Source organism: Lissotriton vulgaris, chromosome 12 (genome assembly GCF_964263255.1).
Source record: "Lissotriton vulgaris chromosome 12, aLisVul1.2, whole genome shotgun sequence".
Lineage (NCBI taxonomy): Eukaryota > Metazoa > Chordata > Amphibia > Caudata > Salamandridae > Lissotriton > Lissotriton vulgaris.
Window position 1 is genome coordinate 157118496 of NC_141700.1, and position 288358 is coordinate 157406853.

Below are 288358 nucleotides of genomic sequence, written 5' to 3' on the forward strand. Positions count from 1 at the left end.
ACTAGGTCTCCGCATTTTAAATGGAAGACTGGACTCAGACTTGTCCGCTGCTTATACCCATGTATCTCCCTTCAGAATGGCCACTCTGGACTATATATGGATTTCGGTTGCACACTTTCATCTTGTGCAGGAATTTGCGGTAACTCCCTCACCAGAAAGTGATCATGCCGTTCTAACATGCAAAGTTTCATCCAGGCTGTGCTTCCGCCCAAAAATCTATCTGATAGGGAAATAATCTAACTTGGAGCTTGTAAGAAAACTACAGTGGACTTTGGACCATCGGGAAACAATTGAAGAGAATGTGGATGACTTCTTGGACAAACTGACCCACAAGTCTAGTGACAAACTGACGGCATTATCGTGGGAAATGGCAGTGGAGGACCTCAGAGAAACTTAGCCACAAAAATAACTAAAAGGCCAAATAACTCCACTTCTAACACATTCCACTCCAGTGCGCACAAGCAGACTACAATGAATATTAAACAGAAATTAAATAACTTACTGCGCAGGCGCGCCTACAACAATATAGACCACAAATTCCTACAAGAGAAGATATCGACCACCCGCAAGGAGTACAGGAAGGCAAGGTTCACCTCTGACAGGATGAAAGAAGAACATCGCTGGACAATTGCCCACAAAATATAAAATCAAAGGACCAAAGGAGACTTTAGAGATGGGTAAACAAGGGTGTCAGACCTGCTCATCCACCTACTGTAATAAACATCTCCCCTACTGATTGGGAGGCCCACATTGCAGCACTCTATATAGAGGCCACTAGAAACAACTGGCCTAGTCATCACAGCTTTAGCAACACTAACTCCTACATTGAATCCGAGCCCACTATCAAGATTACACCAAACCAAGTTGCACATATAATAAAGAAAATGCGCCCGAAAGGGCGCCGGGCCAATATGGCATTCCAACAAAGATATATAAAGCATCTACTCACAAGTGGGCTGCACTCTTGGTCCCCTTATTTGAGGCAAGCAGAATGGGTTGGCCTATACTTGACTCCTGGCGAGGCTCTCTCCTCGTCCCCATCCATAAAAAAGGCCTGCAGTCCAATCCTGACAATTACCCGATGATTGCTCTCCTCGATGTTGAAGGGAAGGCCTATGCAAGTGTTCTACTACAAGAACTGACTACCTGTGTGGAAGACCGTAAATTAATACCCTTTACTCAAACCGGCTTCCAAAAAGGCTGCCACGTCGAAGACAATTTGATCTGCCTAGATAACATGATTGAGGGCACGCTCGCTATAAAAGGAAAATCGCTTTATTTGGGATTCATCGTTTTCCGAAAAGCTTTTGATAGCGTTGTTCTTACCAGACTCTAGGGAAAAATTAATGAAATGGGGCATCCCGCAATCCCTACTGAATGCTTTCATCACCCTGTAAACTGACACCTGGGTAAAAATACGAGTTTCCTCTGGATGGTCAACAACCAATAAAATCATGACCAACAGAGGCTTTAAGTAGGGATGCATATTGGCCAAACTACTCTTTAATTTGTATCTAGTTGACCTGCCCGAGTGGCTGTCTCTCTCTCTCTCTCTCTCTCTCTCTCTCTCTCTCTCTCTCTCTCTCTCTCTCTCTCTCTCTCGAGAGAGAGAGAGAGAGAGAGAGAGAGAGAGCATTTCCTCCTAGAATCGCATCTACTAAAATTCAATCAATGCAATATGCAGACGATACCATTATTCCCGATCTAACCGAGGTGGGCCTTCAAAGACTCCTCGATTCCCTTGCTCTGTACTGTAATACAAACGTTTTGGAGATCAACATCGCCAAAACCAAGGCAGTGATAGTCTCGAGACTACGAGCAAGAAAGCGCCCCTGGTATATTGAAAGGAAATCAATAGAGGTAGTGGCCACATTTAAGCATCTGGGAGTCTGGATAGACCACAGAGGGAGATCGGATCTGCACATCACTGCAATGCAAGGAGCAGCCCGCTGCCTGGAGGGAGCCTTCCTCAGAACTAAGAAAGCCCTCCAATCTTCAGATTTTTCACCGCTAATCAGAGTGATAGGTGCCAAACTTCTACCAACCATAGCTTTTGACGCCATAGCCTTCAAAGATAAAATGTTCACATGGCTAAATAGAGCGCAGTCAGCCTGTTTTCGCAGAGTGTTCCATCTACCCAACTCGACCTCTTACACCCAAATTCGAATGGAGTTTTGCTTGTCATCCCAGCACTGGATTTTGAAAGCAAGATTTGTTGCCTACTGCTTAAAAAACAAAATGGCTCGTGACTTCACACTATAGAGCTGCATATGGTGTCTGTTAAATAATCCTAGTACCTCCTGGAGTCAATTTGTAATATTCTGTTTGGAAGCACTAGAAGCTGAAGCTATATGGACATGTTCGCTGTCCATAGGGGTGGTTGCAAAAGTCCCGACTAAACAAGCGAAGATCTTGTCAGTGGAACATGATGCAGCAGCCGTGAAAAATCTCTCCCATGGTAGCTGGGCGTCAAAACTCTATGACCTTAAAACTCTACCACACTATCTGTCATCCCCCATGAAGCCACCTGTGAAACACCACCTAATGAGATTACGTTTTGGCCTAATCCCCTTGATGGTGTACAAGTACGGCCAGAGGTACAAGGCAGACACGCCCTCTCTGTGCCGATTTTGCAGCAATGGGGAAGAAAATCTAATTCACATCTTGTGCATCTGCAGAACCTTATTCCCTTTGCGAACTTTTTGGTTGCGTCAATTTGGCAGATCCTAAACGTGCGGACACGTCAAGAAGCCCTAGAGGAGTGTATGATGGGTGACTCAGCTCAGATGACCGCCCGTTTTGTAAAATATAGGTCTGAGATTAATCCTATTCTACCATTAGACGATCGGCATGAATTTCTGCCGTGCTAGCTACGATCCCTTTTTTAACATGAACCATTTTTTAATAGAGAACGGAAAGTGCTCTTAAGTTTTCTTTTGTATGAATTGCAATGATTTTAATTAATTGTGCAATAAATAAATAAATAGATAAGTAAATTATATAACCACTGTCAAAAACCTCAGGGGCATATGTACAAGAAAATGCCAGAGCACGGCGTTACACCAAATTTGGCAACGCCGTGCCTCAACTTTTCCAAAATGCAGGCATGTGCCGTATTTACAAAAATACGGCGCACCCCTGTGTTTCCACTAGCGCTAAAAAAGCTGACTAGCACCAGCAGAGGCTCCATGCTGCCATATTGCAAGGGTGCCTGTGCTGCAGAGGCAAATGTTTATATGCAGGCAGGAAAGTTTCCCTTTCTGCACATAAACAATCAATAATGGCGATTTGTTCTTTCTAAGTGTGCTGCCGAATGCAGCACACATGGAAAAAGCAAAAAACGGGGAGAAATTAATAATTTCTCCTCGTATCACCATTCTAACGCCTGGTATTTCCTGGCCTTCGTTTTTGGCACAGCCCCAAACTTGTAAATCTGGGGCAGCATAAAAAACCAACGGGTGTTACAGTGGAATGGCCACAACACCCATTGCATGCCCCTGTGCCACAGAGGACTGCGGCGCGAAGGGGCATATTTACGAGGTAACGTTAAGCCACAATAAGGGGCTTAGCACCACCTTGTAAATATGGGAAATGGCTACGCCACCAGAGCATCAAAAAAAGTGAAGCTTCAGTGGCGAATGGTGCTTGTCAATATGGCCCTGAGACATTCAATTAGGTGATGGCTCATGAAGAGGTGAACTTTTTTTTTTCTTTTTTTTAATTTCAAAGTATTTTATTGAAAATAAATTTTACAAATATAATACAATGCAGTATATCAAAATTCTTGGCTGCGGTGGAGAGAGAAGAAGAGAAGAGGAAAAGAGAGAAAAAGGAAAAAAAAGGGGGGGCTTTATCGCTCCAGGTGAGCGTCCAGGGCGGCCCACATTCCCCCTTTGGCGGTGTGGTTAGCTGAGTGGTGATTTGCGGTGATATTGTCGTCCCCCCTCAGGAAGGTTACCCAGTTGAACCATCGCTTGAAAGTGGCTTTGCCAGTGTTTTTCCAATTAGCTAGAATTGTTTTGGCCGCCGCTGAGACTGTAGAGCGGCTGCAGGGATTGCAGTCACCAACACAGTCCACACTCCTCAACATGTCCTTATTTGACTAGCCACGTTACAGTACCATTTGTATGGTACCAGTGATCTAGTTAACACACCACTGGTAGGATGTATGTCATCTGGAGATCATAGGTTCTAGTTACTTTAAATGTGACTATAGCTTTTGTCTCCATCCAGCTTTCTCTCTGGGAATTTCCTTTATTGGAGCAAGTCTGTTCCGTATGTCTAGTTAAATACATTTTTCTTGGTCACTGATGAAGGATACGTTTACACACAAAGCAACCACATGACCTTGGCAGCTCTTGTTTCCAATTTTAGTGGAAGGCTGATGGGTTTTTGACTTTAGTGTTGCTCTTGGATTTCGCCTCTTCTCTTGTGGGGCGCTGAGGATAAGGGTTTGGCCCTGATTCAGCAAAGCCAGGACACGCAATGGGCTATATAAAAGCATCCAGAACATATGAGACACAATAGTATTTGCAGAAGCGAAGAGAAGCCTGGAAGAAAACAAAGAGAAGATGCAGCCTATGATCCTGGCATCCCTGTTGGCACTGGCTCCCCTAAGTCTCTGCCAAGGAGGTAGGAGAGGCAGGAATATTAACCAATATCCCACCCACATATCCTTTTTTTTGCCCTGCTCTTACCTTTTATCATGCTATCTGTTTTCTCAGTAACTGGTCTAGCATCACAGTTGTGGTGTGGTAAGCGGCTGGGAAGATTTAGTCCAGTTGCAATGATGGAGTATTTTGTAGTGTCAAATCCTAGGGGCTTATTTATGAAAATTGTTGCATCGCTGCGTGAAAACAGCGTTGCGATTGTTTTCACTGCACCCTCCTTGCGCCATGGTGGTTGTGTTATATTAACTGTACGACGCATCATGTCCCAAGGAATGACAGATTGTCAATATTTCTGGTGTATCTGTTGGCGCAAAACTGACGCATTTCTGGAGTTGTGTCGAAATCGTGACGCAACTCCAGCAATGCCTGGGCGTGGCCTATGAATATAGCACTGTGTCACTCGTACGCCTGCCATGAGGCAGATGTAAGGATTCGACCCAGTGGCGTCCTAGAAGTGTTGCAGTGAAAGCTCACTGTGCCACTCCTACAAGGCTTTCTTGCGTGGGAACGCCCTCCCTGCATACATTATACCTGACAAATGTGGTGCAGGGCTTTACAAGGTGAAGCATCTGTCTAGATGCGTCACCTTGTAAATATGTTGCATCGTGGCGAACCGTTTATGCTGCCGCTGCATCATGAAAAGTGACCCGACAGCAGAGCAAAAGTGTTGCAAGGCGCTCATAAATAAGCCCCGAGTTGTGATGGTTGACACGTCATGTGGGTTTTGTGTCTAAGATGAGATATAGTCTAGAGTTGACCTCAAAATGTGCGGTCAAACAGGTAAACAAGTATGGTCTCTGCACTCGTGATAAAGATTAGGGTCTAGTTGATGATTTGAGATGAGGTTCAGTGGCTGAGAAGAGATGCATTCTTGTTGCTGAGTTGAAGTATTTTGCAGTGTCGAAGCCTAAATGGGATCTAAAGGTTAATCAATCATACGGTGTTGTCCCTAAGACTAGATGTAGCCTTGAAGCTAAGGCCTTAATTCCAAGTAGTAAAGATAATTCTAACCCATGTGCAAAACCCCAGTTTTCACAGGATTGCAATTATAAAGACTGTGGCATTTACCGCTCCCTGAATTTATAGGGTCTCTAAACTCCACAACCCTTCAATTTTCCCTAGGTATGCATCGACAGGACATACATGCCAATATATACCAGAATGAAATACCCAGTAAATAGCGGGTCCATTTTGAAGGGTTAAACTCATAATCGGTTATAATTATCACACCTGTTAAATCTTGAACCCTGGGGCATCAGGTTTGATCAGGTTTGATTATTATCTCCAACCACTTTCTGGGGCATTCGTACCGACGGCCTTCTGCAAGGTGTGGCCGAATAGACAAGTTAAATTATGGTCTTGTGGTTAAGGTGAGACTTGCCCTGGTGAATTAGTCAGGATTAATCAGGATTAGTTGTGTTTTAGTGGGTACTTTGGGTTCTAGTACAGCTGAGGTAAAGACCAGGTGCTCAATTGACAGGTGGTCTAAGGGCTAAGGAGAAAAGTGGTCGATTGCCTAGTTTGAGCCGTGATCTGTTGGCTACTTTGCAGATTGCTGAGTGAGGAGTTGTAATCTACATCCCCCCCTCACTATTTGTGGTTTCATTTATCTGCTCCCCCCAAAAAATAGAGAAGCAAGCTGACCTCAATTCAAAGCACTAAATCAAAACAGGAAATCTGCTTGGGCTTACCAGTCCAGCTAAAATAGCCCTTTACTTTTTCACCAAGCAAGTGAGATGAATTTGCTTGGAGCGCATGAAGTGGCACAGAAAGTGTGCCTTGAACTCTAAGAGAAATGGGCCCTTCACCCTGATTGTATATGAAAAATACTTCTCTAATTGGGGTGCAGTAGGCCCCCACGCCCCTGGTGCCACTGCATCTGCTGCCTTATTATTTATGCAGCTACAGCCCTGCGGGCACTCGTTGGATATGAACCCCCATTTCATTATCTGGAGACACTCAATGAGGCATATTACCAACAACTAGCGATATTTATCGCGAAATAGGCTTAGCAACAATTTTTCTATCGCCAAGCATCGCCAGATTTTATCGCTGAGATAACGTGCCATTAGCAACGTTTATCTCAAAAGCGACAAAATTCCCGGCGATAGCGGCGAAATCCGTGAATGTCGCTGAGAATACAGCGAGATTTAAGCATTATCGCTAACAGGGTCTTAGCCATTATATCCACCTCCCATTGGATATAATGGCTAAGAACTGGTCTTAGCAGGCATAGTTTTTGGAGATATTCGCTCTTAGCACGAGTATTTCCATCGCTACGCCTGCCTTGGTAATAGGCGATAGCGATGTTAGCAACTGTTTTCAGTCGCTAACAGTTTGGGTACGCCCACTTTGCATGTCATTAGCGATAATTATCACTGACATGCACAGCAGGCCCCAAACCGCTCGCTAAGTGATTCTGTGACTGTGGCTTTTTCGCCATAATTATAGATTAAGGGCTTTTTTAAGAGCCCTTTACGCCGCTGTTGCATCATTTTTTGTGATGTTGCGGAAATGTAAAATCTGCACCACACTGCGCCATATTTTCAAAGTTACTCATCTAGGCAGATGCATCACTTTGTAAACCCCAACGCTACATTATACATGTGACAAGTATAATGTATGCAGGGTAGGCGTTCCAGTGCAGAAAAGGCTTGTATATGTGTTGCAGTGTAATCTATTAGATTTCACTGCAACACTTCTAGGAAACCACTGCGTAATCCTTACGCCTGCCTCACAGCAGATGTAAGGAGTGACGCAGGCCAGTTCACATGGGGCAAGCCCCCTGTGAAAGGACACATTGCTGGAGCTGCATCTGTTTTCAGACACATCCCAGCAATGCGCCACTTTTGTACCTATAGATACGTCAGGATTCAGGATGTATCTGTCAATCTTTGCGACAGTAAATACTGCGCATCCATAGTGTCGCAAGGAGTGTGCACTAAAAAGTTTCATGTACTCTAATGTGAAACTGATGCTCATTAATTGCAACTTTTGCTCAAACAGTATGAATGAGTGTTAAAATGGCAAAATAGCAAATTAATACTGCCACTGAATGTGCGAGATTACGCCACATAATTTGCCTTTTGTTGCCGCATAATTTAGTCAACACGGCATATCATTTTTTCTTCCTTTACCATGTAATTGAGTGGCCCTGGCTGTTGGTATAATAAAAACCATTTACCATACAAAAGACAAATTTGTTAGCTTTGCCGGTTGTTTTATTGGTGGCACTACCAGGAACATACCACCTTTAGAGACTCTGACCTATCAGGCTGCCCCCTGACTTCTGCACTGTTCCACATCGTTTCCTCTAAGATCTTTAACAGCAGGCATAAAAAATCTTGTTGAACAAATATGTATCACTCAACCAATGTAAACGCGTCCTTCTTCAGGGGTAGCCTTAGGCATGTGCAAGCTGTGCATCTACACAGGGCCACCAAACCCCAGGAGCCACCACGCCAATATATATAATTAATATAATAATCTTATGAGGATGGACACATATTTGCGTGGCGGCCCCTGGCAAGGATTTGGTTCCACTTCCAAACACCCTGACCCCCCCTCTTCACTAGCCTCCACGCTCCGCCCCACCTGGACCCCCTCTTCCGGGGCCCCCCACCTATGTTCCCTGCCCAGGGCCACCATGAGCCTAGAGCCGCCCCTGCCTTCTTTCATCAGATCGAGCGATTCCAAGCCGAGCTCTGTATCAGGGATACCTGAGCTATGTCTATTGCCTCAAATGGAAAGTTTTAAACACATGCTGGTACCATCACAGACCGGATCAGGATTAAAACGTCCGCCCTTTTAATAAGCTGCGCAAACCTGGCACACCAAAGAAGGGCACACCCAAGTGGAGCTGAGCCATAAAACTCCATAACATTTTCTGCCAAAAGCGTGTAGGGACGGATTTATTCAAAAATAGTGCAAGGCAGAGTAGCAAACAAAGTAGCTGGGATGCTGAAGGGGAGAGGGCAGTGTAGAACTACATCTACTAACAAAATGCGCCTCTGCTCCCTTCCCCCTGCGTTGGCGCACAAACATGCTGCCTGGCGCCTCGCACACACCCTTGCACCATACGCAAATGTGATGTCTAGCATTGGTTTTGTAGTGAAAGGGTGCCTATCCGGCACAAAATACAACATCTAGGCAAACTTTTATTATTTCCACACTCTTGGGGGGAGATTTACCATGTTTTCACGTAGCACACTGCAACAGCTGCAAATACCGCGCTGCGTGAGAAGGAGAGAGGAGGAGAGCGCCCTATTTACTGAAATAAGGCACTGAAATCAGCTGCCGTGCCCCATGGAGAAACCTTTGCGCCAGGATGCCAGGAGGTGTCCATGAGTCTAGCATAGGGTTTGTGCTGGAAGGGAACCCTTCCAGCACAAAATACTAAGCTTAGACTAACGTGAAGCCTTTTCCCTCTTTGACTGTGTGCTGTACAGTGCAGCACACATGCAAAGTCGGAAAAGGAAAGACAAATGAAAGCATTTCTCCTTCCGTGCACCTACTTTGAAAGGGGGCAATTTTCTCACGCTAGACCCTGTTTACTTTGTTAAATAAATTGTGTTTAGCTTGAGAAACCTTGGGTGGTTGCGCAGGAACGCGCAAGCTCCACCCTTGGCGCGCTGCTTTGCATTACTTTCCTAGCGCTAAACAACTTTAGCACTAGAAAGTAAATCTGGGAAAAAACATTTTGCACCAATTTGCATCACTTTTGTGACGCAAAAAAAATGCAAAATCTTACTAAACCTCCCCCTGGATGTGCGGCGTATAGTTCAGCAGACATGCACCAACCCATAGACACGAGTTGCATTTCCTGCCAAAAGCATGTAGAGGCTGATTTATTCAAATAGCTCAAAACAGCAAAAAAAGTCGGGAGAGCAGAATACAACCATATTCACTAGGAAAATGCACTGCTGCTGCTGACGTCCCCATTGCTGGCTTAGAAACAGGCTCCCTAACACCATGCACATACCCCTCATAACTCTGCACCATTAATCAAAGTTTTGTAAATGATGTCTAGTGCAGGTTTTAAACTGGAAGGGTGCCCCTCCAGTGCAAACATTAAATTCAGACAAACATCTAAACTGGCCACATGCTGAATGTGTTCTGTTCAGTGCAGCACAGATGGAATGGGTGAAAAGTTAAGAGAAGTTAAAAGATTTCTCATAGTGCCCACACCGCCAGCGCTCGCCCCGCAATGCCAATTCCACTTAAATACCCAAAGGAAACTCATGAGACATATTTGTGGGAAAGAAGTGCTGCAGGTTTATTTCGTACAACACAGGTATGGCGTTGTAGGATGGTTTAGAAAAGCAGATGACGGACTGTGGATCATCCGGACCGGCCTCGACCTCCTATTGGGCCCTCACTGGTAATCGCCGCCCGACCCTCGGGTTGTGGGCTGAATGGCTATGTAACAGAATATCTTACTGAGGGGGGATGGGATGTGTTCTACTATTTTCGATTGAACTTATAATGCTGGTCCACTTTGTAATTTTTTACTGATTCCTGCAATAAAAATATATTTAAAAAAAAAAAAAAAAAAAACACAGGTATGGCGTTAATGTGGGTCATCTTACAGGCGATCCAATGTGGCAGCCCCTCGCTGACCCGCATGCCTAAGAAGCCATCTTGCACGGCGAGACGATGCTCTGACGGTGCAGTATATTACCATTTCATTATACTCCCGCCCCCCCTGTCAGGGTGGAGCGATGAGGCACACCCCCGGTCGGTTCAGGCCCCCCGACCGCCCGAAGGACTAGCGGGGCGCCGACGCTGTTTCCCGGAACCTCCTTCGGCTCCAGGTGCTTGGCTCAGGCACCCTTACTGTGCCAGGCAGAGGTATCTTGACTGTATCCTTCTGCCGCAGAGGTACCCTTACTGTCCATCTGCTTCCAGATCGCCCTGTACTACGCCACAGCTCTGGAGGAGGCCCCCGTCGATGACAGAGCCCCCCACCCACCTAGCTACTTTCGGTCGTCCTAGCTTCACCCCTTGACTAAGTTTGCGAATTTAATCCCAGAAAATCGCTTTTAGCTCTTTTCCAGAAGCTATTACTTAGTTCGCCTGAGGACTACTTACTCCTCCTCACTCTGACAAACATAAGGAAGTTTTCCAAAGTCTCGTATTTGTTCACCTTCCTATGCTTAATATGCACTCCGGTAGCTGTTTTCATTTGGAAACAGTATACACGGGACCGGCAAGCGACTCTTCGCTTTATTGTAACTGCTGCAATGGACAACCAGTGATATTTGTCCAAGAAAGTAAAGTGGTGTGCTTTGAAATTCACCACCGTAGCTGTAATAATTATTACAGTGGATGTCCTAGCAAATCCCTGCCAGGTCAATACTTGGAATAGTTGAAGCACAGCCTAACAGATATGTTTTACAGTCGAATTGTATTCCTGACCCTGTCTCCGTGATCCGTACCACAGCAAGTAGCTACTCCATGCATGCTCCTACTGCATGTGACCCCTAAACTGCATCGCTCCAGGGAAGCAAGTGTCCGGAATGAACGCAGTCACGTCACCTAGTATTTGCTTCCGCTTTTCGTCTGCCACGGGGCAAGCCGCTAAAGGGTCCACATTCCGATGTGTGGTGAGTTTGGACTCATTCCCGGAATATTGGTGTAAACTTCCTACTCCCAGCCTTAGCTTGTGCCCCTGCAGCAAGCCTCATGCACTCCTCATTTTCTTCTCAGCAAACATGAAGCTTTAAACTGTTAACCTGAAGCTACTAGAAGGATTATTTTTGGGCATAAAGTCCTGTCTAGCAATTTGTGTGCGTCAAAAACCATGGGTGGTAGTGTGGGCACCCTCAAGGCAGGTCCCCTTGACGTAAGTGGTGCAGGTCATTTTTGTGTTACTTTTATAGCTACTTTTCAGCACAAGAAATACTTTATCATCACTTTGTGTGACTTTGAGGCCGTACTGAGTTTTGATAAATTTGCCCTGTATACATTCTATAACTACCTTTGAGCATGTGCAACAGATATGTGTATGTGCAAGTTATGTGCTTTAAAAAAGAAAAGCAGATACTTTGATTGCATGGATAAGAAAACTCAGTGGTTAAATGCACCTGCCTCTGACATCTATATGTTGCAAGCTTCATTCCTGTGAGGATGGCCTCAGAGAGGTCACTCAACTGAATGCACTTCCATACCATCAGGAGACTCTTTGTGCAGCTTTGTGTGACTTTGCAGCAGTGCAAAGTTGTAACAATTTTCCCTTACATGTCCATCGATGAGGTTTCTTTTAAGGCACTGTTTTCAGATCTACTAGTAATATGTCATGCAGGGATGCGCAGTAATGTGGGAACTCCCATGTACCACCCAAGGGAAGTCCACTTACTCGTAGAGAACTTTCCAGCACACATAAAAGTTTTGCACTGGAAATTAAAAAACAAATCAACCTGCGCCAGATTGCGTGACTTTTGGTGACTTTGCACCGGCGTACAGAGTTTATTAAACTCGCCCCACGTATGGCAGTCTAGTTATTTCAGTAGCAGTAAATCAGCCTACGCCTCCCTGAATACAGAAAACTGCACTACAATTATCTAGGCACCCAATCAACAACTCCCAAAAATAATTACTGTTTTTCAAATGATCTATTAAATAACTAAAAACGAATTGACATAGTTAATAATTAAATTAACAAATAGAAAATTATAAAAAATACTTTATTAAAATAAAATAAACATTAAGAAAACCTCCCATCCTGTTTCCGCACAAACCCATACACCTACAATGAAAAAAAAAAATGTAATTGAAATAAAAAACCTCAAGTATTAACAAACCAAAACAATGACTAACACTAATTTTAAACACTTAACATTAAAACAATTTATAGAAACTAAAAATACAACAAAATAATAAAAAATATTATGTACAACCGTATTTTTAAAAAGTAATTTAAAATTCTTTAATAAAACAATATTCTTACCTGTAATATTCCGTCCCATAATATTCTTGACATCACAATATTTTTTACACAATACTTGTTATTTTGGTGGTATTTTTGAAACGATATTGTGGTGGAATAACTTATGACTATGGCATTAATAGAACATTTGAAATGTCCATGATTACAGATGATGTAAATGACTAAGAATAAGAGCCTAATTGAAAAAAGTAGTTGCCCATCCCCAAATAGGTTAGAACAGGTTTGTAGTCCCACCATCTAAACTGAAGGTCTTTCCATAAATAGTCTGAACAGTCACAGATGTGGAGTAGGGATAAGTAACAGATGAGCATTGTTTTGCCTTAAAATAGGGATCTCTAACTTTCAGAATAGATGAAGCTAATGTAGGGTAAGAATAAAATATCTACTAGGCAGGCTGTTGTTTGACCTTCTTTTTTCTAGGGTTCTTGGACAGCGTTCTGTTGCTTTCTAACCTGGTCTATGCTCCATTATTACTCAGATATACAAAATATATACTCGTTCATGCTAATTCGCAATTGTGCATTCAACCAGGTTCTCCTGCAGCATTAAGTAACCTGTTTTTCAAACTTTTCATTCTCCTCAGAGGCTGTCGATTCCAACAGCGTGCCAGAGACCCACCGCTCTGAAGGTTTGTATGCTCACGTCCATTGCATTGACGTATGTTCCATAGTAAGGACTAGTAAACTGCAGTCCTATTCTCTTTCGTTCCAGGAGAAAGCACCCACCTTCATCACACATTGAAAGGTGTCTTTACTAACAACTAAAGACACATTTCTTTTGTGTCATTGTTTCCGTCCACTTTCTAAAGGCTGCAATGTTATTGAATCAATTAGTGCATCGCTAATGCGGTATATTTGCATGCACTGGTAATGTATTTTATACCAGTCATGTGTGGAGAGGCTATATAACACTTCAATACTGTTGAACAGATTTGTTTAAATGTTAAAAATATGTTATTCGTCGGTTTAAGAATGTAATATCTCATTCTTCGTTCAACTAGATAGAGTTCATTTTCTTCAATTGTATCTACCACACTTTTTGGAGAAAGCAAAATGTATCATATTTAGGGAAAAATGTGGACAAGAAGTGCTTCAAAATATACAACTTCTCTCTTTTTCTGTAAATTCACATGGAGGAGAACCCTAAATCCCATGTGTAAATTATTCACAAAAACTTATTTTCTCAAGAGAGTGATAAATAATTATTAACAAAAAGCACCATTTGAATAGGGTGGCTAGATAAAAGTGGTGAAAAAAACTAGGATGGCAAAACGTTGTGTCCTGGGCATATTAGCCTCACTTTGTGGTGCAGTCCTATGTTTATTATTTGACACAGTTGGTTGCCTTCTCTGGAAATGCAGGCCTTATTTTTTATTTATTGGGGAGAGGTGTGGTGCAGCGGCCAGGGCGGCTGACTTCGAAGCACGGGGTTCACGGTTCGATCGCCGGCGGCAGCGCAGCCCAGCACCCTGTGACACTGGGCAATAGCTCATTTAACTTCCCCGACGGCCCCCAGCGCCTTGAGACCCTTAGGGGTGTGGTTAGTTCGCGTTTTACAAATACCAGCTTATTTACATTATTTTCTAACAGTGTTGGCGTATTTTGTAGGGAATTGTTGGTCATGTTTGAGTGCAATTCCCTGCCACCGCCAAGCTCCAGAAGAGACTCCAGCGGATCCAGAACGCCTCAGCCAGACTCATCCTCGACATCCCACGAAACAGCCACATCTCCGGACATCTGAGAGACCTGCATTGGCTCCCCGTCAACAAAAGAATCACCTTCCGTCTCCTCACCCACGCACACAAAGCCCTACACGATCAAGGCCCGAGCTACCTCAACAACCGCATCAACTTCTACGCTCCCAAACGCCACCTCCGATCAGCCAGCCACGCCCTCGCCGCCGTCCCCCGCATCCGAAGAGCGACAACAAGAGGAAGGTCCTTCTCCTACCTGGCCGCCAAGACCTGGAACTCCCTCCCGACCGACCTGCGCCTGACCCAAGACCACCTCTCCTTCCGGAAGAAGCTCAAGACCTGGCTGTTCGAGCAGTAACGGCACCCCCCCCCCCCCCACCCCCCCCCCCCAAGCGCCTTGAGACCCTACGGGTAAGTAGTGCGCTCTACAAATGTCTTTGATTGATTGATTGCCACAACTGGCTAAAAAGTGTGAAGGACTGGGTTCTTTGGACCCAGCGGTGCCAGGGCACAACACCTGAAACCTTCGTGGGTAACCTGCTCCGGCGTACAAATCACAGAGACACGGGACACTTCCTTCGGCGTCAAAGAGTCAAGGTTTATTTACTGCAGGGAACACAGAAGTCACAAGAAGTACATCGAGTGTAGTTCGGGGAGACTGCTTCAAATTGCATTTGTGGATCGCTCCTTTTATACAGTTTCTACCCATAGGATAACATGATACACAATAGTTTACAACCTGGTTCCCACAAGTCGCTCTCAGAGGGGTCGCTTAGATCACTTTGAAACACACAAGATCCGGAACATAAGTGCGGAAACATTTGGCGGTTCCCAACTGTAAAAAACCCATCTTCCCACCATTAGCAAATTCCAATCAGCAGTAAAGTAGATCGAAACAGGAACGAAGACAGGTGCAGAGGAAGACGGAGACAGTGGGGAGATCGGAAAGGGTGTAAAAGGGGAGTGTCGAGAAGCACGAGATACAGGCATCAAAGGGACGTGCCTAATGAGATGCACAACTGAGACAATAAGCCCGTGCGGCAAGATGAGCCTCGAGCGGCGCCATCTGCCTTACAGTAGCATCCCCCTCGTCATAAAGACACTTTCAAAGAACATGTGTCTTCCGCAAATATCTTGGGAGTCCCAGGGTCGCGAAGCGGACAGCGTCCGTTCGCTGGCTACTTGAGGGCAAGAGACAAAATGGATGCCGTATCTAAGATGGAACCCGTGGGTACAGATGACAAACCCACATAACAAACGAACGGTTTAAGTTAGCACAGCGAAACTGCGCACACTTGCTAAACTCGTCATTTGCGGTTCATAGATACTAGACTCGACCATATTCGTGTGAGTCGAAAACACCACTTACAATTGTCACGGAACCTCAGACGCTCCTTTTGCCCTCATGTAGGCAAGCACTAGTCGGAATACTCGATATTCATCAGACCATCAAGATGTCGTTGTAGCATAGCTCTGTCCAACCGAGTCCCCTTGGTAACAGATGGTTGTCTCATACACGTTGTAGCACAGAGGCCACATAAGGCAGGACCACACTGCACACAAAGGCAACACGTGAACAGGAACACTACCACAACCCCGATGATCATCAGAATCTTCCAACCCCAAGTCGATACCAGGCCCCAAAACCAACCAAGTAGCGTCCAATCCCCTACATCCACGTGTATGGATTCGGAGATCTTGTGCAACTTCGAGATGGCTTGATAGACAGTAGGAGCATTATCTGGAATGAAAATGCAACAGCTCGAATGGATCACTTTACATACCCCACCGCGATCTGCTAAGACAACATCTAAAACCATACGGTTTTGTAATGTCATAAGTCTCTCCGCCTGAAGTTCTGTGGTGATATTACCAAGGGCACTGGCAGTAATGTTAGCTGTCGATTCTACCACTCGAGTCAAATGTCTCAGGTTCCTACTATTAACCATAGGTCCCCAAAACGGGAGGAAACCCTTGAAAAAGTCTCCTGCCTCTTGACCGGCAGTATCCTCTTCACTAATTACGCCTCGTACAACTCTAGTCTTATGATAATCGGCATCTACAGTAAACGTCGGAGGCAACAGATTTGCAACAAAACATGAGCCCATGAAGTCTGCGGGCAACCATGTGTATGCACGATCATGACAGATGAAGTACGTACCCTTGGCAGCCAGAAGCACAGGGATCGGGGACATTGACAGAACGTAACTTTCAGTGCAAGCACTTACTCCAAGTGAGGCTTGCGAGCCACGACCCACAAGACAAAGATTACCAGTGTGGGGTACGACCCATATTGGAGACGAGCTTTTAAGCTGCTTTTCATTAGTGAACGTACTATATTCCCCTTTATTCGGTGCCCTATAGGCTTGTACCTCTGCCTTAGGGATGAGATAAGCATCATAGATCTCATCTTCCAAATCCTGTATTATCATCGATACCACCCACTGCCATGAGGTAGGACCCGGTTTGGGGGAACGTTCTGGAGAGGGGTGGAAACCTAGTGCGCTTCGAAGCATTGTTTGGTATGCTCGAGCTGACCCTTGGGAACTATACGGTAACACCAGATATGGAATTCCCTTACCCGTAGTATGTGGCATCAACCCACACACCCAACAATTAGTAGTGTTAACCACTAACTGATGCTGATGGAGGAGCTGGATAAAGGAATTGTTGCGGAATTCTACACGTCTAGCCTGTTCGTGTTCTGGCAACATATGAAAGGAATGAGGAGAAGCAGTAGAAGTAATGTTAGGGTAAGGAGTAGGAGTAGGGGTAGGAAGTAAGAAGTAAGACATAGTGTAATACACCCCACCCGCCAAAAATGCAGAAGCAGTTAAAAACAATACAAACAATTGGAATACAAAACATTTAGTACGACTAAGTTTCTGCAGTTTGACTCTATATGCCTGAGCTCCTTCCAAATCATTCAGCTTCAAAAATGCCATTTCCCTACGACCGTCCGCAACGTTTCTTGACGCACTTCGTTCTGTGCAGCAATAGTCAATTCCCAGGAGTTCCTAGGAACCGACGGCCTTTAACCTAGCGTCAAGACCTACTGTCCAGAAGGAAGTACGCGCGCGGCCCTACGGCCCTCAATACACAATATGTATTTTATTTAGCACAAATAATTCAGCTGTGGAAGGAAAAAGATACAAGAAAAAATCTTGATATATGTACAAAACAATTTTCAGTGATACGAATTGTTCACAGTTGATCATGGGAAACGAAGATATTGCAGTTATCAATTTCAGCAAAGCAAGCAAAAATTTTTATTTGTCCTTAGTGTGAGAACGCAAAGAATATCGATGTTTCCCAGGACGTGTCTGCTCGTCAAACAAAGGATCTGTCGAAGAGACAGCGTCCTGTTGATCAGTTTGCTGATTTGGTCTTGAGTCTTTTGCTGACAATGTTCCAACAATGGCTTTCTGCTGCGCTGAGTGTTCACCAACAAGTTGTGCGTCACTGAAAGGTACAAACGCCGGCAATGTCGCTGCTTCTGTTGACGCAATGCCTTTCCTCACCCACGGGTCTGCCGGCAAAGGAATAGGGACTCGCTTACAATGGGTAGCATGTACCCAGTTCTTCCGTCCCTCAAGACGAACGGCAGTCCTCGTGGCCAAAAGCACCTGGTGAGGTCCAACAAAGCGGGGGTCCAGATTCTTCTTGCGCGAAAAATTTCGGGTGACAACCCAATCACCAGGCTGGAGCTGGTGGCCTGGACCCTCCGTCTGCGTCGGCAAGGCGTCGTAAACCTGTTGATGAATTAACCTCAGTTTAGCAGTCAAGTCATGTAAGTAGTCAATCAACATCGGGTACTCAAGATCAACAAACATACCTGGCCTAGGAACCCCCCACACATTCGCAGGACGGCCGAACACTATTTCATAGGGACTAAGCCCTATTCGGGAGTGTACAGTCGCCCTAGTTGACAGTAATGCTAGAGGCAAAGCGTCAGGCCACGAAAGTCCAGTCGTAGCCTGGATCTTCGCTAATTTTAGTTTAAGGGTGCCATTGTACCCTTCAACCAATCCAGCTGACTGGGGATGATTGGCGCTATGGAATTTCTGATTAATTCCAAGGCCCTTACACACACTCCTCATCACACTTCCAACAAACTCACTTCCGTTATCTGACCACACGACTCTAGGCATTCCATACCGAGGAAAGTATTCCTTCAGTAGGATTTTCGCAGTAGACAAGGCAGTATTATCTTTGAGGGGATAGGCCTCGATCCATCGGGAGAATGCGCAAACCACAACCAAAACGTATTTCAGGTTATTGCATCGCTCCATATGGATGAAGTCCAATTGGATCACCTCAAAGGGATACGAAGGAGGAGCAAAACTGCCAGGGGGAGTTGGGGTTCCTTTGCCAGGATTGTACATTATACACACCATACAATTCTTCACCAAACGTTCAGCACACTTAGTAATTCCATCATTCTTCCACACATCAGCCAACAACTTGCAAATACCTTTCGCGCTAATATGTGCTAACCCATGTGCCATTTGCACAACGGCCAGTACATACGCATCAGGCAACATCCATCTTTTCTGATCTGACAAATCAATCCAGCAACCATTCACATCCAACCTTCCCGTACTTTCTTTCCACTTCATCTTTTCAGTGTCGGTGGCCTCATTCTGAATTGCTTTCACACTCTCTATAGTATTCTCACACATACTTGATTCTGTAGGCCACCTAACCGAATTCGTCACATACATTCGAGTGCTAAAGTTCCGGGCAGTCTCCTTAGCAATCTCATCTGCAAACGCATTACCACGACCAACATCATCCGTCACCTTACGATGCGCACTACATTTAACAATTGCAACTTGAGCAGGCAAAGTCAATGCATCCAAAAGATCGTTCACAAGCTGGCCATGCTGTATTTTCGTGCCATGTGACGTCAAGAAACCACGTTCTCGCCACAATCGTCCGAAACTATGCGCTACACCGAAAGCATACTGACTATCGGTGTACACATTCACACGTTTACCTTTTGCTAATACACATGCTCTAGTAAGAGCGATCAGCTCTGCAGCTTGGGCAGAATTCTTATTCAATCTCGCAGTCTCAACAACAGTATTCAATGTCACCACAGCATAAGCAGTAGTCACATCACCATTCGGCAATTTAAAACATGACCCATCCACATACAGGATGCCATCCGGGTCTTCCAATGGGGTGTTTTTAAGGTCCACACGACCTTTTGTTTCCTCCTCTGTCCGCAAGTAACAGTCATGTTCTGTTACTGCATCTGACTCTGCACTAATTGGTAACAAAGTTGCCGGATTTAGGACATTACAACGTTTTATCTGAATGTGGCTTGCCAAGAGCGTCAATTCGTACCCAGATAACCTCGCACTCGTCAAGTGCTGAGTTTTCGTACGGTTCAAAAGAGTATCGACTGCATGCGGAACCATCACCGTAAGCATATTATCCATGACCAATCCTGCTGATTGTCGGATGGAGACCGCAGCTGCCGCAGTTGCTCTCAAACAACTCGGCAATGCTCTAGCTACTGGGTCTAAGGTCGAGGAAAAATATGCACATGGACGTTGCTTACCACCAAAAGGTTGCGTTAAGACGCTTAAAGCACAACCTTCCCTCTCGTGAACATATAACGTGAACGGCTTGCTGTAATCAGGGGTACCTAACACAGGGGCCGAACACAATGAATCACGTAATTCAGAAAAACTTTTCTGACATTCTTCCGTCCATGGTAAAGGAGTCGAAACATCCTTGCACGTAAGAGCCACCAATGGTTTCGCTAGCAATGAAAAATTAGGAATCCACTGCCTGCAGTACGATGTGATACCTAGAAAGGCACGCACATCTCTTTGGGTTTGTGGCACAGCCATGCGCGCAATCGCTGCAATTCTCTCTGGGGTCAATCCCTTCCCTCCTTTGACAATAAGTGACCTAGATAGGTTACTTCTTGACAACAATATTGGAGTTTAGAAGGTGACACCTTGTGATTTAACTCACAGAGATGTTGCAGCAACGACACTGTAGCAATTTTGCAAATGTCCTGAGTATCAGCAGCCACCAATAAGTCGTCGACGTATTGGATTAAAGCCGCACCAACCGGCAACCTAAACGCATCTAGTTGACCCTTCAAAGCTTGACTGTAAATCGATGGACTTTCACAGTAGCCCTGAGGAGCGCGTTTGAACCGGAAGCTACGTCCACCAAGAGAGAAACCGAAAAGGTCCCTGCTCTCTTCGGCAATCGGGATGCTGAAAAACGCATTTTTCAAATCAATCACCGAAAACCATGAAGCTGTAGCTGGAATCAGAGTCAGTAGCGCCGTAATGTCAGGCACAACAGGGAATTGAGGAACCACAATTTTATTCACCTCCCGTAAATCAATAACAAAACGATAAACAGGCGGTTTGGTAGGATCAGTACGTTTAAGAATGGGCAGTACAGGACTATTGCACACGTTTCCCCGAGTTTCTTCAATGACATCTTTCTCGATCAAATCATAGATGATCGCTAACAAAGCTCGTTCACCATCCAGGGAGATACGATATTGGGGAATACGTGGCAATCGCACATTCGATTTCAACTGAACAACATAAGGGGAGACATCAAGTAGGCCCACGTCGTTTGGACCCGTCGCCCACAAAGATGCAGGAAGAGAACTCAATTCCGGTGGAAGCTTATCGAGGGACAAGTACATGGGAGAGACTACCCTCTCTCCTAACGTAAGCTTTATACCCGCAGGAGAACAATACAAAGTCGCATACAAGCGTTTAAGCAAATCCAGACCCAAAAGATTTTCACCACAACCAGTGGTTAAAATCAACGGAGCTTCGAGCTTACGAGTCCCAATTTTAAGGGGCAAAGGGCGCGAAACTGGATTGCTAACGGGGGCGCCAGAGAATCCAACAGATACATTTGTTAAGCCAGACAAAGGTGCGCCAGGGAGTTTCGAATGCATGATAGAACTTTTCGCTGCACCAGTGTCCAACAGAAAAGGCTCAACGACGCCCGATGTAGCAACTGCGACGTAAGGCCCTCTCTGATCAACCGGAACTGATACCACTCCCTCTCCTTGTCTTTGGCTGTCCTAGTAATTACTATCGTCAGTTCCCTGATCGACGTAATAATCGTCTACATTGTACTGCGCAGATCGTCCTTGCGATGATCCACGTTGGTCGAAACAATTATTAGAATTTGACGAGTTATCAGAACGGTCGTTCTGAGCACCACGACCTCTACCACGTGATGCGTGCTGTGCACCACCACGACCTCCTCTAGACGAATTACCACCACTACGGTCATTTAAAGCAGGACAATTGAATTTAATGTGTCCCTCCTGTCTACAATAAGCACATTGGTTGTACCCCAACGAAGATCTCTGAAAAGATGAATCATTACGCGGCTGCGATCTATTTGATTGCGACTGCGATCTATTCTGCTGAGGCGCATTCTGATTAGAACGCGGCGGATATGCTTGTTGTAACAACACTTTAGTTTTCAGCTCTTTCGTCTTTTTATCGGCACGGTCATTTTCCTCTTTTTCTCTATTTTCGTAATATTGTGCCGTAGCCAATATCTGAGCTGAGGTAGAAACGGCCCATGAACTTTCTGAATTTTTCAATTTATTGCACAAGTCGGGCAATAAGTTCGATACAAATTTATCCACAAACAACCTCTGTCCACCCTCAGTACCCATATCCTGCCCACTATGATCGACGAATGTTTCCTCGAACCTCGTAAAGAAGTCTGAAACACTCTCATCTTTCTTCTGCTTACAGGCTGACAACTTGTCCCAATTTACCCTCATAGCTGGCATAAGCGTTTTCATTAACGTAATGATTCGCTGGGGAAGAAGTTCAATCAACTGATCGGGTTTAGTAGCAGCCACTTGTCCAGCGTCTGCCGCTGTAATGGCAGCCCAATCACCACCTAATTCATTCGCATGATCTTGGTGACGAATCTTGGCCCATACCGGTTGCGGTACGACATTGCCAAACAACATGTCGATATCGGCCAGATTCATTATCGTAGCGTCTACGAGCTGCGATAATTCTTTGTAATACCCCGCAGGATTTTTGCGAGGATCAGGCAAAGTTTGTTTCACCTGAAGCACTTCCGATCGTTTCCAAGGGAGGTGTATCCACACTCTCTGGAAATGTGCTGGTATTGGAGCATTAGCATTAGTATTATCAGCGGGTACCCAAACTGGCGGAACTTCTCGCATAGGATATTGGCCAGACCCATCTCGTTGTTCAATGTCCTCAACGAACAATGCATGAGGAATAGGAGCGGGACGAAGAGATAGCAACCGTTCAATAGCACGTCGGACATTAGTATCGACTATCAGTCCAGTTGCGAACTGAAGCCGAAGATTAGACAGGGCGGTCAGCACCTCGTCAGGCGCAACAGCCGCTATCTGATCATGTAAGAACTTGCACATTTCATCAAACACATATCTCTGAGTAGGTATGTTGAATTGATCAAACGTTTCGAGGACAACACGAGGTGGATTTCTAACAGGGTTTATCATCCAACCCATCGCCATATTGTATAGCGCAACACGTTCTCTATTACCAGGAAGCTGGCTACGTCTCTGTGGACCATCAGAACCTGCAGACCCAAAAACAGGTCCGAGCGACTGAAAGAAGTTTGTCGCAAGGGGAGAATCACGATTACGAGTAGAGGGAGAAGAGTAAGACACAGGACTAACAAGAGAAGGAGTAGAGACGTTAGCAGCAACAGGGGTTAACAACACAGGAGCAGTAGCGTGAGCAGTAGCGGGAACAGGAGTATGTGGAAGCGGAGGAGCAGTAGGAATAGAAAGAGGCAAAGGAGCAGGAACAGTCGGAAGAGCAAGTGCAGGTTGAGGAACTGGTGGAACAGGTACGGCAGGGACCACAGGAGCTGCGGTACCCTGTACGTACGGAGGTGGCGACTTCATAAGATAGGACATTAAAGAATCCTCAACTGCCTCTTCCTTCTTATCCGACTCCGTAGGCAAAGCAGGATAGCATTTGTCTATGGACATACGCTGTAATCTCTCAAACACTTCCTTATCCTTATCCTCCTTATCACGCTGAAACTGCTCAGCTTTCTTCACTATAGTAGCAACAGTATCTCGCTGACTACGTTTATTTTGTCTGATCTCTTTCTGTCGGGCTTCTTTGCGCCAGAACCGAAAGGCATCAAACATGGCCGGCCTTGATTTACGTTCGAACAACTTTATTTCCAAATTATCTAAGATCGACGCTTCGAAGCTACCGTGAGGTGGCCAACGAAGATCGCCGTCTTTCTTTGTATATTTGATCCAATAATCGTTAAAAGCAATCGGGCCTAGCCCATGTTTGCTATATAGGTCATATGTAGGAGTTCCAACCGGAGGTATCGGACACGAGTCCTCCAGCAGGGAATCCGCACCACAAGGTCTAAAGCAACTGAACAAAGTACTGCGACCAGGCATCTTGCACACTAGCCGAGTTTCACAAACTTCAAGGGTTACGGGATTTCGGGATTTACCAAGTCCCAGCAAAGAACTAAACCCTCGGTCTTTGGCGGCTGCAGTCGTCAAACAAATACAACAACAACAAAGTACGCTAGCAAAGTGTCACCGACAAAAACACTCACACAGCGTGTACAACAAAGACACCCGCTAAAGTGTCTACAACAAAAACACTCGCTAAAGTGTTTACAACAAAGACACTCGCTAAAGTGTCTACAACCAAGAACTCTGGGAGCGACCCACAAATACTTAACTCAAAGATCAATGGCGTCCTCAGGAAGGCCCGTCAATCGTCTCGCTATACCAAGGTCTACGCCAGGCGCCAAAACAGGTCTACAGTCAGGGTAGCAGTCCGTCGCAGCCGTTAGGAGGCGGGAATCTTCGCGGGAAAAGTCTTCGGGCCACTTATTTCGACAACAGGATCGATGAAGCGGGGTGCACCTTCCCTCGGAGATTTCACACGAAGTTCCTCACGATCGTCAGGCTTGGACCGGTACCACTGATGCAGCCCCACGTTGGGCGCCAACTGAAGGACTGGGTTCTTTGGACCCAGCGGTGCCAGGGCACAACACCTGAAACCTTCGTGGGTAACCTGCTCCGGCGTACAAATCACAGAGACACGGGACACTTCCTTCGGCGTCAAAGAGTCAAGGTTTATTTACTGCAGGGAACACAGAAGTCACAAGAAGTACATCGAGTGTAGTTCGGGGAGACTGCTTCAAATTGCATTTGTGGATCGCTCCTTTTATACAGTTTCTACCCATAGGATAACATGATACACAATAGTTTACAACCTGGTTCCCACAAGTCGCTCTCAGAGGGGTCGCTTAGATCACTTTGAAACACACAAGATCCGGAACATAAGTGCGGAAACATTTGGCGGTTCCCAACTGTAAAAAACCCATCTTCCCACCATTAGCAAATTCCAATCAGCAGTAAAGTAGATCGAAACAGGAACGAAGACAGGTGCAGAGGAAGACGGAGACAGTGGGGAGATCGGAAAGGGTGTAAAAGGGGAGTGTCGAGAAGCACGAGATACAGGCATCAAAGGGACGTGCCTAATGAGATGCACAACTGAGACAATAAGCCCGTGCGGCAAGATGAGCCTCGAGCGGCGCCATCTGCCTTACAGTAGCATCCCCCTCGTCATAAAGACACTTTCAAAGAACATGTGTCTTCCGCAAATATCTTGGGAGTCCCAGGGTCGCGAAGCGGACAGCGTCCGTTCGCTGGCTACTTGAGGGCAAGAGACAAAATGGATGCCGTATCTAAGATGGAACCCGTGGGTACAGATGACAAACCCACATAACAAACGAACGGTTTAAGTTAGCACAGCGAAACTGCGCACACTTGCTAAACTCGTCATTTGCGGTTCATAGATACTAGACTCGACCATATTCGTGTGAGTCGAAAACACCACTTACAATTGTCACGGAACCTCAAGTGTCTGTGGACATGAAATGAAATGAAATGAAATTTGATTTGTAAACTGCATGGCTGCCCAAGAGCGTCCCAGCGCTGCCTAACAGATAACAGAAAACTCAAAAGGAACCGGAACTTAAGGGGTTTTAGGGAAAAGAAAAGTTTTAAGCAACTTTCGGAACTTAAGATAGCAAGGTTCAGTCTGAATATGCCTAGGGAGAGCATTCCAATTTTTTGCCGCATTTACAGAAAAACGGCGGCCTCCGGTGCGGACCTTCCTCACTCTAGAAACTATGGCAAGATTATCCAGGTCCGATCGGAGGGCCCGAGGGGGTCTGTAGGAACGAATCAGGCTCCTCAGGGCCGGAGGGCCTTTGCCTTGAAGTGTCTTATGGGCAATGCAAGATGATTTGAAGGCGATTCGCTCACGAACTGGAAGCCAGTGGAGAGCTCTCAACAACGGTTTGGCAGACGCTCTTCTTGGGGCCCCCACAAGCATCCTGGCTGCAGCGTTCTGCACCCGCTGCAAGATATTAATGGTGGCTTCTGGCGCTGCCAGGAGTAGGGCGTCGCTATAATCCAGTCTGGATAAAATTAATCCCTGGATTAATAGTTTCCTGGACTGAAAGGGCAAGAGAGGGAGAACTTCCGCACTGCCCGAAGCAGGCCGAAGCACACGCCCGCGACTTTCTGGGCATGTGTCCTAAAGGTTAGTTCGGGCTCAAACCAGACCCCTAGGCTTTTGATTTTCTCTTTTGGTAGAGGCAGCTCGCCCATACAGGGCGGCCAAAAGGCTTTGGGCAGAGATGTAAATTGGTGGCCCAGGATCAAGATCTCAGTTTTTGCTCCGTTCAATTTGAGCTTTGAGCTGGTCATCCAGGAGAAGATTCCGGTGAGGCAGGCCGAAAGGTTATCCTAACATCCCACTTGTTGCGTCAGCGAGACAACTAATTGGGTTTCATCTGCGTAGGTGACGGATTTAATCCCGAAAGGGGCTACCACCTCCTCCAGTGGGGCCATATAAGCATTAAACAAGGTAGGGCTCAGAGACGAGCCCTGGGGAACTCCACACTGGAGGGGAGTAGACACACGACTCGGACCCCCACAGAGAGCAGAACCTTTATCTACTAACTAGGTAGACTCTCATTATGTTTGGCCATATCACGATGACCAATTGACAGTGAAACCTTAGATCGTCCCATTATGTTATCTTTGTGAAGCCTAAAAGAGAATTACAACCTCAACCTTCTGCAACATAACCCGTCAGAAGTGGAGAATTCGTGATATTTATATTTATACATGGCAATTGTGGCCTGATTGCATATAATACTTATGGTCTACAACACAACCATTTTTCCTTGGTCTCCTATGGTCAGGGGGACAACAAAAGATCGCATTTATTCAGAACAGAAACAGAAATATACTACTACCAGCAGCATTGTATAAGGCGACTACAGAAGCCCACGCTCCAATTAGGAAACGTGAAGTGATCCCTATAAAGGATCGTCAATATTATCCCAGGGGCGATTTTACATACCCTCTGGTTCTGGCAGACAAAACTAATGTCTTGATAAAGGTGATTATAATAAGGAGTTATCACCGAAACGCGTTGACGCAACCTAAAGCGTATAATTCAAGTCTCCAACACCATAATAGATACGCTGATTTAGTAGTGATACTACTCTGGTGATATTAGAGCGGAGAAAGAATATACAAACCTGTATCCAACAAATGTATGTTGTAACTGTTCTGTCTGCTTGTAATTGTGCAGGTCGCAATTATATGTATTGTCTCAATTTTATCTTGTTTTAGTTCAGGGATTTAGTTTAGTTATCCCTATTGATTGTTTTTTTAATATATTCAAATAAATGAATTTTTAACTTTTCCATATTTTGTTGTATGTATTTGTTAAGTCATAAGGTACATTATTTTATACCTGTCTTTATCTGTGCCTTAAGGGAACCCTTTCTCTTACCTAGGGGAGTAGATTTAGACATGACACCATTTTACCAAATCCTGAATGCTCGTTTATTCAAAAAGGATTCCAGCCATCTCAGGGCTGATCCTGCAATGCCTAGTCTAGCAAGATGGTGGACTAATATTTCATGGTCCACCCTATCAAATGCAGCGCTTAGATCCAGGAGGATCAGAACTGCCGATCCCCCTGAATCTAAGATGCACCTTGCCTCCTCAGCCACCACTATAAGGGCTGTGTCGGTGCCCTGTCCTGGGCGAAAACCCGTTTAAGAGTCGCTCAGCAGCCCATTACTTTCCAAGAACCAAGGACACACACAGAAACAAATAGATTTAATGCATATGGGCATGCTCACCACAACAAAAGCTATTCAACACATAAACCATGATGGGAGGAGCTTACTTTGGAGGAAGTTGTTTACATGTCTAGTATTTGTCTTCTGTTGTAGCCTTCATTTCCAAGCAAGACTCTGCAAATGCCTTTGAGAAGAGAGAGAAGAGAAGCATTTACCCTTTCAGGTAATGTCTTTGAATTTCTGAATTGTCATCGGGTCTGGGTGGTTGTTGTAATTAACCTACTTGAGCTAGTGTTAGAATGTTACCTCATGGATTGTCATGAGTCATTCTGGCTTTGGATGCGCTGCTGTTGAGACCTATTAACCTGTCGGTGGTTGCATTAATTAAAGCCCCGAACTTGGACTTCTGTATGTACGGCTTTTATTAGTGGTGTGAGCCAAAAGTCTTGGCTCCCTCCTCATTGGTTATTGGTTAAAAAGTTGATTCATACAATATGCACATCTAACTCTGGCATATGGATTGTATTAGCTTGTCTTACAGAGTTATTATGTGGATTCCGAGACCCTTTACTAGGGGCCCAGGACAATTGGGTTTGACGCTTGTAACATTTTTAGGGCCCGAATAGTTTGATATTAGGACCAACTCAACTTAATTCACCTCATATCCATTTTAACTAGGAGGGTTACATGGGATGAGTGGGTATGCTTGAATCAATCTTAAAGGACCGTCCAGTGTAGAGGCAAACATGGTTTTCTTTACTAACCCCTGCATCACAATCAGTTACCAACAATAGGCACTCTAGAACGTTGCTTTGTTTGATGCGCCGTTTGGGTTGTGAGACCTACATTGGTATCATTCACCCAAAGGCCCTATAACAACTGGGATTTCCTGCTGGGAGCATTCCAATCCATACGGCATTAGCATAAAGGGTATTAACCACAGTCAAATCAATCTTGACCACATCACAAAAGGAACACCCCAGCCTGAACTGTTGGCTACTTACCATCTAAGCCGGAATACAAGCAACCTCAGACAGGGTTTATCCCTTCTGTGTCTGTTATGTGCTGCAGCTTGAGTCCCTATATTACAGGGAGCAGGAGGCAGTATAACTGATAAAAGGAAATGTGTGGCATTCCTATCGGTAGTAATGCATTTCCTATTACACAAGTGGACCAATCAATAGCAAATGAGTCATGCCACAGCTCCAAAAGAACCAGTCCACCCTAAACAGCTGGACCAGGTCACCTCTGATCAAGAATGCAAGCAATCGCAGATGTGTTTCAGTCTTCTGTGGCCTAACTGTTGAGGTACAGCCTGGAGGGACAGTTTGGAGTTTGGAGGGAGGCCTTTGCAGGGAGACAACTCTTGTACATCAGAGTCATTGATTTTGTTTGATTTTCAGAAACAAACTCTCACTTTGGTATACTATTTTAAAAAAACTAAAACAAATGTCAGAGAAGGAAAAAACCCCAAAAAACATGATACTCGCTGTGCATTCAGCCCCACTGGTGCATGTACGATCTACATGTAAATTCCTGTCAGGCAGATGGGGCTCTCTAAATATGGCAAGTGGTTCCTCCGCTGGGACGTGAATGTCCTTACCACCCTCTAAAACTTAAGGAACCCTACATGTGCCTTAGGGACAACGAGCTATGGGGCATATTATCAAGGACGACGTTAAAATTATTGCCGGTTTAGCGGCAGGAAACTGCTGCTAAAGTTGGGATAATGGGCTTGATAATATGCCCTGGAGAATTCCAATAGAAGCCCATGTTCACACCAGAACATAGACTTCTATTGGAATTCTCCAGGGCATATTATCAAGCCATTTATCGCCGCTTTAGCGACAGTTTTCTGCCACTAAAGCGGCGATCATTTTTAACGCCGTTCTTGATAATATGCCCCTTTGGAAGTACCTTTGTAATAACATGCATGTGAAAAATTATGGAATTAATTGCTACCCAAAGGAATTCTAAGTGGGTATGTTTGATTTTCACGAGAAAACCAAAAATGCTATGGGTGGAATGCTTAGGATAATGTCAGCCACAGGTAATTACTCGGCATGCACTTCAGTCCTTTGTGTTTCTTGCCCACCATGCCACCACAAACCAGAATCAGCCAATGCACAAATCAGCCTTAGTGCCACTGCAATAGGAGCGATTCAGTTCAAACAGCCTGGTCGGGTAAACTCTGAACGACAACCCAGCTAACCACAGACCAGTATGGACCGACTTAGACTCACTATCTTATACAACAATTGATAGATACAAAGACTTATCCTTCTCATCACAGTTGAACAGACAGGAGGTACAAGGTATATCTTCCTTTGATGAGAAGCCACTGCCAACCCTACCACTTTCCGGCTCTGATAGAGCTCCTCTCGCTCTTTCGTGCTCCAACTTTCAGGAACTCAAGGATAACTCCGTATTTGACCCGGCTGAACTATGGTCCCTAAGTCTAGGGAGAGGTTTTTTGTAAAAGAATATGGCTCTTTTGAGTAACTAATGACTAGACTTTCCTCGTGCAATAATATCCACCTCCTTGTCCTGAATAACAATAATTTTCTATTCATAGGGTAGCAAAATCTTTAGTACAGGACAAATACCAAAATCTTCTAGATGGAGCAACACGTGTATTCCAAGAGTGTGTTTGTTAAAACTGATTAAATAGTCAACCTCATAAGCCATGTTCATATGAATAATGTGTGGGTAGGGGTGAGAATACATCTCTATTTCACAAATAATAGGAATTGGAGAGAGACTGTTGATTGTGCTATGTGCCTTAGCCACTATGTATCTTCCTATAACACACAATGTTTGATCTAATAAAGATGCAGACTGCTCATTTTAGTTTTCTGTGTGCAAAAGAGTTGCAGCCAAAGTGGGAGAAACTTTCAGTTTCTGCAGTTCTCTTTGTTAATCACAATTTGTAGGTGAAACTTTCCTTTTTGCACAAAAAAATAGTTTTGTCCACTACTGGGTTTGAAATGCAACGTATACTAGTAATCTGATGTTTTGAATAATATCACCCTGCCCAAAAATGTTGCTGCTTGAGCACAAGTCTAGCATGGGATTCTGAGAGAGATGCTCCAAAAAGAACCATGGGGCTGCTGTGGGATCAAGAATATATATGTTCCCCGCAGTAGGGGAGAGAGAACTGCGGATGCTGGGTGGGGTACAAACTGACTGAAGGGTCACTATACTGAGGACCATCAGGTCTCCATCAAATATGGGAGAAGGTATTGCATGGCTCAGTAACCAGGCAGCAAAGGGAGACTGGGCGTATCTTTTAGGAATGTGTGACACCTAATGTTTAGGGTAAATAGTCAGTTAATTCTATTATTATTAATAATTGCTGAGTTATCCAGTATTATGGCGATAATCCCATTGCATATACTAGATTAGCACATAACAAACACTGATGATTATAATTCACCTAGGTCTGTATATGTATTGATTCGAGGTAGTTCAACATGCTTCCTCATATGTAACCTGACTTGAGATTCAGAGGCAGGTCTGTAAGATTCTAAACACCTCCCATACTCTTGAGTGTGCAACCGAAGAAAAGGGTAGGAAGTAACTGTCCATCGTCCATTTTTTCAATAGAGGCCAAGGCTATGCATATTTCTCTGGGCTCTAAATAAAATCTACTAGGCGTGACCCTAATAGCGGGGGATTATAAAAGTATCCTAATTGAAAGGGTATACAGTCATGAATTCCGACGTAAATTTGGCAAAATGGTATTGCATGGACAGCAGATTGTTTGGGAAGAATGAAAGACAGTGTCTTTAACAGATGTATACAGTTGTACTACTTGGCCACAATGATGCTTGTATATGTTCTTCCAGTGGTTAATATATGGTATGAGCCAATATTGTAACCACCCTAACTTGACACTCTCGGCCTGATTGCGATGTCAGCCCGACTGGTCCTGGGACTGACTGACCTCCAGTCGACAGTCCTGACCTCCGGTCGGCGGTCCCGACCGGCTAATGTCAATGTGACCGCAAACTCCCATTTCTCAATGGGAGCTTGTGTTATGGCTGTAAACAGGCCGTAAACAAGCTACCATTGAGAAATGGGAGGGGTTGTTCATCCTGCACCCCGTGGCAGGAATCCTAAAGGTGCCTGCCAAAAAGTGCGCAAATCAACAGGGGGGCACAATAGGTGCCCCTTCGGCTCCGAAGCAGAGGCCGCACGCACAATGGGGCCTTGCTGAGGGCCCCTAAACATGCTTCGCGACATGGATTCCATGTTGAACAGGCCGGCTTGGAAACCATGTTGGAAACCGTGCGTCGTAATCCCAAGGGCGGAAATGCCTGCCCTTTGGGATTACAAGCTGGCTCTGACTGGCTGACCGGCTCCATGAGCCCGTCGGAAGCCAGCCGAAATGACCAGCTGGTTTACTTTACGACCACCAGCATTGTAATGCAGCGGCCGGACAGTAAACCAAAATGCCAATTACTATGCGGCCCAGAAGGCTCCGACCGTTGGTCAGAGCCTTTACGGGCTGCATTGTAATTGGTCCCTCTGTAACTACTATAGGTTTAGGTATCGAAAAAGTGAAAATCAGTGTTAACAAGTAAAAGGAACTGCAAGCAGTAGACTTTTGCATCCCTTTGTATTTAGACACCCCCATCTTACTCTGTTTTTATAAATAAGGATCTGAAGATCTGAATTTACTATTAAAAAGTGATTTTTTTGATTCAGAGGTTGTATCAAGCTTCAAAAATTACCCACAGCGTTCATTTGTCCAATCAACAACTCTTTAAAGCTCTTTTGTCTGTAAATGTATAATTGCTTTCGATTAAACCACAGCTCTTTGTAATCTGCATACATTTCCCTCTCTGCAGGGTTGCCAGAAACACCCCAGATCCCTTGGAATCCAAACGTGAGGTGTGTGAGCTGAACCCGGACTGCGACGAGCTGGCCGATCACATTGGATTCCAGGAAGCGTATAGGCGTTTCTACGGAACAGTCTAGATCGCCAGAACCAGTTGCCATTCTCTGATATCATAATCAAATAAGTCAACTCTTCTACAATGACCAGAAAATACTCTGAATGTATTTGCTTTACTGGTTCTGCTAAACCATGGCCACCTTATTAACTATGCTTATGGAGTTCCTAGTCTGTGTGTGCAGGCCACAGACATCTTGAAGAGAGTATGAAAAAAAAGGAATGGTGGTGCACCCATGCAACAGCTGCAGGCCGTCTCCCCCACTCCTCTATGCCCCCTGAGCTTTGCAACACAATGACCACAAAAATACACACTGCGATCCTGTTTGTATAAGACTTTCAAGTTAATTCTCTCTGAGCAAAAACTTTGACTTAAATATATTCCAATAAATGTAAGTATGAGCTAACATATTTCAGTGTTTATTTTTCAAACTATTATTGTATGTTCTGTTGATTGTGAAAGTGCAATGGTTACCCCAAACCACTTGGACGCGCGCAAAGGCTAAGGCAAGAGGTGCTTCTGTTTTTTATGCTCATTTTATGTATCACTGAAATTTTAAACTTGAATGCCAATTCTGTATAGCTGCACTCTATTATTGATCACCTTATTCGCAATTGCTGCCGGTCTCTTCTGAGCGCCATACCTTTTGCAACATCAGGGGCGGCTCTAGACTCATGGCGGCCCTGGGCAGGAAGCATAAGTAGGGGGCCCCGGAAGAGGGGGTCTGGGCGGGGCGGAGCGCGGAGGCCAGTGAAGGCGGGGGGGTCAGGGTATTCGGAAGTGGAACAGAGCCGGAGGCGCCAAATCCCTGCCAGGGGCCGCCACGCAAATATGTATCCATCCTTAGAGGAATATTATATTAGGGATATACATTGGCTTGGTGGCCCCTAATGTTTGGTGGCCCTGTGCAGGTGCACAGCTTGCACATGCCTAAGGCCGCCTCTGGCAACATTCTCTCTGTTCTCCTGTGATTCGCCCAAATCGTGCTCTCCTTCCCCTGCCTCTGGGGTCATACTCTGCTCTTCTTAGGCTCTCGGGTCCGCCACTGGTTTACCGTTTGTGCGGAGAGAGTCTTTCCTTTGTTTCCAGTGCTTCTCTGAACCGGACGCCTGTTGAAGGTCGGCGGTCCAGCTCGATTTGCACGTCCGGGTCTGGGGATATTTGAATTCATGCTACTATGAGTGTGCAGCGCATGTGCGCAGTGGGCGCACCGCCAAAGGAAAGCCCGTCTGCGCCCATCCGTGCCTGGCTGGCACCAGGGGCCAGGCATGCTGCCCTTCTTCCCGAAAGGAAAAGTGGACGCACAGGTTAAAACCTATTCTAAATTGCAACTGCTTTTGCTGCACCCTAAATCTCACCGCAAGGGTTGCAAGGAGAAGTTGCATCTTAATAGGGGGGTTGTTGCGCTCTGTCAATATTGCAAATTAACAGTAGGGTCTCTCATCATCATGCCAAAACACCTCAGGGGGTGGAGGGGAAGATAGAGACTAAGACAATATCCGAGACCAAGACTAATCCACTTCGAGGAGCGCTTCTTAATGCTCGCTTCATGATTAAACATAAAACTGAAGTAGCCTTGATTATCCAAACACTTAATTTAGATTGTCTCTTTATCACCGAGACGTGGGCCGGGGTCTGCTCAGGCCCCGACCTGGTCGATGCAGTCCCCCTGGGCTATTCCATAACTAGACTTGTCCGCTTGGACAGAAGAGGTGGCCTAGCCTTGTTGGCTAGGTACTCCTTTAGATGCACACTCAGCGCTGTGGAAGCGGCTCCAGGCTCTTTTCCGGAAGCTGCCTCTTTTAAGATCAAATTATCAGAGAACTTGTCCTTTCAGACCTTCTAGTCTATCATCTCCCGGGCCTGAGAGCCAAGTTTATGGAGACCTGGTGTAAAACCTTTGAACCATCTGCTACCACAACCCACTTCGCGATCCAAGGGGAGTTCAATTTTCACCTTGAAAACCACCTAGACAACAAACAAACAGTGTACTGATTTTATTAGACCTGTCAGCGGCATTCGATATGGTCAGCCATAAAAAGTTGATGTCCCGTCTTCTTGACCTGGGCATCAGTGGGCTAGCACATCAATGGCTAGAATTGTTTCTATCAGACCGGACTCAGAGGGTTCGGCTGGGTGAGCATACATCGGCCAAGGGGACTCTTTCCTGTGCGTTCCCCTGGCCTCCTCATTATCCCCGCTCCTCTTTAATATCTACTTGCAACCCCTGGTGCAGACCCTGGCCCACATGGACTGCCGAGTCTTCAACTATGCCGATGATACCCAACTCCTCATCCAGATCAGCAACTCTATCAGGCCCAGGAATCGGCCCAAAAGCTGTTCAGTTTCACAGTGAATTGAATGACGGCCAATTGTCAGAAAATAAACCCTGACGACTGAAGTGCTTGTCATTCCCTCAAAAAGCAGCCCTTGGTGTGACCTTCTTTGGCCACCAGAACTGGGTACCGCCCCCATACCAGTCCCGGTTGTAAAAAGCCTGGGCATAACATTTGACTCTGAGCTGTCTATGTCCAGCCAGGTTACCACGGTGGTGGGAACCTGCGTAGGACTGTTGAGGCAGCTACCGAAACTTGCCCCTCTTCTGTCAACACCCTCACTACAAGCAATTGTCTCGCCACTGTTATCTCTAGGCTAGACTATGGGAATGCCATTAATTTCGGCCTCCCCCAGAGACTTATCAAGAGACTGCAGGTAGTGCAGAATGATGCGGCCAGGCTCATTTTCAGACTTCCCAGAAGGACCCTTACTACCCCTTTACTACATAAATAGCACTGGCTCTCCATCAAACAGAGAGCTCAATTCAAAGGCCTCTGTATTGCTCACAAAGCAATTTACAGCCAAGCACCAGTGTATATAAAAGAACGCCTGGAGAAATATGTTCCTGGCAGGACACTGCGATCGTCTGAGGCCTGCCGTCTAGTCCTTCCCCGCTATATCACCAAATCCAATGGGGGCAGAGCGTTCTCCGTCTTGCTCCCACAAATCTGGAATAATCTACCTTCGTACCTTCGTAGAGAACCGGTCCTCCTCACATTTAGGAAACAACTCAAAACACTCCTATTTAGAGAGTTGTTAACCTTAGTGTAACTTCCGCCTGCTGTCTTGTGTTTTCAGACTTCGCCAGTGATTCTGGTCACTCTCTTTAAAAGTGCTTAGAGACCTGAAGGTGATTTTGCGCTATATAAAATGCATTTAACATAACATAACATAGACAAAGACACGTCCACCTGTCGTTCATGGGGTATGTGCAGCGGGTTCACTCCCCCACCCACACCCTGGATGGCATTTTTAGCAATCACGACGACCTGGTGATTGAGTCAGTCCAACCCCGTAGCTGTGTGGACCATTGGTTGATCGGATTTACAATCTCCCCTCCTCCTATCACCAGAAGGTACGAGAGACTCCCTCTGTGCACTGTTGCTGCAGGAATTTGAACAAGATCACAGCCACTAGCTGGGAGGCTTCCTTGGCTTTGATCCTTGCCGAGAGGCACAACACTCCCCCATATACAGCAGAGGGCTTCTGGGATTGGATTAACAGGGCCCTAGATATAGTTGCCCCTTTTCCAAAACTGCATTACTAAATGGAAGAAAACTTCCGCCCCATGGTTCTCGAATGAACTTATGGCCATGAGGTGTGAATGCCGTAGACAAGAACGCAAATGGCACTCCAGCCCCAGCCCCAAGGAGAAAGCCAAGCAGCGTGTTCTGTTACGGAACTACAAAGATGCAATTTTTCAGGCTAAGTCCCGTTTTCTTACTGGAAAGATTTTGTCAGCGGACAATTCCTCCAGTATGCTCTTTAAGGTTATTAAGGAAATCTTGGAACCACCCCAGCAACAACCTATGACTCCCTCCCAAGATTTCTGTGATAAGGTAGCTATCTACTTTTAGGAGAAAGTCCTGCAGATCTTCAGTGAGTTTACTCCTTATACTGACTATGTGTCTGCTGGTGAGGAATCGATGGTGGACAGTGATGGACCAAATAAGAGGAAACCCCTACAGGTCATCAGGGAGAACGTTTTGTCTACTTTCCCCCTCATCTCTACTAAACTAACCAAATATCTTCTCCTCGGTCTTAGATTCGGAGCGCCCTCTGACCCATGTATGCCCTCGACACTGAAACTGGCACTGGACTTAGCAGCTAATTTCATATGCGAGGTATTCAATGGAATTATCTCATCTGGCTGCTACCCAGCTATCTGGAAGTAAGCTCATGTTTGCCCGCTCCTTAAGAAACCTAATGCTGATCCCTTGAAGTTAAAGTATTTCCCTCCTCCCGCCCGGCAAAAATCCTGGAGAAATTCATCAATATTGAACTAATTATGTTTATTGACTCATAGGAAATTTTAGATTGCTCAAAGAATAGATTCTGCGCCGCTCACAGCACCGAAAATGCCCTTATTGCAGCCACTTACTGCATTCGGCTGCAGGTAGACCAAGGTGGTTTGGCGGTGTTGATTCTGCTTAATGTATCGGCAGCTTTCGACACCGTCTCCCCTGTGCACATGGTCCAACCAACGTCTGCGGGAAGTGGGGGTCACGGGAAAAGCCCTGCAGCTTCTTTATTCCTTTTTAACAGACAGACTGCACAGAGTTAGTTGCAGAGGCTTCAGAACAAAAGCTTACTCTCTCCCATGTGGGGTCCCTCAGGGGTCGTCGCCCAGCCCTAATCTTTTTAATTTATATGTGACCCTTTTGGCCGAACTGGTGAGATCCTATGGATTCCAGGTGCTCTCCTATGTGGATGACACCCACTGAGTGATGTGCGTCCTCTTGGGAAGGTTGAGGATCATTAGTCTGGCTGTTGCGTTCTGGATTGTCTGGAGTCTTAGCATGAGTTTGGTGGTGGGCCTGTATAGAGTGCATTGCCGTAGTCGAGTCGGCTAGTGATGAGGGACATCTGAAGATCTTGCAGAGCATGCAGATCGTGTAGCAATGGCATTGATCTGCTGTTTCATGGAGAGCTTGCTGCCTAGTATGATGCCGAGTTTGCGGGCGTGGTCTTTTCGCATCGGGGTAGCTCCGAGCAACGCTAGCTACCTGGAGTTGTTCCATAGGGAGGTGTGTCTGCTAAAGATCAAAACCTGTTTTGTCCATGTTGAGTTTAAGGCAGTTGCCTCTCAACCATGTCACAACATTCTTCATGCAGTTGTGCAAGTTAGTCTTCATCAATGCTAGGTTCCCTGAGGGTGAGAGGACGAGCTGAGTGCCGTCTGCTTAGTAGATGATGCTGATGTCGGTTCTGACGATATCTGAGAGTAGTGTCATGTAGATGCTGAAGAGGATAGTGCTGAGGGATTAGTCTGGGGGTACTCTGCAGACAGTGTGTTTGGATTGCGAGGTGAAGGGAGGAATGCAGACTCTCTGGGTGCGTCCTGTGAGGTCCATCCATCTCAGCGTGTTGTCTGTGATTCCAATCTTGCGTAGATGACCGATGAGTGTGTGGTGGGAGACGGTGTTTAAAGCTGCGGAGAAATGAAGGAGGATGAGGGCGGCTGATTCTCCTCTGTCAAGTAGGGTTTGGATGTCATCTGTTGCTGCTATCAGCGCTGACGCTGTTTTGTGGCTGGCTCTGAAGCCCGATTGGTAGGGGACCAGCAGCTTGTTTCTTTTAAGATGTTCTGTGAGTTGGAGGTTGATTGCCTTCTCCAAGAATTTGGCGAGGATCGGGAGGGTGGAGATGGGATGGTAGTTCTGGAGCTCTCTGGGGTCTGCTGAGGGTTTCTTGCGGAGGGGTGTGACCTCCATGTGTTTCCATGCATTGGGAAAGGTGGCTGTCGCTATAAAGAGGAGCATCAAAGAAAGGGGAAGGTTACATGTCATAGGTTGCTTGCCTCAAGCATCTGTATGACTTGTTCCTTTTGAACTAGAATGCCCATACAATTCCCTTCAAAATGAGGGGGCTACAAGAAATCATCTGATTCAGTCAATGAAATTTCATTACACCTCTACACTTAAAGGACACCTACTTCCTCACTCCTATGCATCCATACATCACAAGTATCTAAGAGTTGTAGTAGGGAGGACAAATATGATTTCAAACTTATCTCATTTGGGAAAACTTTGTCCACTAAAGTGTTTACCAAATGTCTACTGGACGTGGGCTCTTCCAGGGAGTCTTTTGGAGCTAATTGTCCATGTTGCGATGGGAATAGTCCGTCCATGATAAACAGACTTCTACCCCAGCCCTGGGTGACTAACTGCTTGTGAAACTAGTATCCTGACTTATTTTGGTCCTGGCGTTACAATACTGTAGAGTGTATGAAGTGTCCCAGGCCTGTCCCTGGTAATGTGAGGTCCAGAACCCTGTGACAAGGAGAAGGAAGCCTACTGACTCCTCCTGTGTAAAGTTCAACAGTTATGAGAAACATAGAGCCTTGTGCTGACACTCCATGGCCGCGATGACTGCATGTGCGCGCAGTGAAGGCATAGCACATCTATGGTAGTAGGATCATGTGTGTTGTGTGAGTACTATGACCAGTGAAATCGAATTTGGATGCCCCTGATTTAGCACAGCACAAGATGGCAGATGAGGACAGCTTCCCCGAGACAGTGGTAGTCTACTGCCTGCATTCCCATGGCAGATTGAAGGAGACCCACGTTCAGTGGCGTAGGAAGAGGGCGCAGGCCACCCGGGTGTCATCACTGAGGGGGGTGACAAAATTGCAAAAATATGCGTAACTATCTTTTTTTCCCTCTATTTTAATAAGTTTAATGTGGGCGGGGGGGGGGGGGGGGGGGGGGGTGACAAGAAATGTTCCGCACCAGGTACCACCTGAGCTTGCTACACCTCTGCCCAAACACTGACAGTGCTTTCCTGAGAAATTCAAGAGAACGTTTTACTTGGGTCAGTTGTCAGAATTACAGTGTAGTAGGACGGACCCCAGAACACCATTGGCAAAGGACTTCAACGATCACGAATGCAGCCCCTGTCTGCCCTGTGGTCTCACATACCCCTTCTCCCCCTCCCTCCCTGAGGTCTCACAGTGATGGCGTTATACATGGCAGCATAAAAGATGTATATATACATACAGATTTTTTCACTGTTCATACTCCTTAGAAGAAACAACATTGAGAAGGACATTGATGTAAAAAAAGATTTGCTTCTTCAGGACATTTTGCCAAACTCAAAGTGTACATTGAGCAATGTAAAAGGTTCTGACATTGATTTGGACAGAAAGTGAAAGAAAACCTAAAAAAAAGGAAGAGTTTTTTGTCCCCTATTGTTCTACTAACTTTGTGGCTGGACTATTTAAAAGTACTTTATTCACCCAAACAACACTTTGTTGCTGGGTATGCTTAAGAAATACAAAAATAATCGTAATGATCAACTGTAACACACAATTTCACAACAGAGACACCACAGACAGACTAAATTCATTGCCATCAGTTTATTATTGCAGGGGATAGTCATTATTAAACACAATCAGCGTTCAGATCTTCAAGAGAGGTAGTTTATTTCATCACATACTGGAGCAGCTTTGGCATTTCCTCGCATTTGTTTTTCTTTTGTTGCTTCCAGCTGAAGGCCAGCAGATATGAAGCCCCTAAAAAAAACAAGGTTCCCAGTTATATGCTTCAAATAAGCTGAAGCGGACGGACCCTACTCCAAAATACTCAAGTACTGTGTCCTGCTCAGGCCGGGCTGGGAACAGCAAGCAGCCCTTTGCCAGATTGCTGCTCGACCGGCCCTGGGAGTGGCGGTGGAAGGAGGTGGGGCCCGCAAGAAGCACTTCTCCTGCTTTTGTTACAGGGGCCGATATTGCAGCCCTGCTGCAAAACCGGACCCCAGGAACAAAACTGATCCCCATGGCCACAAAACCACCCCCTCTGGCCCACCGGGGAAACGCCTGGTGCCCGGTAAGGCCCGTCCGGCCCTGGTCCGGCTCTCTCGCTATCATGCATCTCAACAAGCACTATCCAACTGTGAGTCTTCTCGGACTACATTCTGCACAAAGAGTGCGCATGCGCTGAGCCCTCCAGCCTATTGCAAAGACTTGTTGACAAGCTGGTGTCGTAGAAGAGCCGATCCAGTCCTAAAACGCGATTGGCTGTTCCATGGCCAGGCCGGCCTTTCCCAAACACTGACTTGTCTTTCCCACCCATTCCATTCCATTTTCCGCTAGTTTGTCTACTTCTGGCCCTCTGACATCTCACACATAGCCTAACACCTTGCTCATCAACACTTTCCAGTTCCCTCTCTGCAGGACTCACTCAACAGTCCTGTTCTCACTCATCAGCTCAGCCATTAGACCACTATTCTTGAACCTCCATCAACATTGCCATAATCCTCTCAACTGATACCTATTCACTGGACAATGAGTCCACCATCCTGGTGTCCAGTAACCTGGAGTTTTGAGAAACAACCAGGATAGACAGATGCTCATAGGAAAGAAATCCATAACAGGTTATGAGGGCACCTACTAACTAAAGCAAATGTTTAGCCCTCAATTCACACAATTCAAACATATGTAATACCATAAGCAAGTAAGGCAGTTTAACAAGAATACACAAGGGCACTAGCAAAGCCAGTAGGACAGACACTTATCCTACAAGCGCTAACAATCCCAGTCAAACATGCCTACCGCTCAGTAAAACCATTATAAAAGGATTGTTTGGTGTATATCAATGTATTAATGATAAAGAATTACATGTGATGCCAGGGTATACTTCTGAGGCATAAAATAGTCTCTCGTGCATTCCAATGGAGGCAAAGGATATATTCAAACAGCCAATGGGAAGAAGGTGAAACTAAAATACTCCTGTGGAGTGATTCGAGATGTGACTAACAGTCGACTAACATTGACTGTAGGTTCATGGGCCAAAGTAAAGGAGGCTGAACCAAAGCATACATCTCACAATAAGTTCAACATGAAAGGCACAAGCACTACATGCCAAAGCTTAAAAACATAGGCTGGCAGACAACTGCATCATCTATCACTGTTCAGGAATTTCAGGTACAGGTGCTTGAGCACTAACACTTTTTGCCGTTTCCAACTTCAGACGCACATTTTCACCTCTACTAATGATACCCATGGCACCGGACCTTTGGGGCATATTACCAACAACTAGCGATAATTATCGCTATGTTGGTTTAGCGGGGATATTTTTATCGCCGAGCTGCGGCGATTTTTATCGCTTAGGAACCTTGCTATTATCAAGGTTTATCTCCTAAGCGATAAAAATCGGCCGAAATGCATGAATATCGCTGAAAAGTCAGCGATATTCATGCAATACCGAGCTAATGCTCTTAGCCATGTTATCCACCTCCCATTGGATAACAAGGCTAAAAACTGCTCAAGGGCAGGTGTTAGCTTTTGGAGATATTCACGCTTAGCGCGAATATCTCCAAAAGTTGGTAATAGGAGATAGCGATGTTAGCGACCGTTTTCAGTCGCTAACATCTTGGCACACCCACTTTGCATGTCATTAGTGATAAATATCACTGACATGCAAAGAGGGCCCAAGATGGTCGCTATCTCCTACTAGCTGTCGCTAACTGGTGTTAGCGATAGCTAGTTAATAGGGAGATAATTTTATCTCCGCTTTCTTGGCTTTTAAAGCCAAAAAAGCGGAGATAAACCCCCTTGATAATATGCCCCTTTGTGATTGTGTGGCTGCAGTGATTCTTCGCATATTTATAGAGTTGCCGCATTTACCACACAATCCATCATCTGCTGCATAATCTGCAGATTTTAACAAAAATTAATATTTGTTTCCAGCTCAAACAATTCAAAAGTTACTAAAATTTGGCGACGTGCAACCAATGCACAGAAAATATTACCAAGTTTATTTATGATGAAATAATAAAGTAATACTAATACTATTACCAAATGTGCAGCATCATTTGCTTTTTCTTGCTGCATAATTTACTCAACCCTGGCGCATACCTTGGTCCTCCCCTGTTGCATAATTCCAGTGGCCTTGACAATACCTCACTAGCGACCTTTTTCCTATGGCTGTCATACTTATTCTGTTTCCAAACGCAACTGTGGAACACTTTTTTTTTTTAATGGGCTAAATTGGTACCTGAAACAGCTTTGGTACATTAATGCGACTTCAGATTACTGTTCTACAAACTTGCAATCTGAGTGTATGTGCTAAAAAAAACTAAATTATATTTTGCTGTCCATCAACGTTGCCCCTTGAAACCTAGAACAATGAGAGATTCACATTTTCATAAATCGCAGAAGAATCAATCGTAGCTTAATCATTGACATATTTTCCATCACTACCTATGATAACATTGTATGCAGATTAGGCAAAGCAATCTGGGAGAAACACAAAAAGCAACAAGGAAATGCACAGTTAGAGCAAACTGATCCATTCTGTATGTTAAGTGCTCATTAATTCAACTAGGACTAGTTAAGGCATATTACTCTGCGGATACTACTTTCGTTATTGCAGTTTTAGATGGAAGCTGATTAGAAAGAGGGGCCAACCCTTTACTCCTCTTCAGCGCTGAACTAAGTTGTAAGAACAAAGTTTCAGCTACATTTTCAAGGGCCTCTTTGAAGAGTTTATTTGACAGAATGAACTTAGTACATTCCACCAGGCAACACCCAATGTGGCTTAAGGAATTAAAATTAAGACTTACACTCCATAAAAAATCTATTCCCCCCTTCAAACAATCCCGAAACAGCCACTTCAAACCCTTGAACTCCCTGGGCTTGCAAATGCTTAGAGAAAGGAACTGGAAGGTCAGTGAAGACCATGGATCCAGTAGACTTGCACCATTCCTACAATGTTTGTTCTGCTCAAGGTCATTGGTAGGGGGGGTCCTCAAATTGTTTAAAGCCCGACCTCCCCTCGATTTTTCATGAAAAACAACAAAAGAGTCCCTTTCTCCAGAGCGTTATAAACCTCTAGACTTTGTAAACGATTAGTGAAAAACAATGCAGAATTAGGCAGTGGCATAGCGAGGGCGGGGGAGAAGGACCTCCCCGGGCCGCATGGGTTTTGGGGGCGGCAAAGACCCCCCCTGCGCCCCCCCCCCCCCCCTTCTTACGTGCGGCTGTCGCTCGCGGGGGCGGCAAGCGCCGGAATCACCAGGAACCCTTGCCCCCTGCTCTTACATTCGGCCGCCGCGGGTAGGAAATGCATGGACCACCACGGGCATCAACAGGCCTAGCTACGTCACTGGAATTAAGTATTACTGGGCCCTTTATCACAGATAGAACCGTCATCCAGTCTGTATAAAAGGTTCAGGTTATTCCTATAGTTCTCCAACATACACTATTTATTACACTCTAGTTAAATGACCAATAACTGGGAGTTATTAAACATCACCAAACGTGCGATAGGCACAAAATCAGCCAAAAAAGAAGCCACCCAACTTTACAAGGCACAGGAAAAAGTGATTTGGTTCAAGGAAATGGACTTCTCTGCATCTCAGAAAAGAGGGTGTTAGTTCAGGCAGGAGACCATGAAGTTCAGGGTCAACATTAATACCACAGAATGCCATCTGCCAACCAGTTGCTGACAATTCCCCGGCATTGATCCTGTATCCAGATGTACAACATACGCTGCTTGAACTTAGTGGTATCTATCTATAGCAACAGGGCTAGCTCCAAGGGAAAGATTGCGCTTTAGAAATATACATTTCTTATGCAAAGCCCATGATTTTCAGGGGTCTGAATATTCCTACCCCTGCACTAGCCCCATTTGTGCAGAGGTTGGAATTAAGAGTTGGGTGCATTTTATCACACCAGGTAAAGTTTGCAATCACTATTAAATTTCAGCAGGTCAAACTGGTCAAAATTAAAAGGTGGGAGATCCAGTAAATATCAGCAAATGAGAACTTTGGTCTGGAAAGCATCCAAAGGCATGGTATGCCCCAATTGGAAGGAAAGAACTTGGAATAGGTGATAATTGTTATGCAAGAAGAAATCTAAATACAGGGTTATTGATTTTATCAGGGGCAGTCATGGCCATGAGGTGTAACACAGTCCCCCGCAGCCCCCGCGGGGCCCACCCCCCCTCAGCACAGTACTCAGGCCTGAGAGCTACGGATCCGAGTGGTGCCTCTCTGTGTACTTTGAAGGGGGGCCCCCTCAACTTTCGTAACGCCACCGATGGCCATAGGCTAGTTAAGACAGTAATACATGCCCATTCAATCTTACTTGCCCCAAACTACAACAGAAGCTCCTTTTGAAGTAAAGCAACTAACAAAACAGGCCAGTCACAACAGAAAATCTCTGAAAAACAGCCTTTTTTGAACTAAGACAGTGAAAAGAGAAGGTGCTAAATACAAAACAAGGGGAAACAGAATTCCACAATATTTCTTTCCAGTATAAGGCACATACACAAATTCATATACATCGCTCTCTCTCTCTCTCTCTCTCTCTCTCTCTCTCTCTCTCTCTCTATATATATATATATATATAATTATGTATCTCCAAACAATAGCCAGGATCCTGCTATTCATTCTCTGTGAGTGTTTCTATTTGTGGAGGAGAAAAGCTGCTGCAGCCTCAGACGTACTCTCCATATCCAAAGTTGCTCTCGTCCTCTCTACCCCATTCGTTGACTTGCAGAAGGGGTCGCAATCAGTCTCGTTGCGACAGTGGAGTGCATCGGAAACAGATGTATACTGAGGTAGTTGAGGGTGAGCTCCATAAGGCAGGTTTGAGAAATGTTACCAAGTTCCCTGATGGCGAAAAGAGATGTTTTTACCTGGAGTTATATTCAATGGTCAAAGGTGAATATAAGGCCACAGTATACTGCTTTCCAGACTTATCTGGGTGGGTGTCTGTTAGTGTTCCTTTTCTTTGGTTTCCTCGTGGATGTTGCTCTGCGGCATTAAGTCCGCTGTGGGGGATCGGAGAAAGGTGGTGAACCCGCCAATCAGGAGAAGGTTCCCCAATACAGCAATGATCATGATCCCCAAGGTGTCGAATGTAGAGGGCAGCGGTGTGTTGGTCGTCAGCCAGGGCCGCCGCACATTCATGTCTGTCAGGACAGCCTCCATCTGGAAGTGAGTGCCCACCACTGCACAGATGTGGAACAGTTGGTGGCTGTGTCCTGGAGCAAAAGAATAAAAATAAATTGACTTTGGGAAGAAGTTGCATTTTTTTTCACCACCAGAGAGTGAATGTTGAACATCCAAATGTATTAAGGTTATTGTAATAGCTTCAGAACATAGATTTTTTATTGGAAATGCATCCTGGCATCAAAACATGGTAATAAAAGACATTATGACAATATGTCTTTGCATGGGCAGCTTGATTTTGTAACAGTGTCTGCTCAAATATCCTATTTTCAATATATTATCAATAAGGAAAATATTACCCTGAAACCATCTGTTCATAGATTGTAGTGCTGTATATTCACGCGCTCTGCATAATTCTGACATTTAGCCTCGGGCATAGACGTTTTCAAATTGTTTCTCTTCAAAGAGGTTTCGAGCCACAAAGCTCTTTGAGACTCCATCCTCAACCCTCAATGCACCAGGCCAAAGACTCCACCTAAGAATTTTTTCCCCCCTTCGGGTAAGTAATGTCAGTGGAGTGTAGTTTCAGAAGACAACTACTATGCATTGTGTAATATTAGAAGTATAATATACCTGAGATCATAGCTCACTTCCTGGGAGGGGGGTGGGTAAATGCAAATCTCCAGTACTACGAACAGATGGCTACAGGGTATGTAACATTTTTTGTTCATAGCATGTGTGCCTGTAGATACACATGCTTTGCATATATGTAAAGTATTTCCTACTGTAAGCGGTGACTAGCGAGCAGATGATACAGATGCTTGGAACAAAGCCGTGAACACTGTTTGCCCACCTAAATCCTGCTGATGGGTCTGAGTATCTACTCAGTAGTGTTTAGTGGATGTGACTGTTGCTGACTACGTAGCAGCTTTACAAATGTCTACTAAAGGAATGTTACACAAAAAGATCAGACTAGCTGCCTTTTTTCGAACGGAAATATTCTAAATGACATCCGCAACATACGTTTAGCCTTAGTATAACATGCTATTCACCTACTAATGCCTGCCTTGGGATTTGGATTTCCAAAGTGAGGCTTAGCAAAAGTGACAAAGTTTTTGTCTTGCAAGTGGACTTGGAAACAAGACACAAGTTCCTTCTTGATAAAATGTAAGTATCTTTGTAATATCTCGGGTGTGTAGTGCTCTTTCTGCCACAGTGCCTGGGGTGGAAGAAGATGGGCAACTCGATAATCTGGTTAACATGAAAAGAGGAAGTCACCTTCGGTTTGAAATTTTGGGTTTGTCCTCAAAACAGCTCTATCCCTATGAACTTAAATGATGCTTCCTCTATAGTTAAGGCTAGCAAATGAATAATTCTACAAAGAGATGTGATAGCAACCAGAAAGGCTACCTTCCAGGACACGAAGTGCATGTTGTAATAGTGCAGCTGTTCGAATGGAGAACCCATTCGTCTCATGAGAACTCTATAGAGATTGGAAGTTTGCGCTGGAGGAGTTTTTGAAGGAATCAGCCTTTTAAGGTCCACCATGAAGCATCAATGACTGGTATTTTAAGAACAGAAAAATGCTCCCCGTTCTGCACGTAGTCTGCGACTCTTGTCGAGTATAGACAAATGTAAGTGTATGCCAAATCCACATTCTGTAAATGCTGTAAATAACAAATGATATCCTGAACAAAGGTTTTAAGAAGATCTATTTTTTATCAATGCATCAATGTATAATGAACAAATCTTTTCCACTCAGTTGAGTAGCAGGCCTACTTGGTGGGTTTACATACCTCACAGATGATTGCACCTTCCATTGCATCGGCCCTGAGCACCTTCACACCCCCATTGATAAGCATTTTTATTCTTCCAAATATAAAAACGGACCTCCTTGCAGCATCTTGTCTCTCCTCTGTCATTTCTTCAATCCGTCCCTCCGCTGGGCTGGAACAGGGAGTTTCCAGCTCCCCTGACCAATCACAATGTTGCAATGCAGCGTTGTGATTGATCTGTGTTCCGTGGTTCGGTGCTCGGCCAGGGAATGGGATCCCGGATATGTTCTCCACCCACGCTGTGATGCAGCCTGGGTGGAGAACATGCAAAGTGCACATGACTGTTTGACCGGCCCGGGAGCATCGGCCAAAGAGTCACTGGGCACTTACAGAGTGCCTACCACTCCTTCCCCCTGCTCTGAGAGCAGAGCAGCACTGCCCGGCCACACAAAGACACCGCAGCAGGAACAAATAAAATGATAATAACGAGTTAATATCATTTTCTTTTCTTTTATTTACACTGCTGAAAGAAGTGGGGCGACGCTCCACTGCCTTAGCGGAGGAGCCGCCACTGCTGAGGCAGTATCAGCAGAATCCAACGCACACCAGATTTATGCATTTGATACTACCTTTGCTAAACCAACTAACTCTTACTGCTCTTGCGTTCGTCCTCGGGAAGTGTTTAACTCGATAATCCTTACAAAGGTCATAATCTGTGGCCTGAGCTTTGGCTGTGCCACTCCTCTACTTCAGCCTCAGACTCATCGGAGAACAGCTACTCTGGGCTCTGCTCTCCCTACTCCAGCTTCTCCGTCAAAGGCAAATGTGTCCGCTGGTCAGAACAGGCTTGGTGTTTTAGGTCACCAGTCTCTGAATTTTGTGGTCTGCCCAATGGCATTTCGGTGCTGAATGGTCTTTTTGCACCAGAATGCTTTACAAGCTAAGCAGATTGCTGCATTGTGATTGGGGACCAAACAAAATGTGCACAGCCAATGGCACGCTGAACAGGAAATATTGCATTACATTTAGGCTAAAAAGGGATAATTCTCAGATCTGGCTCCAGTGTAATCTATATAGTGAGGAAACCTCTAATGTGGAATAAGACACGTCATGCAACCCCTGGGAGTCAAAGTTCTACATTAACTTGAAATGATATGCCTTTATTACCAAAGTAATCAAAGCGTCCAGGGGCCAGTCGCTCTGGCAAATGTGAAGCAAACAGGATGACAGTCAGCAGTGCACAGAACAGGTGACAGGTGTAAGATGAAATTGCCATGTTGGAGTTGCAGTCCTCTCCAAAGCAGAACAGGAGCTAAAAGAAACGAAAATAGCAAATCCATCAGCAAAGACATAAAAGTGCACATTTTACAAGATACTCAGACATAGGAACTGCTAAGAAAGAGACTGCAAACCAATGGGTGTTGATCTCATCCGCCAAGCCACAAGCGCTAGCCGAAAAGTAGTATAAACATGTAATTTGTCTTTGCCAGGTTAAAAACACCTTGCCTCCCCCACTAATTACCTATCAGAGTTCCAAAGAAATGTTAGGTGAATAGGTCATGTATATTAGAAGTTACTAGTGTGTTATCCCGCTAAGGGTAGAGGTGTCTGCAACCTCCTCCCTAAGGGTGAATGTGTAACTGATGGAGCAAGGATTTGCATATAAGCACCTTGCTGAGTAAATCCTATCGTATAATCATAATAAAGTACTAATAAATGTTTGTCATACTAATTTACACGACCTTTTATATACAATGTAGAAGCAGGGGAAGCTTGCCTATGTGTCTACTAACTAGTAACTGGATGAGACTAAAATGGCCGCAATAAAACACGGGAAATGAATTGCGCATGTGCCAATGGCATTATGTCATAAAGCTTGAACGGAAAGCTTTGCTTCTGCGCATTAATGTGCAAAATGGCCGCTTCAGAGCTCACATGCTAAGCATCTGCTTTGCTTGAAACTAAACTGTGTTTTATACTAAGTGCTAATGCATAAATAATTATTTTGATTAAACGGGATTAGAGTAGACATAAGTTGTACACAGTGAAACCCTTTTATTTGAATCTAACATCTTGTATTTTTGACTTCTCTGTTAGTTCTTAATCAGGCCTAAAATTGAGAGACAAGGCTAAACCCACGTGGCTAAAGCGCGCAGTCGCAGTAAAGGCCAACCCTGAAGCTGTGATCACAAGTCTTGGAACCTGATCAAGGACAAACGCTTCTCATAGGCAAAAATATGACGGAACTTCCTGAGGACTCAATGAACAAATGTATAAAAGATATACAATTTTGAATTTAATATGAGAAACGGGTGGGAATAAAGCTCGAATGAAACAAAGTAATGGGCGGAAACATAAGACAATGCACTTAAGAAAAGTAATAAACTTAGTATGGTGTGGCGATCATCCACTTGGCTTGTCCAATCAGAATACACAATTTACACAACTTTGAAACATTTGGGGGTGGAACATGCCACCAGAAGATATAATTGGGATAGTTAGCTAAATAAACTAATCTATTCAGGCTTAATTGCTGCCTGATCGCTGCCAGAATGCTGAGAGATAGAGATGATGTCCGATTGCTGATCAATTCACTTGAAAGCAGACTTATAATTTTTCAAATAAAACTTAGGAACGAGATTTGAGGAAGAGGACTGAGGAAGTGAGGGAACTAGGAACGAGATGCAGAAGATAGCCGAGGAGGGAAACTAGTATCAGAGAGGGGTTTGAAGCTGGTGTTAAATCCAGAAGAGGTGACCCGTCCTGACCTAATCCTGTCCTGAACCTGTTACCTGATATTTCGTTGGGTCCAAACTCTTGGCCAGAGGGGTCTGATTCTCACTCCATTCTAGGTAAATATAAGTGTGTATTGTGTCAATGTGCCTTTTCTCTCTGTCCTCTCTTCCTGAGGTACTCGTCATTAAAATGTATAGTTTAATTTAGGTAACTGAACCTTACTTTTCCAGAAGGATGGTGTTAACACTGTAATTTGTACTTGATTCACTAAGATTTTCAGATAAAACTATAAACTTTAACTGAGTCTGTGGTTATTTAATAAGATAAATAGTTAAATGTTTTAATGTCGTTAATTACCAACTCTAACTCAACTAAAATAAATCCATGAGTAAGGAAGGGCTTAGAAAATAAATAAGTTCTAATTTGTGGGCAAAACGGACATATAGAAAAGCCAGAAAATTGTTCTCCAGTAGGATTTTCATCAACTAGATATTGTAAGTGAGAGTGTTTTATGGGCCCAAATGTATGTATTTTAGTGATACTTGTCCGCAGGTTGGTGTCCCGCTGGATCAGAACCCAGGGACACCAATACACTGTGTCACGTCTTCCTGACACCCACTATTGCAGGCGTAAACCCATATGTTGAGCAAAGAGATAGTTACAAATGTAGTTGGTGCATGCCTTCAGAAACTGTGTCAGTAATATGAATTTAGTATATAGTGCAGTACTGTGACAGGAAGTGTCTGCATTAGTATGGAGACACCCCTATGTGGACGGCCTGCCCACGATCAATAATAATGGTGGGTGCATTAGCTAGTAGGAATTCATCATCATCATCATCATAAAACTTTATTTCGGTCATTTGACCATAAAAGTGCAAGTGTGATATAGCTCATATGAGTAGGATAAAATCAAAAAGTAAACATAAATAACATAATAAGAACATCAGTCGACCAATAGTCTACAGTACAGTAAATATATGGATTAGAACGCGGTGCACAATGAAAAAAAAGAAACCAGTAGGAATTCCAACTAGTAGGAGCCTCGACCTGCAACTGCCGGGTCTGCTGTGATAAACCTCCAGACAAAGGCTTTCATAAGGGCTGATGATCTATTTGAAGAACATTATCCCAAGGCATCCTGCTTCAGCATTGAGTTCCACACCCCATGACATGAAAAATAAAAACACAGGCCAAAATTGGAAACACAGTTCCCATGAAATGTTCCTAATTTAGAAAAAATCTCCTTTGGTAAGAAATATAGAGCAAGAAAAACATCACTTGAAGGCAATAACCCAAAGAAATCTGCACCTCTTGCAAGGGACTAACACCAAGAACCATACTGACCAAAGCTAAGTTGGAGACACAGAGACAAAGAAACGTTTAGAGCCTCTACAGGTATTTGCCAGCCTACGCCTGCCAACAGCTCACATCCACAGGATAATGCAGCTGGAATAACGCTAGCCCCTTGGTATCAGAGAAGGAGGCCTATCCCCGGTCCTAGGTTGCCGAGGTTCTTCAGTATGCATGCTGTATTTCCTCCATCTACGATTGGAGGGAAGGGATAGCACGTTGGGAGAACTGAGGCACGTTGGCAGGTCAAAGGTCACATCAGGAAGGTTTACTAAGCAGCCTAAAAGGGTTATATCTTAGGTATCCAGCGCCCAGCAAGTGGAGGCCCAGAGGTGTGAGCAGGACCTTCCCCTTTTAGGATAGCCTGCCCAGCCGGAAGGGGATCGACAATACAGCATTGAAAACCATACACTAGCCGATTGCTGTCAAGGTCATGCCTCAGTGTAGTGTAAGGGCCGTCTTTAACGCTGGTGGCGCCCTGTGCGACAGTCACTTTTGCAGGCCCCACATCCCATGACCGCCTCCTCGGATTCTCTAACTACCACCTGCAAAAGTATCCCTAATCTCTCCTATCATAAAACATTCCAAAACACAGCGCCCCCTGGAGTTCATAGCGCCCCCCTGCACAGGTCAGGGCCCAGTGCTGCCGCACAAGTCTCACTCCCCTAAAGCCGGCCCTGACTGTGTACAGGCTTGGAGAAATGTGGGTTGCCCTGCCAGTGTGGTTTTAGGGCCACAACACAATATCCATGCAGAGAAAACTCCTCTTACATTCAATCTTACAGGCAGTTTTATTGTTTAGATATGAGAAATAAAATACCTGGCTACTTAGAGTGGTTTACATTCTACTCTGTTGATGAAGGGCATTCCTTTGGGGGCTAGGGGAGTATTATGGCTTGTGATGGTGGACTTTTGGGATTCGTGTCACATCTTGCTCTCACGAACTCTCAACTGATGGAAGTGTTTTTCCATTTCTGCTGCTGCTTCTCACCTTTGGAGGTGGGGACTTGGCCGTAGAATCCACCTCCCATTGACTAATATGGATAAGTCAGGTTTTTACCAGATGTAAAATCCTGGCGCTAATCGCGGTTAGCGTGCGTTTTTTTATCGCGTCGCGGGTATTGCTAATAGGCGATAGCTGTGTTAGCGACTGCTTTCAGTCGCTAACAGGTTGGGTACGCCCACTTTGCATGTCATTAGCGATAAATATCGCTGACATGCAAAGCGGGCCCCAAACCTGTAGCTATCGCCTAAAAGCTGTCGCTAACTGCTGTTAGCAACAGCTTGCTGATAGGGCGATAAAAATATCGCCGCTTTAGCGGGAAAAAGTCCTGCTAAAGCAGCGATATTGCCCTTGCTAATATGCCCCGCAGTTCTTAATACTGTGGGGCTCCAGGCACATAAATCTGAAGGATGGGCCAGAATTACCTGCAGGCGATGAGACAGACAGATAAACTCTGGCAGGAAATGTATTTACAGTTTTACAGTTACTTCTTCTGACGAGGGTTTCAAGCATTACTGAATTAAGGGGAGTAGTTTCTTTTTCAAACAGGGTGATATGTTTGATATGTGGGTTAATGAATTAAGACAAACTTAAATTTGCTTGACATGAGTTTACATTATGGCTAGGGTTTGGTGAGGACTAAGTCAGTCAGATACGCACGGCACAAATTAATCAACACCGAGCAGCACTAAATTTCTTACAAAAACTATCGACGAAAAATTTGTTATGCAGTTTTAAGTTTTACAAAGAAAGCTAGGACTAGATATGAATTATTATTTTGATAGAATTTTACATGTTTTGTATACACCCAGAAAACAACTGTCTTGCGTCCGGTAGTTCTGATTTGATATATATGTTTTAAGTATAAAAATGATTTGACTGACTGACTGGGTCAGATCTCTATAAATATATCAAACCATAGAAGCCACTGGGGAGGAGTACATTTTATTTTGCATCACAGTATAGATGCAAAACTACTGAGCCGATGTCCGAATGGGCAGACATATGGATGCTAAAGTACACTTCGTCATTTAAAACAAATATAGGAAAGATTCAAGAATAGATCGCCACTAATGCAAAAAGTATTAGACAATACGTTAATGGACACTAAACAAACGGCACGATATACACCAGCACTTTTCACCTTTGCACATTAATACAAACACGTGAACGAAAAACGCAAAGGCTGAAGCTTTACAGATAATGGCACATTAATATCCAGTATATTCACAAAAGATTCGAATCTGCCCGAGTTTGGGAAACGACACGATTTCCCGCCACAGTCCTTCACCTTGGAAGCTATGATGGAAAGGTTATGTTGCATCTTGAAAAGTTAATTATACCTACACAGCTAGTTATTGGATTAAATTACGATTACTAATAGAGGATAGAAATGAGAGGAATTGGCAGACAATATTATTAACAAAAACTGTCAATGCCAGTAGATCAAGCTTATAAATGTACTGTTATGCCAGACCTAAAAATGCATTTACGTTTAAAGATTGCCTGTTGTGTTCTAGTGTCTGCACGCCTGTGACGCAACAGGCGTGCAGCGTGAGGGACACGTGACCGGGTCTTAATAAAGGGGCCCCGCACGCACGTCGGCACTTGGAGACGGCATGCAGAGCAATACAGCCACCCCAGTGTCCGTGCATCATTTAATGAGTGGCCAAGTGAAGGCCTTTGAGTGCAACCCAGGTGCCCCCTTGAGAGTAGGCCCCTAGAGCTGATCCCCAGTCACCACTGGCCCTCCGACACAACAATTGCCGTCTCTTATTTGTGTCACTGTCAGAGAAAAACAGCATACATTATCTAGTTATCCAAGACAGTTTCATCACATTGCAATGACGTGGTGGGTGCCCCTTGAAGTTCAAACTCAGGCATTGGGATAAACACAATTTTCACAGCTTTGGAGGGCAAGCACTTTTATTGTGGAAGCACACACTTCTGTCCAATCAAAACATGTACACTTGGGTCCCAGCCAAAGCCCCTCTCCTGGTTGTACTCACATAATTGCCAAGAGACAGATGAGTTGTTAAACAAAACTATAACAGTGTAAAGTTCGATGAACAGTGGGAAATAAAGGCCATGGATTGTGAGAAGTCCTGCTCATTGTGTTGATGTTACTGTGGTATGTGTGCAGTGTTGTTCCTACAGGGGGGTTGTAGAGACTACTTGGCCACCAGCATATCCCTTTGATGTCTGTCAGTGTCAATACTATATCGTGTGCATAAAGTCCGGGAAACACCAACCTGTGTGTTAGGTTTAATCATGACTTCTCAACTCACTTTCAATGACAGAGCTCCCTCTAGTGGTATTGGAATAAAAGGCACTTTCCTCGCACGTATCATCTATTATGAATCAGGTGGAGGGGAGCTACATGAACAGAAGTAACATCTGGCTCTCAAGGGACAGACCACGGTTTCATCAACATCTAAATTGGCAGTATCTATAGATGCTGACGGGGGTCTCAAGCACAGATTTATCACAGGGCAGACATCTCCTTAAGTGTCACCAAAGATAACCCAGCAGTTAGTTACCTGACAGCATTTGCAAAGCAGTCTTTATCTAGTTTCACCGAATGAGGTTTGCAGTAAGTTCTTGAATGTTTACGTGTCTGAGGCTTGGCAGATCTTATGAACATATAGTCTACCTATCTGGGCTTCTCACGTATAGAGATTGCCACTATCCAGGGAGCCACCTCATTCCTGAATTCCGAAATAAACTGAATTCATGGCTCTTCACCTGGGCCAGGCCCTTGCTTGGCCAAGGCTGCTGCGGCTCTCAGCACCAGGTTACCCTCCCAGATGAATCACGCTCTCTAAAAATGCTCATAACACAAGAAGGAACACCTGACAATCCGAGAATCACCGCCTATAGTTCTCCAGGTCTCTTGACACCATCGACCATCAAGTAATACTTTAAACTCTCCGTTCACCTGTGGACACGACTGGATCTCTCTTACATTGGTTCACCAGAACCCCCCCCCCCCAGCCGAAAACCATTGCGGAAGATGAACACCTTGACGTCTCCACCATCGTACCTCCTGTGAAGTCACAGAGACATATATGCTTGGTCCTGTGACACAATGGGGCCAGGTTGCATACTACCCGCAGGGGCGGCTCTAGGCTCATGGCGGCCCTGGGCAGGGAGCGTAGGTAGGGGGCCTTGGAAGAGGGGGTCCAGGCGGGGCGAAGCCCGGAGGCCAGTGAAGAGGGGGGGGTCTGGGTGTTTGGAAGTGGAACAGAGCCGGAGGCCGCCAAATCCCTGCCAGGGGCCACCACACAAATATTTATCCATCCTCAGAGGATTATTATATTAAGGATATATACTGGCACACTGGAACCCGCCCATCCTGCACTGGGGTGACAAATCACCACCCAGTGAAAGTGAGAGCACCCTCCTCTAGCTTGAAAGACCTCTACTGGCCCCATGTTCCCACCAGAAGCTCCTTCCTGGTCTAATGTGTAACCTAGGCAATCTGCTGGAGTAAACCCGACTACCTTTCCTAAACTTAACAGGGCAGAGTTACAAGCCCTTGCACCACTTTGGCGTCATTTTTAACATGGGAAAAGTGATGTAAGGGTGGCGCAAGGGGCTAGTAAATAAGCCCCTACATGTCCTGAGGTGCACACACTACTCCGAGCATGCTGGAACTCCGTAGGACTCAAAAACAATGCATATGCCATCCGACTTTGGGGCTCATTAACAAGCCCCTTGCCCCGCCGGTGTGTCACTTTTAATACGGGAAAAAGTGACGGACCGGTGGCGCAAGGGACTTATAAATAAGTCCCTTTGTCTGTATGGGACTGGAGACTCTGGTATGTCTCTATCTGCATCTTCCTACGTTTCCATAGGCTACCTCCTCCCTCAGCCCAGTATGAAGATGTAAAAATGTAAAAATTTTAAATGTGGGGTACTTGTAAAGCGCACTGTTACTCTAACCGAGTGTCCTGGCGCTGCAGACCGCTGGGGAACCCGTCCTGGTTTTCCCTGTGAGATGGTCCCTTTCTGGGTATCTCCAGGGTGAAACCAGGCATCCCCGGTGTCTGTGGGGGGCCGTTGTAGAGATGAGGCAAGCTTAATGCCCAGAGTTGCCGAGTGTGTTCCCTGGTTAGAGTAGGCACTGAGGTGAGATTTATCGAGTCCGTTGACCCCTGGTCCACGACCCTGCCGCGTCGGGAATTGAACCCTGGTCCCGGGCCGTTCTCTGCTTACAGGTCTGCCGCCTCTAACCAGTGAGCCACACCTCTCCACTCATCTCATTCGGATATGTTTGAATTTACTGCTATAAGATTTTAAAGAAAACACACATACGTTTCTATATCCTCACACACTGGATATATAATCATGTTTCTGCGTTCAGTGTTCAGCTGCCCCTTGGGGTATTGTTTCCCTTCATTGCATCCCTCAAATAAAATATAAAGAAAAAGATTGAGTGAGAGAAATGCAAATCTGTGAATTCTGTGGAATGTTCCTTTCCAAATGCATCCCAGGGTATACAAGGTATATAAAGTAAAGAATCCGCTTCAAAAGGAAGCAGGAACATGTCAAGAGACTGCCTTAAGAACTCAAATATTTTAAATATAGGGTACAGGGATCTGAATAGGAAAAAAGTTGTAGATGTGTTTACAATTTTAACATGAATCAAAACATATATGTATGCATATTGTATTTTGTAAACTGCAGGTGAATACTAGAGGGCTCCTTGGCATAAGAGGGGGTAAAACTGTGAACTACTTTTTTTCGGTCGCATGCAGTCAGGAGTTTGAAGCCTTCCTACATTTCAATACATTTCACTTATGGAGATCGATAGGAAGAAATAGAGATAACCAGCAAGTTTTGGGTAATGAAATACTATGTGTGGGCGAGAAATGTGCGAAAAAAAAGCTAAAGACAACTTGCTCATTGGAAGAAATCCCTCCACCACGCCTCTGGACATAAATATGAAACCTGAGGTCATAGGAGTTCTCCTAGGGCGGTGGTGGCCTAACCTCGGAGTTGGCGGACACACACTGTTGGGCGTTTACTAGCAGGAGATGCTATTTTCCTAGGGAGGTAGAGCACATGCTCTATCATCCAACTACAGGACTTCTTATTTCTACACCTCAATATGAAGATGCGCATGCATGCATTCAGAACTTTAATAGTGACATATTCCTGAATTACTTAGCATATCCCAAAGTAACTAATAGACGGGGATTCAAGTTCAACTTTCTGACTAACATTTTTAAAACTAAAAATGGACATCCAAAAGTGCTGCAGATACACTACTATGAGCTTCCATGTTGAAGAACTGTAAAGAAGATCAAATTAGCTGAAGTACAACTGCTGGGACAGCATAAACTAAAGCAGCAGCAAAAAATAGCTTGCATGTATTTCAAAAACACAGACAATTGCATTATCCATTACCAGTCAGGAAGGAAGGAAATTAAGACATGGCTTTTCACCCAATGATGCATTGGTTAGTACTTGTTTAGTTACTTTACTTAGCGCCAAGACGCCTCGGCATTAGTGCGCTTTACAAATACCATCAGTCAGTCAATCACTCCTGTTTAACTGAATTCGATAATATAAATACTTTTGTGAGTCTTGGCCATAAGCAAATCTCTCTTCAATATTGAAGGAAGATACAAATCTTGGGGACTCACAGATACAAATAATTATTAAATGTAGCACTTAAAAACTTCTTCAAAACACTTGTAAACTAACTTCCTAACACCACAAAACATTCTCTAAGTTCACCTTGATGAGCACGTTTCTTACACTGGTTATCACCATATCTGGTAGAGACTTTGGCCCACATGCATCAAGCCTTTTTGGAGTCGCAAACGGTGCGATTCCTTAAAATCGGCTGTTTGCAATTCCAAAAATGCTTTTTTGGATGCATCAAGCAATTTTAGAAATCGCAACATTTTTGCGATTTCTAAAATTGCGATTGCTTTTAAGAAATGGCAAATTTGCGATTTCTTAAAAGCAATGCATGAATACTTTTTAAATTGCGAATTCGCAATTAGAGGGAGAAATATACCGAGTAGTTGAACTACTCGGTAAATTTGCAAAAAGTGAAAATAACGCTGAAAATGCATTTTTTAAACATTCATGTTACGGACACACATGTCCTTAGGACGTGTGTGTGTGCAACATGATGCGAAAACAACATTTCATGGGTGCAGGGGGGGGTTCATTTGAACCCCCCCCCCTCACCACCCTTGAAATACAATCAGGATTTGCGATTTTCAAATTGCGAATTCGCAATTCCCATTCATTCCTATGGGCCTGGGCCATAGGAATGAATGGGAATTGCGAATTCGCAATTTGAAAATCGCATTTTTTATGCAATTCGGTAAAAATAGCAATTTATACCGAATTGCTTAAAAAATGAAAAAAATAATCATGCATAGGCTTTTGCGATTTCTAAATTGCGAATCGCTATTTATCGCAATTTAGAAATCGCAAAAGCCGATATTGATGCATGTGGGCCTATATCTATTTGCAGATTCCTTACCTTTACATTTTTCAGGCATCAGACTGGATCCAGATGATTTATCATGAGCAGTATCCATGCGCGCCGCTAGGTAGTGTAGTTCGGCTCAGCATGCATCTTCGGTGTCATCCGCGCCGGAAATTATGTCCACGGCATCTATATAGGCGCCACCCCAGCGCACTGACGTCAGTTTCATTTCAAGATATTCCACGGCAGAAGTGCAGAGCCATGAAGAACAATGATGACTGGTGTGGAAAACTAGGGCCTTGAAAGGGATCAGCACTGTCCCTAGATATCCATTTGCAGAACGGAGAGGATCGGTGGGTCATAAGGAATCTGCAGCTAGATTTGATCTCTAGTAGATAAGGCATTACTAAAGATCAGTAACTTGTTCCAGCCGCAGATTCCTTACCATTGAACAGATACCCAAGCAATACCATCCCGGGTTGTGGGTCTGGGGACCAATTTCGAACAAGGAAGGGCTGCAGGACGGAATGGGCAAAGTGTCTATCCCTACGGACCTGACAGCCCAGACAGTAATGTTTGGTGAATATCTGCAGGGAGCCCACGTTGCTGCCTAGCGGATGTCCAGGACCAGAACTCCATGGGCTAACACAGTGGGCGCAGCTTTAGCTTTGGTGCAATGAGCTTGCAAACCTTCTAGGGGTTGCTTTTTGGTCAATGCGTAGCAGATTTTAGGAGCAAAAGGATTAAGAAATTGTTGTATATTATTACAGCACACTGAAAACTTCCCACAATATACGGTGCACCCTCCTAGGGCCAACTGCCTACAATTCCCCAAAATTATGAAAACATAACAAGCAGTAGGAGCACCCTTGTTTAAATTAGGGTATACACAAGATTTCTCCCTCTGAATCCACTAACTTAAATAAGTCAACAGCAGGAAAAGTTCCAAGGAGTTGAAATTAATATATGACATACGCAAAGTTTCTCAAGACACTTATGTTCTTCGTACTCTTTCTTATTTTCTTCATTTTCTTAGGCAAGAAGAGACAAGGAACACAGCCAACGCATTTCATCCCAACCCACAGGGACTTCTTGAGGGCAAAAGAGTATCAATCTTGTCCTAGGTCCTTGAACTTCTATATAGTGTTCTTCCTTATTTCAATTCAGTGTCTGGTAGCAAGACCTCATAGAACAGAGTTCATAACCAGAATCAAGAGATAAACCAAGACCCTCTGGGCCTCATTTCAGTGTACAGGTATATAGCATTCCCCTCAGCAACCAGTCTTACTCTCCGTCTTTCTTCTCCATAATTGGGGTGAGTTTGTAGCTATATATATATTTCAGGTGCATGTATTTCTATATCTAAACCTCAACAGTCTTTAAGTCAAGTGTAGGAAGAACACAACTTCTAGGTCTAGGACAGGATGAAGGCCTCTGTCCTTTTTGGGGACAGAAAGTAGTGGGAATAGCAACTACAACCCAATTGTGGCACCGGCACCCTCTCTATTGCTCCCTTGGCCAAGAGAGCTGTGACTGCCTTGTGGAGAAGGGGTAGATGATCCTCCGTCAGCTGGTCATAAGATGGTGGCATGGAGGGAGGGGTTGTCATGAAGGGGAGAGAGTAGCCCCTTAGGACAATTTGCAAAACCCATCTGTTCAATGTTAGGGACCACCAGTCGGGCAGGTGATGGTGACTCATGCCGCTAAGTGGATGCCCATGCTGGTAATGGGGCAGATTTGGAGGGTTTGGAGAATGCAGCTGCCAGAGTGTGGCGGACTGGCCAGACCACTGGCTTCCTGACCCACAAGGTCTGTGGGTACCATGCCCTCGACCATGCAGAGGCTGGGGAACATCAGCGGCTTAGTGGCTGGGAGGGAATTGCCATGGGTTGAAGCCCCTTCATTACCCACAAAATAAGTATAAGGTAGATTGAGGGTGGCATGGGGCCGTAGCGAGGCCCAAGGACCTGGCTATAGCCTGCCCGTCCTTGAAGCACTGCATCGCTGAATCCACCTTGTCTCTGAATAGACGGGTGGCATCAAAGGCCATGTCTTACAGGAGACTGGAAATCCCCTCAAGGCCACTGACGACAAAACTGCTGTGCACAGAGAGTCAGTCATGTCCAGTCCACATGGTATACAACGTTTAGCACGCATTTTTTACCACGCACTACCATTACAACGCAGGCATTACCACGCATACCATTACAACGCATTGCGCTGGGGGGCGCTCTAGGATAGGGAATAAGTTTAATTTTATATCCAACACCTTCCCTAGTGTCCACGGGGACTGGAGTTGGAATATAAAATTATACTTACCACTATCCAGCACCTCAAAGCGCTATGCGTTGTAACGGTATTCGTTGTAAATACCGCGTTGTAAAGGTATGCGTGGTAATAGTAAGCGTGCTAACGTCATACATCCAGTCCACACGAATAGTAAACTTCGTTGCATCTCTCCTATCTGCAACAGCCTAAGGGAGTATGGCCCAGGCCTCCTCCTAGACCATTGGCACAAACATGTCCCACAGAGTGTGGGAATAATGGCTCTAAAGGCATGCAAAGTTCAAGGTCCAGAATACCAGGCTGGTTGAAGAAAACATCTTCTTCCCCAAAAAGTCCAGCATCTTGTATTCCCTATCTGGCGAGCAGTAAAGAATGCACCTTGGGATGTCAAGGTTTGGACCACCAAGCTCTCTGGGATAGGGTGTTGGGTAAGTAAGTTTGGGTCCCTTGGGGCAGGCGGTTTGATAGGCAATCGTCCTAGTCACAGGAGCACATATGTGGGATTTGAACTAAGTCCTCAAAAGGACGCCAGTGAGGGTTTTATTGAATGGGAGTAGTGGTTCTGAGGGGAGGACTCCCGGTTGCAGCACCTCTGTTAAGACATTGGTCTTGACTGCCACTGAGGGTAACTGAAGGTTGAGAACATTACATAAGAAGTTCCCTCCTCCATAGCCACAGTACGGGGAGAAAGCATACCAGTATTTGGAGAAGTACCCAGTCCGCTGGCTTCACCCAGTTCCTCACACCAGTCCATGTTAGTTTTTTTTCATATGGCTGTATACCTCAGGGTCCAGTTTCCGATTCCTCCCAGACTCCTAACCCAAGGCAATAGGACTCAGGCTCTGGTCTAGGAGGAAAGGCTCCTGTCGGCACTGGATATGGCATAGGGCGACTCACATCCAGCTCCGTATCGGAGTCGGGGATCAGAATGGTGGATGGCGCCGGGAGCATCGGCATCAGGACCGGCGTCGCGGAAGGGTGTGATGGTACAACCTGCAGTGGATCGGATCCAGGTACGGATCCTTGGGGCCCGACAGGAACCTGAGCCGCTGGCGCAGACCACATGAGGCCCCTCCTGACACCACGGGCCCCAAAGGCATGCCAGTGGGGTTGGCCCAGCCAAATATAAGGGGCATGGCCTCATAAAACTCCTTTAGTTGGGGCGGTCGCACCCGGAAAGTTGGGGAGGCACAGAGTCAGCCCAGGCACAGGCTCTACTGCGGAGCCAGGCCTTGAATGTCTATTCTCCCTCCTCTTGCCGGCCGTTGAACGAGGAGAAGTTGAAGACCTCTTCAACTTCGACTTCTTCTTTTTCTTGTCTCGAGACTTACCTGAATGTCCCAAGGATTTGGAGTGGGACCAGAATATTGGACTTAGCGAATGGTACTGTGACCTTCCCCTTGACTAGGACTTCAAGTGTCAGGGCATCGCCTGCCAAGCTGTCATGAGCTTGAGGGAACGCTCTGGCAAGGCCTTAGGATTCATGGTACTGCAGTCGGGGCCTGACTTCGGGTCGTGGTTGCACTTGAGACTCCACAGGCATACAGGATGCAGATAAATCACCAACATCGGTCGATGATAGGCTCTGCATGGCTTGATGTTAGCCTTCTTGGAGGACATCGCTGCCACACCAAAAGAAAAAGACCTCAAAAGAGTCAACAATAAGTTGAAAAAATCCAGTCAAACGTGATTGAACGAATAGCACTTTTACGGATCAGCGATGGCTGGCGTGGAAAGAAAAGAACTGACATTAGCACATCTAAGTGGTGCCTATATAGGCGCCGTGAACGTAACTTCTGACGTGGACGACACAGATGCACACAGAGCTGAGTAACGGCACCTACCAGCATGTAGGGGTACTGCTCACTAAAAAATTTCCGGATCCAGTCTGAAGTCTGGGAAATTCAAAGGTAAGGAATCTGTGGCTAGAAGCCGCTATCAGATCAAATTAGTATTATCTCAGGACAGCTCAAATGCAATACATGTTGCCACATGAACATCCCTGCCATAACTACTGTAATATATAGCAAAATATTTTATAAATATTTGACAGTGTTAATATGGATTATCAGCCTTGATGCTTGTTAAAGTGGAGCATGTTTGTACATCATGTGGTGTTTTGACTTTTCTTACTTTACATAAATTCACAAGACTTGAAAATTAGGTCTCAAAGTAAACACAAGCCTTGCTTTATTTTGTGCAAGAATGTGTTGTGTACACAATTGCCACATGACTTCTGGTCTATGTACCTTCATCTAGAAGCAGATTTTACAGTGTCTTGTGAAATGCTAACAGTTGTGACTGCAGAGTACAGCCTCTTTACAAGCTCACCTTGTAATAGGTTGCTTATTTGTATTAATAGGATGCAAAAAGGAATAAGAGAAAATTCTTCCACGCTACCAAAATGCCTCAAATGAATCTGTTGTGCCTGCTGTTGCAGACACAGATACATGTTTGTGTGAAGCCTCCATTTACTCCATGGAAATACATGGGAAATAAGGGTACATAAACCCTCCTCAATTTGGGGGAAGAGGCGGCAGGTAGAAAATATAGGTTGCTGGGAGGAATGCTGTATTCCGGGCAGCCGTGGCCCATCGTAATGGGCTATGAGGCCATGCCCCTTCACCTTTTGGCCACCATAAATAGTGTCTGTCAGGCTAAGTAAAGGTCAGCCTGACACACACTCTTTATTTTCATATCAGGCAGCCAGGAGCGAGACATGCACTAAATACACAGGCTCCATGTCTGCCTTAGTAGAACTTTTCCGGGTTGAAGAAGTCACAACTCCTGTGGGCAGGACCTTTTAAGCCTGGCAAAGCACCTCGTGATGATGGGTAGCGTCACTGATTGACTCAGACCTGGGCAATTCAGTTCTAAGCCCTGACACCTTGTCACACAGTGGGGTGGTGTCATCGGTCTCACTGACCCCATTCCACACTGTGACAAGTGAGGGACTGCTGCGTTCCCTCATTGGCTGACAAAAGGCAGCAATTCCAACCTTCTTGGGATCTCTGGGGCAGAGTTGTGCAGGTATAATTTTATTTTTAATGTTTGATGTGTGCATGCATGAATATTTGGGAGTGATGTGAATCAATGTGTGTGTGAGCATTTATGTGTACGTTTGTACCCCGAACATCCCCAGCCTTGCTAAATTTACAGGCTGCCACTACAGGAAAGTGCCCCTTTTTGACATGGTCACCCTCACTTTTTGCCAGGTATGGGATGCAATGTTGACTGGGAGTGCACTGGGGTCCTGCTAACCAGGTCCCCAGAGCCAGATCCCTTTCCCAAATCTGTACACTTGTTTCCCCAATTGGCAATACCTGTAGAACTCCCGGTAAGTGGTAGCCCTGGTATCCTGGGCAAGGAGGCTAAAGAGGGTCCCTAAGGGTGGCAGCGTGTTTTATGCCACCCTAAGGGAACCCTCACCACACACATACAGACTGCCATCACAGGCTGCATTTCTTGGTGCAGACAAAAGTGAAAACATGACATGGCACACTGCACCATGTGCCATGCCTGCAGACACTGCATGTCATATAGGTAAGTCACCCCTACAGCAAGCTTTACAGCCATAACACAGGGTGCACTATATTACAAGTGTGGGCATATCTGCAAAAACAGATATGTCCCTGTCTAGGCAGTTCAAATGCTGCCAGTACAAGTGGTCAGGGAAGCCATTTTAAATACATGTGCAAGGCACCGGTCAAAAACGAGTTACACAGCAACATGACGGCTCCTTAATACATGCACCCAGAGAGCACCCTAGAGGTGCCCCCTGAAAACCTACCAACTAATGGTGTGCTGACTGGTCCTGGCCAGCCTGCTACCACAGATGAGATTCTGACCCCCAGGGGTGAAGGCCTTTGCTCTCAGGATGTCAGGAACAAAAGCATGCTTGGGCAAAGGGTGTTTACACCCCATCCCACAGGATGACCTGCAAGTTAGCATTCCAAGCTAGGGAGCTTCAAAGAGCCCAACTCTTAAGTATGCAAATCTGGCTTTCGTCACTGGAAAGAATGCTGACCACCCATGTCCAGGGCCCATTTGGCACCTGGAAAGGTGGGATAATTAGAGGTCAGAGAAGGTGTGTTCACCTACAGGCTAGTTCCACCCTTAAGAAGTGTTCTTATAGGGGGCGTAGTGACCCCAGGTGTCAGTAGCCCATTGGCTACTATCCTACACTCCCCTAATACCCCTAAATTGAGTACTTAGGGCTGCCCCCTGGTACCAGAAGAGCAGATCCTGCTGACCCAAAAGAGAAGAACTGAAGAGCCGCAAAAAGCAAGAACTGAGGAAGGAGCAACTAACTTGGCACCAACCCTGCCGGCCTGCTCGTCTATTCCCAACAATTGCGCCAAAGTTGAATCACCCTGTAAGCTGCTGAGCCTCCAAAGGCCAAGGAGGATCACCAGCACCTTTACAAAGACCCTGCTACTCCTGTGGAGCAGTGGAGCTGTTCCCCTGAATCCTGCAGGTATCAAAGAAAGACCTGTGAGGACTTTGCACAGACAAAGACCCAACACCAGAAAGCACCACTGCACAGAGTTGAAGTGGGCCAATGGTACTAGCGTGCTCCCCAGACTCTCCAGACTCAAAGCCCACCTTGGGTTTCCCAACTGTGGACTTTCCACCGCCTCCTGCAGTCACTGTGTGCAGGCCCCTACTACTGTGAGTGTCTCCGGTACTGAAAACCTGATGCCTCAAAGTATCTCTGAATCCCTCGCCCCTGGCCCGAGTGGAAGTGGACTGAAGGTGTCCTCATGTTCCCGAGCATCATGAGGTGTGAGCCCCACTATTGGTACACACCGACTGGTCTCACAGTCCAAACCTGAGCTTCTTTGTGACTGGACTGATCGCTGTTGACTTACATTGGGCACCGGATGATGTATTGCACCACTGCACCCTGCCGCACTTGCGCCGCTTCAGATGACCTGATGGTGGGCCTTGGAACTTGCCCTGTATTCACCTTAAGTCCTGAGGATGGGTCTCACAAGTTTGTGTAAAGAACTGGTATGCAGTATTTGTTTTTTCTCCCTAGGATAACATTTCCTCCTTTGAAAATTGTACTAAGTGTCGACTTTTGAAACCTAAAAGTATTTCTAACTCGAAACGTACGTACCTGATCGTATTGATACTGGTGCCTCAAGTTATATAAAGGTATGTGATATTTTTTTATAAATTGGTGTGGATTTTTTTATTGAGTAGGGTGTACCATTTATTTGACTGCATATGTTTTGTAGATGTCTAACACTCCTCTTCGATAAGCCTAAGGCTCCTCAACCACACTACCCCCTAAAAGAGCACCTTGTGATTGCTAGAGCAAGCCCTATCAACTCATAAAGGAACACCTGGACTCTTTGCACAGTATACCTTTTTTTGGTACACTATATTAAGTGATAGTGTCCTACAGTCACTGCTTCCGGGACTCTTAAATATGGACCCATGGATTGTCAACAGTTGCATTTTGTTTGTAGCTTAGCCAAGTAATTCCACTGCATGCCGCAACCTGACATCTGTGTTCCTATATCCATGATCCCAAGTTTAAATATTTGTATGTCTTTCCCAAGACCCATTTCTTCATATCCTACTGCTCTTGTCGCCTATACTTTTGTTAGCACTTTCATGGCTAGGCCCATTTATACTGTTGTTGAAGGTTGAGATGACCAAACTCCAAGTCCTCAGAAGCCAAATAGCAAAGTTGAGCATCTTGCGGTCGGGGTGCTTGATTTCTCCTTTGCTCTTGGGGACAGGAAGCCTGATATCTCCACTGCTCTGCGTGAGAAGATTGAGCCTGTTGGGGAGCCTCTTGTGAGGCCCCATAGAGAGTTCGAGGTGAACCAGGGTTGTCTGGCCCAAGTGGGAGCCACCATGATCAGCATGAGAAATGTCTGCCGAAGCCTCCAATCAAAGAACGAAAGAAGTGGGAGAGTCGAAAAAGCATAGGCAAATATTCATGACCAGTTGGTCCATACTGCATTGTCCATGGACTGTGGGTGTGGGTACCTGGAGTTGAAGCTTTGGCATTTTGTGTTTTTGGAAGGTGAAAATGGTCTAAATCTGGAAATCTGCACCACCGAAAGTAGTGAAGGAAGACTTGTGGGTTGAGTTTCCACTAGTGGACTTGTTTCAGCATCCTGCTGAGGAGGTCTGCAAAGGTGTTTTCCACTCCCAAAAGGTACTCACCAGAAGATGGACTCTGTGGCAGAGGGCCCACTACCACATGTTCTGTTCGAACGCTGACAGGTTAAGAGAGTGTGTGCCACTTTGTTTCTGTAGATAGTGCATGGCGGTCATGTTGTCTGTGGGAATGATGACCACCTTGTTTATAATGTGACAAAGGAATGATTTCAATGCTAGCTGAACAGTCAACAGCTCTAGGTAATTGATGGGTGACCTTGGTGCTGGGGTGCCCACAGACCTTGGAATGTGAGGTACTGTAAACGCTCACCTCACCCAACAAGTGAAGCATCTGTTTTAATGGTCATTTGTAGAATAGGGTCGAGAAAGGCAGTCCCTGCAACAGTTTGTTCGTCTTCCAGCACTAGAGAGAGTGATAAGTGCTACTCCCAATCAACACTAGATCTTCCCAGTTACCTTCCTCTTGAACACTAAGCACTCTTGAAATGGGCACATGTGTAACCTGGTGTGTGGGACTATGGCAATGCAGGAGGCCATCATCCCAAAAAGGCGCATAACTGTTCTGACTGTAATCTGGTGATCTGTCTGAAAAAGATGGAGCAATGATTGGAAGGCCTGCATCCTTGCTGGACTTGGATAGGCCCTTCCCACTACATAGTTGTGGTCAGCCCCTAAATAGGGCTGAATTTGTTGGGGCCGAAGGTGGAACTTGAAGTGTTGATGGGGAACTCCAGGTACTGTAAACTTTATGGTAGCTTGCATGTGTGTGAAGCTCTGCTGGTGTGTTGTTTCCTTGATCAGCCAATCGTCCAGGTAAGGGAACACGTAGATCCCTGTGCACCGAAGGGACCCGGCCACTACTGCTAAACAATTTGTTAACACTGGGGACGACAGTGACCCCACCCTGCAACACTTTGAATTGATAATGTTTGTCACTTACCACAAACTGGGGGTAGCGCCGGGGACGTGGATGAATTGGGATGTAGACGAAGGCATCTTTTCGATCAAGGGCAGTCACAAAGTTGCCTTGTTGTAGGAGAGGTATAACTTCAAGTAGAGTGATCATGTGAAAGTGTTCTTACAGGATGTACTCGTTGAGGGGCCTGAGGTCTAGGATAGGCCTCAGCACTCATCTTTTTTGGGGAGGAGAAATCAGAGGGAATATACTCTGTGCCTTGTAGATGTGATGGTTCTAGCTTTATGGCGCCCTCGAGTAGGAAAGTGCCTACCTCTTCCCACACCAGAGGTTGGTGTTGTGGGGAGAGAATGTACCTGCAGGGTGGGATGTTGGGAGGTATAGAAGTGAGCTCCAGACAGTAACCATGGTGTATGATGTCTAACACCTACTGGTCCGAAGTAATTTGCTTCTTTGTGGGGTAGAACCCTTGAAGTCAACACGCGACAGTTGTCATGTGGTGGGGGGAAGAAGGGGCAAGTCACTGCTTGGTAGTGGCAGCTCTCTTGGGGGAAACACCCATACCTCTACCTTTGGAGTTCTTGCCTCTGTAGGAGACATGTAAATAACCTGTTGTGAAGGATTGCTGAGGCTGCTGACATTGGAAAGAGGTGGAAGCCTTTGGGTAAGTGGCTTTGGAGAAGCATCGTTAGGTGGGCTGCTGAAAGAACCCACGAGGGGAGGGCATTTGGAGGATGCCCATGGCCTTGGCAGTGTCCTTGTCCTTGTTGATCTTCTCCACCATCTGATTAACCTGTGGCCCTGTTGAAGGGCAGGTTGAGGAGATGCTGCTGAAGGCACGGCTTGTAGCCCGAGTCACTTGAAGCTGCATCCTCATGGCTACGGATGAGGACGCAGGAATGAATGCCACAAGCCAGAATGTCAGAAGCATCTAGGAGTGTGGTATTCAAAATTAGTTTGCCTTTAGAGACTAACTTTTGTCCCCTTTTCCAGTACTCATCTATTTCCTTCCAGTAAGCCCTTTCATACCAGGAAAGTAATCTGACTGAATAGGCAATGTGCCACTGATTGGTGTATTGTGCAGCAAAGCGTTTGCTAGCAGCGTCAATCTTTTTACTTTCCTTATCCAGTGGTGGTGCGTCGCTGGTGCCCTGTGCATTGGTCGATTTGCAGCCATAGCAGACCACCAAAGAGTTGGAGGGGAGTTGGCGTTTAAGGTAGACTGTGTCTGATGTGGAGGTCATTTTTTCTGTCCACCCTAAGGGTGACTACCCGTGCTTTAACTGGCTCCTTGAAAATATCAGAAGTTGGTTTGAGCATCCCTCTCAACAATGGCAGATATTGCATCAAAAGCTCGGAGGAAGAAAGGTTTTCCAACAAGAAACCCTCCTCAATGGCATCCTTATGCCTTACCACTTTTTGAGAAGGGGCGGGCCTGCCTAAGACCTAGTGATAGGAGGTGTCATTTGGCAGGGAGGGACAGGAGGGATAAAGGTCGGGTTCCCCCGGAGGATCCACATCATGAAGATTCCAGGGATCATCATGTGTACACAGGTCAGTTGAGTCCCCTGGACTATTCCCCCAGACCCTGAGTGTGGTGACCCCAGAGAAGTGAAGGAAAGGGGGTCAGCAGGCAGGGCGTGGGGGTTGCTGGCAGAAGGAATTGGGAAGGAAGGGAGAAGGCAGTTGGGAGAGGCAATGGCTGAGGGCTGTTTTCCTTCTCATGTCTCCTCTTGCTCTTAAGCAGTGGTGGCAGGTTGAGCGCTTACTTAAAGCTAAGCTAAGCTTGGAGCCATCCTTGGACAGTGCAGGTGTCTGGGCAACGATGTGTCCATCGTGAGGATGAATGAGGATGTGAGGCTGATGGGCATTGAGTTTTTCCTGCAGTTGCTGGAGAACAGGTTCAGGGGAGCTGGTGGAGGAAGCAGGTCTCGACACAGCATGCTTCGGTGTGAGCATGTAAGTCGTCGACACTGAGAGAGACTTCATTGTTGATGATTTCGCCTCCAAAGGATGCTTCGACTGAGCTGTTAGCACCAAGGGAGTGGTCAGTGCCGAGCTTGTTGGCTTCAGGTTCTTCTGCGGCACCACCCCAAGGTTGGGCAGGATGTCTGAAGTGTTCGGTCAGTGCAGACCATGACTGGGAGACAGAGTTAGACCAGGAGCCAGTCGGTGGGCTTTGAGGGTGGACATCTGACCCCTTGGTTCCAGATGGGGCACACACTCGAGGCCCTAGGCGGCAAAGGTGTTTAGGGTGTCTGTGCCACTTCTCCGCAACATTTCAAGACATCGAACCCAATGGTATTCAAGGGTTTTCCTTCAGCGGAATGGGTGGTATGTGGCTCAGGAGGCCTCATTGCACTCAGGAGAGAGGCAGAGGTTGCAGACCTGGTGGGGATCGGTGCAGGGGTATTTGGCATGACATGAGGACAGTAGTAGAACGGCATCCATTCCATCAGAGGAGAGACATGCTTGCCATGAAGATACAACAGGGAAGGCCCACAGTGAAAAGCCCCAATCGGGGTGTCGAAGGTATTCTAGTCCAAAAGTATCCCAGATAAGTAGACACCTGTCAAGTTGATAGGGGAAAAGGTGTCACAACACAGAACAATACCGCCGGAAAGGAGAGGAATAGAGAAGGGTGGAAGAATTCACCACAGCAGGTATTTGTCACAAGAGGACAGTAGCAGAACGACATCTGTTCCATCACAGGAGAGACATGCTTGCCATGGCGAAACAATGAGGAAGGCCCCGCAGTGCAAGGCCCCTACCGGGGTGTTGAAGGTATCCCAGACAAGTAGACACATGTCGAGTCGAGGCGAGAAAGGGTGACGTGACACAGAACAATACCACCAGAAAGGAGAGGAACCGAGAAGGCATGAAGAAATCACCGCAACAGCATCGATCCGGAGCTCGCTAAAACACATCACAGAGGGCCATATTATCAAGGTGAAGTAGTGTCACTTTTTCGGCGAATTGTGCTGAGAAAGCGGTGATACTTCTAGTGCCCTATCAACAAGGGCATGCTAACGTCTGCATCAGCCTTATACCACCCCACTTTGCATGTCAGCGAGAAACATCGCTAATGACATGCAAAGTGGGCGTTCCCACGTCCAACCACATGTAAAATGTGGTTGGAGTTGGTAACACCCTATTATCAAGGCAGGCGTTGGGAGAAGAAGACCTGCAATAAACTCGTTTATTGCAGGCCTCCCAACGCCTGCTTTGATCAGGTGTTAGGCATTGATAATATGGGGGTGTGGATCATAAAGCTGAATCCACCCCCCCATATTATCAACACACATTAGCGCGTGACAACAACGTTTGTTTTCACGCGCTAATGTTCACTATTGCCGACTATCGCCGGATTTAATATCGCCTACGTGTTGCGCGTTGATAATTACGCGCTATCACGGCGATAAAATCCGGCGCTAGCCGGCGATAGGGAAATGTGCGATGTGCGTTTTTTAACGCACATCTTGATAATATGCCCCAGAGTTTGTAGAGTTGCACTGAAAACAGTAGTAACATCCATCTCGTGCTCAATTTCTAACAGCATGCAATGATAATATAACAATGCACCTGGATCATTCTACACACGACAGCTTCAATCAGTAAAAATATTCAGTCGCAACAGAAAAATGAAAGCACACACACAACGCATTACATGCAGCAGCATGCACATTCAACCATACTGCACCCCAGGTGTTTCTCAGTCTTAATGAGGTCAGCAGTGAGAAGAGAATAATGCACATGTGCACACAATGCATTCATATGACTTAGAAGCAAAGCAGATCAATTCACGGTTACAACTTTTACATATCAAAAACTCGACAATCAGGCATCATCAAATTACTCGATCATGACTTTGAGCACACTGAATTTTCACTATTTTTGCAAGGTACATCTTTGAAATTTAAAAAGTGGAAAACAGTCATGTGCACCCTCTGTTTTTATGGATGCACAACAAAAACAGTGTGAAATTAGTCTGCTCCCATTGAGTGCTGTGCTGCAAAACTATGGATTAGAACACATTTTGACGATTCCATTTAATGCACAAAGGTAATATTTTGCCCCATTTGCATCTATCCATAACTTCACAAAGCGTGACCACCTATATTCAGTGAGTAAGTCATCATGAAATGACAACAATGCAATGCACAAATGCAAAATATATTAAAGGTCACATTGCATGAAGAACTTATCCTACATCAGAGGTCTTCAATTTTTTTTGATGTGAGCCCCCGTAAGCGAAATCTTTTTAAGCCTGGCCCCTCTCCAAACTTTTATGGCAGTACTGGGGAGAGTGGAAGGGTGAGGGCTGAATGCAGGAGGCAGGCTTATAATTACAGGGGTGCTTTTTTCTGTTACTCACAATCCACAGTAAACGTGAGACTTATAAAAGAGCAAATATATCAAGCAAAACAAAACTACCTAGAATTTGGATGTTGTGAGCCCGTCACACTCCTAGAACCCTGTGAAATTGCACCTGTTGCACTAATGATAGCTGTGGTCCCGAGTAGCAGGCTGTGTCCTGTGCCTCTTTCACACCTTCCCCACCATCACTCCAATCTTGAAACAGACTCTCGGTCTCTTTCAGAATGAAATGATCTTCCACTCCACATGTTGCCCACCGCTTTGCAGCAAAGGGGCCCTCAGCCCTAGTGCTAACAAAGAATATGAGCCTCTAATCCTGTTTTATAACTTAAGGGAGTCATAACTGTTATGTGGCGGGCCTCCCAAACTCTTAGGCATGGTGCCATTGCACCTGTTTCATTAATAAGAGCAACTGCTTGACGAAGAGGGCAGTCTCCTCTGCACCTTGTTGAAGACACTGACCTCCACCTTGACCCACTCTCTGCTCTGACATATTTCTGAAAACTAAGCTAAGATGTCCCCCAAGCTTCAATGTTCCCCTCTCTTGGGCTGTTGGTCCAAGGCCCAAAGCAACACTGGCACAGCGGTGGGGCACTGGGTCCTAATGTAAGCAAGAAGAATATTAAAACCATACTCATTTGGGTTTAGAAGGTGCCTCATACCCCTGCGTCCCTGTGACACAAATGCACAAATGATACCTACCCCTCTACCCATTCCACTGGTCATCACTCCTAGGCCTAAGCAGGCTGTCTGGCTCCCTGCGTAAAAAAGAGGGGTGGAATAACCACACATCCCGCCCCCTGTTGCTTTGGACCTATTCCCTGCACAGGAAGTGTCACTTGGGCATACTGCTAACAGTGAAATAGATTTCCCACCCATCTTTTTTCTAGTAACACAGCCATACTTTGAGTGCAGTGGTCCCTGTAGCATTGCCCCAGCGTCATTACTCCTGCTGCACTGATGCCAATGATGGCCATTTAAAAATACATCTCGCACTTCCTTAGGAGATTTCCCTGAGGAAACTGTGTTTGTCCATTTGTAAATGAAAAAATTAGTCCCCCGCATAGTACCCTCTCCTCTGGGCCATCTCTGATAGTATCCATGGACAGAGAACTAAAGAAAAAACTGGCTATTTGAAAGAAAGGTAAATGTGTGCAACTGATTAATCACTAAATGTAAAGGCTGCTTGGAACTTAGTACAGGCTTTTAGTTATAGTGTCAGTAGAAGCTTCATGGTGACAAAGATGTATTCTTTTTGAGAGGTGATCTCGAGGTGTTAAGTATTGGACAGAATCCTCTTAACGGGCTTATAAAAATGTTTACACTAGGTACAGTGTATTGCCTATTACTAAAAGATATTCTTTGGAAGTACTTTTTTTTTTTTTTTCCTAACATTGCAAGAACAGTGGAAGTACTTTTTTTTATATTAAAAACGATATTCTTTTGACCAGCCTACCTTACACTCAGGACAACTGGAAATATGAAATTTTGGGGCTGCAGAATCTTAAACATACTTATGGATTTGCCACATAATCCACCATCTGCTGTATAATTTGCATATTTTAAGAAAAAAAATTGTTTCTAGCTCAAATGGATACAATATTACTAAAAATGCAACAATGCATGTTGCAGCACAATGCAAGGCCCATCACACATTTTGACTCTTCACCTTTCTGTTGCTTATTGCAGTATTGGGGTGATAGACTAGTAATAATGAGGAGAAACCTTTGCCCAGACAGTATTACCATGTGTAAAACTGACAAAATAATGTAGTAATACCATTCTGAAAGAGACTCATTAAGCCTAATAGCTTGATTTTTTAAATGAATAATTTAGTCATACAGTGCAGCATAATTCCAGTGGCCATGCTGATACTGTGTGCAGATTTCTTTACTTCAAATAATGACTTGCATATTCACACTGCTTTGTATTACAGGCTAGGACTTCATAGTGTTATAAATAAACAAGCCACTACTAAGCACTGTGCCAACCAGGATGCAATTGTGTGGTCATACAACTAGGCATCCCCGGTGCTGAGATTAACCAGTTGAGGTTTCACAACATAAAAGAAAGTGTTCTCAATGATTAGTTTAATTTTCATTTATTTTCCATTTACATTTTTTTATGTGCAGATGGCTAAAGGTGAATACAAATACTTACAGAACATTTTGTTCTATTTAGCCACTTAGCAATGTCTTTGACCCCACCACCAGTGCACTTCAACTGCTTGATTTCGACAAATACAGGCTGAAAATGCTGAATAAAGAAAGTTGAGCTTCCAGGACATCTTCATTTACAGATAGTTACAAAGACATTTGCACCCCCCTGGGAACACAGCCCCGGACCCCCAGGGAGGCGCGCCCCACAGTTTGAAGATCTCTGCCCTACATGAATGACAATGGCGCTATGATTCAACATGAATATAACAATATCTATAAGCCCATCCCATTTCTGAGAATTTAATGGTGAATAGATCTGCTGGTGAGTCCCCCTTGAACCGGCGGTTTAACATAACCTGTTCTGCGGCACATAAACAGCAGTGGTGCACCCTGAAATGCCGTCCCCGTGATGTGGCTGAAGTAAAAAAGTCTAGAAATCTTTATAAATCGACCCTGGAGGAAAAGAAAAGTGAAGTTAGAAAACAGGGCCTGGGAAGATCTTAGTGTGACTGGGAATCTAAGGGACAGTGCACTCTTTTGAGAATTTGTCAACCGACCTTGCTTCACGGAGACAAATATGCCCAAAATAGAAAATGTGATCTCGGTTGAGGCTTGGGTGGCTCTTTTAAAAAAAAGTTTTTCTCGTATCAGTCTAGAAGTACACCGAATTCCAGGGAATGTATGACGTTACAATGCATCCATTTACAACGCATGCCTTTACAATGCAGGGGCATATTACCAAGAGGGGCGATAGGCAATTATCGCCGATTTAGCGGCCGTTTTCGGCCGCTAAGCGGCAATAATTCTATCGCCCTATTAGCAAGCTGTCGCTAACTGATGTTAGCGACAGCTTTTAGGCGTTAGCGAGCGGTTTGGGGCCCGCTTTGCATGTAAGTGATGTTTATGGCTAATAACATGCAAAGTGGGCGTACCCAACCAGTTAGCGACTGAAAGCAGTCTCTAACGTCGCTATCGCCTATTAGCAAGGCAGGCATAGCGTTGAAAATATATTCGCGCTAAGCGCGAATATCTCCATATCTCCAAATACTAACACCTGCCCAGACCAGTTCTTAGCCATGTTATCCAATGGGAGGTGGATAACATGGCTAAGAGCATTTCGTCGCTAATGCGTGAATATCGCTGTATTCTCAGCGATATTCACGCATTTCGCCGCTATCGCTGGATATTTTAGCCCAATGGAGAAAAACGTTGCTAATAGCATGTTTTCTCCGCTAACATATCCAGCGATAAAAAAATCGTTGCTAAGCCTATTTAGCGATAAATATTGCTACTTCTTGGTTCATATGCCCCGCAGTTTTTACATCGCTACATAATTTACAACGCATTCCATTACATCGCATGGCACTACATCGCATTTTTAGACACTACCTTTACAACGCATTCCATTACATCGCATTATACCTTTACAACGCATACCATTACAACGCATACCATTACATTGCATTTAAGGTAAGCATTGGATAGTATAGGGGTAAAAATTACTATTCTAACTCCAGGGGGTGCAACAGTAGGGTAAGTGTTGGATAGTGTAGGGGTACTATGCATTGTAATGGTATGCGTTGTAATGGTATGCGTTGTAATGCCTGCGTTGTAGTGACATGCGATGTAGTGTCACGCATTGTAATGGTATGCGTTGTAATGCCTGTGTTGTAGTGACATGCGTTGTAAAGGATGTTACGATGATATGACTGCGTTGTGAGGTTGGCTATTATCGTCCCCATCTTTACAAAAGGTGATAAATCTCAGCTCTCATGCTATAGGCCGATATCATCACTAGACTCTAGTGTAAAGATTCTGGAACGCGTTTTATTGTCCTGCCTTGAAGACTGGGCAAAAGAAAAGAAGGTTTTTTCGGAAGTGCAATGTAATATAAGAATGCCAACATTTGCAAAGCACACAGCTGCCTCCAGAGAGGTTTCCCGGCGCTGGGGGCCATCGGGAGGATTAAGCAAGCTATTGCCCAGAGTCACATGGTGCTAGGCTAACCTGCCACCAGCGCTGGAGATTGAACTGCGAACCCTGTCGTCCGGAGTCAGGCACGCTGCCCGCTGCGCCACACCTCTTCTATGGTTTTAGAACCATCATTTTAAGGGTGCATATGATTCTTCTGGCAAATGATCTCCCCGCATCAGCTCAACCAGAGGACGTAGACAAGAGTGAATTGTAGCCCCTTCCCTTTACTTGTTCTATATAAACAGGAGTCAACAACCCCTAGCAAAAATGGTAAGGATATCCTGCGAATGGGGCACAAACTAATCCAGATTCTGCTGTATGCAAATGACGCTGTGGTGCTTGTCGCTCACAGGGCAGATGGGTTACAGCATCTTCTTGACTTACTTTTATCTTTTATGAATGATTTTGACCTGCACGCTAATTTTAAGAAATCCCACAAAATGGCATGCGGCAGCCCTAGCACCGAATCTAAACGTTTCGTCATGGGGGGATTCCTCTTTATCAAAAGTAAAATCTTTTAAAAATGTAGGCATCCTTTTTAGTGAATTCCTTAATTGGCCACCCGACCTCCAGAAAACAGCATTTTAACTGAATATTTTTAGAGTGGTGGGTAGATTGAAACACAAACTAATTGCTGAGATGCTGAAACTATATAAAAGCAAATGCACTTCAGTGGGGGGTTACAGTGCCGGCTTATGGGGTTACTCTAATGTGGAAATCCTCCAGAGAGCTGAGAACCGCTTTATGTGTAGACTGTTGTCAGTTCCAGGGGGGGGGGGGGGGGGGCTACTTTTATCTGTCATGAAGTGCTGGGCAAGCCTTATTTGGAGGACTTGATTGGCCTTGCTCGCCTGTTATTGTGGATCAAATGTTGGGGTACCCCATAGGCACGCCTTATTAGAACCTGATTCTCTGATTGATTGTCATTAGATGGGGTGCACCATATCATGTGGCTTTCCTACTTAATAGCTACCTTTGAGAATATTGGGCTGTCCAAATAAAAAAAAAACTGCAGAAATTTGCCCAGAACAAAAAGGCTTGGTAAAAAAAAATGTTATCTAGATTATTGTATAAATGCTCGCCTTGAGAAAGCAGAGGCTAAAGTTTAAATAGCAAACTACTCACTGGTGTCAAACTTAAAGAACTTGGAACCATATTTGGTATGGGTCACAGATGCCACTCAGCGGTATTATCTTACCTCTTCTAGGCTAAATACGTAGGGGTAGATTTACAAGCCCCTTGCGACACTTTTACGCCGCCGTAGCGTCACTTTTGTGACGCAGCGGCGGCGTAAACAATGGGCCACATTGCGACACTTTTACAATGTGATGCATCTAGGAAGATGCATCAAATTGTAAAGCCCGGCGCCACATTATACCTGCGTCAGATATAATGTATGCGGGATGGGCGTTACGATGCAAGAAAGCCTCACAAAAGTGATGGAGTGAAATCTACAAGATGTCACTGTGCCACTTCTACGACGTCACTGCGTCATAAGCTTACGCCTGCTTGAAGCAAGTGTAAGGAGTGACACAGCACAATAGGAATAGGCATTCCTGAGCATTGCTGGAGTTGCGACGTGCTTGCCACACGATTCCAGCAATGCGTTACCTTTACGCCAACAGATGCGTGATGCATTTGTCACTGCTTGCGCCATGGTGCACCGCATTGTAAATTCGACGCATCTATGGTGGCGCACGGGTTTTTTAGAGTGATGCAAGTAAACTGATGCATCTCTGCTATAACGCAGAGATGTGTCAGCTTCTTGTACATCTGCCCCGTTGCATTTTAAATGTGTCTATTACGTTCAGGGGTTTGGTAGCAGAACATCGCTCTTGTTGTGATAATGTCTGTAAGCAAAATACGTGACACCTAATTTTGTTTTGCCAAATTTATTCAGCCCGAAGCACTCCTCTTTGGCACCATTTTTCCAGGAAACAAAGTTAAGACATCACAAGGAAGGGCTTGTGTTCCTGCAGCGTTTAAACTCCCTAGACACTCGTCATACGTTGTTAAAGTTGATAAAAGAGGCTTTTATTATAAGGAAATTATACACTTTTTAAATTTACTTGAGACTTTGCAATTCTGTATCTTTTGTGATGACCATGCACGTTTTTATGGCTTTGACTGAAGGGAGACCCTTTGTGAAATATGTATTTGTGTTTTTTAATAGTATTTTATGCTGCTTTTATGGTTTTTGATAAAAAAAGATACTTTTGTGAATTTCAATCACTGCAAAGTAAACAAGAGGGGCCTCTCAGTGGAAGTAACGACCAGAATGCCACATTTGTAATGCCAATGAATGGATACTGGATCAACGTCTTTGCATTGTAAAGATAGTGTTCCTTTATTTATGTGAGGGTACTAATCATGTACATTATGGAATTGCCCCTGCCATTGTGCATGTTGCGATTACAGACGCATGCAGAGGGGCAAACTGCAAAGACCCAGGCGGTCAATGTCCACCATCCTTGGGATGAGTAACCCTAACCTACCCATCCCAGACTGTGGTTTTTGGGAGAGGCGATACTGGGTCGACTCAGATGGGTCCCATCTCCCAGACCTTCTCAGGACTCTTAAGAAAGAAGAGGTGCCTATGCACCAGGCTCATAGGAAAAGATTTGCAAACATTAGGAGTTAGAGCCCGCAACACGAGTAAGAGGAGCCAGGGACTGCTCCTGCGGTCAAAGGGAGTTCAGACTCCTTCACACTTTCAAAGGAGGGATAGGCCTGCAGCACTGCCGACGGAGTGGCAGACAACAAACCTGCTCTGCTTGCAAATTGCTACAGAGTAGAATGATGTTATTCTTTTGTTTATAGGTGGCGTACCGCGTAGGTTCATGTAGAGCCTGCTGCACGTAAGATGGGTGCATTCAACAAGAAGGAACTAGAATGGCCATAAATGGTGCTACTTAGAAAATAATGCTGGCTCCATATTATGGATACCTAACCAATAAAATGGCCTTACAGCAGTTCAACAGGTGTGACATGCTACCTTTCATCTTTGCTCCTAAAGCCCTCCAAAAGATGTGACTATTTTGTTTAAGGTGTTTCCTTTGTACCTACTGCCATTTCCTGAGTAAGGAAAAGAGTCTCTTCTGTGGGCCCCCTTTTACTTTTAGTGAAAAGGATATTCTTTTAGCAAGGAGTCTAAATCATGAGCTTTGTTTGGCAAGACTACACATTCTAATGCAGCATTGCTAATTTAGAAAACTTGCAATGAAAGTAAACACCCAGCACATTCCACCCACATGTCCCTGGCAGTGCGTGGTTGTTTTCACTCCACATCTCAAACCTCAGTTCCAAATACTGAAAGCCGGCTGGAAACACACCAGCCGACTGAGGAAAAGAGATGGTGGGCGAGGATTGGGAATATAGGTGAGCCAATTGACTAAGAGATCAGCAGCTGTTACAGCGAGTGAGTAACTTAATTTCTTACTCACATGTCTGTCTCCTTCCCACTCCTTTAAACCTGACCAGATACACAACACAGTGTGCTGGTGCATAAAATAACTGGTCCTGGGTGCTGCATCATGCCTTTTATTGCGCAATTAATACAGGTTTCTTGTGGATGGCATTCGTGGTTCAAAACCACAGGTCCTGGAAGACACCAGAAGCAACTTCACCTATGAATTGCTCAACATGAGTGAGCCACAAAGGTCAAGACAATGATTTTTTCTTAACATTAGTAATGCCCCCATTTTGGATACATCAGCAGAGTCTGGAGCGAGAAGGTCAACTGTTAGTCGTCGAATAGATGTAAGTGAGGATTGCGAAGCCTTTGCTCTCCATGTTCCGCCTCTTATATCTTGCCAATGGTGACTCTTTGGCACATCAGGGTGAGGTGGGAGGTCACTCCTTGAAAGTCGTCTCTCTGGAGTTGACCAGGGAGAGCGGCAGAAAGGAAGCTGGCTACAGGTCTGAAGACAGGTATCAGTTGTGCTGACCAGATTGCAATGTCTACCAAGCAGCATCCATGTACCACGAAGCACTAAAGTGATTTATGTTTGGAAACAGTCTTAACAACAGCTTTCAGTTGCACCCTGTCAGCAACAAAGATGGAAATATTGGGACAGATGTGCAGAGGACATAAATAGGTTTGGCCTGTTTGGAAACAGATTAAGAAAATGGTCTTCGTTTGGTAGCAATCTAGCAAATTGAAGGGCACAGAGGTCTCTGATGAAAAGTATAAATGCCAGGGTTAAGACATTTTAAAAGATTTTGTTACCACCAGTCAACCCTACTGGCAGAAACTAATGTTGATTTGCTGAAAACAGTAGACTTTGCACAATCACTCTTGAATCCATGGACCATATTTTATTTTTATGTTACTATTTTTTATGGGACATTATTTTATGGAAGATTTGCTTGAAATTCCAAGCAATTATTTGTCAGTATAAACTAGTATCTCAATGAGAGGCGATGACAACAATATGTATCATGTTTAATTACACTTTCTCAAATTCTTTTCATTTTGAACATAAGAAAATCTTTTCATAAAGAAAGGTTTTAAGCTAACATTATGCATTTTAATATGTTTTGTTTAACCCCTTAAGTGCTGCCGTCGGCCAACGGTCGTCGCGAGCACTACCTTGCCAGTGCTGTGCACGACCGTTGGCCGACGGGCCAGCATTCTTTCTTCGAACGTTCAGCACTGGGGGCTGAACCTTCGACGCTCCTATGAGGTTAATAATGTTTGCGTATACATTTTGTGGAATTAAAATAATTGAGTCATTTGTATTATGATTGCAATGCAAATTATTTTAATTACTGTGAAACCAACTTTTTAATCTAATTTGGTTCACTATGTTGTTTGGTAAAACGAATGAAAATAACTAATAAACGTAAAAATCTAAAAAAAAGATGGTACAGCAATACTTGAAACCGCCATGGTCGCTGAAAAACAAACAAATATTTATTAAAGCACGATTTGGTGTACTGCCAGGATTATGCCATTTACCACCTTGGAAAATACTTGAAAAGGACACATTATGTAGGTTGTGTAAATCTGGGGAGGAAAACATTATCCACCTATTGTGTCTCTGTCCTGAATTGAAAAATGAAAGAGTAACTACACTAAAGAGACTATTTAACGAAAGAGGGGTAAGAACATGTAGACAGGCATTGATCCTATGTCTTTCCTCAGATGATATACTTATGAATTCTGCTTTGGTAAAATTTTTAACAAAAGTTTGGAAAAAAACTTAGAAGCACAAGAAACAGAAAATTAAATACTACTATATATATATATATATTTTTAAATCCTCACCGTAATGAATTTTATCGTAAACATTTCACCCAAAAGATGTACAGAATTTTAAGGATTTGTTGCTATTTAAATTGTATATAATGGATTATTGTATGAATTTGTTTTATTGTAAGGTTTGAATTAATCAAACAATAAAGGTGGACCTGGATCTAGCCAATAGATTTGCCCCCCTGTCAGGCCTAGATGCCTGTGATTGACTGCCTTCAGTAGCTGCCTTAACATCAAAGGAAGTTATTAGTCAACCTGCTCTTATTTTTCCTGAGATCAATACACAGTTAGAGGTGTCCTCAGGGCTTGCTAGTACCCCTACATCTGAAGTCAATAATATCGGCATTGTGGACTGTACTTCTGCCCCTTGTCCCACTGGGCTGAGCAATGCCGATCGTCCTGGTGACCATACTCTTAAATGTAGTATTATGAGCTGGAATATTGCGGGTCTAAGGTCGAAAAGAGATGACCCCAATTGGTTATCTTATATAAAAACCTATGATGAAATTGCCCTCCAGGAGACCTGGGACAGGGAGGAAAACTTTTGGTTGAACGGTTTTAGCTCATATTTTGTACCTGCGGGTCCAGCCTCGGCGGGCAGAGCAAAAGGGGGCCTGCTGTTTCTCCTCTCTTTGGACCTAAGGGGCTCTGTAAAAAGGTTTGAGATTGAATCCCCACATTGTACTAGAGCTTAGTGAGCACAATCACCCAAAGTTTTTATTAGTGAATATTTATAATTCGGGGGAGTGCGATTATGTAAATCAACATTTAAGTAGTACCCTGAATCATTTTCTTATGGATTATAAGTCCAAGCAATCCACTTTTCCCTATTATGTCCTGTTAATGGGCGATTTTAATACACATTTATGTGATTTACATTGTTCAATTGATGACCCATATGGCTTTAATTATGCCACGGATCCGCATTTTGAGCACACTAGGAGGGGCGAGGGCCTTGAGTCTCTTTTAACTGATGCTGATCTATTTGAACCTAGCTTTGTAAACTCTGAGGATCGGTGTCCCACATTTAAGGCTAGTAACTCTATTATAGATTTTATTTTCATGTCCCCTATGTTATTGAACAAAGTTAACTTTTATAATGCTCGGGAATCTCCTTTGAGTGACCATAACCTGGTTGTTTTCATTTTGGATATTAGCTGTGGCATTCTGGGCAAGGGTAGTAGGAACCGGGCCCCGATTAAGGTATTACCCTGTGATCAGAGGAGGAGGCTTAGATGGGCAATTATAACCCCTGACACATTCCTTAAGGGCCTGTGGGAGAATTGCTCAGATGGCATTTCCATTTGTATTGGTACTAAGTAAGTACTAAGGATGCAGTACGCAGAGCTTTTGAAGGCATAAGTAGCCAGATAAGCCTTGACCAAACTACTAAAACCAAAATGAGACCCAAATGTGGCCCAAAGTGGTTCTATAAGAAATGCTCACATGCCCATTGCGCACTTTCCCTTGCCTTGAAAAAACAACCCCTGGATCGGGATTTGATTGGTGGAGGAAGGAGTATAAGCTAGTCCTTCACAGGCGTAAAAACGAGATAAAGGAAGAGTCTCGAACTCTTTATTGCCTGTGGAGGTATTAAGGGATAGCTCTAGGTTCTGGACCATCATCAGCACTGCATTATTTTCGGGGGAAGATACAGAAACTCAGGATTGTAATATCACAGAAACTCAGTGGCTTTCTCATTTCGAGGCGATTTATGAAATCAGGGGACCTGTGGACTGCACCCCATGGTCCTCCCTAAATCAGGCCAGTACACAGATTGAGTTTAACGAGGGGGAAATTGAGAAAGCGATAAGAGATACTGCTAGTAATAAAGCAGCGGGCCCAGACGGGATTCCCGCAGATCTCTTTAAAAGTAACCCTCAATTCTGGGCTAAAATCCTTGCTAATGTCTTCCGTGCTGTGGGTACAGTAGGCTTCCCGGGCTCCTGGTCTAAATCTATTATTATTCCTATTTTTAAAAAGGGCCAGCGAGGGGACCCCCGATGTTATAGGCTGATAGCCCTCATTGACTCCTCTGTGAAAATCCTGGGAAAGGTTATTTTATCTAAAATCACAGACTGGGTAAATGAAAGGGGTATTCTGTCTAATTTGCAACATGGATTTAAATGTGGGAGGAGTACTATGGATCAGTGCTTAAACATGCATCCTTTATTAGGTAAATACACCATGGCCAAGGAGGGTTGTCTAACAATGGCTTTTATGGACCTTTCCAGTGCGTTTTACCTGGTCAATAGATCAAAGCTCTGGAATATTTTAATGGAAAAGGGACTTGACCCCTGTTTAGTTTATTTTTTAGCTAACCTTCACCAAGACCTTACAGCCTCTGTTAGGTTATCTTAGGCTGGCGACTGTACCAGATCTTTTATCACAGGCAGGGGCGTCCGGCAGGGATGTATCTTGGCGCCCCTGCTTTTTACTCTTTATGTGAACGATCTGGACAAATCGCTCGTTGAGGCTGCATTGGATATTCCGCATGTGGGAGAGTGTGCAATCCCTGTTCTCCTCTACGCGGATGATGCGGTTCTTTTAGCCCGTACAGTAGTGGGTCTACAGCGGCTTTTAGATGCTTTTGGGGCGTTCATGAACTCACTGGATCTGATTGTGAATAATGGAAAGTCACACATCATGACAGTAGGTCATAAACCTAGAAAGACATTTTATTGTAATGGTGTGGAGGTTTCTTCTGTGTTTTCCTTCACTTATTTGGGAGTCCTTTTTGACGACAGGTCATCCTGGGTTCCACAACAAAAAGTCAAAAAGAATGCTGTCAGTCGAGCTTCCTCATCCCTCTTAGGATTTGCACTGTGTCTGGGTGCCAGGCCTATATAGCCTATCCTTAAGGTTTATAAGGCTGAGTGCTTCGCTATTGCGGCCTATGGATCCTCTATATGAGGCTATAAAGATCAGGCCAGCATACAGATAGCTGGAAACAAATTTTTAAGGAGTCTTTTGTCCGTCCATCAATCAACTCTGTTGTACGCCATACATCAGGAGCTAGGGCTAGGTTATGTTACCGATATTTTGAGAACAGCTCCGTTGCTTTGCTGTCTCAAAACCTGGTTGAATCCCGAATTAACCTTGAACCACCTGATTTTACGAGACGGTACTGCACTGGATAAGTCTGTAAAAATCAAATGGTTGGCGTACGTTAAAAGTATGCTTTCTAAATTAGGACGACCAGAGCTCTATGAGGAACCTGATAAGATTCGGAAGGAGGACGTATTGTGGGTAAATCTGAATTTTAAGAACCTCTTGTCTGTGGAGCGAGAAGAACAGGACTTATGCAAACCCTTAGTTAAGGTCCATTATTTGTTAAAAACATCTATTAATTGAACCTTATCTGTTAATTGTTAACAAGTCGTACCACAGATAGCTCATAACTAGGTTGCGTTTTAATTTGACTCATTTAACATTGGGGGAGTTTCAAGGATGGTGTAATCCTGAAGATGCTGAACCTTGCCAATGTGATAATTTCTCTTCCCAGGACACATTACATTTTATGATGTTTTGTGACTTTTTTTCCCATATTCACATGAGATTTTTGTTACCTATCCTGAGAAGAAAGGGGTTTTACCCAGGTTAGACCAGCGCTAGTTTTTCTTCAATCTTTGTGTAACCCTGGTGATATTTTTAATATTGCATCCTTTCTGGTAGCAGCAGTGAGGATTAAGAATAAGAGAACTTTGAGGATGTTACCATCTTAAGTTTCGGCTTGTGGTCCTCTGCTAGTCTCAGGACAGGGGGTCAGAATGTTTGATAGGGTTTTATAATGATTTGAAATATTGCCTATGTATTATAACTGTTATGCCTAAAGATTTGTAATAGTGTTGTCTGTGTTCCGTTTCTGTACTTTTATGATTTTAAGTAATCAAATAAAGTGGATTGACTGACTGACTGACTGATATCTATTTCTTGAACTAATAAACGTAACTGGACAAGACTAGTAACCAGACTTGAATTAAAGAGAAGAGAATGCTGAAGACTTCTCTCTACAGGCATTTTTCCAATTTATGGGTTGATTTTGGTGTATAATGAAGGTAACTCTGACATCTTTTACAAATTTGAGATATCAACCTTTATATGATTCTCGCAATTTCATCCAAAAGTAACACACATTTGTATGCACACCAAATCATTCACTGTGTAGGAGAGAAAGGAACTGTGGGATAAACATGTTCATTGTTTCATTTAGAGTCCCTGAAAAAAGGCTAGCAGCAGGATGTGAAGAAACAAAGATGTTAATAGGATACACAAAGAAACAAAAGAAAATTAACCGTAACAAAAAAAAAGCATATTTGTCGGTAGGATGGATGAAAAGTGCAGTACAAAACACAGGTTTCCCAAATATCCTGCACACTACAGACTGCTACCCTATAATGAGACTGTCAACAAAGAATTAATTAAAAAAAGGTAAAAAAAAAAGCAAGCCCTGTCTTTAAACTACTATACCATGTTACTGCAATCTGTATAGAACTGTCTCCATACTCCTGCATGTAGTTACAGTGCTTTGAGTAGTTCTCTGTAACAGGACTGAAGCGTATGAAGCAAAACGACAACCTTAGAAGAGTGAGGCCTTTCTGTCCTTTTTTATTTATTTTTCTTGGCTTCTCAAACTCTATACCCTTATACTGTAGTCTTCCTGCTCCACACAAAGCAATAGAAACCAATGCAAAGACTAATTGACTTTGCGATTTTCTGTACTTACCCGGTAGAAGAGCGGGATATTGTCGAAGATGAAGGGGTAGACGAAGGCTGCCATGCGGAGGTTTTTACTCAGCTGCAGGCATTCCAGTTCCAAGAATCTGTCACAGGAGGGAGGGAAAAAGGGAGAACCCATGAAAAGTTTGTTGAGGCCGAAATGTGTTCCCCTGTCTCGTTGCTGGGGGAACCATGCTTTTGGTACAAAGGAACTGGGCATTCAAAGCGGTTTGTCACAGACAGCTCACACAGAGGGAATACTTATTTGCCAGCTGGGGTGCATTCTCCTTCAAAAACAAGTAAAGGCCATTCTGTTCTGTTCCCTTCTTTGTTCCTCGCACATAGCCCAGCTGGGAGCGGGGCCGGTTGTGTGGGGCATAAGGCATACCCTATCTATTACATTTCGAGCACAACCAACTATTTCATTCCAGGATGCATTGATTTTGCCTTTCAAATTTTCTCTCTCTAGCTGTAAGGGACACCTCACTGTCAGATGCAATTCTGAGGAGGTACAGAGGGACAAAAACACAGCATCAGGAGTCTGCTTCTATACTTCAGGGAGACAATTTGACAGCATTTTGGGGTGACCTGCCATGCTGAAAGACACCTCATTTCATTTTAACTATTTGAAGACAATGATGAGAAACAAGAGGCATGTATCTTCATGACATTGTGTCCACAAAATAAAAGTATCTTTTTTGCTGACTTTATTTTGAGCAACTTCACCTTGTTTGAATTTTCCCACCCGGGTTAAATTGAGCAACCCAACACTCCCTAGGTCTTTCCTGATCCACGTGGAGAGGAAAATTACTCTCCTCCTTACTTCTGGTCCCTGTGGAGTAGAAAATGACTTAAGACAACATGGGAGCTAGAAGATGAGTGGTCAGTGCTTTTTTTTAAGCAAAGATGTCTGTGCTTAGATGGGGACTGATAACAGGAAATCCTGAAGTCAATGCTGCTCACCCCTATGAGGTTCCCATGCAACTAACTCCCATCTACTCTGCTGTCATGGTTGCTACTTCAAACATACTAATTACTGCTTGATTTCCATGCCATAAAAAAGCATCACTTCTTTGGCTGGGATCTAAATACATGCTTCTTTAGTAGCAGTGAAAGCAAGGAGTGTTTTGCATTTCCACAAAGTAACTCCAACCACTAATGTATTTAGTCTAAATGCTATCAAAGCTATTTTGAATATTCAATAAGTAAATTACCAAAAGCAACACTATAGAATAATAGGTAATACAGGATTACTGATGAGGCTACAAAGCTTTTTTTACGAACACTAAAAATTGATCAGCAACTAAGCTGCCCCAGGCAAATGGCAGTACACGCTCTATACTGTGAAGAACAGAACTAGCAAGTCCATGGCAGATGTGGTGCCCACCCACCCCCAACCAGCAAAACTAAGATTGTGACCCAAAAATTGAATAAACATTTATTATGTATCTTGACCAACTGTTTATTTATTTTGCCTCTCGATGATTTTTACTTTATTTTTGCCGGGTATTTTTTCTCTTGAACTGCTTCCATGGATATCATAGTTTTGGTATTGTTTTGTGCCCTGAGGCTGGTCCCCATGGTGATGGGATGGATTCCCTGGTAGCAAACAAGCAATTGATGACTCCTACTTACTTTTCAGAGCATGAGGGGCTAGAAGGGCCATGATACTGTTTCAAGGGTAGCCACTTTTACGCCTCAACCAAACTGTTCCAACCTCATTTGTTTTCATTGGAAGTCCTTCCCATGGCAGGATGAGTTAGCATGACTAGAGTGGTAAGTGTTAGTGTATTAGGCAGTCTACCTATTGCGATACACCACTCATGCCTGCAGTAGCGTCATTAGCAGGATTTAGAAACACATAACCTTGTACAGAAGAATTCACAATTGGGTTGTCCTACGTACCGGGAGTAACATGAGAGGCCGGTGCAGATAAATGAGTTAAAAGCCGCCACTGGCACAAAGTATTGGTGTAAAGTGCTGTTAACCCAGCGGTCTGGCATCGTATAGGCTCCATATGTGAAAGCACAGCCTACAAACATAAACACACCACATTATGAGTTTTCATGAACTCAAGGCCAAGCAGATCAATTTCTTGTATATTTAAACTTAGGCTAACTTAGCTCTTTCTTTCACCCTTTAAAGTAGCCAGGTTTGTTTCTGGTGAGGAGTAGTAGCCACAGCCTGTGGCATATCTTTGGTAGCGCACACGAAGAACCACAGGAGAGGAGGGGAATTTGAAGGCTACACTATAACAATGTGTTCCATCAAGAATTACAGCCCATTCTCCTGAACCCTTTTTAAGCTTCAGTAATAAATGTGTGTGTGGTTTCTCAGCAGATATTCTCCTTGCAAATATACCTACACATTAATAACCAAGGGTTCACATAGCAGCAGTCGCACCCCGTGCAGGTAAGAGCGGGCTGAGACGGATGGGGGGGTTTTCGACAGACAACGACGAGGGGAAATTAATTAATTATTGAATTTTTCCTCATCGTCACCTGTCAAAATCCACCCCAAACTGCCCAACTGCTCTTACCTGCAATGGGCCTTGGCTGCATAGAAGTCTCTAAGCACATAAGAAAGTAGAGAACCTTATTCACCCCATAACGCCTGTTTTCTCCTATTTCTGGCTTGCTTAACCCCTTTGATGCTCATGACGAGCTCAGCTCGTCATGCAGTACACTGGTCGTGTGCTTATGACGAGCTGAGCTCGTCATGAACAATGGATTCCAAGGACTTTCAGCACAGAGGGGGAATTGCTGCAGCAGTGATAGTGTTAAGAGACACACGTGAAGTAAACATGGAGTATTTCTCTATACTCGAGCGATCACCCTATTTCATTCCGCTTTCTCAAACTGGTCAGAGCAACTTTAACTGAGCTACCCCAACATCTTTAACTAATCTGTTTCACTGCATCAAACTGAGTTATCCCACACTTTCTCTCACCACCTCCACCTCCCCACAAATGTATTAACACAAGCACCACATGAAAAATGCAGATGATACTAAAGGAACAATATCATTGTAGAGTCAGAAATTTCTGCTTTTCCCTTTAGGTAACATGAAGTAAACACCCCTAACTTCATGCTTAGAATGCTATATGCTCTTTGGAATGTGTGAGGTATATAGAAAGTTCAGACGTTAGAAGTCCTGAATTTGAGAATGAAGATCATTGAAACAGAATTTCCTCTCATTTTCATCTCCTCCATTCCTCTGTCCACGACCATTGGTCACTTTCTGTGATCACTTACCTCTTGACTGAAGAGAAAAAGTGAAGATTGGAAAAACAGTTGATTGCGCTGGCTCTGTTAAGCATGCATGCAGTTAACAAAAGATGCAATCCAAGAATGGGCAGCAGACAGTGATGCCAGCACATGCACCCATTGAGGACAAGAACAAGGTATCCCTGCTCAGAAAGGTTGTTCGTGGGACAAGGGGTGCCTGAGGGCATGTGTGTCTGTGAGTGAATACCTCTGAAGAACAAGTTACTAACATTTGGTAACACTTTATCTGGTAAAGATTCTATCTAGCCCCAGATTCCTTTTCTTAGAATTATCCCCAGACGTCAGACTGGATCCGGAAATGTTTTGTGAGGAGTACCCTTGTGTGAGGGTAGGTGGCACCATTCAGCTTCATGTGGCGTCGTCCGCGCCACAATTGACTTCATGGTGCCTGTATAGGCGCATCCCCAGTGCACTGACATCAGTGTCTTTTTGAAGATTTCCATGACTGGAGCATGGAGCCACGAAGAACACTGACCACTGGTGTGGAAGACTAGGAACCTGAAAGGGAACCAACCTTGACCCTAAAAATCTGATGTCAGAGCGGCAAGGATGGGTGGGTAGGTAAGGAATCTGGGGATAGATACAGTTTCTACCAGATAAGGCATTACCAAAGGTAAGTAACTACCCGGAGGTGGGTCTGTGAACCATTTCACACTAAGAAGGCCTGCAGCACTGACCAGGTAAAGTGCCCATCCGTACGTAACTGACTGTCCAGGCTGTAGTGGTTGGTAAATGTATGCAGAGATACCCACATTACTGCCTGACAGATGTTCAGGACCAGAACTCAGCGTGTTAAAGCAATGGTTGCAGCTTTGGCTCTGGTGGGATGAGCATGCAAAGCCTCAGTGGATCGCTTTTTAAACAGTGCATAGCAAATCTTTATGCAGAGCACAATAGATCAGGAGATGGTTAATTACTGCCCGGCTTTCCATTTCTGGGCTCCGACATACCCCACGAAGACTTGTTCATCCACCTGGAACCCTTTTGGGCAGTCAAGGTTGAACAACAACACTCTTTTTAGGTCCAGCTGGTGGACTTGATCCTCTTCTTTATAGGGATGAGTCAGAGCAGAAAAGGTAGTCAGGGTGATGGACTGTTCTGCATGAAAGGGAGTGACCATCTTTGGTAGCAAGGAAGCTTATTGTGCGAAGGACCAGCTTGTCTGGCAAGATGTTAAGGTATGGAGGCCTAGATGACAAACCCTGGAGTTCACTGACCCTCCAGGCAGATGTTTTCGCCTCTAGAAAGTTAAACGCACGAGAGGACAGTTCTCACAAAAAGAGGAAGAGTGGCGCACATGAGGAAATTTAAATCTTAATTTAGGTCCCACTGAGGCATGATGAAGGGTGAAGTAGGAAACAGATGTTGGATACTTTTCAGGAACCTATGTTCAACGGTGGACCTGAAAAGGGATGGCTGATCAGGAAAGTGCAGACATTCAAAGGGGCAGAAAAAAGCCTTTCAAAGTGCCCAGAGCAGAGCCCTGCTGAGCAAGGGAGAGACTAAACAGAAGGACTTAAGAATGGGGGGCAGAAAGGGTGTCTGCACACCATGCCACAAACTTGCCTCAGTGGCAGGCATATACAGTCTAGGTGGAGGGACATCTGGCTGTCAAGATGATATTACAGACTTAGGATCGAAGGTCTAAAGATGTCAACTGTTGCCGCTTAATCACCCTGCATGACGGCGGAGCATTGACAAGTTCGGGTGGAGTACCCTCCCTGCTGCTGTGACAGAAGACCTTCCAGAAGGGGCAGCCTGATTGGTCCAATGATGGCTGCGCTCAACAGCTCTGGATACCAAACTCTCCTAACCCAGTGCGGAGCCCCAAGGCTGACTGGGGCCAGGTCATTCCAGATCTTCCTGAGAACTCAGGGCAGGAGTGGTATTGGGGGAATGGTGTACAGGTGGCCAGAGCTCCACTCGAAACACAAAAAATGTATCTCCGAGTGAGAGCCGCCTTGGAAACTCCAGTGCGCAAAAGTGGTGTCCTTTTGCAATCACTGCAGTGGCGAACAGATCTAACCAAGGCTCTACCTACTGTTGAATGAGACTTTGCACCACCTCTGGATGGAGACGCCATTAGTGATCCACTAAGCATCTTCTGCTGAGTTCATCCACCCTGGTGTTCAGAGAGCCTACCATGTTTTGAACCATCAGAGAAATGATCTGACTTTCCAGTTATGTCCAGAGAAGCAGGGATTCTTGACAAAAGGGTGCACAACCCCATCATGCCCTGTTTGCTGCATTACCACATGCTGGTGGTGTTGTCCATGTACACCTGTACCAGTCTTCCCTTGATGGAAGGATAGAAAGGATTCCAATGCGATTCAGATTGCCCAGAGCTCCAACAAGTTGATGTGCAGCCCTGATTCCGCCGGAGACCAGAGGCCTCTGTTCTCCACCTCTCCCAGATGGAGGCCCAATCCCAGAGCGACGCATGTGTCACTACTATCAGATCTGGTTGGGAAAGGGAAAGGGGTCTGCACTGTGTCCAGATGTGCTCAGATGAAAGGGAGCATCTGAGAAGGGGTGCTGGCAAGGCCAAAGGGGAGAACGGTGAACTGAACGTGCTCATGACTTGCTGTGAACCGAGGTAACAGGTAACGTCCGTGGGCAAGCAGGAAGGGGATGTGAAAGTATGCATCCTTCAAGCCCAAATCTACCATCCACTCTCCCGGGTCCGGAGCAAACAGGACTTGTGCGAGCATGAACATTTTGAATTTCTCCTTTTTCAGGAAGAAATTGAGAGGGTGTAGGTCTAGGCTAGGACTAAGGCCACCGTCCTTCTCGGGTACCTGAAAGTAGATGAAATAGCAACCACCACCTACTTCTGATGCTGGCACCCTCTCTAAGGCTCCCTTGACCAAGAGAACTGCCACTTCCTTGTGGAATAAGGAGGGGTGGTCCTCAATCAACCTGTAGTAAGTGGGTGACATGGGTGGAGAGGTAGTCACGAATGGGAGGGAGTAGCCCCTTCGGGCAATCTGGAGAACCTATTGGTCCAATGTTATTGACCTCCAGTGGTGCAGGTGATGGCGTATCCTGCCACTCACTGTTTGCCAAGGATGATCAGAGGACAAACCTCTGGCTGCCAGTCCCACAGGGTCTATGGGTGCCGCTTCCTCAGCCACACAGGGCCTGGGAGGATAAAAAACTTGGCTGGAAGCCCCTTCCGTGGCCATGAAAGGAGCGAAAGATTGGGGTTGACGGGGGTCATGGAAAGGTCCATGGGCCTCGCTGCCTTGTCTTGGAAGAGACAGGAGCCATCAATGGGCATGTCCATAAGCAAAGCTTAGATATCCCCTGAAAAGTCAGTTGTCCTGAGCCAGGCATGGTACTGTAAGGCCACCGAGAGTCAGTCATGTCCAACCCACATCAGAATGTGAACTTAGCTGCATTTCTCCCATCATCCATTGCTTGGAAGAGTATGGCCTGGCCCTCCTCCGGGATCATAGGTGGGCAGCACCTGCGCAACCGAATCCCAAAGGGAATAGGAGAAACACCCCAAAAAGCATGCAGTGTTCACAGACCACAAAACCAGGCTGGTGGAAGAAAGCTTTTCTTACCCCAGGTGACCAGTCTTAAAGATTATCTATCTGGTGGAGTGGTAAGGAATGCACCAGGATTTGCACAGGAAGTAGATCCTTGGACAACTAAGCTCTCCGGTGTGGGGTGATGTGTGAGGAAAGAGGGGTCCCCTAGGGTGGGATAAGGGTGGAAGATAATTGTCCAGTTCACAGAACCCCAGTGCAGGATTTGGACCAGGCCAGAGCAGGATGTCTGACAGCTTCATAAAATGGGACAAGTGGTTCTGAAGGGGTGACTCCCGGTTGAAGCACCTCCCTCAACACATTAGTCTTGACCGCCAAAGAGGGCAACTGACGGTCCAGGACCTCAGCTGCCCTCCTCACCACCATAGCAAAGTGTCTCCCTCCTCCATGGCCATGGTAGGAGGACAGACCAAGCCAGTACCTGGGGAGGTGGTCAGTCCACTGACATCTGCCATTTCTTCACACTAGTGCAGATCAGGGTCTAGGAGCTGGTATTCTTCAAGGTCCAGTGGCTCCACCCAATCTTCCCTGAGCCCTAGCGAATAGGAATAGGGCTCAGGCTCCTGCCTGGAGGGAATGGCTCACATCAGCACCAGAGTCGGGAACGCCCCTCTGGCTCCATGTCTGAGTTGGGATAAAGAATGGGGTGGAGCCGCGAAGCGTCAACAGTCAGACCAGCATCGGGGAAGGTTGGGGAGGCATGACTGGCACTGGTCTGGATCCACCTCCTAGTGGTGAGGGCAAACCCACCAGAGGTAAAACAGTAGGGGCCCCTCCCGAACCTGCAGGACCCGAAGGCACTCTAGCTGGATGGGTCATCCAAAAATGAGGTTCATGGCCTCATAGAATTCTTAGAGTTGGGCAGTAGTCGCTCCTGCTCCCGAAACTCGGGGACGCTTGAAGCCTGCCCAGGCACAGGCTCAATCATGGAGCCAAACCTCGAATGATGACGCTCCCTCATTTCGTTCAATGATTTTGATGGATGGGGTGAATTTGACATTCTTTTCTTCTTTTTGTTTGTGGAACTTACTGGAGTGGAGTGACTGCGCCAAAGATCGATGGCTCCGTTACCGATCTCGGGACCTTCCTCTCAACTGGGCTTGAGATCGTCGAGGCGTCGCACGTCAAGCATCAACGAGCTTGAGTAATCGCTCCCTCAAGGTCTTGGGGTATGTGGCATGACAATCGGCACAGGTCTTGGGGTCATGGTTGGGTTCAAGGCATTAGAGACAGATGAGGTGTGAGTCCACCACCGACATTTGCCGGTGGCATGCGCCAAAGGGCTTGAATCCAGCCTTCCTTGTGGATCTCCCTTCAACACCAGGAGACAAGTCTCAAAACATTTCAACAAAAAGTTAAAAAAAAGGCAGTAAAATAAATTACTGGAGGTAGCTCTCTCCGGATCGATTTATGCTGACTGGCATAGAAGGGCAAGTTACTTACCTTCGGTAACGCCTATCTGGTAGAAAGAGCATCCAGCTGAAGATTCCTTACATTCGAATTTCCCAGGCATCATACTGGATCCGACAGATTTTTCTTGATCAATACCCCTGCGCCTCGGTAGGTAGCATCCGTTGGCTCCTTGACACATCGTTGGCATCATCTGAGTCACCTATATAGCACCGCCTCGGTGCGCTGCCATCAGTTATTTTTCACAACCTTCCACACCAGAAACACAAAGCCACGAAGAGTACTGACATTGGTGTGTTTAAAAACTAGGGCCCTGAAAGGGAACAACTTTGACCCTAGAAACGTGTCTGCAGTGCTGGGAGGATGTGTGGGTCAGTTAGATATCTCTGGCTATATAGTGTCTCTACCAGATAAGGCATTACCGAAGGTAAGTAGCTTGTCCATCTGATAGAGACAACTAGCCACTGCAATTCCTTCCCCGGAGGAGGGCTGCAGACATGCTTCAGGCTTGAAAGACCTGCAGGATGGAACAGGCAAAATGGCAGTCCCTGCGGACCTGACTGTCCAGTTAGTAATGGTTGGTAAACATGTGCAGGGATGCCCATTTTGCTGTCTGACAGATTTCCAGGACTGGGACTCCACATGCTAACGCAGTGGTAGCAGCTTTAGCTCTGGTGCAATGAGCTCTTAAGCCTTCAGGAGGCTGCTTCTCTGCCAAAGTGTAGCAGAACTTGCTGCAAAGATTGACCCATCACAAGATGGTCCTTTTCTGCACCGCCTGACCTTTCTTCACACTAACATACCCCACAAAGAGTTGGTCGTCCATCCGGAACTCTTTTGTGCTGTCAAGATTGAAAGACAACACTCTTTTTGGGTTCAGATGGTGGAGTTGCTCCTCTTCCTTAGAGGGATGTGGAGGAGATTAGAATAGTGGGCAAGGTGACAGAATGTCTCACATGTAAAGGTGTTACCACTTTCAGGAGTAAAGAGGGTCTAGTACGAAGCACCAGTTTGTTCAGGGAATATCGCCAAAAAAGGAGGGTTGGACGATAGAGCCTGCAGTTCTCTCACCCTCCAGACACCACAGGCAGATATGAATGCCACTGAAAAAGGCAGTTTTTATTGTGAGCAGCCCGAGGGAGCAATTGTGCAGTGGCTTGAAATGAGCACACATGAGGAAGGTGAGAACCAAAATAAGGGCCCACTGAGGCATAATGAAGGGGGAAGGTGGAATCATATGTACAAAGCCTTTTAGAAATCTATGCACAATGGTTGACTTAAAAAATAGGGTTGGTCTGGCTGCCTCAGGAAAGCAGACAAAGCACAAAAACACCATTTCAGGGTGACCAAAGCTCTGCTTGGCAAGGATAAAAATAAAAAGTAAAACATTGGAGACAGATGCAGAAAGAGGGTTGATATAATTCTCTGTACAACATATTGCAAATTTCGGCCACCAGCAGGTGTACACCATCTTAGTGGAGGGACGCCTGGCTGCCAGAATAACATTACAAACTTCGGGAGGAAGGTCAAAAGCTATCAACTGTCGCTCCTCAATCTCCATGCAAGAAGCTGCAGAGTTGACAGGTTCGGATGGAGAACCCTCCCCTGCTGCTGCTCTTGCAGGGGCGCAATGCTCATTTGCAGAAGATTGGGATACCAGACTCTCCATGCCCAGTCTAGCGCCACAAGAATGACTTGGGCCTGGTTATTCCTGATCTTCTTGAGAACTCTCGATAGGAATGGTATGGGCGGAAAGGCTTACAGTACGTCTGAGCTCCACTTGAGATGAAAATTCTACGAGGGAGGGCTGCCTTGGAAACTCCAGCACTCAAAACTGCTGACATTGTGAGCTCTCTGCGGAGGCGAACATATCTAACCAAGGCTCTCCCCACAGCAGAAAGAGACCTTGCACCACCTCCGGGTTGAGATGCCACTCCTGATTTGTTAGGCATCAAAGGCTAGGTTTGTTCGCTCTGGCGTTCAGGGAATCTGCCAGGTGTTGAACCACCAGTGATATGCCCTGCTGTTCCAGCCATGTCCAGAGACACAGGGTGTCTTTTTTTTGTTTGTTTTATATAGCGCAAACTTGACTAGGAGTCCATGACCCCACCCACCCTGTTTGTTGCAGTATCACATGGTGGTGGAACTAGCCTCAATTTGATGGAGGGTAGAAAGGCTGTCAATGCCAAGCGGTTTGCTCGGAGCGCCAGCATTCTGATGTGGAGTCCATATTCTGCCAGAGACCATAGTCCTCTGACCTCCATCCATCCCATATGGCCGCCCCATCCCAGAAGTAACATATCTGTCACTACTGTGAGATCTGGCTGGGGAAGGCAGGGGGTCTGCCTCTGACCCAATCACAGTTAGTCAGCCACCACTGCAGGTCTCGTGCAGTTCCCATGAGATCTGGAGAGATGCTCCTGATACTGCACCCACTGGAACTTTAGATCCCACTGCGGAGACCGGATATACCATCTAGCAATGTGTTCCTAGTAGGATTCAGGAGGTCATTCTCATTGAAATCCAGGATAGAGGCTGAAACATCGGTAGCATAGCCTGAATATCCTGTACTCGCAGCTCAGGTGGATAAGCCCAAAACTGCTCTGTGTTCAGAACATTTTCAATGAAAAGGAGCGTCTGAGAGGGAGTCAGGTGTGACTTCACCACATTGATAGTGAACCCCAGAGAGTGCAGGAGGTACACTGTGGTCTGGAGGTAGGAGACGACAGCCTGAGGTGAGCCTGCCTTTAACAGCCAGTCATAGAGTTTGAGAAGACTGGCACCTGTGTTCTACCCATATGAGCTGCAACCACCGCTATCGCCTTAGTGAACACCAGAGGGACGCTGGTAAGCCCAAAATGGTGCACCGTGAACTGAAAGTGCTCATGGCCTGCCAATCTCCCCGGGGATAGGTGGGTAGTGAGGATGTTTGGGTCACCAGGGGGAAAGGAGGTGGGGACGAACGATCTTTCTGTTCACAGGAACCCCTGTGCTGGGTTTGGACCATGTTACCACAATAACGTCTGTGAGGGTATCAGCAAGGGTACTGAAGAAAGAGCTCTCGCCTGTAGCATCTGTGTCAAGATGTTAGTCTTGACTGCCACTGAGGGCAGCTTGAGCTCGAGGATCTCAGCCGCTCTATGTAGCCCAATAGCGTAAGATGTTCCCTCCTCCGTAGCCACAATGTATGGTAGAAAGCATGCCAGTATCTGGAGAGGTATCCAGTCCTCTGGCTTCACCCAATTCCTCAGAACACTCAATATCTTGTTCATAAGTGACCCCTCCCGTTTTTCTTTTAATCATAGCCCTCCAGAATAAGGCTCAGTAAATGTCTTAGGACATGTTGGTCCTGTCGGTGACCATTGGCTCTGGCTGCATGTTGTTGGAAATCAGAATAGGGCTGGCGTGACCAGTGGGAGCCGGAAGCATCGGTGTCGGGAGCGGTGCCGGGGAAGGTCGCAGTGGTACTACTGATGACCCCTGATCCTACGGGGCCTAAGGTGCGCCATAGTCAGGCCGCTTAAACCGCTTAAAAATGTGGTCATGGCCTCATAAAATTCCATCATTCGAATGGGGGACGCCCTGGCTCCCGGAAAGCGGGGAGGCGCAGAGTTGGCCCAGGCGGAGGTTCAGGAGAGCGAGGCCTTGGACTCCAAGGCTCCTCTGTCATGTCGGCCAGGCAGAACTTGAAGCAGGCTTTGACTTTTTATGTTGGTTATGCCTCTACCTGGCAATCTTGAGTGAGACAAAGAGGACTTTGACTCTTGGAACAGAATGGGACCTTCCTCTCAATCAGGACCATGATCTCCGAGGAGTCGGGGAAGCAACAGCTTCAGGGACCGCTCCCTCAAAGCCTTCGGTGCCAAGGCTTGCCAGTCGGAGAATGACTTGGGAGTCGTTGTCACGCTGCAGACATCACAGGCAGACCAAATGGGGTTCCGTCACCGACATGGCGCAATGTTGTACACTGCACGATTTGAAACCCGAAGTCTTCCTTGAGGACATCCTACACACCAAAACGGGGTCGACAAAACGTTGAAAAATCCTGGCAAAAAGTGACAGACAGGAGCCCTGATCAGTGCTTGACTGGCGCGAAAAGAAAAGAACCAACATCAGCGTGCCAAGGTGGTACCTACATAGGTGATGCGGACGTCACTTCCAGCGCAGATGTTGCTGACATCACGCAGAACCGACCGACGCAGGGTTATCCAGATCCAGTCTGACCTCTTTAAAATTCAAAGGTAAGCTATCTCCAGTTAGATGTCTCTATCAGAGACAAAAGAACTAACATCAGTGCCCTGGGGTGGCCCCGATATTGGTACCGTACACGACGACACCAACAATGGAGCACAGAGCCGAACAATGAAAACCTACCAGCGCATAGGGGTACTGCTCGCACAAAAGAATTCAAATCCAGTCTGACACGGGGATAATTCTAAGGTAAGGAATCTGCAGCTAGAAGTCTCTATCAGATAGTGCATTTCGTCTCTCCTTTGTATGTTCTGCAGTATTGATACGTCGCCTCGATTCAAGTCAGACGAAAGTTACTTTCCAAGGAGAGTCATTTTACACTTTGTAAAAATGTATTTCTTGTTTTATTTGTTGTTTATAGGGCCATTAATAGTGTAGCTAGCTAATCACCTATCCTACCTTTGACATTAGTTACAGGCTACTCCGTTATCAGCAACTGAAGAATCACAGCAAATCCAGTCGACCAGTATCATCATAGCACTGAGACAACTCATTGATTCCAACTAAGCTACTACATCTGATCCAATTGGCGTTTTCCACCTGTATCTTCTGAAGTGTTATGAAGGTATCGAAAGAAGCCCTCCACTCACACAAGGTTAACGATAGCGCACCATGGACTGAGCTAATCTACAAGTATTAAATTAGCTTTCTCATCAGGATTTACTAAGCCTTTCCATCATTTTTGACTCAACTGCCCTCCCTGTGTTAAACATGACATTAGTACTAACTGAAGAGCTAAACCAGTGTAAAACTGTATATAAGATTATCAGAAATGTTATCGGACAATAATGCCTCACAGCTATCACAAGAATCAATAATAAATATGGGCCCGATTCACAGAGATTTTGCTGTGAGTAAGTGTGGCCTAGTCTCGAGGCATTTCAGCAGTAAGTCATGAGTGGTCCAAGAGTAAGTCACAGCAAAATCTTTGTAAATTGGGCACTCCCTGTTTTTCTATGAAAAGTCAACTAAACAACTCCATACAACCATTACAGCGAGTGCACCACAAGTGGCACGACAGTTGAAAAACTTGCCATTCCTTAGAGCACAAGCTCCATTAAATGTATTCTTGCTTGAAGGCTGGTTCCCCCCCTCACCGGGACAAAACTCACAGAATGTCTTTAAAGATTCCACTTACCAAGGCTGTACAGGCTCAGAGCACCATAGTCAAAGAAATAGCAGATATGGCAGGCACGAGGGGACATGCTGCTAAAGGTGTGGGCGCAGCTGGAGGTGAAGGGGTATATGCAGATCATCATCATGTAAACGAGCAGCGGCCAGTTGTAGGCATCTGTGAAGTCCAGCGAATAGGAGAGCACCAGTAACCGCCACATGAAGTACCTGCAAGAGAAGGATTTTCAACAAATGAACCCTCAAGGAGGATTAGGTAACCTCCAGGGTGTTAAGCCATGTAAGGCCATGTCTTAGGCAACCACACGTCACAAGCGTCTCTACATAAATACACTGAGAAGACCCTCGATCCAAATTACTACCCAGAAAAGTTGTAGAATGTGAGCTAAATCGTAAATCATACGTTCTTATATAGCGCCTTTCACCGTAAGGTCTCAAGGCGCTTGCTTTGGTAACCCGTCCTGGCCTTTTCCTGCGAGATTACCCCTACGGGGCATCCCAAGGTGAAGGCCAGGCATCCTGTCGTGGTTGGGCCGTAGAGGAGATTAAGCAAGCTATGGCCCAGAGTTGCAAAGTGTGAACCCACGATTCGAGTAGGCACCGAGGCGAGAATTATCGAGTCCGTGGCCATTTTGAGCTCAAGGCCTTGCAGAGTCAGGGATTGAACCCTGGTCCCGAGTCTGACCTCTGCATCAGGGACTGCCTCCTCTAACCGGTGAGCCACACTTCTACACCTAGGTCTGGGGAATTTACTGTCCTATCTGGCAACCACTAATCAACCTGTCAGCAGAGAGCAAGTTTCTTCCTTTGGTAACTTTTAACAGAATAAACAAGAAAGACACAAATCTTGAGCATCAATAAGAACAGGAAGGGGCTGTCTTAAAGGTAATTCAATAGCAGAATGCTCTTGGGGATCTAAGTACCTCAAGACCCCAGCAAGTTCATATGTGACTGACTCTAGAGCATTGTTTTAATGCTAGTTAGCAAGGGAAGGTGTTTTACCTCTGTTCACATCACATGTGACACCTTCAAGAGGCTACTCAGAAGGGCTGGCAACAGTCAAAAGATTGTTGCCTATTTAAATCTTAAATCCTCATATCCAGTGTGAAGATGTGCTCAAGAACAGAAACTGCACTGTAGAGGTAAAGGGGAACAGGAATTTGGCATTCCAGTTTCTAAAAGATCAAAAACGTACAACAGTAGGCACAGGTTTTTAAGAGATGATTGTTCCTGGAACCACAGGACACAGTTTGAACTATAGTGGTAGGAAGGCAGCTTTGATGTAGCGTAAGAAAATATATAATCACATAAATAGTACCGTTTTTTTGTATGTGGATATCCTTAAATTATATTGCACAAAAGTGACCAGAATACACAATGTTACTTCCCTGTACATGTAACATACATCTTTTAAGACATGAGTTGCACAAACTTTGTCCACAGTCTTTGTATTTTAAAAACAATGTCTATTCAAATCTCCATAAAATCAGATTTTTCCAGTAGCCAACGCATTTCGTCTCTTCACAAGAGACTTCTTCAGGGCTTGATAGGTTATTTGATCATCTAAGACTGGTCATATCCAAGAGTGCACATTCTAGTGGCTCAATTGGACTTGCAAACCCGCTACAATTCAACTCTCTTTATCCATATATCAGCATCTCTCCTATTATGGTAGATACCAATTTCTCAAAGTACATGTCTCAAGCTTATGTTGGCATCCCAATCTGTTCGAGCCTATGTTGGCATCCCAATCTTTTTTCACTGCGAGCAGCAACTCGTGTATGCAATAGGATCATTTTTGAGAAGCTGATATATGGATAAAGAGAGTTGAATATGGCCAGTTTTAGATGACCGAATAACCAATGAAGCCCCGAAGAAGTCTCATGTGAAGAGACAAAACATGTATGATTTTATGAAGATTTGACTAAAGAAGCTTTTTAAAAAATACAAATAATTTTCTGGATGAATTTTGTGCAACCCATGTCTTAAAAGATGTATGTTACATGTACAGGTCACTCTTGTGCAATATTATTAGGAGGAATACTCCTGTGAGGAATATTAGGCGACTGTTCTTCCTGATTGAAGCACCACATCAGTCTAACCAAATTCACTAACCATGATAGGTGAGACTTCTCTTGCCTCAGTCTCACTATTTGTAAATCTTTAAATGTTAGCAGAGATCAGGCAATGTTGTATTTAAGCTGGATACTGCTGCTTTAAAGAGTTTAAAGGCCAGGTATAAGATTTTTTTGGTGGCCACGAAGTTAGCATGTCCAACAATTTGGAAGGTTTAATCGAAAGTTTCATTCTGTAAGTAAGATAGAACCCTGTGAGAATTACAGCCAGAAGGTGAAATGCCAAATTAACTAGAGTCTATTCAATGACTCCTTTAGAGGGTTTTTTTTAGGTCTCGCTGAGCCAACGCGCATGCGTTGCTCTGCGAGAGTTAAGTAAGGGCTCTCAAAAATGCTCCTAAAGTCTGCAGGAGGATCGGGTACAGTGCATGTGCGCCGGGCCCGCGCACCATTTGTCAGCCTGCAGCCTTTGGGAGGACTTTCGCGGCCGCTTTGATGTTCTCAGTGAGCCGCGCGGCCACTGAGAACCTCAAAGCGGCCGCGAAAGTGCTCACCATTTGCCCGCCCCCTCCCTTATCCCACTTCCTGCTTGTTTAAAAAAATATTTCTCACTGCTGTAATGACTTGTTTCTGTTCCCCAATCTGTTGTTCTTCTCTTAAGGAAACCTTTCTAAAAAATAATCCTAGTAAGAGCGATTTTGCTTTATTCAAAACTGTAAATTTGTATTATCAGTAAAATCTTTAGTTATGTTAGCTCTTGCATTTGTTGTCAACTGGCGACAGTTACCTCGATGGAATGAGACAACAGAAGAGGTTTCATAGAAGTGACTGAGACTTTGGAGCTTTTTAACTGCACATTTATTTAGGTGGTTTTCTATTCTACCGTTTTTTAGTGAAATGGTCCAAGCATACTCAAATCATTCTTGGCCCACCAATAAGAGAAACAGTGTATACTAATGCGCATATTAGTTTCTATAAGTGCTGTTGTGCAGGGGCATGGGGTGGAAGAAATAACAGTGCTCTAGATCGGATATGGTATTGCCTCAAAGATTAAAATATATCTTTCCTGGTCTAATTTCAATACTTGTTGCTCATCCATAAGTTAACCTGCTCACAGTTGCTCTGTTGCCATTCTAGATCTGTTTGGAAATGCTGACATAGTAACTGTGGACCATATGCCGGTGGTTTTCCAGTATTCGAGTCAATATGTGCATCCGGGTACTTCTGGAAGATGTATGTGAAAGCAGTATTCTTGTGGAATGTCATTGTACCGTGCTGAACAGACGGAGGAAGACACCTATATGTTTTAACTCGATGCATATAATCCTTTTTAGGTCTTGCTGAGCCAACCCCACACACACACACACAACCCCACACACACACAACTCCACACACAACCACACACACACAACCCCGCAAGCAACCCCACACAACCACACACAAAACCCCACACAACCCCCCACACACAACACCCCACACACACACAACCTCCACACACAACCCTAAACACACACAACCCCACACACACACACAACGCCACACACACACCTAGAACCCCCACACACCCCACCCCCACACACAACCCAACACACAGACACACAACCACATACACAACCCCACACAACCACACAAACCCCCCCCACACACACAACCCCCCACACACACAACCCCCCCACACACACCCAGACCCCCCACGCACAAACCCACACACACAACCCCCCATACACAACCCCCTCACAACTCCCCCACACACACAACCCCCACACACACAACCCCACGCAAACAAGTCCACACACACATACAACCCCACACACACACAACCCCACACACACACCACCCCCACACACACTCCATACACACATCCCCCCACATACAAACCCCCCACACACAATGCCCCCACACACACAACCCCACACACACAACCCCCACACACACAACCCCACACACACACAACCCCCCCCACACACACGACCTCCCACACACAACCCCACACATAAACCCCCCCCCCACACACACAACTCCACACACAACCCTACATACACAACCCTCACTCTATCAATCACCCTCGCTCTATCTATCGCCCTCACTCTACCTATCACCCTCGCTCTATCTATCGCCCTCCCTCTATCTAGTGCCCTCACTCTATCTATATATCGCCCTCACTCTATCTATCACCCTCACATTATCTATCGCCCTCACTCTATCTATCTATCTATCTATCTATCTATCTATCTATCTATCTATCTATCTATCTATCTATCTATCTATCTAGCGCCATCAGTCTATCTATCTATCTATGTATTTATCTATGTATCTATCTATGTATCTATCTATGTATCTATCTATGTATCTATCTATGTATCTATCTATCTATCTATCTATCTATCTATCTATCTATCTATCTATCTATCTATCTATCTATCTCACTCTATCTATCTATCGCCCTCACTCTATCTATCACCCTCACATTATCTATCTATCTATCTATCGCTAATTTCAAAACCAACACATAAATAAAAGATTTGTCATTTACAATATCAATAGCTCAAACTTTCCTAATGCGAGACCTATTGCTATCTTGTTCTTTTTGGAATCTAACCCCCCACACACACAACCCCACACACACAACTACACACACACACACACAGCCCATTACACACACAACCCCACACACACAAACCCACACACACAACCCCCCACAATCACAACCCCCCACACACAACCCCCCCCACACACAAACCCCACATACACAAACACACCCCACACACACACAACCCCCACACAGAACCCCACACACATACAACCGCACACACACAACCCCACATACACACAACCACACATACACAACCACACACACAACCACACACACACACACAACCACAAGCACACACACAAGCACACACAACCACACTCAAGCAAACAACCACACACAACACACAACCACACACACAACCCCACACACACAACCACACACACAACCACACACACACACACAACCACACACACAACCACAACCACACACACAACCATAACCACACACAACCATCTATCTATCTATCTATCTATCTATCTATCTATCTATCTATCTATCTATCTATCTATCTATCTATCTATCTATCTATCTATCTATCTATCTATCTATCTATCTATCTATCGCCATCAGTCTATCTATCTATCTATCTATGTATTTATCTATCTATGTATCTATCTATGTATCTATCTATGTATCTATCTATCTATCTATCTATCTATCTATCTATCTATCTATCTATCTATCTATCTATCGCCCTCACTCTATCGCCCTCACTCTATCTATCTATTGCCCTCACTCTATCTATCGCCCTCACTCTATCTATCTATCGCCATCACTCTATCTATCTATCTATCTATCTATCTATCTATCTATCTATCTATCTATCTATCTATCTATCTATCTATCTATCTATCTCTATCTATCAGCCTTACTCTATCTATCCCCCTCACTCCATCTATCTATCTATCTACCTATCTATCGCCCTCACTCTATCTATCTATCGCCCTCCCTCTAGCTATCTATCGCCCTCACTCTATCTATCGCACCACCACAGCATCACTCCGCACCACCACAGCATCACTCAGGGGCACCACAACATCACTATGCGCTACCACAGCATCACTGAACACCACAGCATCACTCGTCGCCACCACAAGATCACTCAGCGCCACCACAGCATCAATCTGTGCAACAATTCAACAACAACTGGTTCAAATATGTTCTCTCAATGTTTCAAGCTATTTTACAAATGTCACAAAAAGATGTTAATATTTCACTTTTGTTCTTGGATTTTCGTCACAATAAAATACACTGAACATAACCTTCACAAAAGTTATTTACAAAAATGTAAGCTTTTGCCATTATAAATTACAATAACGTTTATTTAAGTATTAATTAAAATAAATAAAAGCTATTGTTATTTGTAATACCAATACATGTAAGTCACATAAATACAACACATATTGCATTACAAATGCTACAGGTGTCACATTTGCGAAAGTTATAACTATTGGCATTGTAAATGACAAAGCTATTAATTTCGCTATTTTCAAAACCAACACATAAATAAAAGATTTGTCATTTACAATATCAATAGCTCAAACTTTCCTAATGCGAGACCTATTGCTATCTTGTTCTTTTTGGAATGCAAAAGCTTTCAAAGCACGTCCTTGGATTGCTGAACTCGTTTTTAGTACAGTGAGGTAACCAATGCACCACTGATGTCTTTAGCTTGCCCGGTCTCAAGCTGACTTATTTCTACATGCTCTGCTTTGAAATGCAAAATGCATAAATATAGAGTAACCAAGAGATGTGGAAACTACAATTATCTAAGGAGCCAACATGGGACAGGACTATAATACCAAAGGTAGAAGGCAATAATACTTCTTAGTGTGGAGAAGAGGCGTGTCACTTGAAGGTTCCTTGAGCAGTAATAACCTGAATCTGTTTTAAAACCTATGGAGTGACAGTAAATAGGTCTACTGACCGCACCAGGGCTGCAAGTCTCAATGGTCATGCTGAAACCTAGAAATCTGTCAGGCTGTCATGTGAGCAATGACCATTGATGCATGTTAGCCTCCACACCAAAACCCAACAAAGGTTTACCAGGTGGGAAGGAAGTGGGTCCAGATGTTAACTGTCTCGTTGGTCAATTGGAAGGAACTGAGTACGCAGTCCAAGGCGGAGCTCTTCGGATGACGATACCCTGACATGATGCCATGCTCCCAGAAAACCTAAAGGGAGAGAATGTGACGGTCATCATTAGAATCAAGACAATCAGATCAAAATCAGTACATCATCAGACAGAGGAATTTCTATTTCCCACCATGTGTGCAGTGGCACTGAGATAACCAACCCACTGTTCAATAGGTGGAAACAATGGGGCTGATTCACAGCACTAATCTGAGACAAAATCCTAAACGTACTACTTTTTGTATTCACAGAAGGCATTTAGTAGTAGTAAAGTTAGAATTTTGTCTTAAATTAGGATTTTGTTTTAAACTAGAATTTTGTTTTAAGTTAAACTTAAGCTAAACTTAAGTTTGTCTTAAATTTTGGTCTTAAGACAAAATCCTAATTTAAGACAAAATCCTAACTTTACTACTACTAAATGCTTTCTGTGAATACCAAAAGTAGTAAGTTTAGGATTTTGTCTCAGATTAGTTCTGTGAATCGGTCCAGTGGTGAAAATGATTATTTTATCAATCCAGGCAAAGCACCAGCAGGAATAGCAGAATTAACACAACATGCTAAGTAACAATCTGATAACTTAACTTCAATGTTAATATGGAATTACATGTAGAAAGAAAATAAAACAAGCACACCAAATACCCGGATTTGAAAAAACATGGTTTCATATCAAAGTTTGTGCTTAAAAATGTATTATCTTTATGTTTGTAATTCATGAAGTATTACAGGATGAATATATGTTGTTACAATGCAAAGAATTACAACACATGCTTTTACAACACGGTTATTACATCGCAACTACAGTTACATCGCATGATTTTACAACGCATGCCATTACAACGCATTTTTAAAAACTACCATTACAAAGCATTCCATTACAATGCATACCAATGCAACGCATAGTATTACAACGCATAATACTTTTAGGGCAACAGTAGGGTAAGTGTTGGATAGTGTAGGGGTACAAATTACTATTTCCACTCCAGGGAGTGAAAGAGTAGGGTAAGTGATGGATAGTGTAGGGGTCAAAATTACTATTCCCACTCCAGTGAGTGCAACAGTAGGGAAAGTGTTGGATACTGTAAGGGTAAAAATTACTATTCCCATCTACCCCAAAACCCATCAAACTAAAAAATATCTATTACTTACCTTCTAATGCATTGTAATGGCATGCGTTGTAGTGACATGCATTGTAATGGCATGCAATGTAATGGCATGCGATGTAAAGGCAGTTGCGCTGTAACAGCTGCGTTGTACAAGCAGTGTGATGTAATGACTGCATTGCAATGGATGTTTTCCCTCAGGACACTGGGCGAGGGGGCAGCCGATGCTCCACTCACCGGAGAAAGAGAGGTGGTACTACAACTTACCATACAGCACAGAAAAGGACCCAAACCAGATATGCTTTCTTCAACTATGAAAGAAAATAATCTCCTCAATATCATAGCAGAAAACAACAGGCCACTTGCTATACTCTAGAGCATGCCAGAAGGCAATATCCTGGTTGGATGCCTTAGAAGAAGATAGCAGAGTCCCCACAATCATGTATGGCATGGCAGAGTACAACTGAAAATCCATTCTACAGAGCAGGCTGGAAGAAAAATACATTCTACCCCCCCTCTTCCCACACTATATATCACAGAGATCATGGCAGAGGGGAATAAGCACCCTTTCGCCAACCAATGCATGGTTGGGCACAATGAAAATAGTGAACCGAGCCATTTTCTAAAGCATGACAGATTTTACTTCTCCATAGCAGAGGCATTTGAGAGCCAAAGCACGACAAAAGGCTACGAACACACAGAAAAAGAGATCACATTCCCCAAAGCACTGAGGCTGCCAATAGGCTTCCTATAGACTATGGCAGGGCCCATTCTCCCAGCACGATACTGAAAAGAAACCCAGGCCCTCTGAAATCCATTCTTCAGTGTTCTCCTTATTCACCAAATGCAAAAGAAACACATTTTTCTTTTTGCATTTGCCGGCCCAAGTTGGCAGGGTATGCCCAGACGTGGGCCCCGTGCTCACTGCGGCACTGGATTCAAACTAACCTGGCTGATGAGGGGTGTTATCCGAAAACCAGTTCCAGGATGCTGTTTTCTGGTCGAGGGAGTGGCGGGAAATACGTTCCGCTTGCGGATTTTGCGGATTTTCGGTAAATTCGCAATCCGCGAGATTCGCAAATTTCCCGCAAAATCCGCGAGCGGAACGGATTGGGTCAAAAGTTCAATCTGACTTTTGTAACTCTTTTAGAATGGCGCCGGCAAGCTGCCAGAGCCATTCTAAAATTGTTACAAAAGTCAGCTTCAACAGGAAGCTCTAATAGATAAAGTAAAGCAGGCGCTGCTCAAATTCAGTTACACAATCATTAATCACCACAAACTTGGGGTGATTAATGATTGTGTAACTTAATTCGACCTTCAACTCGAGCACCTGCTTTACTTTATCTATTAGTGCTTCCTGTTGAAGCTAATTTTAGCTATTTTAGAATGGCGCTGGCAGCTTGCCGGCGCCATTCTAAGTGGGGCTGAGGGCAGAAGGGCACAAAAGTGGGACAGAGGGCAAAAGGGGACAAAAAATGAGTGGGGCAGAGGGCAGAAGGGCACAGAAACGAGTGGTACAGAGGGCAGATGGGCATAAAAAACGAGAGGGTGGCAGTGATTAACCAGGCAAAAAAAAACCCTGCGAAAACGCAAAGCGCCTCGCGAACCCCCGCGAGCACGCAAAGTGTCCCGCGAACTTGCAAAAATAAAAAAATCCGCAAATTTGCACGAATTCGTGAATTTTGCGGATTGCGAATTCGCAAATCCGCAAATTCACGGATTGCGAATGAATTCGCAAAATTCGCACATGCTTACTTGGCAGTTTGGGCTGGACTGTTCCCATGAGGAATAGGGTCAAGACTGATTTGCATATGTCTGGGTCTGAACTGGGGTGGCAAAGTGAATTTAAGAACGATGATGGATTCAACCCAGATCTGTAACTCGGGGTAAATGTTTGCATTGTTCAGCATTCCCTCCATCATTTGCTTATTTTGCACCCCTTATTCTCCTGGGCTTGGCAGAGGAAAATATATCATCACACTCAAGGGAGAGGCTGAAGAAGATCCCAGCCACATTTCTAAGCCCAAAGAGCTTTGTAGAATTTTTGAGAGAACTATATACCCTTACACCGGAGTATGGTAGTGAGCAGCAGTAATATGTCAAGCAATGATTTTATATGTATTCATGTGCTATAAATAATAATGGCCTAGAACCCTATTTACACGATCACGGTTTGCCCTTTTAAAACATTGGAGTGTGGGGCACACGTGTAGTGCCTAGAAGTCAGGCTGATCTGTTTTAATGGTGCAGGTAATAAATGTGAGATTATTTACCACCATTTTCGTAAAAACAGCTAGTACAGCAGAGAAAGACATTTTCCTTTCTTTGGTACATGCACTGTTGCTGGATGTAGCAGCTACATTGTAGCCAGAAGGAAAAGTGAGCATGTGTGTTCATCCTTGTCGCAAGAGAAAAGAAAGTAGAGGTAAGAGTCTGTGTAGAGCTATTTATTAAACAAGAAAAGAAGCATTATGCAATACCCTGTAAAGCAATACAGAGGCCAAGCATGAGCCCATACACTCTTGCTCCATGGGACACAATTCTTAAGAAAAGCATTCAAGGTACCAGTGAAGAGGCGGGGTTAGATGCATGGACAATTGAGGGGTTACTGAAATACAGCATTCGATCAGGCCTGATGGCACAGTGAGATACGCATGCCAGCATTACATTACTTGGCATATTGCGAAGTACTTATAGACAGCCGTGCAGGTAAGAGCAGGTAAGAGCAGTGGGACCAGGTTTGGGGGGTGGGAATTCGACAGACGACCACAAGGGAAAATTAAATAAATAATGAATTTTCCCTCGTCGCTGTCTGTCGAAATCCCCCCCACACCCAGCCCCACCGTGGTTGATTATAAAACAATGTAGTTAAACTGACGGTTTTAACTTGCGTAGGTTCTAAACTCAGAGGTTAGGGATGTGTGATGAAAAAAGGGTGGGAAGTATGCAAACTTTGCTCTTATGTGCATAATTATCCCAAGAAAGTGGGACCAGATATGTCAGCCATAGGTATCTTAGCGACAGCTTTCTTGAGCAGGACGTGCCCATGGCTCAAATTGCAGCTGGGTGGGTGGGCGAACATGTACTACAGCATGAACAGGAAGGCCACCTATTGATATGTAAAGCCTAGGTAAATGGGAGACAGGCCTATGACTCTGCGGAGAGAGGCCCTGTGTTTTTTTGGATTTGCATTGCAAATATTTAATAAAAGGAATTTATAATGTGTATAATTATTGTTAAGTTGGCTATAATACTTACAATTATTGTAATACATATAATTTAGAGACGAATAGTAAATAATATCACATCAAATCAAATCAAATTAAGCTTTATTCGGTTGTACGTAGAAAATCCATAAAAGCACAATATATATTACATCTAAAAAAGTACAATTAAAAACGGTTGTGTTATAAAATGGTAAAATATCAACGATATGACAGTTTCCCAAAGTTCAGTTCATCCCATAAATAGTCACTTTTTACTCTTTATATGGAAGCTACGACCATAAGAGTATAAGCTGCTAAAGCGTAGAAAAGGAATGAGCCAATACACTCGAGGTAAAAAGCTTACAGGTTAAGAAAAGTGACAAACAATGTGTCATAAATTGATATAAAAATACAGTAGAATCTAAAAGAAAAATAAAACTAATCTATTTTACAGATACACAAGGTACGAGTCACTGTTCTCTAAATCTAAATTACTCTAAATTCTGCCTGTGCTTGATAGTCAATTTCAAGAAGTTTACTATTGATTTAGCAAAAGGTTCAACTTCTAGAAATTGAAGCGCAAGGAATGCCTGGCGACACCTGCGTAAGCCCATAATTTTTAAGATAGGAGTGAGCCACTGTTTCCTCAGGTCCTGGTAAAACTTGCAGAAAAGTAACGTGTGGATCGTGGTGTGGGGGGAGCAATCAACATAGGGGCATGGTTGAGGGTCTTTTTCCCAGTTATTAATCTTAGGGAAGGTGACTAGGTGGTGGGAAGTGTTAAATCTTAACCTTGTTAGCAAGAGTCTTTCATATCCTGAAAACTTGAAGGTTAAATAAGGCTGGACCGTCATTGTTGTTTGAATCTGTAGTGAGTGTTGCAGAGTAGATTTAGAAACCTCACTGGATAATCGTAAAGATTCTAAATGGGTCAAATACGCCTTTTTGAACCGTTTCCTTGGAATTACTGCAATTGTAGAGGGCGAGTTGAAAAACTGTTGCATACCAAGGTCACACAGGAATTTCCTGACATAATCTAACCAGGTGATGTGGTGTCCCTTATCTAGGGAAATACAGTCCTCAATAAAGTCCCTACAAAGAGAGGTTTCACTGGTGGACCATATGCGGTGCCACAGAAGAAGGGGTTGGATCCTTATCAGATCTGTTATAAAAGTCAAGCCCAACTCCATGTGGCAAGCATAGTTGGAAGTTAGTAAATAATAAATAACCATATAGTGTGAAATGCTTACCAATGTGTGTGCGAATTGATTTCTGAGTACAGGGCAGGTCTATATCCCTAGAGAACAGAGATTCTCTGAGAGCTTTATCTAACTTCGAGCACTCGCTCCTACCAGAGCATAATTCAAGATAAGAACAGTTACTTTTGGGGATTTAGGATATCTACAGGTTTGGGTGTAAACACAACAGGTCCTGCAGTTCTACAGAGCATGGCAAAGGACACCAGAACCAGCACTCATAGGGCATGGAAAAAGAAACAATGCATTACACTATTGCTCACGCTCGCGCCCCTGTCCTAACTGGTAAAACTTCAGAAGACTCACAACTCTTCCACAATTGGATGACTTCAATAAGCGACGAGTTAACTCCACTAGAACAACCTAAAAAGAAAGTGAAAGCCAAACCCCATAAAGCCCTCTGGTATACACCCGCCTTAGCTCAACTACATCTCCTATGCAGGCAAGTGGAATGCAAGTGGAGAAGAGCCCATGACCCAGCAGACCAAGAAGCTTTCAAAATAAGTAGGAGACAATACCACACTCATATTAAATTAGCAAAAAAAGAGTACTACTCTATTAAAATACTTCAGGCTACCCAAGATCAAAAAAACATCTTCTCAATTATAAAGTCCCTCACCAACCCCAAAGCATTGAGTAGGGAAATTCCCCCATCCCAGACCTTATTTGACCAGATCTCGATCTTCTTTGAGGAAAAAAATTCAGAACATTCAAAAAGACTTTGTAACAATCCTTGCACAAAAATTTCACTTGGATTCTGAGCCAGACCCCACTAGCATCAATCCCTCGCTCCAAGTTTTTGAACCTGTCTTGCTTGAGCAGACATGTGTAGCAATTGCTGCCTGTAAATCAGGATCTCCTCTTGATGCTTGCCCTCCCATGATTCTTCACCAAATTATAAACATTGTTAACCCGGTGATTAACCAGATAGTCAATTCCTCGTTAACTACAGGCATAGTCCCAGATGAATGGAAATTAGCCATAGTGAACCACTGAAAATAAAACAAAATATAGACTGATCTAATCTCTCTAATGTCCGTCCAATATCACTCCGACCGATATTGGTCAAAATCACAGAAAGATTAGTCAACTCTACTGTCTAATTTCCTTGAAACCACCAAGATCCTTCATCCCAGCAATCAGTCTTTCGTCCCAAGCATTCAACAGAATCTGCGCTTCTGGAAATATCGGACACACTAAAATCTATGGACGACAAAGGCAGGAAGGCAGTCTCGATTTTGCTCGACCCGTCTGCCGCTTTTGATACTATCTCACACAGCATTCTGCTTGCAAGGCTAAAGTTCAGTGGTATCTCAAAAACTGTATTGGCTTGGATTAGATCCTTTCTTACCAATCAAAGGCAACCAGTGGCTCTTGGAACGTTCCTCTCTGCCGAACGTCCCAACACAGCAGGAGTACCACAGGGCTCATCTCTCAGCCCGCTGTTATTCAACGTATAAATGGCCCCTCTCATCTCCTTGATATCTTCTTTTGATATTGAAGCAACGTCCTACACAAACAACACACAATTGATCCTTTCCCTGGACAAAGACTCCACCAACGCAGAACTCAATTTCAAACTATGTCTAACTGAGGTCATCCAGTGGTTGAAGGCCAAGCATCTCAGGTGCAATACTGACAAAACCAAAATCCTCCTGATATGAAAGCACAATGCCTTCCAGCCAAGTGTGTGGTGGCCGGAAGATGCAAAGGCGCCCCCAAATACTGTTAAAGTAGCAAAGAACCTGGGAGTACAATCAGGCACCTCACTCTCCTTCTGACCACATGCCTTGACCGTGGCAGGGGCTTGTTTTAATATAATCAAGACACAAAACAAATTCTTTAATTTCATACCCCTTTCTGCAAGGAAGACAGTTGCAGTGGCACTAATCCTTTCGCGTCTATATTACTGTCACACCCTCTTAGCGGGAGCAAATAAACAAACACTAAAGAGACTACAAGTGGTACAACACGCGGCGGCCCGCCTAGTTGTAAAATTACCACGTAGGTCGTCCGCATCAGCAGCTCTTAATACCTCCATTGGCTTCCACTACATAAGAGAATCTTACTCTAGATACTGTTAATCACCTTTAGAGCATCCTTAAATTTAGTCCCAACGTACCTCTCAGCTAGATTCGCCCCCTACACCACGGCCAGGACTCTCAGATCCTCATGGGCAAACCTCCTCAAACCCCCCAGTTTTAGATATAAAACAAAGGGAGGAAAAACTGTAGCCGCATTGGGAACTAAAGCCTGGAATCTCATGCCAACACACCTGAGGTTGTTGAAAACAGAAACACAGTTCAGGAAGGCGCTGAAGAGTTGGGATTTTTGGATCTTCAGACGAATTCTGCCCATCCCTCATATAGGGTCCCCTTTGTTCCACCTTGACTTTCTTCCGCCCAGCGCCAGGATGCTCCTCCCAGATTGACAGCCCACACTTTATAAATTTATAAAATCAAATACATCCTTTCAGCAGAGGATAACAGACTGTGGGCCTCATTTATGAAAACTGTTGCATCACTGCGATAAAACAGCGATGCAAGAGTCTAAATATCGATTCCTAATTGTCGACCTACACAAATATCGAGTTGGAAATATCGAAGGTACAGAATTTCGATGTCAAGAATATCGTTGGACAGAATATCGACCCTTAGGTAAGTAATATCGAATTTATTTATATCGATGTAAGTAATATCGAAGTTAGTAATATCGATAGCATATATATCGATGTAACTAATTTCGATGTTGCTAATATCGATATTTGTATTATTTTTATGTATTTAATTATGTATGTGTAATATGTTTTTGTTAAGTATTTTTTTTTAAATTATATGTGTATTATTTGTATATATTAATAATGTTATTTTTAAGTAAATGTTATGTTTTAGTACCGGAGCGGGTTGTGGGTTTATAGGGGAATAGAGTGGGAAGTATTAAAATATACTTAATTAATTATGAATTTTTAGGAATTATAAATTAATTTTAATTAATTTTTGTTTTTATTTCTGTAGCGGGTTGTGGGTTTATAGGGGAATTGGGTGGGAAGTAATTTAATTGTAATGAATTAATGATGTATAATTTTTTTTGTTATGGATAATTATTTTATTTATAATTAATTGGCAATTAATTATTTAAATTGATACTTTTTTTAATTGGTAATTCATGTTTGTAATTGGGAAATATTTTTTGTAATTGGTAATTAATTATTTAATTGGTAATTAATTTTGTTAATTGGCAATTAATATTTTTAATTGGTAAATATTTCTTATTAGTTGGAAAATATGTGTAATTAATTGGTAAGCAATGTTTTATAAAAAGTATTATTTGGTATAAAAAATAATTTTATTGTTTAATAATTTTTAATTGTTAATTAATTTTAAATAATATTTTTTGTAATGAAAAATATTTTATTGTTTAATATTTATTATTTGGTGAGTAATATTTATTAATTAATATTTATTGGTATTTGTTGTTAAATTATTGTTATTTAATATTCAAATGTAATTGCTTTTAATAATTATTAATTGTTTGTAAATGATGTAGATTTATTTTAAAATTTAATTATACATTATTTTAAATATAAAAATTATTTATAAGTATGTTATATTTAAATTCTACGCTATCCAACGCTATCCCTACTGGTGCACCCTCTGGAGTTGGGATAGTAATTTTTACCCCTACGCTATCCAATGCTTCCCTACTGTTGCACCCTTTGGAGTTGGAATAGTAATTTTGACCCCTACGCTATCCAACGCTTTCCCTACTGTTGCACGCTCTGGAGTGGGAATAGTAATTTTTACCCCTACGCTATCCAACGCTTTCCCTACTGTTGCACTCTCTGGAGTGGGAATAGTAATTTTTTCTCCTACGCTTTCCAACGTTTTCCCTACTGTTTCACTCTCTGGAGTTGGAATAGTAATTTTTACCCCTATGCTATCCAACGCTTTCCCTACTGTTGCACTCTCTGGAGTGGGAATAGTAATTTTTACCACTACGCTATCCAACGCTTTCCCTACTGTTGCACTCTCTGGAGTGGAAATAGTCATTTTTACCGCTACGCTTTCCAACGCTTTCCCTACTGTTAAACTCTCTGGAGTGGGAATAGTAATTTTTACCCCTACGCTATCCAACGCTTTCCCTACTGTTGCACTCTCTGGAGTGGGAATAGTAATTTTTACCCCTACGCTATCCAACGTTTTCCCTACTGTTTCACTCTGTAGAGTTGGAATAGTAATTTTTACCCCTACGCTATCCAATGCTTTCCCTACTGTTGCACTCTCTGGACTGGGAATAGTAATTTTTACCACTACGCTATCCAACGCTTTTCCTACTGTTGCACTCTCTGGAGTGGGAATAGTAATTTTACCCTTACTCTATCCAACGTTTTCCCTACTGTTTCACTCTCTGGAGTGGGAATAGTAATTTTTACCCTTACGCTATTTAACGCTTTCCCTACTGTTTAATTTTCTGGAGTGGGAATAGTAATTTTACATTCTACGCTATCCAATGTTTTCATTACTGTAGTTTTTTTGGGACTTTAAATAGTAGTTTTATTTATTTATGTATTGAATATTTTTTGTATTATTTTAGATACTGTTGTATTTAATTAAGTTTAAAAATATTGAAAGTATTTTTAATTTTTTTAATTTATTAAATATATTTGTTTATTTTTATTTATGTTATTATTTTAAGTGTGTAAATATTTTTGTAATTTATAGTATACTTTAATAATTTATAAGTAATTAAAATAATTAATAAAATGTATTATTAGGTAAGTATATATTATATGTTATGTTTATTTTTAATTAAAGTTATATTATTCAATATGTATTATTTATTAATTTTAAACATTAATAAATATGTTTAAATGTTTCTTTTATTAGTATTATTTACTTTATTTTACTTTTTTTTTAACAGAAAAAAACCGATATTTTAAATTACGATGTTTTTAACATCAATATTTTTGTACTTACCATGTTGTAGATAGGGTGTCGATATACTTGCCTTCGATATTCCAGCGTCGATGTTCTGTAGGTCGATATTATGTCCGTCGATATTCTGTCATAGATTCATTGCGAGCTTGATGCAACTCCAGCAATGCATGGGGTAGGCCTATTCTCATTACACTGTGTCACCCTTACGCCTGCCATGAGGCCGCCATAAGGTTTTGACGACGAAGAGTCCTAGAAGTGTCGCAGTGAAACCTCATAGATTTCACTGCAGCACTTCTATGACCCTTTTTTATGTGGCAACGCCCACCCTGCGTACATTATACATGATGCAAGTATACTGTGGCACAGGGCTTTACAAAGAGACACATCTGCCTAGATTTGTCCACTTGTAAATATGACGGAAAGTGGCACATTGTTTACACTGCTTCTGTATCACTAAAAATGATGCAACAGTAGCAGAGAGCACGAAACCCTCTTATCTTCAACTAAGACAGACATCCCCTTCAATTTAGCAGAGGGCAAGAGAGCCTCATTCGAAAAAGCACTGGAGATGGCAATAGACTGCTCGAAATCCCCAGTTCATAGCATTGAAAAAGAAGATACTTCCTCTAAAGCATAACCAGGAACATTACACCTTTCCCTCTACAGAGCCTGACAAAGGTTACCAAACTATTTCCCAATAAATAGCAAATGCCAATAAATCCCACTCTACATATTGGAAAGTGCAATAGAGTCCTATTCACCAACGCCCAGCAGATCACTCAGGCCATCCATTCTCCAGATAAAGGATAATGGTAAAAGTCCCTTGTTGTCAAAAAAGTAACACTGAAGAACCTCACTCTCTCGAGCAAGGCACAGATCAATAAAGTGCTCATCATTCTCCTACTTTCATTTGCTTGTGAAACAAAACCCATTCTCCAAAGTATTACAGATGACAAGATATCAGCATTCTCCTGACCGTTGTAGGGTTAGATCGACCCCCAATTCTCATAGACCTCACAAGCGTACCACGCGTTCATTCTTCAGAGCATGGTATAAAGCAATGAATTTCCCACAGTTCCCCACGGGCAAGGCAGAGGACAATAGGACCCTGCCCAGGTTCCACAGCATGGAGGAAGGAGGAAGACACCTTAGCGTTCTCTGTTCCCCTCTTCAGAGCATGGTAACTGACCACCGAAACCCGCAAACTCCTTATAGCACTTTAGGACAGATCAGATCCCCTCCTATTTTCAGTACAAGGAAGAGGCAATCATACCTTATAATATCCAGAGCAAGGCTGAGGAAGGTAGACCCGAACTCTCCAAAGAAAGGGAAAAGCAGTAGATGCAGCTCTAATCTCGAAAGCAAGGAAGAAGCCTACAGATCACACCATTCAGCAGAACACGTCAGAGAGCAACATACCCCTTTGTCACTAAAGAAGTATCAAATGCATAAATGCACAATTCCCTAGTGCATGGCAGAGAGCAGAAGACTCTCCACAACTCTCACCATCATCGGAAAGCTAGTGGACCTCCCAACCCGCACACCATGGCCAAGACGAGAGTCTAGAACTTCAACTCTCGACAGCATTGAGTACGGCAATAGACTTGAATTCTTGAGAGTATGTTGATGGGCATCCCTTGTTTAATAAAACATTGATCTAGTTCAACAGGCTATCATGCATTCTATGGTTGAGGACTCTAGTTTCACGGCATTCTCGATAGCATGACAGATAACAATACAAACATTCCACACTATTCCAACATGACAAAGGTCTATAGAGCCCCTCCATTCTTTGGACCACAACGTTGGGCAACAGATGCCCCTTCCATTCTTCAAAAGCATTCTTCAAGGACTACATGCACCCACCATCATCCCAAGAATTGCTGCTCATGAAACGATATAACCCTCCCCATTATCATTGGATGCTTTATTCAGTGCTCAGTTGCCAAGACATTACAATCCTTTAGTCTCTCTAGCATTCTTCAGAATCTGGAACAGTCCCTAAAACGGCAGAATATGACAGACTACAACAGATCCCCATAATTTTCACCATCTTCCAGAACATGGCAGACTCAGGCAAAAAACTTCTTAACATTCCAACATTATTGTACACAGCAACAGAACTCTGACTTTCTTAAGCGTGACAGAGGACATTACACAATCTTCCACTATTGTGTAGTACTAAATACAACGTTTTCTTTGTACTGTATAGGGCTCAGCTCCTTGCGGAGGAAGGGTGACAGGTCCTGGGAGCATCATAAAGCATCATAGAGCAGCAGCGGCCCGTGCAGGTAAGGGCGCTGGGGGCCGGGTGGGGGTGGGGGGATTTCGACAGACGACGAGGGAAAATAAATTATTTATTTAATTTTCCCTCGTGGTCATCAGTCAAATCCCCCCCAAACACAGCCCGCCGCTCTTACCTGCACGGGCCGCTGGTGTCATGGAGTGATGGGAATGGACATGTATTCAATTTGATAGTGAGCAATCGTAAATTGTAGAGCTTCCTGGTGTCCGGTCACAATGCATTCCATCAATCTCCCTCCATGTTGATTATGATTGTATCTGGCACACACAATCTTATTTAAGTTACATGATTCTCAGGTTGCAATTAGATGCACACCTTGAACTGAGGTTATAGGGGTATTCACAAGCACACATGGAGAATATTAAAAAGGGATTATCAATCAGTTTTTGGGACCTCACCGTAGACTTCTCAGAGGACGGTTCAGTGATCTTTGAATTACAGTCTACAAGTCCACGCCTACTTTGTTAGTGCATCATGAACAATCATCTTATTTGTCATAACAAATCAGAATGGAGCTAACAAGAACAATAAATGAAAGCTTGCAGCAGTTGAAATACTCACGCGAGGTACTTGGTGAACATTCAGGAGCTGAGGGAGCTTGATCGTCAGCATCTTGGGTTCGAGAAGCAGCACGCGTCCAATCCAAGCCCTCCAGCCGTCACAGAACAGGGCCCAGACACCAAGGCTGGCTTCAGACGCCCCCTTGCTCTCTTCCTTCCTCACATCACTATCCACACTCACCTCGCGTGCCCAAACTTCCGTTCTGGAAGATAAAGTGTAATACAAATTTTTCTGTAAGCAACAAGTGTTGCAATATGAAGCACAGTTGTCATAGCATATTGCAACCACAAAGAAGCCTGAGGACAACTCCCACTTCCTCCCATAAACGATTCAGGCAATATTTCTTAGCGGGCTGAGCTCCTACTGAGGGGATCATTTGGTAATCTGCCTCTTACAGGCTTGAATTACAGTAAAATGGCTCAGTTGACTGCACCAGCCAATATGTCTATTCTGCATCAAGATTCTACACAAATGTGCTACCTTGCCTTCTTTCAAGTCAAGAAATCTGCCTAAAACCTGCAAGCTGACTCAGCATTTCATCTGACCAAAGTCCAAGAAAGAAGTCGCGCTCATTTCAGTGCTATTACATTTTTCAATGAAAGCACTAAGAAGAAACATTTCAAATTTGTGAGAATGAGCTATATAAAAAAAGACAACATTTTTACTACCCCGCTCTACGTGCCTGTTCAAAAAAATCCGATTGCTCAGATTGGCAGTGGGCAAAGGGTCTACGAGTTGTGTATTTATCACCCCTTATTAATGTGTAAATATGACTCAAATGTGGAATGAGCAGAGAGTGGAGTCAATGCACTTCACTAGATATGCCAGTGAAAAAGTTAGGTAGAGATGATTTCGGACTCCTTGACATGCAACCCCTTGACATCAATCTCCCCCCACCCTCCCCCAAAATTGTTTTTATTAGTTCAGCGGGCGAAATAACAAGTTATGCATATGTTTTTCATATTACTGTGAAACGGTTTTGTGCTCGCGAAAGGCGAAGGCCTGGCATACATGGATGAATTTTGGTATAAAGGATTGTATACATCATGTGGAGACTTTTGAATTTTCTTTGAATTACACAATTACAAATCACGTATTTACATTTTAAGATATGTGATTTATCTGGAAGTCAACACTTTCAGTCAAGTATCAATCTCCAATACCAACCCTCAAGGGCATCCAACACTCCGATGACATCTCATCCAGGGCCTGGAGAATTACGATCACATCACCACCATTTTGAGAGTACTCAATTGGCTTCCCCTGTCGCCCACACCATCTACAAAACTATTAACCAAGCCACCACGACCTGCAACCCAGCTTATCTTGCAGACAAGCTCACTAACTCAGCTGGTTGTCTGCACACTCACAGCCAAGACACTAACAGGCTAAAAAGTATAGCAAACAAAAAACAAGGCAGAAAGCCTTTTCCATTTAGGCACCCAGGATTTGGAAAAACATCCCAGAATCCATCAGGACCACACAAAGGCTGCTCCAATTTAGAAATAGTTGAAGACTCAGCTCTTTAAAAAACACCACATCACAATGCATTAACTGTTCACAACCCAGGTACCTCTCTTGTCACTCAATGACATTATACTAGTCTATGACCCTGTACAGAGCTCCACTGCCTTTTGGCTAGGTTCACGCTGTAGAAATATCATATACAGCCATACATTCATACATACATACATATCAAATTGTATCAACGCGGGGGGTTTAAACCACATTTGCCAAATCCACAGATAGCAACTTAATGACAACAGAAGCCCTCCTGCTGAGTAAACACACACTCCGCAGAAGCATGTAGTTTGGCAGTAGAAAGTGCCCATGAAATTCCCATTTCTTCTGGAGTACCAAGATTGTGAGTTATAATATGACCATCTTGCCTGCTTCCATTGAAAAATGAAGTGAGAACCCATCAGCCATTTCGCATTGGTCTCCAAATGCTAATGATTCCAGAATCTGCTTAGAGTCTGGACATGAAAGACCAATAGTCTATAAACAACCATCCACTCCTTCAGATCTCTATACTTGTACCAGTTTGATACGTAAGCATGCAAACTCCAGAACCTGCACCTGTTTGATGTACATAAGCAAGCACACTCAAGAACTTGTACCAGTGTTAAGTGCACAAGCATGCAAACTCCGGAACTTGTAGCAGTTTTATGGACGTAAGCAAGCAAACTCCGGAACTTGTAGCAGTTTTATGGACGTAAGCAAGCAAACTCCGGAACTTGTACCAGTATGATGTACACAAGCATGCAAACTAGGGAACTTGTGGCAGTTTGATGTACGTAAGCATGCAAACTCTGGAAGTTGTAGCAGTTTGATGTACACAAGCATGCAAACTAGGGAACTTGTGGCAGTTTGATGTACGTAAGCATGCAAACTCTGGAAGTTGTAGCAGTTTGATGTACACAAGCATGCAAACTCCGGTACTTGTAGCACTTTGATGTACATAAGCATGCAAATCAGGACCTTGTAACAGTATGATGTACACAGGCATGCAAACTCCGTAACTTGTACCAGTATGATGTACTTAAGCATGCAAACTCTGGAACTTGTAGCAGTTTGATGTACGTTAGCATGCATGCAAACTCTGGATCTTGCACCAGTTTGATGTATGTAAGCATGGGAACTCAGGAACTTGTAGCAATTTGATGTACGTAAGCATGCAAACTCTGGAAGTTGTAGCAGTTTGATGTACGTAAGCATGAAAACTCTGGAACTTTTACCAGTATGATGTACTCAAGCATGCAAACTCCGGAATTTGTACCAGTTTGATGTACGTAAGCATGCAAACTCTGGAACTTGTAGCAGTTTGATATACATAAGCATGCATGCAAACTCTGGAACTTGCACCAGTTTGATGTATGTAAGCATGCAATCTCCGGAACTTGTAGCAGTTGGATGTACGTAAGCATGCAGACTCTGGAAGTTGTAGCAGTTTGATGTACGTAAGCATGAAAACTGTGGAACTTGTACCAGTATGATGTAGACAAGCATGCAAACTCCGGAATTTGTACCAGTATGACGTACACCAGCATGCAAACTCAGGAACTTGTAGCAGTTTGATGTACGTGAGCATACAAACTCCGGACCTTGCTCCAGTTTGATGTACGTTGTAAGAAAGTGAGTTTCTGTTGCAGTATCCCCCCACTTAAAGCCACATACCGGATGCACTTTTCTTTGGTGTGCCCTGGGTCCCTGCCAATCAGGTACCCAGGGCCTGTCTTCCTTCCCTAAAAACTGTACTAACGCCTAAACCCAATTGGCATCTCTGGCCACATGTCAGCCTCTAGTAAATGGTACCCTAGGTACCCAGGGCATAGTGACCAGAAAAGACCCCTAAGGGCTGCAGCACTTATTGTGCCACCCTTAGGGGCCCTATACCCTGACACACATACACTGCCTTTGCAGGTTGAGTGTCCTGGTGCAGAACTAAACAAAGAGTCAACATGGCACACATCCCTGTGCGCCATGCCCACAAACCCACTGCCCTGACATACATCAGCCACCCCTCTAGCTGTGTGCCCTATGCCAGTGGTGTGGGCACAGGTGCATGAGCCCTGTGTCCCTACAGTACCCAGGGCCGTTCCTCAGCACTGTAAGTGCAGTCATGCCATTAAGAGTATATGGTGCTGGGAGGTTGTCATTACGAACTCCACAGCACCATAATGGCTACCCTGAAGGCTGACAAGTTTGATATCAAACTTCTCAGCACATTAAACCGACACTGATGTCAGTGTGGGATTTAATGTAAAAATGCACTACAGGGGGCATCTTAGAGATGCCTCCTGAAATCTAACCTACAATCCTCGTCTTGTCTGAGAGGCTGCCTAGGCTGCCACACAGCAGAAATGTTTGTGGACACCTGGGTGGCGAGCCACTGCTCTCCTGAGCCTGCAACAATGCACATCCTGGGACGAGGTGCCAAGCCTCCTCCCCCAGGATGGTCAGAGGAAGCTTCAAAGGCATTCCGTCTTTGTGAGCTTCTCCAGACCATTTGCTGTACTCAGCAACTGGCCCCCACCAGTTCTTACACCCACTTTGCCAGGAAGACTGGCGGGAAACCTTACATCAGGAAGGGGGTATGCCAGCCTGTGTCAACTCCACCCCTCAGGTGGGAGAGGCAAAGTGAAGCATGACCCAAGGATCCGGGTATCTTGAAGATGGGGAGCCCTGCCTAATCACAGTTAGGCTCCTGCCCACCTGCCACAGGAGGGGAGCAGGCTAGGGGGTGTACCCACCCCAGGACAGGGACGCATTAGTCTCTGCCCTTGCCCTACCTGTAACGCCCCTAAATTTAGTATTTAGGGGCAACCTGAACCTTCCTTCCTTAGATCCAGATTACAACAAGGAGAAGAACAAAAGACAAGAAGACCTGCCGTGTAGCTGTTAACAAAAGGATGACGCCCACTGACTTGGCCCCAGAACCTTACAGGCCTGTTGATCCTTGAACCTGCTCCTGCGAAATTCCGGTGTCTCCTGCAGACAGCAACCTCGACAACCCCGGAGGTCCTCCCTGCCTTGAACCTTCCAAAAGACTGGGACTCCCACGAGCAGTGGTTCTGCTCAAACAGCAATACCCCTGGTGCCAGCCAGGAACGGCGAATCCAGCACGCTCTGCACCCGCCAAGCCCAGCCTGTGAACAAGTGACCCAAAACCACAAGGACGTCCCACCGGCGACTGTGATCCAAAGTACAGTGTTAAAAGACCCTCCTCGACGAACCAGACAACGCCTTCAGCCTCAGAACCAGGGACCCCTCCAACCGCGACCAGCTGAGGGTAAGATTTCCCAACACCAAAAGACACCCCTGCACACGGCGCCCTGCGGCTCCCTGTGCCTTCCTTTAGGGTACCTACCTTTTTTTCCTTGATCCCAAATTACCTCTGGAAGTGGTGGTCGCACCTCAAGAATCTCCGTCCCAGAGTCTGCAGCCTTTGTTCACTTTTTAACTTTCCTATTGGATAACATTGAGCGCCCGACAGCTCAAAAGCACCCTGCACCAAGCCGCCCGAGTGCTGCTGGAAGTGCAACACCTACCATACTCTACTTCCCCTCTTGCTTTGAGTAAGTGACCAGGAGCTCCTCTCCCACAGCTGTGTGGCCTGCTTGCTTGCGGCCACCAACGAAAGTCCCCCTACCCTCCATTGGATTGCATTGGGTGTACTCTCTCTGCACCCAGCTGCCCTTGTGCCACTGAGGGTGTGACTACTGTACCTTTCCGACCCTGGGAAACCCCTGAGTCTATGCCCAGAACTTACTATACAAGTCTAGTACTTACCTAAAAGCTGATAACTCCCTTTCCTTCCATAGTTTAACATAGACTAGTTTTCACTTGCAATTTCTTTGAAGTGTGGAGTTTTGAAACTTTAAAATATTCATCTAAAATCAGCCGAATAACGAATTACTCACCTGTGATCAGGAGAGAAGCCAGTACTGTACTTTTTTAGCCCAGTACTGAACCACAAAAGTAATCCAAACTGTACTTACCAGTTACCTGCATTTTCTCCCATGGGAAACCATTGACTGTTTTTCCCTGAAATTTCTTCTGTGTCGATTTTTGCAAACTTCAAATATTCTTTAAAAATTGTACCAAATACCAAACCGTAATTACTTACCTGTCTTAGGTAGAGGTCCCAGTGCTGAACTTAGGAGTCCAGTACTGGATTTCAAAAGTAACGGGAACCTACTTTACCTGTGACTTGAATTTCCTCCCATAGGATAACATTGCTTGGTTTTCACTGAAAAGTTTCTAAGTGTCAGCTTTTAAAATACATTTATATTTTTTGAAAATCACTACTGAAACCAAAAAGTTTTTACTTATCTGATTAAAGTACAAGTCCCGAGATTAAATCTAGGATCCAGTCCTGGGGTTAGAAAAGTAATCCTTAAAGTAATCAACTGCATTTATGTAGAAAATCCATTGAGCTCAATGTTAAATTGTGTTTGAAATTGTGTTGCCAATTGCAACCACTGTAGCTATTGCACTTACGAAATCTATTGTCTTTTTGCAAATAATTATCTAAAGCCACTCATTTTGAGAATAGTATATTTTGATACCTGTTGGTTCTAAAATAGAACAATTATATCTTTTGATATAAAACAATTGGCCTAGAGTTCAGTTCTTGAGTGTGTGAAACCTTTTGCTGACTGAGTGTACAACAAACGCTTTACACTGTCCTCTGATACAGCCTTACTGCTCGACCAAGCTCCCACTTTGGAGAGTAAGGTTATATCTAACTTTAACCTCTGTCATACCTCTGGAGACTGGGGACTCTATTCACACTGTAACTTACTTTGGCCCAGTATATATAGAGTCACTTTCTTACATATGTAAGCATTCAAACTCCGGAACTTGTACCAGTATGATGTACGCATGCATGAAAACTCCAGACCTTGCACCAGTTTGATATACATAAGTACGCATGCAAACTCTGGAACTTGCACCAGTTTGATGTATGTAAGAATGCAAACTCTGGAACTTGCACTATTATGAAATACATAAGCATGCAAACTCTGGAACTTGTACAAGTATTATATACATAAGCAATCAAACTGCAGAACTTGTACACATTAAGACTCACTTTTATTTCATTCAAGATGCAACCAGTGGATACGCTGTGGACTTTATTAAAATATGGCGAACCAAAAGCAGAGGGATACTAAATGCGCCATTTCCGCTCAAAGATTTCCGAAACGCTTATGCATTTTTATTACAACTACTTTTTTTCCCCATAGATCTAGGTATTTTTCAAATAGCTCAATTCGGGCAATCTGGAAATAATTATCTGTTCTTAAATATATCATTAGACACACAGGTCCAGACCTCTGAGATTCAGCATGCCGCATAAAATAACAGCAGTAAAAACTCAAATTTCCTTAACTAGAACAAGTCTGCTGGACTTACCCGCAGCCTGTTTTCTTTCTGTGAGGTTTGCAGTAGTGTTTGTTTCCAGTCATGTTTCTCCCACCATTCCAAATTAAATCACACAAAGCATCATTACCAATTTAATGTGAATTCAAGCCAACCTTACTAAATTAGATATTAAGCTTCGTTGAAATGTTTCTTGCAAGGGGCCGCAAATATCCTTAACTTGGCCCCTGGTAGAGAGATAGAGACAGAGTCAGAAGTAAAGGTTGACAGACAAGTTTAGATAACAAAACAGATTAGGAAGAGGCCTTATAGAGAGGGTTTTTGCACTGAGAAGCTCTAGCTGCGAGCACCGCTGCTGCTTTTATTTTGTTACAGGGAGACGATATTGCAGCACGGCGGAAAAACCGGCCCCAGTGACAAAACCGGCCCCCACCCCTCTGGCCCACCTGGGAAAGGCCCGGAACCAGCTACGGCCCGTCCGGCCCTGGGACCAATGCCTCCTGGGGACTAGGTAGACATAAGGTCAGTGTCCCTGGCAAGACTAAAAAGAGACTTAATATTATAATCTATTTTTAAAAAAAAGTGGTATTTTTAAATGACAAAATCATGGCACGTGCTGTCCTGTAGTGTGTTTAAAGAAATGAAGCGAAAAACAAGAACCCCCTTCCCTAACCGCAGTGACTCTGCACTACCATAAAACATCTGAAACTTGTGTAAAACCCAGCTTCTGCCTCGTCGCCATTGGATAGTTGCTTTTGTACTTTTCCATCCGAGAACGTTACGTAACGCACGGCCCTGCTGCGAGCACCCAGAGACTTGCACCGACCTCACACCCATCTCTTTATTGCGTTTCAAACAAGGGTCTTATTCAGACAGGTCCAGCGTCACAGGCGCTGTTTGAAGACGTAGAAGGTCAGAAACATGATTTGGGGGGCATGGGGGAGGGTTAAACGCCGGTCAAGAGGCTGATTTGAAAGAGAGAACTTGCCCAATTATTCCCACCGCCTTGTCTTCAGAAGTGAAAGTTCAGCTTTTGCAGCAACTTCAGTTTATTAAACGAGTTCCAAATGTGTCACCCAAATGTACTTACACTCTCTCTGGGTCATTCGTGAAGGAAAGTAGCATTTTTAGAGGCCTGGTTTCCAGAGGTCATTCATTCAGAAAGACACTCGAGTCACAAAGCAGGATGAAATGCGACAAAAGAGCTACACTCTAGAAAACTACTTGACCACAATGAAGATCCCTAGCGTTTCAACTACACACTCTCCAGTACTGTCCTTTATCCTTGGCAATGGTTACCAAATCCCTAATCTCTCTTCAACAAAACCATTTACACTGGCAATGAGTAATAAATCCAGACCATCATTTTTGTGGGGCAAAACATTTTCACATATTTACAGATCTTAATAAAACACAGGTAACTTGGTAAGGTTAACTTACCAGCAATCATGGATTTATAGGTCGTGCCACAGCTGTTCAAGAAACCAACATTCCTCTTTAGCAAGAAGGAGTGGACAAGGATCAGGAGTTTAGTGAGGAGCATCAGACAACCCGGTTGGATCTCATCCCCCTCTTTATTCTGATAGGTCCAGCAGGGCAGAAAAAACAGGCATTTGGGAAGCAGGGGACAGTCTGTATGGGGCCAAGAAGCCCCCCGGCAAGCCAAGAACGTGGGATCATGCCCAAATCATTGGGATGCACCATTTGAACGGGCCAGTGGGGGTAATGGAAGGGCGCCCGAGAGCATCGGAAAGACAGAGAAGCAGCATTGATGACACTGTTCCTGAAAGCTATCCAACCCATCTACACCAAAGGAACCAGCTATGCAGGCGTCGCAGTCACAAACCCCCTGGGCAGCAGAGGCAGCAGCAATAATGGGTAACACAAACAAGACAAGGGGTAGTGACAAAGCAGACTCTGCACTTGGCCTGATGCGGTCACTCCGGGAATTCCTCGAAAAGGGTGGTTGGTAGTTTCAAGGTTGCAGCAGACAATTGAGTGGGTTAGGAATGCAGTCACTTTCTTCTAGGGTTCTCCTGAGGATTTTAGGACTTTAGTCTCAGGATTGAAGGGTTTACGTCCCATCTTTCATTCAAGAGGCGTCTGCATGTTCTTCGAGTTAGATTTCTCCCCCTAACTCCGCTTTCAGGGCTCAAAAAACCCATAACCCCCGCCTTGTTAGTTTATGAGTTCAAAAGCTGGATGGGTGGGAAGTTTTAGGCCTCTTGCAGAAAAAGAGGGTGCACTAGCTGCTGCATGCCATTTAAATAGCCTTTGGTTACAAAAGTGTAGGACAGAAGTTTTGCATCTACTGGGTCTCTGGTAGTGGCAGATTGCTCGGTGGCGACTGTTTCCTCGCGGTAGCCCTGCCCTAGCCACTGCGCACTCTAGCTGTTTCAAGGGAGACCATATAGAAACCATTTAGGGACTGTCCGCTTTATAATGATCTTACGGTTGACATGGCCATCCTGACCTTAATAATTATTTTTGAAAATGGTACCACATTTTATTCTGTTATTGTACATATTTATACATAATTTGTTTTTTTGATTTTGCTATTTAAATCAAGTAAAAAATGTTCTTACTCAAAAACACCAACTGTTGGCCAAGTATTGTATGAGCGGTTGCAGACTCGAGATTGGCAGAGGGTGGTGCAAACATACCTGGAAGGCTGCACAAGGCCTGATGGCATTATTACTAAAGCTTCATGGAATACTGGAAACACTTCCTCATATTCTGTCCCAGATACGATGAAACACGAAACCACTGCTAGGGGGCTTTACCGGCAGGCTAACCTACTTTTTAAATCTCTAGGATGAGCATAAGACTCTCATACTGCTGGAAGAAAGAAGCCCAAAGCTTGCTGAAAAGCTAGGTGAACACTAGTCAACCCTTTGGCACCATAGGGAACAGACGTATGCTTGAGCAATCATGTAACACTTCTGAATTCACAATAGTTTGTGCAACTGCTGTAAACCTGCAAGTCATACCCAAAAAGTGTTATTGGATTATAATGTATGAGGGCAAGATGCTGTCATATGTCATTCATTTCATTTCATTACTTTATTCGGATAAAAACATATCCATAAAAAGAACAAACTCATTGCAATATAAAAAATGTACAACATTGTGATATTTTAAAAAGAAAACACATAAAAGTTCAATACAATGCAAAGCTATTAAAATACAATCATACAGTATTCATCGAGTTAGGAGCTCTAACAGCAGTTTTCGGTGACTTCCGCGTTCTTTGTGCTAATTATGGCACAGAATCTGGTCGGACCACAAGCTACAGAAGGATGAGTTCCAATAAGCCCTCGGTGCCCTAAAAAGGGATATTAACCCCTTAATAGGACCTGTTGTGGGAATGTTAAAAAAAAGGTCACACAAGTCAATTTTTTGTTTTCGAAATCCAGTATCTTTGCCAGACAGACTGTTTTTAAATTGCTACTGCTCATGACGTTTGTTAAAGTCCAGGTAGTAATATGCAGTAGAAGTGTAGTGTAAACATAAAACCACATCGCCATCTTGCAAATGTCAATTGAGGCAACATTTCCATTATAGAATGGCATCACAACAAGGGGTGCAATTATGGTGGAGTAAGCTTTTGGCTGCACATGTAACATCTTGCATGACAAGTAAAGAAACATTAACAATCTAGCACGTGTATCCGCAGTAGCTGGATTTCCCGATAACCGCGGAAAATCAATACAAAAGATTGTTTCCGAAGCAGTAAAATACAATTAAAAGATGGTGATTATGTTTTACGTTGTGCAGCTTATTGTCGACGTGGAATTCCCTGCTCGCCGGACATGAAAGGGTGCCCGCAGAGAGGCATTAATTACCCATGACAACAAAGGAAAGGCAGATGGCCGCGCGTGCACATGCACTCAAGCTTGTAGCCAGCCAGCACTTTCGAGATCCCCTTTACTAAACGTCGCGCAACAGCGCATGCGCTGTTCTAGGCTCGACCTAAAAACGGGAGTAGGAACGGTTTTCTCATATTTCTTAACAGAAAACTGAAATGAATTAAATCTGTTAAACACAATACTTGAAATGGAAATACAAACTGCAGGTACTCACTGTTCCTGATTACCTGTTCCCATTACAAATACTGAAACTGCTAAGTAGTGCTGACAGTTTCTTATTCAAATTAAAGAACTGCAGGTACCCAAACCAAATCATAGCTGCCCATTGGAAGCACAAGGAAAGAACACAGGGCCCAGGATGAAGAGTTTCAAGCCTAAATGTGGGCGAGAGGGGTCGTAATGATGTCCCAAAAATACAGATTTTCGAACAGCTGAGGATTTTGTGGGCAGAACGTCCACGTCTGTGCACAGAGGATGATTAAAAAAAAGATGAATTTGGAACAGTCTCAAACTACAGACATTTAAAAAAATTAAACCTTTCTGAAAACGCCCTCTAAACTAAATGCAATACAGCCAGACGTTGCAACCCACTCACACCCAGTCGATGAGACCATTAAAGATGCGCTAAGGCAAACATGATATTTTTTTGGGGGAGGGAATTTTTTTAATTAATTTCTGGTTTCATGAAAACACAACCTTCTACACATGTGTAATAGACAGCAACATTCAAGACATCTCGGTCTATTTGGATACACACATGTATGATATGGATCATAGTGTACCACAGCCTTACACCTCCACTACCCAATGTGGTTGCCCCCATCACCTCCACATATTTAAAATATAACCATTTCCCCTGAAGGGGACCCGCATCTATTCTTCTCCACTTACGGGCTGTGTGAGCATGTTCAGTAGGTCAAGCCAAGAGTGTTGTATCCAAGTGCCCTAGACCCTGCAATTCTTTCCAGGGCACCCTCTACACTTATATGTGACCCTTTCCGCTGCCATTTATAGGCCCATTCCTCTCTTCCATTTGTGTAGTGTCAGTGGGGCTTGAGCGCCCCATTGTCTTGCTATATCCCTCTAAATCGTAACTGCGGTCTGGCGATGTCTACTTTGCTCAGGATCCCAGCAGAATAAATTTCAGATCCAAGGGGAGGGAGATAGGCAACACTACGTTTTTCCCGGACAATCTCTTCCCAGTAGGTCTGTATGTCGAGGCAGCCCCATATTGTGAGGTGGAAGTCCCCCAGTTCATGTCGATATCGCAGACAGCTCTGATTGTCAGCCCTCTCAATTCTGTGAAGTTTGGCCTTGCCATAATACACATGGTGGAGGATCTTATTTAGAATAAGGCACAGACGAGCCTTGATTGCCACCTCCCTGGGGTGCATCAGAACAGCCTCCCAGTCAATATCCCCCATCGCTCCCACCTCGCCCTCTCACGTTTCCCAGAGCTTGCCAAAGTTATTGGCATATTGTTGTTCGGCATTTTGTATGTAAGTGACACTGCCTTAAGTGTGAGTTGTTCCTGCAGTAGCTGTCCCTCTAGTGGCGCGTATTCCAGCAGGTCGTCCCCACTCAGGCCACCCACTAGCCATGCATGGCATAGCTGGCCATATTTGAGGAATTGGGATGTATGAAGCGTAAGACAGCACAGAGGGCCAAACAAAATTAGAGTGCCCTTATCGGTGATGTCCACAATGGACGAGATCCCTAGTGTGTTTAATCTGGTTCTTTAGCCAATTCCCTTTCCACCGTGGCATCGCCTTAGTAATCCTATGTGCCAATCCCAGTATTCTGGACACCCTCTCCCATGCCTCACGAGTAGTCTGTGCGGTCGGTAGCAATCTATGGTTCCCTTTACCTTCATAGTGGATGAATGAGTGTGGTGTTAACATTTCTCACTCCAGTCCGTATATGGGGGGATCAACGCTACGTGTATCCAGTCATTGACGGGGGTTAAGTGCTCTGCCCAGTAATAGGTGTCAACATCCGGCAGTACCAACCCATTACAGGGACTACGCTGTATTGTGTGCAGAGCGAGTGGAGGGTGTCTCCCAAGCCACAACAGTGAGCGCAGTTCAGCATCTATCTCCAAAAATATTGGGCACTGGAGGGGGTGATAGGTATTCTGTAGTGCCTATAAGAAGTGGGGCAGGGTAATCATGGGTAATAATTTTAAACATGGCAGCGCAGCCCATTATCGTGAGGGGCAGGGTGGAGCCGGTCAGTGCAGCTATAGGGGAGTCTGGCCCAGGTATCCCGCCGCGGACGACACCTACGCAGCCAGGCATCGGGCACTGCTCCCCTGTCATCTCCACTACTCGTCTTCATATTTCCCCACCTTTTCTCTTAATTATCTGATGACCAACCTACGACAGAACCCGTCACTGCATAGCGGATGCCTTTTTGATCTCTCCGGAAGGCTGCAGAAGAGCAGGGCGGAGGTTCACCCTCCTAACTCCAGGTTCAATTGCCCCTGCCCTTCCCTACAGCTTGCCCGCCTTCTTGGCCTCCTCGCAAGACATCTGGGCCAATTTGGGGGCAGAGCGGAGGTAAGAAGTCCCAGCACTGCTTTCGTTGGCATCTGAGCCCATCATTCCTCGACCGATTTTCTTAACTTTGCTGCCTGCTTCGCCTCCTCGCAAGACATCTGGGCTGATTTGGGGACATTGCGGAGGTATGAAGTCTCGGCACCGCTCTTCGTGGCTATCTGAGCCCATCATTCTGCGACTGTGCTGGAGAGGCGCCCCCCTCCGGGTTTTTAAACTTTGCTGCCTCCCGCTCTATGGACTGCTGCTTTCGCACATGTAACATTCATCCTCGACCTATGGACACCGGATCTGAAACTGCTGCTCCTGATGCCCTGAACTTTTGCTCATGGACAGTATGGCTATGACTTTGAAACCGACTGCCCTCCTCCCTCCTGACTCCCTGGCTCATTTCCCCCTCTAGTTACCCTCTGCGAAATTTGCTCTTGATGTTTTTGGAATTTGCTCCCTTGATTTTCTGACTTGGACTCTTATGCTCCTCCCCATTTTGTGGCTTTCTTGTTTGACTCCCCTGTCCTTGATCCGCCATCTTAATGATACTTGACCTCTTCCTCCGTCCCAGCCGGTCTCCAGCCGAGCGACCTTTCTATTGTCTCTCCTGTGCCACGGACCTACTCCTCGTTGTCGATCTGGTTAATATCTCTGGTCCCTCTCCCATTTTGCTTCACTCTCACTTTCCTGTCCTTATCTGGCTTCCTTTCCCTTTCTTTCTGTTCTCCCCCTCTTCCTTTCCCTGACCCTCAGATTGTTCTTGTCTCCGATTTTCTGCTACTTTTACTGTTATTCCACATCTTTACGTTGCTTCACCTAGCCTCTTTGTTTGCCATCCTCGGGTATTCTCATGTCCTTAATCCCTGTTTTTACTGTGTTACTTTGTGGAATTCATTGTACCTCTGCAGATACTTTTGTAAAGCGCTCTGATACCTTCGGGTCTAGCCAGCGCTATATAAAACTCATAAAAATAAATAAACAGAACAGGGAATTTGTCTCAGCTCTGGGAGCAAGTTTAAACCTCATCAAGTAGCCTGTTCGGCTCCTCAGTAACACTAGGAAGCTCAGGCAAATTGGACTTTTAGAGCCTTTAGGCAGGGAAAAGGTGAATTTCTAAAAGTACCTTTAGCAAAATAATTATTACAAATTCGAATTTACGGGTGTATTTGCCTTGTAAGATATATTTTTTTAAAGTACAGGAATTAATCATGTAACCGTTTTCTAGGCTGAAATATGACTATTAATTTTAACAGTGTGCCTCTATGCTTTCCAATTGAACAGCTAACCCTGCTAAAGTTAAAATAGCTTTCAGGGCCTTAGCAGTGTAAGGACATGTTTAACAATAAACTTTTACATGCCCCACTTTCAAATAGCATGCACCCTGCTTTATCGCGATTAAGGTCTACATAGGGATAACCCATTAATATTCAAAATAAAGATTTAGGCCTTTCAAAAGGGGTTAGTTTGACAGGTAAAATGTCCAGTTTTAAAACTGCACGGACAGACTACAGAGGTAGGCCTGTGGTAAGATTTGCATAGTTATTGTAGAGGGTGGCACAAAGTAGGCTGCAGCTCATTAGTGTCATTTAAATTACAGGCCCTGGGTACACTTTGTGCCATGTATAGAGCATTTTAAGGGAGTTAAACAGGCCAATTATAATAATTATAATAATTATAATAATTAATATTGTAATTATATTACAGATGGCGCTGAAAAATCTCCCATTCCTCTTCTGTAGCAATACGACAATCTATTATAATATAACGATTGATACCATTGTTACAGTAAAAAGAAAAGGAAAATAAAGTTATTTATTTAACAGAATATCCATAATGAAATACTGTTGAGCGTAATTATTTACTGAACTTCTTTTCTCCGGGAGGTGAAAAAATTTGATCTTCGTGGCGACGGGTCATAAATTCCTCTGAGATCATGACGGTGAGAATAATTATATGTATATATTCTCACAGCATATGATCACAAGGGGAAAATAGACTGAGAGCCGCAAGCCGGTAATGTTGCTTACTTATTGTTACTGTTTGTGACGACGGATTATGAGTTCCACTAAGATCACCAAGACTGTTAATGTTATAATATACATATTAACAGTATGTGATCTCTAGGGGAAAACACAATAACAAGTGTAACATTGTGACGTTGATTCTAAATGTTTAGGGTTTGCGTCGACAGGTCAGCAACACCTCTCGAGCGAAGTACAGTATCAATATTATAATATAAAAAGTCACTATATATAAGGTGAAAGGAGCCAGAAAAGGAGCAATATTTATTATAATCTATCTGTTTCTAAAAACAAGCTGCTGACGTTACAGAGAAAAAGCAAAAAACCTGCAATAACATTTTTTTCTACATATAAATGTTTAAATATTGACAAATAGCCACAATTTATAACTAAGTACTATGCCTATGCCATATTGAAACAACTTACAACTCCGGAATATGTTTGTTGATGCAAATAGAGAATCCGATGCTAGAGAACAGAACCTGCAACAGAGATTGGCATTTCAGAAATAACTTGCGAAAACAAAACTAATTGCACAGTAGGTGTGGTTTATATAGTTTTTCGTTGTTTAGTAGTCTATGGAAGGAAAATGTGGCTCCGCCTATTTAGATGGCACGTTTTGCAGTTTACACGTGCTCATGTTTTAACTGTTTTTCTTCTGCATGGGTTCGGAAAAGTTAGAAACTGTGAAGCTGTAAAGATTTCGATTTTGATAGTAACACGTATAAGGTATTATTATCTATATACGTTTGAGAGTTTAAAAAGTGTTACTCAGTAAAATGTGTTCTTTGCATTTTCATGATTAAAAGCATCTGAATAGAAGACGTATAAAAAAATATCGTTATTATTAGAAGAAAAAAAAGGTTTAATATTTGTTATTTTTATGGTTCTTAATTAAAAAAATACTAGCATTTGTAAATCGTGATCCTACCCTCAGAAAGGTGTACTGGCGCTTGGGGCTTTGGGAAGGTCAATAAATAATAAATGCCCTTTTCTATGCACCTGCAAACTTGGCTTTTAAACTTTCAATTGCCCAGTCTGTGTTACACTTCCTCCAAACATTTTGGTACTGCTATTTTAGTATTGTAGTGAGCCAATCAGCAGTATGTGTTTATGTATACACTGTTCTAAAAGTGAAGCTGCTATACATTTTGCCATAGACTCTCCTTGCAGAATTGTAATAATTCAGCCAGTACCCAAGTAGCCATGGTGCAAAGTGGGGCTTAGGGTATGGACTGCTTCAAACTCCTATTCACTATGCATGCACTCTTCTATGCATGGGCAAACTTGTCTTTTATAGCTTTTATTATCCAGTCTATATTCTTACACTTACAGCAAACTTTTTGTGATTGTTGATTCAGTATTGTAGTGAGCTATTCAGCAGAATGCCCTTATGTATGCACTGTGCTAAAAACTAAGCTCTTTTTAATTCAGACAGACACTCTCCGTGCAGAACTGTAATTATCCAGTCAGTACTCAAGTAATCATGGTGCAAAGTTAGCCGTAGGCCATGTACTGCTTTAAACCTGTATAGACTATGCATTCAGTCTTCTATGTAGCTGCACATTTGTTTTTTATACATTTAATTTCCCAGTCTGTATCATTAGACTTTCACAATCACTCTCACTCTACTGTTTCAATATTGTAGTGAGCCATTCAGCAGTATTTCCTTATATATGTACTATGGTAAAACTGAAGCTCTTATAAATTCAGTCATGCACTCTCTTTGCAGAACTGTAATCATGCAGGCAGTACCCAAGTAATGATGGAGCAAAGTAGGCCTTAGTATATGGACTGCTTCAAACTCCTATTTACTATGCATGTACTGTTCTATGCGCCTGCAAATTTACCTTTTATATTTTGAATTCCTCAGTCTTTATCTTTACACTTTCACCAAGCACTCTGGCCTTCCTGTTATAGTTTTGTAGTGACTCATTGATCAGTGTGTAGTAATCCATTCACTACATTCAAACAGTAATCCGCAGATGTACAATAAGTGGTACATTCCCAGAGATATGCCAATTATTGTGCACTGTAATATCACCACAATGGATGCACCGTATTTACAATGTGGTGTATTATAGAGCACAAAGGGCACAGATATGTGATGTATTTGTGTTGTGAAGGTGGTTCCAAGCGCAACGCAGCTCCAGCAATGCTCTTGGGGTTCTATGCTCACAATGCTGTGTCAATCCTTACACTTGTTTCAAGCAGGTGCAGGGTTTTGACGCAGCATAGGCCTAAAAGTGACTGAATGAAATCTTATAGATTTCACTCAGTCACTTTTAAGAGGCGTTCCTATGTCAGAACACCTCCACTCCCTCCCCCCCCCTCTCTGCGTAGGAAAGCCTCTTTCTAGTATTGTGTTTTTATCTAGGAACCTGAATCAATATTGCTATTCTATGCCCTTGTACGGCTATAATCAATACTATCCCTATAATGGCATAAGAATCAGATCCATATTTCAGTAAATCGCCCTTGCAGTCCAAGGCACGGCAAAAGCTACTTCCTTGGATTCCTAGAAAGCACAACGAGTTTTTTCGACACACCAAACCTCCAGCAACCTGGGAAATCCCCACTTGCTTTGTTTTGATTTGCAATAGAACTCCTGCGAGCACTGTAAGAACGGCCAGTTCTTAGTGACATCTTTATTGACGTCTTATGTCCAAACCTTACGTCAAACTCGACACCTTTCAGGTACAAATATACCAACGTTGCCTTAAGCAAACACACAGTGGTGGCTTTGGAGCAGAGCAGCTATCTACTTGCCGAGAGCCCAGCTGATACGAAAAGCCCACGGAAGCTGCCCCTCCTCTTTGACGCGCTGAGAAAGACGCTGTCTTTTCTCCTGCCGAGAAAATCCAGTTCCGGCGTTTCTAGCCTAGCCTTGCGGGTGACTGGAATATCGAGTCCTGAGAGAGAGATACCAGACCTCCTACATTCTATTCCCAAGGTACAGTGCTGACTAAACCCTTATAGAGAATTCTTGAATCAGATTCTTGGCAAAACCAACTTAACTTAAACTGCTACTTATTTACTCCTTCCCACGTATTAGGCTTAGGTCAGGTACACCGGCGTAGGCGTATTTTAGAAGCATCCGTTGAGCATGTTAGTCAATGTATATATGTATGTATATATTTTATCCATTTTAAAATGTCTTATGGCTAAGAAACCATATCAATGCTTTTACAGTATTATTTCATAATACTCCTTTTACTGTATGTACTTTACTTTATATTAAGTATTGCAATAGTGGCAATTCATTTCTCTTGCATGAGAAGGAAGACTGCTCAATAAATAATACCTTTTATTGAAAACACCCGTCTCTCTCTTCTCTGCACTCTGGTGAAACTAAGAACGCACTTCTGACTGAGTGAAATAGCTGTCTATTGTTTTCACACGACTCTAGAGATTTACTATTATTTTGAGGGAGCAAAGTTGTCATGTTATATGGTTGTCGGAAGCTGAATCCCTTCTTGTCTGAGCCAGGGAAGCTGATCTCTCCCTATTCATTCAAGAAAGTTTCCAGTGACCTCTGAGCTAGCTGGCGCAAACCTAAATTAAGTTTAACATAGTCAGTCGAGACCTAGAAGACCTCAGTCCTAAGTCTACACTGCTGTTTATGTTATTCCAATGCGCAGAGCCTATTGGGAAAATAGGAACTACACTACACTAGTGCAGTGCTTTAGAATGTGATGCCCATTCCATATGCATCACATTGTAAATATCAGACACCTTGGCACATCTTTTGCACCACCGCTGCATCACCAAAAGTGATGGAAAAGATGTGTAAAAGAGGCACAAGGGGGTTGTAAATCCGCTCCTAACACAAATTCAACCAGGCAGTTTTACTAGCAGTGCAAATTGAAGCATAGACTTGTAACATATTTATATGGATATGTTACATTGAAGTGCTTAGGAGGTACTACAGTATACTACAGGTAAACACCTCATACATTTATGCTGTAGCACTCCCTTATAGTTTTGCACTTTCACATTCACCATACACTACTAATTCATTCATTCATTTATGCACTACACATTCATTCTGACAAACTTTTACACAATAATATGGAAATATAGTTCTTTCTTAAGCCAGTGGAGGTAGTTCTGAAAAGAACTGTTTTTTTTCTTTTTAATTTTCTATTTTTAAAAAAAATTTCAGCAAGTTTTTAGTAGTTTTTTTTAAACCAAAAAAATGAAACTGGAAACAAAAAAACTGTGGAACAGGTACAAAAAAGAAAAACAAATGTTATTGTTTTGGGCAACGGTGCTCTTCTTTCCTCTTCACAATAAGGTCAATAGACTGCTCACCATAACAAAGGAGTTCTCTCCAAAATTTACAATGAATTGTAAGATCCGCAAGCTAAGGCACAATAATAGGATGCGGACTGCTCGGAGGAGGTGGTGGTGCAGTTGAGGTCGAAGGAACTGCAGGTTGAGGGTTCTCCTGGAACCTTTGTGTTGCCATCCTTTCATAATTATTTGGATGCAAATTTTTGACATGGCGAACCATTGAGGCTGTCACGAAAGAGTACTTTTTAGTGGGGTCACCCCTGGAAAGTGTAACCTCACAGATCTTGCACGTTACTTTCGGCACATTCACCTTTTTCTGTCCCTCCGGATAGGAAAAAAACTTCCAAATGAAAGCTTCTTTTCTCTTTTTCTGAGGTGGCTCAGGAACAAAATCTTCCTCAGAGGAATGTACTGATGAACTCTCAAAAAGAGCAGCCATTGTAGCGTTTGGTTCTAAAAGACTACAGCTCCACAGAATAGATGTTTCTCCTGGGAAAGTCCAAGAAGGATGATCAAAATGAGAGGGGTATTTCAACAGTTGAAATAGGAAGTATTATGAACCAATCAAAACTCTCCTTTTATGGTCACATGACTTTGCATACACTTACATTGCTCTTACGGTGCTCTTTAAAATGCGAGTACGTACAACGTACCTCTGCGATTTGCGTAATTGCTTTTAAAAGTAATATTTGCTTATTAAAAGTTAAAAAAACTATTTTCATGATTGTCCTAGATAATGTCTTCCCTTAATATGTACATTAAATGCATAAATATATGTTTTTGAACAGTTAGAAACTTTTGCGCCGTACGCTTACGGGGCGCCATACATGATGTCACGCAGAAGCGTTGATGCGACGCGCAAGGTCAAAGTGTATCCGTAACGAGTGCACGGCTACGCTCAGAGGACCATTTAACGTACAAAGTGTGGTGCGAACACTGTACGCATACGGTGCTATTACCAAAAAAAATAAAAAAGGAATTATACAGAATTTAATTGTAAAAAATTGGAGAAAAATAATTAATTTATTTAAAAAAATTGGGATTTAGTTTTGTTATTTTACATTAAGAATATGAAATATAATTTAAAAAATAAAATAAATATAAATATTTATAATAAAAATTTAAGAAATTAGTATAAAAAGAAAGAAATATAATAATTTATACATTTAAAAATTCTCATTTACAAAACCTTTGAAATTCACTGAAAAAACCATAGGTTTTGGCTAATTTATAGTTAGGAATTAGCATTTAAAAAACCTTAGGAATTCACTGAAAAAACCATAGGTTTCACACATGTTATAGTTAGCTGGGCATTTCACTCATACAAATCCATTGAAATTCCCCCGTTATAGTTAGTTCAGCTAACTATAACCCGCGCGCCCGCAATGCACTGCTGATGAGGTCACATACTACATCACTCATGACATGGTCAGTGACATGTATAAAGTGGTGCGCAAGCTGAAATTACGCAAATTCCATTTAATGAAGAATAAAAATCCGGCTGCCAGTGGGGTACATGAGACCAATGACAACATCACGGCATCTGGATCAATTATGCCCAGTGGAATAGTGGATTTATGGATGACAGAGGGGGCGGATTCAGAAGCAGGAACAATCCATAGAACAAGTGGATTAGCAAGTAATCAAGACATCAGGCAAATATCACCAGACACCCCTTTAAACCTATTTCAACATTCAGTTCACTCATGCCCCGGGATTCAATTGACATATTTAATGAGAATGTAATCTCTCAAATTAAGGAACTGTACAAAAAAGTGAGTTCGACCAAATGTAAATTTGACATGAGGACAAAACAATATGAGACGTTGATACAGAAATTGAGTGGTGATAAGAAAACCATTGTACGAGGAAGTGACAAAGGAGGAAATATTGGCCTTCTCACAAGATCAATGTATGATAAAGAAGCATATGCCCAGTTAAACAATGGAGAACACTATGAACGAACCAACAAGATTAAGGTGAAAGCAATGCAAGTGGAGTACCACCTGAAACTATCCAAATGGAAAAATAAGAAAATGCTGTCCGAAGATGAATATAATTATTTGAAAAATGATCATCCGACAATCCCACTCATGTACTTTATCCCAAAAGTACACAAGGACATGCAAAACCCCCCATGCAGACCTATCATCTCTGCCAGAGGGGGCTTTTGGAAAAAACTTCGGATTACATAGACTATTTCTTACAGGGTCATGTGAAATCCTTGGACTCTAATATTCAGGACACTGGAGACTTTATATTTAAATTGCAAACCATTGAGTGGGTGGAGGGCTATTGGATGTTAGCTCTGGATGTGTCATCTTTATACACGAGCATATTACATGATGACGGGATTGCGGCAGTAGAGTATTATTTATCCCAACGGGAAGAGCAATCAAATAATCACAATGTCATGCTACTTGCAATGCTTCGCATTTGTTTGAACAACAATGTATTTATGTTTAATAATTTGATCTATCGGCAGCTACAGGGAGTCGCAATGGGGGCCAGTTTCTCCCCAAGCTACGCATGTTTACACATGGGAGCTTGGGAGGAACTGGTCCTAAAAGCAGACTACAATGAGGTACTTGATTCAAACATTATTAAACGGTATCGTTTCATAGATGATTTATTTATTATATGGAAGGGTGAGAAGGAGGCAGCCGAAGAGTTTGTAAATGCAATCAACATCAATAAGCTCAATCTTAAATTCACTGTGACCACGAATCAGACCAGTGTAACTTTTTTAGATACTGAAGAATATATTGAGAATAACAAGATTGAGATCAGGTTGTACAGGAAGGAAACAGTCGTGAATACATTACATGCGAGTGCTCACCCGAACCATTTGATAACAAGCATACCATACGGCGAGATGCTACGATTACGTAGGGTATGCAGTAATGAGACTGAACTAGAGAGGGCACAGACCTCCAGTAAGATTAGGTTCCTGGAAAGGGGATATACCGAGAAAATGGTGGGTAGGGCCATAACGAAATCTAAACTTAAGGAACGAGGGGACTTGTTGACCAAGTATGATCGTACCAATTCAAGTGTCGGTGCTACCTGGTCAAACAGAACCTACGAATCACATAATGAGTTTAGAATCATTACGGGTTTCAATAAACAGCACCGAGAACTGTATCGTATTATCAATCGCAATTGGTCAACATTAAAAAGTGATCCCATCATAGGCCCCACACGCCCCGAAAGGCAAGCATCACATACAGTCGAGCGCCCTCTATGAGAGATCGCATTATCAATACAAACCCCTAAGTGATGGAAAAGACCACTTGGTTACAAACCAACAGTGGCTTTTTCAAGTGCAAAGTTTGCAAATCATGTACACATGGCGTGAATACTAAATCTTATCAAGATGGGTTCAGTGACAAGAAACACAAAATAGACAAGGTTTTAACCTGCAAAACAGAGTATGCTCCATTGTCTATGTTCCCTTAGGTACGTAGGGAGTACAAAGTTGGTGGCACATAAACGTATCCTGCAGCAACTAAGGGCCATCATGAACCAAGATAATACCTACCCGGTAGCCCGACATTTTAAAGATGTACATCAAAGCAATAATAAAGGGCTTACATTTTATGTAATTGATTCGGTTATAGCAAGTAGACGTGGAGGGGACCGAGAAGCCATGCTTCGTTAACTGGAAACTAAATATATCCTCCGTCTAGATTCTAAACATCCGGGTGGATTAAATATCACAGAAGATTTGCACACTAGTCTTGGTTAGCCACTACCATATGTTTACATTCGAGGTTTGTTAGGCACTTTATTTACCTCTACATAAAAGCAAATGGTTTTCTAGTGATTTTAGAATGACTTTTTAAATCATTGTTTTTTAATCATTTATGTACTATTTATTCTCTTAAAGTGTTTTAAACATCTTTTAACATTCTTGATACCATCATACCCCTAGGTAGTTTATTGTCACATCTAGTGTGGGGTAAATATGTATATAGTGAATATCTCATATGATTCCTCTGTAGCAATGCACTTTAGTTCTCTTTTCTTATATGGCATCTGAACTGAATACAAAATGCAATAAAGGTGATTGCTAGTAATACAATGTTAGGTGACCATAAGATGATTTTGAGTGAGATTGGCCTCAGTCCACTCGTGTATATAAATAGCTGATCTAATGACTGCTGCTTACCTGTTAGGAAATAATTTTATTTAGAGGTGTTTCTATTTACATGCACATAGCACTTTTCTTTAGCACTATTTTGCACAGCTGTTATTATCTACAGTCATCCATGATACTGTTGGACCAGATGTTTGGGGATTTATCCCGCAATTTGGAAAAGGTCCGAATAACGTCAAAACAAAATGATTCAATATAATCATAATTGATAGTCGATGATGTATGCATTATAAAGTATGATAAACAATGCCGAGGTTATGTCAAATGGTTGGATTTGCGAAATGTGCACATTGATGACGAATTTGCACTAGTTAGACAATGTTTACATTATGGTTACCTGAAATCTTTGGCGTCTGGGTTTTATACATATGTATCAAAGTAAGTGGTATTTAGTGATAATTATACATTTATTTATTGATTGCGAATTTGAACAATGTGATCTATCGATTATGTAATCAATCCAAGTACAATTATGAAGCAAGTATTTCACTGATATAATTGAGTACATATGGCATAATTAATCACGGTACGATGTTTTAGATACATTGTATATTTATTTGTGGATTTACACATCACAGTCGATATACATATATATGTGAAAATATTCTGTATTAGTATCATGGGTGACATTTGAATATTTTTTCTATGTCTATCAGTGACTAACAGCATCACGTGCATAGGTTGTGGTCACTTTAAAAGGTGTGTTTGCACTTCTTCACGTTGTCATGTGAACAAGGCTCTTCTCGAGCCGAAACGTTATGGCGGCTAGCACGCAATTAATTAATGAATAATTTCGCACTGGAATCGAGGTCCGTGTCTTTGTGAATCGAGGCAGGTGTTACCAGCAAGCTTCGAGGGCATCACAGAGTTCAGAGATATATATATATATGGTATAGGTTGGTTTGATGTAAATATTGAAATGCATACATTAAGTTGGCAGGCCATGCACTAGATCTAAGATTACGTAAACATTGTGTAAACAGCAGTGACCACAAACCCATACATTCTGTTAATATCTCCTACCTGGCATCATCATAACACATCACCCAACGTTCACAAAGGGCAACACTTGAGTGAAACCTATACTCAAAAATAGTAATCTTCCTATATGAGTAAGCAATTTTCATGGCCAACCATGAGAATTATTTACTAAAGCAAATCACTAAAATATTGTACGTAAACACACATGATCCCACAACTCCGGTTCGACAATGTGGATTACAAATAAAAGACTCAAGAACGGGTTATACAGTAAACTAAATTAAACAGTTGTGCTGCAGACTTGTGTCTGTGGAGTAAATCCAAGTGCCCACAGGGCAAATCACTTTACAAAACTCAACACAGATTATCATGCACAAATATTGGAGAAAACATTCTCATGCGCATCCAAACAGTGACTACAGACTGTGAGAAAGTGGCTCTATGTATACTGGACTAAAGTAAGGTACAGGGTGTATAGAGGCCACCAACCCTAGAGGTATAACAGAGGTTAAAGTCAGGGCTGACCTTACTCTCAAAAGTGGTAGCTTGGTCGAGCAGTAAGGTAGTACCAGAGGACAGTGTAAAACATTTGTTGTACACACTCAGTCAGCAAAAGGTTTCACACACTCAAAGACTGAACTCCAGACAAAATGGCTTTTATATCAAAATATATAGTTGTTTTATTTTTAGAACCAACAGGTATCAAAATATACTTTTCTCACTCCTGAGTGATCTCAGGTGAGTACTTTGCAGAATGGTAATAACTTTGTAAACACAATAGGTACAGGGGTTGCAGTAGGCAACACAATTCTAAACACAATCTAACATTGAGCTCAATAGGTTTTTCTATATAAATGCAGCTGATTACTTTATAGATTACTTTTGTAATCCCAGGACTGGATCCTAGATTCAGTCCTGGGGTTTAAGCTGAAAACAGTTTAGTAAAAAGGTTTTAGTTATTGCAATGATTTTTAAAGAATATAAAGGTATTTCAAAAGTTCACACAAAAAATTTTCAGTGAAAATCTAACAATGTTATTCAATGGGAGAAAATTCAGTTTATAGGTAAAGTACGTTATTGTTACTTTTGTTATCCAGTACTGGGCTCCTAGGTCCAGCACTGGACTCTCTACTTAAGACAGGTAAGTAATTACGTTTCAGTAGTAGGTACGATTTTTAAGGAATATTTCAAGTTTTCAAAAGTAGACAGAAGAAATTTCATAGAAAAGCAGTCAAATAAATGCAGGTTACTTGTAAACCCAGTTAGGATTACTTTTGCGGTTCAGTACTGGGCTACAAGGTACAGTACTGGCTTCTCTCCTGATCACAGGTGAGTACTTCCGAATTCAGTATTTGGCCGAATTTATCGAAATATTTTAGAGTTTCAAAACTTCACACTTAAATGATTTTTCTAATCAAACCAGTCAATGTTATCCTATGGCAGGTAAGTGAGTTATGGGTTTCCAGGTGAGTACTCGACCAGTAAAGTTAAGGTTCTGGGCATAGACTCCAGGGTCAGGTAGGTACAGTTGGTACACCCCCAGAGGCACGGGGGCCGCCGGGTGCAGAGGTAGTTAGGCCCAATGTTATCCAATGAGAGGCAGGGGGCCTTTGGTTGGTGGCTGCTGGCTAGCAGGCTCAGGGACGGTGATTCTTCAGGTGCGACCACCACTTCGAGAGGTAAGTTGGGATCTTGGAGAAGAGGTAGGTACCCCAAAGGAAGGCACAGGGGGATGCAGGGCACCGGGTGCAGGGGTGTCTTTGGGTGTCGGGAAATCTTACCCTCGGCTGGTCGCGGTTGGAGGGGTCCCTGGTTCTTAGGTTGCAGGCGTTGTCTGGATCGTCGAGGAGGGTCTCAGGGCCTGGACATCGGGTCCCAGTCACCGGGGGGATGTTCTTGTGGTCTTGGATCGCTCGGGCACGGGCCAGGCTCGGCGGGTGCAGAGTGGGTTGGTATGGTGCCTCTTGGCTGGCACCAGGGGTATGGTTGTTGAAGCAGAGCCTCTGCTTATGGGAGTCCGTTTTCAAGAGGGTCAAGGCAGGCAGGTCCTCCGGTGGTCCTAAGGTTTCTGTCCGCAGGAGTCGCCGGGATGGAGCAGGTTCCAGGATCGACAGGCCGGTAGGGCTGGGGCCAAGTCAGTGGGTATTGTCCTGTTGTTAGCAGCTGCACGGAAGGTCTTCTTCTTCTTGATCTTCTTTCTTCTTTTCTAATCGGGATTTGAGGAAGGAAGGTTCAGGGGGCCCCTAAATACTGAATTTAGGAGCGTTATAGATAGGGCAAGGGCAGGGACCAATAGGTCCCTGTCCTGGGGTGGGTACACCCCCTAGTCTGCTCCTTTTCTGTGGGAGGGGGGGCAGGAGCCTAGCTGTGATTGGGCACGGCTCCCCATCTTCAAGATGGCTGGAGCCCGGGTCGTACTTCACCTCGCCTCTCCCATCTGAGGGGTGGGGTTGGCACAGGCTGGCACACCTCCCCTTCCTGATGTAGGGTTTCCTGGCAGTCTTCCCACCAGAGTGGGGGTCAAAACCAGTGGGGGCCAGTTGCTGGGTACAGCAAATGGTCTGGAGAAGCTCACAGAGGCGGCAGGCCTTTGAAGCTTCCTCCTGCCCATCCTGGGGGATGAGACCTAGCACCTCGCCAGTATGTGCATTGTTGCAGGCTCAGGAGAGCGGGGGGCTCTCCACCCAGGGGTCCAGCAAATTGTCTGCTGTGGGAGAGCCTAGGCAGCCTCTCAGTCCAGACGTGGATTGTAGGTTAGGTTTCAAGGGGCATCTCTAAGATGCCCTCTGGTGAATTTTACATTAAATCTCACACTGGCAACAGTGCGGGTTTAATGTGCTGAGAAGTTTCATACCAAACTTCTCAGCCATCAGTGGGGCCATCATTGTGCTGTGGAGTTCGTAATGCCGACCTCCCAGCACCATATACTCTTAATGGCAGCACTGCACTTACAGTGCCCAGGAATGACCATGGGTACTGTAGGGGCACAGGCACACCACTGGCATAGGGCACCGAGCTAGAGGGGAGGCTGAGGTATGCCAGGGCAGTGGGTCTTGTGGGCATGGCACACAGGGGTGTGTGCCATGTCGACTCTTTGTTTAGCTCTTTACTTAGACACTCAGCCTGCAAAGGCAGAGTGTGGGTGTCAGGCTAGCGGCAGCCCTTAGGGGTCTTCTCTGGTCACCATGCCCTGGGTACCTAGGGTACCATTTACTAGGGACTGACAGGTGGCCAAAGATGCCAATTGGGTTTTAGGTTCAACACAGTTTTAGGGAAGGGACACGGGCCCTGGGCACCTGGTTGGCAGGAGCCTAGGGCACACTCAGTCAAAGCACATCAGCAGTTCAGCAAAAAGTGGGGGCCAATGCAAGAAAGATAGCACTTTCTCACACAGACCTATCCAAAACGGACTTAAATTGTCCCACTTTAATTGCCATCAATTGTGACTGAGATGAGATAGCCCATCTAAAGTAAACAGCTAATTATTTATAGGGGACAAAAAACAACCATCAGATATTCGTTATTACATTACTTACATTAAAAACATAACCAATTCCAGCATCTGTCCATAATCCCCACACTTTTCAACTCTCGAGTTTCCCATAATTCTATCCTGCATACTTTCACAGAAACCAGTGACTGGGTCTATCTGTGGTCAAACTCTAAATGAATATTTTAAAATCAACTGCATCCTGTCAAAGTTCCTGTCAAACAGTGAGTCATCAAGCTAGCTAACCACAGCACCTAAAAACAAGAATTAGCAAAGCAAATAGAGCTCTTGTTGTTTGCTAGTCTTTTGGCATTGTCAGAGCTTGTTTTGACATAATCTTTATAAAATGTTATACTTTGGGGAGCTGCCCTGCACTCACCATTATTTAAAAAAAACATTGCCTATAAGCAAAAATAATTTGTACTTAAAAGGGACTCATTATTATATAAGTCCCTGGCATAAAACTGAACTATTTTGGCCATCATTGTGAGTTGCCCAGAGTGGGGCTACCACACGTTTTCAGTGGTAATGCTGATCCAGGCAATTACAAGTTGAACCAAGTTGTGTTTAAATCACATTCAGAAACACCGGCTGTGTTAACTCTAGTTTCAGGAACAATGGGACATATTTAAAATGAAGTGGCGGAGCTCCCCCATTTTATAAACGCATATGGAGCGCCCTGCGTTTCCCCCTGTGCTGGCGCTAACCATAGCAGCCTAGCGCCAACTCAGGCACCCTTGCACCATAGTGCAAGGATGTCTGCATTCAGTAAGAGATTGTTCATGTGCAGGAAGTTCTCCGTCCCTGCACATAAACAATCTTTGCTTAATGCAGCACACATAGAAGTTGCAAAACGTCATTTTTTCATTGTTTATGTGCAGGAAGGGACACCTTCGTGCACATGAACAATCACTGGCAATTTGCTGTTTCTAGGTGTGCTGCACAACGCATCACACATGGAAATAGCAAAAATGATGAGAAATAAAGCATTTGTCCTTGTTTCGCCTGTTTAAGACCAGGTATTCCCTGGTCTTAATTTTGGTGCTGCCTCCTATTTACGCCACCCTTGCAAATAGGAGGCAGCACCCATTGCCCTTACTTTTCACGCTAAGTACAGTGTGAAAGGGTGCCTTATTGACAAGGCAGCGTTAAGCCACGTCAGGTGGCTTAATACTGCCTTGTAAAATAAGGCTAAGCTCCTATCACCAACACTGCGCCACTAAAAGTGATGCTGTGGTGACGATAGGGGCTTGTAAATATGCCCCAATATGTGGTAAAACTGGGTGTGGAATTAAGATCCCTACAAAAGTTCCTGTTTAAGTTCGAAAACAAGTGCAATTACCACCAAAAGTTCCCCGTGTTCAGAGCGAGTGGTACATTTTATAATAGGTAAAAACAGGTATTTAAACAAGTTTAAATTGTTTGCAGTCTTGAAGTATATTAATAAAACAAAGAAAAATATATATTTTGTTACCCCAAGTTAAAAATGATATTTAAAAATAGAGTTTGGAGAAATCTTTATTCAAGTAATCACTCTAGTTTGTATCCTCCCACATTGCTCCTGCACATTGACCTATAAACAGTCCTCTTAAACTTCAACACCTCACACTTCCAATCAGCATCATGGAGGGAGCAGCTGCCTTGGACATGAGACTAAATGTTATTCCAATCCAAGTTCAACTGACAATTCCACACCAAAAGGAGAAAGAAGCATCTCAGGGTGAGCAATCGATGCACCATCGCAGAAGAAGACAGCTGTCTGCGCACACATCTGTCTCGCTTTAGTTTACTAAAGCACGCCAACTACTTTGACCGAGATCAGTGTAGATCCTGTATGGACTTTGGTGCTCCCCGGCTGGACCCATCTCTAATTCTAGTAGGCTCCAGTACAGGCATACTTTAATGCCATTCTCACTAACAATGACAGACATGGGCCGTAGTTCTACTGATTTATATAAAGAAATATCAATGTAAAATACATGAACTATATAATCCGTAAAATTGCCATCAAAACATACAGATCATAAGTATAAGGAATGCAGTTTAATTTAAAAGCAAATCCAGCATAGATTCGTCTTTTAAGAGTGGGAAAAGGGGTTCCATTTAGCAGAGGGAAAATGGGTCCTTTTATAGGGTTTAGACAGAGGATTTCAAACATTACTACACAAGTGCATGGGGCCTCATTTATGAGAAATGACGCATCGCTGCTTGAAAGCAGCGATGCGTCACTTCTCAGTGCGCACTCCTTGCGACATTCCTGATGCGTCATATTTAATGTATGACGCATCATGTCGCAGGGATTTACAGATACGTCAGTATTTCTGACGTATCTGTAAGCGCAAAAGTGACGCATTGCTGGAGTGTGTCACAAAAGTGACGCAACTCCAGCAATGCGTCCTTTCACATGGGGCAAGCACCATGTGAAAGGGCCTGTGTCAGTCTTATGCCTGCTGTGAAGCTGGCGCAAGATTTTGACGCAACGGCGTCCTTAAAAGTGACGCAGTGAAATCTCATAGATTTCACTGCGTCACTTCAACGACCTTTCCTTGCGTCAATACGCCCCCCTTGCATACATTATACTTGGCGCAGGTATAATGTGGCGCAGGGGTTTACAAAGTGACGCATCTACCTAGATGCGTCACTTTGGAAATATGGCGCAACAAGGCGCATTTTTTACGCCACTGGTGCGTCACAAAAAGTGTGGCACCAGCGGCGTAAAAGTGACCAGGGCCTCATTAATTAGGCCAATGATGGTTTTCAGGTTATGCACCAATGAGGAGCAGGCAACAAGAAACATTTTACTGCAAAATATATTTGGAGAATCTCTCATGACTCTAGTACATTGGATTCAGAAACTCTTATAGTCTATTCAGGTGACATGAATTCCAACACTGTATACAAAGGGATGTGAGACAGCTAGGTTGTCTTTCGTTCGGTACATCTTAGTCCTAACGAGTGTTGCAAGCTACAGTATTTCCATGCAAAGCCCACAAATCTTTATTAGAACAAATGCAACCCCAACAACAAAAACAACAATCATGTGATGTATCACAACGTCATTTCAAGATGGAAGACAGCACAATTCCGATTTTATGTTAAAGCAAATGATTTTAAACACATGTGGAGCTTATTGAAGGTAAAACTACGATCACATCCCCACTAATTCATCACTTCTATAACTGTATTATAACACAGCTTTCATCAACTATGGTTTTTATCTTCCTAAATCCTTCATTGTGTCATAGAGTTCACTTTGAATCTCTTTAAGCTTTACGTCAATTCTCTTTCTCTTTCTTCCTCTCATTACTGATAGCTTCTTAAATCCTCAATTTAACCTATTGCTTGATTAAATTAGTTTGCAAAATATTAGGGAAAGAGCACACTTGTAATTATTTTGTTTTATAATTAATTATAGTAGGGCTAGTTTAGGGTTTTGAAATATTTGTTTGGCTGGTAGGGAAGGTTTAATCTTGGTGGAAAGGAGCATGCAGGGATGAGAGTCCTCCAAGAGATTTCGTTCAATTAAGAGCCAGGCTGGACTGTAATCAAGTGGTGGAAAAAAACACTTGGCTCCCTATTTTGCCGAGCTGTAAAATGACAAAAGCCATTCATCACTCCAGGCAGAATATTACAACTATGAATTGGTAAAATACCATCTCAAGCCAACCTGAAATGAGTAAAAGCAACCCCTGACACAGTGTTTCGCTCTAATTAGAGCTCTTCAGAGAGGTATGGCTTTGTCCAGACACAAGGGAGCACCCAGTATTAAGTCAAAACAAAACCCTTTCAGGCATAGGGTGACGCATACATTATGCAAAAAAAAATGAGAGAACTCTGGGTAGTTCTGAAGTTTAGGTGGAAAGCATATCATACATAAACTGTCTATTGGTATAATTCATCAGACTAGTGATTTTTAGATATGACAACATTCACCCATGGATAAGTACACTGAAAAACTAAAACATGTAGTAGGTTGGCTTGATTTAAATATTGAAATGCATACATTAAGTTGGCAGGCCATGCACTAGATCCAAGAATATGTAAACATTGTGTAAACAGCAGTGACCACAAACCCATACATTCTGTTAACACTTCCTACCTGATATCATCATAACACATCAACCAACCTTCACAAAGGGCAACACTTGAGTGAAAGCTATACTCTAAAAACGTAATACTCCTATATAAGTAAGCAATTTTCATGGCCAACCGTGAGAATTATTTACTAAAGCAAATCACTAAAATATTGTACGTAAACACACATGATCCCACAACTCCGGTTCGACAATGTGGATTACAAATAAAAGACTCAAGAACGGGTTATACAGTAAACTAAATTAAACAGTTGTGCTGCAGACTTGTGTCTGTGGAGTAAATCCAAGAGCCCACAGGGCAAATCACTTTACAAAACTCAACACAGATTATCATGCACAAATATTGGAGAAAACATTCTCATGCACATCCAAACAGTGACTACAGACTGTGAGAAAGTGGCTCTATATATACTGGACAAAAGTAAGGTACAGGGTGTATAGAGGCCACGAACCCTAGAGGTATAACAGAGGTTAAAGTCAGGGCTGACATTACTCTCAAAAGTGGTAGCTTGGTCGATCAGTAAGGCAGTACCAGAGGACAGTGTAAAGCATTTGTTGTACACACTCAGTCAGCAAAAGGTTTCACACACTCAAAGACCATCCGCATCACGACTTACACCGACGACATCCTGACTACCGCTGAACACCTACACTTCCAGATCCACACCGACCCGAAGACCACCCTCAGAGGCACCCTGATCTACCGACCCCCGGGACCACGCACACAATTCAGCGAGGACATCGCCGACTTCGTCAGCCCGCATGCCCTCCCCTCCGCCAACTACATCCTCCTAGGGGACCTCAACTTCCACCTGGAGAACAACAACGACCGCAACACCACCACCCTGCTCGACAACCTCGCCAACCTCGGACTCAAGCAGCTGGTGACCACCCCCACCCACCTCGCCGGACACACACTCGACGCCGTCTTCTCATCCAGCAAAGACATCACCTTCAGCCACGCCACAGGACTCCACTGGACGGACCACAGCTGCATCCACTTCACCTTCAGAAGAACGACGATCCACCACCACCAGCAACAGGTTGCCCGAAGAAGCTGGAACAAGATCACAGCCGACCAGCTCGCCGCTTCCCTGAGCCAGCACCCTCCCGCCAGCTCAGCGAACCCCAGCCAGGCCGCCGACAACCTCACGAAGTGGATCAGCAACTGCGCGGACGAACTCGCCCCACTGAAGACCCCGCCCAGCAGACCCGGCAGCAAGAAGGCCCCATGGTTCACCGACGAACTCAAGAGCTCCAAGAAGAACTGCCGAGCCCTCGAGAAAGCCTGGAGAAGGGAGCCAACACCGGACAACATGACCACCCTCAAGCTTGCCACCCGGAAGCACCACCAGCTGATCCGCGACACCAAGAAAACTGCATTCAAGGACCGACTGGACAACAACACACACAACAGCAAGGAACTCTTCAACATCGTGAAAGAGCTCTCCAACCCCAACGCCGGAAACAACGACATCACCCCATCGCAAGAACTCTGCAACTCCCTCGCCTCCCACTTCCACAACAAGATCGCGGACATACACAACAGCTTCAACACCCAACCGACGAACGCCACGTCCGACACGACCGAACCACCGCCCCCCACCACCACCCTCCGCGCCTGGACTCCGATCAGCACCGAAGACACCGTCCGCATGATGAACTCCATCCACTCCGGATCTCCGACCGACCCCTGCCCTCACCACGTCTTCAACAAGGCCGACGCTGTCATCGCACCCCACCTGCGGGACATCATCAACACCTCCTTCACCACCGCCACCTTCCCTGAGAGCTGGAAGCACGCCGAACTCAGCGCTCTACTCAAGAAACCAACAGCGGACCCCACCGAACTCAAGAATTACCGCCCCATCTCGCTGCTCCCGTTTCCGGCCAAAGTCATCGAGAAGACCGTCAACAAGCAGCTGGCCGCCTTCCTCGAGACGAATGGATCCCTCGACCCCTCGCAGTCTGGCTTCCGAGCCAACCACAGCACCGAGACCGCCCTCATCGCTGCCACCGATGACATCCGAACCCTGATGGATAACGGAGAAACAGCGGCCCTCATCCTCCTAGACCTCTCCGCGGCCTTCGACACCGTCTGCCACCGCACCTTAGTGCAGCGCCTCTACAACGTCGGAATCCAGGAGAAGGCACTGGATTGGATCATCTCCTTCCTCGACGGAAGAACCCAGAGAGTCCGCCTACCACCGTACAAATCAAAGGCCACCGAAGTCATCTGCGGCGTACCCCAAGGATCCTCGCTGAGCCCAACCCTCTTCAACGTCTACATGAGCTCCCTCGCGGCCATCGCACGCCAACACAACCTGAACATCATCTCCTACGCCGACGATACCCAGCTGATCCTCTCCCTTACCAACGACCCCGCCGCCGCCAGAGCCAACCTTCACGAAGGAATGAAAGAGGTAGCCGAGTGGATGTCGACCAGCCGCCTGAAGCTGAACTCGGACAAGACGGAAGTCCTCATCCTGGGATCCTCGCCCTCCGCCTGGGACGACTCCTGGTGGCCCCCCGCCCTGGGAACCGCACCCAAACCGACAGACCACGCACGCAACCTGGGCTTCATCCTGGACTCCTCCCTCTCCATGACCAAGCAAGTCAATGCCGTCTCCTCGTCGTGCTTCAACATCCTGCGCATGCTACGGAAGATCTTCCGGTGGATCCCCGCCGAGACCAGGAAGACTGTCACCCAGGCCCTCGTCACCAGCCGACTGGACTACGGCAACGCCCTCTACGCCGGAACCACCACCAAGCTCCAGAAGAGACTCCAACGGATCCAGAACGCCTCAGCCAGACTCATCCTCGACATCCCACGACACAGCCACATCTCCGGACACCTAAGAGACCTGCACTGGCTCCCGGTCAACAAGAGAATCACCTTCCGTCTCCTTACCCACGCACACAAAGCTCTCCACGATCAAGGCCCGAGCTACCTCAACAACCGCATCAACTTCTACGCTCCCAAACGACACCTCCGATCAGCCAGTCACGCCCTCGCCGCCGCCCCCTGCATCCGAAGAACGACAACAGGAGGAAGGTCCTTCTCCTACCTGGCCGCCAAGACCTGGAACTCCCTCCCGACCGACCTGCGCCTGACCCAAGACCACCTCGCCTTCAGGAAGAAGCTCAAGACCTGGCTGTTCGGGCAGTAGCAGCACCCCCCCCCCCCCCCTAGCGCCTTGAGACCCTCCGGGTAAGTAGAGCGCTCTATAAATGTCTATGATTGATTGATTGATTGACTGAACTCCAGGCCAATGGCTTTTATATCAAAATATATAGTTGTTTTTTTTTTAGAACCAACAGGTATCAAAAGATACTTTTCTCACTCCTGAGTGATCTCAGGTAAGTACTATGCAGAATGGTAATAACTTTGTAAACATAATAGGTACAGGGGTTGCAGTAGGCAACACAATTCTAAACACAATCTAACATTGAGCTCAATAGGTTTTTCTATATAAATGCAGCTGATTACTTTATAGATTACTTTTGTAATTCCAGGACTAGATCCTAGATTCAGTCCTGGGGTTTAAGCTGAAAACAGTTTAGTGAAAACGTTTTAGTTATTGCAATGATTTTTAAAGAATATAAAGGTATTTCAAAAGTTCACACAAAAAATTTTCTGTGAAAATCTAACAATGTTATTCAATGGGAAAAAATTCAGTTTATAGGTAAAGTACGTTATCGTTACTTTTGTTATCCAGTACTGGGCTCCTAGGTCCAGCACTGGAATCTCTACTGAAGACAGGTAAGTAATTAAGTTTCAGTAGTAGGTACAATTTTTAAGGAATATTTCAAGTTTTCAAAAGTAGACAGAAGAAATTTCATAGAAAAGCAGTCAAATAAATTCAGGTTACTTGTAAACCCAGTTAGGATTACTTTTGCGGTTCAGTACTGGGCTACAAGGTACAGTACTGGCTTCTCTCCTGATCACAGGTGAGTACTTCGGAATTCAGAATTTGGCCGAATTTATCGAAATATTTTAGAGTTTCAAAACTTCACACTTAAATGATTTTTCGAGTCAAACCAGTCAATGTTATCCTACGGCAGGTAAGTGAGTTATGGGTTTCCAGGTGAGTACTCGACCAGTAAAGTTAAGGTTCTGGGCATAGACTCAGGGGTCCCCCAGGGTCAGGTAGGTACAGTTGGTACACCCCCAGAGGCACGGGGGTCGCCGGGTGCAGAGGTAGTTAGGCCCAATGTTATCCAATGAGAGGCAGGGGGCCTTTGTTTGGTGGCTGCTGGCTAGCAGGCTCAGGGACGGTGATTCTTCAGTTGCGACTACCACTTCGAGAGGTAAGTTGGGATCTTGGAGAAGAGGTAGGTACCCCAAAGGAAGGCACAGGGGGATGCAGGGCACCGGGTGCAGGGGTGTCTTTGGATGTCGGGAAATCTTACCCGCGGCTGGTCGCGGTTGGAGGGGTCCCTGGTTCTTAGGTTGCAGGCGTTGTCTGAATCGTCGAGGAGGGTCTCCGGGCCTGGACTTCGGGTCCCAGTCACCGGGGGGATGTCCTCGTGGTCTTGGATCTCTTGGGCATGGGCCGGGCTCGGCGGGTGCAGAGTGAGTTGGTATGGTGCCTCTTGGCTGGCACCAGGGATATGGTTGTTGAAGCAGAGCCTCTGCTTATGGGAGTCCGTTTTCAAGAGGGTCATGGCAGGCAGGTCCTCCGGTGGTCCCAATGTTGCTGTCCGCAGGAGCCGCCGGGATTAAGCAGGAGCAGGTTCCAGGATCGACAGGCCGGTAGGGCTGGGGCCAAGTCAGTGGGTATTGTCCTGTTGTTAGCAGGTGCACGGAAGGTCTTCTTCTTCTTGATCTTCTTTCTTCTTTTCTAATCGGGATCTGAGGAAGGAAAGTTCAGGGGGACCCTAAATACTGAATTTAGGGGCGTTACAGGTAGGGCAAGGGCAGGGACCAATAGGTCCCTGTCCTGGGGTGGGTACACCCCCTAGTCTGCTCCTTTTCTGTGGGAGGGGGACAGGAGCCTAGCTGTGATTGGGCAGGGCTCCCCATCTTCAAGATGGCTGGAGCCCGGGTCGTACTTCACCTCGCCTCTCCCATCTGAGGGGTGGGGTTGGCACAGGCTGGCACACCCCCCCTTCCTGATGTAGGGTTTCCTGCCAGTCTTCCCACCAGAGTGGGGGTCAGAACCAGTGGGAGCCAGTTGATGGGTACAGTAAATGGTCTGGAGAAGCTCACAGAGGCGGCAGGCCTTTGAAGCTTCCCCCTGCCCATCCTGGGGGATGAGACCTAGCACCTCGCCCAGTATGTGCATTTTTGCAGGCTCAGGAGAGCGGGGGGCTCTCCACCCAGGGGTCCAGCAAATTGTCTGCTTTGGGAGAGCCTAGGCAGCCTCTCAGTCCAGATGTGGATTGTAGGTTAGGTTTCAGGGGGCATCGCTAAGATGCCCTCTGGTGCATTTTACATTAAATCTCACACTGGCAACAGTGCGGGTTTAATGTGCTGAGAAGTTTCATACCAAACTTCTCAGCCTTCAGTGGGGCCATCATTGTGCTGTGGAGTTCGTAATGCCGACCTCCCAGCACCATATACTCTTAATGGCAGCACTGCACTTACAGTGCCCAGGAATGACCATGGGTACTGTAGGGGCACAGGCACACCACTGGCATAGGGCACCGAGCTAGAGGGGAGGCTGAGGTATGCCAGGGCAGTGGGTCTTGTGGGCATGGCACACAGGGATGTGTGCCATGCCGACTCTTTGTTTAGCTCTTTACTTAGACACTCAGCCTGCAAAGGCAGAGTGTGGGTGTCAGGCTAGCGGCAGCCCTTAGGGGTCTTCTCTGGTCACCATGCCCTGGGTACCTAGGGTACCATTTACTAGGGACTGACAGGTGGCCAAAGATGCCAATTGGGTTTTAGGTTCAACACAGTTTTAGGGAAGGGACACGGGCCCTGGGCACCTGGTTGGCAGGAGCCTAGGGCACACTCAGTCAAAGCACATCAGCAGTTCAGCAAAAAGTGGGGGCCAATGCAAGAAAGATAGCACTTTCTCACACAGACCTATCCAAAACGGACTTAAATTGTCCCACTTTAATTGCCATCAATTGTGACTGAGATGAGATAGCCCATCTAAAGTAAACAGCTAATTATTTATAGGGGACAAAAAACAACCATCAGATATTCGTTATTACATTACTTACATTAAAAACATAACCAATTCCAGCATCTGTCCATAATCCCCACACTTTTCAACTCTCGAGTTTCCCATAATTCTATCCTGCATACTTTCACAGAAACCAGTGACTGGGTCTATCTGTGGTCAAACTCTAAATGAATATTTTAAAATCAACTGCATCCTGTCAAAGTTCCTGTCAAACAGTGAGTCATCAAGCTAGCTAACCACAGCACCTAAAAACAAGAATTAGCAAAGCAAATAGAGCTCTTGTTGTTTGCTAGTCTTTTGGCATTGTCAGAGCTTGTTTTGACATAATCTTTATAAAATGTTATACTTTGGGGAGCTGCCCTGCACTCACCATTATTTAAAAAAAACATTGCCTATAAGCAAAAATAATTTGTACTTAAAAGGGACTCATTATTATATAAGTCCCTGGCATAAAACTGAACTATTTTGGCCATCATTGTGAGTTGCCCAGAGTGGGGCTACCACACGTTTTCAGTGGTAATGCTGATCCAGGCAATTACAAGTTGAACCAAGTTGTGTTTAAATCACATTCAGAAACACCGGCTGTGTTAACTCTAGTTTCAGGAACAATGGGACATATTTAAAATGAAGTGGCGGAGCTCCCCCATTTTATAAACGCATATGGAGCGCCCTGCGTTTCCCCCTGTGCTGGCGCTAACCATAGCAGCCTAGCGCCAACTCAGGCACCCTTGCACCATAGTGCAAGGATGTCTGCATTCAGTAAGAGATTGTTCATGTGCAGGAAGTTCTCCGTCCCTGCACATAAACAATCTTTGCTTAATGCAGCACACATAGAAGTTGCAAAACGTCATTTTTTCATTGTTTATGTGCAGGAAGGGACACCTTCGTGCACATGAACAATCACTGGCAATTTGCTGTTTCTAGGTGTGCTGCACAACGCATCACACATGGAAATAGCAAAAATGATGAGAAATAAAGCATTTGTCCTTGTTTCGCCTGTTTAAGACCAGGTATTCCCTGGTCTTAATTTTGGTGCTGCCTCCTATTTACGCCACCCTTGCAAATAGGAGGCAGCACCCATTGCCCTTACTTTTCACGCTAAGTACAGTGTGAAAGGGTGCCTTATTGACAAGGCAGCGTTAAGCCACGTCAGGTGGCTTAATACTGCCTTGTAAAATAAGGCTAAGCTCCTATCACCAACACTGCGCCACTAAAAGTGATGCTGTGGTGACGATAGGGGCTTGTAAATATGCCCCAATATGTGGTAAAACTGGGTGTGGAATTAAGATCCCTACAAAAGTTCCTGTTTAAGTTCCAAAACAAGTGCAATTACCACCAAAAGTTCCCCGTGTTCAGAGCGAGTGGTACATTTTATAATAGGTAAAAACAGGTATTTAAACAAGTTTAAATTGTTTGCAGTCTTGAAGTATATTAATAAAACAAAGAAAAATATATATTTTGTTACCCCAAGTTAAAAATGATATTTAAAAATAGAGTTTGGAGAAATCTTTATTCAAGTAATCACTCTAGTTTGTATCCTCCCACATTGCTCCTGCACATTTTTTTTTTTTTTTTAAATAATTTTTATTGTAGACACACCTGTACAGGCCAATACACATATTGCAGTAGCACCATAAATATCAGCAGATATATAGTACATTCCTTCAATCAGTACACAGCCGTCCGGCCCACAACCCGGGGGTCGGGCGGCGTCAAAGTCTCTGCCCGTCCATGCCCGACGTTTCATATAGAGGAGTGGTTAGTGTCCGGATTAAGTGTGTGCCTACTTTTACATTCCTACCAAACTACGCGCTAATCCCCAACTCCCCTCCCCTGCGCTAAACCATGAACTCCCCCCCCCCATCCCACCCCGCACACCATCACCCGCCTGAGACCCTGCTAATACTATCACTGGGTTGCTAGCTTCATGTTCTCCCTGTTCCCGCCGCACCTGGGGCCTCAACTCGCTTCCTCCGTGCCCCCCACCCCGGGCATCTCCTCCTCTGCGTCAGCCTCGCTGTCCCTGAGTGCCTGCACCATTACTTCCCATGCGGTCGCAGTGTCAGCCGCTGTCTGGTTAGGGGTCCTGCGCGCAAGTTGGTATCTATGTGTGCTATCAGCCGTGGCCCATTTCAAAAACTCCAGCCGCCACCTCCGTGGAGTAGGCCCCGTCCTTGCTTTCCAATTCTTGGTGATTTCCCTCTTAGCTACCATCAGCCCCATGTCGATGAACTTACTCGTGAGCTTATTTTTGGGGGTATGGGGAAACCAGTGCAAAAGACATTCTGCCGGTCCGTACTCTATCGATCGTTCAGTCACCTCATTCAGTACCTCCCCCACTTCCTGCCAAAAGTCCCGCAGGGCCGGGCACGCCCATAGCATGTGTACTAACCCAGCCCCCTCCTCCGGGCACCGGGGGCAGGTTGCTGTGTCATCGCCGAAATACCGCCTGATCCTACCTGGGGTCATGTACGCCATGTGCAATACATAGTAGTGGATCAGCTGGAACCTGGCGTTCCTTGTGCTGTTGCGAGCCCTGCGGACGAGTTGTGCCCAGGTCGTGTCTGGAATGTCCCTATTCAGATCCGCCTCCCATTTGGTTTTCAGGGATGTGAGAGGAGGGATATTCTCCCTAATCATTCGACTGTACAAGCATGTGACTGCCTTAATCGTGCCCGCCGCCATCATGGTGTACTGGCACGCCGCTGCCGTCTCGGGTTCCCCAAGCCCCGTGCCCCAATGGGTGTGCATCGCCCTGGTAACCGCTGCGTGCAGCAGAAATCCCCCTCTCGGGATACCGAAGCGGTCCATCAACTCCTGGAACGGGAGCAGTACCCCACTTTCAAAGAGGTCCCCAACTATCTGCAACCCCGCTTCCTCCCATTCCTGCAGGCTCGACCAGTCGCCACCGTGTGGCAGTGCCGTCAGCATGGCCAGTGGTATCTCAGGCGCGTAAGGGCGTTGGGTACCCGCTCTCCTCTGGGTCCGGTTCCAGCATTGCCGGTACGTGCGCTGTTCCAGCGACAAGTCCCGATTGTCCAGCCGCTGCTGGAGGGTTATGTACGCCAGGACGTGCCTGGGCGTTCCCCGTGAACTTTCGTCCTCGGGGCCCCGAAATACCCTCGCTACCTCCTGCGTGAAGACCTGTAATTGGGCCGCTAGGTAATAGAGCTCAAAGTCTGGTACCGCTAAACCCCCCTCGTCTTTCGGGCGAGTAAGCGTGGCCAGCGCTACTCTGCATCGTCCAGCTCCCCAAATAAACGATGTGATCTGAGATTTAAGGAGCTTGAAGAAGGAGCCCGGTATCCAGATTGGGAGCGTCCTAAAATAGTATAGTAATCTCGGCAGGACTACCATCTTTAGCAGGGAAATCCGGCCCGCTACCGATATTGGTAGTGTGGACCAGAAGGACATACAGCCCTTCAGTCCGCGCACACATCGTCCTAGGTTGCCCTCAAGTAGGTCTTCCGGCTTATGGTAGATGTGGACCCCCAGGTATTTCATGCAGGTAGGGTTCCAAGTCGCCTCCGATTGGTGTTGCGGCTGGGCGGCGCCCTCCAGCAGCGGGAACAAGCTTGTCTTGGGCCAGTTGACCCTCAGGCCTGACATCTTTCCGAAGCCCTCAAGTAGAGCTTCCGCCCTCCGCAGGTCATCACCGCCGTCGCAGAGGAATAGTAACAGGTCATCTGCATATAGCGAGATGAAATGGTGTCCATCACGGGTCCGTACTCCGCGGGTGTGCCGTCCCGTTCGGGCCGCAGCCGCTAGCGGCTCAATAGCTAGCGCAAAAAGGAGTGGTGATAGGGAACAGCCCTGTCGGGTGCCCCGCTCCACCGGGTATCGGAGGGATACCGCCGGCCCTACTCTTACTCTCGCAATTGCTTCCGCGTAAAGGACCTTAGTCCAGTGGATATAGCCAGCTCCTAGGCCGAAACGCTCCATGACAGCGTAGAGGTAGTCCCACTCGAGGCTGTCGAAGGCCTTTTCGATATCGACCGATAAGACCAGCTCCGTTCCCGCCCCCTCGGTCAGCCCGTCCATAATACGGATAAGCCGTCTGATATTAGCCGTGGTGTTACGTTTCGGTATGAAACCGTTTTGGTCGTCATGCACAAGCCCCGCCATGTGAGGCAGGAGTCTCGCCGCTAGAATGGAACTCAGGATCTTATAGTCTGCGGTGAGCATAGAGAGCGGTCTATACGACGCAGGGTTGTCACTCTCTCTGCCGGGCTTCAGCAGCGGGACCACTAATGCCTCCCTCATCGACTGCGGAAGCCGACCCGTCGCCTTGGCCTCCTTATATACAATCAGGAGTCGCGGAGCCAGTATGTCTAGGTATCTGTTATAGAATTCTATGGGGAGTCCGTCTATCCCCGGTGATTTGTTCCTCGCCATGCGCCTTACCGCTGACCGTATCTCCCCCACGTCAATGTCTGCCCCCAAGTCCTTCGCCTGCTCATCCTCTATCCGGGCTAGGGGCAAATCAGCCAGGAAGGGGCCCACTAGGCCCGCCCTGTCTCCCGGGGCACTCTTATACAGGCCCTCGTAATATGTCTGGAAAACGTTGACTATGCCTAGTTGGGTTTGCTGTACCACGCCCATCATATCTCGCAGCTGGAGTATGGGAGCGCACCGCCTGGAGGGGTTCGAGAGCCACGCCAGGAGGGTGCCTACCTTATCGCCCTCGACGTGGGAACGTAGCACATAGCGCTTATAATCAAAGGCCCGCAGCCTCTCCACCTCGATGGCCACCGCCTCTCTGGCCAAACAGAGAGATTCCTGCAGTTCCGGCCGGCCAGGCCGCCTCCTCTCCGCCTCCCTCAGTCCAGCATCCGCCTTCGCCAAATCGCTCAACAGTACCCTCCGCACTCCCACATAATCTCTGATACAGATACCCCTCACCACTACCTTGAAGGCATCCCACTCCGTTGCCCTTGATGCTGCTGTCCCTACATTCTCCACGAAGTACGAGGTCACGCCTTCCGCTAGGGCCTCCCCGAAGAGGGGGTCCTCCAGTGTCTCAGGCCGCAGTTTCCAGAGCGGAACCCTGGGTTTTTCCGCCACCCACGCCAGTCGGACCAGGAGCGGGTTGTGGTCCGATATTGTCCTCGACAGGTACTCCGATCCCGTGACGCTTGGTAGCACTTCCCGGGAGCAAAGTATGGTGTCCAAACGGACATGCAAGTCATGGAGGCCTGAGAAGAATGAGTAATCCCGATCAGTCGGGTGTTGCCCTCTCCAAATGTCTACGAGTCCCCAGCTCTCCTGCCAATCCCTCCTACCCCTGGAGAGCCTGTGAACCGGGGAGTCACGAAGGGGGGGGTGAGACCTGTCCAGCAAAGGGTCGGCAATGGAGTTAAAGTCACCCCCCAGCAGGACCGGGCCCGCAAGGGAGTGGGCCAGCGTCCCCGATAGTGAAGCTAGGAAAGCTAATTGGTCCGTGTTTGGGGCATAGATGCTAGCCAGTACTACATCCCTGCCTTCGAGCTTTCCCTCCACCACCACATATCTCCCTTCCTGGTCAACCCATTGTCGTGTGAGATGAAAAGGCGTGCCCGCCCTAATCCATATGAGCACCCCTCGCGCATAGGCCGAATAGGTGGTGTGGTAAACCTGTCCCCGCCATCTCCTGTGTAGGGCCTCCCCCTCCCGCTTTGTGAGATGCGTCTCCTGCAGCAGCGCTATGTGTACCCCCCTCCGTACCAAATAGGCATGCACTTTGTGTCTGCGTTGCATAGTGTGCAGGCCCCGGACATTCCAGGTAATACACGTCAAACCATTTACATTAGCCATTATCCCAGTGATCTGGTCGAAACCCCCCCTCCAGGTCTTGCCCGTTGGCGGTGATGGTGCCCCCTCTGCAAGAAACAACATTCCCCAACAGTCCTGCCCATGGCGTACCCAGGGTCAACACTAACAAAGAAAAGAAAGAAAAATGCAAACAATCCCCAACTGTGGATCCCCCCCCCTCCCCCAGAACAGGCCCCAATACCGAAATACCAGATCCCATCCAAACTCCCGCACCTGATGACCCAGGTCTCAACTACACAGCCGTAGCTGTGGGTGCCTTAAGGGCCTACGGACCACGGCCTCGTCCAGAGGGAGGCTGCGCCGCCCATCTCCACACTCCCTCCCCAATTCCTCATGGTCCTTGTGCCCTGAGCTCCGCCATGTGCCCCGGCCCCCTACCATGTGCGGAGGCAGCGCTCCCCCCCCCCCGTATCTGCAAACATTACCCATTCCACAACGACAGTAGTTCATATGTTGAGGATCTCGTCCGCCGTCTGCGGTGTCACCAGCGGCCCCTCCGTGCGGTGCATCCCCGACAAGTCCGACTCCGATCCAGAGGCCGATACATGCGTGTCCGAGTCTGTGGCCCCTCTAGATCCGGGACCTTCTGCCCGGGCGAGCTTCCCCACCTCTAGCAGCGCCGCCTGTCGTTCCGCCTCAGTTTGAGAGGCCGATGGGCCCATCTGCCCACGACCCCGTTTCCAGAGTCTCTTCGATTTTCGTAGCCTCTTGGGTGAACGTTCCCGCTCTTTCTCTCGCTCTTCTCTCACCCTGGCGCCGTCAGTCCCGGCCTTGTAGGTCTCCCACCAGTCCCAAGCTTCCGCCGAAGTCGCGAAGAAGATCGCCTTGTCGTCCACTACTACTCGCAGCCTGGTCGGGAAGAGCAAGGAGTAGGGAATCCCTTCGGTCCGCAATTCCCTTTTGATCGTGAGGAAGGAGGCTCGATGTTTCTGCGTATCGAAGGTGAAGTCTGGAAAGAGTGTGACTCTACTGTTTGCGATTTGGTAGGGGCCATCCTCACGAGCCCTCCGCAGGAGCAGATCTCTGTCCTTGTGGTGTAGCAACTTAGCTATGATCGGTCTGGGTGGGAGCCCGGGCTTGGGTGGCCCTGAGGGGACCCTATGGGCCCGCTCCAGCGTGAAGAACGGCGAAAGACCTTCCGGCGCCACCACTGTCTTCAGCCATTCCTCCATGTAGGCAATCATATCACCTGTCCCCTCCGTCTCCGGCACTCCTACGACCCGTATGTTGCTGCGCCGATTTCTATTTTCGGCGTCCTCCGCCCGCCTCTCTAGGGTGCCTATGCGGTCCAAGGCCTCCGTCAGCTTGCTCTCCATCGCCTTGTGGGCCGGCGCCATGCCCCCGAGCACCACCTCAGCCTCTTTAACCCTGTCTTTCAGTTTGTCATGATCCGCCCGGAGTAGGCCCAGCCCCGACGCCACCTGCGCTATGTCGTTATGGAGCGCATCCCTGGTGGCCGTAATGGCGTCCAGTATCCGGTCCTGCAGCCGCTGCAGATCTGTCTGCTCCGCGGGGCCCCCCTCCGCTGCGTTCGATGTCGCCGCCTCCTCCGCCTTGGTCCTCGGCTTCCCCATCGTGGTCAGTCCGTCGCTCACGCTTTCCTCGTCTCGTGGATCACCCCTGATTGCTCCGGTGACGGCTCGTCGCTCTCGCTCTCCACGTCTCGTGGACCTCCCCTGAGCGCCTCGGGGCCTCGCTGTCCTTCCCCTGCGCCTCAGTGAGTGCTTCCTCCGTGCTGTCCGGCCCTGGGAGCTGTGGGGTACCGGTCACTTCTCCCCCTGAGACGGCTTGGTGGGCCGGACGCCAAAGGCCTTCTCCGCCTCGTGGGGCCCTTCCGTTCGTCCCCACAGGATGTGTGTGCCGCTGCTGCGGGGGCGAGGGGGGCCCTGGATGCGCTGTCGCGTGCTCCGGATCCCACTGGTCTCCTCACTGGGCGGCCCTACATGTTGTCCGGCCTCTGGGAGCTGCTGGGTTCCGTTCACTTCCCCCCTGAGGCGGCCTGGTGGGCCGGACGCCAAAGGCTCCTCTCCGCCTCGTGGGGCTCTCCCGCACGTCCCCACAGGCTGTGCGTGCCGCCGCTGCGAGGGCGAGGGGGGCCCAGGATGCGCTGTCGCGTACACCGGTCCCCACTAGTCTCTGGGCGGCCCCCCGCTCACCTGCTGGGTCGGTCGGTGCCTGGGGCCGGGTCGGGCTCCGGTTCTCGAGTGCACGGCAAGGGGCCGGTGTGAGTCCTCGTCCGCCCCGCCCACATCCGATGGTTCCGCACACCACAGCCGGTCGCCGGGGAGCTATCCTCGCCGTGTGGGGTCAGTCGCTGCCGGCGATCGCGCCTCCACTTCGCCTGCCGGCAGTGCGCTCTCCTGGCAGTCCGCCGCCTCCTAAGGCATCGCCGCGGTCGCCATCTTGCTCGGCGCCTTCCTCTCCGCCGCTCCAGAGGCCGCCGAGATCGGCGGCCGTTCACGGGTCTGCGACGCTGCCGGCTGCCCAAATCTCTCCCGAGCAGTCACCGCCGGGCCATCAGTCGGCGCCGGGGCACACGCGGGCTCCACAGCCCCTGTAGCAGGATTCTTGTGGGGAAGAGGCGCGGAGCTCCGGGCTCACGCCGCCATTACCCTCGGCGCTCAAGCCACGCCCCGCTCCTGCACATTGACCTATAAACAGTCCTCTTAAACTTCAACACCTCACACTTCCAATCAGCATCATGGAGGGAGCAGCTGCCTTGGACATGAGACTAAATGTTATTCCAATCCAAGTTCAACTGACAATTCCACACCAAAAGGAGAAAGAAGCATCTCAGGGTGAGCAATCGATGCACCATCGCAGAAGAAGACAGCTGTCTGCGCACACATCTGTCTCGCTTTAGTTTACTAAAGCACGCCAACTACTTTGACCGAGATCAGTGTAGATCCTGTATGGACTTTGGTGCTCCCCGGCTGGACCCATCTCTAATTCTAGTAGGCTCCAGTACAGGCATACTTTAATGCCATTCTCACTAACAATGACAGACATGGGCCGTAGTTCTACTGATTTATATAAAGAAATATCAATGTAAAATACATGAACTATATAATCCGTAAAATTGCCATCAAAACATACAGATCATAAGTATAAGGAATGCAGTTTAATTTAAAAGCAAATCCAGCATAGATTCGTCTTTTAAGAGTGGGAAAAGGGGTTCCATTTAGCAGAGGGAAAATGGGTCCTTTTATAGGGTTTAGACAGAGGATTTCAAACATTACTACACAAGTGCATGGGGCCTCATTTATGAGAAATGACGCATCGCTGCTTGAAAGCAGCGATGCGTCACTTCTCAGTGCGCACTCCTTGCGACATTCCTGATGCGTCATAATTAATGTATGACGCATCATGTCGCAGGGATTTACAGATACGTCAGTATTTCTGACGTATCTGTAAGCGCAAAAGTGACGCATTGCTGGAGTGTGTCACAAAAGTGACGCAACTCCAGCAATGCGTCCTTTCACATGGGGCAAGCACCATGTGAAAGGGCCTGTGTCAGTCTTATGCCTGCTGTGAAGCTGGCGCAAGATTTTGACGCAACGGCGTCCTTAAAAGTGACGCAGTGAAATCTCATAGATTTCACTGCGTCACTTCAACGACCTTTCCTTGCGTCAATACGCCCCCCTTGCATACATTATACTTGGCGCAGGTATAATGTGGCGCAGGGGTTTACAAAGTGACGCATCTACCTAGATGCGTCACTTTGGAAATATGGCGCAACAAGGCGCATTTTTTACGCCACTGGTGCGTCACAAAAAGTGTGGCACCAGCGGCGTAAAAGTGACCAGGGCCTCATTAATTAGGCCTATGATGGTTTTCAGGTTATGCACCAATGAGGAGCAGGCAACAAGAAACATTTTACTGCAAAATATATTTGGAGAATCTCTCATGACTCTAGTACATTGGATTCAGAAACTCTTATAGTCTATTCAGGTGACATGAATTGCAACACTGTATACAAAGGGATGTGAGACAGCTAGGTTGTCTTTCGTTCGGTACATCTTAGTCCTAACGAGTGTTGCAAGCTACAGTATTTCCATGCAAAGCCCACAAATCTTTATTAGAACAAATGCAACCCCAACAACAAAAACAACAATCATGTGATGTATCACAACGTCATTTCAAGATGGAAGACAGCACAATTCCGATTTTATGTTAGAGCAAATGATTTTAAACACATGTGGAGCTTATTGAAGGTAAAACTACGATCACATCCCCACTAATTCATCACTTCTATAACTGTATTATAACACAGCTTTCATCAACTATGGTTTTTATCTTCCTAAATCCTTCATTGTGTCATAGAGTTCACTTTGAATCTCTTTAAGCTTTACGTCAATTCTCTTTCTCTTTCTTCCTCTCATTACTGATAGCTTCTTAAATCCTCAATTTAACCCATTGCTTGATTAAATTAGTTTGCAAAATATTAGGGAAAGAGCACACTTGTAATTATTTTGTTTTATAATTAATTATAGTAGGGCTAGTTTAGGGTTTTGAAATATTTGTTTGGCTGGTAGGGAAGGTTTAATCTTGGTGGAAAGGAGCATGCAGGGATGAGAGTCCTCCAAGAGATTTCGTTCAATTAAGAGCCAGGCTGGACTGTAATCAAGTGGTGGAAAAAAACACTTGGCTCCCTATTTTGCCGGAAAAGTGGATTGATCATTCCTAACATTTGCCAAAGTTTCCCCACCAATATCAATGGGGAGTCGAAGTTTCTTGATTGAAATCCTAGGGCATTTTTATTTCCAAATAAAGTAAGAAAGTAGTTTTTCACATTTTTGGTGGGACTGGTCTGAGGGAGTCAGTGGGAGCATACCTTTGAGGTAGTTTACTATAGGTGTGACCATCATTTTTATTGATTTGATGCACCCTCACCAGGTAATGAATTTGGGGTTCCAACCGTCCAGGAGATTTTGAACCTTTTGTAGAGTCTTTTTTTTTCATTGTGTTTTAAGGTTTTTATTAGGTCTGACCTGAATTCCATTCTTAAGTATTTAAGGTAGCTAGATTGTCGAGTCAGATCAGAGTCCTCCAATAGTGCTTAAGAACAGATGTTATTTGAACCTTTAACTTCAGACTTATCTCTATCGAGACTGTAGCCAGCAGCCAGGATGTACAGGTCGATAGTGCCAAAAATGGCTTTAATAGAGGAGTGGGTGTTACTTGTCAAAATAAAAATATCATCAGCGTATGCTACTACATTTATAACAAAGTCCTAGTAGGTAACACCGGAGATTAGATTATTATTTCGAATGTTGTAGAGAAGCGGTTCTAAGGCATGGATGAACAGAGAGGGGGAAATAGGACAACCCTGTCTCCCTCCCTTCTCTAGTTTAAAGGGTGAAGCTCACCTAGAGCTGGGATTGCTGTAGATGGCCATACCATTTTGATAAAGGTTTCGCCCAGATCAAATTTATCCAGGGTTTCTCTGAGGAAAATCCATGAGACTGTATTAAATGCCTTCTCTGCATCTTGTGTGATGGCTACGGTTTCAGAGGTCAGGTTCTTGGCTTTGACTAGTACATGGCATAATAAGCACGTATTGTCATTGGACATGCAGCGTTTCATAAAGCCTACCTGTGAGCTGCTGATTAGTTTTGGTAGTAATGACTCTAAACATTTGGATAAAGTCTTGACATATATTTTGGCATCCAAATGAATTAGGGAGATGGGCCTGTACTTTTTTGCCAAAGTGAGGTCTTTTCCATTTTTAGGAATTACCACTATGGTGGCTTCCCTTGCTGTTCCAGTGACAGAGCCTGTGGCAGCAAAGTGTTGAAATTGATTTACCAATGTAGGCGCAAGAGAGGGTGTGAATGTTTTGTAGAAGTTTGTGGTAAAGCCGCCTGGGCCTGAAGCGTTATGTGAATTGAGGGACTTAATAGCTAGTTGTATTTCATCAGATGCAACGGTGGAGTTGAGTTTCTGTTTGTCTTCTTGGGATTGCCATGGAAGATTTAGTTTGGCAAGGTAGGTCTTTCAGGTACTATCTGAGATATGGCAGTTATTCTGGTATAGTGATTCATAGAAGTGTTTGATTATTTTGTGTGTCTGTCTGTATATTGTTCATTTTACCTTTTATGGAGTCAATATTCTTCTGATTTTGTTTGTGTTTTAGATAGGATGAAGTATTTTACCTACTCTGTTTGTGTCACAAAGTTTCAGACACTTGAATGTATTGATGCAGACCCATGCCTTCTCACGTAGTAGTTTATTATATTCATATTTTATTTTTGTTAAGAGTGGGAGAGTGGTGGGATCAAGGTTTGAGATGAGTGGAAATCTAAGCCTTTTTATATCTGCTTCCAAGGCACATATATTGTTGTTGTGTTCTTTGTTTAGTTTAGCTAGGATGTCTATTAGGGACAACTGATTGTTGCATTGAAAGCATCCCAAAACGTGGGTATTAAAATAGTGAGAGTTTTATTTTCACTAAAGTAATTGTGAATTGTTGCTTTAGATGCATCACCTTTTATTGATTTATCAACAAAATGCCATATCTTATTTCTGGGTTTAGTGTTAGTCTCTGTTATTTTCATGGTTCACGCATGAGTGGTCAGAAATTAGTAGGGGAGGGGGGGCGTGGTTTGGACGCCGAGGGAGATGGCGGCGCTCTAAGTCTCTCTGCCCGTGCCGAAGGAATCGCCTTGATCTGGAGCGTAATAAACCTCCCCAGCGCCGACAAAAATAAAAGAATTGGACGGCGGAATGTGAGCGGGTCACATAGAGCGCTCAGTCGACGAGCTGCGTGAAGGAGAAGTCCGGTTTTGACTGTTTGGCAGCTCCGCTCCGGACGCTGCCGGGCGCTGGTGAAGGACGGCGGGAGGAAGGCGACGTGTCCGCCCAGCAAGCCGCTGAAGACAAAGACGCTGGCAGACGGTGATCGAGGTTCCATGACATGAGAGCAGACTTCAAAGGATTCCGCCGGTGAACCGGTCTGTGAGAGGCATGGAAAGGGTAGCGGGTGAAGAAACCGTGAGTAAATGAAACGCTTGGCAGGCACAACAAACGAGCACAGAAGCAGCCACCACTCGCACCATACAAAATGGCGGCGTAACGCGTTTATTAAGAACTGCAGGTCCACAGATTGATTCTACCCACATGATATGAGCGTTTCCACCGGGATAAAGGAGTTAAAAACGATTGTGCCTGAAAAACGTCTGATCATTGAATTCACTAAAAACATTAAAATCGGTAACTTGATGATAAATGGAAATGTGCTTTCTGGGATGTTTTTGGCCCCTGAGGATTGATACTGATCTTATATGCGAGGTCTGAACATGTTCCCAAATCATCCCAATTACCTTGACACTGCTAAGTCACCAGGGCTGCCACAATCTCATATGCTATGATGGTTGGGTGCAGGCTCAACATGAAGGTATGATTAGTTGTTGTTTTATAATGGGCAGAAGCTGGTAAAGACTGGTAAAGACTGTAAAAAGAAAAAAAAAGTGAAGAGTCTGAATGTATGATCGGAGAGTGCGTCTACCACATGCTGTGTCACTGCAATGCGATTGAGTGAGAGTTCCACTCCACACATATTGCGTATTTTAAGCTATGGTATACTCCAAAATGGCGACGCAAACTTCCATCCTGAGTTAAGAATGGTGCCTTCAGCACAGTGATCGACCTGATAGAACTAACGGTCAGCTTCATTGATTGCCGGTTCCTGGCTATCTCGGCTCTCTCAATGGTCATCTGGGGAACAGATAGGAACAAATAGAAATTTTCCGGAGCCTGGAAAGAAAGTGCGTCACGGCGGTCAGGCACAAATCAGGTGAATCACTGCCCACGATCAGTCAGTCTACATCAGTCAGTCTGCATCACGAATAAACATGTCAGACAAAGAGCTAGCAAAAAGTCTAAAGAGACTTAAGTCTGATCTGCCCTCACCTGGCAAAGGGAGGAAGGATAACCCGGATCCAATAGATTTAATACTTAGCAGACTTGATGAAGTCAGGGATCTGGCGAAAGCGACAAAAGAAGAAGTGGCAGCAATCAGGCAAGATAACCGCGATACCAATGCAAAACTTTTAGAGGCGGAAACGAGGATTAGCAAACTCGAGGATATGGAAGTGAAGACCTGCAACGCAGTTAAACGCTTGTGTATAGCAGCGGATCAAACAACACGGAAACTCGCTGAATTGGAGGACCGTAATCGAAGGGGGAACGTACGCATTTTTGGAATTCCGGAAGGTTCAGAGGATCAACTGGGGAGCTGCGTGGCTTTTCTTGAGTCCTGGTTTACCCAAGCTACAAACATGACGTTTGTACACCAACTAGAATTTGATAGAGCCCATAGAGTCCCGGCCAGGATTTCAAAAGATCAAAAGGGTCCCAGAGCTACTGTTTGCAAACCACTCCGGTACCAGCATGTAGAACAGATTCTTACCTTCATGCGTAAAAACAATCACATTCTGTGGAAGTCTGCTAAGGTCTATATATCTCAAGACTACAGTAAAGAGACGGTGGAAGCCAGGAAGGCATTCTTGGCGCTTCGACCGCAACTCAAGAAAAGGGGCTTCCAATATGGATTCATTGGTCCGGCAAGGTATCGAGTGATTATTCAGGGCTCTCCACACATTTTTTCAGATCCACTGAAATTGAAACGTATGCTGGATGGCCCTGAGGACTTGGACATGGAGACGAATAATCCTGAAAGCTCCGCTGACCAGGCTTCAGCCTCAGGTTATAAATGAAGGGTATCCTGCTACATGCATTCTCCAATGGTTTTCAATTCCTAGTTGTTAAGCAGAGCAAATGAATATGTTCAGCTATTATGTCACACGAATTTGGTACTTTGGAAATAAGGATTATGGCCAAAGTTTAAGACTTTCAGATTCGGAGTTCGTATTTCCATATATGTATCCGTATTATACACATTCTATACATTTATATACATTTTTCAGGATACTTTGAGGGCCCAGGTTAGGGCCCAGGTTTAAGGTGCTGACTGTGGTATCCATGTTTACACATTTGTATTCTTCGACCTTGAGCTGTTTCGTTTGATACGTTTAATGCTTTTTCGCATACCTCACTACTTAGTTTTATAACTTTAACAGCTGGTATTGATGTGGGTTCTGACACTCAGTCTAACGAAGGTAATGCCTTGTTTCGTTTATCTCTTATCTTGCAGTCTTTTCAGTTCCTCATACGTGCAAGGTTACTTGGTACATGATTTATTATAGTTGTGATAGTCGTGATAGTTGTGATAGTTAGAACAACTCACAAGTTTTCAGTAAATGTTAATAGTCTTGAATGCTCCAAAAGAATATGGATATGTTTAGGCACGGGGAGGCTGCACTGCACTCTCTCTCCAATCGCCATGCCTACAAAATACAGGTGGGGTGGGAAGGGTGGAGGGTCGAGGGGATTGGGGGTTCGGGTATGTGTTACTTGTCTTTTATGTTTGATTCTTTTTCTTTTTCTCTTTCTTTTTCTTCTTCTTGCTTGCATTTTCACTACTGCACTGACACTTGATGGTGTTGTGGGTTATAGCCTCTGTGTTCACTCATATGTCCTCTCGAAGTCTCAGGGAGATGGAAGACCAACATTTTGTAATTGGTCAAGTGTGATGTGCGTCTTTCACAATGATGAAGCATTCTTTAACTGTTCACACATAACGCTGTGAATACTCCGATGGGAGTATGTAATATGGACAAGATGAAGATATTGTCACTCAATGTTAAAGGTCTGAACCAGCCGATCAAAAGACAAAAAATCTTAGATTATGTGCGCAGATTGAAAGGTGATATTGTATTGCTACAAGAGACGAAACTGGAAGCTAAGCTGTTTTACCACTTGAGGAACAAGTTTTACAACGAGGTTGTGGGTGCAGAATCTGTACACAAAAAGAATGGGGTGTTAATTATGGTCGCGAAGAGATCAAAGGTGGAGGTTTTATCTCATGAGGCTAGCTCAGACGGGAGGTGGGTTACGGCAAAACTAAGCAAAGAAAATACGGAATTTTATGTTACGAACATATACGCTCCTAACACCAGTGACCTCAAGTTTTGGGAGGACTTAAATAAACATATGGAAAATATCCCAGATAGCGCTGTTCACATAGTGGGTGGTGACTTTAATCTTCCAAAAGACGCAACGCTAGATAGGGACTCCCACTGCCCTTTCAAACCAAACAAATCCCATAGAGCCTTCAATAATCTGTGTGAACGCTTTCATTTAGTGGATGCGTGGAGGCTCCAGAATCCCACAGGGAGGGATTATACCTTTTATTCTACACCACATGATTCATATTCCAGGATTGACTACATCCTCATAACACAGAACGGGGTACCCAGAATAGAATCTACCAATATAGAGCCTCGTGTGATGTCGGATCATTCTTGTATTTCCCTGTCCATTACAAATGCCAAATCATCTCCCCGGCAGACGTCTTGGCGCCTGAATGATGAGATATTAAGCGATGCTCAACACAGATCTACAATACAAGCTGCCATTGTCTCTTACCTGCAAATTAATAAAGAGGGGGACACATCTGATCTTACTAGATGGGATGCTATGAAAAGTACAATACGGGGAGTATGTATCAAGATTAGGTCTGCCATGAATAAAAATTATAACGCGAAATTAGAATCCCTTGAAAGTGAAATTGGAGATCTTGAGAGTAAGCATCTAAGGTTAAGAGACAATATGACTCTTTATGCTCTGGCAAATAAGAAATATGAACACAATAAGTTAATAAGTGAAAGGGCGGGAGTTTGGCTAGACAAAGGGAAGAGGTTTAAGATTTGTGAATCCAATAAAGCGGGAAAGAGTCTAGCTTCATATTTGAAATTTAAAGTACAAAAAAACTGTATTAACATCCTTAAGGACGCCTCAGGGAACTCACATTCTGATCCAGATAAGATAGCTGAGGTATTTAGGGTGTTCTATGAGGACCTGTACGCAAAAAATACAAAGGTGGAGGAAGATAAAATTAAGAATTATTTGGATGAGTGTGACCTTCCAAGGTTGACCGCTGAAGACCAGGTTAGTCTAAATGGCCCAATTAGTGCTGAAGAAGTAGAAAGTGCGATTAAAAAACTGAAATCAGGGAAGGCACCAGGCCCAGATGGCTTTACAGCAAAATTCTATAAAACATTCCCAACTATATTAACTGGGCCGTTGCTAAACCTATTCCAAGAAATAAATAGCTCTGGTGAAGTAAAAGGCACTCTGGCGGAGGCAACAATTGCAGTGCTCCCGAAGGAAGGGAAAGACCCATCGCTCCCAAAAAACGACAGGCCAATTTCACTAATTAATATTGACTGTAAGATTCTAGCAATGATACTCTCCGCACATCTTCAAAAGGTGCTCCCACAACTAGTCCATCCATCTCAAGCGGGCTTCCTAAAGCATAGGTTGTCCAGTGATAACACACGGATTTTGGCGCATGTGCTAGAGAAATCTAAACTTCTAGACACCCCTACAGTTGCAATAACGTTAGATGCCGAAAAAGCCTTCGATAAGGTTGATTGGGTCTTTCTCAAAGCAGTCCTCAATAAATTTAATTTGGGGGAAACATTCACACGGCTAGTGATGTCACTTTATTGCTGCCCCTCGGCGCGAGTAAGGGCGGGTGGATCGTTCTCATCCTCCTTGTGCTTAAAGCAAGCTACGAGGCAGGGGTGCCCGTTATCACCCTCGTTATTTTTGTTGGCAATTGAACCATTCTTATATCATATAAGGGAAGATCCTAAAATTGCAGGTATACCCTTTGGAGACTGCACGGTTAAATTGACAGCATATGCAGATGATGTGCTTGTCTTATCTGAAAGGGCGGATGAGGCAGTGTCTGCACTCATGTCGGACATTGAAGAATTTTCGAGGGTTTCGGGCTACAAGCTCAATAAAGACAAGACGGAGGTCAAGCTGCTAAACAATATAGGGGACAAGGGGATCTTGGGGGATTCTGGTCTTACATGGCAGCCCAAATGCTTTAAGTACCTGGGGTTGGACTTCGATAAGGATTTGGTCTCCACTCTAAAAATAAATGAAGAATCGACTTTGAAAAAAATATCTACTCTTCTAGAAAGTTGGTCCCCAAAATTTCTCTCTTGGTGGGGCAGGGCTGAAACTCTCAAAATGATGTCAACACCCTTAGTTAACTACCTGGCCAGTATGCTCCCTATGACGTTCTCTAATAATTTTGTCTTAAAAATAGACCAGCTGTTTGGTAACTTCCTGTGGCGGGGCAAGAATGCCAGGATATCTCTAAAGAAACTACAACTGGCAAAAGATAAAGGTGGCCTGGGTCTGCCATCGTTCAGGAACTACCAGACAGCCTTTCTTTGTAAGCAAGGTGCTCAATGGTTAATAAAATCACCAACTTACACTCCTGTGTGGATTAACATTGAGAGATCAATAGTAGGCAAGGCTCCGCTTGAGTCTTTAATCACCATGGATCTGTCACACCTACCTCACTCCAGATACATATTGTTAAATACCAGAAGGGCCCTACCTTAAACACACGGGTGTGGAACTCTTCTGGGAGTCATGGTCCGAAAAAGGTATTAACCTGGCCGGAGACTTGTATGACAACAGCGAACCAATCCCGTTCTCAAGCCTACAGACGAAGTTTGACCTAGCCCCGATAGACTTCTATCATTTTCTAAAAGTCAAGGCGACATTAACCAGCCGTAACTTCACACCCTACACTCCGTGGCTGATAACACATCTCCCACGCATTATGCACTCAGGTCACTTCTTTCCAAGGTGTATAAATTGTTGTTACCGTTGCCCAGCAAATCTCACAAAGCAGTGGAAGCGAAATGGGAAGCGGAACCTAACTCCACAGGAATAGAGTGGGATTGGGAATTGATTCATAAATCAGCACTTGCCCACAAAGTATCACCCATCCTATTCCAGACGAAGTATATGCTCATAAATAGGTCGTTCTGGACTCCGGAAAAGCTATTTAAATGTAAATTACGTGACTCCCCGGAGTGCTGGAATTGCCAATCAGGGACTGGTGATCTTTCTCACATGTTATTCAACTGTCCCCTGCTGAGAGAATATTGGGAAAAAATATTTGTATGCATTCATCATGTATTTAAGATAAAGCCAATGAAGGAATTTGTATATGTCATTCTAGGGGGGCTGGAACCGCGATTAGCAAATGAGCATGATCGCCAACTTTTGGACTTAATGTTGACATTGGCATGTAAGGTTGTTTTATGCAAGTGGAAATGTGCTAAGGAAGTAAATTTCAAGATTTGGCAGGAATGGCTGTCTTTCCTAAGAGGTGCCACGAATCAGGCATTACAGTCCTCTACGTGGTGTCCATCCAATAAGAAGTTATGGAAGTCACTAGACAAATCATCCCTCCATTTTGAGCCGCCTTGAAGCAATACAACCTTGTAATAGTACCTTAGATATATGGGTGTGAACCTAGTCCGTATGTTAGAGCTATTCCCATTACATCCACACGTCAAGTGTTTAACAACTTAATCAATAACCATGTGACAAGCAAGAGTGATTCTTCTCTTTATTTTTATCTTTTGTAGTTTCTGTATTGGTCTGACAACATCTGTATCAATTCACCTTTGATGGAAGATTTAATGTAATGTCTTTTGCTTTTGTTTCCTTACTTCAATAAAAACGATTTGAATAAAAAAAAAAAGAAATTAGTAGGGGAGAATGCCCCTTTGGTCTATGAGGTGGGTAAAGGCACCTGTTATAAGAAAATAGTCAATTCTCAAGTAGGGGAAATGCGGGAAGGAGAAAAGGGTGCAGTCCTTCATGTCAGGGTGTTGCAATCTACAACAGTCTTTCAAGTCAAATCTAGTGAAGATATTTAATAAGGCTTTGTGAGATTTCGAGGAATAGAGGGAGGATTTTGATTGCCAGTCAAGAGTTAGATCAAAGGGAAGATTGAAATTTCCACCCACTATCATAAGTTCATACCCAGGGATGTTTTTAGGATGTTCCAGACCTCAGGGGTATCCGTGTTGTCCATAGAGGTTGAAGAGAAGGCTATGTTTCCCATTTTGGCAGAGTTTCTTGGTTACTAGCCTACCCTCAACGTCAGTGGAATGAAATGCCTGGCTGAGATTAGATTTCTTGGATATTATTATTAATACAACCCCATTCTTTTTTTATTACAGCAGGGGAACAGATAACTTCACTTGTCCACCTGGTGCTGAGGGAAGAAGCTACTTTCTGGCTAATTTTAGATTCTTGAAGTAGTATCAGGTCAGCCTTAAATTTGAATGGATAGCTTTCATTGTGCTTACGCTTAACAGGGCGGTTTAGCCCCTTTCACTTTCAAAGAAACTATTTTCAGGCCATTAGTGGGGTGTGAAATCGCCATCTTGCAATGGTGGATGAGTGGGTGAAGCCAGTGTGTCAAGAGTACCTAGTTGGAGGAAAACTAAGATACAGTGTGTCAGTAGCAAGGCACAATAAGCTGTAGAGAATCTGTAAGGGTCTGCCTACTATTGAAGTAGGACAAGCATAAGATGTACTGGTCAGTAAGAGGCATAAATTGAGCCACAAGACAATGAATTGAGAGAAGGTGAAAAACCAAATACCATGACAAATCATAAAGCAAGCAAAAGGAAAACAAATTAAAAAAAAACCACATACTCTTCCATCACTACCCATCCCTCCCAAAACAGGTATATTGTAGGGGATGACAGAGACTTCATCCAACGGCTAGGTGAATATCCTAGAATACAAGTGATCTATATATCAATAACACTCTTAAACATGACCCCAGGCTTAAGGCACTAAGGGAAGATTAAAGGGTGAGTTTATAACAATTACTCTCTTAGGAAATAAAAGGAGAGTCTTGTCAAGTCACTAGCTTAGTGTACATGCTTGATATAAGATCTAAGAGTGGGAAGAAACATGTATTAAACAAACTTAGTAGGATACCAATAAGGTATTGTTTCAAAGTATAGGGTGTGGTTGACTAATTGTGAATGTGTTCAGGCTGCTTTAAGGTTTACAAGAACACAATATTCTATATACACGTTAGGATATCGAGTTAAGGCACAGTATCAAATATAGATTTACAGAGATATTAATCGTTATCCTGTATATCCAGTCGTAATAATAAAGAAATTGGTAGAACATACAGATTGGTGACTTATCTGTGAAAGAGTAGACAAACAGAATAGTTGGAGCAGAGACATCAAACATTTAAGAATAAGCCATGTATTGGATTGTTCGGAAAGTTAGTGTATCCTTTTTTTTTAACTGGACTTCCATTTCAAGGTCTTCTTGTACGTCCAGGAATGCTATTAGGTCTTTCGGGGCAGCAAAAACATGGGGCCTGCCTTTCACAAAAACTCTGAATCGTGCTGGACTAGCAAATAAGAATTGTAGTTTGAGGTTTCTAAGTTGGGGTTCAAGAGCCAGGAAACCTTTCCTTGTGTCCACTGTTGCTTTTGAGTAGTGCTGCGAGACATATATTTTTTGGCCATTCCAGAGAATATGATTACGTTTGTGCATGTAGTTTAGGATCAGTTCAGTATGCTAGAAACTGAGAGGCTTAAAGACAATTTGCCTTGTTATTCATTTATTTGCAGGTTTAAATGAGGGTACGCTATGCACACATTCAAGTTCAAAGTCTTTCGTGAATGATTTGCCGGTAACATGTGGGATCTATTTTTCTAGGAAGGTGAAGCATGAGACTGCAGACTCTTCTGTACCCTCTGGAATTCCAAAGATTCGCAGGTTCCCTCTGCGGTTTCTGCCTTCCAAGTCAGGTAGTTCTTTGTGGAGGATTTTCATTGATGATTGGAGCGTTTTGAGTGCTTTTTCTGATTTTGATGCAATATCCTCCACAACGCTGATTCACTGTTCGGCATCTGAGAGTTTATCATTAATGTTGTTGATGTCCGCCCTGATAGTATTTAATTCTAACTGCATTGCATCCGTGTTGCTTTTGGTCGATTTTGCTAAATAGTGAACCCCAGTTAGCTTTTTTAGGATCATTTCCATAGTAGCATCTGTGTCCATTTACCCTTTGATCAGTGAGTCCAGGGTTGGAGGCTCTGCTTAGGATCATTTAAGGGATGATTTGAGTTCCTTTTCTGACATGGTTGTGTTAGGGGCTGCTTCTTAAGTGCATAAGATATAGAAAGGTTTAGAAAGTTAGCAGGGAGTTTGCGTTGCATTTTGAGGCTGGCCGATGATATTAGGAAAGCAAGGGTGTACAAGGAGCACAGCAAAGGAGTGAGTCTGGTATCTTATATTCCCTTTGGAGCAACAGAGTTGGTATAGCAAGATATTGGTGGCTCTGTTGTACTTGATAGAGATAGAATGTTTTGCCCAAAGACAAAGACGGGCGCTGAGCTGGTTAATCGTAGCTCTACCTTCTTAGATATACAGTCCCTAAGCAGTTTGTACATAGGTTGTATTGAAATGCAGTGGTTACTTGATGTTGGGATTGTTCAAGCAGGCAATATACCCACTGTAGACAAAGGAACAAGACATGGGAGATATGAGTCTGGGGTAGCAGAGATAAATCCTTCATTAGCAGTAGCTCTACACGGAATCAGCACTGTGTAGCATGGGATTAGCACTGTGCAGCACCATGTAACATTGTGTAGCCCAGTATAGTGTGGTCCTGCGTAGTCCAGTATTGTGCTTTCAGTGGGCTATTTTTCATGATTTTAGGAGTTGAGGTGGACCGCTGGTCCTCAGTATATGAAACATTGTGTTTTAGCCCCACTTGCAGGATTTTAGCATGCCGAGATACATTAGTCTGTGGTATGCTCTCCCAGCACCATATTAAGGTCAGACATGGAGTAATTGGCTGTTTCTACATCACTGAGTACAGAAAACCAGAGGAAGTGGTAGAATGCAGGGGCAATGCGACAGCAAGTTTAAAACAAAGCAGGTACCTGAATCTAAGAGGCAGCGTAGTCACAGACCTTCCTTTCTAGCCATTGGGATTGGAGCAAAGAAAGGAGCGGCAGCCATTTTGTGAGTCGGTCACTCACACTCAGGGCTTTCCAAAAGGTCTAGGGCTCCTTAGAAATTGTAAGGATTGAACCTTATGGTGCATCGCTGGAGACATCAATACTTGCAGTTTCATGTAGTGACATTGGTGCTCAAGGTTGTATGTCACTACAACGCGGGCTATTACCACGCGTGCCATTACAACGCTGTTTTTACAACGCAAGTCGTTACAACGACTTGGGCTGTAAACGCTGGATAGTGGAATAGTTTCATTTTCCATTCCAACTCCAGCCCATGTTACAGTAGGGAAGGTGTTGGAATAGAAAATTAAACTATTCCCTATCCAACAGCGTCCTCCAGCGCAAGTCGTTGTAACGACTTGCATTGTAAAAGCAGCGTAGTAATGGCAGCGCATGGCAATGCCTGCGTTGTAAAGGCTGCTCACCGGTGCTCAATTTCATGGCCTAGGGCTCACCCAAATCTTCCCTTTTCAGTCAGTGCTGTCAGGAGCAGAGCAATCACACTGCCATTTGCCTAGTCATTTAATGCAACTCCTACTGAGCTCCAAAGATTTGCTCAAAGTTTCACGTACTCCATTTTATATAACGGTTAAGAGGTGAATCTAAATCATTAGTATGAAAGATTCTGGGAAAGAATAAAGCTGCATAACAACTACCTACCCAATAATGTGGTAACTGTAAATAAGCTGATTTATCACTTACATAGTAGATACCCTTGATACTTGCCTCTATATTGGCAGACCTTTTACTAGATATTTATTCTGACATTCACTCCAGCCCACTATTTTGACAGTCTCATTCCTCTCTTGTTTCTGAATTATGCCTGAAGTTCCCGTCTTGGCAACATCAATGCTTAATATTGGTGAGGGGGATGGGGGGGGGGGGCTTCTTCAAAATGTAATTTTCCTTTCTAATAACAATCTCTATATTAGCCTTCCTTTTGCCTTTTACCTTCATCTCATCTTATTCTTATGTTCAGCTCATCTACAAAACCCCTCTCATCTTTGCTAATTTTGCTAATTAAACCATGAATGCTTTAGTTAGTAGCACCCAAGTTGGTCAGAAGAATAAAGAATTTCATCATATCATCACGCTGATCCCTTGGTTTAAAAACCTTAAGAAAATGATAAGCATGTTTTGTAGACCACAAATACATATTTGTATCAGTTACTAATTAAACGTTGTCGCTGCGCCATGTTAGCTTAATTCAGACCAAGCAAATAGGCTATTTAAGAAGAAGCTACTAATCCTTCTATTTCTACCTTCTTTTTTTTAACTTTTATTTTCAGATTTTGGAAAATACAAAAGGCAACCAACATAGGCATCATAAAAAAAAAAACACAGCAGTACACAGGTCGATGGACTCATTATGGCACTTCACGGAAAAAGACCACATCTGCAAACAAGGAAGTCCATGTGACAGAGAAGCGTCACCAACAGTACATTACAAATCATGTGAGGAATTCAGGTCAGGTCTTATGACTCGCACCCTACAGACAGGTACTCATATACTTGCATCCCCCTTCCCCTCCGGGCCTGAGTCAGGTGCAGAGAACAGCTCGCCACTGGTCCCCTCCGAATCAGATTGAGACTCCGTACCAAACCCTGCCATACACATGGTTCGCCAAACCAACAGGTCTTCCTGCAATTTGTCATCTTTTCTGGAGCACTGCATATGTGTTTCCTCAGCTAGTACCCACTCCCTCACATCCTTAAGCCAAGTGTCTACCTCAGGGGCCCTCTGTCCCATCCACGTAATAGCGACCCTACGCCTAGCTAAAACTAGCATCAACTGCAGCAACTTATACAGGAGTTTCTGTTTCCTGGGCTTAGGTACCAATCCCAACAGACAGTGCAAGGGGGACAAGTCAATTCGGAGGCCGGTAGCGGCCGCTATATGACCCACTACCCCCGCCCAGAAGCTCCCCACCAGGGAACACTCCCAGGCCATATGTAGGAATCCAGCCCCTCCTGCACCACACCTGGGGCAATTGTCCCGTCTGTCCGTCAAATATCGGCTCACCACTTTGGGGGTAATATAGGTGCGATGCAGAAAATTGAAGTGAACGAGCTTGAAGCGAGCATTACAAGACACTCACCTTGTCAAGGTCCCTATGCGTTTCCGCTGACCCTGGTCCAGGGGCGCACCCAGGTCCCTTTCCCAGGCCGCCATGATGGCGGGACCCGGGGGGCTGAATCGCGTTTCATTGCCGCGTACAACAGAGTAATCAATTTACGTCCCCTGCCACAGGACAATATGATACGAAGTGTATGGGTCATCTGGGGGGTCGCCGGACCCTGCAGCCAGATCGTTCGCACAATGGAGCGCAGGCCCTGGTATTGAAGAAATTGCCCTCCGCTGAGGCCAAAAGTTTCCTCCGCCTGCTCATTAGTCAGAAAGCTGTCCGATGGGTACAGGTCTGCAAGCAACTCACATCCCCCTTCCCTCCATGCACGGAAGGACATCTGGCTCTCCACCTCCACCATAGGGGCCAAGATCCAAATCAGCAACTCCCTATGAAAGGGCGCCGAGCGCAGGACCCCCTCCACGAAACGTTGCCATACATTAGCCGTGTGCCGCACACATACGGTAGCCCGGGCGGAGCCCCCGAACCCCGCATCAGTGCCTGCTGAAGCTCCTGCGCTGTGGCCCGCACAGCCAGCAGTCTCGTCTCCCATGTATCAGTGTCCGCAAACCATCTGGCCACCGGAAGAAGCTGTGCCGCATAATAATAAAGGTCAAAGCGTGGAGCCTCCAAACCTCCCTCTTCAAAAGAGCGCACCGCGGTGCTCAAGGCCACCCTGCTATGCCGTCGCGCCCACAGCAGGGACGTGAGCAGTGAATTGAGGATTCTAAACACCCTTGGCGGGAGGAAGCACAGTGAATTCTGAAGAATACACAGCATTCTCGGCAGCATCACCATTTTGGCAATGGCCAGCCGCCCCATGAGGGAGAGTGGCAAAACATTCCAAAATGTTACCGACTGATGCAGCGAGGCAATCACTCTGTCTGCATTGCGAGCGAGGGACTGGTCCTCCGTCGGGGTCACGTGAATGCCCAAATATCTAAAGCTGGTCAGTTCCCAGCATAACCCCAGCTCCGGTAAATCCTCCAACAATGAAAACTGTCCCCCCCCACCCGACTCCTCACCAAACCCATTGTTCATATCAAAGGTCCAGGCTCAACATTGCGACTCAAAACCATGCCCACTCACTGCAATAACCCGGAACATGCTCTCGCCACCCCCAAAGGTGAGGCTCCCTAACTAAAAGGAGACTCCCCCCCTCCAACCCCAGTGAATCCACCCCGGGAGGCCCATATCCAGCTAACTAGCCCACATACGGCCACCAGACTGAGTCACCCATCGAACATAATGCTCACGGAAACACAAGACGAGGACCCCAGGAGGTATATCGGGGAAGAAGGAGCCCCCGCCACAGGCGGCCGGGCCAGGCGCCAACCACCACGGGGCCCCAAGGCAGTGCAGGTCCGGAGCGTCCAGGCCGGCCTCCGCCAACAGTGCAGGTCGAGACGCGGTCTCCTCCAGCCCCCCAGGGGGTGAGCAAAATACAAGGGCCAGGCGCCCAGCAGGCTCTCCGCAGTGACAAGGGTCCAAACTGGCCTCCAAAACCCGGCCACAGTATCTTTGGGCGGCTCCCACCCAAGCGCGGGGTTCCACTCGCAAGATGGCGCCGGTCACTGTTCGGGGGGTCCCCTTCAGTCCTAGAGCGCCTCCAGGTGCAGGTGAGTCCGCCGCCTCCGGCCCGCACAAGTGTAGCCAAGTTCCGGGTACACCCGCAGCGGCCCCAAGGAAGCCACCAGTCCTCAAGGGGGAGGGGGAGGTCGCGAGGATCAGGCCGGAGGGCGGGCCCGTCACACCCACCTCCGGCGAAGCTTCGACTACAGGCGCGACACACAGGCCGCGCCCGCAGATGTCCCACGCACCTCAGCGACCGGAGCCCCAGATGGCAGCAGGCTCCAGTCCACCAATCGCCCCGACTGCGGGGACGGCAAGTCCGAGCCTCCGCCGGCCCGCAAGTACAGGGCTCCGCTTCTCTCCGCCAGAAGGCTGCAAGCCCCGGCCTCGGGTAGTGAGGGGCCCGGGGCGCCGCTAGGCAAGGGTCAATGGTGGCCACACTCAGGGGGCCCACCCAAAATCTTCACCGCCGGCCACCCCAGGCAGTAGGGGGTGGTTCCGACAGCTGGTCTTCGTCGTCGGGAGCCCGAACAGGATGTTTAGCACGATTAAAAGAGTCCGATGGACGGAGCCGGCGGAGCTCACGTCCTGTCGGCCATGCTGCTTGGCCACGCCCCACACTGTGTAATCTTTTCCTTCTATTTCTACCTTATCGTCAATACCCTATCTCGAAAGCTGTGGGGATTGTTACGTCAACTGGAGGCCTGAGGCACAAAAGTCTTCTAACCGACACACGGACCTTCTATTCGTCCTACCTGACTTTTGTTGGTTGTCTGAGTAAATTAAACTTTTTCTTTGTTGGCTTAGGTCTTCAAGGAAGTTTTTTCGATGTCAGTTACACAGTCATCAGATTCGATGTCAATCCTTGCAAGATATATCCAATCAGGACCTGAGTACTTGCGGTTTATCTACTTCTCTCTATTGGGTGACTTTGATTCTGTCAGGTCTGACCTCTTACCTTCAGTACTTGGTTGCTCTGGAAGTTCTCTCTCCTCTAACTCACTAACCCCTCTTATGTTTTTTTTTTGGTTTGTCGCTGTTAACAGCCTTTTTCAGTTAGTCTTTGACCAACTTCCTCTGTTTAAGCACGATCCATAGTGGTGCCTGTGATCTCTGTTTCAGATTAATCTGATTTGCCGTAGGAGGTGGAGCTTTCTCTGCCAATGCCTCTTTACAGTTCCTGCAACCACAAATCGGGCAGACTTGGTCTGGCTCGCCATGAGTTCTCGCTGTCTCTGTGGATGCGTATTCTTAACCCAGTGCTTGGCGCCACAGTCGTCACAGGAATGACAATTCAATTTGACCTGTGCAAGACTGCAAGCTCCCAGACTGGCCTTCCTCTTCCTCTTTGGAAGACTCAGAGATTTAAAACCTAGCTGGACAAGAGGAGTTAGTGAATGTTGGCCCCACTTCTTTCTCTACTCGTTTCACTCTCCTGGAATGCAAGGCATTAGACTTGGCCCTTTTAACAGGTTTATCCCCAAACCTTTTGCTTTTTGCCTCTTATTTTTCTGACCCTGTTTTCATTGGCTATAGGGTTCTGGGCACTTTACCACTGCTGATCAGTGCTAAAGTGCATATGCTCTCTGTATAAATTGTGAGAATGATTGGGTATCTATGATTGGCATATGTGATTTACTGGTAAGTCCCTAGTAAACTGTACATTGGGTGTCAGGGCCTGTATATCAAACGCTACTAGTTGGCTTGCAACACTGGTTGTGCCACCCACATGTGTAGCCCTGTAAATGTATCTTAGGCCTACCACTGTAGTGTCTCCCGTGCACAGTTGTAAAACTGTTATGTTGTCCTGACAAGTGCACCCACTTGCCAGCCCCAAACCTTCCCTTTACTTACATATAAAAGCACCCCTATGGTAGACCCAAGGTACCCCCATGGGCAGGGTGCAGTGTATGTGAAGGGTAGGACTTGTACTGATGTGTGTGACATGTCTTTATAGTGATATACTGATATTTCATTTGTCACTGTTGAAAAGCTATCTGTCCCATAGGCTTACCATTGGGATTGCACTGTACTATTTTTACATGTATAACTTTCCATAGGGACAAGATAGAAAAATGGAGTTTGGACTCTCTAAACTTAGAATTTATTAACACACCTTTTGGTAAAGGTGGTTTTTAAATCATGTGTTTGAAAGTGCCACTTTTAGAAAGTGGGCATTTTCTTACTCTACCATTCTGTGTAAGCATGGGCGAATATTGCGAATTCGCGATCCGCGAATTTGCGGATTTGCGAATTCGCGTTCCGCAAAATTCGCGAATTTGTGCGAATTTGCGGATTTTTGTTTTTTTGTGTGTTCGCAGGTTTTTTTGCGTGTTCGCGGGGTTTTTTGCGTGTTCGCGGAGCTTTTTGCGTCTTCGCGAGCCGCTTGCATAGCGAAGTTACCCATGCAGTCGTTTATGGGAGAGGGAGAGATAGATAGATAGATAGATAGATAGATAGATAGATAGATAGATAGATAGATAGATAGATAGATAGATAGATAGAGAAAGAGAGGGAGAGAGAGAGGGAGAGAGAGAACGAGAGAAAGAAAGAGAGGCCGGATCTCTGAAGGGCCAGATTCCTGAGTCGCCCCTACAGAACATACAGCTTTTTATTTTTAGCAAAATGCATATGAAAATTGTGCTGTAAAGGTCTCTTTTAGTTTAACCCCTCCTGACAACTCAAAATGGGTGTATTTGCCATCCTCTCCCTTCTTCCTGTTTTTTTATATCTGTAAGTGCTTCCTGATGAGGTTTAATTCCTTGGACAGGTGCCTCGTTGCCTACTTGTAACTATTCTCTGACCCTGCTTCAAGGGTCAGAGCAGGGTCAGAGAATAGTTGCAAGTAGGCAACGAGTCGCCAGGAAGCAATTAGCAGCAGGTGTCCAAGTTGAAGTTAATTTGTTTGTAACCCTTTTGTAAAAGGTTACAAAGAAATTAGGTTCAACTTTTGCACCTGCTGCTGTAACCCTTGCTTGGCTGAAAATTCGTCCCCGCTGATTCACGGATTTTACAGCGATTTCACGAGATTCGCGGATAGCGAAATCGCTGAAAATCCGCAAATTCGCCCGCGAAACGGATTTGACGCCCACCCTTAATTGTGTGTGCCTCTGCCTGTTTGTGTATTCAGCATCTGGTGTGTGAGTAAGAGGAGCTGAGATTTGCATTCACTCTAGATAGTCACTGGGGGGTTGAGGTGTGCCCTGCCTTGCCTGCGTGATTCATCACAGTGCTGACTACACCTGGTCTGCAGTTAGAGTGGTCGGAGGAGTTTCGCTTGCACCTGAATAGGCTGTGTCTCCTTTTTCACAATGCTGTTCCTCCCCTTGTGGTCATGCTGCACCAGGGAGGACAGGACTTGTTTGGATTGGGTTCAGAGAACCTTGCCAGAAAGAGAACAATTACATTTTTGGATATAAGTATTGCACCTACTACCCAGGACTTGAGATTACTTCAAGGAACAAGAGGACCTGCCAAGAAAAAGAGTGGAAGGACTGAGAGGAGAACTGCCTTTTCCGAGTGAGGTGTGAGTTGGCCTCCAGTTGCTGCTTCTGTCTGTGGTGGAGGAAAAGGACTGACTCTGTTTGCCCTGGTGTGGTATCCTGCTTGGGAAGAATCTCCAAGGGCATGTGTGTGCTTGCCTCCTGTTCTGGATGACTCAGGGGCATCAAAGTCTTCCTTGTGCTATTGGGAATTCCTTGTGTTACTGGAAGTTCCTTGTGCTTTCACTTTATTTAGGAATTTCTGGTGCTTTCAATTGGATTTTTTCAAGTCTGGTGCTTTTACCTTAAATTGGCATTGCTGCGTCTGCCAAGCTACCCAGTAAATGTACCCGCAATGTCTCTGCTGACTGGCGCCTGCTGTGAGGAACCGGCGTGAGGAGCCAGGAGTTGCCAAGTGCATGCAGAGCGTCTTGTCCAGGTAAACCAGCGCTTACGAGTTCTTTTTGCTAGGAAGCACATGTAGAGTGCTGCACTGGGCATCTAGAAATCGCGGGTGTTTATGTGAACTGCCTCGTGTGTAACAAGGAGATTGTGCGCCTCTCCACAGCACCTGGGCTGCGTTTTCTTTTAAACTGCCTCCCAGAGCAGGGGCAGGACAGAAGAACAACAAGGCATGACCGCCCAGCAGGAGCCTGCGTTGCGGGAGCCCCTTTCCTTGCACCTAGCGACCTAGAAGTAATCGCTGAGGACCGCTGACGACGCTTCCTGGAGCAACAAGGACATCATGTGGGAAGGAGGCCGCAAGCAGGAAGGTGAGACCTGGGCCCTGAACCCTGCAAGAGCTCAGGACCAGCGAACACCACCACAGTCTCATGGGCAGCCACGTGAGGGGCTGGTGGAAAGGAGGCGGGCACAGCAGGGTCTACCCAATCACCTACCATTGGGTGCTTAAGCCCCCGAGTTCACTTGCAGCTGTGCCGTGTGAGAGTGGGAAGCTCTCACACGGCACACTAGGATCTTCTTCTGATGAGGGATGGCCCCCTCCCTGCTACCATGTGCCTCTGGGTCTGATGCTTTTTCTAAGTCATCTGCCACTAAAAGCTCTATTAGATGCTGGGTGGTTGGACTCTGTCCTTGTCTTAATTTTCTGACAACACACAAGCTTCTCAGTTCTTGAAAAGTGAAGGTGTCATACTTAGTTGTCTGCAAGTTGCTGACATCTGGTAGAGAGACGCTACCTCCTGCTCTTAAAGACATGACTAGTATGGTGTGGTGTGTGCACCTACCTACACTACTTGGTTTCCTGCTAGAACCTCTCTAGGAGTTGTACTCCGGGTGTGCTAAGCCCTTACCACCTACAACTGCTAAGTTCAGTAGAACTTATGTGTGTAAGGCTTGATTCATATGTACCTACAGGTACTTTGATGTGATCTTTCAAATGATATTCTCAAGATTATTTGGTAAAACAATGCAAGCTCTTATCCCATCCGCTGCACACCAATGTGAGAAGTTAGCTTGGCATATGATGTCCACTAGTTCTAGTGGGCACCTTGCACCAGTCTACTCGACCCTTATTGATGGTGGTTGTAAAGGCAACCTTTTAGAAAGCTATCCTAGTGGTAGCATGGACCAGCAGTCATCAGGCTAAGACTTCAGAGAGCGTATTAAGCAAGTTGTTTTACCAATTATAATCCCTTGAGTACCAAATGGACACCACACAAGGTATATATCAAATATATATATGTATTTATTCTAAATAGAACCGCTCTGCACGCTTTATGAGGTCAAAGGTAAAAGTACAATACAAGTTACTCAATTACTATAGGATAAGTTGCAGAGTATACGGTATGCCCTAGGGGTGTCACAAACCATATACTAAAATAGTGGTATAAGAACCACAAGAGAATTAGAAAGCAAGCCTTTGGCCTGTGGAATTGCTGGGGCTACTCTAAACAAACAAAGGTTAGGAAGTAGGAGGCCCACCGGAGACACGTGCAGTGTCTAAACACAGCTGCGGGTTACCATTGACTTTCTATGGGAAAAGTAGAAGTTACAAATATACAATTTAAGGACACTTCTGGATGGACTACGATGCAACCCTTTTAAACTAGTACACTACGAGAGCCAAGACCCATGGGAGCACTGGAGTACTCGTGTTACCTCACCCAGGGAAGCCGGGTGCATAGGTGTCTTTTTGTGTCGGGTTTCGTCGTTGTTTTCAATGGAGAGCTGCAAAGATGTGCTGCAGGCGCCCAGAGGAAAAGTGTCCGGGTGGATCCAAGGGTGGATCAAAGAGCTGTAGAATCTGAAAGCAGAAGGGACAGAGTCTGGATCACTTGCCAGTGACCAGGGCGGCGATAGAAAGATGCCACCAGATGTCGGGTGATTTCAGGTGAAGATGTGAAGTTTGTCTCTTCAGCCACAAGGACCAGGAGGCATGGACGATGACCAAGAGCTGGATTCGAGCTGTCCCACAAAGGATCTAGTTGACTGCAATGTCGGTATCCGGACTGGTCCCAACAAGCCTTAGCAAACGCAACCCACACAGGATGTCGAGATTGGCTTCAGTGCAGACCAGCAAGATCTGAGGAACTTCTCCTTTGTAGGGAAGTTGGAGCAAGCCTGGATCAATCAGTAAAGTAAGTTAGATTCAAAAGGAAGTCTTCGAGGGGCTCACTAGCCAATGGACTAGGAACCACAAAGACGTGTCATGCTGAAATGCAAAAGCGGGGCCCACGGGTCGATCATGGAGTGGGGACCTCTGAGCTTCAGTGCAAATGGTGCTCTGGTTTGGGGCTTCAAGCACCCCAATTCACGACTTCGAGTTACCTCGTTAAGTGAGTGCAGCTTGCAAAATGCAGGATATCCAGGAGTTCTGGCCCCACGTCTCCTGTGTCCACCATGGGTCTCAGCTTTGCTCGGAGCAAAGGATGGCGTCAGTGATGTCTGGAAGGCCCTGGTAGGCCCTGGTAGGCCGGGGGTCGCAGAAGCGACCCTGGTGGCCCCTAAATGAAGTCCATGTCTGGCTCCCTGAGAAACGATCTAGGAGCTGAAAGGTGCACATTGAGAGGTGCAACCATGCACGATATTTAGGTCGAAGATACCGGGGTTTGCAGGAGGACATGGGAATGCTCATTGTGTGATAGAGCATCTTAATGGAAAAAACATTAGAGAAAAATATCTGAGACCATCTTCTGTAGTTATTTTCCAGCATTATCAGGTGACTGCATAAGTATCAATACCCTGCACCTCAAAAATAAGTAGCCGTGAACTAACTCCTTTACTGGAAAACCCTCTGTGAAAATCTTTTTAAGATAAAAGGCCGTACACATGTTCATGCAAACCGGAGATCACCAGCCTAAGTCCTTCTCAAAATGGAAAACAGAATACTTCCAAAGTTTGCCATATCCTGGCATTTCAGCCTTCATTTCTGTATACTATACAATACTCAGACAAACGTCATTTTCCAGCATTTACATTTTCCAGCATTTACATGTGGGAGAACACTACAGTTGAAAAGGCAGCTGACTCCTGGCCAAATTCGATCCTTCGCTATTGCACTCTGAATAAATAAAGGCATTGTACGATCAAAAACATTTATGGCAGAATGAGGATCCCAGAAAATCAGGGGAAATTGGAATTGGATTGTTTGCAACTCAGGAGGTCATTTTAAAGTGCTAAAAGAGCGATTGTTGACACCTGCTGAGGACATTTACCTTGCCTGCCACATTATTTGTTCACCATGTTTTCCCCAGGAACGCTGCTATCCTACGGCTAAATAGCCGTGTGAACAGTACACATACAACAAGTCACTCCGGATAGCATCACAAACACATTATGTTGTGCAAATTTGATGAGTGCCACCTGGGTCAGCAGAGCGGCATTGAAATGCATGTTTGTTAGCAGCCTGCATGGAGCCCGTCGGGTAAAGCCAAATACTCCCTTTTGAAAATTAAAAAAGTTGCAAATCTCATTTCAAATCAATATGGTTTACACTATTTTCAGTGTAAGTGTCTAAAAACAGCACCCCATTATAAGATATGTGTGTTCATGTGAATGAACGATGTTCGAGAGGCACGCGCACAGGTTGGCAAATATGAAATATAAGTACCCCATCCTTCCTCTAGTTGCTCTGATCCAATAGAGGACTAACACTCATTAAGAATCCTTCCAAGTGGGGTGAGCAATGATCTTTGGCACTCCTCCAGCTTCCAATGCCTTCTCCTGTATAGGCCTTGCTTCTCAGGGTAGCAGGGATGACGGGGAGAGGAAAACTGAAAGTGTGCAATGCGCGCGCTGTCAGCCTCCGGGGACAGGAGATGTGCATGCATGCGGAGTGCACATCTCCAGTCCGTATGCGTGCACATCTCCTGTCCGCGGGTGCCACCTCCTGTCTGCCTTTGGGACAGAAAGCGGCAGTAATAGAGGCTCGCAAGCGAAGCAGCGCATGCGCTGCGTTCGCACGCGAGACCTAACAAGTCTCTTTGAAGTTACATCAAAGGCAGTGATGACAATTTATACAGTACAACTCGTCACTTCCTTTAATTTAACTTTAAAGAGACTCGTTTTTCAGTTTTATTATAGCGTAAACTCGGAGTATTTTACATGAGCGCCAGTTACCAGGACACACAGGCAGCGATGGGTTGTACTGTACAACCCGTCATCACTGCCTTTGCTGTAACTTCAAAGAGACTCGTTTTCAGTTTTACTATAGCGTAAACTTGGAGTGTTTTACATGAGCGCCAGTTACCAGGATCTATTATATGTCCTGGTAACTGGTGCTCATATAAAACTCTCCAAGTTTGCACTATAATAAAACTGAAAAGCGAGTCTCTTTGAAGTTACAGCAAAGGCAGTGACTGGTTGTACTATTGCAGACTTAAGGTTTTGGACATATTTGAATCACAGGATGTTGAGCCGACTTGAGACTCGAACCTGCTTCCTCAGCTCTAAAGTCAGTAGCTCTAGCCTCTCTACACAGCCTCGCCCACAAGAATGGAAGCATTTGCAATATATTATATGAAAAAAGTCATAGTAGTTGTTTATTTATCTTCTGAAATTGATAGCCATTGACAAAGCCAATAGTCCTGGCTTGGTGTATGTAGGTGGAATGTTACTTGTTGTGTTATAGATCTGGACGAATGCACAGAAGCAGCAAAATACCAGTGGGGCACACACTATGCTAAGCACAGATTTTTAACTTAACTGTCTTAAGCCATGCCCTTAGTTACAGCTGCCCTGCCCCTATGCTCTCATACCCACTGTTTTTTCATCCCACTTAAAGCCCTGTGTGTCACTGAAAGAAAATGAAAGTGGGCACTCTCAGGGAGGCAGAGAAGGGAACCAAGAAGTTGCCCAAGAGGTTGCATGCTCATGCTGGCCCCAGTGCAGTAGTTCAGCAGTCCAGTCCCCATGGTGCAGCCAATCCTCAGATCTTGTAGATACTACTTCCGGATTGAAGGACCTATTTGTTAACCTGACACAGGGGACTGGGAATGTTTTTGAGGTGTGCAATTCACAGCAGCATGGTTTCACAACTCAAGCATCAACTTTAGACAGGAATGGTGTTCTCAAAGTTAGAACAATTAAGCTTGGCTTTTGATGCAATTAAATAGACTCCGTCCAGAAGTGAGATCTGCACCGTCATTATGTATCCATTTGTCATCTCATTCTCATATGCAGCTATAAGGGAGGATCTCAACAATAATTTACAATAGTCACCATTTTGTTGCAATTAATAAAATGGATCAAAAGTTCTCACAACTACATTTACAAAGCAATTACATTTTCAAATAAAAAAACTAATTTTTCAACATGTAACTAGGTCGCTCGCTGTGGTGCACTCCAACACAAATTTTACACCCCACTACTTTCAAATTTCACCAGACGCCACTTGACCTGTAATTGGCACCGGAAATAGCCAAAACCAGAGGTCACTTCACATAAGTCAATTTAAAGACCAAAATGCGCGGAGGAAAGGAGAAACTCTGTGGGCAAGGACTGCGTGCCCCATCATACCGCGGACCCGAAGGCGGGTTGATTTATTGTTCAGCTGTCCTTAATCTGCCCCGTGTTACAAAGGGTTCACGGTGTCCTGCAGTACGGGACGTGCGTGTGCCGGGCCTGGGCATTCTGAACGCACATTTTTTAGAGTTCTTTCATAACCGATAATGAAGGAAAAGAAGTTTTGGTGAAAAAAATATTTACCTAAAATCAGACAATTTACGAGGGGAAGCCGTGATTTATGCACGTGTTCTCGTTTCACTCTGTACCAAATAGCCAGCAAATTCTTATCTATGTGTCTTCCCTTAGGCTAAGGCTTTGTTTTTTTCCTGCGTACATTTTCCGATGCTTATGATGTCACATGAGAGGGAATATCGTATCTCTCCTGCAAGTTCATGCACTTTAAAGTCACCACATGCCTACTAACACTGCATGCCCACGTGCCTAAGGTACACGCTATATTCAGTAGATAATTAAAAAAATGAATGTGAGTTACACTTTTAAGATGTAACACACTACAAATGAATTAAAAGAGCAAACAGTGCATCTATACTGTGTGCACAATACACACACGTCACGGCTGCCCACGCAATTGCATTGGTAATTCCGAGACGCGGCACTCTGGGTGAAGACCAATCAATAAAACATTTTATGACAGGCCCACGAAACAACAAGCAATGACAAGAAGTACAAAGTGCACATAACTAAAAGGCATTTTCATTTACATTGTCAATAGGTCAAAGTTTAGAGAATGCAAGACCTATTGCATTGTCAATGCTTGTTTTTCTTGTGACAATTACTTTGGTCCGAGTTGGTGGCCCTGTCAGTTTACGCCACCATGTTATATTCTGTCTAGAAAAGCTGATTCTGTGTATTTGCCTCTCGTTTGTACTGCCTTTCAGATGGGCAAGTCTACTAGACTTCCTTCTTTCATTGACCCGCCTCATCCTTTCGCGTAGGACCAGCGGTTGCAAATGCCGCACCCCAGGGCATAAGTCCTAAAAAAAGAAGTGCGGGGACGCTGTGCCTGGAAGTGACGTCACGGGGGTATTCATATGCCTTTAGATGAATCTGCAACCTGCCGCACCCCACACCACGCCTGAGGCCTGGTGCCAAAGTGAAACGCAGGGCAGATCAGCTGAAATACCGTCACAAACAATTACACAAAAACGGATTACTGCTGTTTGGAATAGGCTGCCGGTTTGTTTCCCAATACAAAGCCTCCCCTGTAATTACGCATCAGCGGATTTCGTGGCTCGGCCTCTAATTGCCAGGCAGTCGAGCTGCCAGAGAGGCCAAAGACTGAAGCCCAGCTTTTGTGCAGGGGGGACGGCGTCCACCAGGTAAAATAAGTGGGGGGACGCTGTCCACCCGTGTGGTACCCCGACTCGAGCCCTGCCGCACCCCCTGCTAACTTTCTCCTATTCCAAGTTCCAAATCTATCCCTTTTTTCCAGGGCATTAGGAGCGCTCCAGCTGAAAAAATGCAATTTTGCCTGGAGCGCCGTACATGCTTGCATCGTTTTTGGAAGCATCTCTGACACTGGAGATGTCAGTATCTTAGAAAGAGTTTGAGTCATGCAGACAGCTGACAAGTGATATCCTTATTTTTTGCAGTTAGTCCTTTTAAATTAAGTGAGGTATTGGCACGGAAAGTGCGGCGGAAGCAACTGTAAAGCGTGCGCTTATGTTTAAGTGGCAGGAGAGAGTGAGTGGCAGAGTGAATGGCAGGGCAGGGAATAACACCAGGATAGGTGGCAGGATAAAGTGTGTGGCACAGGAAGGGGCACGGGTAGACAAAAATATAAGGATAAGTATCAGGTCACACTGACAGTGCCTATTTTTCATCCTAGTCTGACCCTGATGAAGAATCATAGCAGTAGAAGGAACTGTAGTAATGCTTACAGTTGCAGAACATATTAATTCTGTGATACACTAGAGCGGTGTCTTTTTCAGTTAAAAGACTTTACAGGCATGAGAATTCCCTTTTAAATAAACATCGAGTCACTGCTGTCTGCAGCGCTCTTGTGGGAGAAGTGAATTAGCACGGAACAGACATTAGTGCCTTTTCATATAATGGGAATCAACAGGAGAAAACAATCACACAGTGGTATGGTACGCCGAGCTGTAATTAGAGCGCACTCCAAATATCGGCATCTCGGCTGCCGCTTCCTGTAAGGCGAGGAGTCTCACGCTTGCTTCATTTATTCTTTCCTTTTTCCGTCAACAACAGTGATAATGGCAGAAATCATTGAAGGGAATTGGAGGAGATGTTCCAGGAAGGCTGCAGCTGGGAGGGTTGGCGCTGATGAGGACAGAGGTCCCTCTTACCTAATACCTCCTCACTTGTGTTATTTGACGACTGTCCTGTTTTTATTTTACTTTCAGCTGAGGAGAAATCATGCACGCAGCGCTTCTCCTTCCGGTGCACGCCATCATCACATGCTGATATATTTTCTGAAGGTTAAAACCTGTCTATGTCACATCATACTATGTCATGTTATCAGCATTTACATAAAACATTTCAACAGGAAAGTGGGAGGTTAAAAAATGCCCTTCGGATCAAAGGACCAATTAAATCCTGCTCCGGTGGTGAATGCTTGCAAGCGCTTATAAATCAAGCTCTCGGTGGGAGCGTGTGATAGCTGCTATCACTACAAAGGGGACGCCAGAGAGGAGATGCCATGCGCGCGCCCATCGCCTGTATGGGCGCGCACATGGTTTGTCTCCCTTCGCTAAGGAAAGCGACAACAATAGTATCTCGCCAAGTGAAGCAACAGCGCTGCGTTTGCTAGGCGAGACCTATAAATATGCGATCCACCTGCGCCTATGAGTGGTACAGAGACAAGAGAAGACTTTGGACAGGATTTCAAGCACCCCCAAAATGACTTTTGCTCTCTATTGAATGAATCCAGGAGCATGTGCCTAGAATTACCCATCACAGGCTACACCAACAACGATAAAGAATTAAGGACTACTACTGAATTAATTGTTATCATACACTGCATTTACCATGATGCCTTGGGGCAAATTGAGTGCTGGGATGTGAGGCGGTGAGCTCCCATCTCCCTTTAGTAACAACACTGATTAGCTGGGTCCTAATCGAGGCAGCATGGTGGACACAAGAACAATGGTTGGAATGCTACCCGAGCAATTGCTAGTGGTGAGACAAACTGCAAGCATTGCTCCAATCACCTTTGGTGTGCTTCATATATGGTCCTAAGTGGCAATGGTATGCCCAGACATGGGTGAAGTGTTGACAGCCCGACTGGTACTAAACTACACCCAACTGATGAACCCCAATCAGGAAGAAACTGATCTTAGGGTTGCTTTTGCATGGTTCCCGAGAGGACCTACCCTGGCAGTTTGGGCTGAACTGTGATTATTGAAGCATGGTCAAGACTGATTTGCATCTGGCTAGGTTCAAACTGAGAGGGAATGGAGGGCAAAAGGAGCAATCGGTTAAAATGTTACCAGCAGAGATTACCAATAGTTAGACAAATTGCAAGCATTCCATTCATCACCTTTTGTGTGTTTTGTGTACCGGCCTAAGTGGCAAATGTATGTCCAGACATAGGTCCTGTGCTCACTGCACCACTGGAACCAAGCTACACCAAGCTGATGAACCCCAATAAGGGCAAAACAGGCCTTGGGTTGCTAGTGTTCTAATTCAGGGAGAGCCTGGCCGGCGGTTCATGTTGCTCTGTACCTATTGGAGCAGGGTCAAGAATGATTTGCATATGGCTGGTCCAAAACAGAGGTGGCATGGTGGACAAAGGAATGACGGGTCGGAAAGTTATCCAGAGCGATTGCTAGGGATTAAACAAGTTGCAAACATTCGGCCCATCATCTTTTGTGTTATGTTATATTCGATTAAACAAAGCATAGCGAATCACACCTGAAGCTGTACCTCAGCGCTCGACCTCCACTTAAGTCACATCAAGTAATTAAAACAGACATGTTTTTAACAATCTTTTGAATTGGGCAAAGTACGAGCAGTAGTGAAGGTGGCCTGATTCCACGGCATCGGGCAGTATAGGAAAATGCTCTGCCCCATGTCTTGAGGCACGGATGCGGGGAATGGACAGAATAGCCTAATTGCTGGGTCGCGAGGACTGGCCCTTTTACTTCTGTTGTTACACAGTATGTCTTAGTCAGTCTGTAAGCACTATTTTCTTCAATGAGTTTCTTCTTCTGTAGGCACGACATGCTTTCCTTCGTGTCATGCACGATTTCAGTTTGAAAGCAGCCCGGGACAATGGCGGCCGCTTCTTTGAAATGAAATGCGTCTCGCATTTGCAAGAGTTTGAGCTGTTGGCATTGTAAAAGACACTGCCTTTTACATTTAAACAGATAAATAAAAGGCATTGTCATTTGCGATGCCAATAGCTTAAACTCGTGCAAATGCGAGACCTATTGCATTGCAAATGCTTGTTTGTTGTTTTTACAAGGGCCCGAGAAAATGGTTTTTATAACCATTATTGTGGACTTCTAATTTTAGACACCATAGGCCTGCTTTTTACAAGAACTATTTACAAAAAGTATATAAATTTCAATTGTTAGGTTTATTGAACGTTCTGTAGAATAATAACCATGATGTCTGCAATGTAAGGTGACTCATGATAAAATGCTGTAAGTCTGCTGCTTTCATGAATGCACTTTAAAGATGGTTTTTATATTATAGTTTTTCTTTGTGGGCCGTTGTGAGATATAAGTTTTCTATTGATTGTTTTTTTATTTTATTTTTATTTATCTGTTATAATACGTATGTCGAAAATATCTTTTTTTCAACTTGAGCACTATTTCTCCGTGGGTTATATGATGTTACAACGCATTCCGTTGCAACGCATGCCTTTTCCACGCATGTGTTACAACGGAATGCCAGTACCACGCATATGGTTTACCACGAAAATGCCTTTACCACGCATAGTTTAACAACGTTTTTCGTTGTTTAACTATGCATGATATTTGCATTTTCATGTTAAACTGACTGCATGATTGTTTATGTAGTTGATATCTATACCTTTTTTTTAATTATGCCTAACCTAATAAATCATTATAATTAAAAAATGTACTTACATTTTCTTTCGACGGTATTCTCCTTCTTCAAAGTGGTCCTTTCTCTATTTTTAATTGAGTAGTAGACACACTTACGTAATCACGTCTGTAAGGGAGGCTCTTTCCATGAAGGACAGAGGCACAGAAGAGCTGTTAAATGTAAGTTTTCTTTCTTTTTAAACCCTCTCGTTGTTTTTTTTTGGGGGGGGGAGACCCCCACCAACCCCCCCCCATTTTTTTTTGCCTTTAACTCACATTCCTTTACTACGTTTTTCGTAGTAAAGGAATGCGTGGTAAAGGTTATAGTGGTAACCGCGCATGCATTGTAAAGCATGCGTGGTTAGTGCATTCGTGGAAACGGCTTCGTTGTAGTGGGTGTTTCCCACTCACCACACTGTACACGTGCTCCTTTCCACCGCACTGGGCGAGTTAAAACCAGGGATTTAAGTGGGTTGAAAAAACTGGAGGGTCTTTCGGGGCGTGGTCGTTATAACTATGGGTGTGGCTTAAAAAACACTTAAGCTAAAAGTCTTTGCAGAGTAGAGTGTGCCGCCCCACTGGTATTTTGCTGTTTCTGTCACTGCATCATCCAGATATATCATACGACAAGAAGCAATACACCTTTAACAAGAATGCTTCCGTTCTGAAATGATGAGACGTAAAGAACTATAACGAGCCTCTTTGAATTACATTACAGGCAGTGAAGGGTGGCACTGCCCCAGAGTGGGAAACACCCACAACGAAGCCGTTTCCACGAATGCACAAACCACGCATGCTTTACAACGCATGCGTGGTTACCACTATAACCTTTACCACGCATTCCTTTACTACGAAAAACGTAGTAAAGGAATGTGAGTTAAAGGCGAAAAAAAATGGGGGAGGGGTTGGGGGGGGTCTCCCCCCCCAAAAAAAAACAACGAGAGGGTTTAAAAAGAAAGAAAACTTACATTTAACAGCTCTTCTGTGCCTCTGTCCTTCATGGAAAGAGCCTCCCTAACAGACGTGATTACGTAAGTGCGTCTACTACTCAATTAAAAATAGAGAAAGGACCACTTTGAAGAAGGAGAATACCGTCGAAAGAAAATGTAAGTACATTTTTTAATTATAATGATTTATTAGGTTAGGCATAATTAAAAAAAATGTATAGATATCAAATACATAAACAATCATGCAGTCGGTTTAACATGAAAATGCAAATATGCATAGTTAAACAACGAAAAACGTTGTTAAACTATGCGTGGTAAAGGCATTTTCGTGGTAAACCATATGCGTGGTACTGGCATTCCGTGTAACACATGCGTGGAAAAGGCATGCGTTGCAACGGAATACGTTGTAACATGACCGTACCTACTGTATGAAACAAGCATTAGAAATGCAATAGGTCTCGCAGCATTAGAGTTAGTGCTTTTAGAATTGTTTATGGGTTTTTTTGTAAATCTTTAGCATGAGGTTGAGGGTGAGTGAGGGTGAGGGGTTGAGGGTGAGTGAGGGTGAGGCTGAGGGGTTGAGGGTGAGGGTGAGTGAGGGTGAGTGAGGGGTTGAGGGTGAGGGGTTGAGGGTGGGTGAGGTGTTGAGGGTGAGTGAGGGGTTGAGGGTGAGTGAGGGGTTGAGGGTGAGTGAGGGTGAGTGTGAGTGAGGGTGAGTGTGAGTGAGGGTGAGTGAGGGTGGGTGAGTGTGAGTGTGAGTGAGGGTGAGTGTGGGTGAGTGTGGGTGAGGGATTGAGGGTGAGGGGTTGAGGGTGAGGGGTTGAGGGTGAGTGAGGGTGAGGGGTTGAGGGTGAGGGGTTGAGGGTGAGTGGGGGTGAGTGAGGGTGAGGGGTTGAGGGTGAGTGAGGGTGAGGGGTTGAGGGTGAGTGAGGATGAGGGGTTGAGGGTGGGTGAGGGTGAGTGAGGGTGAGTGTGAGTGAGGGTGAGTGAGGGTGAGTGAGGGTGAGTGTGAGTGAAGGTGGGTGAGGGTGAGGGGTTGAGGGTGATTGAGGGTGAGGGTGAGGGGTTGAGGGTGAGTGAAGGTGTGGGTGAGTGAGGGTGAGTGAGGGTGAGGGGTTGAGGGTGAGTGAGGATGAGTGAGAGTGAGGGTGAGTGAGGGGTTGAGGGTGAGTGAGAGTGAGGGTGAGTGAGAGTGAGTGAGAGTGAGTGAGAGTGAGAGTGAGAGTGAGGGTGAGGGTGAGAGTGAGGGTGAGTGAGGGTGGGTGAGGGTGAGTGAGGGTGAGGGTGAGTGAGGGTGAGTGAGAGTGAGGGTGAGGGTGAGGGTGAGTGAGGCGTTGAGGGTGAGGTGTTGAGGGTGAGGTGTTGAGGGTGAGGTGTTGAGGGTGAGGTGTTGAGGGTGAGTGAGAGTGAGGGTGAGTGAGGGTGAGTGAGAGTGAGGGTGAGTGAGGGTGAGTGAGAGTGAGGGTGAGGCGTTGAGGGTGAGACGTTGAGGGTGAGGCGTTGAGGGTGAGGCGTTGAGGGTGAGGCGTTGAGGGTGAGGTGTTGAGGGTGAGGTGTTGAGGGTGAGTGAGAGTGAGGGTGAGGGTGAGAGTGAGGGTGTGTGAGAGTGAGGGTGAGTGAGGGTGAGGGTGAGGGTGAGTGAGGGTGAGGCTTTGCTTTTGGCAACATTGTTATTTTTGTATTGCTGAATGCAAGTCAGCCTACTCAACAATAAAGTTTTAACCAAACCATCACAAAAGAAAACAAGCATTGCCAAAGGCAAAAGGCCCACCCTTGAAACAATTAGAAATGTGTCTGTCGTTCAAAATAGGATTTTTACGCAGCGTCCTTTATAGAAAGCATGTTGAGACACAAAATGTGTAAATAAAAAAAAACATAATATTTCATATCCTTTCATTGATCACTTATATTAATAACCACTGATATAGACTAGATTAAAGGCGAAGAAAGTTGTAAACCAGACACCCTTTACATAGACAATGTTTGTTTTAGTAAATCAGTCTTCAAGCTCTCATGAAGAAGCAGAGGGTTGTGATCACAGCTGTATGTTATTCACAGCTGTATGTTGTAATGCACCTCCCCGACATGTAACTCATGTTTGGAGTTACTACAGATGTGTAATATTGAAACAGCGGCCAATGGGATATCAAAGGATGCAGATTAATGCAGAATGCCCAAGTACAAGGATCACAATAATCGACTTGTCATACTAAAGAGACCATGCCATAGGTTTCTCTATCACAGGAAGTGATGCACTTTGGGATGACCCAACCATTTACGGGTGCTAGATTTATGATTTAAATCTTACCAGGCATATCTTTTCCATAGATTGGAAGAAATGGAGCCATAAAGACCTATCGTTGGAATGACTTCCAGCATTACTTCACCCACACTTGTTAATTTGCCAATCTGATTGGCTGAACGAGTTGGATCACGCAATGAGATTGTCTCGTTTAGGCAATAGGCTTCCTTACTTTTGATTCAACTTACTATTGGGCGCTCTTTTAGTCAATGCTTCTGGCCGGTAAGTTTGCATTCTATTTTGCCATATTTACAAAACTCTACAGAAGCAGTCCCACATTTTTTTCAATATATAAGCATGTCAGGAAACAGTCCTTATGCAATACCTTCTGGTCGAGTTATTTTTAATAGTATTGCTAATTTCAGCAAGCAAACAATTAAAGAAGGTCCAGCCCCAGGCACATTCGCTCCATGACGAGGGCTGGCCAGCCGGGCCCTGCAGCTGTCTGCGGCCATCTTCCGTGAGCACCGAGTGCATTCATACACCATTCATGCTATGAGTCAGGCAGCTGAAGGAAAGGTGTTTTCTCCAGAGCGAGCGCCTCACAACATCCGTAAGGCGGGAATTCCTCAAGTGGTGAAACACCTCGTCTGGCAGAGGCAGTGACTCCCCTGCGTGGGGCGAGGGCTCGGCCATCAGCCATGCTTTTATGAAGCACAAGGGAGTAACTGTTGCTTTCAAAAATAGCTCCAGACAACTTTTTTACACAATTTACCAATTGTTTCTAGTCAGTATTGCGTTGAAAGTTGTTCCGCTCGACCAGTCAGCGCCAGAGTGCACAGATACATGGCCCTATTAATAGAATGGCGAGTGCAGGGCAAAAGGAAGGGGCAGTAACATTTTAGAACTGGGAGAGGCAGGGGTGACTCATGCGCCGTGTTTTCAAATCAAAGGTAAGTAGAGGTAAGACTCCGAGTCCAGTGTGCCAGCATGTGGCTGACCAATGACTGTGACTTAATCTTACTATCCCGTAGGGAGAATGGCGAGTGCAGGGCAAAAGGAAGGGGCAGTAACATTTTAGAACTGGGAGAGGCAGGGGTGACTCATGCGCCGTGTTTTCAAATCAAAGGTAAGTAGAGGTAAGACTCCGAGTCCAGTGTGCCAGCATGTGGCTGACCAATGACTGTGACTTAATCTTACTATCCCGTAGGGAGAATGGCGAGTGCAGGGCAAAAGGAAGGGGCAGTAACATTTTAGAACTGGGAGAGGCAGGGGTGACTCATGCGCCGTGTTTTCAAATCAAAGGTAAGTAGAGGTAAGACTCCGAGTCCAGTGTGCCAGCATGTGGCTGACCAATGACTGTGACTTAATCTTACTATCCCGCAGGGACAGTAAACTGCCAGCAAAACATAGCAGTGAAATCATCTCATTTCATAGAACTGACCTTCATCCAGTCCCATGTGTTCTGCTACCTGCACTAAGCATTCTGGGACTTGTAGTTTCACCTTACTTCTCATAAGTAAGCCTAAAGGCGCCAACGTGAAGTAGTGCTGGTTGGAAACCGCGACAACTGGCTGCGCTCGGGTTAGATGACAGCTATAGCAAAAGCCCGGATTACCCCAGTGGCCCGAGAGATCACAGGATCCCAAACCGGAGCAGATGTTATACTGCACTCAGGCAAACAAAGGCGATCCAGAAAATAAGTAACAAGCAATTGAGGCTTGACTTAATACAGGCTACACGTTGAGAGGTGCGCACGCCTACAAATCTTCAGGGCTGAAGGCGGTAAACTGTTCACAGCATCTTGAATTAATCAAAGGCGTGCCACGCACTAACGACCTCTGGCCCCGGCTGGGCTGGGTGCAGCACAAAGCGCACAGAAACACGAGTTGCGCAGAAAACCTTTACTCACAAAACATTGTGCCTGTAGCAGGACAGTGGAAGTGCTGTCTTGATCCTAAAATTAACAAGACGGAGGGAAGAGAGGGGAGGGGGGAGGAGAGATGCGACACGGCGGGGAGGGGGCGGTGCGGCTCAAATAAACAAACAAGCCGGAGGGAAGAGAGGGGAGGGGGGAGGAGAAATGCGACACGGAGGGAAGGGGAGGGGGCGGAGCGGGTTAAATTATACAAACAACAAGCTGGAGGGAAGAGAGGGGAGGGGGGAGTGAAGGACTGGGTTCTTTTGGACCCAGCGGTGCCAGGGCACAACACCTGAAACCTTCGTGGGTAACCTGCTCCGGCGTACAAGTCACAGAGACACGGGACACTTCCTTCGGCGTCAAAGATTCAAGGTTTATTTGCTGCAGGGAACACAGAAGTCACAGGAAGTACATCGAGTGTAGTTCGGGGAGACTGCTTCAAATTGGTTCTGTGGATCGCTCCTTTTATACAGTTTTTACCCATAGGATAACATTGAACACAAAAGTTTACAACCCGGTTCCCACATTTAGCTCCCAGAGGGGTCGCTTTGGTCACTTTGAAACACACAAGGTCCGGAACATAAGTGCGGAAACATTTGGCGGTTCCCAACTGTAAAAACCCATCTTCCCACCATTAGCAAATTCCAATCAGCAGTAAAGTAGATCGAAATAGGAGCGAAGACAGGTGCAGAGGAAGACGGAGACAGTGGGGAGATCGGAAAGGGTGTAAAAGGGGAGGTATCGGGAAACACGAGATACAGGCATCAAAGGGACGTGCCTAATGAGATGCACGGCTTGAGACAATAAGCCCGTGCGGCAAGATGAGCCTCGAGCGGCGCCACCTGCCTTACAGCAGCAACCCCCTCGTCATAAAGACACTTACAAAGAACATGTGTCTTCCGCAAATATCTTGGGAGTCCCAGGGTCGCGAAGCGGACAGCGTCCGTTCGCTGGCTACTTGAGGGCAAGAGACAAAATGGATGCCGTATCTAAGATGGAACCCGTGGGTACAGATGAAAAACCCACATAACAAACGAACGGTTTAAGTTAGCACAGCGAAACTGCGCACACTTACTAAACTCGTTATTTGCGGTTCGTAGATACCAGACTCGACCATATTCGTGCGAGTCGAAAACACCACTTACAATTGTCACGGAACCTCAGACGCTCCTTTTGCCCTCATGTAGGCAAGCACTAGTCGGAATCATATTCGATATTCATCAGACCATCAAGATGTCGTTGTAGCATAGCTCTGTCCAATCGAGTCCCCTTGGTAACAGATGGTTGTCTCATACACGTTGTAGCACAGAGGCCACATAAGGCAGGACCACACTGCACACAAAGGCAACACGTGAACAGGAACACTACCACAACTCCGATGATCATCAGAATCTTCCAACCCCAAGTCGATAGCAGGCCCCAAAACCATCCAAGTAGCGTCCAATCCCCTACATCCACGTGTATGGATTCGGAGATCTTATGCAACTTCGAGATGGCTTGATAGACAGTAGGAGCATTATCTGGAATGAAAATGCAGCAGCTCGAATGGATCACCTTACATACCCCACCGCGATCTGCTAAGACGACATCTAAAACCATACGGTTTTGTAACGTCATAAGTCTCTCCGCCTGAAGTTCTGTGGTGATATTACCAAGGGCACTGGCAGTAATATTAGCTGTCGATTCTACCACTCGAGTCAACTGTCTCAGGTTCCTACTATTAACCATAGGTCCCCAAAACGGGAGGAAACCCTTGAAAAAGTCTCCTGCCTCTTGACCGGCAGTGTCCTCTTCGCTAATTACGCCTCGTACAACTCTAGTCTTATGGTAATCGGCATCTACAGTGAACGTCGGAGGCAACAGATTTGCAATAAAACATGAGCTCATGAAGTCTGCGGGCAACCATGTGTATGCACGATCATAACAGATGAAGTATGTACCCTTGGCAGCCAGAAACACAGGGGACGAGAACATTGGCAGAACGTAACTTTCAGTGCAAGCACTTGCTCCAAGTGGGGCTTGCGAACCACGACCCACAAGACAAAGATTACCAGTGTGGGGTACGACCCATATTGGAGGCGAGCTTTTAAGCTGCTTTTCATTAGTGAACATACTATATTCCCCTCTACTTAGGACCCTATAGGCTTGTACCTCCTCTTTAGGGATAAGAAAAGGATCATGGATCTCATCTTCCATATCCTCTATTGCCATCGATAGCAGCCTCTGATACGAGGTAGGACCAGAGTTGGGGGAACGTTGTTCTTGAATGGGGTGGAAACCCAGTGTGCTTCGAAACATTGTTTGGAATGCTCGAGCTGACCCTTGGGAACTATACGGTAACACCAGATATGGAATTCCCTTACCCGCAGTATGTGGCATCAACCCACACACCCAACAATTAGTAGTGTTAACCACTAACTGATGCTGATGGAGGAGCTGAATAAAGGAATTGTTGCGGAATTCTACACGTCTAGCCTGCTCGTGTTCCGGTAACATGTGAAAGGAATGGGGAGAAGCAGTAGTGGTAAGATTAGGGTGAGGAGTAGGAGTAGGGGTAGCAGGTAAGAAGTAAGACATAGTGTAATACACCCCACCCGCCAATAATGCAGAAGCAGTCAAAAACAATACAAACAACTGAAATATGAAACATTTAGTACGACTGAGTTGCTGCAGCTTGACTCTGTACGCCTGAGCTCCTTCCAAATCATTCAGCTTCGAAAATGCCATTCCCTACGACCGTCCGCAACGTTTCTTGACGCACTCCGTTCTGTGCAGCAATAGTCAATCCCCAGGAGTTCCTAGGAACCGACGGCCTTTAACCTAGCGTCAAGACCTACTGTCCAGAAGGAAGTACGCGCGCGGCCCTACGGCCCTTAATACACAATATGTATATATATAAGCACAATGTTTCTCAGCTGTGGAAGTATACAAGGAAGAAGCTTGATATATGCACAAAAATTTTTTCAATGATACGAATGTTCAAAACTGATCATGGGAAACGAAGATATTGCAGTTGTCAATTTCAGCAAAGCAAGAAAATTTTATTTGTCCTTAGTGTGAGATCGCAAAGAATATCGATGTTTCCCGGGACGTGTCTGCTCGTCGAACAAAGGATCCGTTGAAGAAACAGCGTCCTGCTGATCAGTTGGTTGATCTGGTCTTGAGTCTTTTGCTGACAAGTGTTCAACAGTGGCTTTCTGCTGCGCTGAGGGTTCTCCAACGAGCTGTGCGTCGCTGAAAGGCACAAACGCCGGCAATGTTTCTGTTTCTGTTGACGCAATGCCTTTCCTTACCCACGGGTCTGCCGGCAAAGGAATAGGGACTCGCTTACAATGGGTAGCATGTACCCAATTTTTCCGCCCCTCAAGACGAACGGCAGTCCTCGTGGCCAGGAGCACCTGGTAAGGTCCGACAAATCGGGGGTCCAGATTGTTCTTGCGTGAGAAGTTACGAGTAACCACCCAGTCCCCGGGCTGGAGCTGGTGGCCTGGACCCTCCGTCTGCGTCGGCAAGGCGTCGTAAACCTGTTGGTGAATTAACCTCAGTTTAGCAGTCAAGTCATGTAAGTAGTCAATCAACATCGGATACTCAAGATCAGAGAATAATCCTGGCCTAGGAACCCCCCACACATTCGCAGGACGGCCGAACACTATTTCATAGGGACTAAGCCCTATTCGGGAGTGTACAGTCGCCCTAGTTGACAGTAGTGCTAGAGGCAAAGCATCAGGCCACGAAAGTCCAGTCGTAGCCTGAATCTTCGCTAGCTTTAGTTTAAGGGTGCCATTGTACCCCTCAACCAATCCAGCTGACTGAGGATGATTGGCGCTGTGGAATTTCTGATTAATTCCAAGGCCCTTACACACACTCTTCATCACACTTCCAACAAACTCACTTCTGTTATCTGACCACACGACTCTAGGCATTCCATACCGAGGAAAGTATTCCTTCAGTAGGATTTTCGCAGTAGACAAAGCAGTATTGTCTTTGAGGGGATAGGCCTCAATCCATCGGGAGAATGCGCAAACCACAACCAGAACGTATTTCAGGTTATTGCATCGCTCCATATGGATGAAGTCCAATTGGATCACCTCAAAGGGATATGAAGGAGGAGCAAAACTGCCAGGGGGAGTTGGGGTTCCTTTGCCAGGATTGTACATTATGCACACCATACAATTCTTCACCAGACGTTCAGCACACTTTGTAATACCATCATTCTTCCACACAGCAGCCAGCAACTTGCAAATGCCTTTCGCGCTAATATGTGCTAACCCATGTGCCATTGTCACAACGGCCAGCACATACGCATCAGGCAACATCCATCTTTTCTGATCTGACAAATCAATCCAACAACCATTCGCATCCAACTTTCCCGTACTTTCTTTCCACTTCGTCTTTTCAGTCTCAGTGGCCTCATTCTGAATTGCTTTCACGCTCTCTATGGTATCTTCACACATACTTGATTCTGCAGGCCACCTAACCGAACTCGTCACATACATTCGAGTGCTAAGGTTCCGGGCAGTCTCCTTAGCAATCTCATCCGCAAACGCATTACCACGACCAACATCATCCGTCACTTTACGATGCGCACTACACTTAACAATTGCAACTTGTGCAGGCAAAGTCAATGCATCCAAAAGATCGTTCACAAGCTGGCCATGCTGTATTTTCGTGCCATGCGACGTCAAGAAACCACGCTCTCGCCACAATCGTCCAAAACTATGCGCTACACCGAAAGCGTACTGGCTATCGGTGTACACATTCACACGTTTCCCTTTCGCTAACACACATGCTCTAGTGAGAGCAATCAGCTCTGCAGCTTGGGCAGAATTCTGATTCAATCTTGCAGTCTCAACAACAGTATTCAATGTTACAACAGCATAAGCAGTAGTCACATCGCCATTCGGCAACTTAAAACATGACCCATCCACATACAGAGTGCCATCCGGGTCTTCCAATGGGGTGTTTTTAAGGTCCACTCGACCTTTCGTTTCCTCTTCTGTCCGCAAGTAACAGTCATGTTCTGCTACTTCATCTGACTCTGCACTAATTGGTAACAAAGTTGCCGGATTTAGGACATTACAACGTTTTATCTGAATATGGCTTGCCAAGAGCGTCAATTCGTACCCAGACAACCTCGCACTCGTCAAGTGCTGAGTTTTCGTTCGATTCAAAAGAGTATCAACTGCATGCGGAACCATCACCGTAAGCATATTATCCATGACCAATCCTGCTGATTGTCGGATGGAGACCGCAGCTGCCGCAGTTGCTCTCAAACAACTCGGCAATGCTGTAGCTACTGGGTCTAAGGTCGAGGAAAAATATGCACATGGACGTTGCTTACCACCAAAAGGTTGCGTTAGAACACTCAAAGCACAACCTTCCCTCTCGTGAACATATAACGTAAACGGCTTACTGTAATCAGGGGTACCTAACACAGGAGCCGAACACAATGAATCACGCAGTTCAGAAAAACTTTTCTGACATTCTTCCGTCCATGGTAAAGGAGTTGAAACATCCTTGCACGTAAGAGCCACCAATGGTTTCGCTAGCAATGAAAAATTAGGAATCCACTGCCTGCAGTACGACGTGATACCTAGAAAGGCACGCACATCTCTTTGGGTTTGTGGCACAGCCATTCGCGCAATCGCTGCAATTCTCTCAGGGGTCAATCTCCTTCCCTCCTTTGACAATAAGTGACCTAGATAGGTTACTTCTTGACAACAATATTGGAGTTTAGAAGGTGACACCTTGTGATTTAACTCACAGAGATGTTGCAGCAACGACACTGTAGCAATTTTGCAAATGTCCTGAGTATCGGCAGCCACCAATAAGTCGTCGACGTATTGGATTAAAGCCGCACCAACCGGCAACCGAAACGCATCCAGTTGACCCTTCAAGGCTTGACTGTAAATCGATGGACTTTCACAGTAGCCCTGAGGAGCGCGTTTGAACCGGAAGCTACGTCCACCAAGAGAGAAACCGAAAAGGTCCCTGCTCTCTTCGGCAATCGGGATGCTGAAAAACGCATTTTTCAAATCAATCACCGAGAACCATGACGCAGAAGCTGGAATCAGAGTCAGTAGCGCCGTGATGTCAGGCACAACAGGAAATTGAGGAACCACAATTTTATTTACCTCCCGTAAATCGATAACAAAACGATAAACAGGCGGTTTGGTAGGATCGGTACGTTTAAGAATAGGCAATACAGGGCTATTGCACACGTTTCCCCGCGTTTCTTCAATAACATCTTTCTCGATCAAGTCATAGATGATCGCTAACAAAGCTCGTTCACCATCAAGGGAGATACGGTATTGGGGAATACGTGGCAATCGCACATTAGCTTTCAACTGAACAACATAAGGGGAGATATCAAGTAGGCCCACGTCATTTGGACCCGTCGCCCACAAAGACGCAGGAAGAGAATTCAATTCCGGTGGAAGCTTATCGAGAGACAAATACATGGGAGAGACTACTCTCTCTCCTAACGTAAGCTTTACACCCGCAGGAGAACAATACAAGGTCGCATACAAACGTTTAAGCAAATCCAGACCCAAAAGATTTTCACCACAACCAGTAGTCAAAATCAACGGAGCTTCGAGCTCCCGAGGCCCAATTTTAAGGGGCAAAGGGCGCGAAACTGGATTGCTAACGGGGGCGCCAGAGAATCCAACGGAAACATTTGTTAAGCCAGACAAAGGTGCGCCAGGGAGTTTCGAATGCATGATAGAACTTTTCGCTGCACCAGTGTCCAACAGAAAAGGCTCAACGACGCCCGATGTAGCAACTGCGACGTAAGGCCCTCTCTGATCAACCGGAACTGATACCACTCCCTCCCCTTGTCTTTGGCTGTCCTAGTAATTACTGTCGTCAGTTCCCTGATCGACGTAATAATCGTCTACATTGTACTGCGCAGATCGTCCTTGCGATGATCCACGTTGATCGAAACAGTTATTAGAATTTGACGAATGGTCAGAGCGATCATTCTGAGCACCACGACCTCTACCACGTGATGCGTGCTGTGAACCACCACGGCCTCCTTTGGATGAATTACCGCTATTACGTTCATTTAAAGCAGGGCAGTTGAATTTAATGTGTCCCTCCTGTCTACAATAAGCACACTGATTGTACCCTAACGAGGATCTTTGGAAAGAGGAATCATTACGCGGCTGCGATCGATTCGATTGCGACTGCGATCTATTCTGCTGAGACGCATTCTGATTAGAACGCGGCGGAAACGCTTGTTGTAACAACACTTTAGTTTTTAGTTCTTTCGTCTTTTTGTCAGCACGGTCATTCTCCTCTTTCTCTCTATTCTCATAATATTGCGCCGTAGCCAATATCTGAGCTGAGGTAGAAACGGCCCATGCACTTTCTGAATTCCTTAATTTATTGCTGAGATCGGGCAACAAGTTCGACACAAATTTATCCACAAACAACCGTTGTCCACCCTCAGTACCCATATCTTGCCCACTATGATCAATGAATGCTTCCTCAAACCTCGTAAAGAAGTCTGATACACTCTCATCTTTCTTCTGCTTACAGGCTGACAACTTGTCCCAATTTACCCTCATAGCTGGCATAAGAGTCTTCATTAATGTTATTATTCGCTGAGGAAGAGCAGTAATCAATGGTTCAGGCTTAGCACCACCGACTTGCAACCCATCTGACGCTACAATGGCTGCCCAATCACCACCTAGTTCGTTTGCGTGATTTTCCTGACGAATCTTAGCCCATACCGGTTGCGGTACGACATTACCAAACAACATGTCGATATCGGCAAGATTCATTATCGTAGCGTCTACGAGCTGCGATAATTCCTTGTAATACCCTGCAGGATTTTTGCGAGGGTCAGGCAAAGATTGCTTCACCTGTAACACCTCCGATCTTTTCCATGGGAGATGTATCCATACCCGCTGGAAATGCGGCGGAACAATAGGAATGGCAGCAGCATCGCCGGGCATCCACACTGGTGGAACTTCACGCATAGGATATTGGCCAGACTCGTCTGGTTGTTTTTCAATATCCTCCAGAAATAGTGCATGAGGAATAGGAGCGGGACGAAGAGATAGCAACCGCTCAATAGCACGGCGAACATTAGTATCCACTATCAGTCCAGTTGCGAACTGAAGCCGAAGGTCGGACAGGGCGGTCAGCACCTCGTCAGGCGCATCGGCCGCTATCTGATCATGTAGGAACTTGCACATTTCGTCAAACACATATCTCTGAGTTGGTATGTTGAATTGACAAAACGTTTCGAGGACAACACGGGGTGGATTTCTAAGGGGGTTTACCATCCAACCCATCGCCATATTATATAACGCAACACGCTCTCTGTTTCCAGGAAGCTGGCTACGTCTCTGAGGACCATCAGAACCAGCAGACCCAAAAACAGGTCCGAGCGACTGAAAGAAGTTTGTCGCAAGGGGAGAATTACGATTACGAGTAGAGGGAGAAGAGTAAGACACAGGACTAACAAGAGAAGGAGTAGAAACAGTAGCAACAACAGGGGTTAACAACACAGGAGCAGTAGCGGGAGCAGGAGTATGTGGAAGCGGAGGAGCAGTAGGAATAGAAACAGACAAAGGAGCAGGAACAGGCGGAAGAACGGGTGCAGGTTGAGGAACTGGTGGAGGAACAATAGGTGGAAGAACGGGTACGGCAGGGACCACAGGAGCTGCGGTACCCTGTACGTACGGAGGTGGCGACTTCATAAGATAGGACATTAAAGGATCCTCAACTGCCTCTTCCTTCTTATCCGACTCCGTAGGCAAAGCAGGATAGCATTTATCTATGGTCATACGCTGTAGCCTCTCAAACACTTCCTTATCCTTATCCTCCTTATCACGCTGGAACTGCTCAGCTTTCTTCACTATGGTAGCAACATTATCTCGCTGACTACGTTTATTCTGTCTGATTTCTTTCTGTCGGGCTTCTTTGCGCCACAACCGAAAGGCATCAAACATGGCCGGCCTAGATTTACGTTCGAACAACTTTATTTCCAAATTATCTAAGATCGACGCTTCGAAGCTACCGTGAGGTGGCCAACGAAGATCGCCGTCTTTCTTTGTATATTTTATCCAATAATCGTTAAAAGCAATCGGGCCTAGCCCATGTTTGCTATATAAGTCATAAGTAGGAGTTCCAACCGGAGGTATCGGACACGAGTCCTCCAGCAGGGAATCCGCACCACAAGGTCTAAAACAACTGAACAAAGTACTGCGACCAGGCATCTTGCACACTAGCCGAGTTTCACAAACTTCAAGGGTTACGGGATTTACCAAGTCCCAGCAAAGAACAAAACCCTCGGTTTTTGGCGGCTGCAGTCGTCAAACAATACAACAACAAAGTACGCTAGCAAAGTGTCACCGACAAAAACACTCACACAGCGTGTACAACAAAAACACTCGCTAAAGTGTCAACAACCAAGAACTCTGGGAGCGACCCACAAATACTTAACTCAAAGATCGATGGCGTCCTCAGGAAGGCCCGTCAACCGTCTCGCTATACCAAGGTCTACGCCAGGCGCCAAAACAGGTCTACAGTCAGGGCAGCAGTCCGTCGCAGCCGTCAGGAGGCGGGAATCTTCGCGGGAAAAGTCTTCGGGCCACTTATTTCGACAACAGGATCGATGAAGCGGGGTGCACCTTCCCTCGGAGATTTCACACGAAGTTCCTCACGATCGTCGGGCTTGGACCGGTACCACTGATGCAGCCCCACGTTGGGCGCCAACTGAAGGACTGGGTTCTTTTGGACCCAGCGGTGCCAGGGCACAACACCTGAAACCTTCGTGGGTAACCTGCTCCGGCGTACAAGTCACAGAGACACGGGACACTTCCTTCGGCGTCAAAGATTCAAGGTTTATTTGCTGCAGGGAACACAGAAGTCACAGGAAGTACATCGAGTGTAGTTCGGGGAGACTGCTTCAAATTGGTTCTGTGGATCGCTCCTTTTATACAGTTTTTACCCATAGGATAACATTGAACACAAAAGTTTACAACCCGGTTCCCACATTTAGCTCCCAGAGGGGTCGCTTTGGTCACTTTGAAACACACAAGGTCCGGAACATAAGTGCGGAAACATTTGGCGGTTCCCAACTGTAAAAACCCATCTTCCCACCATTAGCAAATTCCAATCAGCAGTAAAGTAGATCGAAATAGGAGCGAAGACAGGTGCAGAGGAAGACGGAGACAGTGGGGAGATCGGAAAGGGTGTAAAAGGGGAGGTATCGGGAAACACGAGATACAGGCATCAAAGGGACGTGCCTAATGAGATGCACGGCTTGAGACAATAAGCCCGTGCGGCAAGATGAGCCTCGAGCGGCGCCACCTGCCTTACAGCAGCAACCCCCTCGTCATAAAGACACTTACAAAGAACATGTGTCTTCCGCAAATATCTTGGGAGTCCCAGGGTCGCGAAGCGGACAGCGTCCGTTCGCTGGCTACTTGAGGGCAAGAGACAAAATGGATGCCGTATCTAAGATGGAACCCGTGGGTACAGATGAAAAACCCACATAACAAACGAACGGTTTAAGTTAGCACAGCGAAACTGCGCACACTTACTAAACTCGTTATTTGCGGTTCGTAGATACCAGACTCGACCATATTCGTGCGAGTCGAAAACACCACTTACAATTGTCACGGAACCTCAGGAGGAGAAATGCGACACGGCGGGAAGGGGAGGGGGCGGAGCGGGTAAACAGAGACGGACATGCACGCGCCCGTGACTTTTAAGGTCAATGCGCATGCGCATAAGCTTAATGCGCATGCGCATTGACCTTAAAAGTCACGGGCACTGCAAGGAATCGCCACGATTCCTTGCAGTGTGGATAAAGAGTGGATAACTCGCAATAGTCTCGCTTGCTCGATGCGCATGCGCATCGACAGGCGAGACCTAAAAAGGCCTTTGCGAGCAGGCGAGAGCTACATGAAAATGACGTAATTGGCGACATGGCTTGTCAAGCGCTCTGGGGGCACGTGACCAGTGTCCGCAGGGCATCCGGTGGCTGGATGTGTCCGATGTGTACAGGGCCTGAATGGCCCTGGCGGGCACCGGGCGTTTCCCCGGTGGGCCGCCAGATGACACGGCGAAGAGTTGTTACTGCAGGAAGCGGCCGGAGGAAACAAGCAGGCCTGTCATCCATCCGAGCCCGCCGCAGATCCGGTCTGATGACACATCCGTGCGGTACTCTGGCGGAAGCTCCGGGCGTGCACGCTTAGGAGCATGAACTTGGACTGGCGGCGAGAATGTCGTCTTCTTCACAGCCACAAAATAAGGCCAGTGGGAGAGACGGCCCCACTCCCTGTCGAGGACTCTAGAAACTCGTAATAAAATACACCAGGCTTGGTTGGGTGTGTGCGCACATAAAAAATGCACATCTCAACATTCTACCTGTGGCATTTAAATGGTGCTGTGGGCTCTAATGCAAGCAAAAACATGGTTCCCACCTTCTGGCAGGCTAATAAAAGAACTGTATGACTAGAGCGCAGATGGCGTCGGCGCCACTGCACCTGCTGCACCACTGACAAGGCTCCCGGTTCCTCTCCCTGCCCAGAACTTATTACCCCTTAGGAGAAGGTCATTCCCATGCGTGACTGCCCCGCAGCCACGGAGAGACGCTTTCCTCTCATTAGGTCGCGCTTTGAGAGTGAGCGCGGGATACAGCAGTAGCCCAGGTGATTCGCATCTCAGACACAATAGTACCAACGGCACAAAAGGACAACGGGACATTTAATCTGCTGATTTATCCATCTGATGCTATTATTTTCACAACACACGCCCGCACTCTGACCTAGCCTGGTTCTAATATCTCCCTGGTTGGCCAATATAGAAACTACAAACATGAAAGTGATTTGACCAAGATCACACAATTTGGTCAATGAGGGGGTTATGGTTAGCATTTATATCTCCCTGTTTGAACACCAAATATATATATATATATAGAGCCCACAGGATCTCTTGCTTTATTGACCGCTACATCACCTACTCTGCTTAGTCTCCATGCCATAGCCTCGTTTCTGTCCTGAAAGCCAGCACCAAGGTGACCTCTCTACCTACTATGGCACCTGCAGGGAATACTCCTCAGGTGCACAAAAGCTTTGCTCTGCCCTACCATCACCCTTCACCTCTATCAATTTAGCCTCTATATTCACTTGCTCTCATCCCAAACCCTTTCCACTACTATGATCGCCAAAATACCCCTACTAGACTCCCCCGCCTCGACACCTCCTGGCTCACCCTAAACATCAGTTTACTATGATCTCCCAAACAACCCTAGTAAATTCTCCCTCATGTTGACTCATCCCAAACCTAATTTTTCTACTCTGATTCCCCTTCTCCCTCATCCCATTCTACAGGCTCTTCCCTCTTCCATCTCTCCTTTACTCATCCCGGACATCAATTTACTACTATGAGCTCCCAATTAATATTTCTGTTTTTCTTCCGCTTTCTATCCTTCCACTACTCTGTTCAATCCAACTAACAGACTCACTTGTCATCCGCTCAAATTAACTCGCACCTCTCTATACTAATACTATACTCATATATCCCTATACTAAATCACCACTAATCCATTTGGGTACCGGAGTAGTGTGCTACTCGCAGAAAAGCGCTTTGACGCCTTGTCTGTGGTAGTAAGCGCTATATAAATACAATTACAATATATCCCCAGCGACAAAGACGACCACCATCAAAATCAAGGGCCCTCGCAGAGTGACGAAAAAAACAGGTGCCCAACTCATTTCCTCCCGCCGGTCCATTGACTCTTTTAAATTCTCATCTTATGACTTGTTAGAAAAGCATCACTTTGCCGCAAGATTATTTTTAGTTATTCTTCAGTTTTTTAGTTTTTTTTTAGTTCTTTTTAGAATTGGAAGAATGAAAACAACCAAGGTTCTGCAAGTGAACCCGTCCTGCTCTCATGCCCGTTGACCAACCCTGGTAATCTGTGGCTTCTCCTGGATCAGCTCTAGTAGAACTGCTAAATCACAAGGAACTCAGGGGCATATTATCAAGAAAGGCGTTAAAATTATCTCTGCTTTAGCGGCAGAAAACTACTGCTAAAGCGGCGATAATGGGCTTGATAATATGCCCTTGTGAATTCCCAGAGAAGCCCAGGTTCTGGTGTGAACCTGGGCTTCTATGGGAATTCACAAGGACATATTATCAAGCCCCTTATCGCCGCTTTAGGGGAGGTTTCCTGCCGATAAAGCGGCGATAATTTTAACGCTGTTCTTGATTATATGGTCCTCAGTGCCCTGTTTGCAAGAACACACTTCGATAACAGGACTACCGGTACGTTCACTCTCCAGCCAAGCCTACGAATGAGTGGCTTTAACCAAACTAAAGCGCATGTACACCACTTTCACACTTCCAAATATGACTCCGCCAAAGCAAGCCATCACAGCAGGATGCTGGGAGAGGCACACTCTGCAAATGGTACTAGCCAGATACCTCACTGACAGGCAGCGAAGACGAACTCTTCCTAACAGAGAATGTCGTGTAGAATGCATTTATACATATGTAGGTATGTGCATATGTATGTATATCTGTGTGTGTTTGCATGCATATATATGTATGTGTGTGTGTATATATATATATATACACACACACACATACATACATAACCTGAAAATATGTGTCTTCCCACTAACCCCTCCCACCACAACATGTTAAAACATATTAGCAAAAAATAACTGAAAATTCGAAGTGTTGACAACTGGAGTGAAATGGCTTTCAGGGAAGATGTGCTGAACTGAAGATTGTAAAAGCAGTGTGACCCAGCAACCACAGCCTTTTGGGTGGGCTTAAGGGGGCTGCAGCATCCCTCCGCCCCAACACCCACTCATCTCTCTGTGTCCAGAATCGCTGTCTGTGAGTCAGAGAAGCGATGAAACGCGTGCCACATCCGCCCTGTATAAAAAAAACAGACTGACTGTTGACTCGAGCGCTGTAGAATCCCGCAAGGCTCCGGACAACACCACATGTAGACTCGCTCAACTGATTTTTTTTCCAGCGCCGAATATTTTTACTCAAAGACAAGTTATGCATTGTGAAACAAGGGCGTACCTTAATGCAATCATGTTGTAAAGCGCTCCGATGACCCTCTGCGCCTGGTCCGCGCTAAACAGCACCGCCACACAGAATAAGTAAATGAAACGTAAAAGTGAGGAAAAGTGAGCCCGCAGAGCCTGGGAGCCGGAGTGCAGGAGGGGGCGCATCCCGCCTCCTTCTGGCCATCCTCTCTCGGCGCAGCCTCCTCTGTGCTGCTGTCAGGGGCCGGGGCTCCCCTCTCATTCTTCCCCGACTCTGATTTGTGTGCAGCGCATTCCTTGGCAGCGGCCCCGGCCCGCCCGCTGCCTCCCCATTGGCGGGGAGAGAAGAAAGGGCCCCTTGCCGCTGTGCGGTGTCAGGAGACCGGGCTGACTGAAAGGGCTTTGTGAGCGCCCCGCGTCCCTGCCCCTCCCGGGATCACCCCATCAGCCACAGCCGAACGGCCCACGGATCGCGTTGCATCTCGGCTGCGGGGGCTTTGTGCTCCGGGGCCGTCCGTGGTGTCAGTGTCGGAACTCGGCGCTGATAGCGGGCCCTCTTCGAGCACACTGCGGCCCCTTGTTCACGCAGAACTTCAGTTACATTTTCAAGATCTTTGTTTTTTGACCTATTTTTTTTTGTTACTTGCAACATCAGCTGTCAATGCTTAGCGAGCAGAACTTCTTTGAAAGTTCAGCGGGTAGGTGCACTTGTTCCTGAGATATGTAACCTGGACTTCGAGGGGGGAAACGTAGCAGCGTTTCGTTCTTACCAGGCCAATAGAAAGAGCACCACTGCGTTGTGTAGTATCAAAACCTGTATTTATAATTCCATGACATGGCAAGACTTAGCTGTCATTCATCCTTCCAAGGTCGATAATCAAATGAGTATCATTAATGAGTAACAACCCTTGGAGAGCCACATCACGGGGTGCAACTGCATCCGCCAACCTAGTGCCAATATCGGGACCCCCCTCAGCAGTAATTAGTCGCGCTGCGCAAAATAAAAAGTCCACACAAGTTTTAGTTGGGAAAAGTTTACTGCATGTTTATTACATACAAGGAGTATGCCAACTTGGTGGGTTGACTTACAGTCGATCCAAGGGCAGGCAGCGGTGACTAACCTAAGCTGTACTGCCCACCTGATGAGCCAACTGCACCGTGGCCAATCCAATCGGTGCTACCATTTCTGTGGGGGTTATCCCCTTTACATATCATGGACCACCAGTCCATACCTTTTACTCATGCCTTTTTAGGGGCCGAGCGTAACCAAACAAGCGCCCGGTTGCTCAGGCTTACAACTGCCCGAAGGACTATTGGGGCGCTGTCACTTTCAGCCAGGGTCCTGCGGTAAAGACTCCTGGGATTTTGGCATCATGCACTCTTATTGTGCTCCTGAAAGGGTACCCCTCGTACCTATCAGCCTCTGGATCGCCCGTAACTCCGCCACAGTCCTGGATGTGGCAACCGTCATATCCAGGGCCCCCCACAAAGGCACACTCCATAACCTCCTGCAATATGTTGGTACCAGTCCTTCTAGCTGAACAATTGCATTCTAACTCCGACAGGTTACCAGTCCTTCTAGCTGGACAATTCCCATCTAACTCTGACAGGTTACCAGTCATATTAGCTGGACAATTAGTGTAGTAGTGTGGCTCACTGGTTAGAGGCGGCAGACCCGAGAGCAGAGGACGGCCCGGGACCAGGGTTCGATTCCCGGCGCGGCATGTTTCTGGACCAGGGTCAGCGGACTCGATAATTCTCTCGCCTCGGTGCCCACCCTGATCAGCGATCACACTCGGCAACTCTGGGCATTAGCTTGCCTCATCTTCACTAATGGCCCCACCAGACCGCCGGGGATGCCTGGTCTCACCCTGGAGATACCCATTAAGGGACCATCTCACAGGGAAGCCAGGAAGGGTTTCGCAGCAGTCGAAGCGCCTTGGGACCCTCCGGGTAAGTAGTGCGCTATATAAATGCCTATACATACATACATACAATTCCTATCCACCTCTGGCAGGTTAACAGTCCGCCGTTGTTCCCCGTCCCTATCAGTGGGAACCTTGCGGCGTATGCACTCAAGAGGCCATGCCTTATTTACCAAGCCCACTTATTTGCTTTTGAATAAAGTTGAATCAATCCCCCCTGCTTGGTGGGCTTGTGCACGGCTTATTTACCCCGTAGTATGCAGGTTTGATGGCCTCCACTAAGAACCTACTGTTCTCTGATTCAACCACAGTTTTATTAACGCATTCATAAGCATGTTTGATGGCCCGCCCGGAATTGAAACAACTGCTCCCTACTTTACCTGCAGTTAAGGGTGAATTCCCTATGGTGCATGGTGCCAATAAGGGCCTACTTGTTAAGTGTTGCCAGCTCGTGCATTACCCATCACTGCCCAGTCACCGATTTCAGATTATGCTGGAAAACATATTGGAGTTTTCCTCCCAGGCCAAAAATGTATTTGTTAACAAGTTATTGTCTGTGGCCAACACCATACCCATATCTCTGTCAGCTGGCCTCCTCTTGTATAGGAGCTCCACGCTGGCCAGAATTCCAGCAGGGGGACAAAGAGGGTGGCCAGTGGGTGGGGGCAGGTATAAATACCTGTCCCCAGCCCACCGTGTACCGGAAATGACGCTGTGGAGGCGCCAGACCCGAGCGAGGACTCCCAGAGGAGTGAGTCCTAGCGACATGGGCGGGAAGATGCCTGAAGCGGCACTAGGGGGCAGCACTCCTAAGGGGCTTACTGTGTGTGCTGTGGGCAGCTGCACAACATAACTAACAAGTTGTTCAAGGCTTTGCTTCTAAATTAACTAGGTAGATGTAACTCAGCCTTTCACCTTTCCGTGGTTGATCCCGAGCACCACTGGAATCGCAACTCAGAACTCAGTGCACTGAACTCCCAGACTACAATTCCCTTCCTTCCAGGGGCGGTCCTCCAGAGCACAGTCACCTCTACAGCTCCTTCAGAGCTCCAGCTACTAACTACTTCTCAAATCAAAGCTCCTCATTGGATTTATTTGAAAGGGACCTCCTTATTCATATAAAAGTATTGACAGTTTTTCTCAAGAGTGATTTCCGCTTGTGGGTGGACAGACCAGAATCAAACCACCTGCGGACTTCCTGGAAACCGTGCAGGCCCTCGGCTTCTCTCAGTAGAGGTGGCCCGAGACACAAAGCCAGTCGGACGTTGGCTTGCTGTGACTCCACACATGTCTGTCAGATTCCGTCTTGCTAAGACCATCAGTTTATCTCCCTTTACCTGTAAAACCTCCTGTACAGCCCAACCTCATACAAAGTCCAGAGTTCACAACCGTTCACTCCCATATAAATTCAAAACTATAAGCAGGGCCACTGAAATTATGCGACATGGAAGAGCCAAATTATGCAGCAGGAAAAGGCCAATTATGTGGCATAATGTGGCACATTTTGTGATAGTATTATTTAATTATTTTGAGATTCTTACAGTTGCTAACACCCTTTGGGCATAGATTGCATCTCTTTGGTACCAATCTGACCCCTAAATACAGTCATAGGCAACAGAAAGGCGACCATTCAATTTTTCCAAAGAGAGTTCCACTGCGCTGCAACACGTCTTGTTGTGTTTTTAATAACTTTTTAACCATTGGAGCTAGAAACACATTTTTCCTGTTGTTAAAATCTGCAGGTTATGCAGCAGATGATGGATTATGTGGCAAATACAGCAAATCCACTCTTTTTAATCTATATATGGCCTCCCTGGCGAAAGTTGTACAATCATTTGGAGTGGAATTGGTGTCGTACGCCGACGACACCCAGCTGTTGATCTCCCTATCGCAGAACACCTCCAACACCCCCACCAATTTTAAATCCTGTATGCAGGCACTAGCTGAGTGGATGGATTCCCATTGCTTAAAACTCAATGGTTCTAAGACTGAGGTGTTGGTGGTGGGGGGTAAAAGCGAAAACTGGTCAGCTGAGTGGTGGCCTTCATGCATGGGCCCTACTCCTACACCTTGTGAGGGGGCTAAGAATTTAGGAATCTGGATGAACCCCTCTCTTTCATATGATGGCCACATAAGGCGTCTTGTGGGCAAATGTTTTGGAGTACTAAAGACTCTAAATAAAACTTTAGACCTCCTACCCTTAGCGGCCAGAATGACACTAACACAGGCACTGGTGACCTCGCGGTTAGATTATGGAAACATTTTGTTTCTTGGGGCAACCGAGGGTAGCCTAGGCCACCTTCAAGTCATACAGAACTCAGCCGCCAGACTGGTGTTAAGAAGACCCAGGAGAGCTAATTCACAAAAGGCGCTGGATGCGCTTCACTGGCTGCCTGTGAAGAAACGTGTGTTGTTTAAGTGCCTCCTCTTCTGTCACCGTATTGTCTGGGACAGATCGCCCGCATACCTAAAGGATTTAGTCAGCCGATATGAACCCACTAGGACCCTCCGCTCGGAGGGTGCCGGACTATTGACAGTCCCCAGGATAAGGAAGGCTAGAATGGGTGGACGATCGTTTGCTCTCCAAGCAGCTCAACAATGGAACATACTTCCCCCTGCCCTGAGACTGGAAAGCAGTGAATCGCGGTTTAGGGCCATGCTTAAAACACATCTATACACTGCGTAGTTCATAGGCTCTCTTGTTGCTCTCTGAAAGCTTAGCGCGGGGACACGCCGTGATGGCGTTACTGAGCGCTCTATAAGCTCTTTATTATTATTATTATTAAATGAAAAGAGCTGTGGCCGCAAAATCGCATTATTCTAGTGGCCCTGACTATAAGTAACAAGTAGTTCGAATAAATCTACCCTTCAAATAAGACAATCTGCCAAACCTTTCTGACCCCGAAGTTTTGGTGGAGACATTCTACCATAATAATATTTCATCTACTTTGGAGACAAATGCCCCTCTCAGGACCAGACAATTAAAGACCAGTATCTAATCCAAAACGCAAATAGTTCAACAATGTTCTAAGGGACCAGCTAGATTCATCACTGTCCCGTTTTGCGAGTCCTTATTAGCGATTATTAAGGAATCGCTATTAAGGACTCGCAAAACGGGATTCATGTAGGAATCGCTAAATAAATTGCGATTCCTACACATTCCTTATTTGCGATTAGCAAATTGCTATTCGCAAATAAGGAATAACTCCCCATTCATTCCTATGGGCCCAAAGGCCCATAGGAATGAATAGGGAGTTATTCCTTATTTGCGATTAGCAATTTGCTAATCGCAAATAAGGATGCGATTTCAAGGATGCCAGGGATGTCCAAAGGACACCCTGTAGCACCCCTGAAATGTAAATTTAGACTTATGTTGCGCACACACATGTCCAAAGGACATGTGTTTGTGTAACATACAACTGAGAAAAATGCACAAAAGTGCATTTTTCTCAGTGTTCGCTATTTACCACAAAGTCAGACTTCGCGGTAAATAGCGGCAAAAAATAGCGAAATCGCAATTTTTTAATGGTTCAAGAATAGCATTTAAGGAATCTAAAATTGAGATTCCTTAAATGCGATCGCAATTTGAAAAATCGCAATTTTTTTGCGATTTTTCAAATTGCGAGTTCATGACCCATTGATGAATTCCAAATGCCATTTTTGCGGGCGCAAACGGCCGAATTCAGCGATTCGCACCGTTTGCGCCCGCAAAAATGCTTGATGAATCTAGCGGTGAGCTAAAGCATACAATCAATCCCACAGCCATTAAGATCACCACCAAGATCTGATTCGTCAATCACACCAGCCAGGCCACGAACCAAACAAGAGAGACTTTTACCCTTGGCAAGGAAGCCACAACCATTTTACAACCCATCAGCACCATGAAGACCTGCAGTTCTTCAAGACCGACATTTTCCAACTCCAGCAACCCTGATCCCGTCACATTAATCTCTTGTGAATCCCCTCTCCGGGTAGAAGATGGTGAGGTTACGTTGAGTCAGAGACTAAAAAGGAATTAAAGAGGTCGGCCCCATGGACAAAAACAACCAACCTACTAGAACAACTATATACTGTAATAGGATTTCCTTCTGCCTCTTAAGGCAGCTTTCACAACTATGACCATGTAAATATTACCCACCACTGAAGATATCATCTCCCGACTGAAAAGGCTTCACAGGCTATGAGCCAATTTCCAACTTAGCTCACCTCAGTAGGATGACAAAAATGGAGCACACAAGGCATTTATAGTACAGTGAACAAAGATGCCAGTAATCCCTCAATGCCAGTCTCTCATTTCATTATTACAGTCCACTTGAAACAGCTCTAGTCACCAGTAATAAAGAAATAGCATAGCTGCTCAACTGCAATAAGTTATTACTGTTGATTTCTGACGTCACAAGGCCCACCAGAGTAGAAGGTATATCACAGACCACAACTGCAGGTGGAGTTTAAACTAAAAAAACAGGAACTGTTTTATTAGTCCCTCTGAGTTGCTTTTCTAAAATAAGAAGTGCTATCAGTAAAGAGATATTTATGGCAACATGTTAATGTTTACCATGCAATAGGTCATTATAGGAATGATAAAAACTCAACATGTTTATTCAAATTTTGCATGCAGCTTTTTTAATCTGATTTACATTACACAAATTGTATTCTCTTTTTGATAAACGTGGTAGTTTATTGTAGGTGTGTTTAATTTCACAGCACATATTCTGCTTTTATTCTTCATATCTGTATTAAACATGAAAGACGAAGAAACCGGAAATCAAGGGTTTTAGCTGATTGTGGGGTGGGTGATGGAGTGACCATGTATTATAAGGATTAAAATACCCTCTGGCATAAATTAAAGGGCGATCTCAAAGTTTCATGACCTTATAAATGCACTCAGCCTTTAGCCTCGTCCTCCATATGGTCATGCAACTCCTTGGTGATTTGTAATATCCTTATGATGAACAGCAGGGGGTACTTCATCCTGTATATATAAATCATACATCTGGGTTCAGGCCAGCAGGGACACCAACATTTCTCTGTCTAATATCAGAGAACAGCCCATTCTGTCGTTGGAAGAGGACAATAATACAGTTGTAATACTTTTCATTATCTTAGCAGCCCATGACACAGGAATTTACTGGGTACAACCCAATTCAAAGGAGTCATACACTTGAAGATCACACTTCTCATGCCAAGTCTTCAACATCTACCAGTGCCCAACCAAATCCACTATGCTACATGCACATGAATCAAAACCTCAGCTGCCTGAAATCATCTATTTTTCTGTAAAACAAGTAAACATAAAGAGTATCCATCAGCTGAACAGAGCCAAGATAAATCCAAAATATTGGAGGTCTATAATCCACCTCACTAATGCTCCTATGAACTGTGCACTGAAGTTATGGAAGGCCCTTGCAATGGTCTATTTAAGACTACTGTAAGATTGTTTTTACCCAAGGCTACCAAAAAAACTCACTGATTGAGAGGTGCCAGAATTAAGTTGGTGACTCCAGCTGTGTTTAGAAAAAACATATGAAGCCAGCCTTGAAAGTTCTCCACTGACTCTCAGTTGATGCAAGAATAATATTTCACACTCGGCAGCACACGCAAGGCATACTGCTGCAGAGGCCTAGGGTCACAGTGAGGTATTCCTACTAAATAATGACTGAAATATATGTCTGACCATGATATTGTGGGCAAAATATAATAACAAAAAAATATTGTGGACCAAAATACCAAAGGCAAGTATGCACCTTTAAACTATTTTACTATAATATATGTTTACAATATAGTGCACTTTAATCTAGTCTTTTTTATGGTGCTTTATTGTGCTGTTTTAAGTTTATTTATTAATATATACGTTACTGTAAAATATATTGTTTTGTATTGAATATATTTAGGATTGGGTGAGTAGTATTTTTTATTTGCCATTAATGTTATTTAATTTGTAAATAATGTTACATCTTTTAATTGTTATTTAGTTGTTTGAATATTTTATATATTTTTTTAAATTATGCAATACATGTTTATTTTGGACTGTTGGGTTTACAGGAAACTGGGTAGGTAGTTTATTTTACAATTTGAACATATTAATTATTGTTAATTTATTGTTATTCATGTTGTGTCCTATAATTGTTATTTGTTTACTACATTTTACATTTTGTTTTATACTTTCAGTTTGGTTTGTGAGGTTTAATGAGGGATTGCATTGGCAGTCTTTTTCTAATTTATACATCAATTAATGTATATTTATGAGTATATATATATATATATCATAGTTCGTTAAGTTACATATGAAATATTAAATTAGAGTTGTGTTAAATTCAATATTTTTGGATTGTGTGGGTAGTTTTTAAATACCATTTTTGTAAACTAATTAAATAATGAATCAGTTATGAAATTGAAAACTATTATATTATATATATATTTTTTTCTTTCAATTTGAAATGTGGTATATTGTGAGCTTGATTGGTTTGTCTTAAATCATTTTTTAATGAACTAAATGTCAACTAAATGTCTATATTTGTTAAATTGTAAAGAATAACAACATTTTCACATAAAAAATAATTTAATGGAACCTTTTTAATGCTTGTTTATGTTGTTTATTTTAAGGATTGTTTTTACATAATTTGTTACTGCATATTGTTATTTTTGGCTAATTTATTGAAATTAATAGATTAAAAAAATATTTTTATTTTAATGATCAGATTTATTTTTATATTTTTAAGAAAATATTAAGGAGCAATTATATTATTTGGATGTAGTGATTGAGACTTACTCAGTACTCAATTCTTTCTTAATTCACTTCAGAGTACAAACCATAAAAGCACTAGATAAAAACATTACAAATATTAAATATTAAAACAGTGTAAAAGATACATATATAAAAAACAACAACAAAGGTAAAACAAGCAGATGAGGTGCATCAATCGTGAATGAACTCTCTATCTAACCCCAGTTCCAACGCCAACGACATCCCGCCTTCGCAAGACCGATGCGACTCACTGGCTACCTTCGTCCACCACATGATCAGAGACATCAACGACAGCTTCAACGCCACGACTGCCCCGACGACCACCGCCCCCGCCACCACCACATTCACCAACCATCTACTCTCCTGGACAAGCGTCAATGACAAGGACACCAGCGAGATCATGTAGACCATCCACTCCGACTCACCGCTAGACCCATGCCCCCACCACATCTTCAACAAAGCCAGCGCATCCATCGCACCCCATCTCAGCAAGGCCATCGACATCTCCTTCGAGACAGCAACCTTACCGGAAAGCTGTAAACACACCGAGATCAACGCCTTACTCAAGAAACCAAAGGCAGACCCCAAGGACCTCAAGAACTTCCGGCCCATCTCCCGTCTCCCATTTCCGGCTAAGGTCACCGAGAAAATCGTCAACAAACAGCTGACCCGCTACCTCGAAGACAACAACATCCTGGACCAATCCCAGTCCGGTTTCCACAGCAACCACAGCACAGAAATCGCCCTCATCGCCACCACAGATGACATCAGGACCCTGCTAGACAACGGAGAAACAGCAACCCTCATCCTCCTGGACCTGTCAGCCGCCTTCGACACAGTCTGCCATCGCAACCTAAGCACACGCCTATACGACGCCGGAATCCAAGGGAAGGCCCTGGACTGGACCACATCCTTCCTCTCCGGCAGAACTCAGAGCTTCCGCCTCCTCCCCTTCCACTCCAATGCCACCAAGATCATCTGAGGCATACAACAGGGCTCGTCCCTTAGCCCAACGCTGTTTAATATCCACATGGCACACCTCGCCCACGTCGCCCGTAAACACGACCTCAACATCATCTCCCACGCCAACGACACCCAGCTGATCATCTCCCTCACCAAAGACCCTCACACAGCCAAAACCAACATCCACGAAGGAATGAAGGCCGTTGCCAACTGGATGAGGAGCAGCCGACTGATGCTGAACTCGGACAAGGCGGAGGTCCTCATCCTTGGATCCACCCCTTCAGCCTGGGATGACTCCTGGTGGCCGACCACATTGGGAACTGCTCCGACACCCACAGACCACGCACGCAACCTAGGGGTCATCCTTGACTCCACCCTCACCATGACTAAGCAGGTCAATGCTGTCTCCTCCTCCTCCTGCTTCAACACCCTCCGAATGCTACGTAGGATCTTCAAGTGGATCCCCACTGAAACGAGAAGAACAGTCACCCAGGCCCAGACTTAGACAGAAGAAAACTGGAAACAAATATCATTCACCAAAGTTCACAGTGCAAATTGAATGAATAAAATCACACATCATAAAGCAAAAACATTTCAACTAGTAGCAAGCTAGCATAAGTTGCTCCAAGAGATCGCAGCAGCAGCCTGGGGACTGTCTAGCATAAAAGTGCCATCAGGTCTGTCTGCGGCAGAGACAAAGATTGTCTTTACCGCAGGGCTAACCTAAGAAAAGTTTCTACAGCTACACAGCTTTCTTAAGTGGGGAGCTTCAGAAAAAATGAAAATGCTGAGTTGCAGCTAAAGACAGAAGCACATTTAAGGGACGGAATTAATAACCTTCTAGTGTAACAGCTGTAAAACCTGCAGAAAAAGAAAGTGCCAGTCTGTAAAAGTGCTCACCACAAGGGCAGACCAAAATAAATTTGGGGTCAAACTGGCCCATGGCAAATGAGGGCTGATGCCTAATCTGACCCTTCTGAAATCTTGTCAGTAGCACCCTATACCAAGTTTTGGGGATCATCTCCATATAAGTATCAAGTCCAAGAGTAGTCTGAACCAACTAGTGACTCTCTTTCCCTCCTTCTAAGGTCTTTAAGGCTGGATTTAACCCAGCTTTTGTCCCTCATAGAGATGTTGTTTGGCAGGGGGAAAATATAGGGTCTGCTCAACCTATGACAAGTGTCCTTAATGTACTTTACCCAAGGGATGAAAAAACCCTTGTCACAAGAAAGGCCAGTCCCAGATGATCTCCCTGCTCAGGGGGGCATCAGGATTGCACCAAATGGAACACTGTAACAGCTGCGTGGCCAGGTTTATATAATCAACAACGTATGGAATCCCTAATTCCTAGTGAATAGCGTACACCGGTGATCTTGGCGAGATGCCACGAATATGTCTGTAGACTCTGTTTTTCTTGTCCTGCAGGAATTTAGCATCCTTAAAATCCCACAGACCAGAACCATATGTTAGAACGGGGAGGCTCTTTATTTGATAAATCTCAACAATAGGGGCAATAGCTACATTGCCGATTTTGGAGGCCAAACTAAAAAGATAGCAACCGAATTGCAGAATTTAAGACTCCTCTGTTTTAGATTGGAGGCCCTTCAAGTCCCCTGGGAGTCACAAGTAACCGCTAGGTAGGAGAATTCATGAGTTATATTGATAGAAGTTCCCTTGAGTGCAAGACTTCGAAACTACAGGAATTTTAGGACCATAAGCCATAACAAAGGTTTTGGGCGAATTTGTGACCAAGCCTAGGCGTACCATTCATGAAACTCACGAAGATATCGAGCAATATCTGATGGACGTTCGGTGTTCAGGACAGTAAGACTGCATCATCCACATAGACAAGCACTTTAATTTTTGGCATGCCCTTCTCTTTGCCCACTAGCGTGGAGTCAAGATCATTAATATACAAAAGGAAGAAAATTGGCACCAAAACGCTACTGTGCCATATGCCTCGGCCCAGGCTAAAATGCTCGCTACAGTCATCATTTGGCCAAATCTGACAGAGGAAAAAAATCTGTATGGAGGGCACCTAAAAAGGATTCCAAGGCAGAATCCAGACCATTTAGTGCTAACATATTCCAAAGTTTGGACCTGACCACGCTATCAAAAGCACAGGCCAGGTTCATAAGAGCTAATTAAAGTGGACAGCTTCTTGCTACGGTATATTTGTTACCTAACAGAAGCACTGCTCTTGGGTACCCAAACCTGATTTTGCCATATTGGGGTTCAGAAATAACACGGTTGTCAATAATTCTGTTAAGGACAACCTTGCCAGTAACTTTAACCATAGAATATATTAGGGAAATAGACCTGTACCAGCTTGGGGAGGCCATATTGCCTTTATTGAGAATGGCCACAATTATGGCTAGTGCCATGACTTAGGGATGCCATTCTTACAGGCAATAGTGGCATAGCTAGTAATAACAGGTGCCCACAGGTCTATCTCCAATTTATAAAGGCCCAGGTGGATCCCATCCGGCCCGCTGCTTTATGCGTGGGACTTGCGTTAATTGACTCCGCTATTTCATCCACCATGGCTTCTACATACAGTGAAGACGTACGTAGATGGTATGGAATTAGGCACCCCATTATCAATATCAGTCGAATGGTACACTTGATTGAAGTGGTCGACCCAGACGTCAGCACTGATGTTGACACAAACCAGATTGGAGTCAGTTTGGATGATGATGTTGTTAACTGTAAACCAGAACAAACTAGTGTATCTATCCCTTCAAAGATGACCAAATTGGCCCAAGGTTCCTCTTTAAGTTGAGCCTTCCTCCAACAAATTTCCTATTTATATGATTTTCTATTGGCTGCAACAGCTGCCCAGTCCCTGGGGCTAGTCTGTAGGGTGCTATACAGACGTCTCTGGGTCTCTCTACAGGCCTTGTCAAACCAGCAATGGGCAGGCTTCTGCGTACTAACGATAGGTTTCAGAAGACATGGTGTAATAGTATTACCTCAGCTTATATACATGGCTGTACTGCATTTAGGGTCATTGGTCATTCCAAAACAGTCAATAAGTAAGGTCAAGTGGTCCTCACAGAGCCTCTGCTGGACATAATTCAGATTAATAGATTTCCACACTAGCCTAGAATCACTACTCTTCAAGAGGACATTGGTGCCACCTGCAGCGTTGACAAGGGGGCAATTCAGCGTAATGTGGCCACTTATAGTACTGGGAATAATCGCCCCATCCTCAATGTGCTCAAGCAAGTTTCTACTGGCAAAAATATAATCAATAGTGGCTGAACAGGCCCCTCCAACAAAAGTGAGGATCCTATGACTTTGAGGAATAATCCATGTAAGCGTATTGCAGAGATCATATTTAAACAGATAAGGAAGTAGCATTGATCCTCTGAGATCACTAAGACCGGCTGGCAAAGCCAAAGAGGGAGGTCTAAGGATATACAGATTGGACCCGACTAGGTCAGCTTCCTCCAAGTTTTGCATGAAAGTTCCCAATTAAGATGATCAATAATCCATGGGGGTCGCACACTGCCCCACCCACCAGCGGGTTCGCCCCTAAGCATTATGGTCAATGCAGTTCGATTCAGCGTGTGTGCTTCTTGTAAAGTCCCGAGTGTGTTCACTGTTGTGCTGGCCATCCCTGTTTTCTGGGTCGTTACCCTTCATCAGCAGAGAATAGGCGTACGTATTGGGTTGCTGTGTAGGCTGCCAAAAGTGTTCTCAGGTCTGGTACCTCTCCACGGCGTGCAGGTGCGTGATCCAGAGCTCGTCAGCTCAACCGGCTCAAGGGTGCCTTAATAAACAGTAATCCATGGGGTCACACACTGCTCCACCCACCAGCGGGTTCGCCCCTAAGCATTATGGCCAATGCAGTTCGATTCAGCGTGTGTGCTTCTTGTAAAGTCCCGAGTGTGTTCACCGTTGTGCTGGCCATCCCTGTAAGCGTATTGCAGAGATCATGTTTAAACAGATAAGGAAGTAGCATTGATCCTCTGAGATCACTAAGACCGGCTGGCAAAGCCAAAGAGGGAGGTCTAAGGATATACAGATTGGACCCAACTAGGCCAGCTTCCTCCAAGTTTTGCATGAAAGTTCCCAATTAAGATGATGTTCAGGCCAGTCTTTAACCCCTCCCCTGCTGGTGACGGAACGTCATCAGCCGCGGTCGCGCTGTGCTGATGACGGAGCGGTTCCATCACGGCCCGCTCGGCACGCCTGCGCGGCGCAGATTCCGCGCCTGCGCTGAGCGTTCCATTGAGCAGGCGGGGCCGTGACGGAACCGCTCCGTCATGAGCACAGCGCGATCGCGGCTGGTGACGGAGCAGTTCTGTCACCAGCATGGGCGCGTCGCGCGGCCCCCGCCCCCTTAATGCTGCGGCGGAATAGCCGCCGCAGCGAAGGGGTTAAATAAGTGGACCTAAGTTCCAACTCCGAATAAAATCAAAAAGGGAAGCAAAATGTGGGTTGTCGTTGGTAGAAAAATTGTCATAAAAATTAATGAGAACAAAACTTGGAAGTATTGGGCCTCTTAACTGAGGACACCTGAAAGAGTCTGCTGTTTGAAGAGATAGGTGAAATAACACACTTCAGAGAAGTCTAAACCACACAGCGAGCCTGGCAGGAACAGAGAAACAAATAACAACATTGCAGAAAAGAACCTTGGGGCCCATGTCTCCTGTAAGATAATAATGTCAAATGCTGAAATAAAGTCCACCCAACTCCACACATTAATTTTAGCTGTGAGACCCGCAATATTCCACCTCAGCAGTTTGACCTTGTTGACAGAGTGAGGAGGGTTGGGGGGAAGCATTGAGACACTACTATGAGTGACCTCCCTGATTAAATTGGTGACAGATAGCAGAGTAGTCTATTGCCTCCACCATCATTTAAAGGCAGCGAGGTGGGGCTATTAGGTCAATAAACATCACCCTCCCCAGACAGAGCTGAGAAGCGATTACTAGTGGGAACAGAATAAGATACGAGCCGAGGAGGCAAATCAACATTCATAGACCGCAAAGCACCTCCCCTCAAGCTCAAGTCCCTATAGAAATAACCCAGTGGCAAACCCTTCACATCGTTAGGTCTAACAAGACCTGTGTAAGATGAACCAATCAACTCTCCTGCCACAAATGAATTGACAAAATTGACAACAACACAATCACCCTCAAACTCCTTGGCTAAGGTGTCCCGCATGCCACTCTGCGACCAAACAAAATGTCTGAAAACAAATTAGCTTTGCAGCAAATACAAGAATGGAGTCAGTGGGTGATTTTGTTCATTAGCTGTTTGGTTCTTCATTTTCTGAGGGTCAAGTTTCAGGACTTTGGCTTGAACCACAACGTAAGGACAGGCAGCCAGAGGTACATGTAACATCAATGGACTCCACCTAGGGTTGAGCTGGGTTAGGAGAGGATAGTGAACACCCTCGGTGACCGGGTGTGCAGGTAGCATGGGGGTCTGCTGTATGACAGACCCCTCGGGCAAGGAACCAGGCTGCAATGCATGAAAGGGCAAACAAGGGTGGCCCAGTCTGGTTAGCATCCACAGGTGTTGTAAGTAGAGTAATTAGAGAGGGTATGCAGTTCCTTTTAAGAGAAAGAGAGAAGATTTCTACTATAGGTCGAATATGTCCTAGGGAGTCAGCGGGGAGTGCCCTCACACACCCAGATGAGTGTCATGCTTCATCATTGGGTTTTTGTTCTATGTCGGCCTGACACTGCAATGCCCGACGGGCACCCTAAAAAAAGCCCTAAAAAGCAGAGCAATGTTAGGTCGTCCTGTGAGAAGTGACACTGGACAATCATACAAATTGGCGCTCCGCTCCGCTTTTTTGAGTAGCCACTACTGACACCATAATAGGGTCATTTTTAGGAACTTTTTTAGAATAGTTTGTACAAAACCCAAAGAGGTAACGTGTGTTTAGGATCTTACTGAGACTTCACATATTATTCTCCAATCACTGTGGCGATTAGTTTCACAGGTTCTAATGAATAGCTGCTACACCATTTTTATGACTACTTAGGGCTTGAAAAATGTTGACCCAGTAGATATCTTAGATGATTAGTTCTAGTAGATAGGGCCACTAATTTAAATATCAGCAAGTGTCATTAAAAAGTATTTTTTGGGAGAAACCCTTGTTCTATTCTTTTATTTGAACTCACACTTAGCTACCAATTACACCAATCTACACCAATAACCAAAAACTCAGCCGTCAAAGGTGGCATAAAATATCTCTGGTAAAGCGCCCCTTAAGAGTACCCATCGGGCATTGCAGCACTGGCCCGGAGTAGAACAAAAGCCTGATGAAACATGACACCCATCTGGATGTGTGAGGGCACTTGCTCCTGAGGTGTCGCCCTCCCCGCTGACTCCTGAAGGCATATCCAACCTGCATTAGAAATCTTCCTTCTTGCTCTTAAAAACAACTGCAAACCCCCTTTAATTGTTCAATTTATCAGGAGCATGCATGCTGGATGTTAACCCCTTAGCCGCGTGGCTAATTCCCCCGGCGCTGAGAGGGGGGGGGGGAGGGGGGGGGCAGCGCCACGGTGCTTGTGACGAGCTCGGCTCGTCACGCTGCATGGTGGCGCTGTGCTCATGACGAGCTGAGCTCGTCATGACCACGCCCGTTTCTGTGGAACTTTCAGCACAGCAGGGGAATTATCCCCGCGTGTGAGCGCTGCGCGGGTCATGACGTGCTCAGCTCGTCATGAGCACATCGCCATCGTGCCTTATGACGAGCTGAGCTCGTCATGAGCCTGAAAGGTGTTGATGCACTCTGAGGCCCTCTCATTTTGATAAAGTTGTAAGTACAGTGGCCACAGGCTCTGAAGTAAGATTAGAACTCCCCTGCTGCAAACACCGTCTCTGGAGCTCTAAACCTCTGGCAACTTTCTTTCAATGGCAGACAGTCACTCAAGCACTGGGGAGAGGCTGGAAGTTAAAACTTTGGTAAACAATCCGGACATCCAGGTCAAATGGGCATTACAATTAAAATCAGGGCCCAGAAAGATGGGGTCTGATAGCCAGAAAGGGTGACAGGGGTGCGAGCAGAGTTGTCAGGAATAACAACTCTGAGTCTGGATTGTTTGCCTCGCCGGACGGGAACAAGACAAGGGGAAAAGTGAGCGTCGAAGGTGGTAAGCGCACTAAAGAAAGGTGGCAATTAGAAGTGGTGCCAACTGCCCCACTGTTATATGTTCTGCCATTTGGCACAGGTGAATCTGCAAGAAGGATAGGTGTGGACAGGACATAGCAAGAAGTGGTAAGGGATAACTTCCACTCAGCAAGCTGCATGCTTAATCAACCCATTCAAAGTAAAATCTTTAGGTTTTGCAGAGACACCCAGCTTTTGTTTGGCCATGTTAGACCTAGGGCCCCCTGCTTCCACAATACACATAAAGAAGGGCCAGACAAAAGCAGGTTCTTCAGACAATAGGCACTATAAACCTCAGAAAGAATAGTGTTAGATTTGGGGGTCTTTAGTTGGCACAGGTTGGCACTTGTGACAAATAGGGACCCTTGCCTCTGATCTGGGTAAGGGGGTACACTCCTAAAATAACCTCTGCTCACCCCCTTGGTGGTTTGGCACGAGCAGACAGGATTATCTCAGTTTAGTCTGCCCTGTTCCCATGATGCACTGGGCCAGGGACAGACTGATTTGCATATAGCCATGTTCTGAGCTGGGATGGGGCAGTGAGATAAATAACGGTGATGGATCAAGCCCTGATCTTTGGACTGGGTAAGAGTGGTCTGCTCAATTCGGACACTCTGTTCATCACCACCCCCTTTTGTAAATCGATTTTGGCCACTATAGGTGTGGCAGGATATACTCAGACATGAGTCCCTTTCTCACTGCTCCATCAGGATTCAAGCAAGCCGGGCCGAAGAGGCTGAAATGCCAGAAACCGGTCCCCGGTAGCTTGTCTCCTTTCTGGTAAAGAATTGGCTTGGTAGTTTAGTCTGCCCTGTTCCCATGATGCACTGGGCCAGGGACAGACTGATTTGCATATAGCCATGTTCTGAGCTGGGATGGGGCAGTGAGATAAATAACGGTGATGGATCAAGCCCTGATCTTTGGACTGGGTAAGAGTGGTCTGCTCAATTCAGACACTCTGTTCATCACCACCCCCTTTTGTAAATCGATTTTGGCCACTATAGGTGTGGCAGGGTATACTCAGACATGAGTCCCTTTCTCACTGCTCCATCAGGATTCAAGCAAGCCGGGCCGAAGAGGCTGAAATGCCAGAAACCGGTCCCCGGTAGCTTGTCTCCTTTCTGGTAAAGAATTGGCTTGGTAGTTTAGTCTGCCCTGTTCCCATGATGCACTGGGCCAGGGACAGACTGATTTGCATATAGCCATGTTCTGAGCTGGGATGGGGCAGTGAGATAAATAACGGTGATGGATCAAGCCCTGATCTTTGGACTGGGTAAGAGTGGTCTGCTCAATTCAGACACTCTGTTCATCACCACCCCCTTTTGTAAATCGATTTTGGCCACTATAGGTGTGGCAGGGTATACTCAGACATGAGTCCCTTTCTCACTGCTCCATCAGGATTCAAGCAAGCCGGGCCGAAGAGGCTGAAATGCCAGAAACCGGTCCCCGGTAGCTTGTCTCCTTTCTGGTAAAGAATTGGCTTGGTAGTTTAGTCTGCCCTGTTCCCATGATGCACTGGGCCAGGGACAGACTGATTTGCATATAGCCATGTTCTGAGCTGGGATGGGGCAGTGAGATAAATAACGGTGATGGATCAAGCCCTGATCTTTGGACTGGGTAAGAGTGGTCTGCTCAATTCAGACACTCTGTTCATCACCACCCCCTTTTGTAAATCGATTTTGGCCACTATAGGTGTGGCAGGGTATACTCAGACATGAGTCCCTTTCTCACTGCTCCATCAGGATTCAAGCAAGCCGGGCCGAAGAGGCTGAAATGCCAGAAACCGGTCCCCGGTAGCTTGTCTCCTTTCTGGTAAAGAATTGGCTTGGTAGTTTAGTCTGCCCTGTTCCCATGATGCACTGGGCCAGGGACAGACTGATTTGCATATAGCCATGTTCTGAGCTGGGATGGGGCAGTGAGATAAATAACGGTGATGGATCAAGCCCTGATCTTTGGACTGGGTAAGAGTGGTCTGCTCAATTCAGACACTCTGTTCATCACCACCCCCTTTTGTAAATCAGGATTATCTCAGAGGCAGTGTGTAAAGCATTTGTGAACACATACAGTAATCAAGTGACAAAACTACAGAGGGACACCACACAAGTTGTATATTAAAAATAAGTATTCTTTATATCTATTTAACACAAGACCACAAACGACAAAAATCCACAATACTGTACTTAAAAATGGTAGAATTAGTTTTGTTCTCTTTAGATCTTAAAATGCGACACTTTGAGTCAATGTACCTTACGATGCGTCACGCTTCTACAACGAAAGTGTTGCAGAGAGGAAGATGTGGCAAAGATCCAGTGCAAAGGAATAAAGATGTCAAGTTCTTCCTGATGTGGCATGCTTCCCCGATGTTGCGAGAAGTCTCGACTCGATGCGTCAGCTCCAGCGGTGACACCCTTGTTCCGTGATGCGACTTTTCTTGATGTGGTGAAATACAACAGCTACAGCGGCGACATTCCACGATGCGACGGCTGCGATGGTGACATGCTTCTTCCATGTTGTGAGACTCTACTCTTGTTGCGGTGCTATGCGACAGCTACAGCGGGGATATCAACGATGTGACAGCAGCGGCTGTGATGGCGACACGCTTCTTCAGGGTTGTGGGACGTTTCTTGAGATGAAGTGCAATGCGACAGCTACAGCGACGACATCCACTATGCGATGGCAGCGGCTGCGACAGCGACACGCTTCTCCCTCTTGAGTCGCGCTTCCAGCTCCTTGCGACACGCAGTCCCTCAGAAGGCACAAAACAGCGGCAGGCTCTTCCAAAGAACACTTGGGGAGCTGGAGATTGAAGTTTGTTGTCCCTGAGACTTTAGAAGAAGGCAAGCTCTTCTCTCAAGCCCTTGGAGATCCTTACAAGTTGAATAAAGCACACAAAGTCCTTTCTCCCTCCTTTGGCAGTCAGGCAACCACTGCAGGCTAATCCCCCAAGCAGCACTTCAGCTTGGGGATAGTCTCTCCTCAGTTTCTTCAGGTTCCTACCCTCAGCAAAGGTTTCTTCTTGTTGTACAAAAGTGATCTAAATTCTTGGGATCAGGGTCCCAAAACACAAAGCCCCAAAAAATTCTTTGTCCTCTGAGGGCAGAGGGGCCTTTCCCCCAATTGGGAGAACATATGCACTTTAACACTGATCAGCAGTGGTAAAGTACCCAGAGTCATAAAACAGCCAACAACAGGTCAGAAAAAATATAGGAGGAAGGCAAAAGGTTCAGGGAATACCCCGCAAAAAGGGCAAAGTCCAACACAATCCCCTTCCAGCCAAAACGCATGGTAGACCAATCACTACCTTGATGGGCTAACCTGATTTGAGCTATAGAACCTGGACCAGGCCTGCAACAGCAGAGGCATATTCCAGTTCTACGCCAATCTGAACCCATTTCAGTTCCTCTGTCGATACTCTCAGGGTCCACCAAGCGAATCCATGCGGAACCCTTCTCTTCACCTGTGGACACCACCTGTGCAGCATCTAACCTTAACTTGCTCACAGGTGTGTCCCGACAGACAGCAAGTCACAGTGGCCACTGACAGTAGTCAGGGATGAGACCCAGGCCTTATGCCTCTCAGGGTTCTCAAAACTCTGTGGCATCAGAGAGCGGGGGGCAGTTGCCCCAGGTGCTTGGCACCCTTTGTCCACTCTCCCGCCTGTCAGGTCAGGTCAGGTATGACATTCTGACACTGACCCACCAGCCCCAGGCCTGTACCCGGCAGCTGTACCAGAGACTGGGGTGGCCTGTCCCACATCTGGTCTTAATCCTTAGGGCTCTGTACCCTCCCACCTGGAGCTTTACCCCTTCCAGGATTGTCAGGGTGCCCGTAGCATGTGTCCTGCACAATTTGCCCACCAGTTCAGGGGTTCTATCATGTAACTGGGCTTCCAGGTCAGGGGGGACACCCTGAACCTGGCCCTCCAACCTAGGGTCTAAACCCTCAGGCTGCACCGGGGTCAGAGGTGAGAACTCCCTCTGCACCCACTTCCAGAGCACTGCACCCTCCCAACTGGAGTGGTACCCCTAAAAGTGACATGGGTCAGGACACTGATTACAGTTGCCCTTCCTCCAGGTCAGACAACACCTGAACTGGCTTCCCAACCCAGGGACCAATCCCTGCAGTTGAACACTTGCCCGGCGCACCAGGACTTCATTGGGAGCACATATGCCCCCCGAGGGTAACACATAACTCATGTGTTTTGTGATAGTCTGCCTGGCGCAGATCTCCCGACCCCTGTCCCTCTGACAGTGCGCGAAGATCCCCCAGGACAGAAGTGGTGTCACCATGGTCATTCACTGGTGACTCAGCCCTTCTGGCTGGCCCCTGACCCACTGTTTCTTCCACTGGGGACTGTTTCCCCCTCTCACCCCTTAGTCTGGACTTCTTCACCCTCCACTTAGGAGCGGCACTGCCAGACACCAGAACTGATGAAGGCCTGTTTACAGACACTCCCAGTTCACCAGACACTAAGGGATCCCTCCCCCTCAACGGGCATCCCATCAGGAGAGACTAGGCTCCCCACCTGGTGTTCCCTTAAAGAACTATCCAGGCCCTGAGACTGGGTTTCGGGCACTTTGGGACATGCAACCCCACACTCACTCCTTCTCCACTGAGACAGGATGTGAGTCCCCACACCCCTCCCACTATAATGGGACCTAGCTGGGCTAATCTGAACCACTACCACCACTCTGGGTTGGAAGATACCTGAGCCACTCCCCTCAGGGTTACTCCCCAATGCCTCTTCGGACCCTCTGGAATCTACCAACAGGTCTGCCTCCAATGTGAGCTCCCTGGGGTCGGAGAACTCACTCTCCAACAGGTGTTGGCATAGCTCTGGAAAACAAGGACTTTAAATATGATCTCCCACAATTGGATCACACAGCCCCCTACAGGGGTTAACCAAACTATCATTCACCTCACCATCCATTGCCTCGCTCACGTACTCCGCACCACTCTCATGAGATTGATAAGACAGTATCTGACTGTCTCTGTCACTCAACCCACACACTTCTGGGCAGTCTTCACACTCACATACCAGGACTTCAACTTTGGGGGAACCCCTCTCCCTGCACTTCTCATCTAGAGTCAGTAGAGTGTCTCTCCCACCACTAGGACCATGAATCCCTGCACCAGTTACCCTATTCTTCTCAGGGACACTGCACACTACTGAAGCTACCTCATGTCCTTGAAACTCCTGGTGTATGTTAACCCCCTCCAAGTCAGGTGTCACATCTCTGGGTGTGTGTACTATTCCCTCAGCACTAGAAAATTCAATTTTGCTGCCACCATCTGAGCTGGACTCCATCTCCAACTCCAAGCCAAGCCCACTTCTTGAGCTACACACTTTTCCTTTTGCGCTAAGGCTCGCTCAATTTGCTTGCACTCACGGTCTAGCTGCCTCAGCGTTCGGTCACAAGCACAAACGCGATTCCTCTCTTCACGAGCAAATATTTCTCAAAATGTTTCCTCCTCAGGGTCACTGCCCTCTTGGTATTCTGACTGGGGATCTTCCCCCTCAGACTCCTCCTCAGAGTCATCTGTTAGAGTTGTTTCCCAGCGTAGCACCTCTTAGCTATACAGGGCTGCCTCAAGATCCTGCCATGTGGATTTTGTCTTCACAGGCAGCCCCCGCTCCTTGGAAAGTACTTTTAGCTCCCCTATCTTGTAGATGTACAGGTGAGAAAAGCAGACTTCCATTTGGACAAGGTCCAACAGGTGCAACAACTAACCCGATTTCCAAAAAACAAATTCCAAAGGGAAACAGGGAAAAATAGTATGTGGTTGCGTTTTGGTCTGCACTCACTAGTAGTGTTCACCAATCACTGTACATGAGTCCTCACCGCTGACCACCAATGTTAGATTTGGGGGTCTCTAGTTGGCACAGGTAGGTACTTGTGACAAATAGGGACCCTTACCTCTAGTCAGGCTAAGGGGGTAAACTCCTAAAATAACCCCTGCTCACCCCCTTGGTAGCTTGGCACGAGCAGACAGGCTTATCTCAGAGGCAGTGTGTAAAGCATTTGTGAACACATACAGTAATCAAGTGAAAACACTACAGAGGGAAACCACACAAGTTGTATATTAAATAAGTATTCTTTATATCTATTTAACACAAGACCACAAATGACAAAAATCCACAATACTGTACTTAAAAATGGTAGAATTAGCTTAGTTCTCTTAAGATCTTAAAATGCAACACTTTGAGTCAATGTACCTGATGATGCGTCACGCTTCTGCAACAAAAGTGTTACAGAGATGAAGATGCGGCCAAGATCCGGTGCAAAGAAATAAAGGCGTCAAGTTCTTCCTGATGCGGCACGCTTCTCCGATGTTCCGAGAAGTCTCGACTCGATGCGTCAGCTGCAGCGGTGACACCCTTGTTCCGTGATGCAACGACAGAGGCTTTGGCGGCGACACTCTTCTACGACGATGCGAGACGCTTCCGCTTGATGCAACAACTGCAGAGCCAACACCCTTGTTCCGTGATGTGAAGACAGCAGCTCCGACGGCGGCACGCTTCTCCGTGAATGAGAGGCGCTTTTCTTGATGCGGTGCAATGCGACAGCTACAGCGCCGACATCACCCAATGTGAATGCAGCAGCTGCGATGGTGACACGCTTCTTCCTCGTTGCGAGATGCTTCTCTTGATGCGGTGCAATGTGACAGCTACAGCGGGGACATCCACGATGCGACGGTAGCGGCTGCGATGGTGGCACGCTTCTTCAGGGTTGCAGGACATTTCTTGAGATGCAGTGCAATGCAACACCTACAGTGGCAACATCCACAATGCGATGGTAGCGGCTGCGATGGCGACACGCTTCTCCCTCTTGAGTCGCGCTTCCAGCTCCTTGCGACACGCAGTCCCTCAGAAGGCCCAAAACAGCAGCAGGCACTGCCAAAGAACACTTGAGGAGCTGGGGGTTCAGGCCTGTTGTCCCTGAGACTTCAGCAGGAGGCAAGCTCTTCTCTCAAGCCCTTGGAGATCCTTACAAGTTGAATAAAACACACAAAGTTCTTTCCCCCTCCTTTGGCAGTCAGGCAACCACTGCAGGCTAATCCCCCAAGCAGCACTTCAGCTTAGGGATAGTCTCTCCTCAGTTTCCTCAGGTTCCTCTCCTCAGCAAAGGTTTCTTCTTGTTGTCCAAAAGTGATCTAAATTCTTGGGATCAGGGTCCCAATACTAATATCCCCAAAAATCCTTTGTCCTCTGACGGCAGAGGAGCCTTTCCCCCAACAGGGAGAACATATGCACTATAGCACTGATCAGCAGTGGTAAAGTGCCCAGAGTCACTACTTTACCCCGCCTCCTCTAGAACTAAAGGCGTCCCCATCTCCCATGTACCTAACCAAAAATATATAACAATGTGAGAACTAATATTGGGCACTCCAGATGAAGAGAATGTCCCCAGGGTGGTGCCTTTATGTGGGTTGGGATTTGTGGGGACCAAACAAGACATAGCCTGGATGTGAGGTCAACAACCGATCCCGACAAAATGGATGTGTCAAACAGACATGAATATGTGCTTAGAGGTCAAAAAGGGTGGTATGCAAGGCAAGAGCTGTCCCAGAAAATTTGATAAGGTTTGAGGGTAACTGGAGAACCTATTGTGAGTTTGGTGGAGAGGAACCAGTATCAGCTATGTATGGAACATGTATACTGGCTCCCTCTAAATTCCTCTAAATTAATTATTATAAAATAAAATAATTAAAAGTAAAGGGACTGAGGTGGATAATGGTCTGAAGTATCAAGCTCGGTTTGTTGGGCTTGATGAGGACGTAGCAAATGTTGAATTATACGCGAAACATGATGGATCCACTGCACTGTGTGCAACCATTGGTTTCTTTTTTTTAATAAAATAACATTAATAAAAACTGTTAAAAAGCAATGTGAAAACTACTTCTGCACAGCCGATCGGCATTTTTAAATTACGCATCACTGGTGAACCTTTAGAACAATGCAAATCATGATCAACACATTGCAAAGGAGGAAATACCAAAGTCAGTGTACGGATTCATTATACAGTTGCACAAGATTAGCTCCTCTCTTGGTAAATTATGTATGTCTATTTCAATCAGGCTAAAGACAGTAATGTTACATGAGAATAAAAATATATTTCATTATTTATGGCTTATTGAAGGGGAAACTGTTTCTCTACTAGGACCTTTCCTCTTGGCAAACTGAAAAAAATCATACATTTTATTCTGACTTCATAAAAGAAATTCTGTAAATTTGGGCGGAAGTGTTTCTATTTCAGGAAGCACTGAAAAAACACCTACCTTTTTCTTGATCATGCCGAATTTCAGTGTTGAGAGCTGGGGGAGGCAAATGGTCTTCATTTTGCTTATAAGTGGATGCAAATATTCACATTTCCCCTGAATCTTAAAAATCGTCCCACGGTTGTTCAGCTGGAGGAGATTTGGAGAAAATATAGTAGCGATATCTTGATTTATAATAGGAACTGCAAAAGTAAAACCACCAGATTACAAAGATTAAAAAACACACAATGCATAACGACTCACATACTATAGTTCGGTTTCTGGGCTTCAAAATATAGTTACTTTCTTACTCACTTTTCAGCTGCATGTTAAAGTTTCAAAACAGGCTCGGATATGCAGTACCTTGTACTTATGCCTTGGGCTACGGAGCCTGTTTAACATTGGAGCAGTCTGCACATAAAAATAACCAGAGAGTTCTTGGGTGACAACCTGATCCCAGACATGTGCATTAAAGGAGACTCCAACCAGCCATATGCATAAGGGTATGCTAACCAAAAATGCTTCCAGAGAAGGCATAATTATGCTTGTACCACCCAAGAAAAAAAACATTCTGCTTTGGTGACCATATCTAACCATTGGTCATGATGTTAATTAGGCCTTGTTTTGCTCTGATTAAGGCATTACCATTGTTTGCCAACTTAAAAAGTGTATTGACTTCTGTTATTTACATGAATCACAATTATAACTCAGAGCTAAAGGAACCTAAAAAGTCCACAAGCGAATGACACTGGTTAGCAATAGGCAGAATATGGATGATGTGGATATTAAAAACCAGCCTTAAAATGTCACTGAACACAGGCAATACAAAAGCTCCATCTGCCTCCGATTGCTTCATGGCCTTCAAACTTAACTTAAAATACAGGCAACAGCATTAGATTGTGGATGCAATCTAAGGATTATAATTTGCTGAGTTAATAAGACAAAAAAACAAAAGATAACACTTTTATTACCATTATCATCATAATGACAGGAACTTTAAGTGAATGCTTTTTCCAAGTGAATCCCTGTCTGTGTGCACACATTTCAATTCAGTTCAGAGCCTTACTCCCACTGCACACATCTTTCAACCTGTATAGTGTAGTTCCTATTTTCCCTATAGTCTCTGCGCATTGGAATAACATAAACAGCAGTGTAGACGTAGGACTGCGGTCTTCTAGGTCTCTACTGACTATGTTAGACTTAATTTAGGTTTGCGCCAGCTAGCTCAGAGGTCACTGGAAACTTTCTTGACTGAATAGGAAGTGATCAGCTTCCCTGGCTCAGACAAGAAGGGATTCAGCTTCCGACAACCGCATAAACATGACAACTTGGCTCCTAAGAATAAGAGTCAATCTCAATCGGGATTCCGCTCCAACTTAAGCACCGAGACGGCGCTCTTGGAAGTCTCGGAGATCGTAAAAGAGGTGCTGGACATGGGAGGCAGGGTGTTGTTAGTTATGCTAGACCTGTCGGCGGCGTTTGACACCGTCCCCCATGAGGATCTCCTCACCAGGCTCCGTGACATCGGGCTAGGGGGGACGGTGCTCAACTGGTTTTCTTCCTTTCTGGCCAACCGCCGCCAGACGGTCTGGGTCCCACCCGGATCCGCCGAGATGCCGCCATTGGGAGTCGGAGTGCCTCAGGGCTCTATTTTGAGCCCCACTCTTTTTAACATCCTGATGACCCCTCTGGCGACATTGGCGGAGTCCTATGGGGCCCGGATCGTCTCTTATGCTGACGACACTCAGCTCCTCTTCACCTGTCGCAAGGGCGAAGAGTTCGATGGTGAAGGGATCCGCGAGTGCCTTGGGGCTGTTTTCAGCTGGTTTTCACAAAACAGCCTCAAGTGCAACTCGGACAAGTCCGAAATACTATTCTTCGGATGCCCATCAGAACCAGATTGGCGAGGATGGTGGCCTGCCGACATGTTCCCTCCCACACAGTCCTCTAAGTGGGCCAAGAACCTGGGAGTTAAAATCAACAACGAGCTCTCGCTCAAATCCCAGGTTTCTACTCTTACGGGAACTTGTTTTGGGATACTCAGAATGTTGCGCAAGTTTTTTCCCCTTCTTTCGGAGCAACATCGGAGGATCACTGTTCAGGCCCTTATAGGGTCCAGATTGGACTATGCCAATGTCCTATATCTGGGCTTGCCTGAATATCTCCTCCAACGTCTGCAGATCACCCAGAACGCTGCTGCGCGTGCCATTTTTGGCCTTCATCGTCGCACTAGCGCCTCTAATCTCCTTGTATCCCTCCACTGGCTTCCGGTGCGGAAGAGGATACTGTTTAAGGCCATGACTCTTGCCCATAAGGCCTTACATGGCAATGGTGCCAAGTATCTTCAGAGGAGGCTGGACTTCTATCGACCTGCACGATCCCTCAGGTCAGAAGCCTTGGCTTTGGCTCGGGTACCACGCATTGAAAAGGCTCGGCTAGGCGGCCGGTCTTTTAGCTTCCTCGCTCCTCAGCTATGGAACTCGTTACCGTTGTCCCTGCGAAACACCTCAAATCTGCTTGTCTTCAGGAAAGACTTGAAAACCTGGTTGTTTGCTGGATAATTTTTCCCCTCCTTTGTGCCCCTTTCTGTTATTGTTATGTTTCTTGCTCTTCTCCATGGTCTGGAGCTCAAAGCGCCGGGACACTCCTTTGGAGTAGCCGTTGCGCTATAGAAATCCCATTTTAACATAACATAACATAACATTAACAGAGTCGTGTGAAACAATAGACAGCTATTTCACTCAGTCAGTTGTGCAGATTTACTCTCACCAGAATGCAGAGAATAGAGAGACGGGCGTTTTCAATAAAAGATATTATTTATTGAGCAGTCTTCCTTCTCATGCAAGAGAAATGAATTGCCACAATTGCAAGACTTGTTATTATGAAAAGTGTGTACAGTAAAAGGAGTATTACGAAATAATACTGTAAAAGCATTGATATGGTTTCTTAGCCATAAGATAGTTAAAATGAATAAAATATATACATTCATATATACATTGGCTAACGATCTAACTGGTGCTTCTAACTACGCCTACCCCAGTGTACCTGACCTAAGCCTAATACAAGGGAGGGAGTAAGTAGCAGTTTAAGTTAAGTTGGTTTTGCCAAGAGTTTGTTTCAAGAATTCTCTCTAAGGGTTTAGTCAGCACCGTACCTCTGGAATAGAATGCAGGAGGTCTGGTATCTCCTCAGGACCCGATATCCCAGACACCCGCAAGGGAAGGCTGGAAACGCCGGAGCTGGAGGAGGAGGGGCAGCGTCCGTGGGCTTCTCGCATCTGCTGGGCTCTGCAAGGGGACAGCCGATCTGCTCCATAATTCACCACCACCGTGTGCTTGCTTAAGGCAACGTTGGTATATTTATACCTGAAAGGTGCCGAGTTTGACGTAAGTTTTTGGACATAAGACGTCAATAAAGATGTCACTAAGAACTGGTCGTTCTTACAGTGCTCGCAGGAGTTCTATTACTAATCAAAACAAAGCAAGCGGGGCTTTCCCAGGTTGCTGGGGGTTTGGTATGTCGAAAGAACTCGGTGTGCTATCTAGGAATCTAAGGAAGTGGCTTCTGCTGTGTCATGGACTGTCATGAACTGCAGAGACGAATTACTGAAATATGGCTCTGATCGCTATGCCATTATAGGGATATGTATTGATTATAGCCGTATAGGGGCATGAGGTCACAATATTGATCGGGGTCCTAGATAAAACACAACACCCACTCCACAAATTTATGTCCATCAAGTTACTAAAAACTAAAGCAATAAGATGCATGTGTATTCCTACCCACCCCAAAATACATTTTGCATTTGAAATGGTGTACTTGAAATACATGGAAATGAATTGGTACTGTACGTTATCAAGCATAGTAATCATTCAAAAAATATTGCATATGTAATTATTTGAATGATTCTGCGAAGAATTACACATGAAAAAGTCTCTAAATACAGAAAAGAAGGGCGAGACTATTTCATCACATATAAATACAATTGCTGAAAAATGTGCTAGAGGCTAAGATAAAATTTTGTCTCTAGATCCACTAAAAATAGAAGCTCTGTTCTTTATGAATAGTTCTACTTTAAGCAAAGGACGTGTGCCAGAAAAAGGTAAATATTTTGAAAATTTGTGAAAAAATAATTTCACGGTGAACGGAAAAAAAAATAGTTCAAAAACGCTTTTCAGTAGCATTTGTTTATCAAAGCTGAAGGCCGAATTCAGAGTTCATGGGAACGCTTTGTGCCGGAATGTTTTTCCAAAAAGTTATTGTTTCTGTTCAGGGGAGAACATCATTTCAGACAGGCTCGCAAAGAATTGGTCTATACATTCAGGTGACAGTTCGACCAAGTTCGATAATGCTGTAACTTGGCAGTTGTGAGAATGATTGCTATCATCGATTTCAGGATTAGCAATGCTCACAGAAGGTCGTACCTGGGTGATGCTGCTTTCATTTCTTGCTTCACTGCCACCTAGTCGTAGTGCAGGAGTCTCAACGAATGCCGTCATCAGGATTTGTAACCCCTGGGGACAACACGATGCGTGAGCTGTTACTGGACTTAGCAAAGTATCGACGTCCATTGGTATTGCTGTTGGTAGTGCAAGACAGGTGTCTAACACGCATTCCTCTCCGCATAGCATACATCGAAGCACAGGTAAGATGCAGGTCTGCCATATAGGTCTGAATGAAAGAAACCAGGTCATGTTTAGATCTCGTAGCCGGGCTATCCCAAGGACTTTAGTTATGCGGTCCTGGTAGCGTATTGCTAGGATCGTTTCTTCTATCCGTGCCGGAGTCATGTCTGCGTTTTGGTTTGCCATATCGGAGCAGGAGAGTCAAAAATAAAATACCTGCTACGAGTCCCAAAAGTAGTGGTACGCCGCCAAAAATCGAATGTACAAAATTTGGAGAGATACCCAGGACCGCTTCAAATGGTGTTAACAGTCCCGAAAAAACTGTCTTAAATTTCGAGATACCACTGGCATTCGACATATTTAGGATTTGGCTGAGCATTTCTGTGAAATGCACCGGGTATTTGTTGATAAAAGTGTATGTATCTCTGCCGCCGTCCTTGCAACTTGGAGATCATACGTCTCTTTTGATGACGAGATGGGCACAGTTGTCTGCAAAAGCACAGACTTCATTCTGCTTAAAGTATCAATTCGTATAGAAGAGATATTCAAATTAGGCCAAATCGGAGCCACTGAGTCTCCAGGGCCGTTTGGATACAATGCTTGCATACAGCAAGTGACCATGGAACTCACGCTTAAGAGATATGCTTTCCCTGGCACCAAGCCACAACAGCTGTGATCCGTTATTAGAACGTAACTCCTGTTAGAAAGTTGCCTAAAGATGGGCTCTATTTGTGCTGCAGGTGTGCCATGCGGGTAGCATGAAAGGTTGTTTGAAGTACCCTCACAGGCCCCATGTAAGTTAATACCTTGGCACAAAAGTATACCGTTTAGTGAATGTTTACACTCATTACCACTAAGAAATACATTTTTGTTGTTGTCACTATAACATGTGTGTGTATAAGGTAATTTCCATGATGACTTAATGTATCCTTTACCCAACTTTTCATACTGGCCTGCCGGTATATACTCAAGGCAATTTTTAAATTGGAAAGTTGTTATCGGAATTGTGATAATCCCGTGTATTATCCATTCAATGACAGGTCTTTCTGACATTGTCAATGGCAATATCTCAAGTTTTTGGATGCTCAGGATTGTATAGTCTGCTCCTTTCTGTGCCAAACTGATTTGTTTATCAGTAAGGTTAAAGATGGGAAACGATGACGTTGTGTTCATTAAACGCCATGGCACATAGCCCGAACGGAGATTTTGCAACGTCCAGCCTAGCTGTACAATAGAACGTAATTGGGACTGGCCATGTTGTAACATTAGCAAGTCCTGGTCTATTATATCAATAGCAGATGATACAATACTGTCCAGTGAATATATTCTGGAGGACAGAGTCATTAACCCATTATCCACAACAGAAAGTGATTTTTCCAAATTAATACGATCAATTTCTCGTATGTTTCAATTTGAGTTTCTTTCCAAGCCTCGTTGTATGCCGCATATATGCTGGCCGCTATGAAATGTTTTTGACGCTGTTTGCGTGGTCCCATAATGAAATCTCGCAAGTCAGCACCATCTTTAATGTAAAGACAAGTGTTGCTTAATTTGTGCCAGTGTGGATGTTTGTAGCTATTCAAGGCAGAGTTTCCCTACACTGTATGTTGTTACTATCCCTGGATGTTGTCTCTGGGAGTATCTAGGGTCTAGTCTGGTCATTTTTAACCCCTGTATTTTGTTCACGAATCTATCTTGACAGTTATTCGTGTCTGTAGGCCAGATTAACCACTTTTTCCAATCAGGATGTGTTCTGTTTTCATTTAAAATTTAGGATACGTCTAATTCAATATCTGTGGTTGCATTATCAGGTATTGGCTTTGGAATAGACGGTTTGTTAAGGTCTTTAATCTTGGCTAGACCAAGACAGGTTGTTTGTTGAATTGTGTCATTCAAGAACATTATTTGTTCTGGGATCATGCAGGCTCTAAATAATGCTTCTCGCCCTTGTACCTGCCAATCTTTTGTACACCAGATGGTTTTTGTTTCAATGTTGTTTTTCCAGAAATCAAAACCAAATGTAATCATTTTTTCATAAAATGCTTCTGAATATATCAATTTTGTATTTGTCAGCATGGTTTTCTTCCCTGTTTTATCTAACAGTTTATAATAAAAATGTTTCGGCATTACTCGTGTTAAACCCTGAGAAGTATTGGAATTTCTCATAGAATGTTTTTGAACTGCTTTTAGGTGGAGTAGCACAATGTTCCCATTGGTTATATTTAAAAACATTTCTAGGTTCAGCAGATTTATGTAAGTAGTGATCTGCGTAATGTGAAAAACAGTACATCTGTTCATAATTAGATGAACCTTGTAAATAATCATGTTCTGTAAATTTTGCTGACAACACTAAATCCGACATCATATCATTTATACTTTTAAAGTCCCAATCATCAGAGAATGTACTTGGTTTTACAAACTCACTTAATGAAACCTTAAACTGGTGAGGATATTTCAAGATCTCGACCGGGCCATATATTTCATAGTCTGTCTTGTCCCAAACTACCGCGCCGGGAATTGGAATGGCTGTGACATTTACTGATGATAGTTCTCTTTTCTCGACGTGCGATGATTTGTGAGGTTTCAGAACTGTTGATGTTCTGACTTGCTGTGTCCATTGAACTGTATTTTCCCTCAATGAATTTTCCCAAACAAAGTACCATGATGAGCCAAAGCAGGAGGAAAATTACACCTAGCCCAATCCAAAATTCTAACCATGGAGAAATAAGATATGTTTCTTTGAGTTGATGAAAGAGTTCTATTGCTTTTTCTTTAAAAGTATTTGTTTCTGGCGTCACTTCAGGGTCTATTTGATCTTCAGAAAAGTTGTCGAAATTGATGAAGTAGCCAGATGCAGTTCTGTCGATTGTTGGAATTGTTTTTCCAATTTGACTTTCATTAGCACATTCTGATGCCACATCATTGTAGACTGGTATTTCATGACGAACTGTTTCAATTTGTGTTTCAAGAGGCACAAGTTCCATGGCATTTCTGCATAGTCCTTTTTTATTTACTGCAGGATTATCAAATGTGATTAGTCTTTCAGTTTGAACCTCTTGGATACTTGCAAATGTGGGTATTCTGTTACTTCTTGGGAGTCCACTGGGCCTGCTATTGATTATAGGCCACATAATTGTGGTTTCACCAGGTCGATGGATACAACTCGGTTCTCCTTACCAGCAAGAGGTGGTAGTACTGATCTTGTTCCGTTGATTGCTAAGACAGGTACTGCTTTTCTGTAAGAATGCCCAAATTCCTTCTTCACCGCTATTTTCTCTCTGACCAGATCCCCAATCTTTGGAATCCAGACAGGTCTTGCTGGGACAGGTGGTGTGTCTTCAGTGGTGATTGGCTGTTGTTTTAACTTTATGTTGCTCAGGGCTTTTCTTGTTTCATTTAAGTCCTGTAAAACAGCCAAACGATCTTTGATGTCAAAGTCTTTATTCTTATCTTCTACCACTGAAGCAAGACTATCTAAGTCCTGACCATGCATTCTAATTCCGAACAATAGTTCGTACGGGCTGAAACCTTTTAGAGAATTTCTTGGCAAATTGTTAAGACTACGTTGGACACTTATTAAATGTTTTACCCACCCATCACCCGAACCTAATACCTTTGCTGTTATAGATTGCTTTATGTCTCGGTTTTTTCTTTCCACTATGCTGTTTCCCTACGGATGGAAGGGACAAGAGAATCGCAATCCTTGCCCAAGCTGGTCATGGCCTCCTTATAAGCCCGAGAGCTAAAAGCAGGACCCTGGTCAGAATGAAGCATGGTAATTGCGTATGTGCCGATAAAGACTCGCAAATCTTTTATAACAGTTCTGGCGTCACACGAGCGCTGGGGCCACATTTTTAAAGTGAATGCAATCCTGAACAATTAATAGGACGCTGGATTGCATGTGTAGATAGCTCTATGCTACCATCATACATGGCCATGGCATCACTCCGCTTGACTCGTTACTGCGTTCTCTGTCGCAGTCTGGACAGCTCTTTACAAATTTATAATGGTGCAGGCTCATCCCCGGCCACCAGTATACTGATTGTAATTCGGTCAGAGATTCCTTCATCTGTTTGTGCCTTGGACCTTCACCCATGTGTGCGTCTGCTATTAATAACTTTCTCCGATTCGTGTTTGAAATTACCCTGTCCCCCACTCCAGGGATTCCAGCAAAAGGAATGGAGTTTGCATCAATTACGTATGTATAATTGAGTGGATAGTTCACAAGTAATGCTGCACAGTTGCCTTTTGAAGACGTTTTTACTGCCAGCATGGTTTCCTTGTCTATGTATTTTTCTGAACGCTTTTTTGTGGTTACGGAAGCCGGTTTACTTGCTTCCGCTGTGGCTGTATTAGCCAATGAATTCCCTGCAACGTGAATGCCATCACGTCGATGACTCAGAGTGTGTATCACGTGAGTCTTTTGTAGTTCTTTTTGTAAAAGAACTACTTGTTTCCAGAGCATTTTATGCTTGATTGTGGCACCTGTGTCATCCTTGTAATCATTTTGAACCCAGCTCTGCAAATCATTATTGTAAGAATTGACGCAAAAATGCGAATCGCACACGATTAGTGTCGGGAATTCACGTTCGGCATTTTCAAGCGCGATCTTTAAAGATCTGATTTCAGGTCGCTGAGCCGAACATTTTCTCAGTGATTCAGTTTTTGTTATTTTCGGTCTGAATTTACCGCAGAGCCAGCGACCTTTAACAATCGCTCAGGCTGCATCGTAGGATTTATCTTCTACATTGAAATGCTGTACAAATCTGTCTGTATAGATTATACAGGAGTACTGTTCTAGAGGGAGAATTCCGATAGGCAGAGGATATTCTTTTTCATATTTTAAATCATTCCGTTTTTTCATGTGCGGGGCGAAATAGTATTTCACGTCTTCTGCAGCAAGAGAGTTTTCCCACTGTATCCATTTTGGATCCAGTGACACGGTAGGCAGGTTTACTGGGCTGAATAGTGCCTCGAAGGTGGATTCTGCTGTGAGAACAGTGATCCTTTTGCCTTGTGATAGGGCTCGTTCTTTCGCTATAGCAGTTTGCACTGCCTTTACAGTATTTTCTGTGAGACTGAATGTTTTTTCTGCTTGTGTGTACAAATGTGATTTGTAAGCTATTGGTACCGTTTCTCCCTCATTGGAGGTCAGGTATGTGAATCTGCATCTTCCTGGGATGACCCGGATTACAAGGTTGCGTGTATTGTCACGTGTTTCTAATTTTGTTTTAGCTAACATGTCTGTTTGCAGTGATCTCAAAATTTCTGTGTGCTTTTGAGTCCAGTTGATTGGTTTAAAATCAGGTTTTATTAATTCGTAGAGAGGTTTAATTCACTCTGCATAGTTTATAATGTAAGTTCTTCCGAAATTCAGGAAGCCTAGAATCGATTGTAAGTACTTCAGCGTTTTCGGTGCTTGGAGTACAGCACACTTCTCTAAGAAGTTGTCCGCTAGGCTTTTTCCTTCACTTGATAATTCTTATCCTAAGAATAAGACTGTTAGATGGGCAATTCTTGACTTTTTAAAGTTGAATTTGTAACCCTCTGCTGCGAACCCAAGTATTATGGTGTTCACTCTTTTCAAGTGAGTATCCAAGTCGTCGTCTGTGAGATAGATGTCATCGACATAAGATAATGCCTCATCATCATATATTTGTAGTAACTCCGTTACTCTGGCTGAGAATAGTCCTGGGCTGTTCTTGAATCCCTGTGGGAGCCTACAGAAATTTTTCTGTGACCCCATTATTGAGAAAGCGGTTAAGTACCTGCTTTCTGGTGCAATGTTTTGGCAAAAGAACCCATTAGATATGTCTAATGTCGTTTTGTATTTTTGCGAACTATGTTATTCATTAGTGCCGCACTATGCGAATTTTGCACTGCAAATGTTTTGCAACATGAGTTAAGGTGTCTGTAGTCCAAGACTAGACGATACGAATCGTCTGGTTTGGAAACAGGAAAAAAAGGATTGTTCATTTGAGAGGTGCATGTTTCAATTACCCCTTGGTATTCAAGTTGATTTAAAATCTCCCTGACCTGTTTTTTAGCTTCTTGTTTAATTGGGTACTGCCTTTGTGCAGTTGGTTGACTTTTTAACTGGATTTTGTGAGGAGGAGAGTCCTCATCCCATCCTACATGATTTTTATATAATGCTGGTGCCTGGGCTACTGCCCATTTCCTTGCATATACATATTTAGTGTGAATTGGAATGTGATTTGAGAAGGCAGGCATAATCATTTCTTCGCCATGAGGGCACTCCCTGACAAACTCTGGGGGCCAATCTTTCTCAGCTAACAGGATGTCATAGCCTTTTGAGAGGTTATCCCAAAATAGACCCCTTATTTTTCTAGTCTTATCTCCCTCTATACGCAGTGTTATTTCGTATATCTTATGAGGTTCGCTAACCCTGAATGTATTCATTCGTGTCCACTGTCTCCAGATGACTCATCAGGATCTTGCGAGCTATGCTGATTTCTGCTGCACTGTCTAGCATTGTCTGTGCCCACTCTCCGTTTTTCAGCTGTGTCCTCAGTATTCTCGGCATGTTCGATTACTCTAATACTGGCTACCTTCTTCCTTGGGAATTGTAATTTTTTACTTTGAGCAGGTTCCTTGTCTTTGGACTTGGTGTGCTCTTCCCTTGGGTCTGACCGTCCTCTTCTTTCCGATTTCTGCAAAAAAGATCGAGAGGGACGTGTATCAATACTTTGATATCTATCAGGCTTTTTCAAGTTATCCCTATTTCTAAGGTTATATCTTTTCTCAGAATGTTCCTTCTGGGGAGACTGGTGTTCTCGAGTCGGAGTTCTTTCGCTCCATCGAGGAGACCTTCCTCTGGACTGGTAAACTTTTTCTTTGGGAGTGGACTGTTTATTTCCATCCCAGCTCTTTTTAGGAGTGTTTAGATTATGTTTAATAAATAATTTTTCAGGGTTTTCGAGTAGTTGGGGTTTTACAGGTTTCCCACCCAAACTATCTCTACCTAATTCTTCATAGCATTTTTCTATGATTCTGGCAAGCTCAATTGATTGATCTGTTATATCTGTCTCTTTCAATTTCTGGCGGATCGCCACAGATGCTGCTTCTCCTTTTATGTTGGCTAGTAATATATCCAAGACCTGCTTGAAGTCTTTTAGTAATTTCATACCAAGAGTTAAAGCAGGTTCAGGACCGTATTCATTCTGAATTTGTTTTAGCACATCCGGTATTACCGCCATGGACGGAACACCATGTGTTTTTGTGTAAATGGAAGGAAAGACTGTACCCCAAGTGTCACAGTCCTCCAGATGTGGTGCGACCCCCATTGGAAGGCAGATATCAGAATTCTGTGTTTCTCAATAGGGGTAGTATTCGGGAATACTGCCTCTATTCGAGTAATTTTCTGTGCTAACCAGAAAGGAATTTGTTCCAGTTTTGCGGGAGTTTTTCCAAGACATGATTGTATGTTCTGTGGTGTAATTTTATTTGTGTTCCCCTGATGAGGGGTCAGCTGTGGAACATTAACAGCTGTTTGGACTGTTGCAGTCCGCATTACATATTTGACTAACTGTCTATGTATTTTAATCAATAATTTTAGCTGTGCTAAAAGTTCTTCTCTTGACATATTTTCAATGTCTGGATGTGGTGTGTAGCTGGCTAGAACCGGCCACGTTGCTCCTGGTCTACCTAGTGGACCGAGCCTGGTGATGTGATCATTATGTTTTAGGGCGCCTTTAACCCCTTGCATGCTGATGACGAACCCCAGCCATCATGCACTATGGTGCTCGTGTGCTGATGACGGCTGGGGTTCGTCATGGCCCGCCCCTGTTCATTTGTTTACCACACAGGGGTGGAAACGGGCCAGCAGTGAAGGGGTTAAACCAGAGCAGGTGCTCTTGGTATTTTAATGGGATTTCAATTCCTCGAAAGGAGTGTACTCTTCCGGTGGTTCCTCTATTTTGTAATAGTGAAACTCGTGTGTTGTAGCGTTTGCCGCTGGAAAGTTTACCAAAAATAGAATACCTCTGTCTGCCGATATTCATGTGCCTCTATGACGAAAATGACTGTACCACCTCGTGATGTCAGTCCGTTTTCTATAAGTTTTGAAGTTATAGATTTTCTTATGTCTGCCGGGATGATAATCGCATCAAGTTCATTAATTCCGGTATCATTGGGACCCTGCTGATTCGCGTCTACCGCGACTTCATTGGTTCCGTTGTTATTGCCATTTACTGACATTGTATTAATGAAGGTTTGCAGAGCAGGTTTCCAAGGAAACAAAGATTAGGTGCACAATATTTTGGAACACTGTATCCTTCAACGTTGACTAAACCAGAAACTTTACATAGGAATCTCTTCCTACTAAGTTCCGGCGGATTTTAACCTTTCACCCACTCCAGACGTCTATTGGAGTATTTACGGGAGAAAGGGTCTGTGTGAAAAAGCACGACTGAGTTACTCTAACGTCTTGCGTTAGTTTTATCGCCTTACCAAATGTTGGGCGCCATGTAGTGTAGTTCCTGTTTTCCCTATAGGCCCTGCGCATTGGAATAACATAAACAGCAGTGTAGACGTAGGACTGTGGTCTTCTAGGTCTCTACTGACTATGTTAGACTTAATTTAGGTTTGCGCCAGCTAGCTCAGAGGTCACTGGAAACTTTCTTGACTGAATAGGAAGTGATCAGCTTCCCCGGCTCAGACAAGAAGGGATTCAGCTTCCGACAACCGCATAAACATGACAACTTTGCTCCTCAGAATAAGAGTCAATCTCTAGAGTCGTGTGAAACAATAGACAGCTATTTCACTCAGTCAGTTGTGCAGATTTACTTTCACCAGAATGCAGAGAATAGAGAGACAGGCGTTTTCAATAAAAGATATTATTTATTGAGCAGTCTTCCTTCTCATGCAAGAGAAATGAATTGCCACAATTGCAAGACTTGTTATTATGAAAAGTGCGTACAGTAAAAGGAGTATTACGAAATAATACTGTAAAAGCATTGATATGGTTTCTTAGCCATAAGATAGTTAAAATGAATAAAATATATGTCAGACTCCACGCTGCCGAATCCGGTTGATGCACATATGACTCCACCTCCCGATCTCACCAACACGCTAGTAATAGCAACACAGCGTGTTCGAGTGATAGGGCGAGGGAAAACAGGAAACAAACAAGGAGGGGACGGAAGGGGGCTGCAGGGAAGGGACAGCTGGAAGACAAGAAAACAATCATACAGGTTATTCGTATTCACCTTGAAACCCTATACTCTCTTCAGTCTCACTAAGTAAGTGTAATGGTTCACCTTTACGAAAAGAAGATTGCTCCTCCTCCTCCCTGTACTCCTGAATGTTGATGTTCGCCACACTAGTCCCTAAAGAACACAAACACGGTTAATGTCTTTCCTCTCCCAGAATCAACCTATAAGGCTATCTATTAGTGATGAACTTACCCTGCCTTGTGTTGAAGAGTGTCCAAATTATAATCCTGTGAATAACCCCAAAACCCTATGTGAATTCAGCAACAATCCTCTTCATCAAATAAGTCTGTTCACTTATGTACAATACTCTCCATATGATTCATGAAGGACACGGTAAGACGTAGCCTCAATACTACAATCTTCCGCTCTCTATTTCACACCCAGCTTCCTTTTGTTATTTCCTCTCCAAATACGGAAAGGTGTAGGATCTCCGCCCACTACCTTCCGCTTTGGCACTTTCTGAAATAGGCACTAGTGTCTTTCTTCGTTACGGAAGTACGCAGAAAGGACAATCCGCAGTACTCCGTTCTCACTGAGGCAAACAAAATCCTTCAAATCACTATAAACGTTCAGGCGCCTTATTTTCCTAGGCTTTAGAGCCAGACCGCCTGTGTTAACTACACAACAGCTTTTGTCAATTAACGCGTTAAACTTCACGCGTTTTTTCACGGAACTCACAGTACTGTCGCCGCTGGTTCCCTGGTTCCTCAGTTCTCCAGTCGTCTCTTATCTCCAGCCGTCAACTCCGGTCAAACCTCGTCACTCCTGCGAGGTAACTAAAGATCCAGGAAGCGCCGACCTCGCGCTTCGAGGAAATAGACAGAAAGCGCCGACCTCGCGCTGCAGGGCTTCAATTCTAAAGCGCTTAACGAAGCTCTTAGCGCAAACGCGCCAACAGTTAAATCCCAAACTAATTCCTCCGCAGAAGGATTTCCAGACAGCACTCTACTCCAGTCTCTCCCAAACACGGGAGATACACAAAATCACGAACAACGTGATGAGGGGCCGCCCTGCTTTTATGGTGCCCCGCCCCCACACTAGAGTTCTGGGAGATGTAGTTCAGGTTTTTAGGTGGCGCAGCTTGTCCAAGCCTGACAATATACATTCATATATACATTGGCTAACGATCTCAACTGGTGCTTCTAACTACGCCTACCCCAGTGTACCTGACCTAAGCCTAATACAAGGGAGGGAATAAGTAGCAGTTTAAGTTAAGTTGGTTTTGCCAAGAGTTTGTTTCAATAATTCTCTCTAAGGGTTTAGTCAGCACCGTACCTCTGGAATAGAATGCAGGAGGTCTGGTATCTCCTCTTTAGGACCTGATATCCCAGTCACCCGCAAGGGTAGGCTGGAAACGCCGGAGCTGGATTTTCTCGGCAGGAGAAAAGACAGAGTCTTTCTCAGCGCGTCAAGGAGGAGGGGCAGCGTCCGTGAGCTTCTCGCATCTGCTGGGCTCTGCAAGGGGACAGCCGATCTGCTCCAGTATTCACCACCACCGTGTGCTTGCTTAGGGCAACGTTGGTATATTTATACCTGAAAGGTGCCGAGTTTGACGTACGTTTTTGGACAAAAGAGGTCAATAAAGATGTCACTAAGAACTGGTCGTTCTTACAGTGCTCGCAGGAGTTCTATTACTAATCAAAACAAAGCAAGCGGGGCTTTCCCAGGTTGCTGGGGGTTTGGTATGTCGAAAGAACTCGGTGTGCTATCTAGGAATCTAAGGAAGTGGCTTCTGCTGTGTCATGGACTGTCATGAACTGCAGAGACGAGTTACTGAAATATGGCTCTGATCACTATGCCATTATAGGGATATGTATTGATTATAGCCGTATAGGGGCATGAGGTCACAATATTGATCGGGGTCCTAGATAAAACACAACACCTGCTGCTTGTTCTGAGGGTGATAGTAAGACGCCAGATCATTCTTCATGCTCACCAAGAACATGTACTACGAAAATCAAAACCAATGTTTAATAGCCTCAACTTGGGAGGTCCCAATTCAAGGGTTCCTGAGCAAGAAACTGGAGGTGGGTGTGATGCTCCTTAGACTCTGTGAATGGCCACTTGAAATCCAAGATTGTTTAATCATGTCGTGCACTGAGGTAGCATTTCCTAAAATATTCTTTCAGTTTGAGAACAACTTCTTCCTACCAAATGTAAGTACTCCAATGGGTTACACGTTTGTACCCACCCCAGTAAACCTTTATGTTCACAAAGTTGACTAAAGTACGATTCTCAAAGACACAAACCCATAGCATGATATCTCACAAAGGAAGAGATATAGTGGGGACATCCTCCTCACATTGTAAGGCAACAACTTTTTAGCCAGGTTAAAACAATTGAAACAACTTGCAAAAAAGTCCAAAAATGATTGTTTCCAAACTTTGGGGATGTTTATGAGTGGATGAATCTAATATAGAGCAACTCTGTCTGTAGGGCCATACACACATCAAAGAACTACACGAATCCAGTGTGACAGACAGGTTTCTTTTTTATTTACAAGAACATGTGGCATGTGAAGAATATGACATCCTTATGTGCAATTGTTCTTCTCCTCTCCACAACATGGATATAACATATTTTTATGAACTGCAAAAGCATCAACGTTGTAGCTATGCCTTTGAACCTATGCAGAAAACTATATGTTGGAATGACAACATAAAAAATCAACTGGAAGATCAATGAACAGAGGAGCAGCATAAGCTGTGCACATTTTACTACTTGACTGGTAAATCAATACTGGTAAAAAAACTGATTGCTGATCGTGGGCGATCCTTGCAAAACTATGGCCTGTAGGTAAATCAATATCACAAGGAGGGATGTTGCTCCTATGTGAACAAAGATAGATACTTAGGCTCAAAACTTGAAACCGGGCTTAACAACTTAAATTGAGTGGCTAACTATTCAAGGCAAAAGAAGCAGCAAGAATTGCAAGCAATTACCCTTAAGGGTTCTTGCAGTTTTAAGAATCACTGACTAATATGTGACCACAACAGGACACACATGAGGGATTGCTGACTAACATAATTAATCAATGAAAATCAGATTGAGACCTATGACTATCCAAACCATGTCTTGGTCTTTAAGCACAACCAAGTCCAACCCAGGCTTAAAATCATGGTAAATTACTTGTATCCTTTCTTGATAGACCAAACAAAATGGACAGTTTTTCAATAATTCAATATACATAGCAAATTGCCACAAGAGCGTTTGCATGTGTGAGACCAAGTTCACTTAACTACACGCAGAAGCATATCTAGAACAGAGATGAGACTGATAAACTTTGTTGTTTTAATGTTATAGGGCAGGGGTGTGAATACAATCGCAAAACCTGGCTAGACAAAGTTTTAGGTTTTAAGTGCTAGTGTTATTTGTTTCTACCCCCTGCATTTGGGTGCTATGAAGTAAACAGTAACAGCTTGTGTAAAAGTTTTGAAGCAGCAGTACCAGAGTTCACAATTGGGCTCACAAGTGGTGTAGGCACTAGATAAAGAACTCCACTTTAAAGATAAATAAGGACAAGAATTGGCATAGGCAATAAGTCTCGCCTTTGGGATTTTTGTGTTTAGCCAGAACGTTTGGCTATGTTGTAGAGCATTGAGGCTGCTGTGCATCATGTTGAAAAGTTATAATAAAAAGTGTTAAACATTTTTGTTACCTTTATACAAACCAAGACAACATTATATACAACTGAATAACCCGATTAAAAAAAGATTTTAACATAAATTGTTTATGTTAAAATCTTTTTTTAATCAGGTTATTCAGTTGTATATAAGGTCTTCTAGTTTTTTTGTACTTGCACTGCTGGCAACTTCTTCCTGCCCATTTTCATGCTTTTTAAAAAAACCATTATTTTGTTATGGGGGAGCGGAACTTAAATAACGGGTGAGTGGAGGTCAGAAAACAGTAATTTAATTAGAACCCGAGCAGCGGACGGACACTAGGGGAGAATCAACAGATGCCAGATTCCGTGGGGAATATTGACATGATGCTTAGATGATGTTTAGGTGATGCTTAGGTGGTGCGCTGATGCAAAATGGTGGTGGTGAGTGATGTTTGATGCTCAGGTGGTGCCACTATATGGTGTGTTTTGAGATACGTTGTGGATTGTGGAGTTGAAATATGTTGTTTGCTGTGTAATTATGTGGGGTGTATTGGAAATGTGTGGAGTTGAATTGTGTGGCCTGGAACTGTGGTGTTGAGTGAAAATATGCTTAGTGAAATTTTGTCATGGTGTGGAGTGCATTTATGTTGATTGGTGGTGTGAGAAGTTGGCCTGGTATATGATGTTCACTATTCTAGTGAATACCTTGCACCAGTCCAAACAACCCTTATGGTGATGGTTGTAAAGTCAACCTTATAGACTAGCTTTCCTAGAGGTAGCGTGGACAGAACAGTCTTAGGCTAAAAGGCTCTTGAGGGCGTGTAAAGCCAGCTGTTTTACCATATGTAACCCCTTGAATATCAAGTGAAAGGACACCACACAGGATATATATAAAATATATATATGTATTTATTTACTAACACTCCTCTGAACTCTTTATTAGATCAGAGGCAAAAGCAAGTTACACTTAGAAATACTTTAAATAGCACAATTTACAGTTAGGCCCTAAGGGCGCGTAAAACCATATACTAAGTAAGTGGTATAAGAACCACGACTGGGAAAGGAGAAGGCCTAGGGCCTAGGGAATCGCTGGGGCTACACTATCTGACCCTTAGGTTAGGAGTAGGAGGCCCACAGGCGGCGCGTGCAGTGTCAGTACACTCATGCGAGAGTCAATAGAAAGTCAATCTGAACTTAGAAAGGTAAGTAATGGAGTTTTAGGACACTTCCGGTCAAGCTAGAACGATACAACTAAAAACCTAGACACTTTGATACTCAATACCCTTGAGAGCACCGAAGTACTCGCGTTACCTCACGCACAGGATGCGGGTGCATAGGTGTGAAGATGTGTCAGGTTTCGCCGTTGAAGTCTATGTACCCTGTGAAGGAAGATGCTGCAGGCGACCAGGAGGAAGATGTCCGGATGGATCCAAGGGTGGATCCAGGATGAAGAGGACCTGAAAGCAGAGGGGACAGAGTCTAGGTCACTAGCCAGTGATCGGTGGAACTAGGAAGGAACCAGATGTCGTCGAGGAGCAATCAGGTGCTGGGGTGAAGCTTGTCGTTGCAGCCACGCAGACCAGGAGGTGAGGAGAACAACCAGGTGCTGGAGAGGAGCTGTCCTACAAAGGTTCTCGCAGATGGAGGGGTCGGCTTCAAAATCAGAGCCATCAAGCCTAAGCAAAGGCAACCCAAGCAGGATACACAAGGAGCTTCTGGTGTAGACCAGGAGGGTCTGAGCTACTTCACCTTTGCAGGGAAGCAAGGGCCAGTCTGGAGCAACCAGACCAGCAGTGGATTTTCTCAAAGGATCGTCGCCAGGGGCTACTAGCTGACGGGCTAGCAAACGGACAACGCGTCGAGCAGAACACAGGCAGAAGGGCCCCACGCAGATCTGGTGGAGTGTGGAGGGCTGGTCTTCGGTGCAGGTGGAGCTCGGTGTCGGGGTGTCTCAGTACCCAGGGCACAGCTACGAGGAGGCCTCAGGAGCAAGTTGTCGACTTTTCAAGGTACCTGCTTCCACGGGTCCCGGCGCCTTCCACGGGGCTCAGCTGTGCTGGAGTTGTGCAGTGGGGTCTGAGGGATCCAGGAGGTGAGGTCTTGTCAGGCTCTGTGCTCGGGTTCTGCGGGAACGGAGACAAAGCAAGCCGTCGAGTTGCTGGATGGTGCCTGGTTTCCCAGGGTGGTCACTCCTTGGCCACAAGGGAGATTCTTCAGTTTTCAGCTTGGATGAACGTCTAAGGGTCCAGAGTTTTGCCTTCAGTCGATTCCAGGATTAATCTAATTTCTCCTGGCTCAGCTCCTACCTTTATACAACTAAAGGGGGCTGTTTTGCTCACTAGGTCCCTCCTATGGGTGGGACCAGGAAGGGGGGTGATTACACCCCCTTTCCTTTGCCCAGTTTCGCGCCAGAGCTGGGGCTGGAGTGCCCCAGCAACCGGTTTGCACTGGGGTATGCATGAAGCACCTAGTGTGCCTCAGGCAGTGTCTCAATCTATTCAGCCCTCCCTGTCCCAATACACATCCTCCTGTCTGGGGTGGTGCTCGCACCTCCCCAAGCAGGAAACCTATTGTCCAAACCTCCGTGACTGGAAGGACTCCCAGCAGCAGGAGGTCAGACTTGTGTCTGTGGCAGAAGCATCCATTTTGTGATGCTGGGGCTCTGGTTAACTTTAACCGGGATAGTCAGAACTAACATGTCTTCTCCCTCTAGAAGGGTGGAATGCTACCCCCATCGCCAGAATTGGCGAGGGGGTAGTATTCCAAAGTGTATGACACCTTACACGACATGTTTTGATAAAGCCAAACCAAAGTTAGCATTTAACCACGAGGTTCATAATGCACTTAAGAGTACATGGTATGGCAGTATCATAGAACAGTTATAAGGACATGGTTCCGAAAGCTGCAGACAGGCTCAGCTCATGCTAGAGCACCATCTCACACATAACCAAGCACTCTTCCTTCAGGATTGTTAAGGCCTGCCATAGGAGTGACTTATGGGTTACTATGTGTCTATATGTAAGTAGGTATAGGAATACTACACCTAAGCAAGGGATGATTACATGACCTTGCCACAGCTGAGTGATTAGCCAGTTGTGTGGCCAGCCAGGGGTGGCATAATACATGCTGCTGCCCGTGGCAGGCCTTGGTTACACCTATGCCCTGAGTACCTATGGTACACTTCTACAGGGGCTGACAGAGTGAACCAATTCCCAATTGTGGATGTACCTAGAGTACATGGTGAATTTAGAGAGAGTGCATCTGGGCTGTGGGTCTGATTAGCAGGCCCACAGCCACATCTAAGTCGAAAACCAGTAAAGCAAAAGCAAAAAGTGGGGGTGACCATAGGAAGCAGACCCTACTCTCCTACAGGTGGTATGTGGAATAGAGGGCATTTATGTGGAGTGTATTTATGTTGCATTGACTACAGTGGAATTATGTGACGTGTAATTATGTGGCATGAGTAGTATTAAGTGGAGTGTATTTATCTTGCATTGTGTAGAGTAAATATGTGGCATGTAATTATGTGGTACTGAGTGGTATGTGGAGTTTATTTATGTTGCATTGAGTAGAGTGTAATCGTGTGGCGTGTAATTATGTCGCACTGAGAGGTATTTTGTAGAGGGTATTTATGTTGCATTGAGTAGAATGTAATTATGTGGCATGTAACTATGTCACACTGAGTGATATTATGTGGAGTGTATTTATCTTGCATTGAATAGAGTGTAATTATGTGATGTGTAACTATGTGGTACTGAGTGGTATTATGTGGAGTTTATTAATGTTGCATTGAGTAGAGTGTAATTATGTGGCGTGTTATTACGTGGCACTGAGTGGTATTATGTGCAGTGTATTTATATTGCATTGAGTATAGTGTAATTATGTGACGTGTAATTATGTATCACTGAGTGGTATTTTATAGAGTGTATGTTGCATTCAGTAGAGTGTAATTATTGTGGCGTGTAATTATGTGGCACTGACTGGTATTATTTGGAGTGTATGTTGAATTGAGTGCCGTGTAATTATGTTGCATATAATTATGTGGCACTGAGTGGTATTATGTGGAGGGTATTTATGTTGCATTGAGTGGAGTGTAATTATGTGGCGTGTAATTATGTGGCACTGAGTGGTATTATGTGGAATGTATTTATGTTGCATTTAGTGGAGTGTCATTATGTGGCACTGATTGGTATTATGCGGAGTGCATGTTGCATTGAGTGCAGTGCAATTATGTGGCATATAATTATGTGGCACTGACTGCAATTATGTGCAGTGTATTTTGCTGCATTGAGTAGAGTGTAATTATGAGGCAAAATGTTTTAATGTGGAGTGTATTTATGATGAATTGAATAGTTTAATTATTTGACGTGTAATTATGTGGTACTGAGTGATATTATGGGGAGGGTATTTATGTTGCATTGAGTAGAGTGCAATTATGTGGTGTGTAATTTTTGTGGCCCTGAGTGGTATTATGTGTAGTGTATTTATATTGCCTTGAATAGAGTGTAATTGTGACATGTGATTATGTGGTACTGAGTGGTATTATGTGGAGTGTATTTATGTTGCATTGAGCAGAGTGTAATTACGTGGTGTTTAATTATGTGGTACTGAGTGGTACTATGTGAAGTGTATTTATATTGCTTTGAGTAGAGTGTAATTATGTGACGTGTTATTACGTGGCTTTGAGTGGTATTATGTGGAGTGTATTTATGTTGCATTGAGTAGAGTGTAATTATGTGATGTGTAATTATGTGACACTGAGTGGTATTTTGGGGGTGTGTGTTGCATTTAGTAGAGTGTAATCATGTGGCGTGTAATTATGTCACACTAAGTGGTATTATTTGGAGTGTATGTTGAATTGAGTGCAGTGTAATTATGTAGCATATTATAATGTGGCACTGAGTGGTATTATGTGGAGGGTACTTATGTTGATGGAGCAAGTATTCGCACGTTCAGCGACTTGCTTGAATCAAGAACCTCATAATAACATTAATAGACTAATTCAACATGTTTGTCTTACTAATATTGCACATTTCACACTTCCCGGGGTGTCCCAGTGACGCTTCCCTATGTGTTTACAAAAAGGTAATAACGCTTGCTTAAAATGGTTGCCGCTTTGCGGGAATCTAGTCTGCGCAAGCGTCGGTCATACTCATGTGATGTGACGCACTCGCAGTTCTCGATGGAAACTGTTGCTCATGTGCAGTGCACTTAAGATGGCCGCTTTGTTTTCTCACATGCTCCGTGCTTGCAGTGCCGCTTTTGCATAGCTGTTTGTTCTGCCTAACTCCTAATGCTATAGTTCTTATAAAGTAAGGGGTGTAGTATAGCCAATCACGGTATACAGTGTATTCATTTTTTCTGAACTTCTAAATTGTTTTCGCTTACTTTTTATGTAACGTATTCTTTGGGCCGGAGAGACGGTTGCTACTCCATATTTGAAGTCCCTATGGTCCCAGTCAAGTGATGGGGGGAAATTAACCTGGCCGCAGGGGAAATCAGCCCGCTGGCAGCCAAAGCTAAGATGCTCCTGGGAACCTGAACTCCAACCCAGCAAGCCAAAGCTGAACTGTACCTGCATTTGCTACATTTGTATATAACCTACTGTGTACCCTATTGCATTCTAAAATTCTTATGCCATGGGAACTGGAATGTAAGGGGTGGGGTCGAAAATGAATATTAAGTCTGAGAAAGTGTACATTTTAGGTTAAACGACGATCTAACCTCCTCCTATGACCAATCAGAATTTAGGGAACCTTTCACTTGCAACATTGGTGGGTGGTACACTGACCCGAAAACAGTATAACTAGCCTAGGTTTAGCTAGAGAAATTGTCCGACTTGTCCGAATAGCTGACCTGTCACTGACCCAACAAACTCAATAGGTGATTGATACAGAGAGCTGCGGAGCACTCTGTCCGTAATTTCCACAGACTCAGTCGGGGTTTGGGAAACCTTAAGTGCTGGCGAAGTACTTTGCTGGGAGATTCGAAAACCCGATTGGGGTTATTGGCAGATTCCTTGCAGAGAGGGGGTAGCGCAGGCGTTGCATCAGAAGCTGCAGGTGTTGGTTGTACCCTTTGGTGAGCCCGGTCCTGATCCAAATCCTGGGGTTATCCTGTCCTGACTGTCCATGAGCCGTACCTGCTCGCCTACTGGCAGCCTAAGTCCTTGAGGGTCCTTTCCCGCCTTTTCCAACTGACCCGTGGCCAGGGTTAGTCTTCAACCTATCCTAGGTAAGTATAACGAGTGTGGGTTTTTGTCTATCTAAGTTTCTCTCTCTCTCCCTAATAAAGCAAAATTGCCTATGTCCTTGACCCTGTTTCTATAAATAAGGTTTTTCGTGCAAACTTTTCTCTTAGTAGGCTCCTTTCTCTACCTACCCTTAGTAAAATACTGAACTGTATGCATATATAGTTGGTTCCATTCTTACCCTCCCTTTAGAGAATAAGCACATCTTAATAAAGCAAATTGCATAAGTTTCATTTCTCTGAAACCTTAGTGAATTTCGAAAGTCTACTTTGATTAGAATGTTCCCTTTCTTTACCCGCCTTTAGAGAAGTTGTGAAAGACTGCTGATCAGAATAGCGTGTTCCTTATTTTTCCTTTCCCTTTATTTTTCGATTTTCTAAATGTTTCTTACTCTCATTCATAGCTACACTATTTTCTTAATTTTAGTAATAGACAGTCTGATCTGTGTAAATTTGTGGCTCATGGCATTAGATAACGATGAAATTTAGATAAAGGTGTTGAAAACTTCTTGCGTTTGTGGTTATTTACAAAGGTATATACATTATTCAAAAGTACATGGTATTTGTGTTGTCTACCTTTCCCACAACTAGCTCCTGATCCATTGTGATCTTGGGTACCTGGTTCAAGGATTTGGTAAGTCAGGTACACGGAAATCAACAGAATTGAAACTGAATTACTGATAGCAGTGTGTAGGTTACCTGATTAGGGTATTTGTGAAATATTAGTATTTTTATGGACCCAAGTGTGCGTTATCCGGCACCGGAATTGGTCGGGTGACCTGCGCGCTCTATCAGTAATTTTCTGGTAGCAGTAGTATGGTTAGGACTAGTTAAGATAGGTAGATAGGTTACTTGCTGATAAACTGCGAAAATTAAAAGTGCTGCTAAAAATATTTTATCTAAATCGATCGATGGAATGTAAAAAATAAAATTGTTTAAAATGCTATGAAATGTTTTTTTTATAAGTTTGATGAAATGCTGCTATATGATTTTTATGTATTAACAATTTGTTAGTGATTGTTATATGTTGTCTGGAATCCCCGGGGGCAGAATAGCGGGTGGTGAGGAGAATCCACTTTGCAGTGAGGTCAATGGCTCAAGGAAAATTAGTGCATGGTTAGGCAGAACTGGAAGCGCTAATTAGGGTTTTCTGTATGAACAGTTGAATAAATGATAGCAACGAGATCGCTAATGAAACTTCAGTTGTGATATAACCTAGTAAGGGTCACACGAGAAGGAGTAGTAGGTTCATCGGAGCTTGAATGATAGCAAAGGAGTTCGCTAGTGAAACTTTAGACTTAGTATATATCCCGAAAAGAGTGGATGAACCAAAGAAGTAGCGGGTTCTCTAATGCTTGTGTGAAGGGTAGGCAGAAGGGTCTATCCGCAGTATATGAAAAGTAGACAGAAGAGGTTTACTTGCAGTGAAACAAATCTTTCTTTCTAGACACTCGAGTACAGTGGCGAATGTTATACGTTGTAAACTAAATAGAGCACTTGCACTTTAAGAAAGAAATCAAGTTTCCGTTACCTTGTGAAGGAGGGAGTCAGTCGCAGGGTAGCGCTGATGTCACTCTGTGCCGCGCTGGTATTGGTCAGAACAGCGGGTGTGTAGCGGAGCTGGTATTGTAAAGGAGGGGTGAGTGCCGGAGCGTGAGAACGCGTCTCACAAAAAGGCCGCGCACCCATTGGTTGAGATAATTTGCAATCACAGTGTTGATTGGTTGTTGAAATTTACAAAACGCCCTAGTATTGGAAGAAAATAGTAAACATAAGTACGTATTTTACCAAAATTTAAGTTTCATAAATATATGTGGTATTCGCTTAATCCCGAGACTCGACCTGATCCTAGGTACTTAGGGTTTGCGAAAGATCAGTGGAAAGGTCGTAGACTAGACAGAATGTACAGAAGCAAGAGAAAAATTACTTTCGCAGACAAAGTCAAGAATTATTTCAAGAAAGACAAACCTATAAAAACGAGAGAAGGAGTTATCATTCCACCACCTAATACTCCTGCATCGTTTATGAGTTCAAGTTCAAGTTCGGGCATTTTTATAGCGCACTACTCACCCAGAGGGTCTCAAGGCGCTAGGGGGAGGGGTACATTATTTGTCGAATAGCCAGGTTTTGAGATCTTTTCTGAAGGAGATGTGGTTCTGAGTAAGGCGGAGGTGGGTGGGGAGTGAGTTCCAGGTCTTGGCAGCTAGGAAGGAGAAGGATCTGCCACCCATGGTGGATTTCCGGATGCGCGGGACTGTGGCGAGGGCTTGATTGGACGATCTTAGTTGACGGGTGGGTTTGTAGTAGGACAGTCGAGTGTTGAGGCATTCAGGTCCTAGATTGTAGAGGGCCTTGTGTGCGTGGGTGAGAAGGCGGAATGTAATTCTTTTGCTGACGGGAAGCCAGTGGAGGTCTTTTAGATGTCCGGTGATGTGATCTTGGCGCGGGATGTCTAGTATGAGTCTAGCTGATGCGTTTTGGATGCGCTGGAGTTTTTTCTGTAATTTTGTTGTGATTCCGGCGTAAAGTGTGTGACCATAATCCAGTCGACTCGTGACCAGAGTGCGGGTGACAGTCTTTCTTGTTTCGAGGGGGATCCAGCGGAAGATCTTTTTGAGAATGCGAAGTACGTTAAAGCTGGAGGATGAGACAGCGTTGACTTGTCTGGACATCGAGAGAGAGGAGTCTAGGATAAAGCCAAGGTTACGTGCGTGGTCTGTGGGTGTGGGTGCTGTGCCCAGAGCGGAAGGCCACCAAGAGTCGTCCCAAGCTGAGGGGGAGGATTCTAGGATGAGCACCTCCGTTTTGTCTGAGTTGAGTTTTAGGCGGCTCTGTTTCATCCATTCGGCTACTTCTTTCATGCCTTCGTGAAGATTGGTTTTGGCGGTGTTGGGGTCTTTGGTGAGGGAAAGGATTAGCTGGGTGTCATCGGCGTAAGAGATGATGTTAAGGTTGTGATGACGCGTGATGGAGGCGAGAGGACTCATGTAGACGTTGAAGAGGGTGGGGCTGAGTGAGGATCCTTGAGGTACGCCACAGATGACTTCAGTGGCCTCTGAGTTGAATGGGGGAAGTCGGACTCTTTGAGTTCTTCCAGCGAGGAATGAGATGATCCAGTCCAAGGCTTTTCCTTGTATGCCGATGTTGCTGAGGCGTTGTATAAGGGTGCTGTGGCAGACTGTGTCGAAGGCGGCGGAAAGGTCGAGTAGGATGAGGGCCACTGTTTCTCCGTTGTCCAGGAGTGATCGGATGTCGTCGGTCGCTGCAATGAGGGCGGTTTCGGTGCTGTGTTTGGCTCGAAACCCGGATTGAGATGGATCGAGGGAGTTGTTGGATTCAAGGAAGGCGGCGAGCTGGCTGTTGACGGCTTTCTCTATGACTTTGGCCGGGAATGGGAGGAGGGATATGGGTCGGTAGTTTTTAAGTTCCGAAGGGTCAGCTGTGGGTTTCTTCAGAAGGGCGCTGAGTTCGGCGTGTTTCCAGCTTTCTGGGAAGGTGGCGGAGTTGAAAGAGCAGTTGATGACATCACGGAGATGGGGTGCAATGATGGAGTCAGCTTTGTTGAAGATGTGGTGGGGGCAGAAGGCGAGCCAGAGTGGATTGAGTTCATGAGGCGAATGGTGTCTTCAGTGGTGATTGGGCTCCAGGCGTTGAGGTTGTTAGTTGATGGAGTAGGATCTGAAGGGGGTGGAGAGGGTTGATAGCTGGGAGAATTCTCGAAGCTGTTGTGGATGTCTGCGATCTTGTTGTAGAAAAAGGAGGATAATGCGTCACAGAGGTCTTGGGAGGGGGTGATGTCGTTAGATGCTGCGGTGGGGTTGGTGAATTCTTTGACGATGTTGAAGAGTTTCTTGCTGTTATGAGTGTTGTTGTCGAGACGATTATTTAATGATGATTTCTTGGCGGATCGAATCAGTTGGTGGTGTTTGCGGGTGGCTGTCTTGAGGGAGGCCATGTTGTCTGAAGTTGGTTTTTTTTCTCCATATCCATACCTGTGTGTGGTTGGAAAATTGGGTGGAATTTACAAAGGATGACGGAGTTTTAGCATTTCCCTTAGATGGTACCTTTAATGGTAGGATTTTGTTCGATTTGAGGATCCGAATGAATGACGTACATCCCAGACCAAGACTGACGCAATATGAGGCTTTAGAAGAATGGGAGATTGAGGCCTTTGAACGAGACAGACCCCGAATGGACAAGGGTTTAGCAAAATGTTATAAAAAAACTCAGAGAGAGACCCGAGAGAAAATTGAAACAGTGGAGACAAAATATGATGGTATAAGGACTGTTCCCAGTACTTACTGTAGATGAACCCGTAGGAGGTAAAAGGACAGAGAAAACCCGACACTTAATGACTGTGGGTGATTCAGAAGATGAATACCTGGAGGATTTATTAATGAAAAATCCCCCGCCATATGATGAAGAATCTAGATCCCTGAGTACGAAAAATCCATTCCTTAGACATCCCAGGAACAGAAGGGCAAGTGCGTCTGACCTGACAGGTCCAGGGTACAGGCCAAGTGACAATGAAGGATCAAGCATGTCTGATCCAATTGCTCCATTTTATAGGCCGTCTTGTGGTGAGAGACCGAGTATGACCGTTCCGACTGCACCGAATCTTTATCCTCCTTTAATTCCACAAGTAATCCATGAAAGCTCCATGGAAAGGGTTTTACAGGATAGAGAGAGAGAGAGGCCTTAACTAAACAGAGAACCAAACTTATCCAGAAAATAACACAGTTAAATACAAGTCCTGAAGCTCTGACAATTCCAGTAACTATTGGACCAGTTGTTCCTCTTTATGGGGATAGACAGGCTAGTCCGAAGACTCCAGTTATTACTCCAGCTGTAGTGCAGCAAAAAAAGGAGCCCTTAATAGTTGATGACCAGGCAAGTGAATGCAAGTCTGTAATTTCCCTGATGGATTTGCCCTTAAGGGAGCCTGAAAGCAGTTCACAGAGAAGTACCAGAAGTGCAACATTAGTGACACCGGAAGAAATAGATCAATGGAATCGAGAGTTAGAAAAGGTAAATCCTCAGCCAAAACCATTATATATTTACAAATTAAGAATAGAATTGGAAGAATTGATGGCTGGGAATGTGGGACTGGACAGGCTAAACACCCTTAGTGAAGAAGAATTGCTGTTCATCTGTAAGAGCCTTACCAGAAACACCAGAGTGTTCCATGAGAAACTAATGGACACAGCAGCTAACATGGGAATAGATGTCAGCAGATCCAAAGTATTGCAAAAGCCCTACAGAGCAGAATTTTCTGACAAAGATTTAGAAAACATGAATGTGTCGGGGAAAAAGGCTCAGATAAGGGAATTATTGAATTTGTTGCAAAAATGGGGAGACTTAGATAAATGGAAAACCAGGTGGGCCAAGAAAAAGGAAGATAGTAGATCCAGACAAGTGTCCTCTGAATATGTCCTAAAAGAAGCTGACAAAGCAGAAACTTTGTATCCTATACGAGAAGTGCCAGGTGGAAAATATGTACATGTTCCATAGTCCTGACATGATATTGTGTCATTCACAAATGATTTCCCAAAATTGCGAGAAAAACCTGTAGAATGGTACAGGCAGGTTGAGAGATTTATTAAAGTTCAAAAATGTCTCCTGAAAGATCTAGATGGGTTCTTTGACATTGCAGTTCCCGTAGATTTATGGACAGAATGTAAAATTGCTGTTGATTGGCCAAGTGAACACAACAACAGGTAAAACAGCAACAGTTGCCCTGTGCACCTAGGCCAAACTATAGGAGCAAAGCACAGAAGGGTGAGGAAGCAGAGGTTTGGGAAGGAAGGGATGATAGAAATGCAGCAGTTTCGCGATTCCTGTTGAATGATACATTCCTCTGTGATGAACCTTACTGACGGTGCAGTGATTTTGTACCAAATTCCATGGAATTCTGAATGGTTTACCGTTATTGACTTATGTCACGCATTCTTTTCAATCCCATTGCATCCAGGCAGCAAATTTATTTTCTCATTTGAGTTCAACAGTCATGTCTACGTCTGGAATTGTGTCCCCCATGGGTACACAGAGCGTCCTTCGATTTTCAATCAAATTCTGAAAAAGTGCCTTGAATCTTTGGTCTTACCTGGAGAATCAGTCCTGGTGCAATACATAGACGACCTCTTGGTGGCGTCTAAAAGTCGGAAAGACTGTGTTGTTGACACCATTGCCTTACTGAACCATTTAGGTAAAGGAGGGCATAAAGTATCACCAGATAAATTGCAGTTCGGTACCTCTTCAGTGAAATATCTGGGGCACCAGATAGAGAAAGGTATTAGGAAAGTTACCACAGAAAGAATTAGGATCATTCGAAACATGCATCTGCCCAATACTCAGAAAGAAATCAGAATGTTCCTCGGGGTTGCAGGATACTGCAGACAGTGGATTGTGGGATTTGCAGTTCTAGCAAAACCATTGATAAAAATGACAAAGAAAGGAGCAAAGGACCCAGTAGAGTGGGATGATGAAAGCATGTCAGCGTTTACAAAATTACGAGATTGTCTGTGTACAGCTCCTGCATTAGGGATGCCTGATTACTCGAAAGAGTTTGCCCTGTTTTGCGACACACGAGACAATTGTGCACTGTCAGTCCTAACCCAAGCGCATGGTTTGACTAGATGTCCAGTGGCATATTTTTCTGCTACTTTGGATCCAGTGGCTGCTGGATTACCTGGGTGTCTGAAAGCAGTAGCTGCACCTTGCATGAGTCTTGAACAGAGTGAATCCATCGTTATGGGACATCCTGTAACTGTGTATGTTCCATATGCAGTTGTAATCTTACTGACCCAAACTAAAACACAGTACCTCACACCTAGTCGGCTGACTAAGTATGAGAGAATTCTGGTGGGTGCAGCAAATGTTACCATTACTCGATGTAACATATTGAATCCAGCTACCTTATTACCAGATTCACTCATTGCAGAAGTAAAGGGAGAGGTCGAGCATGATTGCATTGACCTAACCGAGTTCAGTACAAAGAGACACCCAGATATTAAGGAAATGCCCCTGCATGTTGAAGATTTCGAACTGTTTGTAGATGGCTCGTGTCTAAGACATGAGGATGGAGGTCTGAGTGCTGCATATGCAGTGTGCACATTAGCACGTGCAGTAGAAGCATCCTATTTGTTTGGAGTCAAGTCTGCACAAGTAGCCGAATTGGTTGCATTGGCAAAAGCCTGTAAAATTGGGAAAACAAAAGAATAACCATATACACGGATAGCCAATATGGTTATGGGGTTGTGCATGACTTCGGCCAATTGCGGCTGCAAAGAGAGTTCCTGACTTTTTCAGTTACTCCTATCAGAAATGGAAAAGTTGTGCAGGAGCTACTGGAAGCAATCCAGTTACCAAAAGAATTGGCAGTGGTCAAGTGTGCTGCTCACAAATCTGGCAATGACAATGTGACAGCAGGTAATCGATATGCTGACCAACTGGCCCAACATTGTGCAAAATATAAAATCTCAGTCAATATCAAATTGGGGGGCGGAAACAGCTGCCAACTTATGGTGTTTGAAGATGTAAAAACGTGGGAAGAGCTGAAAGACTTGCAGGATGCAGCAGGGCCAAAGGAAAAGAGAAGGTGGAGAAAATCTGGTTGTCAGAGAAGGAATGAGGATGGTGTCATTGTTTCCAGTGATGAGATGCCTGTGTTGCCAGACAGCTTGCTTGCTCCTATGGCTAGGCTAATCCATGGAGATACACATGTAGGAAGAGATGCAATGGTCCGTGTTTTTAGACAGACATGGTTCAATTCGAAATTCAGAAACATTGCAGAGGCACTCTGCCAGAGGTGCTTGACATGTCAACAATACAATCCTGGAAAGAGAACAGTAGTTTTACCAGGTACAATTGGAAAAGCAGAAGGTCCTTTTATAAGGTTACAAATTGACTTTATACAGTTACCCCCCTGTAAAGGAATGAAGTACATCCTTGTCATTGTCTGTCTGTTTTCAAAATGGGTAGAAGCTTATCCAGCAAAGAAAAATGATAGCATTACTGTAGCCAAATTGTTACTGAGGGAACTAATACCTAGGTACGGATTTCCAGTCACAATTGAATCAGACAGAGGTGGGCATTTTCAGAATGAAATAAAAGGCCAAATCTGTGAAGCATTCAAAATTACACAAAAACTGCACTGTGCATATCGCCCAGAGGCTTCTGGAGTGGTAGAACAACTGAATGGCACTATCAAGTCGAGATTGGGAAAGATGTGCAAATCTACTAGAATGAATTGGATAGACGCTTTGCCCCTTGTCTTGATGGGACTCAGAAGTATTCCAGATCGGAAGACAGGCCTGAGCCCCCACGAGATCCAGATGGGAAGAGTAATGCGACAAGCATGGGTACCAGGATACAAACTGATAAACATTTCTGATGATTTGGTGCTAGAGTACTGCAAGCAACTGGGTGACCAAGTGCGTTCTATCTCTCACCAGATTGGAGAAGATGCCATCGCCAGGCCAGCAACTCCAGCCCATGACTTGAACCCTGGTGATTAGGTTGTGATTAAGAAACGCACTCGGAAGAGTTGCCTTGCACCAAAGTGGGGAAAGCCCTGACAAGTGATTCTTGTTACCACAACAGCGGTGAAGTGTGCAGGGGTGCCACGGTGGATCCATGCCAGCCATACGAAAAAGGTGACAGAAGACGAAGAAACTGAGGCTGAAGGTTGTGCAGCTGAGGGGTCTCCAGACGTTGGTCCTGAAGTAGCTGATGACGAACAACCGAGCACCAGTCAAGATGATTGGGTCCCAGTAATCGACTTGACACTCGATCCAATAAGAACCAGATGACAAACCTACTTAGATAGAGAGTGGGATAGTGAGGACGAGAAAGGAATAGAAGGAGATAATCAGATCATCGAAATCCATGTCAAAGCAGATGATGAGGAAGGTCAGATAGGGACAGAACAGGTTATTGACACACCTCCAAGAACTCCTGAGATTGAAAAGGGACAGATAGAAAATAGGGCGGAAGTTCAAACAGAAAAGGATCAAAAGTTCGAAGTGCTTGAACAGGATCAGATAGAGATAGACAAATTTGTTCAGGAAACAGAAGTTGAAACGAGCAAAAGTCAAACTCAGCATTTACCTGAACCAGGCCAGCTTAGTAACCAGGCAGAAGAAACTGAAATAAGACCTGGGACTGGTCAGACAGAAAGGGAAGAAGAAGACGTTGAAATAAATGTGCCACAACTGAATGAAAACAAAAGAGCATTAGAAGAAAGCAAAATAACAGTGCCAGTTAAAAGATTCAAGAAGAAGAAAAGTGAACCAAGGTTCATAAAAAGACTGAGACTAAGACTAAAGACGGTAGAGGAAAAGCTTGAGGAAAGGAAACAGGCCTCCAGTGAAAAAGAGAAATCTGGAACAAAGCCTAACAGAAGAAGTGCCCGAATAAAGAAACTGAACACTAAATATCAGAATCCTGAATGGACTTATCTAGTGTTGGAGGAATTTGAAAACCTTGACATAAGTGACGAAAGTGATGAAAATCTGATCGCTGAGCAAAGTACCGAAGAAGAAGAACCAACCTGACGTGCCCTGTGTAAGTAACCGGTACCGAGTTACAAAGAGGGGTTGAAAAACTTCTTTTGAGCCAAAATGTCTGATTCCAATGTGAATGGAAGGCCTAGACGTAATTGTTGCAAAACATGCTGCCAAATATGTTTATGTAGTGTAGCACTAATTTTGATACTATGGATAGGACTGACTATAACTATTCCTTCAATGAAGAGTAAAGACCCAAGTCTGTACCCTAATAATAACTTACCTGATGACACTGTAGAACCACACACTAGAAATACACCACAAAGCATAGATGTACTTGACAGACCACTTAGCCTAAAACAAACAAAACTAGATTTAGAAGCACCAGATGACACTTTAACAAAATCAGAAACAAACCCCATTTAAATGTTTTCGCAAATCTATTAGTACATTATGTAGAGACGATGGAAATAGACGACTGTTATGTCTGCATGAAGCTACCCACTTCAGTAGCTGAAGGTGTGACTTACCACCACTTACCCTTGACCTATGGAATTTCCTGTAGTATACTGACTAGCTTATTTTACAGAAGAGGACCTTTACAGTATTTTTACTCAAACCTTGACTTGACATTTTCTGAAATTCCTGTTCGAAGAATCCTGAACCCTGTACATACAACTAGAGATGTAGCTAAATATATGAGTGATTATTTTCTAACTGTAGGAAAAATTAACATAGATGACGCACATAAAAATAACTTAACTTGTTCTTTACATGAAAAAGAGAAAGAATTTTTGGATATGGTAGAAAAGAGAAGAGAAAATTTCCAAAAGAAAGCCAAGGACAAAACTCAGAAAGTTCCTAAATGGGCAGAAAATATAGGGAGCACCTCAAATGGTGGAACAAATGCTGCCTTATTGCTGGATTTCGAAAAGAAGGGGAAACTCTGTCTTCATAGAGAAAAGACTAGTTACTATAATAACATATTTATTGGTTCCAGTAAATGCGAACATAATTACAAGGTAATTGGGGGTTGGGGATTCAAAGATGGGTCAGAGCCAGTGTTTCCGGGAATTTATTTTATATGTGGAAACAAGGCTTATTTCAAATTGCCCGACCATTGGTACGGAAGTTGTTACTTTGGTATCGTCTTCCCAAAGATATGCCATGTGGGGGAAAGCACTGGAAGCATTGAAAAGACTAATAAATTAGCACGTACAAAAAGAGAAAGTGCCTGAGAAATAGTGGGAGATATTTTTAGTGCATTAATACCTGCAGTGGGAGTGACTCTGAATACACACAGAATTTGCAAATTGTTAACAGTAGTGGATCGGTTATCTACTGACACTGCTGGACAGTTCCCGATGGTCAATACCGAAATGGTTGCGATCAGATCTATGGTTTTACAAAACAGGCTTGCTCTTGACACCTTACTAGCAAAAGAGGGCGGAGTCTATAGAATGTTGAAAGCGCAACATTGTTGCACTTACATACCTGACAAAAGTGTGGAAATCAAAAGGTATGTGAGGAACATTACAAATTTGGAAAAAGAGCTCAAACCACTGGAGGTTGACAGTGCCTGGAAGAGACTAACTGATGGTCTCTCCTCTGTAGGTCATTGGTTTTCTAACTTAGGGAAAAGTCTGTTGAGCAAAATACTGATGCCAATCATGGGGATAAGTAAAGCAGTGTTTATCATATTCATTTGTTGCAAATGTCGCAAACATCAGAAAAAGTACACTGTGAACAAGAGAGGAGTGAAGAGGAATGTGGATGAGCTTGAATTAGAGGAACTGAATAATCAGATTTATAAAAGGGTGAAAAATTCTCATCCTAATAAAGAAGCAAAAGAAAAGCTGAATCGAATGTTTGAAGAAATTGAACTGGGAAAAATGTGAAAAGTTGGCATCTGGTTCCATTAATAGTGATGATAGTAAATATCATCAAAGAGGGGATTGATGGAGCAAGTATTCGCACGTTCAGCGACTTGCTTGAATCAAGAACCTCATAATAACATTAATAGACTAATTCAACATGTTTGTCTTACTAATATTGCACATTTCACACTACACGGGGTGTCCCAGTGATGCTTGCCTATGTGTTTACTAAAAGGTAATAACGCTTGCTTAAAATGGTTGCTGCTTTGCGGGAATCTAGTCTGCGCATGCGTCGGTCATACTGATGTGATGTGATGCACTCGCAGTTCTGGAGGGAAACTGTTGCTCATGCGCAGTGCACTTAAGATGGCCGCTTTGTTTTCTCACATGCTCCGTGCTTGCAGTGCCGCTTTTGCATAGCTGTTTGTTCTGCCTAACTCCTAATGCTATAGTTCTTATAAAGTAAGGGGTGTAGTATATCCAATCACGGTATACAGTGTATTAATTTTTTTCTGAATTTCTAAATTGTTTTCGCTTACTTTTTATGTAATGTATTCTTTGGGCCGGAGAGACAGTTGCTACTCCATATTTGAAGTCCCTATGGTCCCAGTCACGTGATGGGGGGAAATGAACCTGGCCGCAGTGGAAATCAGCCAGCTGGCAGCCAAAGCTAAGATGCTCCTGGGAACCTGAACTCCAACCCAGCAAGCCGAAGCTGAACTGTACCTGCATTTGCTACATTTGTATATAACCTACTGTGTACCCTATTGTATTCTAAAATTCTTATGCCATGGGAACTGGAATGTAAGGGGTGGGGTCGAAAATTAATATTAAGTCTGAGAAAGTCTAAATTTTAGGTTAAACGATGATCTAACCTCCTCCTATGACCAATCACAATTTAGGGAACCTTTCACTTGCAACATTGGTGGGATTGTACACTGACCCGAAAACAGTATAACTAGCCTAGGTTTAGCTAGAGAAATTGTCCGACTTGTCCGAATAGCTGACCTGTCACTGACCCAACGAACTCTATAGGTGATTGATACAGAGAGCTGTGGAGCACTCTGTCCGTAATTTCCACAGACTCAGTCTGGGTTTGGGAAACCTTAAGTGCTGGCGAAGCACTTTGCTGGGAGATTCGAAAACCCAATCGGGGTTATTGGCAAATTCCTTGCAGAGAGGGGGTAGCGCAGGCGTTGCATCCGAAGCTGCAGGTGTTGGTCGTACCCTTTGGTGAGCCCGTCCTGATCCAAATCCTGGGGTTATCCTGTCCTGACTGTCCATGAGCCGTACCTGCTCGCCTACTGGCAGCCTAAGTCCTAAGTCCTTGAGGGTCCTTTCCCGCCTTTTCCAACTGACCCGTGGCCAGGGTTAGTCTTCAACCTATCCTAGGTAAATATAACGAGTGTGGGTGTTTGTCTATCTAAGTTTCTCTCTCTTTCCCTAATAAAGCAAAATTGCCTATGTCCTTGACCCTGTTTCTATAAACTTGTCTCTTAGTAGGCTCCTTTCTCTACCTACCCTTAGTAAAATACTGAACTGTATGCATATATAGTTGGTTCCATTCTTACCCTCCCTTTAGAGAATAAGCACATCCTAATAAATCAAATTGCATAAGTTTCATTTCTCTGAACCGTTAGTGAATTTCGAAAGTCTACTTTGATTAGAATGTTCCCTTTCTTTACCCGCCTTTAGAGAAGTTGTGAAAGACTGCTGATCAGAATAGCGTGTTCCTTATTTTTCCCTTCCCTTTTATTTTTCGATTTTCTAAATGTTTCTTACTCTCATTCATAGCTACACTATTTTCTTGATTTTAGTAATAGACAGTCTGATCTGTGTAAATTTGTGGCTCATGGCATTAGATAACGATGAAATTTAGATAAAGGTGTTGAAAATTTCTTGCGTTTGTGGTTATTTACAAAGGTATATACATTATTCAAAAGTACATGGTATTTGTGTTGTCTACCTTTCCCACAACTAGCTCCTGATCCATTGTGATCTTGGGTACCTGGTTCAAGGATTTGGTAAGTCAGGTACACGGAAATCAACAGAATTGAAACTGAATTACTGATAGCAGTGTGTAGGTTACCTGATTAAGGTATATGTGAAATATTAGTATTTTTATGGGCCCAAGTGTGCGTTATCCGGCACTGAAATTGGTCGGGTGACCTGCGCGCTCTATCAATGTTACATTGAGTACAGTGTAATTATATAGCGTGTAATTATGTGGCACTGAGTGGTATTATGTGGAATGTATTCATGTTGCATTTAGTAGAGTGTAATTAAGTGGGGTGTAATTATGTGCACTGATTGGTATTTTGTGGAGTGCATGTTGCATTGAGTAGCAGTGTTATTGTGTGGCATATAATTATGTGGCACTGAGTGGTATTATTTGGAGTGTATGTTGTATTGAGTAGAGTGTAATTATGTGGCTTGTAATTATGTGGTACTGAGAGGTATGTGGGGTGTATTTATGTTGGATTGAGTAGAGTGTAATTATGTGGCATGTAACTATGTTACACCGAGTGGTATTATGTGGAGTGTATTTATGTTGCATTGAGTAGAGTGCAATTATGTGGCATGTAATTATGTGGCACAATGTTTTTATGTGGAGCAAATTTATGTTGAATTGAATAGAGTGTAATTGTGTGACAGTTAATTATGTAGTAGTGAGTGGTATTATGTGGAGGGTATTTATGTTGCATTGAGTAGAGTGTAATTATGTGGTGTGTAATTATGTGGCCCGGAGTGGTATTATGTGGAGTGTATTCATGTTGCATTGAGTAGAGTGTAAATATGTGGTGTGCAATTATGTGGCACTGAGTGGTATTATGGAGGCTTTGTTGCATTCAGTAGAGTGTAATTGAGTGCTGTGTAATTATGTGGCACTGAGTGGTATTATTTGGAGTGTATGTTGCATTGAGTGCAGTGTAATTATGTAGCATATAATTATGTGGCACTTAGTGAAATTATGTGGAGTGTATGTATGTTCTATTGAGTAGTGTGTAATTATGTGATGTGTATCTATGTCGCACTTAGTCAATCAATCAATCAATCAATCAAACAAACAATCAATCAGAGTACTTGTAAAGCACGATAGTTACCCATGAGGGTCTCAAGGCACTGAGGGGGGGTGCTGCTACTGTTCGATGAGCCATGTCTTGAGGAGTCATCTGAAGGTGAGTAGGTCTTGGGTCTGCCGTATGTGGGTAGGAAGGGTGTTCCAGGTCTTAGCAGTGAGGTAGGAGAAGGATCTGCCACCAGAGGTCATATGTTGGATGCGGGGGACAGCGGCGAGGGCGAGGCTGGCGGAGCAGAGCTGGAAGGTGGGGGTGTGGAAGCTGAGTCTGCTGTTCAGGTAGGCTGGTCCGGTGTTGTGGAGTGCTTTGTGTGCGTGGGTGAGGAGCTTGAAGGTGATCCTCTTGTCAATGGGGAGCCTGTGTAGGTATCTCAGGTGGGGGGTGATGTGGCTGCGGCGGGGGAAATTGAAAGGCTGGGTGGATGAATGGACGGATGAAAGGGTGGATGGAAGATGGTTGCATGGATGAATGATGTATGGATGATGGGCTGGTGGATGGATGGGTGAGAGGGTGGGTGAACGGACGAAGGGTGTGTGGCTGGACGGGTGAAAGGTGGAAGGCAAGATGGATGCATGGATGGATGGATTGATGGATGGATGGGCGGATGAAGAATGGATGGGTGTATGGATGGATGGATTTGGGGCTGGTAGGGTGCGGATGGATGAAGGATGGGTCAATGGATGGATGAATGGATGGATGGATGGAAGGGTGGATGGCCCAGTGGGGTGTCTCAGGTAATTAGTATTATGCCGATGTTCCCAAAATTACAATTATTGTTATTTGAACTCCAGTGGGCCTCTGAATGTCCATGCCAGTTTTTAGAATTATCTGCTGCCATCCGCTGCACCAAAGAGAGGCTCGGAAAGAATTGGATGGTGCTGTCTTCACAGCAGGACGGCCGCATTAATATATTCAAACCCCAATGCCCCAAACCCCATTGCCCATAGAGATCCCCTTTCAAGTGAACCTCCTTTTCCCGCTTTCCCTCACCCGCATGGTCTAACCCCATATGAGTGATGCTTGGCAAAGCTGATGGTCCAACTGTTACACAGCTTTTCTCACAAATGCCAACATTTCAGGAAAATTGGTAAACTCCTTATCACTTGAAAACTAATGTGATGCAGAGATTACCCGAATCGTCCCAACAATTTAACAAGGACTCAAAAATTTGAATTGCCACTTACTGAGAATTGTAGAGATTCTTTGACAAATGTAGAGAGATAATGTGCAAAGTCTAATACCCCCATTACATACGTCTGGTAAATGGTATGGCATTTATCACACTTTATAACGTCTGCAGAGTCAACGTTTATTAAGGTCAATAAATAACACCCAATTCATTTCTGGGGGGGGGGGCGTAACATGTATGTTTTCTTTGCTTTCCGCACCAAAATTGTTTGCATGTCTTACTAAATACTGATCGTTTCCCCCCCAATAATTATTGACACGTTGGGGCTGATGATATTTATTACAAAACCAATAATTGTGATACTTGCTGTAAGAGGAGTTGCCACACATATAGCAAATAAACCTGCTGCTCGTAATGAGGCAGATCAGCTCAGCATCATGTGACTCAGGGCAATAGCTCACGTAATCTCCCCCACGGCCTCCAAAGTCTAGAGACCCTTATGGGTGATTAGGTGGCACTGTACAAATACCGAGTTTTTGCAAAATGTGTATTAACAGGAAGTGAAAAAACTCCTTCATCAGTAAAGACAGGAGGTATTTTGTGAGCCATTAAGACTAACTGGAAAAGCATGGATTGGGCCTGCAAGGGAGGACGGATCTCCAGAACTGCATGTGCTTTCCTTACACGAAACAGGCTAAAATTTAAATAAAAGTTTTAAAAAAATAGGGTTACATTACTTGCAATTTACAAATTAATAATATACCATACTAACAAATTAATAAAAGTAGAAGATTTGGGGTCGATGGGGACGGGAGGGGGGGCGGTCAGGGGTAGAGGTGGGTTCATGCGGCAAACACAAGAAACCGCATTGTTTTGCCCTGCGACGTAATGTACTGCGGGGTGATGTTTGGGCCAATGGGAAGCAATGCAATCGCGTTGCAAAGGGATGCGATGTCATTGGTCAAGATGTAATAGACGCGATGTTACAGCGTGCGATGTAGCTGACCCCGATGTAGCGGCATACATCCGCGGGTGTTGGGCCAGACAGGGGACGGGAAATTACTAAAACAATAATCTGGGTAGGTGGGGACGGGGTGGGCGGGGCACGGGCTGCTGGCGGGGCCATGGGCTGCTGGGCAATGTTGGGGCAGGCGGGGGTAGGGGAAGCCTAAATGCTCCCGGACAAGGTCGGGACGGGCTGCTAGTATTTCATAAAAGACGTCTGAAGTGGAGAAAACAAGTCTGCGACATCCAAGAGACAAATATAAACAAGAACCCAGCGCGGTCACGAAAGGCATAGCGCCCGTGCTGGGAAAATTAGTACAAGTAACCTGATACTGGAATGCAGCCTGCTGTGCAGCTGGCACACTGCGCACCGTTAATCACTGTGCTCGCTCCCGAGACACATAGGCTATGGGAGCGAATATTTAAAGATAAGGCGGGACATACCCACACCTTTGACCATTTGCATTCTTTCTTTTGTGAAATCCTTAAGCAATGGCCAATCAAATGCGTGGGCTTAAAAAAAAAACAACACGGGGAAAAGCTCCGGGAGTTGGAAGTGCTTACAAGAAGCCTCCCATAGAGCATCGCATGCGTGCTGCGCTAGGCTCGACCTAAAAATAGGCCTCTCCGGAACTTATCCTATGAAAAGAAGGCAAAGACATAGTGGGTTACCACCTGCTTCAACCAACTCTCCCCAGTAGAATGTGATTGAGGGTGTTCCTCAGAGCTTAAATATCGAGCTCTTCATTGATGTATTAAAATACATAATTTATTTATTGTATGAAGCACACATCTATATTAAGTTTTGGAATTTGGTTTTTAGAGACACCAAATGGGAAAATTACATTCCTAAAGATATATTTCAAAATCAAATATCTTTAGCCAGTCCTAGTTTTTCAACCAACAGCCCTCATTGTTTATTGGGCCAGAAGTATAACTGAAAAGGTGAAACTACTAGGTATAGTACTGCTGTCTGAAGCAAACAGGATTGGCTGGAGATCATCCTCATGGTTTGGGGCTGGCATGCAGGCAAATGCCTGACAGATACCATAAAGAGATACTATTTATTTTATTTTAAATTTAAGTATTATTTTACATGAAATTAATTATGTATATATTTTTTAAAACTCCAAATAAATTAGTTTATTTCAACATTTTTTGCTATGGGGTCATATGTTAAGTCTGTGTCTCCATTTCTTTCTATGGGAGTATGTAGCTGTACCTGTTGTTGGTCATGAGCGCTGCTGGAGGTATTCCTGAGCCTTTTTTGCCTCTGGTAACTTTACACTCATAGAGTTGACTCTATCCCCTGTTTCGAGGAGTGGAGGCATGTAAGTCCGCACTCTGGAGTAAATTTAGACTCGGAAATGTTGAATATCCAGGAGTAGTACATTTAATCCAAAGGGCAATATTACATTTACATGTGTAGATTTACTCACATGGACAATTACCTTTGCAAAATAGATCCTTTCTTTCTCTGCTGAGATTGCATAGCTTAGAAAGAGGCTCATGATGGAGCGAGATGTTGAATGGAATTTCGTTCAAACTCGCAAAGTTAAACTTCCATAACAAATGTAATAGTACTAATAGCATGTGTTGAATTTATTAACCAACTTAGTTTAAAAATGCAAACATACAGAAAAACACATGGGACTAATTTTTATGCTCTATGTTGCAAATACAAGTGTGTGGAAAATAGTAAACTAACCTTGTCTATTGTCCTTGTCAGTATTAAAATACGGCTGTTTAATTAATGGCATGTGCTATTTTGTGTGCTTATGTTATGTTATGTCTTTTCTGTGGCAAAAGCTCGTGGAGAATCCTTATGGCCTAAAAGAAGAAGGTTAATATAAATGCTGCTCTGTGTGCTTATGATTCAGAAAAGGGGGTGGTGATGAACAGAGTGTCTGAATTAAGCAGACCACTCTTACCCAGTCCAAAGATCAGGGCTTGATCCATCACCGTTTTTTAGCTCACTGCACCATCCCAGCTCAGAACTTGGCTATATGCAAATTAGTCTGACCCTGGCCCAGTGCATCATGGGAACAGGGCAGACCAAACTACCAAGCCAATTCTTATACTGGGAAGGAAACAAGCTACCGGGGACCGGTTTCTGGCATTTCAGCCGTCTTCGGCCCGGCTTGCTTGAATCCTGATGGTGCAATGAGCTAGGGACTCACATCTGAGTATACCCTTCCACGCTTATGGTGGACAAAAATGATTCAGAAAAGGGGGTGGTGATGAACAGAGTGTCTGAATTAAGAAGACCACTCTTACCCAATCCAAAGATCAGGGCTTGATCCATCACCGTTTTTTAGCTCACTGCACCATCCCAGCTCAGAACTTGGCTATATGCAAATTAGTTTGACCCTGGCCCAGTGCATCATGGGAACAGGGCAGACCAAACTACCAAGCCAATTCTTATACTGGGAAGGAAACAAGCTACCGGGGACCGGTTTCTGGCATTTCAGCCGTCTTCGGCCCGGCTTGCTTGAATCCTGATGGTGCAATGAGCTAGGGACTCACATCTGAGTATACCCTTCCACGCTTATGGTGGACAAAAATGATTCAGAAAAGGGGGTGGTGATGAACAGAGTGTCTGAATTAAGCAGACCACTCTTACCCAGTCCAAAGATCAGGGCTTGATCCATCACCGTTTTTTAGCTCACTGCACCATCCCAGCTCAGAACTTGGCTATATGCAAATTAGTCTGATCCTGACCCAGTGCATCATGGGAACAAGGCAGACCAAACTACCAAGCCAATTCTTATACTGGGAAGGAAACAAGCTACCGGGGACCGGTTTCTGGCATTTCAGCCGTATTCGGCCCGGCTTGCTTGAATCCTGATGGTGCAATGAGCTAGGGACTCACATCTGAGTATACCCTTCCACGCTTATGGTGGACAAAAATTATTCAGAAAAGGGGGTGGTGATGAACAGAGTGTCTGAATTAAGCCGACCACTCTTACCCAGTCCAAAGATCAGTGCTTGATCCATCACCGTTTTTTAGCTCACTGCACCATCCCAGCTCAGAACTTGGCTATATGCAAATTAGTCTGACCCTGGCCCAGTGCATAATGGGAACAGGGCAGACCAAACTACCAAGCCAATTCTTATACTGGGAAGGAAACAAGCTACCGGGGACCGGTTTCTGGCATTTCAGCCGTATTCGGCCCGGCTTGCTTGAATCCTGATGGTGCAATGAGCTAGGGACTCACATCTGAGTATACCCTTCCACACTTATGGTGGACAAAAATGATTCAGAAAAGGGGGTGGTGATGAACAGAGTGTCTGAATTAAGCAGACCACTCTTACCCAGTCCAAAGATCAGGGCTTGATCCATCACCGTTTTTTAGCTCACTGCACCATCCCAGCTCAGAACTTGGCTATATGCAAATTAGTCTGACCCTGGCCCAGTGCATCATGGAAACAGGGCAGACCAAACTACCAAGCCAATTCTTATACTGGGAAGGAAACAAGCTACCGGGGACCGGTTTCTGGCATTTCAGCCGTCTTCGGCCCGGCTTGCTTGAATCCTGATGGTACAATGAGCTAGGGACTCACATCTGAGTATACCCTTCCACGCTTATGGTGGACAAAAATGATTCAGAAAAGGGGGTGGTGATGAACAGAGTGTCTGAATTAAGCAGACCACTCTTAAACAGTCCAAAGATCAGGGCTTGATCCATCACCGTTTTTTAGCTCACTGCACCATCCCAGCTCAGAACTTGGCTATATTCAAATTAGTCTGACCCTGGCCCAGTGCATCATGGGAACAGGGCAGACCAAACTACCAAGCCAATTCTTATACTGGGAAGGAAACAAGCTACCGGGGACCGGTTTCTGGCATTCAGCCGTCTTCGGCCCGGCTTGCTTGAATCCTGATGGTGCAATGAGCTAGGAACTCACATCTGAGTATACCCTTCCACGTTTATGGTGGACAAAAATGATTCAGAAAAGGGGGTGGTGATGAACAGAGTGTCTGAATTAAGCAGACCACTCTTACCCAGTCCAAAGATCAGGGCTTGATCCATCCCCGTTTTTTAGCTCACTGCACCATCCCAGCTCAGAACTTGGCTATATGCAAATTAGTCTGACCCTGGCCC

General features: G+C 44.9%; 2 protein-coding genes across 2 annotated transcripts; one reads left to right on the top strand and one right to left on the bottom strand.

The window, feature by feature from the left end:
- The first annotated feature begins 4535 nt into the window (after positions 1–4535).
- Positions 4536–32857, top strand: BGLAP (bone gamma-carboxyglutamate protein). The gene is made up of 4 exons (XM_086946412.1): positions 4536–4632; positions 13202–13246; positions 27647–27716; positions 32347–32857. The coding sequence occupies exons 1-4, from the start codon at positions 4572–4574 to the stop codon at positions 32474–32476; spliced, it is 306 nt and encodes a 101-aa protein (XP_086802538.1). The 5' UTR covers positions 4536–4571; the 3' UTR covers positions 32477–32857.
- Positions 32858–44852: 11995 nt separating this feature from the next.
- Positions 44853–219333, bottom strand: PAQR6 (progestin and adipoQ receptor family member 6). Its single transcript, XM_086947660.1, has 8 exons — positions 218949–219333; positions 120354–120555; positions 106902–107029; positions 100195–100397; positions 88460–88586; positions 86562–86658; positions 48348–48492; positions 44853–45497 (listed from the first exon to the last, which is right to left on the bottom strand). Exons 1-8 carry the CDS (start codon positions 219098–219100, stop codon positions 45229–45231), a joined length of 1323 nt encoding a protein of 440 aa, XP_086803786.1. The 5' UTR covers positions 219101–219333; the 3' UTR covers positions 44853–45228.
- Positions 219334–288358: the final 69025 nt, after the last annotated feature.

Bases quoted from the DNA above. Each gene is read 5' to 3' on its own strand.
- PAQR6 (XM_086947660.1), bottom strand. From the start codon at position 219,100: ATGCGCCCCCTCCTGCACTCCGGCTCCCAGGCTCTGCGGGCTCACTTT. The intron at 88,587-100,194 runs GTAAGTGGAATC...TTATGTTTGTAG, and splicing joins TCTGAGCCTGTACAGCCTTG to GCTGTGCTTTCACATATGGA. The intron at 45,498-48,347 runs GTAATAAAGGCA...CTTTTGCTCCAG, and splicing joins TGGACGCTTTGATTACTTTG to GACACAGCCACCAACTGTTC.
- BGLAP (XM_086946412.1), top strand. From the start codon at position 4,572: ATGCAGCCTATGATCCTGGCATCCCTGTTGGCACTGGCTCCCCTAAGT. The intron at 4,633-13,201 runs GTAGGAGAGGCA...CATTCTCCTCAG, and splicing joins CCTAAGTCTCTGCCAAGGAG to AGGCTGTCGATTCCAACAGC. The intron at 27,717-32,346 runs GTAATGTCTTTG...CCCTCTCTGCAG, and splicing joins AGAAGCATTTACCCTTTCAG to GGTTGCCAGAAACACCCCAG.